The sequence below is a fragment of the Photinus pyralis genome, unplaced genomic scaffold (assembly GCF_008802855.1).
Source record: "Photinus pyralis isolate 1611_PpyrPB1 unplaced genomic scaffold, Ppyr1.3 Ppyr1.4_LG3a, whole genome shotgun sequence".
Taxonomy (NCBI): domain Eukaryota; kingdom Metazoa; phylum Arthropoda; class Insecta; order Coleoptera; family Lampyridae; genus Photinus; species Photinus pyralis.
This window is the reverse complement of record NW_022170509.1, coordinates 14,061,002-14,284,249: the sequence shown is the minus strand read 5'-3', so window position 1 is coordinate 14,284,249 and position 223,248 is coordinate 14,061,002. Positions and strand designations below refer to the sequence as shown.

General features: G+C 36.9%; 2 protein-coding genes across 2 annotated transcripts; one reads left to right on the top strand and one right to left on the bottom strand.

Moving 5' to 3' along the window:
* Positions 1-28: 28 nt before the first annotated feature.
* On the top strand, positions 29-4,109 carry LOC116165783 (piggyBac transposable element-derived protein 4-like). The gene is made up of 2 exons (XM_031480461.1): positions 29-1,610; positions 4,038-4,109. Exons 1-2 carry the CDS (start codon positions 153-155, stop codon positions 4,107-4,109), a joined length of 1,530 nt encoding a protein of 509 aa, XP_031336321.1. The 5' UTR covers positions 29-152.
* Positions 4,110-11,241: 7,132 nt separating this feature from the next.
* LOC116165782 lies at positions 11,242-210,967 on the bottom strand. The gene is made up of 7 exons (XM_031480460.1): positions 210,873-210,967; positions 164,940-165,277; positions 33,620-33,833; positions 23,201-23,369; positions 11,405-11,550; positions 11,290-11,330; positions 11,242-11,247 (listed from the first exon to the last, which is right to left on the bottom strand). The coding sequence occupies exons 1-7, from the start codon at positions 210,943-210,945 to the stop codon at positions 11,242-11,244; spliced, it is 987 nt and encodes a 328-aa protein (XP_031336320.1). The 5' UTR covers positions 210,946-210,967.
* Positions 210,968-223,248: the final 12,281 nt, after the last annotated feature.

Sequence of the window (223,248 nt, the reverse complement as noted above, 5' to 3'; positions counted from 1 at the left end):
GAATGTTATCAATTTTAGAGGAATATGATAACTGCGTGGACGACGACTTAGACGCGGAGCCTATTGATGATAGTTCAGAAGTGGAGGATAACATAGAAACCATCATAGAAGAAAGGGATGAGATCACCGGCGATTCCACTGATGATGAAGAAATGATGGATATTGACCTACAAGGAGAAGAGATATGGTTCGGTAAAGATGAAACGTTTTGGCTAAAGACACCTCTTGCAAGAAAACGAATTCGGTCAAAAAATGTAATCAGAAGTGCCGCCGGTGTTCACCGTAGCGTACCTCCATCCACAAGTATGATAGAGCTGTTCAAATTGTTTATTTCTGCAGATATTATGCGAGACCTGGTGACTTTTACAAATCAGCGAGGCCGTTTTGAGGTCGAAAACCGCATTAGGGCTGGGAAGACGATGGTTTACAAAGACGTTGACGAAATTGAAATTTACGCATATATTGGATTGCTGATATGCGCTGGTGCGTTGAAGAGTAATCGAGAACCTGTGGGAATGCTATGGCAAGATGACCATTGTTTCAAGAGACCGATATATTCTGCAACAATGCCACGGACCAGATTTTCACAAATAACCAGCTGGATGCGGTTTGATGATAAAGATACGCGGGAACAACGTAGGCAATACGACAAACTGGCACCTATTCGAAACGTGCTTGAAATGTTTGTAAATAACTGTCAAAAATACTATAACCCGGGTTCTCATCTTACAATTGATGAACAATTAGTGCCGTTTCGTGGCCGATGCCCCTTTAGAGTATACATGAAAAGTAAACCAGCAAAATATGGAATTAAAATCTGGTGTCTTGCAGATGTTGATACTGCTTATTGCAAGAACTTACAAGTGTATTTGGGGAAACAAGGAAATACTCCGGAACGCGACCAAGGAAGAAGAGTAGTTTTAGATTTGGTATCCGTTCTAAGTCCTGGTCACGGTATTACGACGGATAACTTTTTTACTTCATTGGAATTAGTCGAAGATCTCCTCGACAAAAAAATGACACTATGCGGAACGCTACGAAAGAATAAAACGTGCATTCCTCCTGAGTTTATGCCTACCCGAAAACGTGAAATTTATTCCTCAATTTTTGGATTCCAGCCGGAGATCACAATGGTGTCTTACGTCCCAAAAGTAAACCAAAGTGTTATACTATTATCTTCTGAACATCGAGATTCTGCAATTTCCGAAGGTAGTAAAAGAAAACCAGAGATAATAACACATTACAATGCTACAAAGGGTGCCGTAGATACACTGGATAAGATGATTGCCGAATACACCTGCAATAGACAATCCAAAAGGTGGCCAGCTACGTTATTTATGAACATCATTGACATTGCAGCAGTAAATGCCTTCGTGATGTGGGTTCATCTCAACCCTGAATGGGAACGCCAATATTTGGATAAAAGAAGGATGTTTTTGTTAGAATTGGGCAAACACCTTGTACAGCCTCACTTACAAAGAAGAATAAGCGATCCAACAATCAAATCTCGTCTAACCATCAACACACGGCAAAATATCAAGAATATATTGGAAGAACTGGGAGATCACCACAATGTACAAGAACCCGAAGAAGACGCAAATCCACCAAAAGTAAAAAGCAAAGGAAGGTGCCATATTTGCCCAAGGAAGAAAGATTGCAAATATCAATCACTATGTCACAAATGTAATAATATTGTGTGTCCATCGCACAGCAATACTATAAAAATATGTAATAAATGTAAATGATTTTTTTAAATTAGAAAAATTTCAATAAAATTATATTTTTTAAATGTTTACATTATTTCTAGTAATAGTTATTACTAAAAACGTTTTCAAAATTATTATATCTCACATTATTCCCTCTTTTATATCATTTTAACATTAATTTTGTATTAAATCTGCAAAAACAACACTGGGGCGACAATTCGCCCCACCTGGTACTAGGTGTTTTAAAATTGACCTGGTATTAGGAAGGTAAACCGAAATAGCTTTTGTTTTGACATCACCAATGGATATATTTCTCACAGACGTCTCAATCGCCCTTTGTGAGTACTCTGTTCCGACAATCCGTTCTTGAGGTATAAGGGAATATACCCAATCACGATAAGAGGTCGAGAAGGAGGGCTATGGTTGGTATAAATTAATTCCTTTCGTTGAGAGTTTTCATTAGACTACCACGAAGGATAAAACTAGTTCCACTCCCCCCACCCTTCCCTCCACCCCGTACTTTGAAAAGGACAGTAGTTGGTAGAAAACGGTTCCTTTCGTTGAGACCTTTAATTAGAATACAATGAGAGATCAAATTAATTTTTTCCAAACTCTCCTTCTCCTTTATAGCATTTTTGCAAATTTATTTGTAAAAAGGTAGCTCTCACTTCGGCCGGCTGGTTGGCTGGCTGACAGCAAATAGCGGCCCGTAGAAGAGCACGTGTGGAAATAGGAGAAGTGTACAATTGTACATGTACCTACCGAGGCCATGTAATGAACAACTTTAGGGACGGGGCTTCAAGATCTGGGGTCAGCGACATCTGGGCGCCAGCCCCGAATGTTATACGGACGTGGTGATTTTTCAGTGTTTTTCTATAGTTTGGGTCGATTGTTTTCAAATTGGTGTCGTCGGAGAGATCTTGTAAACGCGCCGAACTCCTGCGTGACGAAATATTGTTTTTTTTCGGAGAGGCGAAATAAACCACAATTTGAAAGGCGAGTGTTTTGGAGGGGTAATCGGCTTCGGCTGCCAAAAAGTTGCCTTTCGGATAAAAAACTGAACTTGCAAAATTTTTCTAAAAAAAAACTAAAAAAAACTGTCCACTTTAGGAAATTTTTGCAAGTGCATTTTTTTGTCCGTTTTTCCATTGATGCATAGATATGGTTTCCATTCGAAAATTTGACCAAAAGCCGATTGTCAAATTTGAACGATTATTCGTATTATTTTCAAATCACATTTCAAAATCAGACCAATAACATTTAATTGCGTGCATTTTTAGCTGTCCATTGGTAAAAAAACATTTTGATAAGTTATCAGAAAACAGTGATATGGCTAATTTACTGAACCTCTGAAACTGTGAAAACATGTCAAAAATGCCAAACTTCGAAACATCGAAACCATGTCAGACATAACATCCTATTGAGAGGAATTTAAAAATGGCATCAGAAAAGATAGTGCCATTTGCAATAAGAAAGTTCCGGTATCGTTCTGATACAACCGGAACAACGGTCATCTTGAAAATATCTTTATAAGATTACTTTTGATCGATTATTCAAAAAAAGGTAATGGGTCCCGAATTAAAATTCCAAACCGTTCCTGAGATACTTCTAATGGCCCACTTAAAAACACCAACCTGTTGTAGAAACATGATAGAGAAAAGTACCTTTTAGAAACGTTAAGTTGCTCCTTACCGGCTTACCCCTTTTTGAAAATGTGTCATGGCTTAACTTAACCGTGATGGCGCTAGCTTTAATTCAAGTGGTGCAATTGAGCGCATATCCAGATGTAGATTTAGGATGAACGGAACAGTGTTGCCAATAGAAAAAATCATCAAAGTCCTTGTATGCGATAGCGCATTTTTGTGTGAAATTCAATAAAAAGCCTTGTTTTATAACCCAGTTATTTGTGTGAATATCAAAAAAGTGTAAAGGCTAAACATTATGTAAAAATAGTCGCTAGTCAAGGGGTATTTTTATCTTTTCCATAGCCTGCTTAGTGATTAAGATTCAGCACCAAAGTTTTTTCAGATAAAATGTATAATATTTTATTGGTTTATTGGGGCAAAAAAATATTATACACTCCATTTGTAAAAAAAACTTTGGTGCTGTATCTGGAAAATTAAAAAAATGCCCCTTACTAAGAGACTTTTTTGCCATAACTTATTTGATATTCCTACAAATATCTGAGTTATAAAGCAAACACTCTTTATTGCAGTTTTGGACGTTTGCGGTGTTCAGTTTTCAAAGTATCCCCAAACACATCAAAAACAAGCAATTTGTAACCCTTGTACACATGACGACGTCTACTACATCAACACAATTGATTTCTAGGGAGATTCTTTTTCTATGGATAACATTGTGAGACTGTTTAATCTGCTTTTGCTCGTCGTAGAGCGTAAATAAGCTTTTATAAACTTAAGTTTCGAAAAGCGCCCCCAGAACCGACGAGCCCCGGGGCCGACCGCCCTCCCCCCTTTACGCTGCCACTGGGTACACATACACTCATTGTCTTTGTACAAGAGATCTTCTACGAGCCTTCAATCGCTGCCAGTCAGCCAGCCGGCCAGCTAGCCGGCCAAAATGAAATGAAAACACAAAAACTATTCTCGCAAAATTATAAAAATTATGAACGAATAACGAATAAAGATTTAAAAAAATTACATTCCGAACTCCGCACATGGTGCAAATTGAAAGTAGATTTAATTAACTGAGAATTTAATTTGAAATTCTCCACTCCTTCGTAAAATCGTGAATATCCAAAGGTTACTTTCAAAAATATACAGTGTGTTATTAATTAGAGCTCAATGGTATCTGATAAGGCGCCAAAATCTGTTAGGGCGCCATCTTTTGAAAAGGTTACGTGTAGTTGGTCAGTCGTCATCTGCTCCATGATGGAGATAAATATAACAACAATGCTCACCAAATAAAAGCAATCAGGGTACTAATGGGAACGTCATCAGATGACAAACATGAAAAACCCACGACTGCCAACCTTCACAGGACAAAATGAATATGGCAATATATTTTTTATCTTTATTCAGCAAACTTACTAACTGCTTTATACTATGAAAATCAATAAGTAAATCAGAAGGAGAGCCAATCAGTCTTCACGCTCTTAAAGGTACCAATATATGGCGGCGGAGGGTGATTACGGTATTTACATTGATTTTCTTCAGTCCACGGATTATGTACGCCTTATTTCTTCTATTAAACTGTTTTCGTGAGGATTTGTGTTTCCTCTGTAAGTCCGTTTGGTTTCGATGTAGTTAGTCGAGTGTTATAGGTTTCATTATTTTGCCGCTAGAGGTTACTCTAAGTACTTTATTTTTTTCATGCGTACAAGCCTCTTTGTATTGGGTATTATCATAGTTCTTTGGAGTTTTTCTCTCTATTTCTGATGTGTTGTGGCTGCTCCATTGAATACCCTTAGCGGATCACTGTTCTCCCCCAAGACTCTGAGTTTTCTCTTCTAGTTTACTTTTTGTTATCTACCTGGATACTACTACGTCGACGTCCGCCAAATTTAAGTGCCACACCTTGGAAAATTTCCACCGCCATATTATGTAAAATTACGGCTCTACTTCGATCAATTTACACCTGGAGATTTGAATTATGTTGCAATGTGTGCAAGTACTGAGCTTATTTCACAGAACTTGCTTTTGCGCTCGGTCCTGTCCTGACATTGACTGAGAAACCACGCGTCTTTTAGTATTATTTCATTCCTTTTGCCCTCCGTTGATTAAATGAAAAGTGTTATTCCTACAACGCACCTTCGTTCTGGGGTTAGATACAGAGAAATAAATAACAACATAACCCACTAAAGATGAGATACTTTAAAGTTGTTTGATTAAAAGCGGATGTCGACAAAAGCAATTTATAATAACACTTTAAACACGTCGTTTGTGCCCGACAAAGCTCAAGGGATTAATTTATTGGTGATCAAAAATCCGTCATAACAAAATTTATGCTTTTGGGCTTAAAAACGTGAATTTTATTATTTATTCGTGTTTGGTTCTGCATATTCCTCTCTAATATTACAAAATGGAGGAAACAAATCAAAAACTGTTCTGCATTACCAACAAAATAAAACGTAAGACCCTTAATTCACAAATTCGTCTTGCGACTACTACTTTATTTGACGTGCCTTGTTTTGAACAAAAAGGTGCAAATGAAAACAATTATCAACCACAGTTCTCCTGTTTGTTTTGTTTCCGTATGTATTCAAGATGCTTTCTTATAACTTTCATTATTATATCAACTGAGTGCTTTTAATCCGATGTGGGAAATTAACACCTGTTCAGATGTAAACTTTATCACGATTACATAATGTTTTTTGTTACTTTATCGAAACTTCGCTTCAAGTTGTAAAAGTAGGCTTGACCTCTAAGACCGGTGTAATAGCCGCACTTCGCCTATTTACCAGTGGTCCTCTCGTAAGTTATATCTCCTGATGTGAACAGTTTAGAAACGTATTAATCTTACCTACTTTTCGTTAAAATTGTGTTGTACAACCCCACTGAGTTGCACTACTAATTCACGTAGGTCGTAAACAGGGGGTGTATAGCAGCGACCATAAGATCGTTATATTAACACGGAAGGAGGGCGATGACAGTTTAAGAACTGTAAAAACAGCTCCACTTTGTCACGTGTAATGTAAATGTTGGTTGCCTACTCAGTCTTCTGTTCTATGTCGTGATACTAGTATCATGATTCCATGAATTTCTGAACGTTTTCCATTTTTGATTAGAAACTAAAGTATTGGGTAACCCGGTAACCTACCCCTACGGTTAGGCAACACCAATCGTGCTAAGCTTTCGATTCCCGCCGTGTCATTCTGTGCAGATGCCGAATGTTTATCTTGTTTTGTTGGAATAGTGTATTTACATTTATTTGTTATTGTTTATTTATTTTACATATTTACATTTTATTCTTGAGTTTCATATCACAAATTGTTATAATTTACATTTTGTATAAAATGCTGTACTGAGTATTAATTTATGAGTTAGAGTTAATTTTTATTTATTTCGTCAGAGAATGGACGCCACAGGAAAGTTTTCAACTACGCCCGTGGACCCTTTTTGATAATCCTGTGGATTGCGGCTGATAAAACATTGTTTAATTTTGGTTACACGCTGCCTGGTTTTTGGTAAGGGGTTGGTAGGTTTTTGGAGGGTTATTTTTTTGTTCATGCAACGTTATTTTTGGTCGTTCGACCGGCAACTAAATCAGTTTTTGGGTTTTGGCCCTAAGCTCTGGTGCATTGCTGATATTTGAAGCGTGTCCTACTTCATGCTTTTGTCTCGTGTGGACTGCATCTCTTGTGTCTTACCAATATGCGAGAAGGGGGTCCTCTAATTAACATTTCCTCTATTTAAAATATGTTTTGCCTGGATGCTTGGAGTAGAGCTATGCTTTTGACATGATCTTACATTTGACTTAATTACTTTATTTCTATTTATGCTGTCTCTTGTGTTTGTTTTTATGAAGTTTTTTAACTGCATTTGATTCGATTACCTGATTCTTATCGTACAATTTGAGATGTTTTATTTGTGCACTTTCTCTTGCATTTTGTTGCCGTAGTTGATTGATTTCATGTATTGGTGCGGACTATTCCGGGGTTTTTGTCCCGAAGGTTTCTCTAGTATCGCCTTGTTGTGTGCGAAATATATTTTACCCTTATCTTTTTTTTCGCATTTTATTCAACTTCCTTCCCGATTATCTCAGGTTCCAACACATAAAAGAGCCGACCTAGTAGGTATTACACAACGTAGGAGTAAAATTCGTTCCATCCAGTCCGAGCCGACTACTACCGAGAGTCGAGTCGAGTTAAGCGGTGTTTTCAAGTTAACGAAGAAGTTTAGTTGTAGTGCTGTGGTTAACGGACGCTGAAGAGGAGCCTTTCTTTAGGGTTTTCAAGTTACCAGTTAAAGGAGTTTTTCCACCATCAACGAGCCAATACAATAATCGTAACTACAACGGAGTTAGTGTCGTCTAAATCGAGATTCGATTGTTATAATTGAAATAGAGAATGATTTATTGTAAATCGCAATTACGACCACAAGATTTTGGATTATTGACACTTTAAGGTCATTAAGATTTTTTAACTTATTTGTTCTATCGATCGTTGCTGCGTGGTATGTGACATTCTGGCCCTGGGTGCCAGTTCTTTTTTCAGCTAATTTGACTGGTTTATGTCGAATAAATTTGTACGTGTTTGGTTTTGTGATTAATCGAGCCCAAATTATAGACAAAAAAGAACTAAAAAAATACACAGGGACTACTAATCAGCTGATGATTTCGATCCGTACCACCTGTACCTGTAAATTATTTATATGTATATTGATAGACTTCCAACAGTTAATTTGGTGACGTTATTTGGACCCGATTATGAAATTAATAAAGACTGTTAGAGGGTACTTTATTTAAGCGTTTTTAACAAAAAAAATCGCGGAAGAAGCCTGACATTTCCAAAATCAAAAGTTACGTTTTACTTTACTAAACGTAACGGTATGTTTAGTATTATAGTTCAATGCATATTTGATGGTGCGTAATGTTTCTTAAGAGGTTATGTTAACATTTTTCGACGAGGTATTATAATAAACGTTACCAAAAATTACAAAATATTGATGTAAAACCATGCATGTGTTTTTCCATAATAGCAGTAAGTAGTTTTTTGCATGTTTTACACAATTCATGGGTAAATTATTGACATAAGAGCAGCATTTATCCATAATAAAAATATTTTACAATGAGAAACCTGACATAGGTACATTTTAAATCGTTTTATTAAGAACTATTCTACATTCGGGTGTACAAGACGGTTGATGCTAATCGGAAAAAGCGATCCATGGAAGATACGGGAGGTGTCCCTTCCCCTCGTGAGTGTACAAGGCACTTAATTGCGGAATCTCTAACAATGTTTATTGATTTCATGATCGTAACCCTGAGTCCGAATAACGTCATGTAGTAGTATAGAGAACAATTTAAGACCTTCTGCGGGGGCACCTCTAAAAAGCATTATGCGGGCCACTCTGGAATTTGGCACAAGCCTGTTGAGGGCCCAGAACAAGAGAAGGACAAACAATAAGTAAATAAAAAGGAGGAAGGAGCATGTTGTAGACAAGCCGCTGACGATAGATAACACAGATCTGACCTTTGTCGATTTATGTTGGGCGAGCTCGAAGTGGTATCACGTTTATATCCGCCTTAGCGATTAAAAGTACCGTTCTGGTACTACGTAAAAAATAGTTTAAATATGGGCGGCTATTTTACTATATGGGTCGCACTTTGGATTCGAATAAACACACAATTAATTGCTTGATAATGACAATAATTTATTCCGAAGCACTTGAGAGAAAAATCCCTATAAGAAGGAAAAGCTTACAACACAAGTTTGGAGATTATTACACCACACGCACGGGGGCAACAATTCAAATTAAAAGAATTTTAAATCACTTTCATTTTTTTCTTAATAATCCAAATAGGTAATCGGGTCGTAAAAAGTTTACGTTTCGTTCACACACAAAGCTGACAGCGTCACTGGCCTGATGAACAAGATAACAAATTAGAGGTGGCTGTTCGGACGGTAGAAACTTTTAACTTTTAATAATAAAACAAGCTTAAAGAAAGGCCTCGGGTTAGTACAACTGCTTGTTCGGCTCATTTTTTCTACATTTAAAAAGCTTCCGATGAACTTTTACTAGTTCACTTGACGATGTAATAACTGAAATCTTTTATTAAGATTCCTTAACCTCTGTTGTACCCTTTATTACAATACTGGCGAATTACTTTTCAAAACACAGGCTGGCTGCACGTAAATTTATCGTAAATAAAAGTCCACGTTTTCAAACCGGCGCGAAAGAAAAAGCAAAGAAAAAACCTCGTCTTGCAGTCGTCTCCAGTAAACACTTGCATTTTTTTAATCAGCGAAAAAACACGTGTGCTAATTAATTTTCGCCTTCTTATCGCAAACCACCAGATGTAGCCTACTATTAACAACTTATCTAAATTGAACAAATTACAGAAGCGATTAAATTAAAACGGACACGACAAACATTTCTAAAAGAAAAATCTAACACTAAGCTACAAATTCAAATGAAATAAACCAAAATAACGACTACGTGCAGACGTAGTGTATATCCACTTCATAATACTGCCCCGCTAATAATTTGTGAATATTTCTTTCATCGAACTTAAACAATATTAAAATATTAAAATCTCATACTTGTTTACCACACATTCTTCTAAACAGTTTTGTCTTTTTTACCAACCTAAACCTCAAAACTCCCTTCCTTTGCACTAGGCAACTGTATACCTCGACGGGCAATCTCATGTTAAAGACATTCTGTAATTATACCCAACCTTTTAATTTTTATATTTCTCATTATACGAAATAGCATTTGACTTTCGTCAGTTATCCGATCGATATCTGTCAAATTGTCTCAACTTCCTAAAGTTGTAACCGATTTCTCGCTCGTAAGGAAGATAGCGAAAGTGACGAAGTATGATTACAGTCTCATAACCTCATTCAGCGTATTTTACAGTTCTTTATGCCAGTTTTCACGTTATTTACTTAGACACTCTTCCAAATTTTGTTTTTACCTTCAACGCGTCCTTTCGGTGACGGAACACCTTCCTTGCATTAATTGAAATTCCGTTCCCGACATAATCGGAACGCAGGGAATCGTTTAATTAATATGAAACTGCAATCATAATTTCAATTACCCCAAATGTTACATATTCTTGTGATTTACTATCCATTAGTAAGTATTGATTTTCCGAAAAAAGGCACCTCAATTTATCAAGTAAATGAGAGTGGAACCTTTTTAGAAATAGAGGAAACTAATAGAGCATAAACACTAATGGTAGAAGGGCGATTTAAATTAATAAGCTTAAGTTTCCGCTTAATAAAGTTTGCTATTCCATTTTTGATTGTGGGAATGTCCATTCGTTCTACTAGGCTTCGATTTCAAATCGGGATCTCACTCTCCCATAAAGTTGCACATTTCTACTGTTTATTGAATTTAAATGTAGTACGTAAGGATCAACCTCAAAACAATTACATTATCCGAAGAGTATACTCCCTTATGCGTTTCACGTTGAAGTTTACATCTCAAGATATAAATTGAAGCAATTTAAGGACGCCAGAGCTACGATGACCGGTGAAACAGTAAAGTAAACGCAGGATTTGACCCAAATCCCAGGGTAAAAGGTTCTATTAGTTTCCTATGTATTCAAGAGCTTCACGAAATTCATCTTAATGGGATGAGTACATAAACCCTTAGTTCTTCGTTGATTAACAAAAATAGCTAAATCAATACGATAGAGTTTTGCTTTTTGGGGAATGGGGGATATTTAATTTGTGAAATTGGTTTTAAAATCCCATCGTATAATATATTGGGTATAGTTACGAGACTGAGTCGACTCTGAGTAGTAATTTCGCCTCAATTGGTAGGTGTCTCGCAAAAAATCGTAACGACGGAGGAATTCAAGGTAACTTCATTGTGGGGTAAATAGAAAGTCAATTGATTTTCATTTATCTCTGTTAAAATCGCTTATTCGTGATGAATCGTCTTTAACTTACTTGATTTGATTCACGGTCTCTGACAGCGCTATTACCACGGCCTAGCGAATACACTTTATTCTCCGAAAGTTAAGATTAATGACAAGATTTGGAAGATTTTACTACAATAACTTACCGTTAAGAACGTGTACTGCGACAGTTGCAAAAGCTAACGTTCCAACGGCGCACGTGTAGTTTCCGGAATGACGCTTTTGTAGAGGGGCCACTGTGAGGGTGGATACAACCATGTCCGTCCCTGTCGAGATGTTGGAATTGTTGGAGCTGAAACAGAGTATGGTAATTACCAAGAATGTAAGAGAATGTTAGAGGTGATTAATAACTCAGCACAATACGTGAACCTATTCTTTCGAAATATTTCTACTATTATGCACCGCGTTTAGAAATGTCACAAACAAACATCGGCCACTATCATATGTGGTAAATTACGAAGTATGCGGTCATATTTAATTGAAATACCACGTTTATCATAATTTGTTTAAATACTGTAACGCCATTTTGCAACAGTAGCATTGAAAAAACAAATTGGTTACAAATTTTTCTTCTCATACATTCATTGTTCCTTAATGGTTTAAGGAAGCAGGTAGAGCCGCCGAGTCTCACTTAGGTCTCAGGTTTCATGGTTTTAATTAGACCTATTCGGTTACATTTGCCACTAAATCAACCTGCGACATAAAGAGCATTGAGTCAACAATTTTTGAAGTTGCGTCGAAAGATGAGTAAGAGCCCAAGTCCATCCGTGATTGGTAGTAAAAAGAGCATGCGCCATTCAAAATTAAAACTGCCTCCATTATTATTCGCAATAGTGATTTTTCAAAGCGACCTTATATGGTCCTAGTCTTATTATTAATTTGTGGCTGAGCTGCAGTTGAGAGTGGGTCCATTTTACTAGTAAAAAAGTGAATCATTAATTTGGAATTTAGACTGAAGTGCCAAACAGAAGAATTTTCAAAATTGGGATTATATCGTGTGGGAACTGTTAGACTTCTTGCATCTATGGCGAAGATTGACGTGAGCGGAAATACATTTTTATGCAAGGAAAGATGTCTTCTCAAGAAAGTCTAGGTATTTTTAAAAGCTACCAGATCCCACCAGAAAACTCTGATGGGAGTGGACCTCGCCAAACACAGAGAGAACCTCAAGCAAGCCCAGAAGAGATGAGGCGAGCCGATGAAGATAAAATGTGAAATAAGCCAGTCGTACACAAGTGGAGATCCAGAGATCCCTACACAAAAGTTGAATCAAATAGAGGTTGAAGTAGAGGAAGCCAACAGAGAGCAGCGAGAAACCAAGAGAATCGAAGAAGGGCAACATAAACTGGAAGGTGTTTTACAATAAGACCAAGAGAAAATGGAAAGAAAAATAGAGAAACCCAGGTGGAGGAGGATTTAAAAAAAACAAAAAGTAAAAATAAAGCTTTACGCCGAAATGGGACAAAATTGTGCAGGGGTTCTGATTGTCCCCAGCACCGGTCGGGAGCGAGGCGGAGCGAGCAGGTCTCACCCGACCGTTACCGAACGTGGTAGGGAACCAGATCAGGGCGCCATTAAAAGCTTCTGGCCTTTGTGACGACCTTTGCATGAAATCGGATATGAAACTACACCAGGATAAAACGCATGATGCGATAAGCGATAAGCAAACAAGAATTTTTAATCCCTTTTCCAGAAGAAACTCTATCACCAGGTCTCCACCTGCACTTCAAAAAAGTTCAAGTGAGCTAGAAAGGAGGGAAAATGAGGTTTTCTTCGTAAGAGAAGGAAAGGATCCGTTGAAATTGTCTATGTCGGTCACAAAATCCAGCTCAGCTAAAAGATAATGTGAAGGTAACGTAGAGGGCGAGATATAAGAAGTACTTGGACCAGCTGACAAGGCGATTAAGGGTATAGTTAAAACGACAGGCAATTGACGCAAACAAAGAATGGGAATGTCGATTAGGAAACGCAATGTAAAAAGACCAGATCCATGTGGAGAGCGAAGATACAGACAGCGAACAGGAAAGAATCTCCCCCAGAGAGAAGTCCAACAGAAATATGAGGAAGAAATAACTGCCATATTTATAACAGGAATGGGCCCAACCACAAGTGCACAGAAAGTTACGCAAGCAATAATATAAGATTCCGATGTAGGAATAAAAACAATAAGACTAGGAAAATATAAGGTACAAACTGCAGTAGTAAAGGTTCCAAGGACGCGGACTGTCACCATGATTAAATCAGTGAGATTAAAGATTCAATGGATTGGGTGTAGTCAGTGAGAGAGAGTTCACATCATAAGGTGTTGTAAATGTCTTAAATATGGACACAAAACCAGAGAATGTCAAAACAACGAAATGTGTACTAAGTGTGGACCAAATTAAATGAGAAGAAAATTCGTGGAGAAAGAAGGGACAGAATCAGTCGGAGTAGTGGAGCCCAAATAACCAAAAATTAGTGTTAAGGTACTACAGGAGAACTTAGGGAGAGAAAAGGAAGCCCACGACTTAGCATATGCTACTGCAAATCAGAAACAGGTTGATATTGTAATAATAAGTGAACCGAAGAAAGCCTTAAAGAAAGCGCTTAAGAAAACAAGAGAGGGAGGCTATTATAGCAGGATTAATGCTAAGTCACCCATGTGGGAATCGCCAAAGACCGACGACAGTGGAGAGCAATGGAATGAATTCTTAAATCTGGTCGTTTGCGACCATGTCTGGTATTGGGTAAATAAGACCAACTATGAAGAAGTCTTTACTGATACCTGTCCTATCTCAACACTTCCCCAGAGATGTGGAAAAGATGTTAATAGGATCTGGAGTAATAAATACGATATCTGCACTGTTGACGACTATTCTAGAAAGGGCTCAAGTAGCAAAATACGAGGAAATACCAAGAATTAAGACAAAAAGGTACCAGTCACAGAAATCAGGAGAATTGGAGGGGGTCAAAAATCTCCTTCGAAAGATATGAAACATTCAAGAAATTAAAGAAGTTAACAACAAAAAAGAATAGCATTTAAATAATTTAATTGAACAATTAAGAAATTTTTTCTATTTCGGTGTCACAATGATGATTTTGTACAACTGTTTTCGGCCGAAAACAGTTGTACAAAGACAGTGATTATAGTCGTTTTTTTTGGAAACTCATCTCTTAAGTTGGCAGTTACTAGTTAGTACACGTAGGTACTTCGTTGGGTACTTCCATGTTTGAACTTCAAAATGTCAGTCTTACTACGCTGCCAACCTAAAACTTAACGGCATAAAAAGTGTTCCCAACATAAAACATGTTAGTTCTAATGTTCCCTATAGTTTCTGATAATGATTTTTTTAATTAAATTAAAGCACCGAAATAGAAAAAATAGTATGATAAACGCGTGTTACAATGCTTTATTGTAATACTCCTATCTTGCGGACACTCGTATTACAATAGGTCGCATTGTAACACTTGTCTTTCAATATACTATTAGGGGGTAGAGCCAGCTGAAGAAAGTGGTATTCATAACAGAGATGAAATTTTAGAAGAAAGGTTAATCAGACGTTAAGAAGATCTGTGTGCACAAGAATTAAATTTGAAAATGAAGAAGAATCAAGAAGAAAGGTAGTCCTGTTGGAGCAAGCATATTTAAAGAACGAAAGGAAGCAATGTTACTACAAGACATGAATAAGAATTTGGAACAAGATCAACAAAATTGAAGGACAGTCAAGAAGAAGTAGAACTAGCACAATATTTCAAGTTATTGAGTGAAGAAGAATTTTACGAAGACGAAGAAGTTAAAGAAGTAAACAAATTACGGAGCATGAACAAATTATTAAGCAAAATAGAAATATTAGAGAGGTAGAGAATTATATTATAGGATTTTTAGCGCAAAGATGATCAGAGGGAAGAATGACCAAGCTATAACGATAAGTTAATAGTAGTAATAGTAGGTAGCGTAATGTTTGACCGTATTGGAGAAAATGAGTGCGATTGCCACAATCTCTTCGAGTGAAAAAATCCATTCCATTTTAAACCGGCTGAGAATACCGAAATGTGGGCTTTCCATTGGCTGTTAGGGCACGCCAGTTGAGGTCATTGCGTTAAAAAAAGGAGGTCCGTTTCGGTTTTCCTAACGGGAAAGATTCAAACAGCGAAAAGCATTTTCATGAGCGGGCACGAACCAATTTGGGTACGATAATTCTTCATCATAACTTCATACTATTGACATCATAAACGACTCATTATCGTCCATGAAATCCGTAACAAAACGCGGTTCGTAGAACACCAGAAAGTCCCAGACCCCCAAGCCACCATCTCCGAAAGGCACAGCAACAACTGGACCACTACACTATTATGGGTTTCATCACATTGTGGAATTGCTGGGAACGAGACGACTGATCAACAAACAAAATTTGCAACACCCCATCCTCACAACACCGTACGTAAAATCACCATCCAGGACATACTGATTGCACAAAGAACAAACTCATAAACCAATGGCAGAGTAAATGGACAATATGCTTTCTGGAAGGAATACAAATACCAACCAAATATAAGTACCTAGCCCATAAACCATAAATGGGTGCCGATAACCCTGGCAGTTGAGATACCATCCATTAAATTTAAATTTAAGAAATATTAAATTGTTTGAAGTAATTTTAATATTCCTGAAGGAATCGACCCATAAAAATTATTTGCATGAAGCAAATTTTGGAGTGTATTCATTGATAAGAATCGAATGCAAAGAAAAGATTTTGGGTTATTTTATTCCATTGAGTAAAAAGTGCATTTAATTTCAGTGCATTTAGAAAGGGTTGAATTAAAATTCCGTAGAGGTTCGATTTTATTTTATACAAGATGAGGTCTGCGACCCTTCTAAATGTAACTGCGCCGTTACATCCTTTTAGCTTAAATTACCGGATTTATTAATTTAATATCATTGTTTATCACTTATTTGTCTAGTTATCAAAGCTCTGCTTCCAATTTATGGCAGAACTTACTTTTTTACAATACGGATTGAAGTATTAGACCTTTCCTTGAATCGTGCAGGAAGTCAAAAGTTATAATAGTCATTCATATGCGCTGTTCATTTTCTTATTCGCCACGCTATTATTTAACTAAAGTAGTACATTGAGTTCTCTTTTGTATTCCAGTGCATATATGCATCTATATATTCATACGAGAACGTAATTTCGCAAGTTTAACTGTGCATAATTAAATTAATTAAGTGACTTAGTTTAAAGTTGTGTGACTGAATAGTGAATGCATTTTACGCTGCAGCTCATCCGGGGACAATATTTGAGCCTGGCACACTTCTATATTGGGTGAATTGGTTGAGGTAAAAATAAGTGCACATTTACCTTTAACCAGTAACGACTTTTTCCACTGTAGCATTATTATGCGCAATGTGTCTTGTCCTTGTTGGATGGCGAAATGCCAGAAACAAACATCAACGCGCTGTTCTATAAATCTGCACTGCCATCCAATAACTCACAGGGACGAAAAACGTTTTTGTACTAAAATTGCAGTGTCAAATTCATAATACATTTTTAACTGTGAGAGTACGCTCTAATAGAGAGTGAGATAATTGACAGTTTCCATCAAGCATAAAAAGTCGTTCTCCTGTGGTGGTGCACATTTTAATGGATTGTTGATTTTTAATTTCTATGGAGATGTAAAAATGTCTATAAGCATGTAGGTTGACAAGGGAATTCTTGAAAAAGTATAAATGAAAAGCTCTGAAATGGCGCACCAAGGGAAATTATCGCAAGATAACTTTTACTAATGCTAATGCAATTGTGTTGTACGTTATTCGTGCAGACAGCTTTCTTGTGAGTGCGAATATCTTTTCTCTAATCCGTTAGATCCATTACTGGGAATTTAAATTTTTTTCGCATATAATGATATCTTTTCATGCTATGCATTTGGTGCGAGTAACGGCATACTTAGCTTTAAATGCGTTTACACTTAAACTTTTTAATAAGACGCCGCCGGTTTAACACAATTTCATATATCGATTTTTCTTTCTGACAACGTTCAATACAATTACGCACATACTTTTCCAGTATATATGTAAATTCGGATCTCTAAATGCCGGATATTGCGATTATTTATTGTTATGTTTATTCGGATGCCGCAGTTTGCTTAGCAATGCGGCAATTATCATCAAACCAGTCATAGGGTCTACAGCTGCAAAAGGACAAATTTGTTGTCGAAAGTTTATGTTTGCATCGCCCATATTGCCTAATACGCACGAATTTGAAATGCTTTGTTGCGTAAACACTCCAATATTTGTTATGCAAAAACATGCTGCAGTTGGATCTAAACACCGACGTGTTGGACATCCAAAAAAATGAAAAGTGGCACTTCGTGAGTGCCGACAGAAGTCACTACTTCTTTCTCTCTCACATTCCATCGCTACATTCTTATTGGTGGTATGTAATATAGAAAAAAAAAACGCGTCCGCTTGGGTTTGATCCCGCGTCATCTACCGTTGTAAATCGAGGAACGGCTAGCTTGTTACTGATCGCCTTCATAATATTCGCCTATACGGATATAAATTCGACAAACTAATACGTATAATTAATAAGAAGTAGTCGCTTCAAATTGATTTGATAGTGCTGTATAACCTGCATCAGCACGACCGACCGTTTCTAAGAAAAATGCCCCCTCCCCCCCCCCCCCCACTCCCCTGTGTAGTGCTGACTTTCTACGCACTAACGGTCGGGCCAGTGCTAATCGTTAGTGCTTTACTATCAAAATTATAGGATCCATGCCGATTGCTAAGCGTTTGTTATATAGGGCGCAAGGAATGAAGATCAGTAACTTGCTTAAGTTTAATACAGGGTGTTAGTGAATAAGTGCGACAAACTTTAAGGGGTAATTCTCCATGAAGAAAAATACAGTTTGCGATATAACTCTTGTCTACGAATGCTTCGTTTTCCGAGATACGGGGTTGTTTTTCTTCTTTTTCCTATGGAGTGTCGTTTTTATGCAAAATTATACACATACATTTCTTAATTGCTTGTCAACAAATGCGCAATATAACTACCTCTACCAACCAAATTTCATTTGTATAGGTATCTCAACAGGTTCCAGAACAATAAATAAATAGTCAGATGTCAGAAAAACACCCCATATCTCAGAAAATGAAGGGGATAAAAGACAAGTAGCAAACTGTCATTACTTTTTCGGGCAGTAATCACCCTCTGAAGTTTGTCGCACTTAGTCATTAACAACCTGTAGGTATATTTGGAATCGTCGAAATCACTAACGATAAGCACTAGACCGGTCGTTAGTGCTTTCAACGAGGGTAGGAAGTTGGCACTTCACAAGAGGGGGTCGATTTCTCGGAAACGGCTGGTCGTGCTGATGCAAGTTATGAAGCACAAAGAGGCACTAAGGAAGCACTAAGGATTAGTACTTTTCCGGTCGTTAGTGCTTTTAACGAGGGTAGGAAGTCAGCACTTCACAAGGGGGGTCGATTTCTCGGAAACGGCCGGTCGCGGTGATGAAAGTTATGAAGCACTAAGAGTTACTAACGAAGCACTAACGACTAGTACTTGTCCGGAAATAAATAAAAAATAAATAAATAAATAAATAAATAAATAAATAAATAAATAAATAAATAAATAAATAAATAAATAAATAAATAAATAAATAAATAAATAAATAAATACGCTTTATACACTGATATTATAATATATTTTTTTTTGACCGACATTAACATCAGTCTCTAGTGCGGAGTGGGGGGTGGAGGACTGCCAAACGCTCACTGATCATAAATATATCACGCGGTCGCAATAACAAACGGGAGGCACCACACAGTGAACGATGGGTGGTGAAACAGCTAGTCCACTCCAAAGCCAAAGTCGCCATAAGAGAAGCCAAGGTTCTCGACACCTTGGAGGAGCTAGACGCAGGTATGGCAACCATAGCAAACACACTTACTGGTGGGACGAGCAAGTGGCAGAACGTAGGAAATCCTGTCTGAAAGGCTCGAAGCCTACAAGATCGTAGCGGGGCATATATGCTAAAGTCACTGCAACCGACGAGGAGGATACATATAAAATTAAAAATTTTTTCCGTTACAAGCGCCGATGCTAAGAGAGGGGCGGGAAAAGCAGAGGGGAGCGGTAGAAATGGTGACCTTAAGTGAAGTAGCGCAGGCGGCAAATAAAATGCCAAAAAGGATAGCCCAAGGTCCTGACAGCCTTTCTTCAGAAGTGGTGGCGCTGTGACCAAGAAGCACCCAAACATCTTCACCAAAGCTTTTGATGAAGTTATGGGAGCTGGCAGATATCCGAGTGGAAAAAAGCGTCTGTAGTACTTGTCCCCAATAAGGAACCCGGAGCAGTGAGGCCCATAGTGGTTATAATCCACCTCGGCAAATTGATGGAGGGAGTAGAGATAGTCGGCAGAAGAATTGCTCCGCAGACAATTATCCTAGGTGGAGAAAAAGATACCGTTAGATCAAAGAATAGAAATCCTTGGGGTTACGGTCGATAAAAGTCTGGCATTAGCTGAATATCCAAGAAAAGTCGTGGAGAAGACTGGGAAAACCGTAGAGCAAATGGGTAGACTTATGTGGAACAGTGGCGGGCCACTGGAGGAAAAGAGAAGGGTGTTAGCCACGATTGCCGATAGCGTATTTCAGTGAGGTATGGGGTGGTGTAGTATGCAAACAAACCGCCAGAGACTTAATTGATAAATTACAAAGGAACACATCGCTAAAGGTGGCAGCTGCAATTTTCTACAAAGGACCTGATGGTAGTTTCTAACACCCCTCCGTTATGGATAAAAATTAGAGCAAGAGCACAATGAAACACGGAAAGCTATCCAAAAATGGGAAGAAGAATGGAATAACAAACAGTCCTGGATCAAGGCAAATATAGGCGCCCTAAAACCATGGGTACTGAGAAAACACGGTACACGGTCCCCACACTGTATACCTAAATAAATTCAAAAAGAGGTTAGATGATAGGAGAGGTAATATAGAAGTCCAATATTGTAGAAAGTGAAAGGAAATGATTGTATCAAAACTGAATAAAAATAGTAAGGCACTAGAAAGAAAGAAGTCAAGAGATAAAAGATGAGATGCCGAGGTAGATAGAGAGCGCACCGGAAGAATGCGAAAGTGACTCCCGTTGCAAGATTCTAGGCCAAAGAAGTGTGAAGGGGTGTTAGTGAGTGGGAGTACCACACCCCTCTCTGTATTATGATACCGACGATCTCCAACAGTTGACGACGAAAATCAACGGCAAATCCCAGACCTTTTCGTACGATTGCCTCCGATTGAGCAATCCACCAGTACGAAGAATATCATTTAAAATTACGTTATCTACGAGGCGCCTCCAGAAAATAAGTTCCTCTATTTTTTTTATAAAAAGAAAACGTAGTTCGGAGGCCTGTGAATGGAACCAGCGTATGACATTCGGTTTTAGCTCTTCGTCATTGCCAAAACGCTGACCGGAGGAAAGGAAATCGCCGGGTGAAAAATCAGGACTGTATGGTCAGAAAACCACTTCCAGCTGAATTTTTGTAGAAGAGTTGATGTGCGCCGAGCCCTATGTGGACGAGCATTGTCATGGGACAGCACAACACCTGCAGTAAGCATTCCACGCCTCTTGCTTTGAAAATTGAATGGCACGTCACAATTTCCACCGTTCACTGTTTCACTGGGCAGGAGTTCAATAAGCAGAATCCTCTTTGTGATGCTTGAACTTCATTTTGACTGCATATCCACTGTGACGCCACTTCATTGACTGCTGTTTGGATTCAGGGGTGAAGTGGGAAACCGACGTCTTGCAATTCTGTCGAAGAATTCGTCGCCGTCTTATGATACCCTTGCAGAGATGTCCATGGTCCTTTTAAGTGTTTCATTTTGTGCTCGGCTGTGAGATTTTTCGACACCCACCTGGCACACAATTTCTTCAACAGCAGGTTCGTACTGACACTTTCATTGATGAGTGACGGTCACTCATCACGCTCTTCATCATTGCCATTTTTAATAGCTTCGCAGAATTGCCTACACCAACGATGCACCATCTGGTTGCCCATGACTCCGTAGACCTACAGAATTGAGGATGAATTCCGACTGGTGCTATTTTTTGGGCATCTAGGAACTTTATCACTGATCAAACCACGCAATCGGCGGGAGAAAGAATAAGAGCTGCTTGTGCAATGCTATTGGCAACAGTTGGAACCTTTCCAGCCGGTATATGATTGCTAGGTCATAGATCTGTTACGCATGCGTAATTTACCAGGATAAATACTTTTACTTTAAAAGAAAAAAAATAGGGAGGCGCTACGTGTGTACAAAACAGCAGCAATCGCGCGACCTATACAGTGTATTTTTAACTTTCTTCAGGGTCAAAAGAACTTAACGTCGCGTAATTAAAACTTCCACCCTTGGGTTAACGCGCGCCATTTTCTTGGCTCCAAAGGAATTTTCATAATACAGCTTTTCGACTTGAGCTTTGACACGGCGCGACCAACTACCCCCGGTGAACATCCGGCCCTGTTTTACCAATAGTATTCACTGTTCATTCTTTTACCGGTCATATCTCCAGAAACTAATTTTACAGATGGAAGTGCTCGTGGACCCCCAAATCAGCAAAATTGGCAATTCTCAATCTGCCCCATTTCTCATTAATTCCGCCATATCCTCAGACTTCTTGTCGCCACTAGATCAAATTTAATCGGCATCGACTACTGCGCCATGAAAATTACTTCTAAGGAAATTACACGTACAAGAAAGAACGTCATTAGCGTTTTTTAAGGGTGGGTTTACTATTAATTAGACTATTTCAGTTATTGTGCTTCTTACTTCGTTATCTAGGCCTTCACTGAAGGTAAGTGTTGTCTTCAAAATAGTTTTCCTAATGTTCTTTCATACAAGGCGTTTATCTAAAGCGTTTAGTTTTGGGTGTACCTACGTCTTTAATCGGTGTTGTGTAACTTAAATGTATCCTTCAACGTATAAATGGCTACCCGAAGTCAAAGAGTTCCAGTTGACTACTGCCTGGCTTACCCGTGAAAATTATTGCGTATACAAAAGAACGTTTGAAAGGGAATTTCTTAAAAATTTGAATATTTAAATAATTTAATCACCCCTACAATTATCTCGAACGTACCCACTACGTCTACATAACGAAGACGGGTAACTTCAAAATTATTCTAAATGAAATTTCGCGTGCATGAAAGAAATTTGTTAGCGTTGCTTCGGGGATGGTGAGTGTAGATTCATTATAAATTACCTAGGGTATTTAAACAATTCCTGTCTTATAAAATTGTCTCGTTCATATTTCACCTTAAATTTCATTATAAACAACAAGTCTCAAATAATGGTTTCGAGATCATTTCGCAAGTTTATTCTTCTGAAAGAAATTCTCGCAATAAGTTTGGCATAAAACAGGAAGCGTCCCTAATGAGTTAAAATAACCCTTTTGAGTGCTTAATGCAACTTACGTTTGGTGCGATTTCTGTTTTGATTCTAATTCGCTCGTTAATACCCAGAAAGCAATTGGAGCGTTATGTTTCTCCAATAGGAACACTTTGGAGAAAAAACGACTTTTCTCATTCCGTTCTCCTTTCGCAAATCCGAATAAGAAATTGTACGGTAAAGTTTAATTTAGATTTTAGGCCGATTTCAATAGTCCAAATCGATATCATTAACAGATCAAAGTAATGAAAATGTAAGGAAGCGTAAAGTATCTGGTATGCGATAACAGGAAAAACTTCCCTAATGACATAATTGGCGCATGCGCATTAACACTAATTGCCTAATTGCTTCTGAACTTCATTAAGCATAAGCAGGGGCAATAAAGGCGTTTTCTTTGAATTAATTACATTACAATTTTTGAGAAAATTATCGAATTCTAACAAAGGAGGGTCTCTCAAGATTTCGATTAAAACGCTTTTTCGCTTATGCCAATTAACATATTAATTTCACCGGTACTTACCTTATTCCCATAGTTAAAGTGCGATCACCTTGTCTCCACGTTATAGGACGATTTTCCCCGGCTCCTCCAACTTGAGTAGCGATACAGGTTAATTCCAGTGCGCTTCCCGCTTTATAATACCTCTCCGTTACTTCACGACCAGATTCGTCGACGATCGTCAACTCTGGAGCTGAAATCGTCAATTAATTAGTGAAAGGATGGTAAAATCAAACTAAGGGTGAGAATAAAAGATTGAATTACTTCTTTTATTTTCTCTTTCTCCAAACCTCGGGCAGCAAATCAAGTGATTTAGAAGTCACCTTTACGTTAAAAACAAACAGTTTTTTAACGACTATGTAAATACAAACTTGCTAATAAAGTAATAGCGTTTGAGTACCCTTGTCTACGCATAATTAGTTTTAATTATCATCTTTTGTTTAAACATAGATATTAAATAATGAGGTTTAAGTATACACACTTGAGGTAATGAGGTAATGAAGACGTTTTTGACATACATTAGTCAATGGATCGAATACTATTAAGTCTAGATTAATGGAGCCACATGGTAAATCTTCCATTAGCAGTGCCATAGAATATACAAAAATGTTGGTCGGACAAATGGAGGGAAGAGGTGCAAAATAAACGAGAAAAGGCGAGTTGCAGAAGGAATCGAACATATACCACATCTAAAAGTAGGTATTACTTCCAATTTGTATCCTAATTAGGGAATGCAATACCGTGATCGCGGGATCCCGAAATACCGGGATCACGCAGCATGTTTGTAATCCCGCAACATAAATGGAGCGGGATCCCGCGGGATTTGCGGGACTGAGGAATTTGTCGACCAAGTGGACGACTCTGTTTACTTTGTTAATGAAACGCATAACGGAGAAGTTATTTTTTATATAATTGTTAAACTTTTTTCGTTAAAAATTTACTATGATTTTTGAGGCACTTTAGAAGTTCATCTTTTTGTGCTTTACAGGTGAGGTTTTTTTGAGTTCTAAGTTAGGCCGAAGGTACTTTTTTGTTAAATATTGTGATAATTAGCGACTTATTTTAATGCAGAAGTTAACCGCACAGAATTGCTTAGTTGTCAATTTATTTAAGGTTTTGCGGGATCCCGCAAATACCGGGATCCCGCGGGATTAACATCTAGCAATCCCGCAAATACCGGGATTGAGATTTTGCTGCGGGATTGCATTCCCTAGTCACATTCTGTAAGAAAAATTTTTTCCCGGTCGATCTGAGACAATTTTTTTTTCGGGCCTCAAAAGAAGGCAGTGTATAACCTTCCTTTTTTACCAAAAATCGACTGCACCAAAATTTCTCGGGAAAACTTTTTCTTTTTAATTTTGGTGCGTAGAATCCAAAACAATTCGTACTTTTTTGATTAGACTTCTCAATCAAAAGTTATAGGCTAGAAACCAATTTCGAAAAAAATTCAAAGGGCTGTAACTTTTGAATTAGTAGCCCAATCTTGGAACTGTTTGAAATTATGGATTCTACAGGCCACATTCTATAAGAAAATTTTTTTTCCGGGTCGATCTGAGACAATTTTTTTTTCGGGGCTCAAAAAAAAGCAGTGTATAACCTTCCTTTTTTACCAAAAATCGACTGCACCAAAATTTCTCGGGAAAACACTTTTTCTTATTAATTTTGGTGCGTAGATTCCAAAACAATTCGTACTTTTTCGATCAGACTTCTCAATCAAAAGTTATAGACTAGAAACCAATTTCGAAAGAAAATTCAAAGGGCTGTAACTTTTGAACTAGTAGCCCAATCTTGGAATTGTTTGAAATTATGGATTCTACAGGCCACATTCTATAAGAAAATTTTTTTCCGGGTCGATCTGAGACAATTTTTTTTTTCGGGGCTCAAAAAAAGGCAGTGTATAACCTTCTTTTTTTACCAAAAATCGACTGCACCAAAATTTCTCGGGAAAACACTTTTTCTTATTAATTTTGGTGCGTAGAATCAAAAACAATTCGTACTTTTTCGATCAGACTTCTCAATCAAAAGTTATAGACTAGAAACCAATTTCGAAAGAAAATTCAAAGGGCTGTAACTTTTGAAATAGTAGCCCAATCTTGGAACTGTTTGAAATTATGGATTCTACAGGCCACATTCTATAAGACAAATTTTTTTCCCGGTTGATCTGAGACAATTTTCTTTCGGCCCTCAAAAGAAGGCAGTGTATAACCTTCCTTTTTTACCAAAAATCGACTGCACCAAAATTTCTCGGGAAAACACTTTCTTATTAATTTTAGTGCGTAGAATCCAAAACAATTCGTACTTTTTCGATTAGACCTCTCAATCAAAAGTTATAGGCTAGAAACCAATTTCGAAAAAAATTCAAAGGGCTGTAACTTTTGAACTAGTAGCCCAATCTTGGAACTGTTTGAAATTATGGATTCTACAGGCCACATTCTATAAGAACATTTTTTTCCGGATTGATCTAAGGCAATTTTTTTTTCGGGGCGTAGAATCCAAAACAATTCGTACTTTTTCGATTAGACTTCGGGGATATCAACTAAAGATGTACAATTCCGTGACTTTGTAAGAGGGTATGATGTGCTGGGATTGGTAGAATTATGGATAGAAGAAAAGAACTGGGAGAAAATGAAGAGTAGGTTACCGAACAAATACAGATGGAAGTATCAATTTGAAACGGAAAAATAAAGGGAAGAGCAAGAGGATGCATTTCAACAGGGGTAAAAAGATAATGGGGGAATGAAACGAAATAGGATAGAAGGCATACAGGAAATACGAGTAGAAGAGGAAGAGGATCATAGTGATAACGATATATAACAGAGAAAGAATGAAAGAGTTAAACAATAAATTAGAAAATATGATAGAGGAAAGGGAGGAAGATAGGTTAAATTTAAATGTCAGAACAAGGAGTAGAGGAAATTGGTTGGAGATGGGAAGGGGAACACTACTTGAAAATCAAGAGATAAACAATGAAACCAAGAGGGGGAGTTGTTACTGGATTTAACAGAAAATAGAGGTATACTGTTTTGTACAGCCATCCTTCATCTGTCATGTGTTTGGCCAGACAGTCTATTTCGATGGAATAAAATTACGTTCCTGGGACCCGAAGAGAAGATAAGTTTAAGGAAAACTAGTGTACTGCGATACGTTTTGTAAGTGCAATTAGTGTTTTTTTGCCGGGATTTTTGACATTTTAACAGTAAACTGTGAGTGGTTTAGGGTTTCATTAATCTGTTTAATTGTTATCGAACGCTTGTCCACTTTTATTGTTACAATTTTTATGGTTAATTTGATTTGTGTTTAGAATAAATTTGTTTGTGTAAATTCGTGTAAATCGTGGGTTTATTCGAACCCCTTAACGATTCAGATAAATGTTTCATGCTTAATTGTGATTAATTTTTTTGATTCGTATTTAAAGCTAATTCCAGGTGTTCTAGTAATCCTTCTGGAATTTAAGGGACTTGATCGTGGCCATAAAATTTGGAATTTGAAGTCGAAATTGGAATTTTTCGTTTTTCCGGGATTCAGATGTGTTCTGGGAAATTTTTATTAAGAGAGCTAGCTAGGTTTAAGGTGTTTTGTGTATGGTTAATTTTGGTCGGACCATTGCACACAGCATTATTATTGCTAGCCCAACGTAAGGCATTGCGTTTATGTACATTCCAGTAAAAGCATATTTCTTTGCATACGCACTAAAATACGCAATGGGGGTAGTGCATGATGCTAAACAAAATTGCAAATTTCGTCAACCTAATACAGTAGTAAACTTATATAGCTAAGGATGAAACGTTTCAATAAAAATGCTTCATTTGAAAGATCATACAACGTGATTCGATATATCTAGAAAAATTTTACTCTCAGGCCGAACGTTTTATTGCAGTCATATAAAAATTGTGGAGGTATTCGTGCGACTCGAAATCGGGGCAAATGGGTTATGTTCGCTAAACGCAATTAATAAGATTATTCGGCGAGAGTAAGACCTGGTAAATGATTCATATACATAGTGTAACGTAAATTTGATTACTTCCTAACTAATACAATAAATTTATGACAGTCTTGAAATTAATTAATTTATAACAGTAAAATATTATTTGTCACTCACGAATGCACCATTTATGACAGCGTGAACCATTTATTACTTCGTTCTAATTGTAACTGAGACTGTAACGCAATTCGATTTGCTTATATAGCAAAGTCGAACGGTCGCGAACATTCGAGAATAAAATAGGCCATATTTCTCGGAAAGATTACGTCACATTCCCGATGACTAACCTTTCATGACGCCTCAATGTCTATGGAAATTTCCGGAAAGTTCGCTACAATTGTACATCAAGTACCTACATTGCATTATCGAAAAAACTTAGTAGCAGAACAGAGGAATGAAACTAGCAATGATTTCAATTTGTTTCAATAACGCATTCACTACAAAAAAATCACTGTACTGTAGAAGGAGGAGCATCAATTAACTAGATTAAGTAAAAACAGAAACCGTTGCACTTTATATGTTACCGTTTATACGAAAACATGTTACTAACTCTAGATTTATTAGGTTCGCCACGTTTATAGTGAACTATCACAACTGAGTAGTAGAGAAACTTTTCTCTGTTAACTTTACACATAAATTTTAATGCGGAGCTATTTACCTAATGGTATTGCGAAAGAATGCAAGCGTTAGGTCACTTACAAGTTTACACGTTTAAATCGGTTAGGTAAGAATCTGAAGTAACAGTGTTGCTTTAATAATAATGCGAGGAAACACAAAAAACGACTGGACTAATGGATTCTCAGGTTGAAACAGAATATCCCGAAAAAGTCTTCCAAATGGCAACCCAACAAAATAATTCTCATTATGTCGAAATTGCACGACGCACAACGATACAAGTGGAATTGTATAGGAGTAAACAACCCTAGCCTGACACTCCGAAAATTGCAGGGTGAAAGTTCTTTCTTGATTAAAACAATTATTACTTTTTATTCTGGATATAATCTACAATCCTGCGTTTTGCACATTCGTCGCTATTACTACTCTCTCATATATTTGCATTATGCCACTATCTACTCATATTCTTCTCAATGGGTTCTAATATACACTTGCGTACAATGGAAATTGATGTAACACATCGCTGAGTTTTTCATTTTTATGAAACTTTATTACAAAATATTCAAATATTAAGCATTTTGGACGTTTATCGTCTAACGTTTTCTATTTCACGGGTTTGCTGAAAGAATCTACGGGAAAATGGGAAAAAGCTTGCAAAATAAAAAATTATGAAGGCAAACTGAACGATATTATGAATGAAGTATGATACGGAGAAATATCAAACCAATAAGCATTTTAAATCAATTGTAGAAGAGCATGTCATAGAATGGAACCGAGAGAACACGACAATTAAACAAAAAATTGGTTGCCAAAGTACAATGACACCTTGACATCTCAAAGGAAAGTACGAAACAATCTGTATACACCAATCGTGCTACGTTTTCGGATTCGAACGTACTGCGCAGATGCCGAAGACCAGGGGATTTTCACAATGAAGCTTGGGGAGAAAGTTATAGTCAATATTATTGAAATTCCCCAGGAAAATAGTTTTGTTTGAAAAGTAGTTTTGACGATCAACTTAGTTGAAGAAAGTTTTATCAGAGGATTCCGCGAAAATTGTAGGGGTTCAATGGTTTTGAAGATACGCTAGAAGTTTTAAGGGTTCGACGTACAGAACTTCTAAATGAAGGTTCTAAAAAGATTATCAAGAGGACACTAGGAAAATTTCAACATTTTAATGCGATCCTTTCATCGTAAGTCTGAGTAGTTTCTAGGGAAATTCCAAGAGAATTTTATGCTTCATTTATTTATTTATTTATTGTGCCCTACAGGCTTATCGCCCAATTACGGGACAAAGTCAATTTGAATTAAGAACAGTGCAGTAAACATTTCAGCAATTTACATTACATTACATTTTCATTTCATCTCGTCTTTCTAATATCTTCTTCATCCACTACTCCCCTCCCCCCCTTCCTCCCGCATCTAATATTTCTCCCCTATTTTTCTCTGTCCTTTCTACTTCTCTGCGTTCTACTATCAGGTGTTCACTATCTTCCTTTTTCCACACCTGAACCTTGCACTTAATTTAATTTTTTTCTCTCCGTTAAATACTTCGGCACCCCCTCCGTTATCAGCTCCATGTACCTTTCGATTTCTCTCCAATTTCTGATCCTCGCCCTCCGGAACGGAACTTTTGCTTTTTATTTCCTTTTTGCAAGTCGCCATTATCGTGGTTTCCCTATAATTTTCCACACAGTCCTTTTTACTTGTTTTGTAAATCGGCACTGTCACCCCTTCCTTCCATTCTTCCACTAGGCCTCCTTTCTATATCCTGCTTACTAGTTTCCTCCGCTGCTCCTTAATACTACCGAAAAATCCATCCATGTCTTGTTTCTTCAAATCTTCTCTTGATATATCGTATCCTTCCAACTCCTCTCTGCCTCTGTCGCACGCCCTTTCTCCTGCTTTCCTTCATCAGGTGCTGCTAACAGTCATCTATTTGTATTTCTCATTTACCTCTGCTTATTATCTTCCAAAAAACTTTCTCTATTTTTATTTCTCTGGTTTATTCTTCATATTCTTTCGTTTCTTCATCTTTTTAGCGCATTTTTGGTAGCTTACAATCCCACTTTGTCCGGCTGGTACGTATACCTACCGGAGCCGTGTAACAACTTTAGGGACGGGGCTGCAACATCTGCACCCCATCTCCTAGTGATTTTTCAGTTATTTCCTGTCTTCCTCTACAATCTTGACCCGACTGTTTTCAAATTGGTGCCGTCAGAAAGATTTTGTAAACGCGCACAACTCCTACCTGACGAAATTTTGCTTTTTTTCCCTACGGGCGAATTTAACCATATTTTGCAAGGCGCTCATCTCCAAGGGGTAGTCAACTTGGGGCGATCAAAAGTTTCTTTAAGGCTCGGATCTCGATCTCTCCTTCTCATGTCGCTAGTAGAAGTTCGAGTCATGAGAAGTGCCCCAAATATTGAGTATTACTTGGCGGAGGGTTTTTAGCAAAATCCAGCAAAATGCGAATTGCTGATGAACGGAAAGGAAGGGTGCTGGCAAAGGGAAGGCGGTAGCCCTTGACAAGATCTTATTGCCGATCGTCAAAACGGGCCAATATAATACTGATCTGCTATCCCAAATTGCTATGAAGTCCCTTCGATCTCACACGAGGACGTTTCTTCTTACATATGCTTTTGTACTATTTTTCTCCTCTCTTTCCCTCTCCATCATTGTTCTGCATGTGTTTCTGCCCCATCATTCATTTCATTTATCTCCCTTTCAATGTTATTGCCTCTTTAATACTTTCCTTCATCTTTTTCCATTCCTGCTCTGTGCTCTCTCCTAGTTAATGTTCTGGCTCCTCTAGCCTCTTTCTTAAATCCCCCACCGTGTCTCTTGTTCATAACTATATCTCTCTTCGTCTTTCAATCTTTCAACATCTTGCTCTTTTCATCTTGGTGGCCCCATTCTGTCCCTGTCCCTACCAAAAAAATCTTTCAAAACTTTTCCGTTTACTAGTATGTAACCAATTACCGACATTCCTTTCTCTCCCATGTAAGTATCTTGCCGAATCCTCTCTCTCCCTCCCTTTAAATATTCTCCAACCTCTTCTTTCTGTGAATTCCAGTAAAAACTCCTCCTCTTTAATGCACTTCCTATATCTTGACTTTACATCTTGTGTTCCTCTTTCCACCATATTTCCTAATTTATTTTTTAGCTCTTGTTATCCTCTTCCCCTCCGCTTCTACTCGTCTTTCCTGTATCTCCTCTTTGTCTCTCGTTTCATTCCCTTATTCCCATATATTTTTTCTTACCCCTGTTAAATGCGTTTGCTCTTCCCTTCACAGTATCCTTTTCTTCAAACTCCCAGAATTATATCTCTTTACTTGCTATCTCCGTTACATTCCAGAACAACACCTTCATGTTACCCATTTCCCTTTTCATTCTGTTTTGTTCCTTTCTTATGCGGTTCGAGTGTTCGTATCCTTCTTCTTCTCTTCCTTCCCTCTCCTTTTCGCCGTCTTCTTTTTCTCAAACCCTGCATTTTCCTCGTTCGTTCGCTTTCGTTACTCCAACTGTATTCTACACCTTCCACCACCACCTCCATCTTACTTTCTTACCCTTACCCATGTCTCCCTCCGCCCCTCCGCTATCTGTCTAATTCCTTCTGTACCCTTCTTTCTCGATCAGTCGGTTCGTCATCTAGGTAGGTATATTCTGCTTCTCTTTAACTTCCCTCTTCTGTTCTCATGTTCTCTGCGACTATTACTTTATTTCACTCTACTTGTAGTATTTCTTCCAGCTATTCCTTAGTGTTTTCTTTCTATTTTCCCTTTTACAACATTACTCCTCTTATAGTTATGTTGTTCCTAATCTTATCTCTTATCTCTTTCGTTCATTATCTTCTTCTAGTTTAGTTATCCTTCTCATCAATTCTGCTTCCTCTTTCTCTCTTTGTTCTTCTCTTATATTCACCTCCTTCCTTAATCCTCTCATTTTCTCCGTTATAATCTCTTTCATTTTTAGCGCATTTTTAAGAATTAAAAAAAATGTGCTATTATTTGTGTTTTGTCCCTCCGTCTGTCCGTCCGTCCGGACGCACTTCTGCCGTTTTGAACTACTTCTAGGGTCCTAGAGTCCTGGAATACCTTGAAGGTGTGCCAGACGGCCATCAAATTTCGCTGTCTAAAAGGGGGCCCTCCCCACGAATTATTTCTTGAGATGGTGTTTTTGAAAGTAAAACGTGCATAACTTTTACATACAACCAGTTGGTCTTAGATTTTGCATACGCATGCCTTCAGTGGTGCCAAGTTAAACTTTAGAAAATGAGGAGGGGCGGGGGGGTAAACACATGTTCTACCCTTCATGGTATTCTAATGAAACGTCTCATCGAAATAAATTGGTTTGTACAAACTATAACTTTCCCGTGCGGCTCTTTTTCGAGATCAGTGAGCGACAAAGCCTGAGGGGGGGGTGGGTTAAAAATTTATGTTATCTCTCATTGTATTCTGATTAAAGGTCTCAACGAAAGGAACCGTTTTCTACCAACTACGGCCCTTCTTTCTGTCCTCTTATCAAAGTACGGGGTGGAGGGGGAGGGGGGGGAGTGAAACTAGTTTCATGGTACTCTAATGAAAGGTCTCAACGAAAGGAATTAATTTCTACCAACCATAGCCCTCTTTGAACTATGAAGAACAATGGTAATGCCAAAGTCAATATCGCCCTATCCCCCAACAGAATGCCGAGAACCTTGTTTAGGGGAAGGATTACCCCCCCCCCCCCCCCCCCCCAATTTTTATATGATCAAGACAAATTTGTTTCGCCAAATAATTTTACCGCTTGATTAAATTGATTACTCGCGGACCAGATTGACGGAACGAACCTTTGGAGTTTATTAATTTTTCCGTTTCCTCTGGGGAAATTCTGATTTGGGGAAATCCATTAACTGTATTTTGTTTGTCTTTGTGGTGGTGGCTGTATTCTGTATACGGATTTGCAATATTTCTTGTAATTCTTGCTTTGATCTTGCGTATATTTGAAAAGGGGACCATTTTCACCCTCCTTATCCAAGTAGCGACGCGTTAGTCCCTATTGGAATCTAGTTGGTTGCTCACTTACCCCCGTGCGTAAGATATGAAGTAAGGATACTGAAATTTGATGAAAAGCTAAACGTTATACAGTTACCTCAGACATATAAAGATTTGCACTTAAGATAGCGGTGATGGATATTTGTATTCGGGACGAACTCTAATAAATAATTGTATAGAAAGTTTCGAGATTAAACGCGGACGGGGAAGAATGATGGAAAATCATTATACAATGTTGTAATAATGTTTTCAGCGGAAGGTGGCGATTTACGCTGGCGGATTTCGAATTTTGGAGGAATAATATGAAGCGTTATTCTGTAATGGGTGTCGGGATGGGAATATGAATGAAGAGAAATGTGCATATCGACAAGCAATGTTTGATAGACGGATTGCTTCAGTGGCGTAGGTTTTTTGTCCCAAGGGATGCGAATTCAATTCCGTACATTATTTTATTTACTCCGTGCCCCTACAAAAACAACGTACTTCAATTCGGCATGGAAAGCAATATATTTCGGAACAGCAGACAAATCCTGCGAAATCTTGTTACCAGTTCGACTGATTTGAATATAAACGTATAATAGATATCCGAATTTGATAAGAAATTTAGGTAATGTTTAGTTTGGACTTCGATTGAGAAATTTAGTATATCACGCTGCCACTGTTTGGGGTGAATATGAAAACAAAGTTTCAAGTGTTTGAATTGTTGAACAGTTATGCACTCATGTAAAAATGGTATGCGCTAAATACCAATTCAATAATCTCGGAACATGCAAATGTTTGAATACGTAAACATAAAAATGGAAAACTAACCTGTGACTTTGAGGAACAGTCTCTTTACTTTTGGGGGATGCGTTGCGACTTGACATTCGTATAGCCCTTCATCCCTGCGTGTGACGTACACAATTTCTAGTCTAAAGTTGTTAGGGTAGCGAAAACTAAGTGTTATACGTTCGTCGCTGCTATACGCGCTCCGTCCTACCGTTAACAAGTGAATGGAGTCTTCTTTGTGATGCAACCATGTCACCTGTAAAGAAAATAAAGCCATAAATTTGCAATTTGTACAAAAGCGATTCATTTGCACGTTTGGTTCTGTATAGGAAAAGAAAGTAGATGACTACATCCTTTATATCATATATTAGCACGTAGATACCTATTATTTCTCAATCAAAAGTTTTCCTAGACAGGATCACACGTTGCAAATTAAATTCGCCACTAAAGTGATGCAATTTTTTGCGTTTAGACAGTTGTATAGACGTCAACTGTTACGTCCGTGCAGAGGTAAATGCTGGAGTGTTAAAATTACTTAGCGACATTCATCTCGAAATACAACTTCAGTATAAGGTTACCGTATCCAGAACCTTCAGATACCGTCTGGACTGCAGAGTGCAGAAGGTCCCGCTAATTAACAAAGTATTCCATGCACTTTATGTAAGAGACTTAGGAATGTTATTTTTCACCAATGCGAAATGGGGTGAGTTGCTTTTTAATAATCTATTTGAAATGGCTACTTTTGAGCATATCAAATTTTGTATTAAATTAAAGTCAGACTTAAATTATTAAAATTCAAGTTACTTCCTCGGATTGTTAATTTTTGTATATTGTGGATATTGCTCCAGATTTTTTACCCCCTGTGATGAATGATTCGAAATTTTCTTCAACTCGGTTCTTTTGTCCGACGAGTTCTAAGGGAACATGGATTTAAATCCATTCTGCCTAAATTTGTAGGAACTCTTTCGGCCTTTTTGATTCATTTTACACTTTTTATCAATTATTCATAAACTTTCTTTTGTTTTTCCAATTCACTGTGTTATTTGCGTTCCGATAGTAAGCTTGGGTACGAGTGAGCGCGACCTACATAATTAATAAAAGCATAACATTGAAGAACAAGGAGATTTTTCTCTAAATGAATTAAATTTTTGCCGGGCCCCTTTTAAGTCGGGGCCCGTCTTCATTGCGTACATTTGAGACCTTGTAGTTACGCCACTGGCTGACCATAGGTTCATAGAGGCACAAGGATAGTTCCAGAAACAAAGCTAACACTAAGAACTGTCGCTGTTAAAGACTCTCAATGAAAGCAAGGTTTTGCGAGATGTAGTTGTAAAAACAATTGCGCAAACAGAAGATGCAATTGTTTTATTTAAGAAAGAAGTGAGATGCAACTGAAAATGCCACTCATCACCAAATTGCAGAAATAAATAATTAATTAACAATACAACTATTCGTTTTCTTTAGTTCTATATATTCATTATATGTTTTGACATAAAAGTTTATGCTGTTTTGTTTGTTACTTATTTCATTTATTGTTATTTTAAGTAGCCATGCTATGTATCATGTTTATACATACGGAAAAATTAATTGTCCGTTGCACGGTGACCTCTCCATACAAATTATTTATTGCCAAATTGATGCCAAACAATTTTTCCGGAACTATACTTTTTAATTATTTTTTTCAATGAAATAAAAAAAAATTGTGCACTACTTTTTGCTCATAAAAAGGAGGGTTGGTTTTTAAAGTCTTAATGCAATTTTAGGAGGGGATTGGCAAAAGTGTTACATAGAAGGGAAGGGGGATCAAAATTTCGAAATAATTGCATTACGTCATTTATGGGTTGCCCCTCCACAGATTTTAAATTTCTATTGAGTTACTAAAAATGTATGGCAAGTTTTGGTTATTTCCTAATTACTCAATTTTAGGTTTGGTTGCTTCGGGGCGGCCAAAGCCCGAAATTGAAATAGAATTCGAGCTTTGGTCATTCTAAATAGCCCAATCCTAAGAAGAGGAAAAGAGCTCTAAAAACTGGAGATAAACGGCGTGAAATATGAATGGTATGAAGAGCATGGCAAAACTAACGAGAAGTAGACCAAGCGGATATTCGATGACGAAAACGGAAACGAAAACGGGAATGAAGATAGAAAACAATATTTTTCTGGCATCCTGGAACGTAAGAGGCACTTTTCAGGAAGGGTTAATTAACGAGCTAATAAACCAGCTAAAAAGGTACAAAATAGGTATATTAGCGTTGCAAGAAACTAAGCAGGAAGGTAACGAGGTTTATGATATTAATGATTATACTTTCTTCCAGAGTGTTGGGAAAAAGAGAAAATTAGGGACGGGTTTCATGGTCACCAATAAACTAACGACAACCTCATCAATATCCATGCACCGACAGAAGAGTAAGAAATAGACGACAATAAAGCTGAAGCAAATAATACCAACTAATACATCAATAAATAATGCAAGGCAAATAAAATTTGAAAAAGCAATGGAAGAAATGTTAAAAAAGAAGAACACTAGAGTACCTATATATGAAAGGATGAAATGGATAGAAGACAATATAAAGCCTACAGCACAAAAACTGCTTTACAAAGCCACACAGCTCAAATAAATAATGGTACCACAGTAAATGCGAACAAGAGGTACAGCAAAAAGAAAAAACCAGAATGAAGATGTCGCAAGCAAATACAGAAGAAAGCAAACGTACCGGAAAAAGCGTAAAGCAATATGCAGAGCGAAGAAAAGAAAACACCAAGCTAAAATATTAAAAGATATAGAAGAAGAATATAAAAAAAAAGAAGATTAGAAACTTTTACCGGGGCACAAAAAAAGGTCCAAAATGGGGTTCCAGCCGACAACAAAAATGTGTAAGGAAATTTAATAGGAGATCAAAAACATATTCTAGAAAGCTGGGCTGAATATTTCGAGGATCTACAAAACAAACGCCGAGAAATGGACGAAATAATAAACATAATACACAAGTTAAAGAACAATGGAAGCCCAGGAGCGATCGGAATACAAACATAAAAAAGGAAGAAAGCTACATGTACGAATATTTCAACTGATAGAGGAAATATGGAAAAATGAAGAGATGCCAAAGTCTTGGAGAGAAGCATTAATCTGTCCACCACAAAAAAGGTGGCAAACAAAGCTTTGAGAACGATAGAAGCTTTGCGGTTTGCATGCGGTTTTTGACGAGGAAGATCAGTGGTAGACCAAACTAAAGGAAATGCAGGCGAAAAGTTACCAGTACCAACTCCAAACGCACTAAGAGTGCTTTCGCGTTAAAATCAATAATAACGAGAAACGTGTTTTCTAGAGCAGTGAAACTCCGACTTACGCATCTGAGGTGTGGACAATAAGGAAACAGGGCCAGTTTTTCATGGGACAGGAAAATTCTGAGAAAAATTTATGGGGATAAAAGACACAGGGGAACGGAGGACAAAAAAAATAAAAGACCTGTATTACGTTGCGGGTCATAGGTGCAGTAAAGGTACAATGAATAAGATGGATGGGGCATTTCATAAGGAAGGACCAAGAAAGAGTTCCCATCAGTAAAATTTGGAGGTAGAAGACGAGTGGGAAGACTCAGAACGCAGTTGAAAAAGGAGGTCGAAGATTATCTATCGCGACTACAGGTTCGGGAATGGAGGACAGCTGCTGAAAATAAGACAAAATGGGCATCAATTGTCCACCAAGCTAAGGGCCTACAAGGCCTATAGTGACCATATGCATACGTCGGGCGAGCATGTCGCGAACTTCCGAAATCAAGTATGCGGGAGTACAGCCCGTTGAAGAATATCTTGCCGCATTAATAATGGGGGCAGCTAATCCCTCCACCCGGTATGGTCATCAGATTAGAATTGGCAACACTACATTTAGCCGTTGTATCCATGGATAATTATAGGCAGGGAAAGCAGCGAGTCTAGGGGCGAGGAACTTGTTCGTTGTCATTGAAAGCATTAAACGTAAACGCAGTATTAACATTACCCTTTTCAGGATTACATTTGGGGCAATTGTTATTAATATAACCGGGAGTACCACAACTATAACCGTTAAAGTAATAGACAATGACGTATCCTCAGTAGGTTTCCTTTTGGAAGTCTTTTCCGAATAAGAAGTTGTTGGTGCCTTATCCAAGCTTTTAGTCTTAACAATTTTGCGACATTATTCAATAACATGACTTGTATATTTACAGTACCAACAGCGCGATTTCTTAACTGTATTAGATTTCTCATTATAGTAATTGTAGTTTCGACTGAAACCTCAAGTTTCCTCAACTAATTGAGTTCCCTAAAAGTCGTAACTTTATCTCGCGGTACTTTCTACAATTAAGGAGACCGTATACCATGTCCAGATGAGTAGCTTCAGTTAGAGTACCCGGTAGCAACTGGCATAAAATAGAACGAGCTTTACACATAAAAATGCCTGTTTTGGTTTTAGAGTCGATAATGCGGCTTAATTGGACCGAATGTTGATTTTAAGAGATCGATCTCTTCTTTCCAAGTTGATAAAGTAGACACCTTGGTACCCAGTCAAAACGAACCCATCGAGTAATCCTTTAAAAACCTCGATAGCATCTACGAACGTATTCACATCAGAGATCTACAACGGCAATTCGCAAAATTTCCAGAGTGAACATTTGTAGGTGGAAAGAAATCACACGTAAAACACGTACGAGTATACTATTCCATTTTTTGTGAGTATTCACACATAAAGCTCAATAGTCAATGCAAAAACACATTTTTGAATGGGTGGCGATCACGTCAAATCCCAAAAACCGCACAAAAGGAACCACAGTTTGCAACGCGACTACACAAAATCAAGAGACCTTTTCGGGGCCCCACGTTGGGCGCCAGTTATAAGGTATACTAGGGGTACGGACACGAACTTAATAACAACGCGAATAACTAATTAATATTAATATTGGCACCAGCGCGGATTAATTGATAATGCTTGAATGGAATTTTCCTTTAGGTAGTAGTGCGTTAGAAAAATATGTTTAATGCACTTTTCCTGTGACAATTTCGCATCTAAGAAACGACAAAAAGCGGCACCTAAAATGTTGCATTTTATCACTAATTGAAAGCTGCAGCGTAAGTGGTTTCCATTAACTATTTTGCGATCTTTCTGGTTATTTCACAACCGTTGTGTCTTTCGGGGAGAAAATGTGATTACAATTTCGTTGTGATATTTCTAATAACACGTGTCAAGATGATTTAATTTTTTACGTAAAAACACCTACAATACAGTTACATCACTTGGAATGTCTTTCATATTTACCTGCACGGCTTTAATTCAACATTCAATTTATATTAAATTTAACAGGACCATAGAGATTTGGCCTTAGTAAATATCACGTTTAACAAAACCCAACTCAAAGCTAATTCGACTAGAAATAATTTAATCTAACAAGGTAGCGTAATTGAACAGCGTTTGTACCGCACGTTGTAGAGACCTATGGAACAAATACCGTTCGTTATAAAATAAGCAGCCACGTTATCTATGTATAAAGAACTAAATTAAATCTTTCCCCACATTGCCAAATAATATTTATGTTACATCTCAGAGATAAAACTATGATACAATATGTAACATCTCATAAATGCATATTATGATGTTTAATGTCCGCTTTGAAATATTGCAGAAACATCACACAATAAACATACCTCAGATGCTGCACCGTACAAAAACATTCAGTAGACGTTTCTGTTGAAACTATTTTTAAAAATTATCCAATTTTGCATTAACAATGATATTTCTATTACGCGATTAGGTAGTTAAGTTAAGTTAATTTGTTAATTATGATTATAATTGATTTTTGTGTATTTAGTTGATAAACATATCGGGCATGCTGTAGGTTTAGGACGTTATTACTGGCTCGGCTATTATAAGAACGAAGCACCCTGGAGGTGATATGCACTACCAAAGTTGGCAACTAAATAGAAATTTTTGCAGTGGTGACATCTGAATGAAGTGACAAGAAGTCTTCAAGTTTAGTAGATGGGATCTGCAAGCTAGTGACTTTTTTACATCTGTGTGTAAAGCTTATTGTTACATATATGAGACATTTTGTTTTATGGTGGAAGTGGGGTTTGCTTAAACACTGCAGATAACGAGAAGGCGAGGCTGTTGGTTTCGCGACGGTTGAGGAGCGGTTACGGTAAATTTTCGGGCGTACAGCCCTATTGGTATAGTTGAAGACGCAGTTAGTCATTTTACGATAAATTTGTGCAGAAGTCAGTTGGGTGAGAATATTAACGGGTGTTTGCCCAATCGTGTTGAAAAAGCAAAGAGTTGAAGTGCGGCGAGGTCTTCTTATTAAAAGTTAAATCTTTCTACCGTCCGAACACCCACCAAAAATTTGTCATTTTATCCATTAAACCAGTTTTATTTGTCATCTAATTATGTGTTATAAGTGCAGTTCAGGACAGCATTTGTGTGTGTATTTATTCGAACCCAATGTGCGATCCAGATAGGGTTTTCATTCGAGATTTTTCCATTGGTGCGGTAGATTTGTTTAAGGTGTTGATCAAAATTTATGTTTGGAATTAAGTTGATCGAGATTTACAAGCCCCGAAAAAACGCGACTACAGACTGACCAGTGTGCAAGCCAGTGAAATACTGTCCTAACTCCTACTGTCGCCTGATATTCTTCTAGTTTTGTTCTATGTACCTTTTACGAGAAATTCACTGGTACTGAGCATTATCTCCACTAATTCCGTTTAGAATACAGTAGAGAATGTACCTAGTGATTAGTAATTAATTTTGACGTTTAGTGCTTGTTTTCAATTACCGTTGCGGGTTACGCAAGCGTAAGAAGTTCCTTCATTGATATATTTATGACTAAATTTGAAACAGTCTGTTACTTGATAAAGAAGGTAGCGGAACTTCAGGAAAACTTATTGCATTTTGAACGGTAAGGATATTGTAAATTCCACGAGTTCCTGGGAGGCACAAGACGTTATTTTTATCTACAAGCACAATTAGAATTTTCGAATGCAACAATTGCTTACTTTTGATATACGAAATAAATCACCGCTCGCTTGAACTGCTATCTTCGAATAATAACAATGATTTGCATTTGCGGAGAATGTAACAGCTTGAGGTATTGTAAACATAAACATGTCGAGATAGGCAGAAAAGGTTTCTATAAAATACTGCGTGCGTGTTGCAGGATGGCAATATATTTTTTGGTCACAATTTCCAAACAGAAACTGGCTGACACATCTTGGTCAGCCTCAGCTTTACGATTTCTCGTATACTTATTACAAGACACCCAACTGTCGTCTCTTCATATTTATTAGTGCTATTACTTTATCCTACATTGTATAATTTTTCCAGAACACGTGTAGCCATAATTAGGATATTACATGCTAAGCGTCACGACGCCATTTATTACAATTCAAGTCTGTTACAACTAACTCGTCTCATCTGCTTCACTGTTGGCACTCAAATTACGAAAAGGTATCATTCATTATAAACTATTGTGTATGTACACTATTCCATAGGCAAGAGGAACTAGCATCGAATTGTTAACCGAGACGCTTATTCTTTCTCCCCCTCGTCCAATCACTCGCTCGCTCGATGGCTTCATGTCCATCGACTTAAAAGATAACAGATAGACCGATTAAATTGGTAGATCGAAGTTCGGGAATTGGCAATGTAGGCAAACTTACTTCTCTGTTAGTTATGAACCAAATTGCATGAAATTCAAACTGGGCATAGCCAGTACCATATCAAATGTAACGTCAGCGCTTTTGAGTTATAACGTAGGCAACTTGTGTTGCGTCGTGCGTAGTCCGTTAGCCAGTTGTTTAGGCACCGTCTATGGGTGACATTGATAACTGCCAAAGGCTAGAAACGGTTGCACATTCGTTTTTGGTTGGTAAGTGATTCTGGAAAGAAGTGTCATGCTTTTATAGGGACATGAAGCAAGTGGGGACTACGAAGGGGTTTAACTTGAAAGGACAACAGACAAAATCTAACAGAGGAATTTTACAACACAATACAGGGTGTAGAAGTGGCGTTTCCTTAAAAACTAGAGACGACGAGTAAACGCTGCTGCTGCTGCTAGTTTTCGCAACTGCTGAAAAAGGCGTGTTCATTTGTGTACACGGGCAGTTAGCCTGTAAATTTTTTTTAAACATTCAGTTTTAAATTCATAATTCTTTTACTCATCGTTACTCCACCTGTGTACTTTTGTGCAAGTTCTCGTTGTGGTCAATTCTGTTGGTGAAGTTTTCACTTCTTAGGTTTTCTTTTTTTTCCGCTAGAGGTCATCTGAATGTACCTTCCTGTATTTTTCCCTCTCTATTGATTTTCTCGTGCACGTTGTTTGTTGCTGTTCCTTTAGAGAGGCACTATCCCTACCCTTTCTTACTTTTTGATGTGTTTTATCTGATTGCATATTATTGGCAGAAAGCGCCCTTCTGAGCTCGGAGAGGTTGCGACCCGTTAGTTCAACGGTAATATTTTAATTTCGTCCTTACTCTGTTCTGTGTTCCTCCTACTTTGCTGTTTTCGTCCGTGCCTTTTCTTGGCCTATTCTGCTCTCTTCTTCCTTCTTTTGTTATCGCACATGACCTTTTCTGGCCTTTCTACTTTATGCATTCTGCTGCTGCATACCCACTCCCGCACATGCATGACAAATTGGAAATGGGACCTGTCAGCGTCCGGCGTGTTCTAAGTGTGCCCAAAACCAAGACATTGATTACATTTACCGGTTAAAGTGTGATTTATCTTTGGAATCTTGTAACTACAGCCACAGCTGCTTCCAAATAACTTATTTCCGTTTTGGTTGAGCCCCTATTTAATACTAAACTTGGCACCCTGCAGAACGAACAATTTTCTAAATCTGGAATTCAGTTAAGTTAAAAGATCTTTAATTTCAATCGCTAGCTGGTTTTGTCGCCAGAAGTAAGTAATTACTCATTACGCAAGCTTTAAATGTAAACGCAAAATGTAAATAAGGAAATTATGTGAGGCCTACATTTCAGGCGAAAATCGTAGACCGCGTACAACACAAGACATCACCGTTTGTTCCTTTAATGGGTAATATTAAACCTCTACAGCGGTTTCTCCTTTTAGCACCGTATTTACAAAGCGTAACTGTCGCAATTGACTTTCAAAACCCAACGGAATTCCCTAATGAATCTAACTGGTGGTTAAAGAACACGTACGATTTTCTTCCCAATTAGACTAATCAAAGTGGAGGCAAGACTTGATCAAATAATCAGCCAGTCTAAAATCCTTTACATTATCCTTAAAGATCAACTAACTTCTAGAAATAATAGTAACTTCAGAAATTATACTTTGTGTTACTTATTCCCATTGCAGGCAGTGGAGAAAATAAAGTAGGGGTGGGTATCCGCGCCATAGTAAATAATCTAGACGCACTTGACTGCAGCACGACCTTCATACATAAAATAGCATATGAAATGAGGAGCATAGTATATCAGAGAGGGAGTGTAATTAACAGACACTCGTGCTGAGCCAATGTGATCTACAAGCAAACATACACTAAAGCTCAGTTTTTCGACCGTCCGTGAAAACAACCAAATAAAATCAGATAAATATAAATTTGAACTTTACTTGATTGTGGAGATGAATTATTAATAGGTAGGTATAGATTTATTTTGTACGAATATATATGCACGATTTACCTTTGTTATTCATTTATGCAATCAATGTAACGTGTTGGTATCCACCTATCACAAATTGAAGAGTTTTTTTATCAGCGTTATCATTTATTTAATGCAATAGTATACTTTTCTAACATATATCAGTAGTTTTCAACACTACTGAAGCAATTTTTACCGTGAAATAGTTACGAGGGTCGTTTGATAAGTCTCCTATACCGCAGTGTTCAAGTAATTATAACGCTATTTAGTGCCGACAGATTCAAACTGAGCTCAGTCAACTATAACAAGTTAGAAATTATGTGTGTAATACATTTCCACTGGGTGGATCCCAAAGATAAAAGTTAAGCCACCTTCGCGCTGCGGCCGAAGACTTTCGCAGCATTTCCGACAAGAAAACAAGAAAGTTGAACATTTCTACGGCGGAATGCAAACTAGGATTCTGTAGACGGTCCGTGCAGAGTGAAGTTCAATTTCATTTTGCATCGAAGAAACGGTCTCAGACGAAGAGATACTCTACCTTGATCTGTATTATTTATTTCAAAACACAAAACTTATCATACGACCCTCGTAATCTGGTGCACCAATAGGAGCTTTTCACAATCTACCTTCAACTTTACAACTGTGATCCAAGACCATTCCCCTTTCTAAGCTGCCAGTTGGATGCTCCTTAAAAATCGTGTGTTTGCACTCAAAGTGGACGAGGTAATTCGAAGGCACGTTTAATGCAGGTATCCAGTCTCGGGTTAATTCCTTTTGCAAGATATAAATAAACAATTAAAACAGGGACACAAACAGCAAATAAGCTGTCCGCACCGATGAACAAAGAAAATTGTGATTTTAGGCGAGCTAAACAAACGACATGGAAAATAATTTTAAAATTAACAATGCGTGGTGGCAACTTTAGAAGCGTGTATTGACAAAACCAGGATATTACCCAAGAAAATATAGAGCAGTTTCTAACGGCGCATATTCATACCAATAAAGGCGTATTTTACAGTTAAGAACTCCATACGGTATTCCGCTGTAATTTACTTGGTAACAGCAGTAAATGTACACTAAAAATTTAAGAGATGGGAATAAAGTGCATCCATATTGTTAAAAACAATGTTTTATCGAGCACACTATTTATAAAGCAGTTGAATTCCCTATAGAGGAAACTTCTCTATAGTTCCTAACGCTTTTGGCGAATTGCAACCTTTCAGTGTCCTTCGCGGACAATAATTAACGACGGTCACAAGGGTCGCACAAAACCTTGTCGTATGACAATAGCGAATATCCTTGGCAGGTTCAATCAGCAAAACTACACAAATAGGACTTTGTTAGAATCTTGTGCAGAAATTATTTTAAACCTTTTTCTTTGCATAAGGTATTAAATTTCAGGCGTGTATAAGCTTAAAAGGAGATAAACGACGTTTACTTGAAAATGGGATGAGCTAAAATTGAGTGGAGCGTGTTGGGGAATGCAAATTGTAGTCTTAAAAAATGGGATAAGAACGATAGCGCATACTTCGGTAAGTTGCCCATTCTCCTAATGGTATCATACTTACAATAAGAAAACTAGCGGACGTTTTCCCCTTACAATAAATTCAACGAATTCTTTATTCGAAGTGCGCCCTCTAATTTCAACAGAAAATTGCGAAGTGCTATACATGTGTAGACAGGATATCAGAAGTAAATGTAATTCGCTGTCGACATTTTATGCTTTCAGATTTACGATTACGGCGCAATTTTTGCTTTAAGTTTTTAAACTCTCGTAATTAAAGTTTTTCAAGTAGAAACTGCGAACTGAACTTGTCTGCTCTGTGCACTAAATGTCATATTTTTATTCAAGAATTGACATTACCTGAAAATTCCATTAAAATTTCAGAGCACTAGTCATTGCAGTTTTAAAATTTTATTCTGCTTTAAAAACACAAATTAATGCTTTGTACCTTTTCCATGTATCAACTTTCTTTTGGTTATTGACAATTTGTTTGCTTTTTACCGTATTACTCCCTCCAGAATATCTTCTATCTCTTTATTCCATGTTTTTTAGTCCTTCCTTGAGATTTCTTCAGGTCCTCCTGATTTTACGACTACAAAAAAACAACGTTCAATCTCTTCTTCAGATTCCCAGGAGTTTTATCAATTGTTTTTGTGATCACTAAATATATTAATGCGTTTCTTACGCCACGTTAACTGTCTCTTGCATCTTTTTAACTTTCGTACAGTGCAGTACAGTTTCCTAGCCCGATCAGAACGCAAATGGCTTAAAAAATATCCCACTCAATTTTACTTAAATGATACCTACAAATTGGTGAATTATCAACACAGACGGCCATGTCTAATCATTCATTCATTATCGCGTTTCAGCACTACAATAATGACAGATGATTTAAGTTCGAATTTAAAAAATGCATGCAAGTTCACAGTGGAAACCCAGTACACCTAATTACTTATGTTTAGTTCTATTTTTGGACGTATGCCCCTGCTGCTTCGTTATTCGTTAATCTATATGATTTTATTCTTTTTTTTTGGCTTTGCAGGTAAATTTTTAGACGTTATGTATTACTAATTTCAAAGTCTGCCTCCAATACTGAATCCACCATGTGGCCCAAGCACATTTGGAATCCCCGTGCCCCTTCTTCCCAATATTGTCTCCTTCTCACGTATTTTCCTTGCATAAATTGATTCCCATTAACTTGGTTTTCTTAAATATTTCTTCATTACACGCTTCGTATGCTCCAACTTCCAGTTCGCCACATCTCTATTATTTAGAGAACTCAATGAAAACGTTTATCGGTCGGTTTTTTGGGTGACGTCCCATGCTTTTTGAAGTACCCTGTAGGGATTCTTGGTTGAGTGATGCACAGTTCCCTCGGTCTCATATTCTTCATCCAAATGTTCAATTCTGTAATCATCTTCTTTTATAACTAACTCCTCAGATAGTAGGAACTCTTTGTGGCATTCTTTCACCTGAGTTCTGAATACAACAAATCTTTCCGAAGCGCTTATCTTCCATTGTTCTCCCTTGTGTCTGTCTACCAAGACCTAGTTAATAAATTGGACAAAATTAACATCAACATAGAGGAACATTGGCGTATTTATTCCTGTGCATTTTCCAAGGAGAGATAAGATCAGACCCTGGATCAGACGGCAGAGAATATTACCTAGCCACATCAATAACTGCAAGTTATTTTCAATTTTTTGATTTGCATAAAGTAGTGGTCGGTTATTTTTAGGAATTTGCATAAGAAATTTTGTTCGAGGTAATTGTAATATTCCTAAAGGAATCGGCCCGGGTGACATACTTGAACGAAAGAGACTTTGTATTGTATTTATTGATAAGAATCGAATCCAAACAAATGATTTGGGTTATTTTTTGTTTCTCTTATTAGGAAATTTGTATTTACTTTCAGTTATACCATTCCTTTGGTTGGATTAAACCTAAAACTTGGTAGGTATTTTAAACAGGAGAATAGTCCAGGAATTTATTATGTGGCAAAAATTTAGTATGGGCACTAGCATGGACACGTGATCACGAAATTTATCGCACCAGTAGAATTAGCGTAGTATAGTGATACACGCGCATAACATCGGAAAAAATCAATGAAGAGGCATCTGCCATGGACACGGTTACTATAAGGAGCTGAAGACGGCGAACAAGAAGCAACCAAAAGGGGTAAACTTCCACACGAGGCGCAAGAGCATAATAAAGGCGGTAGAGGTAAGGGTTGCAAAATAAAATGGATAGTTGCTATGGTTTCAAAATGGCGTGGGAAGTGGTAAGACAGGAATGGCCGAAAGGTACAATCAGGGGTGAGATACCAAAAGAAGAAAGGCGGTTTGACAACGAAATTCTCCTATACGGCACCGATAAGGATGATAAAGGAGGGAGGAAATGAGCAAACGCCTACCAGAATTCCAACCGAAAATCGAAAAGGTTCAGACTTATAAAGGCGGGTTGACAACGTTAAAAAAATCAGAGACCATTATGGAAGAGGGGGAGAACGATAGTCCCTATTTCTCGCAGCGGTAGAGAGTAGAGACCACGTAGAGAAAGTACGTATACGAAACTAAGGGTTGCTAAAAAGAATAGGGTATATATATGCCACCTTACATATAAGAGAAACCAGGAAGGAAGGAAGAAGAAACTGGGCGGGGTGACCAGTGCAGTGTCGGAGTGGAGGAAGAGAGCACCCGTACTACATACGAGATATGGACCTGATAACGAACAGAGAAGATCAAGGAGGAGGGGGTTGAGGCCCTGGGGAATGGGGAATTTTATTGGATAATATTGAGTTGTCAAGAATTAGGGTAGGGTGTTCAAGGTACAGAAGGAGCGGGGAAAAACCACTTGGACACCCTAACAAGACTATGGGTTGGGATCACAAAGTTCAACAAACAAATGTCAAAAATGCCATAGTTGAGTCAGAGCATAGAGGGAAACTGTACCAGTGAACGCACAGTTAAAAACAAATGTTTAAACTGTGGCGAAGAGGGCCACTATGAAGATAAATGCAAAAAGTGTGGTGTGCGATAGAGAAGAGCACGGTCCAGGGACAATGGCGTACCTCCAGTTCAAGGCCGAAATGAAGGCAACAGAAGCCAACGAGACTACCTCTCGCCAAATGTGCCCGATGATTGTAACGCTGCGTCACAGACATGGGGATCGTCCAAGAGAGGGGAAATACTACTGAAATGGGTAGCGACGCACGATCTGGGAATTACTGATCATGAGAAGACCCCCACATTCGTTAGGGGGAAGCAAACTTCATCTGACCATAGTTTTTGCAGGTCTCATTGACTGCCTGGCCGGGTCGATAGTTAAGGAAGAGGAAACTCTGACCGAATGGTAGCAAGGGGAGTGCTGGCGTAGGCTGTGGAACGAGCTGAACAGGAATGTTTGGGGAATATTGAAATGAACAAGTTTATAAAGAAAGAACAACCAATAGGATCGAACGAAGCAACTTCTTCCGAGACCTGAATATGAAAGAAAATGTATTTGTATAAAATTATTTATTGTAATGTAAATTTAACGTGGCTTATTTATTTAAAATTAATTATTAATGAATTAAAAGATTGATTTATAACGTTTCTTCTAACTACTATATTTATCACTTACATGCATAACACATTTACAGCACGAGCGCGAATTTTACTATTTATCACTTCGATATCGACGTCAAGACTGAGACTGCACATAATTTAAAAATAAACGTTCGTTAAAAATCTAGAAGGCATATCATGTTCCACAGAAAGAATCCGCTTTCATTCTTTATCGCCGATCCTTTATCGACTTGGCGGCGCTTTGAGAATTGTCTAGAAAGGTCGCCACATTCGCGTTCATTCCTTATCGATAGCGCCTCGAGAATGTTCTAGAAGGATCGCTACACTATAATACGTTCTTGACTTTTGATTTTATTGATGGCAAATATAAGAAATAAAACCTTGTTCCGCATCTGAGAAGCTTTCAAATCTATCGGGTGGGGATTCTACCATAGAAAATGACGGTATAAATACGCTTACGATTCGGAGGCTTTGTATAATTAACAAGTGGGAGTTTTTACATGCCTTAATAACACTATTGTGTCTCATTAAAAGGACACTATTGACAAGAAAATCTCTTGTAAAACAAAGCCTAGTTTTATAATGAACTTGACAACTTGTAGGAGGAATAATTGATTTCATCTCTAAATGGACTTGCTTTTTTTATAAAACAGACGATTCTACCTTATCTTACTTGTTTTTCATTGTTTCAACGAAATCGTTAAAAAGTTTTGTAAAAAATCATCTGAAAAACAAAGGAAATCGTTTTTCAATTCTTCTGTCGAAAGAATTATGAAAACTTTATTGGTGTAATGATATACAGTGAACATAATTTAAAAAAAAGAACCATAAAAAGTCTAGACTTCTTCGTGCATTAAATACAGTCGACAGAAGTTTGTCTTAGGGCGGACATTCTTTGCTATCGCGGTAAGTGTACAGATAAATTATACTTTAAAATTTGTCATAAAAAATGGAAACCTGGAAGAATCTTTGTGTGGCCAGAGGTAAATAAAACGTTTTAAGATTTTTGGGTTAGGGTGATACTGGAACTCTATCTGAATCTTTAAAATTCTATTGCGCCGGGTAGAAAAAGTGGTTACTTTATCCGCCCTATGTTTAAATCATTACGTTTAGAGGCAGCAATGATATTAAATATTTATGTGGTCTTTTGCAAAGTATCAGCGCCCCAAACCATCGGTGCGTTGTAACCATTTAATTCCTACCCTTTAATATCACACAAAACTCTAATTATCGCCATTCAATCCCGATGGTTTCAGAAGTACTTACTCCAAAGTTGATCTGTAGGTATATGCAAAGTATTTCGCAAAATGAACAAGCGGCCTTTAATAAAAGTTTTTGTTTTTATTTTTTTTTGTGTACTCCTATGAAGTCCAACATTAAATTTTAATATTGTACTTTCCAACTTGGCCTCCAATAACTCGGCGAGTTTATGTCTAATTTTGATTAACTTTTTCTAGCAATGAAATATTCATAAATAAGCCAGGGGAAAAATTGCTGAAGGTTTATTTACGTGCAAATTTAACTACGGATCCACACTACATCATTCTTAACATTGTTAACAACGGCTGCGAAGACTTGGTCGCTGTCGCTAGATTGTCATGCTGTGGACTGGGTTGGTTTAATTAATCCCGTTGGAGAAATTCACATTGCAACGCCAGACAATTAGTCTATGAAAGTTCAGTTGCAACTAGAATTTTTAAATATACGAATGAAAATATGTTCGCGACAATCGCATTAGTGGTTGTGCGGCGTGGAGGAAACAGAAATATCGAGATTATATTTTTGAGGGATAATGGTATACCGAGACCCACACACAGTGTCACTCCGGAAGTCTAGCAACTTTAAATATCGTTTCATGATTTCGAAATAAGATTCTTTTGTATAGCACACCATCTCCAACAACTATGGATTAAAGTTTGGATGCGATAAAATTTTAAGCTTAGGTATTTTTGTTAATTACCGTCTGGTCCTTTTAGAAGGATCGGAAAATTATACCCAAAATCTTTTGTTTCGTTGCAATCCGTTTCTTATCGATTGAGTAAACTCAAAAGTTGCAGTTTGGACTAATTTTTTTTTAATGTAACCATGTTTTAGATTGCTGAGTACGTATATATAAACATCACAAACATTATTTTGGTTTCATCACCTTGGGCTACCCTCTATGTGAAATGTTCGAATCTTAAAGTAAATCTGGTGGGCTTTTTTTACAGAATAAACACAACGTGTGATAGTTTCGTTTGAATTTGTATTGCGGTTTTTGTTTTTTCTTTTAGAAATTTGTGTAGATACGTAATTTCATCGTTCTAATTGGATCGGTTTTTTAAATTATTCAATTTAGATAAGGACGCGATAAGAAGTTTTATTGTTAGGCGAAATTTAATTAATGCAGATGATCTGATATGAAACTGCAGGGATTTTACGAAGATGTACGCGGTTTAGGTGAAAATTCGTAAAGAGGGAGATTATGTTTTGGTGGAAGTGGTGGATTCTTTAAATACGGTAGACCATGATTACAATGGAGTTTTTTAATTGGTGAGAATGGGAGTGAGTGATTTTTGTTACGCGGTTATTGTGTGTTTGTTTATTTGGGGCCGGTTCTACAATAAATTACACCTTTACGCAGAACAAGATATTCTTGGAATAACTGCCATAGCAACAAGTATCTCATTGGTTGACGCAATGTCGTACATTGGTTTTAAAAACCGATAAGATTAAAGAGCAATGAAATGTAGGTTGTATACATATAGACACTCTGACTTAATGAATTCAAAAAAAGACGCATAGGGAGCCCAAAATTTTCCTGCTGACACAGTTTTTGGAAGGAATGTGGTTAACAAAATTGAAACTCATTGTCTGACGAGTTACGTGACTGTTTGGAATAGGATGGACCACTATCTACTGGTTTTTTGAACCAAAATTTAATTTTTTGCGACATACCTCTACGGTTAGGCAACACGTCTCACATTTGAACGAACCGCAGTATGAGAAACTACTACGAAACCCTCTGTGTATACAGCAATCGTTCTACGAAGGTGTCGAAGAAAAGGGAATTTACACAACGAAGCTTTGACTTCACTGGAAAAAAAGTAAGAGTCGGTCAATCGGATTGGAGTCGAATAATTACGGGTCTACTGGTTATTTTGTTTTTTTTTTATTGAAATCATTTTATTTTTTCTGTACCAACTATTAACAATTGAATTTCATGTTAAATTGTGTACTGAATTGGAGCGTAAAGTACTTTTGTTTGTGTACCGTTATCGGAATCATGTTTGTTACCTTTATATTGTGTTATTAAGTATTTATTTACATATTCACGATTCAAGTTTATTATCCGTTGTGTTGTTGCTCTATACGATTCGATTTAACTGTTAGTCCGATTCTTCACTGCCGTGCAGACCGCAGTTTTTGCGTCTTAGTAATACGAGAAGGGGGTTCTCTAACTAAAATTTCTTTTGTTTAGTTGTGAGATGATACATTACTGGCATTCTCGCATGTACCTTTCGTGTGAAACTGATTGATGGCGATGCTGGAATACACCTATGTTTTTGATGAGCATGCTATTCAGTGCGGGTCGGCACTCAAAAGTGCCGTGAAACGTTAGGCGGCCCTGTCACCTGTAAGTAGAGTGTAAATCACGACAGCAGGCTTGGGGGCCCCTAAGACCACTATGCAGCCCACAATAATGGTTGGTGTTTAAAATCCGAAGGAACTCGACTGCTTTACTAAGTGTTTATATATCGGTCTCTAAAGCAAAGTGTTTATATATCGGTCTCTAAAGTGCCCTTCTGAAGGTAATTGGTTGGTTTATCTCTCGATTTTCACCCACTCTAACCAGAGCTGGGCAGTATTTGATTTTGTAAATAACTTCTAGTATTCAAATCCTTTAAAGTATTCAAATACTTTGTAATTAAATACTTTTATGATAGCGCCAAGTATTCGAATACTTCCCAAGATATTTGAATACTTTAAGAAGTATTCGAATACTTCGCATAGTATTTGGATACTTAACCTTCCTTTTTACCAAAAATCGACTGCACCAAAATTTCTCGGGAAACACTGTTTCTTATTGATTTTGGTGCGTAGGATCCAAAACAATTCGTACTTTTTCGGTCAGACCTCTCAATCAAAAGTTATAGACTAGAAACCAATTTCGAAAGAAAATTCAAAGGGCTGTAACTTTTGAACTAGTAGCCCAATCTTGGAACTGTTTGAAATTACCCACATGACAAAATTGTGCAACATTAGCGTTTAATAAACGTTTAATGGTGACTTGTAACGTTAGCGTATAAGTACCATTAACTTACTATTAACGTCACCGCGACTGCTAATGTCCGCCTTCAAGAACGTTTCTCTGTAACGTCTAAATACCAACGTTTAGCAAACGTTACATCATATAACACTTTATAACATCAGCATTTAACGTTAATTGAACGTTTGAAACAAACGCCAATGCGATGTAACTCTCTTATGTTGTATAAACGTGGGACAAAAATGTTTATTAAACAATACTAAATTACGTTTATATCATCCTTATACATTGACGGTCGGTATTATAAAGTCATATTTACTATGTTGTAAACTACAGTGTTGTTAAAGAATGTCTTAACAACACCGTTAGCTGACAACAAAGTTAAGTCTGGCTTTATAATACCGGCCGTCAATGTACAAGGATGACATAAACGCAATTTAGTATTGTCACAGAATCTGTGGTATTGGTTAACAAACATTTTTGCACTTTGATACTACAGTGCACAATGTAAAAAAATTCAAATTCAAAATAATTCAAATAATTTTTTACCAGAAATTTAATGTATAAAAAATTATTTCATTCATATTAATCACTTCACAAAATTGTTAAAAATGTCCCACCATTATAAAGAATTCACAGTTACACACATATTTTCATATCATCGAAAACTCATTCTAACATTACTGGTGTAATGTTCATTAGTTCCTCTTCGATTGCATTTTGAAGTTTCTCAGTGATGTGCAGACGATTTCGAAAAATATTGTATTTCAAAAACATCTAACGGGCTTAGATCTGGATAACGTGGTGACCACAATCCTCTGCTAATTAATCGATCATCGTAAAACTGTTGTTCGGCATCATGGAGTATTTGTAAATGGAAAATACCTTGTAGGAAAACGTTGCATATCAGGAAATTCTTGATAGAATTGCTGGCGACAGGACTGAATGGAATACGTCCATGTTCCATCCTGTAGACTTGCACTTCGATATGTTCCTTTAAGACGAACGCGTCATGTTTTGGTGAAAAAGACATTGTGGAAGATTCTAAAAACGTAAGGTTATACATCCATAAAATAATTTACGTCTTTTACTTACTTTTAACATACTGCTAAGGCCTAGGAGGAGCCCTGGTAGAACAGTTTAATTTAAAATAAAAAGATGAGCGTACAAGGTGGAAAATCAACACGTAAAAGCCGCCGTAAATGGATAGCTTATTCAGCTTATTTGTTGAAGTCGTTGTCGTTCATCCTTGATGAAAACAACCACAATCGCCAATGTCTAACCCAAAAAACTCCACAATTTTTAAGCACTTAATTCAATCTATCCTCCACTTATTTTGAATCACATCAATCAATTCACAGAAAACCAACATTCAACAAGCATGTTAAACTGCAAATGAAGATAAACCGAGTGATGAGTCACCGACCAGCTATTTTTTCGTTGCGCAATGCCCCAAGGCACATTTTTAATATTACAAGAACGTTACTGTAACTATGCAACTTAACAGTACCAAAATGTTGTTGTTGTAATGTTAAGCTTTTAAAAGTTGAACTAACGTAGTTATGTATGGTTCCGTCAACATACGCTAATAACATCACATTCCTTAACATTATAATGACATCGCAACAAGGTTTTGCATAAAAACGTTGTTAAAGTAATATTGGTATAACGTTAGCCTTCTGAATGTTATTTTAACGTAATAATGTCCCTTTCCAGAGACGCAAGTCCAAAAGGTTACAATTTTTAACATTACAAAAACGTTGTATCCACGGTTTAGAAAGAAAAGCCATTCAAGTATCGTTGGTATAACGTTGATGTTTTGTTTAATTGTGTTGTTTCAAAATGCAACATTCGTTTAACGTACCAAACGTTTTTTTAACAATGCTTGTCAAGTGGGTATGGATTCCACAGGCCACATTCTATAAGAAAATTTTTTTTCCGGGTCGATCTGAGACAATTTTTTTTTCGGGCCTCAAAAAAAGCAGTGTATATAACCTTCCTTTTTTTACCAAAAATCGACTACACCAAAATTTCTCGGGAAAACACTTTTTCTTATTAATTTGGGTGCGTAGAATCCAAAACAATTCGTACTTTTTTGATCGGACCTCTCAATCAAAAGTTATACTCGTAGACTAGAAACCAATTTCGAAAGAAAATTCAAAGGGCTGTAACTTTTGAAGTAGTAGCCCAATCTTGGAACTGTTTGAAATTATGGATTCTACAGGTCACATTCTATAAGAAAAATTTTTTTCGGGTCGATCTGAGACAATTTATTTTCGGGGCTCAAAAAAGGCAGTGTATAACCTTCCTTTTTTACCAAAAATCGACTACACCAAAATTTCTCGGGAAAACACTTTTTCTTATTAATTTTGGTGCGTAGAATCCAAACAATTCGTACTTTTTCGATCAGACTTCTCAATCAAAAGTTATAGACTAGAAACCAATTTCGAAAGAAAATTCAAAGGGCTGTAACTTTTGAACTAGTAGCCCAATTTTGGAACTGTTTGAAATTATGGATTCTACAGGCCACATTCTATAAGAAAATTTTTTTCCGGGTCGATCTGAGACAATTTTTTTTTCGGGCCTCAAAAAAAAGGCAGTGTATAACCTTCCTTTTTTACCAAAAATCGACTGCACCAAAATTTCTCGGGAAAACACTTTTTTTTATTAATTTTGGTGCGTAGAATCCAAAACAATTCGTACTTTTTCGATCAGACTTCTCAATCAAAAGTTATCGACTAGAAACCAATTTCGAAAGAAAATTCAAAGGGCTGTAACTTTTGAACTAGTAGCCCAATCTTGGAACTGTTGAAATTATGGATTCTACAGGCCACATTCTATAAGAAAATTTTTTTTCCGGGTCGATCTGAGACAATTTTTTTTTCGGGCCTCAAAAAAAGGCAGTACTTTTAAGTTATTCAAATATTTGAGAACAATTTAGAAATGTTTAGGGAAAGTTTCCATTGTCACAAAATGAAATATAAAAATCCGATACAACTGAATACCGAACGATCCTGGAGTGAAACTTTTTGACTCGATAGTCTACGTAACTTAAAAACAATAGGGACCTTTCTTATATCCTTAAGACCATGTGTACCAATTTTCAAAGCGATCGCACGTTTCTAAACTATCATGCACACGGACAAACGGATGGTCACAAATGGATCTGTTCCAAAAGCGCTAGGATTAATTTCAGAAAGGCGTACGTGTCATGTGCACGACGCTTTGAAAACTGGTACACGTATTCTTAAGGATATAACTGGTATAAGAAAGGTCCTGGTAGGTACCTCCTATATAATAATATAATAATAATACACTTTTACTCCCCTTAAATTTGTATATAACAATAGAACTTGATTTTTTAAGTAGTATTAAGCCTTTTATCTAGTATACTATTTTACATTTTTTACGTATTTGAGTGACAAATATTTGAATACTTTTTACTGTATTCGAATACTTTTCAATGTAAGTTAATGAAATACTTTTCAAAGTATTCGAATACATTCTAAAGTATACTTATTTTTTAAAGCATTTGAATACTTTTCTATGTATCTGTATCTAGTATTCGCTTGTGCTGGACGTAAAAGTATTTAGTATTCAAATACCTTTGATTTGTGTAAAGTATTTACTATTTAGTATTCAAATACTTTTTGAAAGTATTCTGTCCAGCTCTGACTCTAACACAGAAAAAGGTGTACCAAACTAAAGTATCTTGCAAGCGATCCTCTATAATTCTTTCCATCAGCTAAGAGAACAAAATTACAATGTTTGGAGGTGAATTAAATACTTTAAGTCTTCAGGATGATCACGAATAATAAATTAATAACCACATTATAATACAGTGTTAAACGATAGTTGCTACCGATTTCGCCCAGTCTTCCCTTAATAATGCCGTTTTTTTATGGGCGGGTGTAGAAAGCTAAATGGCTCAATATAAACAGCTGGCAAGTCTTTGTTAGAGCAAAGCAGGAAATGCGGCGCTGCTGATATCAAAGTTAACTTCGTAAGAACCCGTACGCCGTAATTGTTCCCTATATTCCTTTTAGGTTTATAAAGGTTGCTAACAATAACAATTTTCCGCGTAAATTATCATTTTAGTACGAAAATGCATCGAGCTAGGCGATACCGAGAGTGTGACGCGGCATATGTTAGAAAGCATTTCCTTATTTTCTTCTTGGCTCGCGGAGTTCCGTTTTTCTTGCACAAGTTTGCAATCTTTCAGAACTGGCAACTTTTTCGTTGTAACTTGGATGAAGTTCGTCGTTGTTTTCAATAATCCAAAGCGAATGTATTAAAACTAAAAGTTTTTGAAATAGTTGCTGAAGGAGATCGCCAAGTTTTTTGTAAGTGCTAAAGTTTTCAAAATTTATGACGTTAAAGAGTATTAAAGCATGCACGTGAAAAACTAACAATCTCACACGTGGAAAATTAGTTTTTGCGTTTGCATTTTATTTCTCACTCATGAGGGAAACAAAACTCATTTAGCAGTCATTTCCAAAATGATCATTATTGGGTCTTTAAGACCCCCCAACTATTATTGTACGCCACAATAAGATTTCACTACTTTTCTATTCTATATTTAGGCCTATACAGTTTACTCATTTAGAAGTAGACATAGGGATTTCCTATGTCTACTTTTAAATGAAAAAAATCGCCTAATTTTATGCAACTGGAATAACATGCGCACGCATTCTAAATTTTAATAAAAACGACAGTAAATAGTATCATTGGATAAGTAATACACTTTTCCTATACACTTATTCAATGATAGTATGCTTTTAGGTTATGATGAAGAGATATTCAATCAATTCGAAATATCGCGAAAAAGGTGGGAGATTTTTTTGGTAATGTATGGGTGACACTCCCTAGGTACGTTTTCAGGTCGTGGTATGACTACCGAGACGACCAGCTACCGAAGCATGGTAGTCAGAAGATGTTCTGCACCACTAAAAACTGGCAAGTTATGGGATTCGAACTCACAACCTGTGGGGTTAGAGTCCGAGTTTTCAACCGTTACGCCAAACTGACTACAGTTGAATTGATACTACATACTTGATCTCAAGACAATGGAAAATCAAAGTTTTGTGGAACGTGTTACGGTATTTAAACGATTAGTAGCGATAATACGAAGAAATAAGGCAAAGGGAATTATTGTAACAGCGAAGAATAAGAAAATAGCAAAAGTATAGCGATAAACCTAGAATCCGGCCATTAAAATTGGAAATGGGGAATTTTATAGCGAAATATTTGGAAATAATAATTTCCGTGACGTTGGTTTTATAATGTTAACTTTACGACGCGAAAGGAAATTCCTTTGTGCTTTACTGTTATACAATGCGGGGGTGACAATTTGATCTAATTTTCGTGTTAAACTAAATATTGTACCACTTATAACTGACAGATACAAACTTTATACTTTCCAAACGCCTTGTCGTGTGAATTAGTTTGCAGGTCTCTTTCTCTGGGACCGACTTCTAAAGTAAACCATGAGATTAGAAGTCCCTAACTGAGGCAGAAGGTTAAATCCTGCTGAATACCCAGAGGATATCGAGAAGTTCTTCGACATGTCACGCAACTATTCGCCCTCATAGATTCTTATTTTATAAGAAAAACCTTTTGTTTTTGTTGACTTTCAAAGAAATTATACTTGTGAAATTGGATATGTACAGTAATTTTTATACACGTACCTGAAATATTAAGATAATAGTCGCTTACGTTAATGTCTGAAATAAAAGCTCTTAGAGTTACAATGGGACAGAGAAACCTAACAATAGAGATAAAAGCTAGAATGTACTATACACTGCACTTGACATTTTACTTTGTTCTAGGCTCCACTCTTAATTAGTAAACACCTTGAATACGCACAGCGCAATCTAATTTGAGTAATCAAAAAATGCAATTTACCCCTTTCAAACAACCGAATTATAATTAAAAAGTGATCACGGAATTAAAGCGTAGTATGAACCTACGTAAACCTGGAACCACCTTCCTTTAATATGCTTTGTATGCACACCGTTTGTTTGGCTATTTTCATTGTTTCTTTATTTAAATGTGACATTAGTCGTTCATATGGTATCTTTAAAAGAAGGTGGATACTTGAATCTCACTGGGTTCTTTCATCAAATTATCAAACCATTCTCTTCTGGGCGGTAACCCCCTGATCCAAATACAACCTTAATGTACTTTAAGTTTTGTTTTTTACCTCGGCTAACTCTACTAGGCGCAGAAAGCTGAAATCTGAGATTGTCGGGGAGCACCCAAATGCGTACTTCCCGAAAATCCCACATGCACGGGGGAAAACTGAATTTGTTATTTTACAGGCTTGAAGTTTAGACTGTTGTCTCCTTTGAAGGTCTAGTAGAAAAGCATTTCCCTGATTGTTTATGTTGTTTTGAAAGAATAAATGTTTAACTTGTAAAGAAAGCGTTCGGGGCGTAGTCAATGTATAGTAAGTTAAATTCTTTTCAATTAATATTAATGAATGGAATTGGAAATATAATATCTACATGTCACTATAATCTTATATAAATCTGTGCGTGGTCTGATATGGATAAATTCAACAGATGGGGGACGGACTTAATAAATTAAGCTTTAAGATTTGTCTGTGCGAAATTATGTGTTCGTCTACAATAGTTTTTAATTGGAAAAGGAATTAATTTTTCTAATTAACGCAATCTGGTATTCAATTATATTAACTTAGATGAAAGGATTAATTAATTCCACCTCTTATAATTGACTCATATTTCATTTTTTTTATTGCTATGTAAACTACGTCAGGCGGATGTTTTATTTCACTTGACTGCACCCTGCATGTGCATTTCAATTATTGTTATCGTTAAATATGGTCCCAATTTGATATAGGACACAAAACTCGATCATATTAGCTAAATTTGAGGTCAAAGTTTTGTATCCGAGTTATTTCATATTTGATTTTGTTTAAATAATTGTTTCATTTTATTGTTTTGGTAATGGTAAATTTAAATTACAGTTAGTAATTATTTGCGTAAGATCGGTAAAGTTTATCTCAGGTTTATCTCCGGTCATAGATAAAAAGCTGTGTTATCGCGGAGTATGTTAATTAGTTTCAAGATAAGGGAACAGGTGAAGTTTATCATTCAACGTCGCATTCGAATAGTATCGAAGTTTTTTTGTAAGATAGTCAGTTATAAACTTTCGTAGAAGAAAGTCCGGTCGAGTCAAGCTCAAGAGTGTGTTATGTTACACGGAGAAAAGTACATTGTATGACCCGTTCTACAAACCTAAGGGGTCAAGAGCTGACATCAGCTTCTCCTTTGGTCAGCATAGCACCGCGATGCTAACCATCATGACCTGTGCACAGGCGAACCTCCGTAGAAGTGGCTCGCGAATGCAGTGGTGGGGTCTTCCCTCCTTACGTGGCACTGAATGTTCAACATCGGACTTGCAGGAGAGCCCACGTGCAGGTTCTGTAGCGGGGCCGATGAAACTTCAGAGCATGCGATCTGTCACTGTGATGCTTTGATCAGAAACAGGGAGAGGGAACTGGGCAGAGTACAGCAACTTAAGCTAAACAGGGTCCTGTCCTTTATGATAGAATAATTGCAATTACAACAAAGCCGGTGTCGTCTAGTCGAGCTTTAAATCAAAGAAGTGAAGTTCCGAAGTATTTTTGTTTGTCAATTATAAAGAGATGATAAGGATTAATTAATATAAGCTAAATAAAACTTTATCGATCGCTTGTTGCGTAGTATTTGTTCTTCTGGCCCTGAGAGCCTAGTTATCTTTCAGATTTGGGATTGATTTTTTCAAATAAAATTGTTTAGTCTGTAAATGGTTAGCTTTGTGTTCATCGAACCCAATTTACGACCTAGAGAAGAATGTTCATGTTATATTTTTCCATTTTGTACCCAGAACTACATCAGATGTAATTATAAATTTGGAATTAAGTCAAAATTTAAGTTCAACTTAGGGAAAGTTTGTCTTAATGTTTCCAGACATTTACACAGGAAAAGCATATTTGTACTGTTGAATTTAGTAAATTTAGTATTTTCATAGGTTCTGAAATTGTAAAAGTCCATAGGAAAGAAGGTGTGTTTTGTCCTTTAATTTGAATTAGTGCTAATTTACTAGGGTTGTTTTAAAGAAAAACTTTTTATAAAAAGAAGATATCTACAATAAGGATCAAGTCTGAGGAAGAATGGCGGTAGGATTCTGAAGGCAATAGGAGGAATGAGTGAAAGCAGGAAGAGAATGAATGAGGAATTGAAAGCGGATTTGAGTGATAAGAAGGGAATTGACGACAGAATCGAATGAAAAACGTCGATAATTAATTCTTTGGAATTTTGGGGGCGGTTAACGCTGCTGAATTTCTCAAATTAATAAAATTTACTTCAATATCGGGATTTTCGTCGTGGCGGAGGCTGGATGTACCCTAGAAATGTTATAATTATTTCTTTGACAAGCTTTGTTAGTACCTGTGTTTAATATTGAACTAGCTGACAGGTGTTTGTGGATTGTTTTAGTGACATTGCACATAGTATTTTTATTTGGCGCCCAAACGTGGGGCGCATAGCATTTTCATTTGGTTCATAACGTGGGGCACATAGTAATGTTGGTAAGTTGCATTGAACAATGAACAGGAAACGGATATGAAGATAGAAAAGCCTCTCGTACCTAATTAGGAAATAAGTAGAAATTAATACGTTACGTATATAAATATAGGTATAACGGGATTAAACGGAGATGTATAGAGACGTACTATTGACGTCTAATCGAAATGCTGGTTATAAATCAAATTACATACACTATTGACTCGGAAAATTGAAAAGTATCTAAACCTAAATGAAGACATTTTACAACGAACGTGTTCTCTATGCCGACATATTTTGTTGCTCAAATTGAAATGAAAAATGAAAGCTTCAATAATCGTTTCGATAGATACGTACGTTGCAACGTTTTACAGACGAACTTCCAACCATTACAGAATGCAGTTAGCAATAATTGATAAAGGGAATGGTTTTGTAAATTAGCCAATCGCATTTTACAATTGAGTTATGGCAATGTGATCGATGCGTTTCAGTTCGACGTTTAGTTCGAAAATTTGATTTTGAAATTGTTTTACCACAAATTATTGGACATAGAAGAGCCATTATTTTGGAATTTACAAGTGCATGTCTGTATATTGTGCATTATAAGTGAAACCTTTGTTTTTTTTGTTAATTTTAAGAGATCTATCGTGTTTAGTGATTTCTAATTGTACGATCTGTTATTACCGATACCAGAAGTGCACGTAAAAATTGTAGCCAACGGTTGCATCACTAATCATAGGAGCCGACCCGCTTTGATTATAGCGGAAACTTATGAAAGCAGTCCTCGCGTAGTCGCCAAGTTTCTACAAAAAACGTATTAAAATGAGTCATTTAAATGACGTTAAGCATTACATCTAATATCCCTTCCACCTTTAATTATTACACTAATCTCTGCACTATTTCAAGCCCGCATTCTACTCCAGTTTCACCTATTAGGTCAAAATTGACGTACTTTATTTTCGTTTCCATTCACACGCTCTCTAACACGATTTTATGTTTCCTATTCACCCGGCGTAAAATGCATCTTTCTTGAATGTTCCTCGAACCGTAAAAACACGAACCTTGCAAGTGTTACTTTCTAAGAAAGGCATGTCATTCAGGAAATTTCTATTATGTTAAGTTACGCTCACGCAAAATAGCTAACCTCGAACATGATTGCTTGTGTTACCACATCTATAGCAAAGATTATTCAGTGGCTAACCCGAATATGGATTGTCAATGAACCGTTCTTTTTCATTATTCGCAATTAGTTTTGTTCTCTTCCGGTTTAGAATAGCGGGTGAAGCCGTTCCATTTCAATTTGATTAGAGAAATCACATCCATATGTATGCATTATTATGGTAAAGGTTATTACGTGGCACGTAATAAAATTTAAAAGACCCGCTGCTTTAAATTCTGATACACAAAAGTCGCCAAATTTGCCACTATAAAATGTTTATATACTGAAGGGTCTACTTATGAGAAGCGTTGCTGAGGGATTCATGGAGACGTGTGGCATAGAATCCCTTTTCTAAATATTCCATTGAGTGGACCGCGGGCTACACAAACAAATCATGTGGGAAATAACTCATTTTGATTCTGAATGAACTTTCATTTTTAATTTCGCGGTTTGGGATTTGGGATTGGGGCCTAGATGGCTTGGTACACCAAACACGAAACTTGAATAAATATCCAGTAAGCTAATTACCTGCCCTAAAAATTAGTACTTCATTGACAAAATAATGACAGCGCCTCTTCATTTCGGATCAATTCGTGCTATTTTCAAAATATAAAGGCCCGGGAGAAAGAGAGGAGTTTGCTTTTCAGTCTGAGAAACATTTCACGACCATAAAAACAAATCTCTAAAGAGGTTCCGAATTACTTCCTCATTGGCCTTAAAGTAACAAATAAAATTAAACGAGGTAGAAAATTGTTGAATACGGATCGAGAAATGAGCGTATACCATTTGATTAATAATTCAGGCATACGTTTGGAATTCTTTCAGTTTCTGTCAGGACATTTCTTAGCTGTCGTATTTAATTTACATTACACGAACGATAAGGCAGTTTAAAGAACCATTACGAAATTGTGTTTTCGGGGCTGTCACGTTTCTCTTTCAAATAGCACTGGCTGCTCGTTTCTATGAAGAGATTTATTTTCTGTTTACCGTAAAATGAATCCCACCGAATTTGTTACCGTAAGCGTATGTGATTTGGAATATACGACATGACTTCATCGGCGCTCCGCTATACATCTGATTATGCGAGACTTTACGAAGTACGTTATTATGACGTCTTTCACCTGGAGGTATACCTATTATTACTCCTTGGGAAAACATTACCGCATTTATACTTTTATTATACGCTGCATTACCGTACGTATGTCAAAATAAAATCCTGGTAGCACATTTTCAGTATACAGCAGACACCAGTTCATCTTTTCGCAGGCAGAGACAATGTTGATGAAATGTGACATCTGATCGATGTCATAATCTACTTAACGTCAATCATTCTTTGATATATGCGGGGCGCAGCGATAAATCAAACAATAACTAAAACGCCTCGTGGCTATTTTCGGCCTAGACCACTGTAATTTCAAGAAAGTCAGACAAGAAGCGCCTCTGCTTTGCATTTAGTTACATACCTACGCTAATTCTGTTAATGAGCATCATTTACTAACTTTAGTATAGTATAGCTGCGAATTTATAATAATATAATACTATTTATTAATTATTATTATACTATTAGGAACTTTGTTTTGGACCACTTAATGATGACCTATGGGCAAATAGCTGTGGCGCGGCTCAGACTCATTCGAGGTGCATTATGACCAGGCTAGAAACCAATTTCGAAAAAAAATTCAAAGGACTGTAACTTTTGAACTAGTACCCCAACTTTGGAACTGTTTGAAATTATGGATTCTACAGGTCACATTCTATTAGAAAATTTTTTTTCCGGGTCGATCTGAGACAATTTTTTTTTCGGGGCTCAAAAAAAGGTAGTGTATAACTTTCCTTTTTTACCAAAAATCAACTACACCAAAATTTCTCGGGAAAACACTTTTTCTTATTAATTTGGGTGCGTACAATCCAAATCAATTCGTACTTTTTCGATCAGACTTCTCAATCAAAAGTTATAGACTAGGAACCAATTTCGAAAAAAAATTCAAAGGGCTGTAACTCTTGAACTAGTAGCCCAATCTTGCAACTGTTTGAAATTATGGATTCTACAGGCCACATTCTATTAGAACATTTTTTTTCCGGGTCGATCTGAGACAATTTTTTTTTCGGGGCTCAAAAAAAAGCAGTGTATATATAACCTTCCTTTTTTACCAAATACCGACTACACCAAAGTTTTTAGGGAAAACACTTTTTCTTATTAGTTTTGGTGCGTAGAATCCAAATCAATTCGTACCTTTTCCATCAGACCTCTCGATCAAAAGTTATAGACTAGAAACCAATTTCGAAAAAAAAATCAAAGGGCTGTAACTTTTGAACTAGTAGCCCAATCTTGGAACTGTTTGAAATTGTGAATTCTACAGGCCAGATTCTATAAGAAAATTTTTTTTCCGGGTCGATCTGAGACAATTTCTTTTTCGGGGCTCAAAAAAAGGCAGTGTATAACCTTCCTTTTTTACCAAAAATCGACTACACCAAAATTTCTCGGGAAAACATTTTTCTTATTAATTTGGGTGCGTAGAATCCAAAACAATTCGTACTTTTTCGATCAGACTTCTTAATCAAAAGTTATAGACTAGAAACCAATTTCGAAAAAAAATTCAAAGGGCGGTAACTTTTGAACTAGTAGCCCAATCTTGGAACTGTTTAAAATTATGGATTCTACAGGCCATATTCTATAAGAAATTTTTTTTTCCCGGTCGATCTGGGACAATTTTTTCTTCGGGCCTCAAAAAAGGCAGTGTGGCTTCCTTTTTTACCAAAAATCGACTACACCAAACTTTCTCAGGAAAACACTGTTTCTTATTAATTTGGTTGCGTAGAATCCAAATCAATTCGTACTTTTTCGATCAGATTTCTCAATCAAAGGTTATAGACTGAAACCCTGATTATGACTGATACATTGAATGCAGTCGTCCAAGAGATCGAAGGACAGGGTTCCACTGGAATCCACAGATCCACTGGACCTTGGACAGGTTGGAAAGAACGTCCCCTCTTATTAGGGTCTGGAATTACGCGTGCAGAGGGCGTCCATAGTGCAAGAAAGGTGATGGCTGCATTATACGGCCTTCCAGATGACAAGGTCACCATCTTGAAGCGCCTCCAAAGGACGTTCTTTTGCAGAGAGGAGCATCCAAGTGTGCGGCAGGACCTCCAAGCGCATGTGGGGGTCGCGCACGACTCATTTGTTACGAAAGAGACTGCTCCAGCTCCACTGGAGAAGCAGAACCCAGTTCCATTGTAGCGGAGTGGGGTTACTCTCTCGCTATCGACCTACAGGGAGCGTCGGAATTACTACCGGTTCCCTAATATAAGTCGAGAAAGATATCGACCAACTTTTGACCCGCAATGCTTTCCGACAGACCAGAAGTGACTCATCCAACTGCAGGGCAGATAGAAGAGGCGGTCGCATTAGTGAGCGACTCCAAAACGGGGTCATATGGGGACCTTTATGGAACAAAGAAAAACAATTCGTTAGGGGGTCTGCAGACTCTTTAATAGGACCATATTCGAAGCTCTAAACGAGGATGATGGAGGACCGGAAGTCCAAAAACTTCGTAAGATCTTTTGAAAGATTCGGGATAAAAAGTGGGGACACTGATGCCTCCATGCGGCAGATATACGTCTACCACGAGGCTTTCACATCTCTCCTGGAAGCACACATTCCAGACTGACGGACCCAACAAAAGGAGCTATCCGCTGTAAGGACGCTCGATTGCAAAGTAGCTGTCCGGGTAGTTACCTAGGGGTCCCTGAGATGTTCAGCTCATTTAAGAGTGTAGGTTCGGGCGGGATATTCTCAGCACTTCTGCAAAAAGTCCTGGAACCGGTGCTCTTACATCTGTTGCACCACTTTAATGCCTCCCTGGCTTTTGGGTGGGTATGTCCCCAAAAACTAGAGAAACGTAAGAGTTTGGTACCTACCTAAGTCAGGTAGTACCATGTGGCGAAGGATTACAGACCAATCAGCCTATCATCATTTCTTCGGTGGAGCAGCCGGTGGATGCATAAAGGATGGGGTACTGGTCCTACTACATCCATTCCAGCATGCTTGCAAGGCTGGTATGTCCACGGAAACGGCTCTTCCCGGCCTTACAGGGTAATTATATTCCTGGGGTTTGGGAGGGAGGTAGGCCTGGGGGCAACAATGCGTGTAACAACAATACTACGTTCGAGTCCATTACTGAAGTAATCTTACCATGGATCCGTGCCATGGTCAGGATCAGAGTCACTATATCTTCAATCGGGACAACGGAGATTAACTCCTTGTGTTGTGAGGATGTCTGCAAGGTATGGTTTTGTCTCCACAACGGTGGTGGCTGCTGCTGGACGCACTCTGAACGAGGCCGGAGCGTATGCGTAAGGATATGCGGATATAACTGGACAATTTCCAATGAAAGGGCTCATGTAGTGGGTTCTTGAACAGATTGTTCCGTACGTATATGGCTTCTCCGTTAACCAGGAAAAGACCAAACTTGTTCAATTTATGAATAGAAGTAAAGCAGGCCTAGATAGGCTCACCCTTCGAAGACGTTAACTGGGTGTGACCAGATCATCTGAGAAAGGCACATTGACCGAATAAGAAAAAATGCGACTGCATGTCTATGGGCATGTAGAAGGGTTTTTGGCTTGAATTGGCTTTACAGTGTAGTGATAAGGCCAATAATACTGTACGGTACAACCTACATGAACAAGCTAGGTAAGGTACAGAGACGTGCCAGTTTTATCCATGCAGACTAAATACGGATTGCCAGAAATTTAAAAGGCTGTAATAGACAGTTAACGTAGAGTAAAACGCCTTCCTTAGGGAGATTAGATTAAAACATCCGTACGCGGTCAAGGATATTGTAATTAAGCGCGCCAGTATATTTTCGTGACGCTGAAAAAAGTTACCGGCGTTGATTTACGTGTTGGCTGACGCAACAATAGGAGTGCACTGTGTCGCAATAATCTGTACATTTTTCACAGAAATTTGCATTTGTATAAACATTAATGAAAGTAAAGAAGACTCAACTTGTGATAATAAACAAAATTGTGCTTTCTTGTAACTATTAAACGCAAGGATTAGCCGTTAAAAAGATTTGATCCGAGAGGCAGCGAATCGCTGGTCAATTAGTGGAAGAAAAATTTTTCCGACGGGGCACTCATAATACACACTTCCTTTAGTTAATCTTCTACATGATTTTGTCGCTGTAAGGAGTGTTGTCTCCAGCCTAATTTTGGTATCAATACAACAGCGGTCTTATATGAGGGCCTGTTCTTCCATTTGTGTAAATTTAAAACTCTGAATCGTTAAGAAAACCACCGTAAATTTGATAAAAAAAAACTTGTACGTTCTTAACGAGTTCAAACTAGTGGCATTGGAAGCTGTTTCGGTATTGCACGTATTAGATCATAAAAAATAAACCATTTTTATGATTATGTTAAGATTAGTTAAGAACATCGTGGCCACGAAAATTAATCTAGCTAATTGGAATTCATAGACGAAATCTGTAAACTGAATCTTAATTCATTCACCTTCATTTAGTGCATTCGGTAATTTTTGCTTCCACGAGGGGATGGTGTGCCCATTTAATTGCAAGAAACTGGACACTGGTCATTGGTACAATTTACTTTTTTGCCAGCCTTTCGCGTTTACCATTTAGGGTGGCGTTGACCCTTCCAACGTCAAACCCAGACGCTTTACACCTGGACACTGGCCCTGTGCCTGAAACTGAAAGTACTCCCTACGAGATGAAGAAACCTTGAAAAATTGTCAAAATTGTTAATGTCAATTAACTGCCCACACAAGACTATTCAAGGTGTACCAACGAAAATATGTATGATAAAACGTTTTTTTTTGACAAAAAGGCAAAAATCGGTCGATTTTTATACCGAAGGAAAGGGGGGGGGGTAATTATAATGTAAAAATCATTCCTGCAACTTTAACTCGCACATTTTTAAATGAGACGAGGGGCGTGGCGCTGAAAATGTATAAAAGTTCAAAAATGTTTAAACTGCTGCAAATGACCTGACGCCTAGAGCTACCTCCATTTTTTAACAATCGACTCCCAAAACATTGCCAACAATAATTTTACGGAGCACTTTGTGGTGACTGGGAGAATCGCATTCCGTACGTACTTAGCTTTACAAACTCTCAAAGTACGTAACGTAATACAAAATGCTTTTATTTATTTATATAGCGCTTTACATTGTCGCAATACCTTCTGTAAATTAGCGGGCGCAGAAGAGAAAATGTTCATTCCATTAACACCGTAAACATCCTAAGGAATTTCTATTAGATCCAAATTACAAGAGGACTGGGGCCGTGGACGTTATTTGTACATTACTAGCAGTGCGGCCATTGTTTCTCAATTTTCACTTTACAATTGACCAGAGGTGTTTAGTTTTCCGGCCGTATTGAGTTCAACAAATTTATACGGGATCAATAACAATGTCAAGTCTTCAACGTGCTTATTCACGTACATATAATGTCCAGATATCAAGCTGCGTGCTGTATTTTGAGATCATTAATCAAATAGGCATATATTTTTGCTTGAAATCAATTATATGTAATGGTAATGACGTGCTGGTTGTAGAACCTTGCCGAAGTACACACTTTGTCGCTTCGATGTGGAAATTACGAATTTCGATCAATACATATCAGCGCATTCATTTGTTACCTTCGCTTGAAATCTGCTGTAATTAAGCAACTCCACTTTAATATTGACAAGTGGATAACAAATTACCAACCCCACTAATAGAAGGGAACCTAGTCCACAAAAAATTGTTATATTCGATTCTAAATCGCCCCCGCAATTTTAAGAATAAACTGAAATTTAGTTGAAATTACCCTTTTAACCGCACATTTATTGCTGCGTCCCTTACTTCTATACAAGTTCGGTAATTATTGCTATTAGCACCGCAAATGGTAACAATAAAATGTTTTCCATTTAAATGAATTATTATGAGACGAGAGAGGTCAATTTCCACGACTCTCTGCATAAATATGCTTATAATTACAGCGAAGAATATAAAACGTGGAAAATAATGCCCTGTTAATTACTGTAATCATGTGTTACAATTTTTTAGCTGAACGCCTATTATCAGCGGATCAAACTGAAGAGTAACACATCTTGAAACCTGTCATTAAATGGATGTTCAAATATCTGGACGACGTGCACTGAATTGCTGATTCAGTGTATTGCCACTTAATTTATTTTATATATTGCAAACAGTGATATTTATGTGCAATAAATCGTAGTCTGTTGCACATAAATCCTGATTCTGTTTTACTCGTTTTACCTACACAAAATTGATAGATTGTCAACAATTTCAAATTTCATGAAAGATAGGCACTTGCTTGCTAAATGTTCTACTGACAAGCGAATAATGTAACGCCCGATGGAGATTTACACTAATAATATTTAAAATTTTAACTGGCTAAGGGCCGTTAGCTGGCAAAGGTAGTGTTCCATTGAAAAATAATTCACTAGGTAAATTTCTCATTAACTAGCGCCCACGAAATGGCTTCTTATCAATGCAACACGACCATATTTCCTTGTTGATTAGTTTTCTTAATTTCTACACCACCAGCTAGGGTAATAAGCCCCACGTTGCATTTTCCATGGTACGGAAATGATGTCAGGATTATTGGGTGGTTTGGAGTAGATTTTTTTTATAATCGGTGCATGATAAGTGTAGACTTTGCACTCACTAAAACCTTTCACCCTGCTCTTCTCAATCAATAACAGCATCGGAGATCGCTGACGGCATGTTTTCGTTGCTGCTTCCCCTGTCTACCTATATCGCACCCGCCCCTTCGCCATTCAAATTCTTACTATATTGTGATGTCATCCTAGATTTGTTTTTCTGTTAGCATAAGGTCCCCGATTATGTGTTCTAGGCATCATCTCCTATAGTTCCATCTTTTATATTCGAGGACTGCGTGGATTCCCCAATCCCTCTCCCCGCAGTCCTGGCACTTTTCGCTTTCCAGGTTATAAACTGTACCGGATGATATCCCAGTTCCCAATGGCTCTTCACCCAACTCTGTATCTTCGTCACCAGTGTCTTACTCTAGGGCTGTCTCTCTTCCCACTCCCCGTGGTGACCACTGTTCGATAGGGTGACGCGATCCGCAGCGCCATTTTTCGCTCCACCCTATCTAATCTCTCTCTGACTTTTCGGATGCCTACCGCCATCCCCATACTTCGCATCCATGGAGTAGTACGAGTAGGTCAATTGTACATTCCAATGGAAAGTGTCCGTGTATGCGACGCGACTAACACCCCGCGGCATTTCCATTCCCATCTGTCCATCAGGAGAGGCTACCCTTGTTCTCCTTGTTCCGTTAAGCGCTTTGCACGCCGTTCTGTAATTTTTCCACACAGGTGTCTCTTGTTCCCCCCCCCCCCTTTTGAAGTCGAACTTGTTTTTCGATAATAGTATATGCTCTTCTAACCTGTTCACTATTACTTTCACACCCTCCCGTAACAATCCAATATGCCCTTCTCTATACTTCACCCTCAAATCTTTCCTAAAACCTGTCGGTCCACCTGAATAACTCCTCGTGTTGTTTATCGGGGGTTAGGGAGCCTCTCAGTGCCCGCTAATCAGGTCTCTCAATTTCTCCTCATTCAGCTTAGGGACCACATCTTTTTTTTGCTTTGTATTGTAGTGGTGGTCAATAAGCGTTCTGTTTTTGTCTCGACCTTCCAACCCCGCACTGTTTGGTCTATTATGGAGCTTCTGTTTCCTTCCCTTATTGTTGACCTTTTTCGCTCCCCACAGTGGTGATACCGAGTTCACATCGCCTGCCATCACAATTCCCCTGTTACCTACCCGCCTTATATTGTTGGTTAGTTCGTCAATATCACTATTCACGGTCTCCATACTATCGTTTGAGGGTAGCTAACAGCTATACATCAAGAGGCCCATACGTAGTTATGCCGACTACCAATTTTCCATGATTGGTGCCATTGCCGTAGTGTTCGAGTGTTTGTTTTTCCCACTTCAGATACTCCTGATACAAGTTTTCTCAGCTAACCCAACTAGCACTCTAACCTAACCTTCTATTCTATTCGCAGGGGAGCCCGACCGCGCAGCACTTAGGCACACCAGTGGCACATTGTGTGTACAGGCATCCAGAACCCATTACGAACACCATGCTCTACAGATATTAAAAGGCGCAGAAAAGATAATCTTCAATTCCTCCACATGCTTACAGATTGAAATTCCACTAGTCACAATTTATTGGCAAATCGGCCCTCTTCATACCAACATCCCGTCAATTTTCTATGACATGTGATACCTAACCCGCTCTAACCCTTGAAATCTCAAACTGCTCGAAAATTCTCGGTGAGAAATGTTTGAGTTTTCAAATCAAAGATCTTTAATTCAATTACTTAAAGACAAATATATCAAATATCTCAATTAAAACCATAATGATTTTAAATAAGGGGCCAAAAAGCATGATTTTCCTTACATGATTAAAAACAAGTTCGACTTCAAAAGGGGGGGGGGGGAACAAGAGACACCTGTGGAAAAATTACAGAACGGCGTGCAAAGCACTTAACGGAACAAGGAGAACAAGGGTAGCCTCTCCTGATGGACAGATGGGAATGGAAATGCCGCGGGGTGTTAGTCGCGTCGCATACACGGACACTTTCCATTGGAATGTATAATTGACCTACTCGTACTACTCCATGGATGCGAAGTATGGGGATGGCGGTAGGCATCCGAAAAGTCAGAGAGAGATTAGATAGGGTGGAGCGAAAAATGGCGCTGCGGATCGCGTCTCCCTATCGAACAGTGGCCACCACGGGGAGTGGGAAGAGAGACAGCCCTAGAGTAAGACACTGGTGACGAAGATACAGAGTTGGGTGAAGAGCCATTGGGAACTGGGATATCATCCGGTACAGTTTCTAACCGGGAAAGCGGTGAACCATACGTACCTGCACAAAAGAAGACGAAGCGAAAAGTGCCAGGACTGCGGGGAGAGGGATTGGGGAATCCACGCAGTCCTCGAATATAAAAGATGGAACTATAGGAGATGATGCCTAGAACACATAATCGGGGACCTTATGCTAACAGAAAAACAAATCTAGGATGACATCACAATATAGTAAGAATTTGAATGGCGAAGGGGCGGGTGCGATATAGGTAGACAGGGGAAGCAGCAACGAAAACAGCGATCTCCGATGCTGTTATTGATTGAGAAGAGCAGGGTGAAAGGTTTTAGTGAGTGCAAAGTCTACACTTATCATGCACCGATTATAAAAAAAATCTACTCCAAACCACCCAATAATCCTGACATCATTTCCGTACCATGGAAAATGCAACGTGGGGCTTATTACCCTAGCTGGTGGTGTAGAAATTAAGAAAACTAATCAACAAGGAAATATGGTCGTGTTGCATTGATAAGAAGCCATTTCGTGGGCGCTAGTTAATGAGAAAGGATAGTAGGGATTCTTATGGGGAGATTTTTGAGATTCATTTGGTGCTGAGCTGCGGAGGTACACCGTACAATTCCGAGTAAAAATTTAATTTTGAGATTAAGAGTCAGACCGCGATATAGCACGTTAGACAGAAACTGAAAATTAATTCCGTTTTGGGCAACGGAACTATTTTCGGTACCCCTTTGGGTGATTCATTTCCTAGTACGCAAGATATAAGAACAACGGTTGTCGCGAAAAAAATCGCCTGTGTTAAGGGTGCGGAGAACTCCCTTGGAAAAGTTTGGATCTTTCACAGTAGTGTAATTCGAATTTTGTCACCCCGGAAAAGCAAAGCGTTTAATTTCAAGAGAGAAATCCGGGTTTCAGGAGAGCAGGAATCAGTTACAGGACTCATTCGGAAAGTTTAAACGAGAAGAGCTATAAACATTCTTTCTTTGTATGTGCGCCCTCTAAGAAGAATTAAGTAGCTTCGACTAAAGAATAAACCCGTTCTACATTTCGTGTAAAAATTACTATGTCTTAATTTTAGTAACTCGTTAGTGCAGGTGCAAAAATCTATGAAAAAATGAAGCATTTCCCTTTGGATTATTCGGGAATACATTTACAGTTTTAAAGCGATTTTTGTACTAGTAAACAAGTGTAGGTATATAAAGTGAAGAAATTTTCTTGGCTATATAAAAGACAATAAAAAACCAGCGATTCAATATCCAAAAAAATTCCATTGCGTTTTCCATCTTCGCGAAGGCTCTCAAAATTAAATCCACATTCCGTTTGAGCTATGGTAATCTAAGGAGTATCCACTTCACAGAAGAAACCGATTCAATTTTGTATGTGATTGAAACCACCGGTTTTAAGAAGAGTATTGTTCAATTTTCAAATTGTTATTGCAGAAATTAAATTGTTTTGTTTCGAAAAGAAAAAAATCCATTGGTGTAAAATATTAATCATAATTTTGGGTGATTAGTGATTTCTGTAGATTGTCTTATGAAAACATTCAGTAGTCACGTGCAATGTATTTATTTAAGTACCTACCAACAGGGATGTAAATTATTTTGTTTGTTCTAATGAAGCTAGCCGTCATTTAGTAAATCTAAAGAATTTTCGAGTTCACTTAGAAAGTCAAAAACCCTGCTGCACTCATATTGTGCTATTTTGAAAATTTTATAACGACTACTCCAAATTTTTTAATTTTTCAATGACACTCCAACTTCAGATTGTGGTTCGGATAGTCTCGTTATGCAGGATTTTGCATTAGCAATTTTTTGGGGTCTTGCATCCTCCCTGTAGATTTTTTTAGATGGCCAAATATCTGAATTGTTGGTTTTCTATTTTTTTTTGGATCCACTCCCAGCTCCATTCTTTTGCGAGTAATTCCTGTTACCCTCTCGCGATATTTAATTTCCACAGTCTTGCCCTTCAGTACTGTATTCGATTTCCACGCATTGGTCTGTTAATTGTCCTGTGGACCGCCTTCTTTGTTCCTTTGCTGATATCCTTATTCCACAGGAAGTTTTTAGTTAGCGAATGGTGCAGCACTGCTTATTCTACCACTTCATCCTCAGAATTACCACTTCTTTGTATCGGCACTACCAAGTATTTATATAGGTTTACTTGCTCAATGTCTTATTTGTCCTCGGGAGTCGGGATACTACATTCTTTTCCTATAATGATTACGTCTACTCTCTATGCGTACTTTCACGATTCTCTTTGTTAAATTTCCATGTTATTAAGTATATTTTTTGCACATATCACATCATCTGCATAAAGACACACCGATACCATCTTTTAACCCTACCACGCAGTGTTTTCAAAATGTCGGCCATAATTATTATTAGCAATATTGGCCTTAGAATAATACTTCCGAAAAATTAAACAGTCTGTGGTCCCCTTTCATGGATGGAAGTGGTATTCTACTATTCCATGATGAGGGAAACATGATCTATGGGTTAAATGCCAAACCACAAAAACTAGATTTACAAAGAAAATTTAATTGCATTTATTTTTAAAAACAATTTAAAATAACACACGTGACTGGCTCAAATTGCATAAGACTCTAAGTTCACAGGGTTCGTAAACCACGCTTGACAAAATTAAAAAGCAATTAAATCTAAAATTGAACCCTATCTTATATACAAGGGAAGCACACCTGCAACTTTATCATTTTACAATGTCTCATCAAATTAAATAACAGCCATAATTTCGGCTTACCTTGAAATTAAATAAAACGAACCGTGTATAGCGTAATCATCCTTTCAGGTAACATAAATTAATTACGTATCACGGCAATATGTCGCCATTCTTCGTTCGTTCCTGATGCATTTTAGACTGGGTCCTATTATTATCCCTCTTTACGTAAACTTCGTGACACTACCTTCCTGTGCTGTGAGTAAAAAAATTAATAACAAAGCAGCCTGTGCGTAATACTTCTAGACGATTGTTCCGCAGATATCCGTGAACGTCGAAGGGATGCAAATTTACTTAATTTCCTACCAAGTTCTGAGTACACGAATAGCATCTGGACCACAGTGCGTAAAATACCTTGTAAAATCAATTAATTTTTCTAACGTTCTTAATCTACTATTAACATTGGAAACAGAATCCGTTGTAACCTAAGAGTTAATATTAAATGTTGATCCCAATGGTCTACTCAAAGGATAGGCTAGTAGACAACATTATTAAATGCAGCGTTATTCACTTAGATAAATTGTGTACAACAAAATCTACCCGTTATAATGTTAGGTCCCTAAGTCGCCCTTCCAGTATGAAAAACGTCTTTGAATATGCAAACACCCCGCTTAAAGGAGCTTTAAGGGATGAATAAATATTTAACAAGGTTGAGCACGTGATGTTTCTATTTTCTACAAGGCGAAATTCCGCAATTGGCGAAATACTAACAAATTAACCCCTCAAACTGATGTAATCTAATTTGCCTAATTCACTGACTTTGTCTTGTAATCAATTAGTGTTTCGTTTGCAGAATCCGCACACATATTTTTATAAATAAGGTGCAATGCTTGTTAATCTCCTGATGGAGGATTTCTAGATTGAATTTTTTATTGTTATACGTGAGCTCGCTCCATCCATGTCGGCTGATATATCATTTCTAATACCTATTTTATACGAGTTTGCTAGCATCAGCCACGTAATTCAAGTTGCGCATTAACAGAAATCCTGCGAAAAATTGGATACCTTCCAATATTTGATTGTATTTCTAAATTACGATGTAAGAGTACATCCTCGAACCTTACATAAATGTAACCGCTGGATTAGACGGTATAATGAAAGGAGATGGTAAAACAAATCTATTTCATTTACTGTGCCAGTAAAAACTATTTTATTACGTCGAACTTTATTTTCGTTCTAAATAACACTAAAATTTAAGGGAATTCGTTTTGTATCCTGTTCATTGCCTCGTTTCCTGCCAAACAACATGTGAGCTTAGTCATATTCTTACAACAATGAGGTCGAAGAACACATTTACGTTTGAAACATTGTAGTTTATGATGTAGGAGCAGTACAAAATTACTAAACCGTAATTGCATATTATGTAGAATTTTATAACTATATCTGTGTCCAAATAAGCTTGGCATTCCTTATTCCAGTAAAGAAATCATAACTTGATTAAATTAATAAGAATAAATCTAAAAAAAGAAGGTGAGGCCTTTGCTTAAAAAATTTAAAACCTCAATTAGGGTGCAATAATTTGTAATTGGAAATCAACAACAAATATTTCCTTGTCACTGATACATTAAATTGGATTGGGAAATTCCACGGTCGCAAATTATAACGTTTATTAAAGGGTACAAATTGTAAACAGACTCGGAAGAAATAAATCAGCCTTATATATAGTCGAACGTTACAAATTTTAATGAAGGGATAATCATTTAACTTGCGTTTGAGTGGAATAAAGATACTTACGAATGAAAGAAATTACGCTTGATGATCAAGTACGCGTTTGAGCTGAAGTTATTAAAAGCAAAAGCGAATTCGGAGGTATCTTTGACCGAAACATTAACATTCGCGTCAGTTTATTAAACATTTTATTAAATTAGCATTCAGAAAAGGTGCGGAGGAACAGTAAAATAAAAACCGATTAAACCGACGATACGAAAGCAAAGTGTCGGGAATCACAATAGAGTTTTATCGATTCTAATTCTTTATGATGTTCGTTTTATTAATCCGAATCCTTTGAAGAGTGTTTTTTTTTGTATATGTATAGAAATAGAAAATCTATAAGGCTGCGCTATGACTGTGTGTATAAATGCGTGATTAGTACATGATTTTAGAGATAAAAGAAATATCGAAGCGGGAAATAAAACTGACGTAATGGTGTACCATGTGTGGAATTCAAATGAAAGTTATTATTCAAAGAAGTTAAAAATAGTAAGTATATAATTCTGATGTCCATTATCAAAGCCATACATTTTGCTTATTAAATTACACACTGTCACCCAGATGTCAATCAGTTCAGTAGTTTGTCCTGAATCGATTTAACGGCCGACGTATTTCCAACAGGCGAGTTTCCCGCAGCCAAGAGCTGGTCGGTTCCAGCGGGTATCATTTTCTGGCGTCGACCCTGTAACTTTTCTCCGAAATTACCGCCGTCTTCTTACATACAATTCCTATGCGTGTAGTTACCCCTAAACCGTCGTCATAGTGGTATTATTTTTCAATCCGATGAAGAGTAAAGTAAATGTATCTTTGCTTTGATAAAATTGCAGCTTTCGATCGCGTAAGATTGATGTAATATTTACTTTCAAAAGTAATCGGAGGTTGAAGTGAAACTACAAACCTGCGAATCGTTTCAAACATTTCCGTAAACTAGTTATCACCCGCAAGGGAGTTTGTATAAATCACTCACCGCTATTTTATTACAATGTAGTCTCTGTAGATACAACGTACTGGTATTGCACTAACACATTTAATTATAAATCTATTTTTTGTAAAAGCGTATCCACAGCCAAACTTCAAAAGTAATTATTCTAGTCCGGTCAATAAGTTTTCGGACGCGTAAACCTTTTCGTGAGCGTGAAATTTACTGCGCTACTTTAAATTTCAATCTATTTCTCGTTGGCTTGACCACGGCTAGGAATTCATTAGCGATAAATAATAGTGAGATAGCTGCGAGATCGAAGGGCAAAATGGTAATTTTATTTTTCATGATACCACGAAATTGGGGTGATGCAGTGATAATAATGATGGTCCGCATTGTTTTCCAAATCCAAATGGCCACCTAGAGGCATTCCGAGTTTGCGACAATCTTTATGTGTACACTTTTGAGAACGCCAAGTGGGAATTTACCAGAATTGCTACGCCGCGCATGTTTTGAATTTGAATATTTAAGGAAGCGAATGTACAAAGATTTAAATGATTTATAAGGTGCTAGATAAGATTAAAACCAAATTGCTTTAAAAAATATAGATGGCCGTTAAAGACAAAATAAATTTGAACGTCACGTTGTAAAACACTGCATGTATACGATAATTCGGGCGCAAAATAAGAATTGGTCTAAGGGAAGTGAATATGACATAAATTAATGTGCCTAGAAAAAATGACAAATAGAATACTGACGAAACGATAAATTGTGATCTTAGTTTTTCAGATCCTCGAAATGTTTAAAGTACGCTTTACGTAGAACAGCTTAAAGCTCACATAAAAATGTTATGTCGTCGCATACTGGCAGTGTAGATAAAGGGGCCGGAAGTCGGAGATATAAAGTAGGCTTTTGCGACAGATTTGGTCTAAGTTTTGAATTAGTTCTTACTGAAAAGCAATTCCGGATTTACGAGTGACTCTGTATTCCCTTTATAGCCAGTTTTATTATAGAAAGATCAGATATGAACCGCTTAATTATTAAATACTTTTTATCTCGGCAAGAATTTTCCTTTCACAACGTTAATCAAATTACTACTAATTTTCTCAAGCATTTTTAAACCGCTTCCTTGACAATAGCGCGCTCTACACTTTCGAGTTTACGTCTCACGGAAAGGACAACCCAATTATTAGTCTTGCTAAACTCCACACAGGGACTTACCCTTAGAGAGAAAGTTCTTGTCTTATAGATTTTGTAGTGACCCAATACGAAATCGACCTTAACCTTGCCACATAAGTATTTTAATTAAAATGGCTCTCTTTATTTCACCAATCTTTAATTGTTTTTATGCGGCCATTTCATTATTCAACAAATTGCCCATTCATATACAGGCTATAAATAGATTCGATAAGTTTAAGACAGAAATAAAAAAATTGCTGATAGAGATAGAACCATATTCATTAGCAGAATTTTATCCTTATATTATTGTGTAGTACTTACCTTCACAGAATTTCGCAATTTTCCCAATTTGTATGACTCATTATTTCCCCTAAGAATCGTGCGTGAATATTTACGTCTGCTTGTTTCTTATTGTGAAAAAATATATTATATTATTATTATTATTAATCTATAATATGGACTATCTCAATGCTGTTTTGCACCTACACGTATGTGAGATTGGCGTTACAAATTTCCAAAATTGCTTTGGTTATTCATTAGTAAGTGCGACAGATGTCGAAAACACAAGCAGTCCTTGTTCGAGCAACATAAACTTAGTAGTGACAACCACAAGGGAGACGAATTTGAAACTCTGACTTGCCAAGTAGTTCATGTACCTATGCATGTATACTGGCGTGAGCCAGCTTAACAAATAAACAATAAAAAGTCACTAAGTTTAGCAAGAACAAGAACTTTTAATAAATGCTAGATATTAGTAACATGTATCCCTGTTCCATTATGCTCTCGGTCTCGTAGGTGGATAGGATCTCTAGAAAATTGTCTTGGTGCAGGGCTTAATAATTTATCTGTCTCTGTTAGATATTCTTAAATCCCAACACTTGTAAGACAAGCAAACAGGTCAATGATTGAAACCCGATCAGTTCAAATTTCCTAGTAAGGTAAGATAATTTCTTGTCACTTATGATTGAGTAATTGAATTAAATACATAATAATGTTATAATTCCCAAAACTTGCATGTGGTTTAATTGCCATCTAAAGGTATGACTTAATTAAAATTAAGGTCACTGTAATCGTGTATTGCGCTTATGTTTATTAATTTGGGTGCGTAGATCCAAATCAATTCGTACTTTTTCGATCAGACTTCTCAATCAAAAGTTATAGACTAGAAACCAATTTCGAAAGAAAATTCAAAGGGGCTGTAACTTTTGAACTAGTAGCCCAATCTTGGAACTGTTTGAAATTATGGATTCTACAGGCCACATTCTATAAGAAAATTTTTTTTCCGGGTCGATCTGAGACAATTTTTTCCGGGGCTCAAAAAAAGGCAGTGTATAACCTTCCTTTTTTACCAAAAATCGACTACACCAAAATTTCTCGGGAAAACACTTTTTCTTATTAATTTGGGTGCGTAGAATCATTGAAAATTATAGTTTTCTGATTTCATAAATAATAGTGACCGTTCTTCGTAATTAAGGTTAATAGACCAGGTTAATTTATCAGTACTTTACGTTAGTTTTTAACTGTAGTGCGGTGCGGAGAACTGTCACGATATTTAAACAGAAACAGACTCAGATGTCAAATGCAGCTATAAGACGGATGAGGGTGATCCCACACTATGGGTGACCAATAACACCCGAAGGACCCGGGTGAACAATATGACCTGGGGCACCTACGCTATGGAGGACAGTAGGTGTTGGAGTCACACGCTGTGCATAAACGGTAGGACTAGGGAGAGTCCTTTTCGCTATGAGGAACAGAAATAGACTGAATTTTTAAGCCGATATACGCCCTTTTATACCCCGTAGGGTATGCCATTGTCAGTTGATCAAAATTTCACATCACAGTTAGCGGCAGTATTGCCTCGATCATTGCGCGTCTGCCATTTTATCATAAAAATGTGTCGTTGCCGTATTAACGCTACAGTACCCCCTTGGTAGTGTGGGAGTTGTAAAATCCTACGACTTTCTGTACTTTCGTTCCGCTTCTTGTGGTCCTCAATGACGGGGATGTGGTCTCTGGTGCTCAAATGGTTGGTTGGCAGGATGGACCTGTGCCGGTTAGCGATTGCGTCCACTAGCTAAGGTGTGTCGTCCAAGTTGATTGAATGGCCTGGATGGTTTTTAGTAACCGACGGGACCAAATGAATGAATTCGATGGAATAATTTTGCAGTTTTGGAATTCTGAAAGCCGAACTTAAAATCTAATTATGCCAAAAGTGTCAATTTTTTTTAAACAATGTCTTTAATTATAGTCGCAAGATAATTAACGAAATTCGAATTTTTCCTGGACGATATGCCATTGATTTTCATTGTTAAAAAATTGATTAATGTTTATTGTTATGTTCATTGAAATCCAGCCTTTGGCACTACCTTTCGATAATATCCTTTTTAGGGAGGGATTTCACTGGCCACATCCAGGCTCCAGCAGTACATAATTTTTTATACTTTGGTCACTATAATATGGCTCCTTATGAAATTCTAAACTGAAAAAGCTTCTTGCTCAAATTAATTCGATCCAGTACACATTACATAATATTTATATACAGTGCTATTCATTTAGAAGTAGACATAGGGATTTCATATGTCTACTGTTAAATGACAAAAATGCTCACGCCTTTTGCATTGTCATTCTAGATTTTAATAAAAACGACAGTAAATAGTATGCTGTTAGGCTATGATGCAGAGATATTACATTCGGTCGCTATTTCCCTTAAGTTTCTTATGGGATTCTTTTACACAAAAATAAAAACTTTCAATTTCATATCCTCCGTTAAAATTGAGGGTTGTTTACGGTGTATTATGCGCGTTGCATTTCAATGACCTCTAATTTTAAAGTGATCAACACAGAAAATAAGTCCCTTAGGCTCCTTAAACTATTATCGGCACTAGACCAATTGACAATATCAACTTTTTCTTCAGCTGAATATCGCAGACGAAAGAAAATGAAAATACGGAAGCCAAAGCTATAATACCTATTCCTATTACATAGGAAATCCCTATGTCTACTTCTAAATGAATACTACTGTATAGTTTCATTCTGTAAGTGATAACGAGTTCAGAAATCTGTCGTAACAGCTTAGCTCCTGTAGAATTAGCTGTTAGTATAATATAAAATATCTTCACTAGTTAAAAATTTCAATTTTTGAATTGGAGTGAATAAACATTTCTCATCATTTGTGTTTATCGTTGGGAATAGCGTAAATGGTTGCTTGAACGCTGTGAAGCGCGGTTTGATTAAATCAACAAAGCCTAATAAATTAAACAATGCTACAATTAGTAAGTCTCTCGCTCCCTAGGCATTTTTCAATCGCTAGCAAAGTTTGTAGTTTCACAGTCTTGGTTATGAAAGCGATTACAAATGAAACTCCTTTTCGACATCAGCTTGTAGGTGAATGTTGTCTGGTTTCCAAAGCCATTCGCTCTGTAACCACAATAAAGTTTACTAAACTGATTAGTATTTCGCTCTGTTTATTCATTCCCGAAAAGATTTGACAAAGTTAAATTGACTTTTATAGAATGTTATAAGAGCCTCGCACAAAAGTATGTTCGTTTGTGATGTTCCAAACATAAATTCACAACGACTACTATTAACTTAGCGACCAACTGTCAACCATAAAATTCCCTCCAATCCCAAGATGGACATTATTGTTACTTCTCTAAGCTTAGCAAAAAATCCTTTCCTGTAGTTTTGTTTTTTAAATCGTATCTCTAACGTGAACTATATTTCAAATCAATGACGCCTTCGAAAAATTATTTTTTATTGTCAAGACGCTAGATGGCAGATTGCACTTATCAATGGTATGGTAATGGGGGTACTATAATAAATTGCTTAGAGAACATTCCGCACAATTTTCCATTAATTTGATTTCGATCTAGGGATTATTAGGCGCTATGTTTACACTGGCGTGGCGTTTTCGAATACAAAAGGTGGGAGGAAGTTGTGCAGTTGCTTTTGCATAGGGTTTGTTTGTATTCCAATGAAAGCGCGAGCGGTAGGTGAGAATGCCAAACACGCTAAGCTGCGTATAAAACGAAAAAAAAGCAAATACAATATGCGTACCGCGTAAAAAAATGTAACTTGAATAAGATATAAAGTGTTCCCTTTCAGGACGAGATCGTGAAACTAAATATTATATGAAGTAGGGCGGGGCTTACTATTGGAATCGTTATTAAGTAAAATCGATTTTTCGCACGCTTTCGCTTTATTGTTTCGCAGAGAGTGATTCTCATCAGAATCTCGTATTCGCGATAATGGCTCAGAAAAGCGAAAGCAATCCGTCTTACCCACCACACCAGGCAAATTGTTGATACAATCCTTTGCGGCACTGAGTATAGTAATGAGACTATAACGTAGTACCGACTCTTGAATTCTCACATACAGGACGTTCTCCCAATGTATAAACGGAAAAGCCCATTACTCTCCTTTGCGACGAAAATAAGAGGTGGAAAGCAAGAAGAGCTCCATAGAAAAATCCCTGCAAATTCTACAATGATCAGTTGAGCAGAAAAAGATCATAACTATCCCTCCGATTTGAATAAGAAATTATTTGTTATCTGAAAGACATATTTTGTAAACAACGTCATGGTGACATGACCTTCTGGATATGACAATATTGCAGTTAAGGGGGCGTTCTGTTGATGCTTGATACTTTGGAATATGCTTGCTGTAGCTGCCCAGAATTAGTCAACTGTAAGAGGTTAAAGGGGGGGGGGGGGGGGACTAAGTAGGTGTAGTCCGACCCGAAAGGGTACGGTCAGATCTGGTGCAACTGCATTAGAGGGAACTCTGCTTCCTGTTGATAGCCTCTCCCCCTTTGTTCCATTAGTTCCGGATGCTTCCATCACTTGATCATCAATTCCTTCCTCCATAATGTTGTCCTCTTACTGCTTCCCTTTCTGTCTCCTCCTTCTCCTCCTCCTCCTCTTGCTGGCTTGTACTTCCGTTTGGTTTCTTACTGCATTATTTTGTTTTGTCTCTGCTCCACTCTTTCTACCTCTCTATGGAAACCCCCTATGGCGCCACCGTTTGGTCTATAGTGGTGTTCCATGTGAAGCAGGGCTATGGCCACCTGTAGGATGTGGTCTTTGTTCCTCCTGTATATATGCCCCCAATATCTCACCTGCCTCATCTTCAGTCTCCTGGTGATTGTCTTTTCTCCTAGTAGTTCCCTTATCTTCTTTCTTGTGAGGTTGCTGTTTTCAATCAGTATCCTTAGTGCCTTCCGTTTGCGCATTCATCTCCATTGGGTTAAGCTTCGCGATGTTCTCTGAAAACTCGGCGAATTCCTTGATCTCATGTTATTAAAGGCTCTGTTTTTCTCCTCCTCGGCCTCCCTTAGCTCCTTCTTTGTTTCGGGTTTGTGGGTTTTGCTCAAACCTCTTCAGTGCTCTTCTGTGGTTGTACATGGCTTGCTGCCTTTTCGGTGACATAGGCGGTTTATGCCCCCCAGTGTTTTCCCTGCCACTTCCTTGAGCGTCTCGGCGATCCTGTTCGAAGATGGTCGCCCTTCCCCCTTTTTGTTCCTGATCTCGTCCTGCTCCTTCCTATACTCCTCCCCTTTCAGAAGTCTCACATCCCACCAGTCAGTCTCCCGTTTTGCTCCTTGTCCTTTCCTTCCTCCTCTCTTCCACCCCCTCATTACTTTCCCCCATACAATTTTGTGGTCTTTTCCTACTGCACTGACCCATACTCCTATTGTGTTCGTGATGATTATTGTCTTTGACTTGGTCCTTACCATGTGGTCCGATCTGTGATTCAGAGTTCCCTCTCCTCCATCTTGTCAGCACCGTTTTGGATTTGCTGAATGTGTTTTCCACCCTCAGTCCATGTAGATGTACCGCTCTCCTAAGCTCGTTGCCAGTCACGTTGTCTTGCTCGTGCTTGAGCATTTTGCCTATCCTGAATTGCACTTGTCCTCTTTTTTCGGAGGGGATCTGGCATCCTAAGCTCGTCTTGATTTGGGCCATACATATACTCTCACTTCTATCTTAAAATTTCTCAACCTCAATGCCTCGGTGTTTCCTGATTACGATTGCTGTGCCTCTGATGGTTCTCTCCTCCTATCTACGACTGGTTAGTTTGGTTTTCTGTAAGCTGGCTACCTCTATATCCAGTTTTCTGAATTTGTCGTCGATTAGGTCCCTTTTTTTTCGTTTGTCCCTTGTACATTCCACGTGGCTACCCCCATTCTGTTGCCTCCTTCTGTATCCTGCTTATTTCCACTCCTTCTCGGTGTGGCATTCCTCCCGGATACCATACTCAGACTATCTTCGTTTGAAATGTCGGCTCCCCTCGCTTCCCCGTACTACCCCAGCACCCTTATTCTGCCCTATCATGTTTACTGCCCTCATCACAGTGTCGTAGTGGTTTCGGACATTGTTACTCCCTAGTCTGTATGCTATGTAGCGGTGACCTGTGGTCCCCGGTTATATGTTTTTCCCTCTTATTCTCGTAGACCATCATCTGGCTGTTGTATTTGTTGGTCGCTACCACCAGAGACCCGTACCCTCCCCAGAATCCCTGCTTTGTGTGATCCCTTCCACCTCCTCATTATTGGTATATTGATCATACGGGGGTCCTAACTCGAATGCGTTCCCTATCAATTGTGGTAGAATTATTCCAGGTTCTCCCTGATGTATGTGTTGGTTTCCTCCCTAATCCTTTTGGTTAATCCCCTGTGTGGTTCCGATGATACCGGGAATCCCCATCCTTATTTATCCTGACGCACTCTAGAATGTACTCGTTTGTGCGCCAATCATCCACTTTGGCCGCTGTTGGTAGTTGTAAACTCGCTAAGCACATCTGCATTCTTTGCCGGTTCGAAATCGAATATTAAAATTTAAAAGTTTGTATCGCCTCAACAGCCACCGGCATGAATTCCTCATTTCATCATCAAGTTAATGTTGTTTATCATCGAGTTTTCTGTTTTAAATAAGAGGGAGGTTCGAAAAGAGTTCGGAAAAAAATTACTATTGTCAATCAATTAATTGAGTGTTTATTCGAATCCTTTGTGCGACCCAGATACAGTTTTCATGTCAGATTTTTCTTCACGTGTCCAAGAATGGAGCCAGGTGTACCTAGTTGTGTAGTTAATCCTTTGGAATTTTCGGCAGAGTCCCAAATCTTTAATTTAGGTCAATATTAGAATTTTTGTAGCAGATGTCAAAAGTGTACGAGGAGAGACCATAAAAATTCAAGTTTCAATTTTGATTTGTTTGAGTTAGCAGGACAGATGCTTTATGGGGGTGTAGTTGACCACATACCATTGCACAGACAGCAATGTCTAGAATGTTGGAATTAAATATGTGTTTGTTCCTGAAAATACTCTAATTGTTTACGATGGATATACGTTCATGGACCACAAGTGACAAGTGACCATTCGGATATACATTTCAAAGGCAGAAGGCAAAAGTTTTTTAAACATATTTCTGGCACTTTGTCATAATTAATTGCTCAAAAAAGGGAGAAAGATATCACCATTAGCAGCAAGTTAATTTCCTATGTAAGTTTAAAATTAAACAAAGTACCTAAGTAGAGGACGTAATTACTATGTTAAAACTTTCTAATCGGTTAACTGGTGTTTACAAACGCAATTTATTTTAATTAACTTTCTCTATTTGAAATTCGACGTCTAATTATATATCGTAACCTATACTCCAAGTTTCAATAACTACACAGAAATACACCCTCCGTCGCCCACAACTTTAACGCGTGTTTGATTATTATAATTTTGTTTCAAATTAGAAAACTTGTAATGGGTGATTATAAGTTCAGTCGAACAAATGTGAAAGCATTTGTTAAGACTTGTATCATTATGTTCATAGTCGATCTTGATAGTTAATTCAATGCGCCATTGTGTTCAGATGATTTTCTCTCTACAATCGTGATGTGCAAAGCGAAAATGAACATTTCAAATTCATTGCGCTTACAGATTCCATAAATATTTTATGTAACCTTAATCCAACCTCAAAATTCGAACTTTCCGCCAAAAATTATCGTGAACCAATTAGAAACACTCGTCAATTTACGACACTAACACAGTGAAGTTGCTGATTCAATTTTGAGGTCTTAATCGCAATTTTGCACAAATTCGCCCGGGAATAACTCGCTCCTAGTAAAATTCGTCTCGGAATAACAGAAGAGTGCCACTGTGCATATTATTCTCGAGAACGAGTTCTCTTAAAGTAAAAATATCACTGATCGAGTTTCGGGTGAATATTCCGGGAGACAACTCTACCGAGGAGCTTCTTGGGGGTGGATTTTCCAAGTGATGAATATTATAGAGAAAAATTTGTATGGGTGTGAGACACTAGTGGGTATAAGCACCTTTGTCTTGGCAAAGAATCTACATATACACAAAAGATTAATTAATTAATTCAATCTTGCATACCCCATTCATAAATGGGTTTCGGATTGCGATATAGGTAAAAGAAAGATATGTAAATTAAAACATATGGCATAACCGAAAAGGAAACGTGTTAACAGAGAAAGAATCCTACGAAAATAAATTTACCTCAAGAGGATACAAAACCCGATTAACCCTATCACTATGATTCACTTGAGGGTTGTCGCGACCAGGGACCCGGTCCCAAATGATATATCGGTTCCGATTCTGTTTATATTTAAGCGAAAATATTTATATCCGGTCTGGTTTCGGTTCTAAAAAGATAACGGCTCGGTTCTGTGCATTTTTTTCGGTCCAGATATTTACAATTTCGACATCTTATAAAAAAAAGAGTAATATTTGATCAATTTTCAGGAGATGTTTCCCGGTACGGCCTTCAACTTCCAATAACCGTAAAAAACCGCAAAGAACCGAAAAAAATTAAAAGAGTTCCGGTTCTCAATAAGTTTCCATTTCTGAAGGAATAACGGTTTCGGTTCGGTTTTCAGTCCTGAAAAAATACCGGTTTCGGTCAGGTTTTCGGTTTTTTTTCGGTCCGGTCCGGGTCCCTGTTATAACTTTCGATCAAGCCAGGCAGAGAAATAATGTAATTCGAAATGCGGTTTGTTGGTCATTCCTATCGATATCAATTAAATGTATTTCCTAGTTTGTGCAAACGCAACATTTCGCTTTGACTTCGTTTTTTGACTTTGACTTCGTAAGATAAAACACCGAGTACGCAAATTATATCTCCCTAACGGATAAATTCTACCCCATTAACTGAACGATCCGAAACTTCTAAAACGGTTGTTTCCTTCCCGTGTCGTCCATGCGATAATTTCTGTTACTTCCATATTTCGCGTTTATCTAATAGAGCTAATTCCATTAAACCTGCAGTATCAACTTTGAAATGGAAACTTAATTTGGAAAAAAGCTGGGTACTGTAAAAACACAAAAATTGCGTAATCTAATAATGTGACAAATGCTCCCCCGGAGTATATTTTATTGAAAATCCGTTTATGTAGATTTATATGATCCGATAATATAATTTGTTTTTTTTCGGTCTTTTTTGCCAGCTTAACGCTATTATTCATCTCCATAGCTTAATTTCATTTGTGCATCCTTGTATCTTCGTATTTTCGTCTGGACGACGAAAAGAGAACAAAAAAACGCGCACAAAAGATAATGCTTCTTATTCATGTGTAAGGAGTCTGTTCGACTTTAATTATAATTACTTTGTCTAGTCTGTTCGTATCGTATTATAATAGAAAATATCAAACTTAAGCCTTAAAGTAAATGGCATTTACTGTGCAACCCTGTTATGATTTTTGTACAGAATCGTACTGGTTGGTCCCAGAGAGAAGGTGGTCCCCACGGAAATTTAGCTGGTATCTCTCCTGCCCGATCTTCGGTAATGGAATTTAAGAATTTCGGTATAATATTCCATTGGGCACACTTGCGAAGGAAAGTATCCAATGCCTTTTATAAGAATTTTGAGTTTTAAGGTTCTGTATTTAGTGTCGGGTGACTTTAGGCACTGAAGCTTTGTATAATGACGTTTTGCAATTAACCCTTAAACGTGAAAGATCTGAAAACTTGGAAACACTACGGCCTCTACCTGCTATACTGAATATTGCAGGCACGAATCATTATGGTTGATAAATCGAAATCAGGTGATAACAGGGAAATTACCGAGGACCGAGGTCAAATCCTGGTCACGGCACCAAAATTCTGTGATAACCCAGGATGCCGAGAAGCGACTGCACAGCTCAAAACCAAAACCCAAAACTCCCCCCCCCCCCCAAACTAAATGCAACTGATGGCACAGGATCGTCAAGTAACAAACCTGTCTAGTGTTGGGATCTACGTTGTGTTGTGAAACGAGGATATTTGTGTCACCCTAAGGATCGACCAACATAAACAAAACGCAAGAAATGGGAAGAGCGAAAGTTAATTAAAACGCTAATAACAATAACATAATCCGAATTCAATTTAGGGTTTCTCTCTCCTAATCACACGAGGGTAGCTCTAGGGACTTAACTGAGTACAATGCCTCATACAAGAACGTTATTGTGTTTACATAGGACGCGTAAGAGGCCTGAGCCAGGTGGAGGATTGTTTTTATTATAAGAGGAACAGCCATTTGAACCTTAGGATTTGCATTTTTGTCTATAGACGACTCGATTCTTATGGAATGGCTGGTTTGAGGCATATCGTAGCTCAAAGACCTTTAGCTGTAAGATGGCATAGGACGGAGCAGGCACTTGGTGGTTTTCGTACGATTCAGAAAAGGGTCCACCTATTGCTGGCTAAGCTGATAGAGTCCTGACGAAATAGTGGGCTCCCCCTTGTGGTTGGCTGGTATGCAAACGCACACCATGTTACGTGGGGCATCAACTGGAGTGGCGACTACCTTTTTGAGTACTTGCAACCAACTGATTTGAATGCTTCAAATCTGGGAGCAGTCCCTACTGTCGTCACAGCTCGGAGGCGGGAGGCGATCGATCAGACGTCAGGCTCCTTTTAGATGGCTCACATGATCTCGAGTTGGAGAGTGCCCGATGAGCCGTCACTTTCGGACCACAGACACATTCCGCATTAATAAGCAACGACATAACAGCGTCATACGAGGACTGCGGACTTTTCGAGGAACAAAGAGAACACCTTGGTGGAACTCAGACCTTGAATACGTTGTTAAGGGGGTTCGCAGGCCCTTTAATCAGGTCATCCAAACTAAGATACTTGCGGACTGGAAAGATCTTAAGAGCGCCTCGGCGAAGGTATAAGGTTTATAATCGAAGGTCTAAAGGAGCATCATGGAAGACTTCCTGTTGTAACGCGGAGGGTCTTCCTAAAGTTCAAAAACTTCGTAAGAGCTTCTTGAAAGACCCGGGGCAGGCAGATATACGTCTACCGCGGGCGAGACTCTCGCGTGTCTCCTGGTTCTGGGGACTACGTAACTTCGGACCCACCACAAGGAGCTGCCCGGGCCGCTGTAAGGCCAATCTACTCGAAAGTATGTAGCTCCCCTGGTGGTTACCGAGAGATCTCTGAGATGGGCGGTCAACAAATTCAGCCCATTTGAGTGTGCAGAACCGGGCGGGATATTCTCGGCTCTTCTGCAGAAGGGCTTGGAGCCGCTGTTTTTACATTTCTTATACCTAGAACTTTTCTGGGCCTAAGAGTATGTCCCCGAAAGCTAGGGAAAGGTAAGATCTCGCGATCACCATAACTGGAAAGTTTCAAAACACCGTGGAAGAGCTCATGCAGGGGCTAGCAGCCATGGCCCCTTCCCGAAAAAGACCGAGATTTTTCGATTTTAGAATAGAAGGAGAGCGGACCTTGACGGGCTCACACTTCGAGGATGCCAACTGGGTCTGATCAGGTCAGAGAAATATTTGGGGGTCATCATAGACTACCGCCTGACGTGGAAAGAGCACATTGAGCAAATAAGCAAAAAGGCCACTGCATGTCTATGGGCATGTAGGGTTGTACATCCCTAAACTGGTATATTACCGGGATTCTACGCACCAAAATTAATAAGAAAAAGTGTTTTCCCGAGAAATTTTGGTGCAGACGATTTTTGGTAAAAAAGGAAGATTATACACTGCCTTTTTTTGAAGGCCGAAAAAAAAATTGTCTCAGATCGACCCGGAAAAAAAATTTTCTGATAGACTGTGGCCTGTAGAATCCATAATTTAAAACAGTTCCAAGATTGGGCCACTAGTTCAAAAGTTACAGCCCTTTGAATTTTCTTTCGAAATTGGTTTCTAGTCTATAACTTTTGATTGAGAAGTCTGATCGAAAAAGTACGAATTGTTTTGGATTCTACGCACCAAAATTAATTAAAAAAAGTGTTTTCCCGAGAAATTTTGGTGCAGTCGATTTTTGCTACAAAAGGAAGGACACTGCCTTTTTTTGAGGCTCGAAAACAAAATTGTCTCAAATCGACCCCGAAAAAAAATTTTCTGATAGAATGTGGCCTGTAGAATCCATAATTTCAAACAGTTCCAAGATTGGGCTACTAGTTCAAAAGTTACAGCCCTTTGAATTTATTTTCGAAATTGGTTTCTAGTCTATAAACTTTGATTGAGAAGTCTGATCGAAAAAGTACGAATTGATTTGGATTCTACGCACCCAAATTAATAAGAAAAAGTGTTTTCCCGAGAAATTTTGGTGAAGTCGATTTTTGGTAAAAAAGGAAGGTTGTTACACTGCCTTTTTTTGAGCCCCGAAAAAAAAATTGTCTCAGATCGACCCGGAAAAAAAATTTTCTTATAGAATGTGGCCTGTAGAATCCATAATTTCAAACAGTTCCAAGATTGGGCTACTAGTTCAAAAGTTACAGCCCTTTGAATTTTTTTTCGAAATTGGTTTCTAGTCTATAACTTTTGATTGAGAAGTCTGATCGAAAAAGTACGAATTGTTTTGAATTCTACGCACCAAAATTAATAAGAAAAAGTGTTTTCTCGAGAAATTTTGGTGCAGTCGATTTTTGGTAAAAAAGGAAGGTTATACACTGCCTTTTTTTGAAGGCCGAAGAAAAAATTGTCTCAGATCGACCGGGAAAAATTTTTTTATAGAATGTGGCCTGTAGAATCCATCATTTCAAACAGTTCCAAGATTGCGATACTAGATCAAAAGTGTTTTCCCGAGAAATTTTGGAGTAGTCGATTTTGGTCAAAAAAGGAAGGTTAAGTATTCAAATACTATGCGAAGTATTCGAATACTTCTCAAAGTATTCAAATATCTTGCGTAGTATTCGAATACTAAGAATTTGTGAAAGTATTTGGGTTACAAATACAAATACTGCTTCCATAAAGGTATTTAATTACAAAGTATTTGAATACTTTAAAGGATTTGAATACTAAAAATTATTTACAAAATCGAATACTGCCCAGCTCTGCTAGGTACAATGGGTTGCAACGGCAACTTGGCAAACACAAATACATTTATTATCTTGACCTCCCCCGGAAGGTCTCAAATCGTGCAAATTCCGAAAGCTTGACGAAGACAAAGTGACCAAAAATCATACTAGACAAAATCCCTACACTGTAAAATCAAAAGTAACCAGTACAGGGCCTTTGGTCTGCCTAAGTGCTGCCACTTATGAATAGAATCGCGTAGATTACAAGGAAAGAATGTAGTCACTTAATTTCTCACTTCTTGTCCAATTTGCATTTTAGAATTTCACATCATTTATTGTTTATTTATTATCCCTCTCTTGTTCTGGGCCCTCAACGGGCTTGCGCCCAATTACAGAGTGACCCGCATAAAGATTTTTAGAGGTGCCTCTGCAGAAGGTCTTAAGTTGTTCTATACTACTCCGGTATTTACCTTAAGAATTAGGAAAACTGCAGGAAATCCTAATTCTGAGTAGCCGGCAGAATGCTCGAAACTGGCTTAAGGCAATTTCCATCTCTGCAACAAATGAAAAATTGACCTCAACCCAGGTTCGAACACCCGACCTCCGGATTTATAGCTCAACGCTCTACCATTGAACCACAGAGTCGGTTATTGAAGGGCGAGGGGGCGATTAGGTTATTATTTAATTCTTATCCTTCAATTATTTAAAATTGTAATTTATCTATAAACGAAATAAATGAATTCCACATCAGCACAATGGATGGAAAGTCTAAGAAAAACCGTGCTCTGTTTAGTAATCGATTTATTTTGCGTATGGATACTACGTGCAGTATTGACACATACATGTATAATTCAATGAGATTTTGTGAAATCAGCAGTAAGAGGCAGAGATAGAGGAATAAAAAGAAAAACACAGTCACAGAACAAAGTATGCCAGAAAGGTAATCCGAGAAAAGACCAAAATGTGCTTAGCATTACGACAAGCTTTTTGAGATGACGAGCTTTGTGTGTTTTGTAATGAACGTTGCTCGATGGGTTTGGATTGATCAATACCGTTGTCGATTATGTTATTTAAAATAAATAAAATGAAGCTATTTTGTAATAGAGTTTTATTTATTTGTTACCGTGCCGTAAAGCGGAAGAACATCGCCTTTGATCAAAGCGTCTTACTTCTGGTTGACTGACAGACCGAGACTGGATATCAAAGGGATTGTCAGAGGAGTATGCTTGCTTTTCGTAATCGAAGAGTAATTTGTTTCATGTCCTTCTGCTTAAAATCCTCTTGCTTTTAGACTTAACTATTCAACAACATTAAAATAATTAGCTACGTCGTAAAGTTAAGTATGTGAAATGAAAATGTCGGTTTCCCGGACTGTTATTTGCACGTCAGGAAACAAACGCGATTTTTTCTGAAGGAGCTTTTTCTTGTGTTAAATGGTGCCACGAGTTTCTACAAAACAACACTTCTACATGTCGGGAATAATTAAACTAGGTACATTGAGATTTTCAGAATTCAATCTAATCCTTAAAGTTTTTAATCTCAAGCAAGCCTACCTATTATTTCGTCGCAGGAATTTATTAGTAAAGGTAGATGGATGATTTGACGTTTCGAAACTGAACAGGTTTGTACAAAAAATGTTTATCCAAATTCTTAAAGATCGAAAACTGAAACGTTACATACAAAATAGCCAATTTCTGGGAAAAATCGAAGGCTAGTCTTCGGAGACCTGTAAAGGCACTTTTCGGGGGTAGGTGTATTTTAAATTTTTTTATTTTGATTTTAAGTTTAAAGTCGCTTCGGTTTCTAAGACCATTGGCGACCAATTTTAGGTTAAATTTTTTCGAACAATTCAATAATTTGTTATATCTAGTAGTTTGTTGTTTTACCAGCATAGTTAAAGCACAATAGTCGATCCCTATTTAAAATAAGTATTCGAAACTATCAGTTAAAAGTAATGCGTAAATTAAATTGACTCAAAATTTCAAAAATTAATTTTCATTCGTTACTTTTTCCCCAATTTCGTCGTGAGCTAAATCTGTTTGCATTTTTTATGGATGGGACATCATCCTGTAAGAGGAATTTTGAAATTGTTACAAAATCGCAAAAATACGGATAGACCCGTTAAACCCATATTTTGGCCATATGAAGGGTGTAGCTCCTAAACCATCTGTTGCGTTAGGAATTACTTGCAAATAATGCGTTATGGTCCTCCCCATGGCCTAATAAGAGTAGGCCATGGTCCCCTCTAGCTCCCATTTTTTACCATATTTACCCATTCGCCCTTTATATTGATAATTTTTGAAACAGGAATGGGGATGAGGAAATTAAAAAAAAATAAGAAAGGGTCTTTTGGAGAGCAAAAAGAAAAATATTTTACGGGAGTAAGCTTAGGAAATACTACTAAAGACGCAGGAATTTGCCCGGCCCAGCTCGACTGCGGTACTAAGAGACCTTGGTTCGAATCCAGTTTCGGGCATAGGTGTTTGTAAATGTATAGTGGGTTGGGGTGGTAGAGCAGCCTTGGCTGAAACCCCACCCACTCAAATATAAAGTCCAATATAACATAAAATAAACTATGTTAAAGTAAGAGAAAACTTGTGAGGAGTGTGAGGAGATTCTGGAAATAACGATTAGCAATTTTGAGAAAATATAAAGTTCTAATGAAATACGGTTACTCACTTTTGTGGACATTTCGGGAAATTTAAATTAATACAACAAAGGGGGAATAAGAGAGAACTTTGCAAAATGAAAGAATTCTCCTGCTCCTTACTGAATCTTCTAGAAATAAAGAGAGGAAATTGGGAAATGGGAAATCAAAAGACAAATTTTAAGGGAATGTATAACATTTGAAATACTTAAGTGTAGAAAACAATCTTTGGGAAAAGTCGAAATGAATTATTGGGAATTTAAGAGTGCTTTGCCAGAACAAGCAGAAATTTTGGGGAACCAAGAGTAGATTTAGAGAAAATACGAAGGTATGTTAGAGAATCATGGGAGAAGATTTGAAATATAACAATAAATTTTTAAATAAATGCTGCTACTTCTTTCGGAAACAAAATGGACATGTACAAATAATTGTACAGGCCACATTCTATAAGAAAAATTTTTTTCCGGGTCGATCCGAGACAATTTTTTTTGAAGGCCTAAAAAAAAGGCAGTGTACAACCTTCCTTTTTTACCAAAAATCGACTGCACCAAATTTCTCGGGAAAACACTTTTTCCTATTAATTTTGGTGCGTAGAATCCAAAACAATTCGTACTTTTTCGATCAGACTTCTCAATAAAAGGTTATAGACTAGAAACCAATGTCGAAAAAAAATTCAAAGGGCTGTAACTTTTGAACTAGTAGTCCAATCTTGGAACTGTTTGAAATTANGTACCGACATACATAATCTCAACCTGCGTCACAGAGGCTTATTAGATATACCACTCCACGCTACAGAAAATTTCAAAAAATCGTTTTCATATAACATCGCTAACGTCGTAAACTCATTATCGCCCAATTTAACGAGCTTGAATTTAAATATGTTTAAGAAAAAATTAAAAAGTGAATTGCTGCAGTTTCGCATCTCAATCATGATGTAAGGAATTTGCAAAAACTCCTATTCTGTGTCTATTACTTTTTTAAAATTGTTATATTGGTACTATGTATGTATTAGGAACTTAAGTGCATGTGAGGGGTCGTGCATTTGCATTTGCATATTTTCGTGTCATGTACATAATATATATATATATATATATATGTGTTAGGTGTTTACGCTTGCTACGTGTTTAGGCCACATGGAAGAGCAGTGCTTACTCACTGAATGTGGTCCTTTTTCCACCTTTTGCTTATTTCTATTTTTGTATGTATTTTTTTTTCCCTTTTCTGTTTTTTTTTTTTTGGTGGAAATAAACATTATTATTATTATTATTATTATTATTATTATTATTAAATACAACTCGTGGGCAAGATAAACTTAAGAAGGAATAGGTATTAGAAGTACCATCAAAAACACATGCCCGACCTCCGTCGGCGAAACAAAGAACTATTTTAATAAGAAAGCTATACTAAGTGAATTACAAACGAAACACCTAGATGGCGTAATAATATCAAATTTACATTAGGGTAAGATTTTAAATAACAGCACTAATCAAATAGTTACTTAAATGGAATGTAAATGAGGAATATCAATCGGTAAGAAAATTAAGTCATAACGAATAGGTGCAACAGATATTGATAGGGGGTCGGGGGATGGGACGGGACTTGATAATAAACAATTCCAGGTCGTTTTTTAAAATAATATGAAGTGGAAAATTATTTCTACCCGCAGTAGTTTAGTAGTCAGCCGTGACCGTTGCTTTTATTTAAAAAGATTTAATTATTTAAATACGGTATTGGTGACTATAAAAATAAGAAGCTGACGCTGACCTCTACCCGTAATCGCTTCACCTAACATGTCTACGCGCAATAGATACAGTGGTTCCAATGGCATATGGGGTGGATGGTAATGATAATGACGAATCTGAACTAATAAGGATAAGGGTAAATAGATGTGGTTTTTATGAAACCGAGTTCTGAATCCTTAATACCCTGATCGTAGTTGTTTCTGACATGTTCGATTTTGAATTTTGGTTTCTCATGAGGTGACGCACAACCGAAAAATGGTAATTTTTGCATACATGATTAAATTAAAATCCCACCCGAAATGCAGTGGAATTCTATACGTTCTTTCTTCACCAAAATCTCGACATGTGTGTATATTACAGATTACGCCTTATTCATCAACAGATGTGCCAAATCGTGATATTTTCACTACTAAATAAATAAATTTGTCTGCCTTGGAAACACATTCTGTTCAATATCGGTATGAGATGGCTGGAAGTAGGGTAGAATGTAAGGTGGTAAACCGTCGCCTTTACCAAAATTGTAAACTGAACCCTTACACCCTAAATGGATAAAAGCATTCGCATGCGAATGGTTTCTAGAATATTTTCCGAGTGCTCCCGAACGCTTCAGAGTGTTCTAGAACAAACGCGTCATATTTTTCGGAAAAAATGCGCCACATCTTTTAGTTACGAATAATTAATCTTTTTATTTTCGAATGTCACAAAGCTACGCACAGTGAGCTGGGTTAAAAACCTTAGCAGGTATTAATTCATTACAGTATCCTTGTATTCAGAGCGAACGCCGATATTTGTTTTTTCGATTTATATTCAAGACACCACACCAGTTATTTTACTTTATGCGATAACAGTTAAGTATCCTTCTCCTTCATCTCGTCCTTTTTCTGAAAATAGCATCTTAACTGTAGTATTTATAACTCACAATTGATAACTAACACGAGCGCATCGACTAACTCGAACAATTCGATTTGCTTGCAAACACCAATCTTTCTAGAATGTTCTCTGAGTGCTCCCGAACGCTTCCGAATGTTCTAGAACAAACGCGTCATATTTCCCGGAAAAAATGCGTCACATCCTTAGTTTCGATGGCGCCTACCAGGACTTCTAGAATATTTGCTACTTGCAATTACTTCGTTTTCTTCTGTGACCGCACCAACAATCCATTGATTCATATTTTGAGCACACCGTATAAAACAACAAATCTAGATTCCTCTCTTTCACATTTCTGAACAATAAATCTAGTTCTTGATGGGGTTGTTCTTGTCTTGCGTCTCCGTGAAACACTAGTTGGCGTAAGATCGCTTCTATCGGTTGAGGATTAGTTTCAGTCAGTTGTCAATTTCTGCGGGCATCTGGCTTATAAAGGCTCTCGTTATTAATTTGGTTAGTAAGTGGGGATTTATGGAGTGACATCGGCAGGGAGGGCGCAAAGAAAGGGATGTGAGTTTTGTTCTTGGTGTAACTATAAATTTTCAGGCTGTAAATGAACGTATTTCAGTAATCCATAGAAAAATGTGAGAAGGGTTCGCCCTAATAATTTATTAACATACGTAATAAGGCAAAAACTTTTTGTCAGACTTTTGCATAGTTTCAATTCACTTAGCTAAAATGTTAATTTTACCTAATCCTACCTCTCTAATTAGATTTATGCTGTCAACGCTCTGCAGACTTTCACTAACTCCACGAAAACAACGACGGACGAGAGTTCGCCGTAGCCGCTCCACACAAATTGCTTACATTCTACTTGTAAAACCCTTCGTTTTCAAATATTTATGAACTCAATATTTAATCCTCGCCAAATGGTTATAACAGTTTACCTTTTGCTGCGACGTTGTATACGTGACCTGTAGAGAGCGTGAGAGCATATTGTATTAAATGAGCATGTGATTAAAATCTAATTTCAAAGTGTAATAGAAAATTGAACCCGAGAAAAGCGATATTTTAAGCCTAAGTGACTTTTAAAAATGTCTCGAATTTTAATGGTCAACGTAAGTTAAAAGCATTATCGACTCCAAATTGAAAGATGTAAAGCATGAATAATTAATGATGTAAAAACGATGCTAGAGCAGCGCTAATTATGCCTCTCAATTTCCATTAATCATTAATCAATTCTTTAAAGCGAAAGATACGTAGAAAATCAGGTACAATATTGCACCTGAATAATTGATTTGGGATCTATTAGAGGGATGCGACATAATTTATCAAATCGGTCTTAAGATAGAATTGCTTATAATTGCAAGGGCTAAGGCCATTTATTTCGGAACGGATATTGAAATTTCGTAAATTAACAATATCGCAAGCGCGCCTCTCAAAATGTCTTTGGAATTGGAATCTCGTATGCTGGTTGCCTTATTTGTACAATATTTTTTCGCAAGTATGAAAAGCAAGGCATACAAATTGAAAGAAAACATGGCACACACAAAATTGAGGATTCGCCTCAGCTCAATATTTCGATAGTAATGCCTACCTAAATATTTATTTAGGCTTTGATTTTAATGTGTCCAGGGTTGATAATAATTTTTAGCGGCGGCATAACCGAGTTTTAGAGTAGTTTTATACGTACCTAAATTTTATTATCGAATTAAAGTAATTTGGTTTATAAAGTACATCATATCACTCAGAAAAGCACGCAAACCAAATTCTTCTATTTGCCAGATGAATTTAAACAAAACGTAATTAGATATAATTTAATCGCGTTAATGAGTATAAAGTATCATAATTGAAAATTATAAATGAGAATTGCAAATCCACGCAGTCGTTGGCCGAAGTATTGACTTACAAGAAATCCATCCTTATAGCGGTAGCGGTAGATAAAAAAATGTGCATTTTATCATTTATAGGGGATGGGTATAGGAGGCACAACCCCAATTGAAATTTGCATTAAAAGTCGAAGCTTTTGAGTAATTTCCTGGATTCAAATATGAATGGTTAAATCGTAATTACTCAAAAGTTTTCCGAAGAGAAAGTTTCATGCAAATCATCTGTACTGACTTTCACATTAACAAAAATGACATTGCAGCGTGGTCAAAATGTTAGCATAAATCTCACTGAAACCACACATGGAAAACCCACCTGGGCAATTAAGTAAATTTTGGAAACTTATCTCGTCATGCACAGCTCGAGTACATGGCAAAACACAGTACAGGGTGTTACACGTAAATACGAAAGGGACTAATTCTTTGGCTTATATTCTAACTAAAAGTTCATATAAACATAGGTCTACAGGGTGTTAAAATTTAAAGATTTTCAAGTTTTTTCTTTATACCTCCTACAGGGGTATTTCGTATTTGAAATATAGGTTACGCTGAAGGGCTTACATCGTTGGTCATGTCAATGGTAGTGAGAATCTACAGGGTGTTGTTTTCAGGAGTTATGTTTCATGAACTTTTTTCGGTGCATCAACAGTTGTGAGTTTTTAGCTGGGAAGACATGGAATTAACATTGTATTTTGTTCTATAGATTAATGTCTTTCAGAAATTGCAGCAAATTGTTGAGATTTTTTGTGAGAGTTGATTCGATGTTTTGGCTTAGGTTATTTTTATTTCTTTCTTCGCCATATAATGGACATTCAGTGATGATATGTTTAACTGTCAGTTAGGTTGTGCAGTTTGGGTTTACTGGTGGTGGTTATTTTTACTGTCGGTCTGTCTGTACTGTCATTTTTTATAATATTTAATTGTATGCTTGCAAACACAATATAAATAAACAACAAACGTCTAAAAAATTAACTCAAATGTACCGAATTACATCACGGAATAAGGTTCTAGATCGTAGAGCAAAACTTTTAAATGCATTTTTAGATATAACGACTTTTATTTCTGCGGGGAGTTTGTTGCTATATATGTAACGTGTTTTTCCAGTGGAGAGTTTTGAGCGACCATTTTTCCAGTTCGTCTAAGAAACCTTGCAGTATTTTGGAATTGGAAGCTAGAAGGGCGTTTTTGCTTTTGATGTATATGACAAGGTCGTCGGCGTAAAGATTAGCTTTAACTGGTGGTCTCATTTCACGTGTGATGCCGTTGATAGCGATTAAGAATATATGATAGGATAGGATTGATCCTTGGAGGGTTCCATTTTGAAGCAGTCTTGAGGCGGAGGTGAATCCATTAGCTCTTACCTGAATCGTTCGGTTTACTAAGAAATTTTTTTATATACAGGAATGTAGTTTCGAGAAATCGAACTCGACCATGACATGCCACGGTCATCCCGGCGATGACCATCCCGGCATCGATTTCCCGGTGACAAGCCATCCCGACGCTCATTTACTTCCCGGGTTCGGTTATCCCGGCCACTGGCCATCTAAACCCGGCGATGGGCAATTTGAACTCTACGATCGGGGGGATGGAAAACATTTAAGACGAGGTAAACATATGAAGTAAATTCATGTTCATTATATTGAAACAATTCACCGGAATTAAGTTTTCTTATTTGTTATTGTATAGAGTGCGATTTTTCCTTTCTAGATAGAATACAATCTGAATAGGGACTATAGTATCAAATTGAAATTATGCCTTTTATAGTGCTCTGGTAACTACCTGCGTAGGTAAACGGTAGAACGCAATTTTCAAAAAATGCGTCCTTTGCACCGTTGGCAATTGTGTAAACATGACGGCTTATTTGAGCTTCCTTGCATATTTCAACCATAACAACCACTTTCGGTACCTAATTTGACAACCGCTTCTACAGTATATCATTGTTTTATGTCCAAAAAAAAAAACAAAAGGAAAATGGGGGTGGACAGCTGACGTTGTTAGGTGTGCACTGCCGAGAAAGTAATAGTCGCCGGGATAGGTCGTCGCCGGGTATAAATCGCCGGCCGGGATGACTAATGCCGGGATAGTAAGTGTCGCCGGGATGGTTTGTCGCCTCGAAAACGGCGCCGGGGTGTACGTCGCCGGGATGTACATCGCCGGGATGGGATGCACCGTGTTAAAGGCAATTAAAGGAAACTTTATCGATACAAGTTCACTTCAGGGAAGTGGGAAGCCCCAAGGGTTGACTACCTCTGCCCACTTAGTTGGGTTGAACTGCTGGTATTTTTCGTGGTTCTTGAACCAGCACTTGACAGGCTTGATCTAGTAACAAATCTTCGTGTATCTCATCTTCGAGTGTCACGAGATTGTCCGTGCCTCTTCGGAAGCCACTTTGAAAAGGGATCGGTAGTTTTCCGTTTTCTAGATGCCAAATTAACCAGTAAGTAGTTTATGTGTCTCCTACTAAGATTTTAGGTGACGGGATTTGGCTTGTTAGTCTGTTTAGCTCTTCTATGTCTACTTCAGTTGAGTGTGGTAGGTATACAGTGTGTTCCCGGATTGAGGGATGAACAATCTGTTTTTTTAATACCTATGTTGCCATTTAAAAAAATTCAAGATGGCGGTCGCAATCAAAAATCATGTGTCATTACTCTAGCCCTTATTTGATTCGTAAAGCGGGAATTAAGAAAGGAAATAACGGTTAAAGATGTCCGTCTGAATTAATAAGTGACTATTTTGTAGGCGTTAATGAGTTAAAGGAAGATAAGAGAGGGATATTAGGAAGAAGTTTTTTGAGGCAGGGTCCATGAAAACATTATTTCAAGTATTAGTTTGAAATATTGTTTACACGAGATTCCCGCAAAGTTTCAAAATGGAAAATTTTTACTAAACTATAATGGGCTCGATTTCGATGTTTTTACTGGTAAATGGAACTTCAAAGGACGTGCTTTGCGTACAGACAGTTTAATTTGTTACTGTTTAATGTAATTGGAGAAATCCTCAGTAAGCAGTGCCTTCTGTATTCGAAGGAGGTCTTTCTGGTATATAAATTTGCAAGTTTACCCTTAAGAATTTTAAAATTACGCATCAATCGACGGAAAATTTTACACGAAACCACCCTTATGATTTGAAATTACAGTTCGGCAACAAGATAACTAATTCCAATTTTTCACCGATAATGTAAATTCCCATTTACTTAAAATCCAGCGATTTCTTCTCGATTGCTAATTTTTCGCCCCCACAATAATGGCGAATTGTCTTCAAAATAGCGATATCTATTTTTTTATTGGTTGGTATCTTTTGTACTACCAAAAAAAGTTGGTGGCTTTATCTCTTGCTTACTCAGAAATGAAATTCAATATAACCCATTACGGATGTTAAACCTGAGACAATTGGTGGAAGGCCGCATAGGTTAAAGAACACAAGCCCATACAAATAAATGGGTAGAAATGACACAAATTACGTTAACCGCAATTAACCAGACAAATTCTTTACATCAAGACATTTTTTACAACCGCAAAACTTTACATATTTCTACGGATAATCGCCATATACTCAGAGTTGTACTTATGTCAAAGTTCCAATTCCAATTGCAGTTAACTCTAAAGCCACGCAATTGTCTTGTGTGGAGTAATTTCCGTGATCACCGAATGTTTATTTGGCACATTTTTTACACTAGTATAAAGCTTTTCAGTAATTATGTTAGTCAAACGGGTTCACTTATGTTTCAGGGTGAAAATGCCTTATCAAAGCAAGATCACCCACAGAGTGTTCCCACCTCAGAAATTCTACGGAAAGCAATTTGTCTAAGCTGATACACCTGAGAAACCTAAGGGCGTTTTCGTGACACCGGTTACCGTAGCCAAGTACTAAAAACGTCAGCAGCGGAAACGCGCCGAGAATATTTTTAGGTATTAAAATACAGAATGAGTTTAAAACTTTTATTCTATACAGCATTCGGGATTATGAAAAGGGCAAAAAGTGAGCTCATGGTGAGGTAATCGTATTCCATTTATTTTAGAACAAATTCAATCGGGAAATGTAATGAATGACGGAACGCATGTTTCGGTCATAGAGATGAAGGGACAACAATCATGTTAACATATTTGATAAAGTGGGCTCAAATTAAACTGTAAACTCTCCTCGTGAACATTAAACGATCACAACACACAACAAAGGAAGTTGGCTATGTTAATCGAAACAACAGCATAAAGCAAAACAAAGATAGGAGGAGGCGTTTCCTTTCATTAGATCTACCCTGTAATTTCTTCCATGTTTATCGAAGTACTGTAATTTTTGGCGAGACTCAATTAATATTAATAATTTTACAGGCCGAGTATCCGTCGGCAATCATCATCGAGATTTCTAAAAATGGCGACCATGCGTACACCAGAGCAACAGTGACTTTTCTTAGGTATTAAATGTCGGAAAAGATACGATCACAACATAAAATTCTCCGTAGCAAGTTACGTTCTGTTGTGGCAAACCAAACGTTAACTGCGTTTCACAAGTTCAACGATATATTGAAGTTATTTACTTTAATAACTCTGGTGTTCCGCCAAAGTTCATAGCGCACTAGCATAGAGTTTGATGATGCGTGTATGGATAATGAAGTTATATAGCTTTGCATATGAGTTGAAATCTTTTGTAAATAAAAATTAAATTGTTGCGGGGGTGAGATAAATTCGCCAGATTCGAGCAACATGTTTATATAATAGCTTAAAGCGCACCTCAAATTAGCATACATTGATTCTATAAACAACTGAATTTATACCGCGTTGGTTTGTTTAATTTGACTCGAACAAATTGGATGGAGCGATCAATCCTAAATTTATTGTTTAATTCAGCGGCGTATCCATGCATTCAAAACTTATTTCTCAAGTGAATCGCTTATTTCGTTGACACTGACGATGCACCGACAGAAACTATACAGGGAATCAGCAAGTGAACTAATTAATTGCACATATTCGAAGTTCACATAAGGCGAATAAGGATATAAAGGATAAATTAATAATCACTGACTAACATGCAGACGTGCTAATTTATTTCCGCCGGTTATCTTGCTGGTTAGGTGGGCTAGTGCCCCTGTATTTACCATTTGTATTCCGTATACAACATTTTATGTTTTGTTTTATAATTTTCAATTTTTGTCTTTGATCATTTTTTGTGTAAATGTTTACTCAATTTATGATTAATGTTTGGATAACATGGTCTAAGCCCGAAGTTAAAACCGTTTAAATGTGCGGTAGTTATCGAATTGTTTGTATGTAAATTAACACTTTTCGCCGCGAAGAGACAATCACAGGTGTGCGAAATGCTATAACCAAACTAGTTACGACATCTAAGGTTGTGGTTGATCTCGAATCTCAACTTTAAGCTTGGATCTCCGGCACGAGGGACAAGTTACCAGTCCCAGGGTTGAGACCCTGCTAACAAGAACTCTTCGGTTTAGAATATTATGTGCGATATGGGTTGCGATTCACTATTGTTTGCCTTCCGCGGTCATGTAATTTTCCAAGTTACTTTTAACAAAAGGGTTTTCTGCACCAAAGGTGAGCTACCTGTTGTACAGCTACTTTGTTTTGTTATCTGTCTCTTGCAACTTGCTTTTAACCTGAATTTGAATATTTATAATACCTATTTTATCAATCATATAGTTCAAAAGATTAATCTTTGACATTTGCTCATTCGAGATTATAGACTATTAAAATAACTGATCAAAATGCAAGTCCGTGTTAGTATTTAAAATTTTGTTCCCTTTCAGTTCAACCTTCCACCTTTACTGCGTGGTCTTTCAATAACCTGCACCTGTATTTACTTTACGCGCAAAACATCTACTTATCTTGAAACTAATTAGCTAAACAGAGGGAACAAAAAAACTTCTTATCTACGACCGGAGAAAAACATGAGATAAACTTTTATAAATACTACGCAAATAATTTTTAGATGTTTCTTATTTTACTACACCAATAAATAAATTCTTCATTTAGAACAGATTTAAAGCGACCGCCAATAGTAAAGAAGTATAATCAGGCAGACTAATATGGAAATATGTATACTATTTTACTACTAAGAAGTAAAATGCATAGGTAGTAAAAACTATACTAGGCACATTCCTGACAAGGTTGAAGCACAAGCGTTTTCTAGATATTAACGTAATTGAAGTAGGTTAAGAAAGTAAAAATCTGTTATATAAATAGCCTGTAAGCGATTACAAGAAGTATAATCACCTAACGAACTGGCTGTAACGTGCCGAGTTTGAGATATTCGATAATCCCCGACTGAATTTTATCTCGTGTAAGATTTGCTAGGGTGGGCATTAGGGTTCCGGTCCCAATGAAGTCAGATGGAAAAGCTGACCACGGAGCGGTCCGAGCTCGAAACGTTTAGACAATGCCACTCACCGATCATGGACATGATTACTACATGAACTTATACAAGCGCTCACACTGTCAACGGCAGCTTCGGTGAGTCCGAACGAGACCACATCCTAAGCGGAGACAAGTATAGGGTCCAGACGTACAGCGATAGGACGCCCATTCGCCACAATACTTAGAGGGCGAGGTTTCCATGAAATACCTTCCCTACCCAGTCACAAGCACTCCATCTGATTTAAAATTTGCATGGTGGCTTCAGGCTTTAAATATTTTTTGGTTTTCATTTTACAAAGAGAACAAAACTAATATGCGAGAAAATAAAGCGAGTTAAGATAAGAAATGAGTCTCAAACTAGATCACAGTGGTTCCAGTTTTAAAATCGTCGTGAAGGAGCATGAAGCACGGCGTTTCTGCTATACCTTCATATGTATAAAAAAGAGTGAACGCTTGGTTTTCGTTGGGATCGTTTTGTCATTGGAGCTCGGCGAGTGCATAAGTAAAAACTGGGTGGGAGAAAGGCATTTTTACTCAGACTTTTCGTTTAAAATATTATACAGACATTGTCCAGAACGTCAGTAACATGTTTCGCATGTGAAAACTATGCCATGAAACAGTACAAATTAAAATTATTAGATGGTAGACCTCAAAACGGAAATCCGAGAGCATTGATGAAGAAATAGGTGTTTGTATGGGTGAGAAGTGATTGCTCCATTAATATTTGTAACATTTTAAATCTTCTTTACCTTCGTTTTATATTCTGATAAGAGAATGAGTTTCTTTGCTCGTTTTTCGGACAATCAATAATGAATTAATTTTATTTAATTATCTTCCCATTTCGTTCTTACCTTACCCGTTCGGCCACTAATTATGGTAATACCTACCGTAATTTGCCCATGGGGGTGGTGTTAAGTGTAGACATTGCTGGGTGGGTAAAGTATTACTAATACCACGTATTTAACTGTGCTGAACCTAATAAAATGTTAATTAGCAACCCGTTTAGCACTAAATGTAAGTAAAATTCCAGATCAAACAAATTAACTGCAAAGTCTGGTCGCACCTAGTGTGTAGGATCTCAAAAAAAATTAAAAATTGAACGTGAATTCCGATTCCACGAAATTTACCACTGGAAATCCATCAAAATACTTTATCGTCTTCTATTTATGCCAGTATTTCCATTAAAAAGTTATATAAAATTTCATTTTGAACGTGTAAGAGCATTTCAATCATAGAGCTATACATCCTCTAAAAGATGACTTCAATTTGAAATCCTTTAAAGAATCGCGACACGGTATGACAGGCGTTTTGTTTTAAGGAAACTACTGAAGATTATTTTCGAAATCGCACAATGAAACACTTTTAAAGCAATATCGACAGTTTAAGTTATGCACAAAAGATCAACCAGGTATTCCTTCATTTCAATACTTAGGTAAACTACAACAAAATAAATTACATGCAAGACAATTGATCAACAGAATGCGGCAATATTTTAAATTCAGGCGCCTAAAATACAAAACAACAAAAATAGTGATCAACACTTATCTAAAGAGAATAAAACAAAATGCCACCCTTAATACTTTCCTTTTGTTCTATCGTCATTCTCTTTTCTAAGCTTACTTTTAAATTACGACTTCTGATTTTCTTTGTCACCCCAGAACAGCGTTCTGGATTGTTGTTTTGTTTTATAAACGGAAACGTCCCTTTTGTTATCTACGCCAACGAAAACAAATTTTTATATCATTGTCGAATTCGCGCAGGTTAAATAAATTTTAAGATTCTCTCGAGGATGTATATTACACCTGTCAGAATAATAAACTCTAATAAATCAGTTTTGTCGGAACCCATTACCATATCTAGACTGAGGGTAATTTATGAAATTTGTAATTTAAATTAAAAGGACCTACCCCTATATGAGTGGTCTAATTTCGTAACTTGAATTTAACTCATTTGCTTGTGTACTTTTCTTTAGTGGTTTCGAATTACGATTAGGAACTACCTATATTAGGTCCACTCAACTTATCATTCATTATATTTGGCACTAAAAAGTTACTGCGCTAACTTTGAGTCGCAAATGAAAGCTGAGGGTAACATGTGCCAGTGTATGAACACATCAATGTACTGTGTAAATAAAAACAAACAGTTTTTAATAAATATACACGTATAAAAGGCTCACGAGCTTTTGGCATTTCTCCTTCAAAACATCCGTTTAGAACCACGTGCGTGCCGAAAGCCATTAAAGCCACACCCCGACCTTGTCGAAAATTGTCTGTGTATCAACTGTGCTGAATTAAATCCACTAACACTTACTTTTTAGAGCGTAAGAACATAGTTCTTCGTAAAGATGCCGAACGTTAAAAGTAAGTGCGTGCATGTGTGTCGAATTCCATGAATGTAAGTGGAAACTGCCCTCTTTCGGGTTTCTACCTTTTCAGATTTTTGCGAACATTTCCGATTAGCACGAATCTGTTGGAGCACCCATTATAAAAATATCTTTTTGAACCAGCCCTCCACCCCTATTACTTCGCAGGTAAGTTGGACAAAATTTATGTTTTAAGAATCATCTAATGTCTTTTTAAGTCCAAAACATAATTGTGAACAGCAGAAACAACATTTTGACAAATTCCCTCCATGTCCTGGAGCTTTTTAAAAACCAAAACTGAAAATATCATTTTCGTTTAGGAGTAGAGATCGAACACTTACATTGGCTTTGGAAAGGTGTGATGGGTAACAAACGGATATAAGAGCGATGGACTCGACAAAAGGAATTGTTTTCCATCTCCTCTCATAACCCCTTGACGAGAGAGTGCCTTAATAAAGAGGAATGGAAAAAACGCAAAATTGAACTTCTCAGCAAGATATTGGGTGATAGCGTGAAAACTTTAAGTGGGAACCCCTTAAACTCTTCCTGAAGCTTTTTAGGGCATTCTCACAAACATTAAAAAAATGCTGTATTGTCTCCACTTCGTCCGTCCGTCCATCCCTGCAGCTCTGTCAGTATAAGAACATTATTTTAAGAGCCACTGCCATTTGGTTCGTTATGGCGCTGAGGTGTGCACCCCGGAAGGAATCTTGTTCTGTGCCACTTACGAAAAATTTATTTCTTTTCACTCCTCATAATTTTAAACTTTTGTTAGTTATTGTACTTATAAGTCATATACAGTTGTTGGATTTTGATCCTTGATTATCCAAAACACAAACATGAAGCTTACTCATCAGGTTTAGCAACCATTTTGCAACGGACAAACCCAAAATCTTGATCTAAAACCCCAATCTGATTAAATAAATGATACACAGAAAAAAAGAAAATTGCTTCTACCGATTTTTCTGAAATTTAAAGGGCGATGAGACAATTTTTTTTCGGGCCAAAAAAAAGGCAGTGTATAACCTTCCTTTTTTACCAAAAATCGACAGCACCAAAATTTCTCGGGAAAAAACTTTTTCTTATTAATTTGGGTGCGTAGAATCCAAAACGATTCGTACTTTTTCGATTAGACGTCTCAATGAAAAGTTATGGGCAAAAAACCAATTTCGACAAAAAATTCAAAGGGCTGTAACTTTTGATCTAGTAGTCCGATCGTGGAACTGTTTGAAATTATGGATTCTACAGGCCACATTCTATAAGAGAATATTTTTTTCCGGTCGATCTGAGACAATTTTTTTTTTCGGGGCAAAAAAAAGGCAGTGTATAACCTTCCTCTTTTACCAAAAATCGACTGCACCAAAATTTCTCGGGAAAAAACTTTTTCTTATTATTTTGGGTGCGTAGAATCCAAAACGATTCGTACTTTTTCGATTATACGCCTCAATCAAAAGTTATGGGCAAAAAACCAATTTCGACAAAAAATTCAAAGGGCTGTAACTTTTGATCTAGTAGTCCGATCTTAGAACTGTTTGAAATTATGGATTCTACAGGCCACATTCTAGAGAAAATATTTTTTCCGGTCGATCTGAGACAATTTTTTTTTCGGGGCAAAAAAAAGGCTGTGTATAACCTTCCTTTTTTACCAAAAATCGACTGCACCAAAATTTCTCGGGAAAAAACTTTTTCTTATTAATTTGGTGCGTAGAATCCAAAACGATTCGTACTTTTTCGATTATAAGTCTCAATCAAAAGTTATGGCAAAAAACCAATTTCGACAAAAAATTCAAAGAGCTGTAACTTTTGATCTAGTATCCGATCTTGGAACTGTTTGAAATTATGGATTCTACAGGCCACATTCTATAAGAAAATATTTTTTCCGTTCCATCTGAGACAATTTTTTTTTTCGGGGCAAAAAAAAGGCAGTGTATAACCTTCCTCTTTTACCAAAAATCGACTGCACCAAAATTTCTCGGGAAAAAACTTTTTCTTATTAATTTGGGTGCGTAGAATCCAAAACGATTCGTAATTTTTCGATTAGACGTCTCAATAAAAACAAACGTCAACTTTCCCGAGTCATTTGTTTATACATATCCACAGATGACAACGATCGGTGAAATAACCTCAAAGAAAAGCTTGTTTGGACAAGTTATCCCGCACGCAAGCTTTCGACAAAATTAGAATAAGAAAATCGTAGAAGTTATTTACAGTTTTTTTTCATTTTTAATAATCCAAGGAATCTTGCTGTGCGAGCGGTATAAACTTGTCACCTTCAAACAACAAGAGAACCTTAATAGAAAGCCTCACGTTACACTTAAACTTCTTCCATTTGGGCTGACCGCGTAAGAAACGTACGCTTTCCAACCCTCGTGAAAATCCAGCAGGCTACAACCTCTTGCTTGCAGTAATTAATGAAACACCACTTCCAGAATAAAATAAATCTTCTTCTTCCGGTTTTTTTACAAATATAGCGCCAATCATAACTAGTCGTGGTAACAAATCACAGCAAAAATGATTCGCACATCTAGTATAACCCATTATTTCTTCTAACACCGATAAAAAACACGTGCGATAATTACATTTCGTCCGATAACAAAAATTCTTATCGCAAACGACCAGGTGTGCCTACATTTTAACACACAATTTCAAGGGGTGTTGAAATTTGAAATATAACTTCTGCGGGAAAACTTTCAAAGACATTATCTTGGTGCCCAAAGGTTCCATTTCGTGTATTTCTCGACACCACGCGCAATGTGAAAATCGTTATTTATGCATTCATTTCATGGGACAAACGTTCAGAATCGCTCAAGGTCATATAAAGATCCAAAAATGACATTTGACGCTTAGAAATGAAAACCTGGAAATGATTTGGCTTCGGTACAGAAGCCTTTGAATGTTCTAAAATGGACTGAGACGCGTTTAAAAGATCTTTGAAAGATTTCTACGTCCTTCCCGTATCAGATGGTCAATATTTTTTCTTTCTCTCGAGATAGTTTGTATTCCATTCCCTCTTATTCTCTCCACCTCTCCTTTTCTATCTACTCGTTTCGGTATCTGAATCTTGCCATTAGTTTGGTGTTTTTCCTTCCCTGGCTTAATTATTTCGGCACTTTTTGTACCTTCTAGCACCTGCATATCTTGGTTACTTTTTGTAAGTCCGTCTTCCATCCTTTCCCCTATTTCTCTCCTCATTTCGACCTCTGCCCATCCGTGTCCGTTTGTTTTACAATAATTGTTTTATTTTCCCACCATTTGAAGAAATCATTTTCAGAAGGGAACTCCTCAAATTACTCCCAACGTTGAATTACCTAAACCCAATAAAACTGTCAAACGTGAAGTTGACTTAGGGTAAGTAAACCATCCGTATCGATGATGGCGCGCCGATATTAATTATTATTTCGACTACCGGGAAGGTGCCCCTGCTCCGACCCATTTAAGGGTGCGTGCTTGCTCTCTGATCGGTGATCCGTACCTCAGGATGCATCGAGCCGTCAGATTGGTGTAAATAGGTACTCCGTGCCTGTGTCGTGCAAGCCCACCACGTCGTAAGTTGCCCTTGTTCATTGTGAGGGTGAGTTACCGCATCGATGCGTATAAAATGGTGTCGCTTATCTGTAAGCACTGTCTCTGCTCTTAAAGTTTGCGTAAAATGCATTATAATTACAGGTTTCCGCCTGGAAATGTAAAAAAAATAACCTACATCCGTCACGATTAATCGCATCTAAACCTAAATAATGCATCGCAATTACCCCTTACTGAAAATCTACGACAGAACAAGAAGAATTGAAAACCAATAAATGTTGCGTTAGTCAATGTCTCCCAGTGTCTAGCTTTTTACAGTTCCGCGTGTTTGTAGAGTCAAGTTAAACAGTCCGATTCAAATAAAACCTCAGCCATGCCGGCACAGATCAAAGAGGTTCACTTTGCGGACAGTTAGACGGAAATTAAGTACTTCTGATTTATTAAGCTCCATTCAAATAGGGCGCCCGAGTTGTGTGCACTTTCAACTGAGTAACTCGACACCAAGATTTGTCTCCTACGCGGAATGTATCTTTACTGGAAATGCATTTCGTGCTTAACCATTGTGGCAGTTCGACTTTTTGGCTGTGATCCCATCTTTTTGTCCAGAAGTCGTATTCATCAAGGGTTGACGTGTGAATCTCGTGTTGAAAATTGTTACATTAAAGAGCAACCCTCATTCTTGTGCACGCATTATTATCGGCACGAATGAAATAGAACTTGAGCGTCGCAGAAGTAAAATTGTTGTGTACCGCTGGATTAGGGTTGAAACACATTTGGGATTGTAATTTTCTCTACAAGGAATTTGTGTTGAGGTAAAAGTAATATAGTGGGGTGTGTTACATGAAAAGAAAATAAATTAGTTTTCTGCTGAAACGAAACCTACGGATAATGCTAATGGCTTTGCTACGATATTGTACGTAGAAGCATTTTTCTCAGTTTGAACAGAAAGATAATTGAAGAAACTATGGATTTCTGGCAATGCACGTTACCGATCCCGGTAAAACTTAATTCCTTGCCTTGAGATTGCAGGGCTATCCTATACTTTGGACGTCGGTAGAAGATATTTCATATCGGCGACCTTTTGTGTGGATATCGCAGTAGGCCATTTTGAAGCTTAGTATCTGGGCACACTTCAAGTGGCTCGGAAGTCAATTTACCACGTCTAAAGCTGAACCAACCGACGGCCGCAACCGTTAAGATATGATAGATAATCGAAATGGCTTATGCGGGAGGTTACATATTTCATTATCTAAACAATTTGCTTCCGATTCAATTTAAGTGTTCTCAATACTGCGGATTCGGTATCCCTTACACTACTCATATGCATAATCAATTTAAAGCAAGATTTATATACATGGAGTTTGAAAACAAAATCAATTAACTTATGTTACAATATTTCTGACATAGGATAATTTTATCTGGAGGAAAGTTGTGTCGACCAACCATACTCTCAGCATAAATAATGGAACATTCGTTTGGCATCTCTCCCAGAAACGTGTTTTTATTACAATGGATTCATACAAGGACATAAAATATTTACGATTGAGCCTACTTTTGCAATGCTTAAATTTAGTGGAAAAATTTAGTATGCAAATTCGGTGTTGTAAAAATAATTGAAAAATGATCAATTTCAATTTTAGAGACAACTTTATGAACTAAAGATTGTAACATTATTATTATTACCCCGTAAAATCTCACAGCGAAGCTGTAATTCTAACAATTGCCACGCATTCAATTTTTCAGGACACGGCCGCGGAGACAAGTAAATCCAAGGGATTTATGTGGTAACTTAAATTAGCTGGATTAAACGTGTCATCGCATTTTACATGGCAGTGTCTAGGCAATGATACTTTAATGCTTCATCATGTTGTGTCCGCACAATTTTTAGTCATAATTCATCCATACGTTATAATGCATTGAAATTTTCGAATAATCCCCCAACATTTCCGTTTCATTGGTTTTATATAATCAGGACCCCTGAAATATTAAATCCGACGATTCTAATCAGTTACACTCGAAACCTGAATCGAAATGCTATTTGGTATTCAAAAACAGGATTTCCTTTTGAATCTACTACAACTAAGTCAAAAATTGAGCCCTTTTCACTTATATCATCTTTGGAGGAGATCTTTAGACGTCGAAGGATAAACTTCTGTGTGACCATACATCTCACGTCTCATGACTTTTTACACAATCTGGACTATTATTAGATTATTACGCACCTATCAAGGAGCATATGAAATTTTCCTCAGTTGTTTAATTTGAAACGTCTGTATAATTTGGACGTTCTCCACAGTAAGAGCCCGTAATGCCAGATCGCTCCTAATACCTGTTTGTAGATCAGGAGCTTATTTTCTAGGCCGCGGGCGGAATGCTGGCTCAGCAAACAGTAAAGAATGTCCCGTTCTAAAGAACTCGCCTTTCTTTTCACAAACATGTCGCCCTTTCATCCAGGCACATACCTTAATGCAAATCCTGGTCTTTGCCAATAAACCCGACAAAGACGGAGATTGTCCTTTGCGAACCGACTATCGGAATACTTGACTACAAGGTAAATTCTTTTCAATGAATTAATTAATTGAATTAGAGATATAATATTTGCAAGTAGCCTTCCTAATCATAATAATGCTGTACCTCAGAGGTAAACTGTACTAAGTCCATTTTTCCCCAAAAATTGCTTTTTTGTACTAAGTCACATAAGTTTTGTTGTTCGAAATATATGGATTTAGTATTGTTTGCTGATAAATAACAGAGTTAACGAATTTTAAACAGTACTAAGTCGCAGTAACATTGCGAGGTAAACTGTAATAAGTGAACTTAGTATCAATAGTTGTATTGTTTTGATGGACTTAGTACATTATAAGGAATATGTTTCAGGTTTTTTAGCGCATTTTTTAAGAATTAAAAAAAATATGCTATTGTTTGCGTTTTGTCCGTCTGTCCGTCCGTCCGTCCGGACCCACTTCTGCCGTTTCGAACTACTTCTAGAGTCCAGGAATTTTAGCAGTAGGTAGTCATATACCTTGAAGGTGTTCCAAATGGCCATCAAATTTCGCTGTCTTAAAGGCCCCCCCCCCCTTTCAATTATTTCCTGAGATGGGAGTGGAACTGGTTTTATCCTTCATGGTGCCCTAATGAAAGGTCTCAACGAAAGGAATTAATTTCTATCAACCATAGTCCTCCTCCTCGACTTCTTATCGTGTTCGTATATATTCTCTTATATCTCCAGGACGGATCATCGGAAGAGGACTCACAAAGGGCGATTGGAACATCTGCAAGAGATATATCCATTGGTGATGTCAAAACTTTAAGAGCGAATATCTCGAAAACGGTTTGTCGGAGGAACGTACTCTCAAAGGCAAAATCTGCAGAATGGAGTCTCGGAGAATTTTGAATGTATGCCAGGCGGTCTTTAAATGTTTGTGTGTAAAGAGCCTCCTCCCCTTATAACCCAACCATTTACTAAGCTATATCGGTTAAACAAAAATGCGCTTTATCTGCACAAGGGTTGTGCACAATTTATACTTGTTTATTTATTATTTTTATAATATCCCATTTATGGCTGTCATTTTTCAATTTAAGTGTCTTATTAAAAATCTGCTTTAATCCTCAAAAAACTTATACTTGTTTCTTATTGTTTGTGGAGGAAATTTTTTACAAAATGATGACTATTTCTTTCTTACAATAACAAGAAGATGAATAGTTGAACAGTATATTTTTTAATTTCAATAAAAATATTGAATTATAAGTTGTTTATCAAGTAAATAGATTTCTTTTCTAATTTGAGTTGTGATTTCACACAGGAAAAAAATTCTCCACGCCCTGTACATGATGAAACATGCTTGCTTCCCCTTTTCGAGCAGAAATGTATTAAAATTGGTTTACACATAACAATATTAAATCCATCATTCGAAACAATAATTCAGTCCCGTAAAACAAAAATTTTTGATAAAATTGCAAAAATTCGATCGTACATATGTAAACTTACTAGTTATAAGTAATATGGTTCTTCATGATGAAAGTAATCAAATGTATAGGTTAATAAGATCAAATTATTCCTTTGTGCTTCTTATAATGTGGTTTTCTGTAAACTTTTGAATTTGTGACTTAGTATACTTTACCTCTAAGGTACAGAATGACGCTTTTGTGATCTGATGAGTGTAGATAAAGGACGATAGGACGTGGTTGAGGGACCGACATAATTAATATACACAGTGTGGAATTACGTGTCCGGATAATGTCAATTATTTGTCACTGAATTTAAGTTGCCAAAACATACAAACGGCTAACCTAATTTACATTTAATTCAACTGGAGGGATTAGCTATCTCTAATTGCTAGCTTCTTTTGTAGTTAACCCTATTTTAATTTTAGTATTTCATGATACATAGAGTCCTTTTAAATAATTTTGAACTGCATTAGGGCAGTTGTAAAGATTAACTACAGTTGATAATAAGGCCAGAAAATAACCTCGCCTTTGGTTCTATAAAATTCAGAACATTACACCCTCTAATACCAGTTCGCGTTCACGTGGACTTTCGGTCTCGAGTACTGTCATCTATCGCTTGTTCATAAGTAGACCGAAAATTAAGCGCTGAGTCAACGAAAAAAGGTGAGCGAACCCTCACCCCCAACTCCAAACCACCCGGGAAACATACAATGGCATACAAAGCCAATAAAATCTTGCTAAAATGTGTAGAGTTGCATGTCGTTGCAGTTCGTAACGATACAAACGACTGTTTAGTATTTATTCAGGAACACCTGGACCTCGATTATGTGCTAGAAATCAATAATTCTGCTCTATGCAGCCCTTATCGAGTTTAGTAGCATTTGACCACAGTTTATTTTATTCAGATGATGAGTTACGAGAAATTGGTTCTTACTAATGCATTCCCTTGAGTAATATCTAAAGTTTCGCCAATTTGTTGCACAGTACAGTACCTTGTTATGGAGCAATTGTCTGGTGGCCTAGTACCAGATTTGCAACCACTTTGGATTTGGATCTTATGCAAAGATTAAATTAAATTAAATTAAATTAAATTAAATTAAATTTCCTTTTATTGCCCAACAGAAAAACAGACATTCCAATTACAGGACAATATGACGTTACAAATAATAAAGTGTGCAAAAGTGAAATAATAGGTTAAATCTTAATATAATAATACCTTATTGTTCTACATAAAAAAACAACCAAAAACAAAACAAAAGAAAATTAATAAAATGAAAAACTATGAATGCATTGTATGGTATTGTACAATCAACAATTGCTTTAACTCCCTAAGGGTGTGAAAATTTATATCACCTAACCGAGAAATTTTGTTGAATGTACTGCACATGTGAAACATCGGCGATTTTAACATTAAATTAGTACGGGCGCTCTTACAATAAAAGGTAACAACATTCCGAGTGGCATGAAGTGGAACCGAAAATTTGATCAAAGACATCAACTCAATGCAATCCACCTTATTCGACACTATATTGTATAGAAAGGTCAGTCCGAGAACTAACCTCCGAACTTCCAAAGAAAGAAGTTCAAACCGTGCGTTGAGTAGCGAGTTCTCATACCCTTGAGGAGGGTAAACTCCATCGCACTTAAATGCGAGATATTTCAATAGTCTTGTTTGCACAGATTCAATTTCATGTTTCATATTTTTATAGTGCGGACACCAAACTAGCACAATACTCTAGCTTAGATCTAACAAAACTGATATAAAGTAATTTTATTAACGAGATGTCCTTAAAGCTTTTTGTATTGCGAATTATAAAACCTATCATCTTCATCGCCGAGCTGGTGATATTTCGAATATGATTGTTAAAGGATAACTGATTATCAAATGTAACACCCAAATCCACAGCAGAAATATCACGATTAAGAACAGTATCTCCACATCTGTACAAGTAAGTAATGGGTTGCAATTTTCTTGTATATGTGACCACCTTGCATTTCGATGTATTTAAATGAAGAGAGTTAGCATCACACCAATCTTGAACGATCCGCAATTGGCTTTGTAAATATTCACAGTCACCAATCCCATTAATACCATAAAAAATTTTCAAATCATCGACATAAAAGTGATTTGTACACGGTATTTGAGTTGATAGGTCATTTATAAAGAGGACGAACAGTAGTGGCCCAAGGTTAGACCCCTGGGGCACACCTGAGGATGCAGAAAACAGTTCAGAATTATAGTTGTTGAATGCCACATATTGCACTCTGTTAAGCAGGTAAGAATGTAAGAAAGATATCATCGATTCATGAAAACCAAAGTCTCTTAGTTTATTAATTATTATGGAATGATGAATACGGTCAAAGGCCTTGGCAAAATCAGTATAGATAGTATCTACTTGGCCTTGATTATCGACAACTTCAGACACATATTGTGTAAAACATGTCAGATTGGTCACAGTAGACCGATTACCCATAAAGCCATGCTGGTATCGCGAAATGTATTTATTAACCTGAGGATAAACGCAAGCATAAATTACAATTTCAAACACCTTCGCAAAATTAGACAGTATTAGACAGTATGCTAATTAGCATATTAGCATTAGCGTGCCTTTTGTCCATGGATGCCATGCGGACCACGCCATGGTTCCTTAAGTTGTTATAGAGGACCATGGCATTCTATTGGATGCAGAAGATGTATTACGATGCCGCTCGTGTGGCGCAGTTCAGTTAAAGCTGGACTGTGGTGCTAAGGGTCCCTGGTTCGAATCCGTGTTCGCGCATGGATATTTGTAAATGTATAGTGGGTTGGGTTGGTAGAGCAGCCTTGGCTGAAACCGCGTCCACTCAAAAATAAAGGCAAGTAAAATAAATATATCCTTCTTCACACAATGACCTAGTTCTAGTAGTGAAAATATTGAGCGCAAAATGATAAGAAAACCCAGTTGTATTGACCATCATCGTAATCTCTGCTGTCGTTCCCGCTGTCACCTGTTTATCGTCGTATCGGAAACCAGTAAGTCATCCTTTGTTTTCTTTCCCTTAATTTTATCGGCCTGTTCCCAGGCATCGTCACTGACCAAATTGTTTATTCAAATTAATTTAAATCGTTGTCAAGTTTACAGTACATTATTTCGAATAGCGCACATTATTTGATACGCTACAATGGCAGAAAATCCTCGTGGTCGCGGTCGGGGTGCTGCGATCTTGGAAGCCCAAACTGCACAGCCAGCAGAAACTGAGCATCAAGTCGATGAGCCCTCACCACCAACGCCAACTGCCCCAAGGGGCCGGGCAAACTTACTTCGTCAAAAGCTAAACGAATTAAGGCAAACTGCAACTGTTGGAGAACAGCAGGATGTGTCCTCTTCTAAGCCGACTCCAGATGTATCCTCTATAACAAAATCAATGGAGGCAGTACAAGTAACCGAACCTTGCATATTGCGAGGTGAAAGTGGAACTACTGTTCCTACATCTTGTAATTACATTAGAATAACTACAGAGGAAGAACGAGGCGTTTTCGAATACCACGTTCAATTTAAACCAGATGGGGATGCCAAATATGTACGTAACCATTGTGTGAAAACACATTTCGGACTCGTAAGATTGTTCGATTCAGGATCAATATTGTATTTACCAATTAAATTACCCGATACACGTACCGAATATCGGTGCACCAATCCTCAAGATAGCTCTACAGAAATTACAATGCAGGTCACATTTGTTAAATACAAGCTACTGAGCGAATCTCTGCATCTCTTCAACATTTTAATGAAAAAAATTATGTACGAACTACGTCTGACACCAATCGGTCGTAACTTCTTTGACCCACATCATTCGCACTTAATTCCGCAACACAGATTGGAGGTTTTACCTGGTTACGCGGTGGCCGTTGACGAATACGAAGGGGGTGCTATGATCTGTCTGGACACCCAGCATCGCGTAATGAGGACCGAAAATGTTTTGGATTACCTAAAATCGCTTAGGCTGCCGGGCAAAGGGCCGGTTACGACGCTAGCCCATCAAGCACTACTAGGAACTACCGTGATGACAAAGTACAACAACAAAACATATAGAATTGATGAAATTCAATTCGATATGACCCCCATGTCCACATTTGAAACACGAGATAACCGCCATATAACCTACGTTCAGTATTACCAAACTCAGTATAACATCCAAATTACAGACCTCAAGCAACCCCTGTTACTTAATCGGAAAACCAAAAAGACTGCGCAATCGGAAGAAGTAGACCAGTTCATTTGTTTAGTACCGGAATTATGACGTAACCTAACTGGTCTGACTGATGAAATGCGGGCCGATTTTAAGGTCATGAAAGACGTCGCAATGTACACAAGTGTCACTCCAACACAAAGGCTACGGGCTGTAAGAGCATTCTTAGATAACATCGAAAACACTCCCTCCGCCAAACAGATTTTATCTAATTGGGGGATGCACATTGAAAATGCAACCATAGATCTGTTGGCCAGAGTTTTATCACCATAAGTGATTCTTTTTGGTGGTGGCATAAAAAGTACTACCAACAATGCGGACTGGAATAGCCTTGTTTGTAAAAACCAGGTCTTGGGACCCATGGATTTAGAGGCGTGGTATTTATTTTATACGATCAGAGATCAACAAGCCGCATCCAATTTTGCAAACACCATCGTTCGTCTTGGTGACGCTATGGGTATGCGCACAGCCAAACCGCGATTGTAGCAGCTTGCCGACAATCGTACCGACACATACGCCACAACTATACAAAAAGTGGCTAACAGGGAGGCGCAAATGCTCGTTTTTATTTTCCCGAGCACCAGAGAGGACCGCTACTCTGTAATTAAGCGATTGTGTTGTGCAGACATGCCAATACCCACTCAGGTCGTTCTTTCACGAACATTGTCGAACAGCGCCAAAGTTCGTGGGATCATCCGTTGCAGATGAACTGCAAGCTCGGCGGTACTTTGTGGGCTTTGAGATTCCCTGTGAAAAATTGGATGATTTGTGGCATAGATATTTACCACAGTCCGGGAGTTAAGCAATCAGGATGTGCCTTCGTATCAAATTTGAATGACGACATCAGCATAAAACAGCCTTTATAAAAGCCCTTGAAAGGTACAGGCAAATGAAAGGCTCGAAGGACCAAATACGAGTTCCAGTTCGAGATTAGTATACGTCGGACGTGTGTAAATATCCCAGGGAAAACCATACTTAAAATTCATTGTTACGTGTGATAAGATAGATAATAGTGAACATTTAAGGATTCGGAAAGTGTATATAGTGTAAATAGTTTCATTAAGGGTCCCCATGGGGGGGCCCTTTACCAATAGGACATCTACGGATGCAACAAAAAGTGGCGACAGCGATGAAATGGATGTAACTCAAATCGGATCCCTTAAAATTAATGTGGATGTAACAATTACCCAACCTGACCCCAATCTACCTAGGCTATACAACATATACTCAGATAAGTACAACTTCAATAACATACACGTTTATATAGAAAGCACGAAGAACAGCACCGCAAACTTGGGTCGCCTTCATCCCTTAACCATTAGGCACATACTTCACAAGAAACTTAAAGTCCCGAATGTAGTAGAAGTTAAGAGTCTAGGTAAAAATCGTGTAAAGGTTCAATTAAAGTCAATAGCTGATGCAAATAGTCTGATTAAAAATTCTAAATCAAGAGATGAAAATCTCAAGGCATATCAAACCACCTACTAGAAAAAAAGGGAATAATACGTAATGTTGATACACAATTTGACAATGATTACTTATTAGAAAATATTAAAATAAATAAATATACAAGCTTTGGAAAATACCATTCAAGACCTATGTAACAATGTATAGTGGAGGTTACAACAACGTCCGATCATATTAACTACGTTCGACGTTTAGGGAGAAATGAGAACAGAAATCGGCCGGTGGTTGTGTCATTCGTTTCCAATATCCATAAGAGAAAAGTTTTAAGGAACGCAAAGAAGTTGAAAGGTAGTACGATATACGTCACGGACGATCTAGACGAAGAACAGCGTGAACGCAGAAAGAAAATGATCCAAATTAGAAATTATCATAGAGAATCGGGCCAGGCTTGTCAATTAAGAAAGAATGGATTATTGATTAACGGAAGATTCATCCATTGCCAAGAGCTACAGGGAGATCAAACGGCGCCATGCATCGAACCAATTCTTGAAAAGGATTACAGAGAAACATCCATAAGGAAAGAAGCCAAAAGTACGAAGAAACGGAAGATCAACAAAGAACCACCGTTGCTTACTCAACCACAGATGCGCGAGATTTTTCGATCCCGAAGCCACTCCGAATCTACACCTTTAACCTCCAGCAGAAAAATTCAAGAGTGATCCAATAGAAATAGGTATTTCAACGGAATAAACATTTTAGTGTATAATGTTGCGGGACTAAAGAGTAAGTTGCATAATTTTGTTTTTGAGTTTATAGATTTTTTAAGACAATTCGAAATATTTCTGTTATTTGTGTGGAGGAGTGCAATTTTATGACATTGAAATATATTAAAGGAGTTATAATTTTTTAAATAATAGATATTTGTTGCATAAAATATTTGAATGGTCAAGAATACTTATTAGTGAATTTTTGTCAGCTGGGAAATAGAGATTTTCATAGATCTATTAATTAGTAATTTAGTAAATATGTTTTTTTTTTCAACAAGTCTTTCAGGCGGTCAGTATGACCATGAATACGTCCACTAAGTTTATATTTATTTAATGCATCACATTGTAGTTTATTTGAATAAAGACTGTTATTATTATTATTAATAGCTATTTACGCAGCTTTAACTTTTATTAAAGATGACAAATATGGTACTGTCGTAATTGCCACCGATTCTCTGTCTGTGCTAATTACTCTTAACAGTTTTATCCACATAAAAGTTACAACCAACCCTTGTATCCACGAAATAAAACGACTAGTACAATCTTTAGAGCTTGGCGGAACTGTAATTAGATTTATATGGGTAAAAGCGCACATTGGACTAAAGTACAATGAATTGAAAAAGCAGATCAACTTGCCCGACTAACGGCAGTAACAGAAACACCAGAAGCCGACTACAATATATCACTAAATGATTTTAATTACAACAGAAAGGCTCTCATCAATTGCAGATGGAGTTCCTCTTGGAGGAACTATTGTAACAAACACTTTTCACGATACACTCTGTTGCAACCTAATTTACCGAAAAGATACTGGCATGAGAACCTGGGGATATCTAGATTATTTCAAACCACAATCACAAGAATGAAATTTGGCCACGCATGTTACCCAGTTCACCTTTTCCGTATTAATGTAGTAGGAAACGACGCTTGTGAAAAGTGCGGCTCACTTGGCAGCTTAGAACATATATTTTTTGAGTGTAAGAGGTATGAAAATGAAAGAAAGAAACTGTATACCCAATTGTTAATAATAGCACCAACCCCATACAACATTACATCTCTTCTGGCCAGAAATGAGACAACAGTATACTCATGCCTAATAAAGTTCTTAGCAGAAGCAAATATACGGCTATAAAAAAATCATAAATAAATAACCACCGAATGACAGATAGTCCAAGCCAAAAAAAAAGGACCAAATATTGTGCGCTATTCGAAATAATGGACTGTAAACATAATACATAAATACATATCACGACTCCACATCAGTCAGTTGCTTGATGAGGTGCACTTATTTTCGGCACAATTAAACGCCAATGCTTGCTCTTCTGTCCAATCCTTTTTCCCACCAAAAATGCGCACTGAGCAAGGCGCACACCGGAACGAAGTCAAAAACGGAAGGAAAGAATGTGATTTGGCGCAAAATTTAAAATAAGGAATTTATATTCTAGGAAACTCAAATTTAAAATAAGGAATATATGTTCGGACGCAACACCAGTGATAGCCGAGCTGCCATGAAGTTGGGTGGGTCAGAGTGCATGCTGGAGCAAAAAGCAGTAAAAAATCAAAACCACATTTTTTTGGGCCTGAACCGGCTCTCCCACTCGCAGTATCCAATGTAATTGACCTAATGACCCAAGATACCCAGGTAAAACACAAGATGGCAGATAGGACTTGATGTCGGCCAGGCGAGAGAGGCCGTCACATGACCATCACGTCGCGTCGTTTGGCGCGATTTTGTACAGAGATATCAAGGGAAAACCTGAGTTTGCACGTGTTACGTGCACTTTGAGCACACGCAACAAAATTACCTTTAGACACCGTAAGCTTAGGCAAAGTAGATGGGTCGGGGGTGGTTTAATGGGTTCTCTTCTACGGCTAGTCAAAACAAATTAAAAGTAAACAGGATAGGCGCCACTTAGTCTTACAGTAAATTTAATGAGAGAAAATACTTCTGAGGAAGAACAAGATAGACTAAGAGATAACACATAAACAAAAATTATGACCACTTGATTGATCAAAATCGATGTCAATTTAATACAAAAATAATAAATGGTTACAAAATATATTAATGTTACTCGGAAACAAAGTTAAATTCAACCTAATTTGTCAAAAAAGCAAATAAAGTCAAAATAACTCAAAAGGGTGCTCTCTGCCAATAATCTGCAATCAGATAAAATACAAAAACTAAAAGAGAATGAGAGTGTAACCTTCTTTTTTAAATTTATATCCCATTTGCTACCCGTTGCGCCATCTGTGCGTTTCTCATGCAAGTGGTTGTAGTTGGTTTTGTTTCGTATTTCTTTATTCTTCCGCTAGAGGTCACCCGAATGTACCTTTCTGTATTTTGGCTCTCTCTCTCTCGATTTTCCTTAATCTTTCACGTACTTGTTCCTTTGGAGAAGAAACTGCTCTCGTGGTCTTAATTTGTAACATTTTAATACGCCTTTACTTTACGTAGCTTACGGAATTTGTATCGGCTATTATAATATTTTCTTTGGAGTTTTTTCTCTCTTTATGGTGTAGTGGTTGGCCCACTGTGTAGAATACGCTTTAGCGGATGTACGCATTGAGGTGTTGCTAGATATGATTAGAATGAATTATTTTCTGACTACGAGTTGATGCCGCTCTGTAAATTACTTTTGAATTTAAATTTTGGTTTGGAATAAACTTCTATTTGTAACATTTGGAAACCACTTGTTACATTTTACATTTTTGAACTAAAGATGGCGGTTTACTCTTTCCAAAGGGTGTGGTGTAGGTAAATATTTCAAAACGACAATCCTTGGGGGGGCAATATACAAGATCATGAAGTCGTTCGTACAGGATTAAAACGAAACCTACCCAATTACGAAAAAAATCAGTGAAACACAAATTCAAATAAAACAAACCAACTCTGTGTTGACTTCGTAAGTAATCGCCCAGATTTACTTAATAAATTGAAACTAGTACAGTTATCACATGTAATCAATTTTGAGAACCACGAAAAAGAAGTCCAGGTAATTGTGTTGGTCCTGAATTTCTGTGACGTTGCTTTTAGTTTTCCAAAAAGGTGGTCGTACGAAATTAAGACGAATTAATGGTTCTCTTATATTTGGATTACTCGGAAAATGGGCTAAATTAACTAAATAGGTACGTTAAAATATGAACTCCTATATGGGTCTGGGATGTCTCAAATCTACTACTGACATTTATAGACCACCTACCGAAAACTGTGAATAAGGAAAATCATGTAAATAAATCCCGTTAGTTTATTATCTGCTCCTTTCATAACGCAGAAGTAAAAGCAAACTGATACAAATCCCCTTCTTAGGTCCTTTCATTAGAGCTAATAATCCAACGTCTTCACAGTGAAGGATGTGCAGAGGTTATATATAAAATATACCACATACTTTCGCTCCGTACCACGATGAAGACACTTAATATTCCCAAACTCTGTCATCATCTTGATCTAACTACTAAACTCCACCCAGGTCAGATCCGGAAGTCATTCTCGTATTTCAATCTTTTTTTATGTTCAATAACTTTTATAGAAAGATCCACTTAAAAGTTTTATTAAAAATTGACCCTAACAAATCTGTTAGGAAATTAAATATGGCTTGGAACCTTAATGCGGAATACCGAAGAAACGAGTGTTTACATTTCTCATTTTATCTGTCTCGTTTATTATAAGTCAATGTTGTTAGCCCCTCCTGAGGACGACATTGCCTGCCTCGCGATTTGTCAATTTATAGACGGATACTGCGAAATTAACGGGGTAGTAGTATTTTTTTTTCATATAATGAAGGGAGTGGTTTGATTTAATCAGACAATCGTAAAGACGGCCTCGACTGTGCCGACTGAAATGCCTTGACGCCGTAGATATGGAATTATGGATCCAGGACGTGCTTTGCTTGGAATATTAGGTACGCGTAACTGTAAGCAGTCTTACGGCTTTTCGCCCAGACAAGACAGGGTTCAGTTCAAGCAAACGATCCCTTTACGACACGCAAATGTATAATAAACTTTGCCGAGATTAGTACTATAAAACCTTTACGGAAAATCTCATCTTGTCATGTGTATACCACAAGCGAAACCAATATAACAAATTTTTAGGAGTTCCGTTGTTGAAAGAAGTCGGCTAATGCCATGCCTTGCAATTAAAGCACTACGTAATCATATCCTTTCTCCGGAAAAGCGCCAGTAATGAAAGATGCGAAACTCGAAAGCTCCCCTGTAATTTACTTAAAACGTGTTTCAGAATAGAACGTGTGAAATAAAAAAGAGCCAACAATAAAATATGCTTTTTACTCGCTTACATTATCATAATTTTAACCCGCAAACATGAACAAAGTTTGTATTTACTTTTTAGGAAATTTTCCGGTTCTGCATAAAAAGATCAGAAATTCTTACGAAAGAAATTCGTGGACTATAATTAATAATAAATAGCACAAAGCTAATTTAGCGTGTCAATCGTTTCTTTTGTACATTCATTATTTACCTTGCATTGTGCCTACCAATGAATGTAACAACTGTAACAAGCTCCAAGTAGGGAAGTGGTTTGAATACAAATGTTCACAAAGCGAGCAATTGTTTTGATTAGTATTACAATTTATACAAAGTTCGAATCTTCAGTTTAGTTACATCTTACATGAAATATACATGAAGTTCAAATCGGTTAAAACAGATTACCTAGCCGTGAATGTAATAAACCATTGTCTACTTACATATAGCACTACACCCCATAAAGTTACTCAACATGGGATGAAACTGAAACAGATTTTGCTGCGACAGTAAGAAATGCCATACCGTGTACTTGTACAATATTTCATGGAATACATGAAGATGCACAATTGTATAAATCTGCCATTGAAAAGAAAGTGTCCTCAACATAATAATTTATTGTAATATCTTATTTTGTCGACTTGCGGTTTTTAAAGGTAATGTGATTCCCAGCCAAACACTTAATGTTCATATAGGTTAACAAACCTCTAACTTGCATTTATTACTTACACTTACACAATCAAGCGGAAATGTATTTTTCTGTAATTGTTAACAAGTTAGTATTGATGAGTATGAATTAGATTGTTGGAAGGTAACGACCAAGACTAAGCTGCGTAAGCGGCTATTATTTAACTTTAATTAAATAAATATAGTTTAGGAGATGTGACTTTTATTGTTGGGTATCTCCCAACATCACATGGCGACCCTGCCGCTGCCACCAAACGAAACCAATAAAATTAATTATAGTGTTTATGTCTAATAATAATAATCAATTCAGTCAGAAAAAACTCGTGGTTGTGGTTGATCCATGCTCTAAATGGGGGTGATGAACCATAAAGGAAATAAACGACTCAATTCCTCATAACCTTCCCCATGGGTATTTAATTGTTGACAGACAGATATATTGTGAAATGTTACGACATGTTTCGATTGTTAATCATCTTCAGGTAACAAACTAAAATATTTAAAGTTAAACCGTTGGCTATTAAAAACACTTACTTATAAGTACGGTGTGTGAGAAAAATTACATTATTGAAAAGTTGAAAAGTTGTTGAAGCCTTGACGATACATATTGAAGTTTTGACGATACATTGAAATTTGAAATTTGAGTTAACCTAGAAAAGTCTCAGGTAACACATTATATTTTTAAGATTTTATATTTACGGGCCATGGTGAAGAGGATAAATTTAAACAAACAATAACATAGTTGATATAAAAACACGCGGCCAACGAAGGGCCAAGCGGAAACCGCCTATACAAATATTAAGAACATTGTTTGTAATCTGAAACTATTATTGAATTAGATAATGACTCTGAACAAAGCATACTTTCAACTCATTGATGAGCAAAGATTAACATTATTTAATTTTAAATTTTAACCCCATTGGGCACTTAACAGATCTCGGCTGAAGGCAAGTGACAAACAGATACCAATACAATTTAAATTTGGGGAGCAGTGTTACCAACAGTTTTAATACACAGTGAAGCAAAATTGGAAAGTGGAAAGTGAGTCAGAAAATTAATGGAAGAATAAGAAGTTATTGTTAAAGCCTTGAATTTCATTCAGGGATATAAGTGAGCATTTTTTTTTAATTGAGTCACAATCTCCAACATTTCTAGAAAGTTCATTTTCATACCCTTATATATATATACTTCACATTTGCGATAACGTTTTTAAGTCACAGTTCGCTTAAAGCATCGTGACCGGATTTTCCTTGGCTATCGCGTGTGCATTCTTCGAGTGATAATACTACTTGTGTACAAATATCCTTGCCGTTTTAAAGGTGATAATGTGTATAGAGTACGAAATTAAGTGGACAAACCCGCCTGGATAATACATAAGTAATTAATTTTATACCTGGCCTTTACTACAAAGGCAGCTTTTGTTAAAGTTACAACGATTCAAAAACCTTAATTATGCAAAACCAAACACAAGACCACCCAAATAATAAAGTTTTATATTCATCAGCCGCTAAAGTGATCCCCAAAACAGTCTTTCCCAAGAAAGACCAAGCAATTATTATTCACGCAGAGGATGAACTCAAGTTATTTGACTACGTTCAAGCCATTGGTGGTATCATAGGTCCCAAGAACATTTCCTTTGCATCAAGGATATCTAACAGCAGAATCTGCATCTACCTAACCAAAACTGAGCTGGTGGACCAACTTATTAATCAACATCCTATTGTCACTGTAGCTGGAAAAACCCTTAATATTCGTAGACTAATATCACCAACCAAACGAGTCGTCGGCGTCGTATCCAACATCAGTCCATCCATACCACACGACATTGTTGAAGACGCAATTAAAAATCTTGGCCTTAGAATCGCCTCCACTGTTACCTTTCTGAAGGCTGGGATACCCGGCGATGAGTACGGCCACATCTTGAGCTTTCGGAGACAGGTCTACATATTTCCACTAGACGAAGATTTTGAACTACAAACATCTACAGTTATTTCGTATGAAGGCAACGAACATAGGATTTTTCTTTCTACAGACAGGATGGAGTGTTTCATCTGTAAGCAAGTAGGACATGCAGCTAATAAATGCACAAACACTACAGCTCCTGAAAGGAACGTACTATCTTCTATCAACCAAACAATCAATGTCCCAACTACATCGGGTACACTACCTTCAACCCAACAAAGCAGCTCGCCTCCTTCATTGAAAACCAGCAATCAAGCAAATATCGCTGCACACACTATTACAAAAAGACCACTTAGTGATCAATCCAGCAGCAGAAGTGAGGAATCCAAGCAAAAATCACAAAATGACCCCGATATGCCACCGCCAATACCACCAACCAAGCAACCTAGCAAAAAACGCAAAGTAAGTACCTCACCAAAACCTCTTATCTCAGAAAATACGAAAAACATAATTGTGCAGGCTTACACAGATAAATGTGATACATTTGTACTCCCGGTAGAGAATTTATTTGCTTTCTTGGAGAATTCTATTAGTAACAATAACCCTTACTCAGAAGCATTAAAATTTACGACGGACACCTGGACGGACATAAAACAACTTCTCTCCAACATTAAGTCTATCTATCACAAGATCGATAAGAGATCTATAAAAAATTGATTTACACGTCTCAGAAAGAAATTAACATTACAACTCAAATCAGAAGGGGAAGCCTATAATACACCTACCTCACCCTCTGCAACAGACTTTAGTGATGAAGGAAATCTGTCAGATTCTTCCCAAACATCCCTCACTCTGCGAAATTTGCCAGATTCTTCCCAAACACCTCCCACTCCCCTTTCTCAATAACATGGTGACTATTCTTCAGTGGAATTGCGATGGATTTTACCCGCGCCTAGAAAGACTGCAGCAGCTGATCTCCGACGTCACCCCCGAAATTATCTGTCTCCAAGAAACTAATTTTAACAACAGTCACAGAAAGTACCTCAAAAATTATGTAGGATACCATCAAATCAGAACGGACTGTGCTCGTGCCAGCGGTGGTACAACTATTTTCGTCTCTACCGATCTATTTTCTCAAGAGTCACACCTTAACACCAATCTTGAGGCCGTCATGGTCGACGTCTGGTGCCCTCAAAAATTAACAATCTGTAACCTATACATTCCACCAGATCAGAATCTAACTGCTACCTCAATAAACAACATGTTGCAGCAGCTTCCGGCTCGATTTCTTCTGGTTGGCGACTTTAATGCGCACAACAACATTTGGGGTTCAATTCATACTTCCAAAAGAGGAAAATTAGTTGAAAGTATCATACATAGTAACAATTTATGTCTATTTAATACTGGTGAAAGCACACACTTCAATATTGCATCCGGCACACTATCCTCAATCGATCTCAGTTTTAGTGATCCAGTAACCACAACAACGCTCAGCTGGCATGTCCAAGACAGCCTTTATGACAGCGACCACTACCCAATTGTTATTTCTTCCGCTACACAAAATTCCCCAGACATTACCTGCAGGTGGAAGATACGAAATGCCGATTGGCCTAACTTCAGCACCCATGTTGAAACACAAGTTAAAGAAATTACCTTTTCTGATGATATCAACCGTGCTACAGAGCAAATGACAAACTGCATAACTGCGGCCGCATCCAAATACATTGGCAAATACACAATAAACCCAGGTAGAAAAGTTGTTCCATGGTGGAATGAAAACTGCAGCATGGCAGTAAAAAACTGTAAAAACGCTCTAAATAGGTACAGAAGAAGCAAGAGTCAACAAGATTTCATTACCTTCAAAAAATGCAAAGCTCTCTCTAAACGGGTACTTAAGGACAGCAAAAAACAATCATGGATCAGGTACACTAACACACTAACATTAGATACACCCCCATCACAGGTCTGGACTAAGATTAAGCAAATGCAGGGATATAACACTAAATACAAAATACCCGCAGTTAAAGTAAACGATAACATTATAACGGATAAGCAGAATATTGCAAATACTTTTGCCAACTATTTTCGAGATAAATCAATAAGCAACCACATACCCCTGAACACAAGTGCCATAAACCCTATAGACCTACCTTTTTCTGGATCCCTCAACTTGCCTTTCAGTTTCCAAGAATTGCAATATGCACTGAATTCATGCAAAGATACTGCGGCCGGTCCTGACGATATACCATTTACTCTACTTAAACATCTATCGGTTATCTCACAGAAGAAAGTACTTGAACTCTATAACAAAATATGGACGGCTCACGAACTCCCCACCATATGGAAAAAGAGCATTATTATGCCTTTCAAGAAAGGTAACCAAAATGGCACTGAGCTCAACACGTTCCGACCCATATCTCTGACATGCACAATGTGCAAACTACTAGAAAAAATTATCAACAAACGTCTCCTTTGGTACCTTAGTAACTATCAGATCTTGAATCAGGCACAGTCGGGTTTCTCACCACACCGAAGTACCACTGACAACTTAGTAATCCTGCAAAATGAAATCGCTTGTAGCCTCAATCGAAAACAAAATGTGATTGCTGTAGTCTTTGACATTGAAAAGGAGTTCGATACTGTTTGGAGACCTGCCATTCTTCACAAGCTTAGAGAAATAGGTCTTTCAGGCAACATACTAGCTTTTCTAGAAAACTTCCTATCACACAGAACGGCCCAAGTGAATGTCCAAGGAACATTTTCACACTCATTTACTTTAGAAAATGGTGTGCCTCAAGGATCCGTTCTCAGTCCTACACTATTTAACCTAGCCATAAACGATATTGGCACACACATACAGGCACCAATAAAACACTTAACTGTACGCAGATGATCTTGTGTTTCTTTGTGCTGGGAGATCAATTGACACCACGTGCAATCTACTCCAAACTGCCATCAATGGTCTGGCCATCTGGGCTAAATCAACAGGATTCACGTTATCTCCACTTAAGACGAAAGTCCTGAATTTCAGCCGGAAAATCAATAACTACGTTCCTAGACTTTTCCTCAACTTTAATTTGTTACAAGTAGTTGAAAAATACAAAATTTTAGGCTTAACATTCGACTCCCGACTCACCTGGACACACTATATACAAGAATTGAAGTCAAATTGCCTTAAACGTCTCAATATCCTGAAATCTTTGGCACACCAGAAATGGGGAGCACATGAAGAAATATTGCTCAGAGTGTATAGAGCCCTCATTCGATCAAAGTTGGATTACGGTAGCATTGTGTACTCCTCTGCCAGCAAAACTACCCTCAAGATACTCAATTCGATACACAACACTGCGATCCGCATATGTCTGGGAGCTTTTAGAACTAGCCCCACATATGCATTATACTGTGAGTCTCATGAAATACCGCTTGATTTAAGACGAGAACAACTTCTTATCTCTTATGCTACGACTGTCTACGCCAACCCCAATAACCCAGTCTATCATATTTTCAATAATCCTGTAACAATACGTGCCATGGATAGTGGAAGAATCAAACCTCTATCAACGATACTGAGTACTTATCTGGGTGACACAAACCTCAGCACAATTAGTAGATACCCAATTTCCACTTTTCCTCCCTGGAGTAAACCAATGCCCAATATCAATACGAGCCTACACAGATATAATAAACGGACAACACATACAACCATATATAAACAACTTTTCCAAGAACTGGTGGAAACTAATAACTTTGACTACATTCTATATACTGATGCCTCAAAAGAAAATAACAATGTCAGCTGCTCGGTAATCTCGCCCAACAAAACACCTATTCAACAGTTGCTGCCCAGTAGTACTAGTATACACACTGGAGAATTATATGCCATCTATACAGCCTTGCACTCAATCGATCTAGGATACAGACATACGGCTATCTTTACCGACTCACTCTCTGCTACCCACTCCATCAGCAACATATTTACAGATAATCCAATCGTACAAAGGATTCATGACATATACCGCACAATCGTCAGCAACGATGCTCAAGTGACCCTAATTTGGATACCTTCACATATAGGAATAGAGGGTAATGAATTGGCTGACAAAGCAGCCAGAGATGCACACACACTACATCTAACTCCAGTTGGTCTTCAGCTACAGGGTGATGTAAAAAACTATTTCAAACATACAATCCACAACAAGTGGCAGAACATCTGGTCCCTCTCACACTGCAAGCTTCAAGCCCTCCAACCATCCATCACCTGCACAGAGCGCATCACTCTTAATCGCCAGGATCTAGTAAAAATTCGTAGACTGCGCATTGGCCATACAAACATGACGCACAGTTACCTACTAGAAGCAGGCGAGCATCCTCAATGTGAAGTTTGCAATGTTCCACTAACAGTGCTACATTTGTGGGACTGTCCACAATTTGCGAAACAAAGGATTCGATCCAATCTGAAAGGTGATCTCAAAGTGGACCTTAAGACGCACCACAATTGTGTCAATGCTATAAAATACTTAAAAGACATTAGCGTCTACAATTCTATTTAACATCACTGATACTATAGTACTTATTGTTGTCGTTTACCCTTGTTTTTCTACATAATGTAAGTTTTGTGTATTTGTACCCGTGCCAATGGCCATTAGTAGCAGAGGCACGTTAATTTAAATAAAAAAAAAAAATTTTGAAAACTGCGTCAGAAAGTAAAACTGTACTATTACATAGGGAATATTTAGATAGCATTAACGTAATAATTTATGAGTGTGAAAAAATTTTGGCAGAACGTGAAAAACTTATTAGGGTAGGTTTAGATGTACAGGAAAATTTGAGTACAATTTTTGAACATAAAGACATACGAGAAGTACCAAAAATGTCAGAACAATTTAGTTTTAAAATAGCGTCCAGCTTACTTCCAAAATTAACCGACGATGTCGAGGTGTGTGCATCAATTAATTTTCGATCGAATTATATGAGGCATAGAGCTAGACGAAGCAGGAAAAACCTCTCTCATTAAATACGTTTTGAAAGCTTGCATAGGTCGCAATCACAACGATAAAATTAAATTAAAATCGACGTACGCAAATTGTTTGTTGTTAATTCAAGATATTTTTTACCCAAACGATCCTCCACTGCGTTATCCAATCAACTTCAAAATCTTAGGCAAAATAATTTAAGTATAGATGAGTTCGGTAAATCTATAGAATCCCTTATGTCAGAATTAACTTTAGCACAAGCGAAAAATGATGATACTGTAATTGAGACTTTTAGAACGGAAAACGAAAAAATTCGAGAAAAAATTGCAATTGATGTGTTTGCGCGAGGTATTAGAAATCACGAAATTAGAACGATAATAAAGGCAAGAAATTATGAAAGTCTAAGAGAAACCATTAATGCTGCAAAAGACGAAAACGTTACAGGACGAGACCAGGTTATGATGCGAATGCATAGCTCAAAAAATTTCAATCGTGGTCATACTACGAACTCGACTACGAATAATAATTATCGTAGGGGACAATTTGATAACAGATCCTTTCGAGGTAGAAACTTCTATGGTAATCGTTTTAATCATAATCAAGGTAATTATAGTGGTAGACAGCAAAATTCAGAAAATATTACAGGAAGTTATATAGGCCGTACGGAAATAATCGAAATTTTCGAGGAAATTCATTTAATAACTTTAGAGGTAGAGGTAGACGTAATAGCTACAATCCAACCAGACGTAACGATCAAAATCGTAGCAACACGTATTTTGCAAAGAGAGACGAGAGATTATACTCTGAAACTCAACCAAGGGAAAATATTGACCAAAATAGGCGTTTTTTTCGTGAATAACGGAAATTTTATATGCAGTTTAAATAGTTTAAATTATGTCAGTTTAAAATATAGAGGGAAATTTTTTTTGTTTTTATTAGATACAGGATCATCAGTTAGCATAATTTTTAAAAATAATGCCCGAATTCAGGTAGAAAAAATTGATTCTTCAAATAAATCAAAGATTTCGGGAATTGCAGGAGCGATTCAATCCTATGGCTCAATAGATGTTCAATTATCAGCGCAAAATTTAATTTTCTTCTACAAATTTCAAATAATTGATTCATTCGACAAAAATTTTGACGGAATTTTAGGAGCCGATTTTGTCGAAAAGTATGCAGTAAAAATTGATTATGAATTTTTTAGAGTGTCTTTCACACAAAACAGCAAAACAATTTGGTTACCAATGCAAACTAACTGCGACAAAATTATTACAATACCTCCACGTTGTGAAATAATTCATTATGCTCAGGTTAACGAAATTGACGACTGTATCATTTTATCAGATGAACTAGGGCAAGTAATTTTTGTAGCAAGTGTTCTTGAACGACCCTTACAGTAACTAATGTTTATAAATATAATATTCACCTTGAAAAGAATGCCACACCATCATACGTGAAACCCTATCGACTTCCTCAGTCTCAGAAATCTGAGATTGAACGTGAAGTGAGTAATCTCTTAAAATCAGGTATTATTGAACCCACCAACTCAGCTTGGTCGGCACCATTGCTAATAGTACCCAAAAAAGTTGATAACAAATTTCCCCTCTCTAATATCAACGAAATTTTAGATTCGCTCGGGGGAGCTGTATATTTTTCGCATTTGCACTTATAACAAGGTTTATTACCAGTTAGAATTAGATACGCGAAGTAGACATTTAACAGCTTTTACTACAGGTACTGGTCAATACCAGATGACTAGATTACCCATGGGACTAAAAAAGTCAGTCCTAGTGCTTTTTCGAGGACAATGACAATTGGCATGTCAGGTTTAAATTATCAAAATTGTTTGATTTACTTAGACGATCGTTCTCATAGTATTCGGTCATAATTTACAAGACCATAACAAGAACAAGATGTTGGACAGATTAACCTTAAACTAGTCTAGTATTGTTTTTATTACCTATGCACTTTACTTTCTAGTGGTAAAATACGCAATAACGTAATAATCATTAGGTTCTTGATATAACACGTCTCGTGGTTATAAATATACAAAACAATGTATGTAATGGAGTAAACACCATAAATTACTTAAAAGATACAATCGATGGTATCTATATAATCGATACCTTCCTAACTGAAAGGGAAATTCGTTTGAAGTTATTTTCATTCGATAGGAATTTTAGTGTAAAGAAGAGGACTAAGCAAATCAGATATGAATGTTCCTAAATTCCTCTAAGATTAGTGGAATTTCGACTATTGTTAAGGTATTACATATCTTAGGAGAGTACACCCTCTTTAATATTTTAATCCCGACGTATATAATAACGACTGGCTACGGATAGTGAGGTTGGGAAAGACTCGACTTCCTCCCGAATCGTCAAAAGCATGCCAGCAGTTTACTTGTAAACTATATTTACCGATAACCATCTATAATTTCCGGATCGTGTTCAAAGTTTAGTTAAGTTTCAAAATCAAATGGGTTTCTGGGTCGCAATGCCGCGTATTACTGCTCCAACATTTTTTATTATATGTATAAAACAGATTTAAAAGTTTACATATCTTTTCATTGTAACATCGTGGTTTTCTAACACAAAAAGGGAATTTCACGGATGATAACATTAAGCTTTTCTTCCGAAACGTTGATGTTCATTCTTTATAATTCTTTCAGGCAACGACTAAGAGTAACTATTATTCTGTCATCTTTTGTGTTACAGCTTGAACGTACAGTAAATTTCCAATTTAATTTTCCAAATGACCTAGTAATTGTAATAATATAATAAACAAACAAAAATTTTCGGAGATATTTTCACTAATTCAGTAGCGTTGCTTCGTGCTGCCCCAAATATGGTTCATTAAACCACATCCTCTTAGTTGTTTAGCGTCTGGGGTAGTGTAATCGCCTGAACGTGACTAACAAGCAAAACAATAATGAGAGAATTAACAATTATGCCTTGCTCCCTTTTATGTTAAAACTATTATCACGATATAGAAAATGAAGCATAAGTGAATATCATACCCAATGTCACGATGTTGCATTTTCTTATAAATAAGTAGGTACGCATAATTTTCGCACTTCGCATTTCCATCACGCCTACGAATTCTTGATGCAAATACTTCTGGGTATTAACTCAAATTGATGAACAATCCTTCCTATAAAAAGGCCAAAAGATAAATCACTCAAACACCTTCTTTTACGGCATTTTAGCACAGAAATCATTTCTACTTCTCCCAAAAACCTGGTTACCGATTTCTCGTTCTCATTACGTGATAGTGGAGTGATATCTTTCAAAAGCTATTCAGCCAACCAGCTTTAAGAAACGAGGTTAACTGAGTAAAGGTATAATTACTTTTACTATGCGCCCAGGAAAAGGGATGCGGTTCGCCTTACTCCGTTTAGGAGGTAAAATGAGGTAGGGGCTCACGGAATGGCTCGGTGATTGGAACAATTCAATAGTCTTTCCTATTTCATTCGGTTGAAACCCTTGGTTCGTTTTTTATGTACCTTAACTTCCCCGTATTTTATCAATGAATTAATATAAACAATTCCCCGTTACCATTAATTAAAGTTACGTTAATTCCGATTCAATTCCCCAATGAGAAACTTTTATTGGTTAATGTCTTTTTTACTACCAATCCCAGATGGTCCCACGTCATTCAATAAACGCTGTTTCGAGGTTTTTATGTCGCAGAATGAGTTCGCAAATGTAACCCAAGAGTAAAAGTAACTAAAAAACAAAGCTGTATAGAGCATAAAAATATTCCGAACCAATCGCTCGGCCTTCGCCGTCCAAACGTTACCAAAACCAATATTTACACCTACACAAAATCCAAGCGTTGGATAGTTTTCAATATGCTTGCGGTGAACCATAATCACATCTTTTTTCTCTGTCCCCTGAATAAAACTCGTATACAAAAATTATATGGACTGCAGAACAAGGGAGTTGTGTTCCCATTAAATTATAGTCACCGTTTTAAGAAGTAACGAACAGAGGGTGTTTGACTTGTTAGTGAACCGACTTTGTCCGGACAATTGACCTGAGCATTAGACTTGAAGTAATATTGAACAATGAAATTAACCTCCGTGCTACCCTGTTCCTCACTAACCTGTATTTTTTTGAAAGCCTCTAAAAAGCATAATGCGGGCCACTCTGTAATTGGGCGACAGCCTGTTGAGGGCCCAGAACAAGAGAAGAACAATAATGAAATAAATAAATAGTCCTCTGGGCGAGAAGCGTGTGTCCTTGTTATTTCCCACAGTTTATTACCGGGGCTAAATGGGCTTGGATCCCAAAAAAAGTCTGCAAAGGAATAATGCGCGTCTTTGAAAGATCTTTATACGCACCGATTCTTATCTACAACCAGAGAAAAACACGAGATAAAACTTTTACAAATACTAAACAAACAATTTTCCAGATGTTTCTTATTTTACATTTAAACAAAGCAATTATTTAAACAAAATTAACTAATAATTCTGGTACAGAACAAGATTGACTTTGCAATTAACCCACATGATCGGCATTGCGTTCCATCCGAACACATGACCACATCTAACGTTAAGACAAAAATTGAAATTAACTTACAGGGTGACCCATCATTACTGCAGTGTCCGAAGTTAAATAAAACGTCCGCCTGGCGTAGTTTTAACAAAAATAATCTTATTAACAACCCGTTTATTGTACGGTTTTTGTGGTACTTCAAATATGTGTGTTTCCTTGTTTGGTTTTGTTTACAATGTCCGCACTCCACTCTTTAAATGCACATAAACGTACATCACCTTCCCGTTTCCAAAATTTTAAGTTTTTTTTTTATAAAAACTCACGTCGCTGTAATTTTTGTAGTGCATCGAATATTTGGGTTTCCTCATATGATTTTGTTTGCAAGATTCACAAGCCACCCTTTTCAGTGTTCATATAGGTATAGAGAACCTCCCCGTATCAAAAATTACACGTTTTTCTGATTAAAATTTACCTTAGATAAGGATGCATCTTTTATGAGGGGCTTTCACATACTTTTGTTCTTCTGTGTGAATTTGGCCCTCAAATTTTAGGAAACAAAAAATGAGTTTTTGAAATGGATTGCGCATTGTATGCAGTTGTTTTCAAAATGACGGTAGAATCAAATTTGAGGGAGCCAAATTCATAACTACCGGACTACCCTCCAATTTTATAAATAATTATTTTTACACAGATTGCGCTTGGGTTGCCTAAAGTGGGGAGGGGGGCAGTATGGAACTTTGTATTTGGAATAATTGAAAGACGGCGGAGGTATTTAGAGCGCAAACATCCGTACATAAAGCGCAAACAAACCCCAAAAAAAAAGTTAAATTGGAACAATGGGAGACAGTACGGAATTTTGCATTTGGAATAACTGAAAAACGGCGGGGGCACAATCCACGCGCAATCGGTAGCCCTGAAAAAATTATTGTAATTAGGAGACCCCTTCGCATTTGATTCTATAGTAATTTTGGCACGAGCCACGAGCAAAAGAAATGCAATTGTGTGCCAACGGGGGCCTACAATGCGCAATCCATTTCAAAAACGAAATTTTTGGCTCTTAAAATTTGGGGGGTCAAATTCACACAGGCCTTTTGTTACCTTGTTTGATTTTCTTTACGGGGTTCAATTGTAACTATTGCTACTGGGCTGGATGTATACCATATTGTTTTATGCAGTTTACAGTCACTAATGTACTAGCACAAGAAGAGTGTAATAAAAAACTAATGATAAAGATTAGTCAGACGGCTACAACCCCTAGCCCTACTGAGTCTCAATTCTCATGTAATGACCGATTTTAGGTGATTAGAGCTTACTTCAAATTAACCTGAATTTCTTTAAAATTCAATTTTCCAACACCAACTTTGTACATTTATAATGAATGATTGTACTTTAATACAATTGAATTTATATAAGCCGAGATGGGCACTCCATCAACGGCGGGACGCGGTTTTCGACAAATCTAGCGTTTATTTATAATTACAATTGAGGCCATCGTTTTAGGTGGGTATAACTTGGTACATCGATAATTATGTAAGCATATTGTAGAGTCGGTACCTATTAGGTGTAGGTATTATGCAATTTATTACAGGCCACTTTAATTCGTTTTATTGGTGCTGCAAGACACTGCAAAAAATAAAACCTCATTGAAGCTAATTCGTCTTTTAAGTATCTTAAGTTGCGAACTGCGATTTCGCTCCCTATTAAAATCGGTCGGTTACAGCAGTGTTTGCCTTCTAAGTATAAGAGTCTATTTTTCTCAAAGCTGAAGTTTCGAGTGTTTGCTGCCGTTTAACTTTTATTTGGTATAAAACTGGGAGTTTATTTCATCGTTTAGGTCAATGATAAAAAAGTTATTACAATTGTGCAAGTGAGAGGCCCAGGCGAGAAACATCTTTTCGAGGAAATAAACCTATAAGCACTTTAGATGACATTCAATGCTGTTGCGTTACTTTTAAATTGTTTTTCATTGACGTAACATATACAGGGTGACAATTTGAAAACTTACCACCCCCTATATCTTAGTAAATAAACGAGATATTTAAAAAAATCAAAATCCATTTCGGTAATTCGGAGGGGGAATCACAATGACATAGTTGGCGACGCACCCCCTCACACCCCCTGCGCCCCAGCCACCCCAACTTTTAAATCTTAAATAGTGACCCCCCATGTGTGATACGTCGTTGGAAAGCTCTGAAAAAATACTTTCCAACCATACCAAATAGCATTACATTTAGGTTAGTAATTATCGTGCAAATCAAAAAATAAACATGGAAAATCGTATTTAACTTGAACTTCCAAAGCCGACTCGACAGCAACTCATTTTTGATCGCCAGTTATAATCGATTCTCAAACTCTTGTCGAACCTTTTCAAATGTTGGTTTTGCAATATTTCGACATTCTGGAATTATTCTCTGTCTTAGTTCGTCTAATGTTCGCCGGTTGCGTTTTAAATACGACAGATTTCAAATGTATCATATTAGTTTATTTTTTTATTTGCACGATAATTACTAACCTAAATGTAATGCTATTTGGTATGGTTGGAAAGCATTTTTTCAGAGCTTTCCAACGACGTATCACACATGGGGGTCACTATTTAAGATTTAAAAGTTGGGGTGGCTGGGGCGCAGGGGGTTGGAGGGGGTGCGTCGCCAACTATGTCATTGTGATTCCCCCTCCGAATTACCGAAACGGATTTTGATTTTTTAAAATATCTCGTTTATTTACTAAGATATGGGGGGTGGTAAGTTTTCAAATTGTCACCCTGTATATTGAGCAGAAACTGATTGTTGGTGAAATTGTAGCCTATTAAACGGGGTTCGTGAAGTGGGAGTATCGATTTGAAAGGAATTAACTTCCAAGTATCTCATAATTTTCTGCTAATTTTGTGCTGCTAATTAAAAATGTTGTGCTCATCAGCTTAATGAGTAATTCAACTTTTTCTGATGGCACTCTAACTTCACGCTGGAGTGTCAACATCGATATTTTCAAAATTTTCTTTTACTATAATTTTGTGCTCATTTTGTGCTAATTTGTGCTGCTAATTTGAAGTTTTGTGCTCGCCAGGTTAATGAGTAATTCAATTATTTCTGATGACACTCCAACTTCAAGCTCTAGTATTCTGGGAGTTGTTTTATATTACTTTAAATCGTTTAATTATTAACGAAATGACTATTTTTAAGTAGCCGTAAAGAAGAAAAAACCACCTTTCCGATGATACCAAACAGGATCCATTTATTCAATTATTTTGGTATCAAAGTAATGTCTGATTGCGTTATGTATACGGACATTCCCATTTCAATTTCATATTAATAGGTAAAATATTTTACTGTACAATTCATATTAACGAATGTATAAAATAATATATTCCATACTTTTGACTAACCATGTATATAATATTTTGAGTTTTATAAGTTTAATGGTTATTTAAATCTTAGAGACACCATTTGAAAATCGATTAGTAATAATTATTTAAAAAATAATAATTTCTTTTGCGTGTTTTAGTGTTCCTGAAGTCGCTCTATTTAGTAAAACTGCTGACAAAAGGAAATAGAAAACCATTTCTTAAAAATTCTGTCTGAAAAACATTGTTTTGTCCTTTGGCCATAATTCATTCGAGATATGTGATACAATTCTAGAAAAAAACAAAAAATTTTTCGCGTAATGAATTTTACTCTGCGCGGATAATTAATGCGCGATTTTGAAGGGCCTGTTACAACTGCACTAAGACCAGATTAGTTATGTTAGTTTTGTTATATTAGATATTATATACTCATAATTGGAAGCCCATATCATTCTAGTTTAAGACACCGGAATAATTGTATGATATCGTTCTTAGAAAAAGGAATATGATGGTGTAAACATAGAAGAAGACGGAGAAGCGTTCGTGCTGTTGAGCGACCTTTAAGCTTCAGAATCACACTCCTCCCACTGTGGAATGTGGGGTGCGGGAAGCTTCGGTGAGTAAGATGGTGAATATGTATCGCAATTTTACATTATAGTTACGCCACTTTACTATATCTCACTTAACCATCAACGAGTAAAATTCGAAGTTATTTAATTTTGAAAAAATTTTAAATATCAATTGGTAAGAAAAGAACGACAATACTCCTTTCCTTGTTTTTACTCCTGTTTGCCTTATTACTCATTTGCAATTGACTTGTGCGCTTGAAATAGACTGATTTAGGATAAATAGATGTTATTGCTGTAGCCAAGGACGTATATCGTTTTATAATATGCGGCATCTGTGGCGAGCTCTGTGGTTAAAATTTCAAAGAAATATTTCCATAAATAAACAAGTTGGCATTGCGTAATTTGCGCCTGAGCACATCTGATTTTTACAATATGCAATATTATTGTCTCTACTAGAAGCATTTCTGGTTAAAATTTCAAAAAAATATCTCTATAAATATGAAAGTTGACATTGCGCAGACTGCGCATGCGCACATTTACCGTCAAGATTCTTCTTGGATGTAGGAGTAGTGGCGTCGTTGCGTGGACGGACAGAGAAAGTGGCCATGATTGCGTCTTCCAACATCAGTTGGAAAATGTGCTAAATACTAGATGGCACCAAAAAAATTGAAAACATTTAAGAATAGTAAATTCATTAAATTAAAACAGGTTGCAAGCTGTGCAAACACATTACGTTCTTCAGCCTGATAATTGTCATTGCGACTAATTATACAGGGAAATTGGGTAACTATTTACGCGAGTGAGTTAAGTGCGCCTTATGTGGCTAATCTCTGCCGGATTATTTGGATTGTTAAGAAAAACTGTAAATAATTTTAACGTTTCTTATTTTATTCGTCGCCCACCTGCGTCCGTGTAATATGTCCAAACAAGCTTTTCTTGTTGTTTCGTTGTGTTTTGGAATCAATCAATTAATTGTGTTTATTCGAATCCATTGTGCCACCCGGATAGAGTTTTTCATGTCAATTTCTTTTCGCGCCAAAGAATTACGTCAGGTGTTAATGAAAATTTGTGTGGTTGACTCTTCGGAAATTGATCGAGGCCACCAAGTCTCTCAACTTGAGAAATTTTAAGTCATTATTAGGATTTTTCTTTTAGCAGATGCCGGATGTGTATGAGGAGAAATCATAAAATTCTAAGTTTTAATTTTGATTCGCCTTGACCTAGCTGGGGGTGTTTTGTGAGTGGTGTAGTGACCGCATACCATTGCACACAGCAATGCATAACAAAATAACAAAATTTGAACATAATCCGTCGAGCCGTTACCTAGGAAAACGGCCAACACACAATGTATGTACATAGGTACACGTACACACATACGGAAAATTTTATTCTTTAAGATTTGCTTAAAATGATCTAAAATTTGACGTCCACAAAACGGCGATCGCAATTATGTCCACCTAGCTCAAGCGAGTCATGCGAAAAATTTGAATTGCCCATTGACGGAATGAGTACCACAGTTTAAATTAGCGACAAATTAGCACAAAAAATGAAATAAATGAAATGTTTAAAATATGTTGACACTACAGTGAGAAGTTGTGAAGTGAGTGTCATCAGAAAAAAAATGAATTACTCATTAACGTGATGAGCACAAAATTTTAAATTAGCATAAATTAGCACAAAACATGAATAAAATGAAATCTTTAAAACATATAATATGTTGACACTACAGTGAGAAGTTGTGAAGTGAGTGTCATCAGAAAAATGAATTACTCATTAACGTGATGAGCACAAAATTTTAAATTAGCATAAATTAGCACAAAATGAGCACAAAAATATGAGACACTTGGAACTTAATTCCTTTCAAGTCGACGCGCCAACGTCACGGACCCCATTAAACGAGACATTCGTCTTTTATGTTCCCATAAATAATAGAAGCAGGAGAAAAGAACACATTGCAACTGAAATAGATGGGAATGAAACATTATATACCTCTTCATTGATATAAATTATTGATAAGGTGTATTGCGAAATAGTAGACAGTCGAATTCAGTTGTTCTACAGTTAACTTTATACACTTTTTTTGGACTGAATTATTAAAATATATCGACTGTTTTGATAGTACGCAAAATGTTTTCTTTTCAAATTGATGCCTGACTTTTATGTACGTTTCAGGGGTTTGAGTATAGCTCCACTTCGTCCCGGTTCAATTACTTTGTAAATCTGTTCTATCTAGACCAGGTACCAAAGTCCTGGATTGTGGAAGAAGTCTATAGGGACGTTTCCTAAAACAAAACAAGGGTGCAAATAGTCAAAGCGCAATAAATACCGTACTCGACTGAAATTTCAAAGTGAAGTTGGTGTCTGACTTCTGAAGTCGAGCACTCGTGCGTGTTAATCGAAATCATAAGGAGTGTCATATTGTATACTAGAGGGATGCGTAATGCGTAAAATTGTTTCAAGGTTGAAATGCGGAGACGGAAAGCAGTGGAACCCTCAGATTATAAGTTAAAATTTAGTTTTACTGCTTTGGGATTAATGTCACAAACATAACGGAGTTACCCTTAGAAAAATGGCCCGAAATTAAAAACTAACAAGATAAAGAAGCTTTGAGGTTATAAGTTTCTAAAGTTTTATCTAGTTACGGTTTGCGGCGGCAATGTGTGCCCTCCCTTGTGTAGACTGACAAGGTTTTACTGCCGCTGCCGGATGGTGGGTTGGGAAGGTGGCAAATTAAGAAACTCTCAAGTGCGTGTTATGAGGGCGTTAAGCAAATTGTGTATTAGTTTCTCGTTGTTACTGACAAGGATACGTAATTTTATTGCGGGTTGCATATTTCGTTTATTAAGCGAGAACATGTCTGATTTAGAGTAAATAATCACTGGAAATTTACACATCAAAGCGTATGTAACGAATAAAACTCTTCCATGTTTATAGATCTTGTCATGAAACTAATAAATATGTATACTTACCGATATAGACGGTTGTACATGGACGTAGAACTCTATTTTACATATATTTCAATTGCTAAGCAGCAGAATTCAACTGTGCATGCAAGAGCAGCATGCTTAGATTCTGAAACGGGCACGTGTCGAACTAAGCATACGTTACACCTGTACGTAATAACTTCATTTCACTTCACCGTATCATATACGATTTACTGGATTGGCCAGTTGGCGAAATTTCATTAATGTACAAGTATATATATATATGTTAAACCTTAAAATTTCAATTTCTTAAATGAACATACGATCCGAGAATTTTAAATTTTAACTCGATTCAACACGCAACCATCACACGTATTCGCTTTTTTTAATTCTCGCGCTTTTAATTTCATTTACTACATACCTTTTAAGTTAAATTGAAAAGGTGCAAAATTGTATTATAGAGGCTAACCGTTACATTTACTAATTAACCCTTCAAGTGGCGCAAAATTTATGATTACACATACGAGTGAACGACTATTTTAGGTCAATCATTTTAATCAAATTATTTTATTCGACTGTTGCACTCCACAAAAAAATGTGTATATTAAGGCCGTGTGACATATAGTGAGAGCTTTTTAATGGACTCTCGAATTTTTTTAAATTTTTATCTTAGTAATTAGGACACATGTGTGTAGGCCCGTTTTAATGAGATTTTCGTGATTGGATTGTGTTTAATTTCCTACAAATTAATATTGATTTAGAATTGAGTTTCATTGGGGTCCCTTGAGTTGACGAATGAGAGAGATACAAGATTTTAAAGTGATTGGATTCTTCAGAAATTTGTCGATCTATATAGTCAGTGGTTACCAGATACATCGTGACCGATTAATCGCAGGAAAAATTACTGGCGACAGTCTGACGGGCGATAACACAATCCTAATGGCTCATTCAGATGTATTCGTCATGATGATATGAAGCAGCGTGGGAAGCCCGAAATCGACTCTGAAATATGGTTGGTTGGTTTTACCTCTTAGCACCATTTTGTAGGCGTTTTTTTTGTTAATTTGAAAAGGGTAGATACGAAGGAGAGAGAGTCTGTAGGGCGAGAGAGGGTGTTAACAAGAAAACTACGGTTTTTTTCACGAGTAGCCTTGTGTGAGCTTAAGTCCAAGAAACCGTAAATTCAAAACGTAAACAGTTCATTACCGATCAGTTGCAGTATAAGGGATAACCGTACTAGTAGTTTCTCGAAGATCCAGGTACGTTGTATTACACAGTTTTAATGAACCATCCATAACGAAGTGTAACGGTTATACTTGACGATTTAAGTTTTTTTTTACCTTCGACTGTTTGGGTTGTGGAAGATCAGGAGTTACCCACTACGTAAATTTTCGGAAGGTCATGGAAAACAGCGGGTCAAGTATTTAGTTGATCTCAGGTTAAGAGGACGATTTTAAGGCACATTCTTGGACAATCCCATCTTTGGTGTAAGGTGCACTAAAATTTACTTAGTCAATTGCTTTGGGCACTTTGTGCCCCATACATATTTTACAGGCCCTAATATACTTTGCCATCTCCTGGCGCATTTTCAGTTTTGAGATTTTCCCATACATTTTAAAAACCCCCAAGTGTCCTCCTAGGGGCGAATCGTGATACTTTCTAGTAATTGGTTCCCTCTCTTCTACGGGGACCACCAATAATTTCTCACCTTCCACTTCCCATTCGCGATAACTTTTCTGGTTTCCTTTAACTTTGTTTATCAATTCTCCTCAATTTACCCTCCGTTTTTTCACTGACACACTGACTGACCGTGATAAAATATCAGGAATTCAGGTTTAGGGTCAACCCTGCTTCGGTTACCTTGCTTAAAATTTCTATATGCTTTTCAAAAGGATTAGTTACCACTACTATGTCGTCGAGATAAGCAAACAGTTCTAAACCTAAAATGGTGTCAACGAATCTCTGCCAAGTACTAGGTGCGTTATGCAGCCCAAAAGGGAACTGATTAAAATGATACAGCCCTCGAGCTGTGTATTTTTTTACTTTTCAGTCGTGGTTATCTTCCAGTACGCTGAACGAATATCAATGGCCGATAGAAATTGTACATCACGGAGTCGGTCAAGAATATTAGTGACGTGAGGCAACGGATAGGCGTTGCGCTCAGTAACCGACTTAAGTTTTTGATAATCCACGCAGAATTGGTAGGTCTTTAAACAAGTTCGATCGGCGATGCCCAATGCCCCAATGGTCAAAAAAGCAATTATCGTGAGTGGATCTGCTCACTTTTAAAAAATGTGGCCATTTGTGAAAACCTCAACGTCCATCTTGTATATTAGTGGAAATACAGCACAGTTGTATCGCTAGCGGGGAATACTATACAAACAGATTTTAACAAATTTCGTACATTTAACCGGAAAATAAACGATGTGCCACAATGTAATATTTACGCAATCATCAAGTTTTTATATTACAATATTGGGAAATGCAAGCGATGCCAATATAATTTTGGTCGACCGTTGAACGTATAAATCGCAAATTTTTTGTGAAAAGGTTTTGTATACAAACGTGTCGTTAATATTTATTGAAATAAAATCAGATATAGATTAAATGCGAAATCGAGCTAAAATTTAATCAAATTAAAGATTAAACCAATTTGATTGAATGGGAGATTCGTGTATAGAGAATTAAACCGCAAATTGAAGCACAAATACCGAAAATCCTCTCTCTATAATAACCTCTACTTCTTGACGAGAACCTCTCATTTGAGATGTGAATTATGTAGTAACCTCGCACTAAAAGTTGAGTAATTTACAATATATAATTTAGGGATGCTATTCTACGATTAATAATTCAACGCGGACAATTCCAAATGCGATCCTCTTGTTAGGATTTCGAATAACTATCTATTCTATCGCCACTATAATTTTTACACCCTGTATATCATATCACGAATAGATTTGCATAATGCTAGAACTATGTGGAAATCTATCAAAAGAACCCGGACCCCCTCCCATTCCTTTTCCTGAACCTTACTAGTCCTTACATCACGTTGTCTGACAAAGGAGGGATGGAGAGCCTACACCGATTGACTACAACACCCTAGTAGTAACGGGCGATCAAAAATGAGTTGCTGTCGAGTCACCTTTGGAAGTTCAAGTTAAATACGATTTTCCATGTAAACAAAAATTTCAAAGGCGACTCGACAGCAACTCATTTTTGATCGCATAGTAATACCCAACCTTTAATTTTGCAAGATATAAACAAACAGTAAAATGCACTTATAATCGAATAGAAGGTAATTCGGAACTTACGAAGAAGTTAAAGTGCCCTATTTAGTATATGTACCAACCCATAGTATTGGAAAAGTCCTTTCATAACAAGCCGTTCCGTATACCGCCCTCAATGCTAATAACCCCATCAGTCGAGTAGTTAAGTGCAACTAAAAGTTAATACTAATGAATAACAAGAAAAGTTATTCGGCCCTATTTTCTAGGAAATTTTGTGTTCAAAACCACTCGACAAGTTTCGCGCTTGAGTTTCGCAAATAACCTGCAAACTAATCTAACAACCCATTTAATTGATCGATTACTTTAGAAAGTAGAACAAAAAAAGTTGCTCATCTTTGTCTGAACTCGAAAGCATAATGAAAAAGCTCGCCGCCGAATAGTCTTATTTTTAACTGAAAACACCACAAATTACGTTATGTAAAAATGGGTTACACGAACGCAACTTAACTGCATAGAAAACAGTTTTGTAATAACAATAAATAAATATTAAGTTTTAAATTTACATAGAATCTTTACCATGCACCAGCAACGCCATTAAATTGTGTTCACTGTTAATTTGCGTGACAATTAAAGGTGGTGATGCATTAATCATTAGTTGTAAAATAAACACAAAATAATTTACTGTCCCTATGGTTTGTCGGGCATTATCGTTCGCATTTGCATAGAGTGTATTATTTAGATTCATTCTGGGACAAATCTTCGATTAATCCCTTTATTGGGGTTCGAAATTGTACACACAAATATTGTATAAAAGTGCAAATTTGTATTTTTTTATTTATTATATTATTTATTTTGCCCTTATTTTTGAGTGGGCCATATTGAAGTTTTTGCTTTCTGGTCCATTTTTAAGTAATTAATTACAAACGTCAACTGACAAATACACAGTCATTTCTTCAAAGAAACAGTTTCTAAGGTGGTACACCCTAACAGAAAAAGGTGGTCCTCCAAGTATGGCGCTTGGAACGATAAGCCAGCAAATCTCGATCAGATTAGTTGAATTAGAGGTCAATTTTACTTTTATCAGAATGGTTTGCGTAGTATTGATCTCATTTAAATCGGTCGCTTGGCTTAGTTAATTAGTTTCAAGATAAGCACGTGTTATTTCCGAGTTGAGATGTTCGTTTCGACGACGCATGAATTATTTGTTAAGGAAGTGGAGGCGTAAGTGGAAAAAAAAGGGAAAATGTTTTAAATAAGCGAACCGGACATCAGGGCTTTTTTGGTGGTGGATGTTTGAAACGTTGTCGCTTATTTTGCCGTTATTTGAGCGTCTCTAGGTATATTTACTATTTTCAAAAGTATTTCAGAGTTTTTAAAACCCGCCGCCAGTGTCGAACATCCAAAAATAGGACAAAAGTCACGCGTCTATAAGAGTATTCTAAACGTACACGTAAACCGTTCAATCAAGAGCTTGAGGTTTTCCTTGAAATGAGGGTGCGCGGACACGGACTGATATTATACGTTAGTTCGTGACTCGTATACAGGGCGATTCACGTAGCAGGTTCGTTAAACTTGCAATAAATTGAAATATAAAATTGAAATTTGGTTCACAGCCATAATTGAATATTAAGAATTAATATTTTCAAGATGGCGCCGCGGCCGTAAATACTGGAAGTTGGTCTCACCTTGATTTTGTTTTCAACAGAATCATATCATTCCCCATTTTTTTCTAAATGCGCCTTTGTGTTCTTAATTCGACGCATTTAAGATTTGCGTCACTATCTGTCATAGTTTCTGGCATGTCAATTTTTCTACAGAGAGTAACTACGGTGACTTTGGGCATGCGTTTTTTAGGTTATTTGTAGGTTTAAGATTGTTTTTGAACTTTTTTTCAAATGCAAACTTACACAAAAATTCTTAATAAAGCTAAACGACTCATGGAAGGTATGACACGTCCCCTTCCCCTTAGATAATTTTGAAATGTAAACTCAGTTCGGTCACGATATAATGTATCCCATAATGTTATCTAGTGGCAAGGATACCCGGCTCTCATCCAGGAGATGTGCCTCAGGTCCTATTGTTCACCCATAGCGTAGGATCACCCTCATCTGTGTTACAGCTGCATTGGACATCTGGGGTTGTTACGGTTTAAATAGGGTGACAGTTCGGTCAATAAAAGTCGCTGACACGAACCTTCATGCGAGTACCGGGGCAACGTTCTGTAACGCCCGTCCCTGAAACGTCGAAGCGTCACATCAGAGTTAATACAAGCGCCAAAGTGGTGACCTCCTCAAATAACAATCGCGCTTTGCGAGTTTCCAAACAGTGCCTGTGACTACCCAAAAACTCTAAAACGTCAAAACTGCAAGTGAAACGTCAATAACGCTAGTGAAACGTCAAAAGGGAAAGCAAGATGTCAGATCCTAACGAACCAACGGTAGGGGCGGCGAATTAAAAGGGAGCAGGCATGAGCACCAGCAACAGCACAAGCACCAGCAACAGGATACCATGCCAGAAAGTTATGCGACGTAGCTCAGGAAACCTTTCAAGAAACGCAGATCCGTGGCACAGCACTGCACAAACGCATACCATAAGCGATTCAGTGGTAGAACGTTGGGTTGCATATCCGGAGGTCGGGTGTTCGAACCTGGGCTGAGGTAAGAATTTTTCATCTGTGGCAGAGATGGGATGGGAATTTCCTTAGATCAGTTTCTAGCATTCTGCCGGCTACTCCGAATTTTTTCCTGCAGTTTGCCATCTTTCGGAATTTGTAGAACTTAGATGGAGCAACTACTCCAAACGAGCTAATACGATCGATTGACCAAATGGACCACAATCGAGTGCCAACAAACGTCCATGTCATCCTTGTCACACAAAAGGGAGCCAATCTGGACGACACAGTGAAACTGGTGGACGCCATCCCCAACACAACTCAAACAGTAAGCGTCACTCACCAACCGCGCACCACAAATCGCAACCCCATCAATCAAGACCACATGAAGTGGAAGGCAAAGTCGTACGATTTTGCGACTCTCGAAAGGGGGTACGCATCGGCATAAAAATTTATTGGACTTCTGTTCCTCGTAGGGAGGAAGACTCCCAGGTTCTACTGTTCACCCATAGCGTAGGAATTAACCTACGATACTACCACACAGTTGAGTTGAAGCTCGGCTGCGGTACTAAGGCTCCCTGGTTCGAACCCGGGGTCGTGGGAGGGTTCGGTTGGTAGAGCAGCCTTGACTAAAACCTCAACCACTCAAAAAAAAATAAAGTCAGGCCTTTTCCGACAGGTCTGCGGTGTTGTCTACTATGGTTTTTCGAATAGGGTTTCGTGGACTGTACAGTGTGGTCCAATTTCGATAGGATTAAACGGGTAAATGGGGAAACGGTTTAGGTTCTCGTGACCTCTTTTTTCATGCTTAATACATTACCTTTGCCAGAAATAAGCTGCGGTCTTTTGTTTTTTTTCCTAAAGAGAATAACTGAAAAATGACCCATTCCTTCAATTTGCTGTAACTCCTTATTTCTGAAACTAGAATAAAATGGCTTTAGCGTCATTCAGTAATTTTGTAACGTAAAAATCAATGCCGTCAGTCGTTTGTTTGTAGACCTTTCAGTAACTGCGTTGCAACTCGAAGTTGATTTTTTTTATGGAAATTATCGTGTGGGAATTTGAATTCCAATTTTAGTTCTTGAAAATGACATTTTCATCGCCCACTGCTCAGTATTCGTTCTTAGTGAGCAAAGAAATGGTTTAAGAGCACGTTTTGAGATAACGTCGAGCTTAAAATGCATTTTTCTTCCATTTAAGGTGCTGCTCCCAAAACTTCTTCGGATTTATCCATTGCTAAAAGGTGGGCAAAAGTGGAATCTACTCCCTTAATAGTGCGCAATTGTTTTTGTTAACGCCGTATTATTATATTTTATAATATATAATATATAAACTAGATGGAGTAAGTGTGGCTTTATTAATGTTAATGCAATTTGAATGCGATGAGTGGGGGCAAAAGAGAAAAATTTCCCACATTCGAAAAGCTGCATCGAATCGTGTTTGTTTTGAAGCAATATACTTTTCCAAGTTTGAAAATCAATCCATTTTTTTCTTGTTTTTTTTTGTAAACTCGGTAGTGCTGGACGAATTCAACCCTTCCTTATTGTCACCCCTTGATCTCCTTATTCCCCCCCGTGCATCGTAGTGGTCGCCCAGCACCGACTGAATTGTAAGTATATTTATATTTTTTCCATATATTTTGTGTTTTGAATTTATCAAAAAATTATACATTGGTCCAAATCAAGCCGGATTTGCACGTTTGTTATAGTACATAAATAGTAGAGTTATAGATAACACGTTTCGGTGCAGGTTGATAAGCGCTTTTATAGTATAGAATTCAAGTTGTAGATATCAAAACTTTGATAAAACCGCCACACATATTCCATTATTGTCAATTTAGCGCGATATTTAGCGGTTCTGAACGATGGACAAAAAAGCGGAACATCGTCTTAAGATTTTAAAGGCAAAAAAAGAACAATATTTTGCTAACATTCAACGGGTATATGATTTTAGTAGGGATGTTTCAACCCCAGAGAAATTGAGTTATTTTAAGATGAGGTACACTAATTACGAGGCAACCAAAGTTAAATTGTTAGAAACAATAGAAGATATAAACTTATTAGAGTGCGAATTAGACGAACACTTTGTTCCAAGTTTTAAAATCATTGAGACGATTGAGGAAATAGTATGTTACATTGAACATGTTGCTCAAAAGATTAAAATTCATAGTAGTTCTACTAGTAGTGCCCCCTCTACAAGAAGTGAAGAGCGGACTAACAGAATTCGCAAACTACCCGATATTCCACTCCCAAAATTCAGTGGAGATTTAAAAGAGTGGCCTTTATTTATTGAATGCTTCAATAGCCTAATTCACAACAACCCTGAATTAAACGACGTTAATCGGGCGCATTATTTACTCGGCTGTTTAAGTGATACTGCACTATCGGTATGTTCTGGAATAGCTCCTACAGGAGACAATTACAGAATCATTCTTGCTGCGCTTGTTGACAAATATGAGGACAAACGTGCCATAGCTAATTCCTTATTAGAACAATTGTTTATGTTTAAACAAAGTCCTACTGAAAATGTTCATACGTTAAACGCGTTCGTAGATAAATTCGATCCTGCCGTTACAGCTTTGCGAAAATTAGATATACCAGATTTAGCCGACTACATTTTAGCATACTTAGCTTTTCAAAAACTAAATCCCGAGACTCAACGTCTATTCGAAAACACTAGGAGAAAAACGGATATGCCTTCCTATAAGGACATCATTACTTTCATAAAAGAACAAGCCAAAATTTGTGCACGCACTAGCACCGTAGTAAATAAATTGGCAAGTAGTAGTAGTAGTTCAAAAGGTTATCCCGTTCAAAGTAGTAACAGTAATAGCAAATCAAAATCTACCCATGTGTTTCTTGCGCAGAAGCCTACACCGGCTAAATGTGCATGTTGTAAAGGTACTCATTACATTTCCGCTTGCCCGCAGTTTTTGGAGATTACGCCTGAAGAACGGTACCAAATCGTGCGCGCAAACAGTTTATGTTTAAACTGCTTAGGGTCTCATAAAATAATGAATTGTCAAAGTAATTATACTTGTAGAAGTTGTCATCTTAAGCATCACACCTTGTTACATTTCAAAACTAACTCTCGTAGTAAATCAGACCGTTCCACTTCAGGCACCCCTATTGATAACAGCTCTTCAACTTCAAATAGGAATAGTAGTAGCAGTCCAGATAACGCTCATGGTGAGTCGAATTCTTCCTCAATCAATTGTTGCACAATTACGTCAAATACTAATGGCTCTAATAATACAGTCCTACTCTCCACAGCAAAGGTCGATGTTTTGGACGTGTTCGGCAATACTCATGAAGCTCGTTTTTTATTAGACAGTGGAAGTCACGCTAACTTTCTCTCTTTAGACTTTAGTCGTCGCTTGAAATTACCCCTTGCCAAATGTGACACTACAGTTCTTGGAATTGGTTCGACTAGTAGCAGAGTACACGGAAGTGCGAGCGCAGTTATAATTTCCAAAATTAATACGCATAAAAGATATTGTTTAGATGTATTAGTAGTAGATCAAATTACCAATCAAATGCCTCCAATTTCCGTCGATATAAGTCGTTTTAATTACTTAGTTTCAATTCCCTTAGCTGATACTGAATTTCATATTCCTCGAAAGGTAGATGGAATAATTGGAGCCAGTTTATTTGCACAATTGTTGGGCCGAGAGCGGATTTCAGGCCCTCCAAATACACCCTTAGCTATAGAAACTCAGCTTGGATTTGTTTTAATGGGAGTTGCACCCACCATATCTCCTTGCACACATAGTTTCTTTATCGCTTTGGAACCTCCGTTGGAGACACTGGTACAACGATTTTGGGAAGTAGAGGATGTGCCCTCTTTAAATTTAGTAAGTCCGGAGGACGTCAAGTGTGAACACCATTTTCGATCTACTTACAAAAGAGGAAGTGATGGAAGATATACCGTGGCCTTGCCTTTTCAACTCAATAGTTCTTTGTTAGGGGATTCCTATGCGGTAGCACTTCGTAGATTTTTGGCCTTAGAACAAAAACTAGATAGAGATGGAGATCTTAAAATACATTATGCAAATATTATTCGAGACTACCTAGCCCAAGGTCATATGTCAAAGGTTACGAACCACATTTGCTCGGAACCGCATTATTTTATTCCTCATCACGCAATCTTTAAACCTAATTCTAGTACTACTCCGGTTCGAATTGTTTTCGATGCTTCGTGCAAAACTACCTCTCTTTATTCTTTAAACGACCTTTTATTTGTCGGTCCTAAGCTACAAGCGGATGTTTGTACGATGTTGTTGAATTTTAGACTATTTGCAATAGCTCTTTCCGCGGACATTCGCCAAATGTATAGGCAAATTAACCTTTGCGAGAACGATCGCAAATATCAAAAAATACTTTGGAGATTTTCGAGCCAAGAATCAATAGAAACCTATCAACTAAACACAGTATCGTTTGGTGTCAGAGCGTCCCCTTTTTTAGCCCTTAGGATTGTTCGTCAACTAGCAGAGGATGAAGAGTCAACTTTCCCCATAGCTGCTGAAATAGTGAAAAGAGATATGTATGTTGATGACCTCGTCACCAGCATTCCAACCACGAGTTTAGCCAAGACCGCCTATTCGCAATTAAAGGAATTATTTGGTAGAGGTGGTTTTCAGTTAGTGAAATGGGCAACAAATTCTCCAACACTAATAGAAAACATCCCTGAAGATGATTGCATTACTAATCCTATTGATTTTGACAGCTCCAACTTTAAAGTTTTAGGTTTGCAGTGGAATCCCAAGACTGATTTCTTGTCATTCTCTTTCGACATTACCAATAGACCTTGCACCAAACGCACTATACTCTCCACCGTTGCACGGTGCTATGACCCTTTAGGATTTCTGGCTCCTGTGATTTTGAACTTGAAACTCTTAATCAAAGAATGTTGGGTGCTCCAACTAGATTGGGACGAACCATGCCCTAACAGTATAGCACAAAGATGGCAGCTAATTAACACCCAACTTTCTCATCTTTTAGAATTTGAAGTACCTCGGCATATTGGAGTTACGAACAATCAGAGCGTAGCATTGGTAGGATTCGCAGATGCATGTCTAACATCCTATGGTGCGGTGGTGTACTTGCAAAGTATTGCTAATAGAAATCAAATTCACCTTCTTTGTGCGAAAACAAAGGTCTCGCCCATAAAACTAGTCACTATTCCACGGCTGGAACTTTGTGCGGCTCATTTACTCGCCAGACTCCTGCATTTTGTAATCAATTGTTATCAATCTCGTTTGAACATTGCCAAAGTGTATGCTTTCTCAGATTCTACAGTTACTCTCAACTGGATCGCTACATGCCCAACCAAATTACCCATGTTTGTTGCAAATCGGGTGACTCAAATTAACTCCTTAATCGATCCTTTATCTTGGTATCACATTGATGGTAAAATAACAATATAAGCGATTGCTTATCTAGAGGTCTAACTCCCTTGCAATTTATCAGCCACGTTTCTTGGAAAAATGGTCCTGATTGGATGAGATTAGACTTTTTGGAATGGCCAATTTGAATTGTGCGCACTGAAGATAAGGAATCGGAGGAAACTATCGCCTTACTGATTCCTGCAAAAGAAGAAAATCCATTTTTTTCCTTAATAGAGCGTTGTTCCAAATGGATCAAATTAGTGCGCACTGTTGTTTATGTGCTTAGATTTCTTAGACGGTTACCCTACAATGTCATCATTTCCGCCTCCGACTTAATGACTGCGGAGATGAGACTTATTCGTTTGATTCAATGTAAACATTTTTCAGTTGAACTTTCTTTACTAAAAAAAGGAATTCAACCCAAATCTTTTAGATACCTTACCCCTTTTTTAGATGGAAATATTATTAGAGTAGGTGGTAGGCTTCGTAACGCCGACTGTTCTTTTGATGTAAAACATCCTATTTTATTACCGAAGAAAGACCGATTCGTAGATTTACTTATCGATCACTATCACAGATCCAACCTACATACAGGACCACATTTAGTTTTAACCTTGATTAGGCAACGGTATTGGATACTCGCAGCACGTAGCGTTATAAGATTTAGAGTGCAGAAATGTAACATTTGCTTTCGGATGAAACCCAAACCACAATTTCCGGTTATGGGAAACCTACCAATAAGCCGAATGCAATCCCCTAAAGCCTTTTTCCAGACTGGTTGTGATTACGCGGGCCCTGTATCGATTATTCCATATCGGAAACGAGGAGTGCGTTCAATCAAAGCCTATATTTGCTTGTTTGTATGTCTGACGACTAAAGCGGTCCATTTAGAATTAGTTAGTAGCTTATCCACGGAAAACTTTTTGCAAGCCTTCAAGCGATTTATTAGTAGGCGAGGAGTAGTTTCAGAAATTAACTCCGACAACGGTACCAATTTCATTGGTGCAAGGACATCCTTAGATGAATTGTATAAAGTCATATATTCTCCTGAATATAACAAATCCATAGGAAATGAATTAGCTAACCGTGGAATACAATGGAAACTAATAGCTCCTGGAGCTCCTCACATGGGAGGGTTGTGGGAAGCGGGCGTGCGATCTGTCAAAAGTCATCTATACAAAATCTTACGCGACCAATTATTAACTTACGAAGAGTTTAATACTTTATTAATACAAATTGAGTGCGTACTAAATTCACGGCCTCTCTGTGTGCTAAGTTCAGATCCTGCTGATCCACTCTGTTTGACGCCTGCTCATTTCTTAACCATGGGCCCGATAAACCACTTCCCCACCGTCGATTATACTAATCATAATATTAATCGCTTAAACAGATTTCAATTACTTGATCGTATGATACAAGACTTTTGGAAGAGGTGGCGGTTAGAATGCCTTACTGAAATGCAAACTCGATATCGCTGGAATACTGAAACGAATCCTATTGAAATAGGGACTGTTGTCCTATTAAATCAGCCAAATGTTCCTCCATTATCTTGGCCTTTAGGCATTATAGAAAAAACTTACCCAGGAACTGACCAAGTGGTCAGAGTTCTCGATGTTCGAACCAAAACTGGTATTTACCGCCGGCCAGTAATTAAGGTATGTCCTTTACCCACGCAATAAATCTTTGTCAGTTTTTTTTTTAATAAAATTACTTTTAGTTGATCTTTCTCTTAGAATTTGATTTGTTAATTAAACGTTGTTAAATAAATAGCAACAATTATTTTTTGTTCAGGTTTGTTAGTTAAATATTGGTAGATAGAAAAATAACAATTATTTTTTGTGTTCTCTTTGTCATCCTGAAGTTCGAAACCGTACTTCATCCCGGGGGGAATGTTAACGCCGTATTATTATATTTTATAATATATAAGATATAAACGAGATGGAGTAAGTGTGGCTTTATTAATGTTAATGCAATTTGAATGCGATGAGTGGGGGCAAAAGAGAAAAATTTCCCACATTCGAAAAGCTGCATCGAATCGTGTTTGTTTTGAAGCAATATACTTTTCCAAGTTTGAAAATCAATCCATTTTTTTCTTGTTTTTTTTTGTAAACTCGGTAGTGCTGGACGAATTCAACCCTTCCTTATTGTCACCCCTTGATCTCCTTATTCCCCCCCGTGCATTGTAGTGGTCGCCCAGCACCGACTGAATTGTAAGTATATTTATATTTTTTCCATATATTTTGTGTTTTGAATTTATCAAAAAATTATACAGTTTTGTTAATTCCAATCTCAAATTCTCCCTTTAATAGGATTACATTCAGGGAGGTCGGGTGTTCGAACCTAGGCTGAGGTAAGAATTTTTCTTATATCAGTTTCGAGTATTGATGGAGAAAATATCTTCATCAACCCTGCTAGTAAGAAACAGAACCACCTGCTATTTATCGACACTTTTGTAAAAGTGCTTGAAAACGCAACAGTGTTGCTAAAATGCAACCCTACACCCTGTAACTTTTAACTTAGTTATTGTTCACGTTTAAATTCTAGGTGCGCTTAAAATGGCATGTACGAACCCGCTTTATTACTGGAAGTTGCGATGTTTTGAGTGATAAATAACGACGAGACAGTTCTTACTAACCACCTGGAGACACCATTTCACACCCTCTAAACACAGTAGGTACCCCATTTGATTGTTAATGTTCGCTAAAGGGAACTTCTTAATCTTAGTTTAAAACTAGAAATCCAAATAAGTATTCTAGATGTTAATACGGAAACCGATTTAGACATACACTAAGGGCGTTGCGTTCGTTTTTCATTTTCCTTTTCCTCAGATAAAGAATGTACATCATTAACTTCGCTTGAAACAAAATAAATGGACTTCCACGAACGCGACCCACCAGTCCCGAGCCACGAGGTTATATGATTAAACAAATACATAAACCTTAATTTCCATTTAAAATGCGTCTTGTTTTCCTATTTCACAATTTGTAAAAGTAAACAGTAGCATAACAATGTAAACAGTACGAGATACTAACTAAACTAAAAAAAAATACGGGGCTGGTGTGTGTGTTTTTTTTTTAACGGTATAATTTCCATTCTCTTTTTATTATAAAAAGGACTACAAGCCAAATTATTTATAAACAAACATTAATTATATTTAGTAAATTCGGTATACACAATTAACAATAGTTAAGGTTTTTGTACAACGAACTCGGGATGATGATTCCTGGAAAGTGATTTTTTTTTAATTTGGTCTTAATTTCAGTTTTAGCCCAGTAACCATGGATGGAGTAGCAGGAGTGGTAAGCATTTTTTATGTGGGACGTAGAGACAAGAAAAACCACGTGATTATTATTCAAAATAATTGTAAACGTCTAAAATTATTCATTTGCAAATAATTTTTTATATATAATGTTTTATTGTTCTATTATACGGTACATTGCAAGGGCTGTAATTCTTGTAATACATCACATATTCTTGTTTCCTTGTTTGAATACGTTTAGAGGGTTCACGGGCCACCCTTTAAGTGAACATGAAATCAGAGACCCTTCTCGTGTCAAAAATTAGCAATTTTTTAAGAAAACCCGCCTTTACATAAGAGTAAGTACTGTAATCTTTGTAGGACATCGAGTATTTGCTTGTATGATTTTGTGTACAGAATCCACCGGCCATAAAAGTACCGTCCCGTTTCAAAAATTATAATTATTTTTTATTTTTTTTATTATTTAAGTGACTTTTTTCACTTCATCCTACCCCTATTATTGTTTACAATCCCACAAGGCAGATAAAACTATGACCACTCCTCTTAGAAAATCCAGAAGTATTGTGATAGAACCGAATTTGCTCGCTAAAATTCGATTGGAAAATTCGCGGTTCGTATTTTCTAAAAGGAAATAAAGTAGCGATCCGAATGTATTTTTTTTAGGAGATCCCCTGGCCGCCAAGAATTCAACGGGATTAAGTTTTGTTTGGTGGTAGTGGAACACGTGTTTTTCCTTCAATGCCCTACATTCAAATGGACGATAATTTACAGTAAACGTTCCAAATCTAACGCTATACGAGGGAAGTCAATGATCAATATCGACCCGACGACTCGGGGCGCACCGATATTAAACGTGTCGACTTCGATTTGCTCAAGGGGAATTTTAAGGGTTGTAATTTTGTGTTACGAATAGTTACTGTGACTGTTTCGACAATTACTTAGGTGATGTGTATTTCTTTTTTCCTTTCCTTTATTGCACCCATACAGTAATTGTATGATTGTGTTAACTGATTTGCCAAATTAACAGCATTCTACACATGCATTAGGTAGATGCGAGTGCAGCATGGGTATTGTCATTTACAGCTAATTAGTAATAACATACAGGTTTCTCTTTTGCATTTATGCCGTCATACCCTTAATTAAATGCACAGAGATACGGTAAAATTGCATTGTGTTTTTTCTACGTCAATATGAAGGTTTCCTAATTTATTGTATATATCTGGGTATAATATGTTATCTTAGGGATGATCTTCAAATCGCGGGTGCAGAATTAAAGATGTAATAAATTTTATAGCAATTCGTGTATGGCCCCATATTTTGAAACATCGACATACACATTGTTAATTTATAATTGAACTTCTTGCAACACATTTTTTTCTTGTACATAAATATGTTACTGTTTATTTACAGAGTGCTTCATCTGGGGGCGAGTGACGTACGCTAGGTCAAGATTGTTTCATATTGCACTTGGCATTGAGAATTAATTACTTTATACTAATACCACTACATGTTCCTTTGTTTTGTTGTAATGTGGTAATTAACATAACAATAAATCAAAATATGCATTCATGTTATTACAGACAACTAATTTTGCTATAAAGTTTAATTTTAATTTGTTGCCTGGTTTTTTTCTTGGTCGGTTCTTTTTTTCCCAGCCTATTTTATTATTTACCTTGATTCTACAACAAACGAAAATTTACATATTTTGAAAAAAATGTATAACAATTTTATGGGTATATGCCAATTGTCTTTGATGACAACAGTAATATTATAGGGGAAAATGGGATTGATAGAAGATAATGTTCTAGATGATAATGAACATACAGTAAATAGATCTCCAAACAAAGAAAATAGTAATATCAAAATTAATAAGTTTTTACCATCCGCCCAAACTCTTGAATGCAAAGGAAAGAAAGATATTAAGTTTAAACCCTTCGTAATATCTTCTAGTGGCTTCAAAAAGGTGATAGAAGAAAAGGAAAAATGAAGAAATAAGAAGAACTTGACAAAATAAAAAGAAAACAAGAAAGGATAGAAAAACAAACGAATAAAAAACGAAAAAACACGGTTTCAGATAAAAACAGAAAGCAAGAAGAAAACAAGGAAAACAGAATTGCCAAGAAGGAAATTGCAAACTAATGAAAAACAGCAACAGAAAGAAACCTATAGTTAAGGAATAGACCAAAAAAATGATGTAGAAACAGAAAAACTTACAGAGCAAGAAGAACTGGAGGCATTTGGAGAACAATCAGAAATACACGACCAATATTTCAAATTTGGAAATACATTTTTTAAATCTCCTTTCAACAATGTTATCACGAGTCCGGGGTAGTCAAATCTAATAATGCCCATGTTAGGAAATGGTTTCAAATACCGCTAAAAGGAAGCAACAAATTAGTTTCGCATTTTAGGGGAAATAACAGTATTGAAAAAGGGAATATGCTTCATCTGTATTAAATATATAAATAGTGTTAAAATCGGCATTAAGTGTAAAACATGTACTAGAAGTTACCATGTATTTTGTCTTAAAACAAAAATTAGCGTATTTTCCTAAAAGTGAAAATCGCTTTTGACTGCACTTTGACGTCCGTGCGTCTGTCCGTCACACGTACTCCTTCTAAACCACTGAACCGATTTTGGCGATAGAGAACTCATTTTAAAGGGCCTGGTCCGAGGATTCCGTGTATACCAATATTTTTTGGTTTTGCGCATGCGCAGTGTCAAAAAATTTGGTTTAACGCATGTGCGATGCTAACTTTTTTATTTATGAAGATATTTAAATGAAACTTTATATGTAAACACTACGAATATAAGTAAAATTAATGACATTTTCAAAATGTTTTGCGCATGCGCATTGCCAACTTTCTTATTATGAAGGCATTTAAATGAAATTTTATACATAGGCATTTGGCATAAAGACAAATCTAACACCAGTTGCAAAATTTGGTTTTGCGCATGCGCAATGCCAACTCCTTTATTTACTGAAGCATTTAAATGATATTTAATACATAGGAACGTGGAATACACGCAAATCTAACACCAGTTTTAAAATTTGGTTTTACGCATGCGCAATGGCGACTTTCTTATTTATGAAAGCAGTTAAACGAAATATCATATGTAGGCACCTTGAATGAAACTAAAACTAATACCGGTTTCAAAATTACTGTTAACGCATGCTGTATGTTTTATTTATGAAGGTATTCAATGAAATTTCTAATGTAGACAATGCGCAATGCTATTTACGAAAGCATTAAATAAAGTTTCATATGTAAACACTCCGAATAAAAGTAAAACTAATGCCCATTTCAAAATTTGCATGTATTTGTATACGCTCCACTATTTTTCATTAAACTGTATAGACTTCGACGATAGGTGGCTCATTTGAAAGAGAATGGGGTAAGGATCTCGTGCCTAGCGGTAATTTTTCCTGGTCCTAGGATTAATATTATTAGGAGGAAAATACGCTCGTCATTTATGTTTGCATAATGACTTTTTAAACTTGTTGTTATTTTTGTGTACCTACCTTACACCTAAGGCCCACATAGCATTCGATATCTTATGTATATACCTTTTAAATCCAAAATGTACAGGGAATATCGTGTCCATCTTATGTATATACTATTGTACATTCATTATGGACATATGTATGTTATGTCCAGTATGGATATTCCATGAATACCTATATATTTTGGATGTGATATGGATGTTTATACACACACACATTGTATGTATCGTTTATGTATATTAAAAGTACACTTGATCTATATCTTATACCTCCTCACGAGGATCTTCTATGTATTCGTTTTGGATTAGATACATGCGTTTCCTGTATTACCGACGGTACAAACGTTAGCGTCTGATTTTCTGTGAATTATGGCGGTTAAGATAGTAGTGCTATTTCAAATGCAGTTCATTTTTCTAAAATCAGGAGTGAAATGAATTTGTTTTTCTAATTTGGACAGTGAAAGTAAGGAATTTTAGTGTTTGAATTTTGTTTGTGTAAGACCTAAAGTTACAAATATGTGTTAGGGAGGTAAAGACTGGATGGGAATTACTAAGGGCATGAATGGCAGGTATGTTAGTAACCTAATGTATAATCTGTTATTAACTGACGCTATTATAATGTTGAACAAGAACGCGATCAATGTGACTCAAAGAGTACAGTGTTGAATAAAACAAAAAAAATTTGTTAAGCAAATTTTCCATTGTATACTAGGAGACTTAATACAAAGAACTTGATTCAGTGAAAATAATTTATTTATGTAGGTATAGATGCTAGGAAGCTTCTCGAATGTTAGAAGAATCTCTATAAAACATCCATTCTGAATGTATACTGCATACATGGAATATCCGATTGAACATCTGTGCATATTATAGGAATGTTCATGGAATATCCACTTGTCAGTATACCAACATACAAAGCATGTCTGATGATGCATATACATGAATATACGCAAGACATCCAAAACGTATATACTATGTATTATGTGAAGTCTGCAAAACTTATATCCCTAGCACATACATCGGATATTTGCGTCAGTCATACTTCTCCACATATGGATATACAAAATCCCACGTAGAATGTCCATGTTGTATGCAATGTATATAGGTCTGCTATGTGGGGGGTTACTTAAATAGTTCTACTTTTCAAAATTACAGTACCTAAAAAAACATCTACCTACCTACTATCTACCTAATAACCTAAGAAAACCTATTTTTCCTCGGTGCGCCCATTACTGGAAAAAGGTAAGTGCCAACAACTGGCCAAGGGTGCCTATAGCTGGAACTTTGCTGATTTTTTACTTGTTAATAAATATCTATTAAAAGATGGAGTATATCGGGATAGTGGTTATAGTTGTTAAAAGTCAAGCCTTTAAGGACTACAAAAACATACTTCTAATTAAAATATATACAACATAAAGGCTTCATAACCTTTCTAAAATGTAGGAAACCTCAGTTGCCAATAATTGGAAAATTTACCTTAATCGTAATCAATTTAGTTACAATTTTTGCCAAGTTTGACGTTGCCTTTACAGAGTCTAGGTGCATGCTTGGAATTACAAAAGCTTCCTTTGTAAAGCTTCTCCTTTAATTTAGTTTTGCCCCATTCTGACATATTTATGGGGTCCTACAAGTGCAACTTTTGGAAACTATTTCAGCTTCAGTGTTTTTTTGTACAATACGTACCAGTCTACATCTCTAATTTAGCACTATACTAATGTGGCAAAGATTATCAGAAAGAGTTCCCATCGTTTAATGTACAAAATCTTTAACAATAAGACGTAGTGTTTGAACTTCCGCCACCTACGTTGAAATTCTCCAACTTCGAAAATCAATCAAATAAACAGCTCGCTGATTTGTAAATGAAGGACAAATTTAGCGTTTGACGTTAAGGAAGTCACAAGGGATAGACTCATTAAATTACGAATAATGACGTTATGCGTAGACGCGCACCGAAATGTCGTTTTACTATATTGATTACGCAAACGGAACATTTGATTCGCTCAAGAATTTAATGAAGGATTTTGTGCGAACGTCGTTTGACTAACTACTAGATTTTTTTAGCTCCAAAAGAAAGTAAGCAGTTCCGCTTTGTACATAACAAAAATCGCTTTAATAGTTTGTAGTCACTGACCGTTTTATCCTGTAGAAGTCCAATGCGACAGTCCAGCCTTACTGTGGATCCAACCCTAGCAGTTATATTATACGGCTCTTGTCCTTCCTCAAAGAATGGGCCCCAACGTGAATCGGGCAGGTGATAATGAGGCACGGGTAAACCACGACCGAAACTGTGACGTACGGGTTCGGTTCCTAACGTTGAACGCTGCATTCCTCTTGTTGTATCCACAGCCACGCTAGAAATTGTAGCGCCCGGGGCGGCTAGGGCTGCGGACGAGGATCGGGTCAAGTTTTCTGACGCGATTCTGGGCTGTGGAGAAACTTCCCCCAGTAAAAACGTTGTCGTCTCGTTGTCTGCAACAACAAAAACGAAACAATTTTAATCTGTTTTTAATTCCTACAGACGCCTTATGCACTTTACACTCGGGGCAGTATAAATAATTTTACATAATAACCTTAATGTATTTTCTGACAGCTTATTCCGCAAACTCGGTCAACTCGATGGTTTAAGCAAATTGCTACAGCAAAAAGTGAAATTATTTCCTACTTTTCTTTCGCGGCGCAGACTTAGTTTATTTTTAACGTCGTCCTGCAAAACAAAGCTGCTCGATTACTTCCGAAATGTATTGAATATTGTATGTGGGAAAGAAAATACTCCAGTCTAGTCTTAATTTTTGCGTTATAAACAGATGTTGCCGTTGATCTCGTCAGAAACAAAAGGACCGGCAAAACTTTACATGTCTTTTCTTACTGTTTTACAAAAACCGTAAAACAATTGAATTTAATTCAGTCTGCTCAAATGTATACTTCCAGAAAGCACAATGTTCACTTAGTTTTGTTTGTTTTTTGGAAATTAATTTGGTAAATGGAGGTCTTTACTCATTTTGAATACTAGATCTTCAAAGAATACTTCCAAACTTTGTAATGATACCAAAATTACGAAAAAGTTTTTTGGAAGTCAATGAAACTTGTCTTTTCTTATCCAATTTTTATCGCGTGTATTAAAGGAGTGGTACGCAATTTCTTAATTTTAGTAATGAAGAAATAAAATCTGGTGGAAAGTCTTCTCCTGACCTTAAAGGGAAGAAGAACGCAGGCAATGGAAATCCTTGTGGCCGTTGAAGTTACAAAAAGTAACTGTTGATGACAGCTGTTGAAACATGTTCGTTATTTTTATATTGAGGTTCATTGGGGTTTTTGCGTTATTTTTTGTCAATAAGAAGAAAATCGACCTGAATACATTGCTATGCTTTCAGTTTTAAATTTTTCCTCAAATTGTACATGTTACCGCGCGGAAAACTGAAAGATTTAGTTATTTTATTTATCGCCCGCCTGCGTGCGGGGTTTTATTTCCAAACAAGCATTGTAATCTCTTCTTTCTTTCAGGGAATTTGTTCTAATTGTTTGATGTGTTTCGGAATGAATTTGTGTCAGTCACTTAATTATGTGTAATTAAGTTTTAATTTTAATTTGATTTGAGCTAGTCGGACAGGTGTCTTGTGGGCGGTGTAGTGACTGAACGCCACTGCACACAACAATATAGATGGTCAAAAAAAAAGGATCAGAAGAAGACGTCCTAGAATGGATGGCGTTAGAAGCGGAATGTCTGACAGGAAACTATTAGATTTGGATTGGAAGAGAATAGATTTTCGCCTGTGAAACCCAAAAATCAAGATCTGAGCACCTGAAACAGCCATCAATGCTAGCTAGGAGTATATAACATAGGACATCTTGCCTTTAGAATTCAGCAAGAAAGGAAATGGTCACAGAACGACCGGAAACAGGCGATTTCTAATAGAAGTTGTCGCAAATCGACCGGAAAAAGACTTTGGTCTATGGAATCCAACAAAATGTATAACCATTAAGATTTGACTACCAGAAACAAAAACAGAGACACGAATTCCAGTAGTATATAACGCTAATACCGCATTACTTTTTCTTTAGGATTGAGCACCAAAGAATGTTGTCTTCGATACACCGAAAAAGGGCGATCTCTAGTCAATTCCAGTACCTAGTACATAACGTAAAAACCATTACATGCCGTCAAAGTTGAGCAAGAAAGGAAGTTGTCGTAGGCCGACCGGTTAAACGACGATTTCTAATAGATTGGTGGCTGGTAGAATCCAAAACATTTATACAATTAAGATCTGAGCACTAGTAAGAAATCAATATGAAGAGTATACCGCTGAGCCTTTGAAATTGAGCAAAAGCAAAAGATAGAACCATCAAGATTTGCGCACCACACATAGAGATAGAGCCTTCAATTCCAAGAGTACATATCACTGTGTAACGTTGTTTTCTTAACAATTGATATTCCAGATTTTTACTCTAATGTAGGTCTGATATTCTTACGTAACCCCGTTTAGTTAAGATATATGTTATTCCTGTAGTAGGTTTGGTATTACCTTAGCTTTTTGGTTTGCCGCTAGAGGCCATCCATTCTATCCCTTCTTTAATTTGCTCTTGTATTACTTTCGTGCAGAGACGATTTTTCCTTCACAGTGATTGCGTGCAAATTTTTGTCGATGCGCCATTTACTTTCTATTTGACTTATGTCTATCTTATTACCATATTTCTTTAGAGTACTTTCTCTCTATTTATGATGTGCTGTTGCTGTGCTTCAATGAATACGTTTTGCGGATTTATATTTGCAAATAATTAGTGTGAAGTATGTACCGTTATTAATTACATTATCCTTCGTACGTATTTTTTAGGGCTTTAGCTTCTCTCAAAGTTCTCCTAAGTTCTCATCGTTTTCTCTTTCAGATTACTTTTCTGTTATTATCTACCTGTAAATTACGTACGCAGAACCTGTATGACATCGCATTTTTTACCTAGCGCGATTGACATTGGCGACGTCACGTGAGACATTACTGTTACCTAATTCGAAAATGTAACTTGGAGATTTCAATATTGTTCCTATTTAACTGCAATGGTAACGACACTTTTTGGAGATTATACCTCTTGAAAATGCCGCCGATATCTTTGATTTTACGTACATCACCTTTTGTCGTTACCGACGACTCATCACCCGATTTCCTCGACGATTACTATTGTTCCTCCCAAAAATCATCCTGTTAGTTCGAATTTGAAATTACCAAGACATAGTCCGAGACAGACATCTACGATCTTTAGTTACGGTAGTTGTGTCAGAATTTGTTCATACTATCTTATTGACACTTTTAATTAATTAGATCATTGTTGTAGTTATTTGTGCATTGTATAAAACAGATTTCTTGAGATAACGTCACGTTTATGCATTTATACACCGATTTGTACGGACAATGCGTGGTCGAGTCAAAATCTCGCTTTTGTTTAGTTAACGTGAATTGAATTATTGAGTATTGATTACGGTTTTTGTATATGAGTACCCGATCAGTGTCAAACGTCAGACATTGCTATCGTAATACTATTGTGCCGCGCTATTCACTATCCCTCTTGTTTATTTGTGTTATTATCTGTTACAGATAAGGCAGAGAAGCGCATTTCTGCGGTCAAAAGGCCGTTATAACCAGAGTATCTTTTTGTTTTGTTTTCGACAACTCCTTGAGTTAGTAAATTTGTTTAATAGTCATTCAAAAATTATAGGTCCATTGTTTTGTATGGAAGCCTGTTTGTATATCGACCCTGACTGCGAGTTGACCCCCCTTTTGGCTAAAAATTGATTTGAATTTGACATTTTCAGATCTAGATATTACAGTGCCCTATTTGTATTATTATGAGATCAGTTATGAGATCACCATCGATTGTGACAGTATTTCTTGTTCTACACTACCAATTATATAATTTCCTTAGCGTATCAAGGCCAGAACAAGGATCTCTTAGTCTGTCTTGTTTCCCCCTTTCGGTAGGTAGGCCATCAACTCGAGGAGTAATACCGTCTAGATTAATTACTATGCGGCACAATCAGCTATGTTGTAGCATATTTTAAGCACTAAAGTAGGCGACACTAGTGCCGCCTAGTAAAGATTTTTTGTCGCCCAGTCATAGGTAAGGATACAGGTGGCAAAAACTTTTCAGCTATCTTTCAAGAGTGTCCTAGTGCGGCGACTGGGGCTCCCAAAAATCTTACACTGGGGTGGAGCCCCCAGTATGGCACACCGATGTTGGGTTCAGTGCCGCCTAGTGGAAGTTATTTAAAATACGCTTTCTTGTTTTACGTGTACCTTATACATATTTCCTTGTAACTTTACTAAACGTAACGTGTTGATCCGTGTATGATTATCCATCTAAAGGTAATAGACAAATGCTTCTTAGGGAAATGCTTCCTGAGGTAATGGTCCCATGTTCCTAAAATCCTTGCTCAAGAAAGGTTATTACAAATACTTACAAAGTGAAGTATTATTATTCGGAGAAACATTGTAATCTCGCACGTCTACTTTTATGTTCAATTTTCAATTTTGTCAAATCCAATTATGGTTTAGTGATGGTGTAACCTTTACAATACCCATTCCGTAAAATGTATTTATGTACAAAAGACCTCCAACAAGAAGTGCAAAAGGGAAAAGAACAAAAGAAATTTCGCATGAACCAAGAAACGTAGATTTAGTGTAGGGATTTAATGAGTTTTCCGAAACGGTAATCGCGAAAATATCTTTACCTTTTCGATACTCCTTTATTTATAGTGACATCGGATAGGGGTTTAATCTACTTTGATATTTAACTTTGACGCTTCCTTAAATGAGGGTATTTTAGTTTTCGGTCAATACAAGCTACCCGTCACGGTCCCGCTCTTTTGGGGTTGTCTGAAGGGGGCATTGAGGAATTTAGATTTAACAGAGGCTCCTTCTTGCATTGAGTTTTAAATAGAGAACCACTACACCTTCAAATTAAGCATGCTGCAAAACCCGCTGATTCATAGATTTAATCCGGTCTTCCGATTTTAATTACCTCGCGAATAAATTCCCGATTTATTAGACGGCAATTAAGCAAAAGAGTAAATGAGTATATTCCAATTATTCCGGAATTCAATTACGTTAAATGTGTTTAGCGCTCCCCGCTATTTTCTACGGTCATACCCACTTTTATAATAAACTACCGTGGAGGTAATGGCATTAAGCGTTGCACCTGTAAGCTCACTAAGCTTTAATACTAGAACTTCGCACCTGAGACCTAATTCAACTTCATCGACCCGGTTTATCTTCTAAACCTAAACATCTGAAAAACAATTGTTCCTGTGTTGTAGTTTTCACTCGAAACCTGTGCCACGGTGCAGAGTGTCGTGAAAATGCACATTACCAAAAAATATTTTGACAATGTATGAGACGAAACGAAATTTAATGAAAATGAAGCTCAAAGGTTCTAAAGCTTGAGTTTTATTAACTTTCCCATTTAATTCACTTCTATATAAAGTTGTATAAGATATATTATTTTTGTGAGATCAATATTTTAAGGCAAAAGTAAAATATCTCCCACGTGTGGGTGGTTGAGTGAGTTGTTGCCGGCCGTGCAATTATTTAAAACTCCTCGCAGATATCCGGATATATTACGAGAATGTATTATACCGCTCAGTGCCTTATTCTGCCAGTAGGTCATAGTGCCCACCCTAAACGAAAAATCTAAGGCCTCGTTGCTAACAATAAGAGTTAGGGGTTGAACTAGGGAGACATACGCAGAGGGCCGAATCAGAATGTGTTTCCTAAATAATCCGTCTTAACCATTCAGGATGTCGTCTCCCACGAAGCATTTGGTCTTTGGTTACGTTAATCGATGCCGTTTTTTAGAAACAGTAATTTTGGCTAGAATTTTGGTAAGCATTTACACATATACCGCTTTACAGCGAACAGAAACAAACGTCTGGAAATAACCACGTCTTTATTTTCAATAAAAAGTGTATGGGTTTTTATCTTTTGAGATAAGGTTAGACCGTGTGCGCGAGGATTATAAGCGAGGTTATCCTTTAGAAAAGTACGCACGTGACATTTTTCGGTGTGAGAATGTTTAGCATTTCGCATTATTGCACGAACGGTTACCTATTATCTTAGGTGCACTAATTTGTTGTTAAGCAAGTCGCAGAAAAGTGTTTTTAATTTGAGTGGAAACTCCCAACCAAGAACGTGGCTGCTCTTTATTCTTGTCAATCGCGTAATTAAGAACGCGTAGTTACCCAACGTTGTAAATAAATTGGTTATGAAGTAAGGATTCGCTACAGCCCAAATTTTAAGATGTCCATACCACAAAGCTTAATTATTTGACCGACATTTAATATCAACACATCGGAACATTGGTGTTTTATTCCAGATGCATAACGCGTATTATTTTCGCGCTGGTTTGTTTGGGTTTACAATACGTATGAACATTTTTGCTTTGCGTTCACCACGAAGTTAACGTTACCAGGGTAGTACAAAAGGTATACTGTACCATTTTCCCGGGGTGAGGGGGGATCAATTGTAACGTGAAGGGAATCTCATCCATGACAGTTACTGTAGTTTGTTGCATGGTATAAATTAGTGGTCGATTATTTTTAGTAATTTTCATATTCCTGGAGAAATCGACCTTGAGAACCATTTGTCTAAAAAAATTTTGTATTGTATTTCATGCATTGATAAGATAATAAAATAGTTTGTTTTACAACATTGTTTAAGATGAGAACCATTTGACTAAAAAATTTTTGTATTGTATTTCATTCATTGATAAGGTAATAAAATAGTTCATTTTACAACATTGGAATTTTGCTTAAAGTAATTTTGATATTCCTGGAGTAATCGACCTTGAGAACCATTTGACTAAAAAAATTTTGTAATGTATTTCATTCATTGATAAGGTAATAAAATAGTTCGTTTTACAACATTCGATACTCGATACGACTAGGAGGACAATTCGAATAAGGTAAAGCAGAATGGAATCGTGTATTATACAGTTGGATTAAACATTACGGAGCGCATGGCTGTGGAGTGTACGAAGCCTTCAGAATCTCTGTAAGACTAGGACAAAAAGAAATAGCGCTCCAAGCCGAGTTATATGCAATCCTGAGTTAATGGCGAGAAAACCGTACCAAAAGGAAAATCTTTATAGTTACAGATAGCAAACCAGCGATTGCAGCATTATGCATTCGTATGCTATAACAATTTTCATGCCAATTGATATTACCGATTCTACTTTCTTGACTAGGGCCTACTGGTACAAGGGCTTAGTGTTCTGGCTTTACCATAGTGATGTTTGGATTGATTTCTTTCTTTCTCTTTGATGTCTTGGTGACTCCATTGAACTGTTTTGCATTTAAACAATTTGAGCTTATTAAATTATTACGCAGTACTTTTCTTATTTTTTGAGGGCAAGTTTTGGGTTTTCTTTCGTTATTTCCTTTTATTATGTTGGATATTACGCATTACCCACGCAGTACGCGGATGATTTATCATCCTTATTTAGATCCGCCATTTTAACAAGCTTGACAGCGGTGAACAATGGAGTTTCTACATTACCGACTTGTGAAATTCTAACGAAATTACGCATGTGAATCTACTTCATTCTGACAGCATTAGCACTTAGATTTGTACTTGGAGACTTCGATATTTGTTCCACAGTTATAACCGCAAGCCGGCCCGTTGACTTTAACGATATCGTTACTTTATGATTACTACGGATATGCATTTCTGTCAGTTTGATTACATGTATCCTTCAGATTAGCTCTGTTATACCGATATTAGTACCGTTGCTTTGTAAGCAATTTTTTGAAGTTCCGATACTTCGTCCGTCGCCGATACCTACGATTCGTAGCTACGTTATTTGCTTACTCCGAAGACTCGGCTCATATTATCTTGGTTATGTTTTGAATTGATTAGATTGCATTGCTATTGAATAGAAATCTACTTTTTGTGAATCGTAAGGTATTGTTCTTGAATTTAACGTCCCTTTTATGCTGTCATACGCGGACTGTAAAAACTGTCGTAGACGACCAAATATTGCTTTTGTTACTGTGAATTATTGATTCTTTTTGAGTATTAATTACAGTTTTAGTATACGACTAGCCTCCGTGTCAGACGTTAGACATTGCTATTTCTCAATCATTTATGTGCAGCGCACTGACCCTTGTATTTGTTTGTTGTGTTATTATCTGTTACAGATTTGCAGCACGCGCTTTTCTGAGCTCAAACGGTTGCGAACGGATGTATTGGTCTCCTTTTACTAAAAATTAATTTAAATTCAGATATTGACATAGCAGGCCTATATATTACAGTGACCTATTTGTAATATTTTTGAGATCATTTGATTAAATCCATCGATTGTGACGTCAATTATTGGTTATGTTCCATCACTATCAAGTATTTTATTACATGGATTTCTTAGTCTGCCTTGTTTCCCCTTTTAGTAAGTATTCTCTTGTCTCTTTTGACATTTACTGAAGACTGAGTGACGCCTATCCGGTTTACTTTTCTTATTTTTCCCTTTTGCTTATTTTTGATAGGGTATAAGAACCCCGTAAATCACCCCGACCCACCTCTACTTTCTCTGAGCAGGAGCTTACCGTGTGCTTATATCGAGGTAATTTTGTTACATTTACCCAAAGTAAACGCAACATACGTTAGTCAGAAAGAAATTTTGCCATAAATTCTTATTTTTTAGCGCCTTTTTTAAGAATTTAAAAAAATGTGCTATTGTTTGCGTTTATCCGTCCGTCTGTTCGTGTGTTTGTCGTCCGGACCCAATTCTGCGGTTAAAAACTATTTTTAGGGAACTCGTCTTAGAATTTGGGAATTTTTTGCAATAGGTAGCCTATACCATGAAGGGGTGCCAGGCGACCATCACATTGGGTTATGTCATGCCCCCCTCTCCCCAATGAATTATTTCCTAAGATGCTATTTTTGGAAGTAAAACGAGCATAACTTTTGCATGCGACAACCAATTGATCACAGATTTGGCATACACGTGCCTTTAGTGGTGCCAAGTAAAACTTTGGAAAATGGGGGGGGGGGGGGGCACACATTCTACCCTCCAGGGTATTCCAATGAAAAGGCTAATCGGAACGAATTGGTTTCTAGAAAGTATAATTTTCTTGCCCGACTCCTTTTGGACATTAGGTATAGGATATAGGGGGGGGGGGGATTTGATCTTTCATGATACTCTAATGAAAGGTCTGAAAGAAAGCCATCAATTTCTACCAATCATAGTCCTTCTTTTCGACCCCTTATCGTGATTGGTTATAATTCCTTATATTTCAAGAGCGGATTATCGGAGGAGGGCGATTGGGAACTCTGGAAAAATAAATAAGTAGAACGTCTGGACGAGACACGTCTACTGGTGATGTCAAAACTTTCAATGCCAATATCTGCAGAACGGAGTGTCGGAGAAATTACCCTCAAACGGTGGAGGGAGAGAATATCTCGAGAAAATGTTGCAAGAAGATACCTATAGGCTGCCGAAAACTGGCTTCCGAGGCAAGTCCAATCAAGATTGTGTTGGTCTATCGCCGACAGATGCGATGGATATTGAAAGGTCGCTTTATAAACGGGAAATATCCGCCTTTGTATTCAAATTTCGATCGTGTGACAAAAGGAATACTAGTTGCCATTCCCGCGTAATTAGCATTGCGAAGCAACATGTATGCGCGATGCAGTTATACGAATTATGCCATTATAAGCGTCTGGATTGCGACGTGGGGATCTGCTGCAAAAATGTCAATTCAGGAAATGGTGCGTGTTGTAACAATTTGCCATCGCCCCTTTTGTACGGATATATCCCACGTAATTTTAAGACGTGTTGGCTTTTCTGGGATAGTATAGCCGATAAATGTTCAAAAGCGTGTAAGCTAATTTCAAATAATTGCTCTTGGTCCCTAGAATTCGAATTCAGCAATTTCGATAACGAAATCATAGGAGTTCACTCTCGAACGCCGACTTGTCCGACTTGTCGGTTACAGCTTAACGCTCAAAAACGTATAATAGGCGTGCTGTTGCTTTCGCGAAGTATACCCACTCCACCAAATTTAGCCATTCCAAACATGCCGGCTGTATTTAAAATTTTATTAATGAGTGCATTAAAATTCTGTGTCGATCCTCTGCAGCAAACAGTCTCCTTTCATCATTTAACGCACAACTTATTGGGTATTGTAAGCGTTGAGTCGAATACAATTACCCGGCGTTTCTCAATTTTCAGCTGAAAATATTTATCGCTTAATACGCGATTTCTTTGAAACAACAACCTTTCTAAGTTGGGTTCTGTATTGAAATAGCGACCCTGCGTTCATTTTCTAGTTAAGGCTTATTTCGACTTAGGGACAACAGATCGGTTTGTTTCACAAAAATGGAGCATAAGAAAAACCGAATCCAAATTGCTTCGACTTTTATTAAATTAATAAGAATCCATTTTAAAGTTCAATCCAAAGGTTTTATTTACTATTTATATCCAATTTTAGTGAGTTGTCTGTTCTTTTAGTTAACAGGTATTTAGGGTTACTGTCCCCAATGAATTACGAAAAAAAGTATATCATAGCTGGAACTGTCCTAGGACACGTTGGCGTAGCAGCTGGTTCTCCACTTTCCTTCTATCCTGACCCTTCTGATTCATTTGGTGGTGATGGTTTTCTTTTCCATTATATTGGTCAATAGTCCAGTTTCTAGTCTTCCTTCTATTCGTCTCAAAATATGCCCTTTCCACACTCCTTTCCGTCTTCGCATTGATCTTAAAAAATCTTCATTCTTCCGTCATTTTTCACTCTTTCTGTCCATTTTGCTTGTTCCATTTTCCGCCATAGCTACATTTCAAAGGTTTCCAAGTACATTATTCTTCTTTGTCATTCGTACTCCACGTTTCTGATCCATATGTGACCACACTCCAGACTTATCTTGCTGATGTTTACCTTCACTCCAAATTCCCTTCCAACCAAAATTATTTTCAAGAATTCAAGGGTTGTCCCTCAATGTTGGTGTAACTATCCAGCCCAGTTTCTGGTCTTCCTCTTCCCCTCCTTCCATTGATTTTTCCTCCTATTCACCTCAAAATATGACCTATACACACTCCTTTCCGTCTTTGCATTGATCTTAAAAAATCTTCATTCTTCCTTCATTCTTCACTCCTTCTGTCCATTTTACTTGTTCCATTTTCCGCCATAGCTACATTTCAAAGCTTTCGAAGTACATTATTCTACTTTGTTATTGATACTCCACGTTTCTGATCCATATGTGACCACACTCCAGTCTTGTCTTGCTGATGTTTACTTTCACTCCAAACTCCCTTCCAACCAATATTATTTTCAAGTATTCAAGGATCGTCACTCAATTTTGGTGTAACTGGAAGGTTTGTGTAAGAGTCTGGCAATCCTAATATGACCTTGTTTCCTTTCTCATGTGGATTCAGATTGAGTTTGAAATCATGGATAAAATAAATGAATTGGGAGAAAATAAAGAACAGGATTCCGAATGAATTATGAAAGAAAAGGAATATTATAAAGGGACGAACAAAAGAGATATATTAACACGGGTAAAAGATGATGAAGGAATGAGGGGGAGAAAGCGAAAGAGGAGAAGGAATACAAGTCAGAGGAGTAAAAGTGGAGGGAGAGAAAATTACAGTGATAAGGATATACAACAGAGAAGGAAGGAAGTAGTATAAAATAGAAAATATGGTAGATGAAAGAGAGGAGGTAGTGCTAATAAGGGGGGGGGGATTTTAATGCCAGTGCCAGAACATGAATTATAGGCAAATTGGTAGGGATGGGAAGAGGACGACAAGATAGAAAATTAAGAGTGCAAGAAAGAGGGAGTTACTGGAAGTATCAGAAAAGAGAGGTTGGAGAAAATATGGAGGTGGATAAGGACGGGCAATTCACGTACATGGGAGGAAGACGAGGGTCGGTATTTGATTCCACAATAGTATATGAAAGAATATTGGAAAAAATAGGTGAATTTAAGATAGGAACAAGGGTAGAATCGGATCACCAACCGACAGAATTGACTCTAAACGGGAAGATAAGATGAACAAGAAAAGAAAAGACAGAAAGGCCAAGGATAATGGACAAGAAGGATATACAGAGAAGTGGAATAATATAAATAAGGGTATTAAAAAAACATTAACGTAGAACTAACTTACTGAATCAGAGGAGAAAGAAGGGAGTGGTGGGACAAAGAGTGTACAAAAGAGAAAAATTATGGAGAAAGAAAGAAGGGGAGAAACAGTAGAGAAAAATGTGAGAAAACAGAAAGGATTTGCAAAAGAAAATGTAAAGAATAAAGAGCAAATCAGAGAAATAGAAAAAGAAAAGGATTTTTTGAAGGTGATAAACAAATGAAAAATAGAGGAGAAAGAAGGGAGTGGTGGGACAAAGAGCGTATAGAAGAGAGAAATTATGGAGAAAGAAAGAAGAGGAGTAACAGAAGAGAAAGATGTGAGAGAACAAAAAAGGTTTACAAAAGAAAATGTAAAGAATAAAGAGCAAATCAGAGAAATAGAAAAAGAAAACGACTTTTTGAAGGTGACAAACAGAGGAAAAATAGAACTAGTCAGAGGGAAATACCATTGGAGGAATGGGAACAACATTTTGTCAAGTTACCTACTAAAATGGAAGAGGTAGGAGCAGAGGAAGTCAAAGGAGATGAGATAACAAGAGAGGAGATCGAGCAGCAGTTAAAAAGACTGAAGGAAAAGAAAGCCGCATGGGGAGATGAAATAGCAAGTCGCAACAGATAATGTCAAGGGAAGGATGAGAATATAGTAAACAAGACATGGAACGGAGGGGGTTTACCCGAAAAATGGAAAGAAGAGTTGATTATGCCGATCCTCAAAAAAAGAAACGAATGTGTGGGAAATTATAGTGGAAGTACTATAATGACCACGGCGTATAGAATCTAGGCAATGATACTGAACGAAAGACTAGAAATAAAATGGAATTGGATGTTGGAGAAAACACAAATGGGCTTCAGAAAAGGGAGGGGAATGATCTACTGCATATACGTATTACACAGATTGGTGGAAAAGGAATTGGAGAAAGTTACATGGACTAAAATAAGAAGGAAGAAAGATGAAGAACGGTGGCAGACTTGACAAGACGTTAAAGGACAGAACCAAAGAATGATATGGAAGGATAAAATTAGGGGTAACATTAGAAGAGAAATACAAAAAGTTTAATCTTTTCGCTAGCGTTCCCTCTCTGAGTGGTGGTGGTCCTATAGTATTAGTTGCACGTTTTAAACACCGTTTTGGGCAGTCAGCGCTGTTACGACGTCACAAAGTGAATTAATAAAGTTCATCCGTATTCGGAAAAATTAATAGTTCGAGTGCGTGTATCGACCAAGCGGTTTATTGTCTAGCGAGGCTTTTCGGTGCTCCACCGTCCGAAAAGCCGCAAGATTGAGTCATTGATGTCAACAAGATCCAGTGCAATACAAAAGAGGTGACATTTTGAGTTTGTCAGCGTGTTTCTGTTTAGTTCTTTGTGCGCCAGAGTATCTCAGTTAACGACCAGATTATTGGATTATTAAAAACTGTAGGTAATTAAGTCTATCGAACGCATGCGTGCGTGGTATATGTAAAAATCAAACACAAAATTTTACGAGTCAGATATATTCGTGCCCCACTTTGTTTCTTGTCCTGACAACCCGAAAACTTTCCCTATTTCGAATTGACCATCGAACGCGTCACAGTTGTCTAGTATTAACCCTTAGCCTCACCAAATACATACGCTAATAAGGAATAGGAGGAAGATCGATGAACCCCAACTACATTGCGAGTAAGCGAGCCATCACTTTGATAAAAAACCTTAGAAAACCTTAATGCCTACGATAGGAACACTAATCAATAATTAAGAGAAAGTGATACATCGAATGATATGCAAATTTAAGGTAATATTATACAACAAGCAAAAATGGGTTATAGCTGTTGTTAGCTTTTCTTAGTTTTCTGTGTCATTATATGAAAGCCTTTTATTTGTCAGTGTTTTTAGGACCTCAAAGCGCTCGTATTCGGAAATAATGTGCCCGCACGTTATCGACTTTCATAAGTTGCTCAGAAATTTGAGCTACGCCTACGTTTCGTATAATTTCAATGTATATTCACTGAATAAAGCGAACAAAAGTGGATGGCAATGATGGTTATGCTCAATTTCCAGTGTAGTTGTCCCGATTTTATAAATAAAAGTGTTTACTGCGAAAACAAAGAAAATGCCGCAGACTTTGTATTGTCACATTCCATAGAGCTTGAAGATATTGTACGCCGAGGAGGAGCGCGCGAATAAAACTCTAAAATTTTATAATACAGAAAAGAATTTTATCATTAGACAGATTAAACGGTGAAAAGAAAAAGAAATTTTCATTAATTTGCAAACCCACCCATAATTACCGGCCTTTATTTCCTGAAATTGTTTATGAAGGATACGAATTGTACGTCAGTGTTTACTGTATTAACATGGGACTTTCTGGTGGGTTGAGGAGGAGGGGTAGCAAATTAAAGTTGTAATATGTTACTTTGAAATTGAAAAAAAAACAACAAAATATATTACTGTCTGCGCATATACATTTTTCGTTCGCCAGATTTTAATGTGATCGATACTAAATGCTATGCTACGTTGATTATGTATAATAAAAAAGTTCACAAGACATTTGATCGCCTTCTTTTGAGCAGGAACCATAAAAAAGAGCCCGATTTTTTTGGTTTTCCGCACTACACTGTAAGAGGTAGTTTAGAGCGTCATTTTATTAGTTACCAAATCCACCATCTTGGATCGGTCGCCATTTTATTAGTTTTTATTTCCGCCATTTGTTGGGCGCCATCTTGGATCGGTCCCCATTTTATTAGTCACTACATCCGCCATCTTGGAACGGTCGCCATTTTATTAGTCACTAAATCCTCCATCTTGGACCGGTCGCCATTTTATTAGTCTCTAATCCCCCCATTTTGTTGGGCATAGTCCAATTTTATTACAGGCCTTATGGGTAGGTAATTGTTATGTAATTACTTTGTACGTTTGTCGTTACACCTGAAGCTCCCGCTCATACTATTCATGTAGAAATAGACATAGGGATTTCCTATAGTAATTTCCTATGTCTACTTCTACATGAATATCGCTGTATATATAAATATAACTTTTATTTTTTCAGGCCGCTTTGAAGTCGATTTTCTGTTTTCAAGTAACGTTGGGGCAGTATGCACTTGAAGGTTTCGGTTTCGAACACAATTCGATCTCCAACCTTGGTACCAATCACGCTGATATCAACAATTCGGTATTTCTCACCAATTTTCATATCCTTTACATGATATACAATAGGTCGACGAGTGCAGTGAAGCTAAATCAAAGTCTTAAATTAATATTGTAAGCAGTCTATAACAAATAAAAAAGTGTAAAAATCAATAATGCAATCGATACTTAAAAGTGAATTACAGAAATTTAAGATAAAATTAAACTTACTGATTACATTGAAAATAGTCGAGACTAATTCATTCCGAAACACTGATCTTGCTATATGTCAAGTGCACTCGATTGTTATTACAAATTTATGCTGACAAAGCCAGAAACGAATTTCCTGTTTCTTTTCGGAAAGCAAGCAAATTTATTTTATGTCAACTGAGCTCAATTTTTATTACAAATTTATGCTTTACACAATGATCACAATGATGTGATGCAAACCTTCCGAGAAAAATGACGTGTTTATTGTAGACCATTCCAAATCATTCTAGAACGATTGTCGTTTACAAATATTAGCGTATTTGAAGCAATTCCAACTTCTATGCGCTGGACTTATGTTATAAATAATTGTAAGTGATAAGTAATAATTACCTACTGTTATTAATTCATTTAAGACTGTTATAAATTTATTGTTAATTAGTTGTAATAAACAACAAAAAAGCTTTCGTATTTTGAAATCACCATCGAATTTAAAAGAAAAATATGTGCATCAAGCCAAGTGTCGTTACAAAAGGATCCTCCTGATATTGGAGGCGGTTGAAGCACCATTACAAAATAACGAAGAAGATCAATAGTGTGAAGAGCTATCACCAGAAGAGGTCCAGATATTTCCATTCGAAGAAGACCCCAAGAAGATGACAAGGTAACTTCCTTTAGCAGCAGCAGAGATGAACACAGTGCTTGCAGTGTATATTTTGGAACGTTTTGTTTCCTCTTTCCACTAGTTTCTTGTTAATTGCAACGTGACCTTTGGCCTTCGTGAGGACACCTCTAAGGTGTTGTTAACTAATCTACGAGTAATACTCTACAATTTCCGAATAACATAATTGAAAGGAAAATTTTATGTTAAGTAGCTCTCTTGGTTTATTTTGAGAAACTTGTAGTACTGTTTAAAGTTTCTAAGTTAGCTGTTAATTTAAATTTTGTTATACCTACTTGATATTCTCCCCCTAATTTAATTTTGCTTTACTGTTGAGAATGAATAAATTTTGAGTAAGTTTGTTAGAGAAGGGCTTTGCGTTAAAAAAAAGTTTTACAAAGTCAGCCAGAGTTGTTATATAAGTATAGAGAAATAGCGAAAGATGATAACGTTGACACAGTAAAATAATGGTCGATTAAAATTTTTGCAAGAAGGCCCAGTGGTTGAAAATTACTAGTAGGTACGTATAATTCTTTTATAGGCAGGATAGACACTTCAACAATTTCCACTGACGTTAAAGAACCAGCAAGGTTTTTTCATCATAAAGGACGATATGAAGTATGAAGTCATAAATATCTTTTGTGACGCTTTGTCTTTTATGTAACGCTGTGAGAATTGACCCATTACTTTCAGGAATAAAATGAGAAACGCGTTCGTAAATAATAAAATACGGCTCTATTATTTAAGGAATAATAATTATAGATGCCAGTAGTTTCATTCGAGCTTTAATCGATAGACAATTTAATGCTCTTGTTTTCTCCGTTCCATTTAGTAAAATTTTTACCCTGCGCGCTCGAGCCGCGCCCTCTGAATTACCTGAAAGTTTCAGTCTACGATTCTTCGGAAGCACTTCACAAATTGTTTGTTTCCTTTATTTTCGAGAAGTTCAAAAGTAACGATCTTGTAAATCGTAGATATAACCAATGTTTTTGTGAATACGAGAAGTTATTGAATCACTCTTGGAGCGCATCAAAAAGATATAAATTTAATTTTATAGATATACGAACCACCTCAAAATTCTCTTGTAAAACTATTCAAGTTAAATCGATACCAATTGCTCTGACTTGCAGTGTATGTTTATGCTTTTCTATTATAAAGTCGATTAGCACATACTCTCGCTGGCGTTCTTGCCTATCCGAAAATGGCATGGCATTTTGTGTTCTTTTCCGGATCCTTTGATTCAAGAGTCAAATGATGGTTTGATTCTTATGACTATTTCAATTGTCATCCAAGAATACGAATTCGAATTACAAGCTCTATAGAAAATGCCTACTGTAAATTTAAGTGCTCTAGTGTAATACGAAAATACATTGGAAAATGTGTTTTAAGGAAATATGCAAATGATTAGAGTATAAAAAAATGTAACCGCATTGTCAGTTCGTTCGACACTATCAGCTGTTCATCTTAAAAGATGTCGACTTACTTCCTGCGATATTTTGTTCAGAATTGTTTCTAGGTCACTTGACCAAAAACTGAAAGAGAAATGAAACAACATTTTCATTGATCAAATCTTGAAAGCTTACTTTTTGCTATGCTTTGGAGAATTAGAAACTTAGAGTTTTAAGAGTCAGGTCAAAGATGCCTCTATCTCAAGCACTATGGGGAGAAGTACATTTAGTCAATTTATTTAATAAATTTGTGTATTTGACTTCTTGGAATTTACTAAAGTTGGTTGACAATAGTCTCCTAAATTATTAATTTTGAGGATTTTGTTTGGTAGCGAATGCCGGAGATGTACGACAAGAGATCATAGTGTTTATTTGAGCAAGCTGGACAGTTATTTTGTGGGTGATGTAATTTATCACACGTTATTGCACAACACAATATTTATCGATTGCGCCAGCGAAACAGCATTCACATCCATCGTGCTTCAATGGTTATCAGGCCTTGAAGAATTGGGATTGTCAACAATCTGGCGGCCCTAAACGATTTCCTGTCCATGTTCTGTTTTTTCATCAACATCTACTTCCGGTTATCTTGTTGCTCAACAGGTGGCGATTGTTTTACAAATTTATACTCGAAATCTAAAAGGTCATACTGTAACTTTTGAACTAGTAACACAATCTTCAAACTGTTTGAAATTATTTTTTATTTTTTCCCGGTCGATCTGAGACAATTTTTTTTCGGGTCTCAAAAAAAGGCATTGTATAACCTTCCATTTTTACCAAAAATCGACTACACCAAAATTCTCGGGAAAACACTTGTTCTTATTAATTTTGGGGTGTAAAATCCAAAACAATTCGTACTTTTTCGATTAGACTTTGTTAAGTATACACTAAAATCTATTGTAAAATACGAAATGTGGCAACAATGTATTTTGAACTAAGTGAAGTGAGTAACAGAAAGATAAAAAAATGAAAAATGGCGAAGATAAAAATGGTTCGTTGTATTTTATTAAAAACGTAGTTAAATAAAAAGTTGTTCGTTGTATTTCTATAAAAACGTAGTTAAATAAAGTTCGTTCGTTGTATTTTTATTAAAAAGGATGCAACGGACTTCAAGGCTTTAATTGAATTGTGTGATAAACATTTCGCACCACAAAAAGCGTTGTTTCCAGAACGTTTTAAGTTTTATCACGCAAATCGAAACGTGGACGAAACCATCATGGACTGGGCGGCTAGGGTAAAAAACTTAGCGTCCAAATGTAAATTTGGATCTGAATTAAGTGTTGCGATGCGTGATAAGTTTATAGTTGGCATGGAGGATAAAGCAATTTTGAATCGTCTATTTGAGGAAGACGTGAGTACATTAACGTTAGATAAAGCAATTGATATCGCGTTAAGTAAGGAAGCNTCGATCTGAGACAATTTTTTTTTCGGGGCTCAAAAAAAGGCAGTGTATAACCTTCCTTTTTTACCAAAAATCGACTACACCAAAATTTCTCGGGAAAACACTTTTTCTTATTAATTTTGGTGCGTAGAATCCAAAACAATTCGTACTTTTTCGATTAGACTTCTCAATCAAAAGTTATAGACTAGAAACAAATTTCGAAAAAAAATTCAAAGGGCTGTAACTTTTGAACTAGTAGCCCAATCTTGGAACTGTTTGAAATTATGGATTCTACAGGCCACATTCTATAAGAAAAATTTTTTCCCGGTCGATCTGAGACAATTTTCTTTTCCTGCCTCAAAAGAAAGCAGTGTATAACCTTCCTTTTTATCAAAAATCGACTACACCAAAATTTCTCGGGAAAACACTTTTTCTTATTAATTTTGATGCGTAGAATCCAAAACAATTCGTACTTTTTCGATCAGGGCTGTAACTGTAATTTTAATGCTGGTTGAGCCGTCGTAGCGCTCCGTTAAAGTAACTTCGTTAGAGCTCTCATAAGCTCAGGTCAAAGACGCAAGTAAAATTAGGGAAAAAATCGTCCGATAGTCCAAATTGGAAAAGCTATAAATAATGGAATTCGAGTTTTTTACAATAGTCCAGTTACCATTATTTAATAGAAAAAATTAAACTGTGAAAGCGGAACTTTCTAGAGATAAATTAAATCGGTTTCGCTTTCGCTTTGCCGCGAGCTATTAATAGATTAGATTACGAGAGCGGAAGGTCAGTCGGTGCGTGTTTAAAAAAATATTGCGCAATTCGAACTATTGCAAAAGATGAACCAATGAATTCCAATTTTTATAACAAAAAACCTTTGCCACTGGGCGACAGAATTGTTAAGTATCTGCTATAAACCACTTTGTATGAATTTAGTACGCTTTAAGTTAACCCAGCCATTTGGGTTGCACAACGTCCAACATTCCTTTGAATTTTGTGAAACATCAAGCCTCTCAGCTACGAACTTTTTCAATCATAAAGGGTGGGGGGGGGTGGTTTCCAGTTTTCCTAGGTTAAACGACTCAAGCAGTAGCTTCAGGGGCCATACGATTAAGCTAAATTGTATTGTTTGCTACTTGTATTCAGTATGGACCGTTTTATTTAAGGATTTTGAGCAGTTGGAATTCTTACGTTGACACAGTAATTAGAAATATCCTTAAAGATGCGGTCTAATATTTTTTATATCTGTCTTATCTGTTGTAAATGATTCATTGTAACCTCTACTCGTACATGAACTCGGTTAGTGGAAATCCAAAAGTTTTCCATTGTTAGTTCAATAACCAGTGAATTGCTGTCGCCCCACGTTGGGCGCCAAATAAATAATGCTGTGTGCAATGGTTTGCGGTCACTATACCAACCAACAAACACCTACGTTAGCCCCAATTACACAATTGTTTCCTTTTTAAAATTTTCTCAGGGCACGACTGGGTTCCGACACAACAAACACTTAAGAGTGACCTAAAACAGCAAATGGTCCCAAACAAATTCCGAAAATTACAATAAAATCACTACTCAAACTTTGAACTGAAATAGCATTCGGATAACACAGGCCAGAAAATTCTGACAGAAAAATAAAATTCGGATTGGGATTCAGTTTGACACATAATAATTGATAAAAATAAATTAAAAGATAACCGAGACAGTCTCCTTTATTCTTAGTTCTTCCTATTTAAAAGAAAGCCACTTCCATTAATAAATCCAACATCGAAACTCGAAATTCCGCACCGTCGCTCGAACTGATAACCACCTGCATTCCTTATCTCGCGCATGGAATTGTTTATCGCAAAACCAATTAATGTTGATCCGAAACATTAAAATGACCATTCAACCCAATTTTCTCTTCTGTGCCCATTTGAAATAAAAAAATAACTTGAATTATGCTACATACAGGATGTCCCGATATTCAGACCGAAATTACGCGTATTTTACACTACAGAGTGGTTCGCTCTCATCTTCGGTATTATTTAAACCTAGAAAAGCGACATTCTCAACCAGTTTACGGTTTCGAATTTGCCAATTCTGTTTTCATTATTATGTTTATCATCACCAGCTCAAGAACTGGTTAAATGTCAGTGCACCAAGAGCTCGTTACAAGTTTATTTATTTTAATTTGGTCAAAATTCAATATTTTAGACGACTAGTATATGCGCAGTTCGATTTAGTGCGTGGATTCTGAAAACATATGCTACACCGGACCGCTCTTTACTTCATAATAAAATCCACAGGCGATGAAAAATGGACGCCATCTTCATGATGATTTGTGCGCTAAGAAGGTCCACGTTAATAACACTGTGTATGTTAGGCGCATTTAATTTAATTTTAGAAAACGTAAACTCTAATTTTTTCCCTACATTTATGGGCATCAGTGAAAGAGAAGAGGGTTTAAAATTTTTATATATACATAAAATCTAGAAGACTCCGGCATAAAGTATGAAGGGCATAAGTTTAGTTGTTCACGACATATAAATTGATGTCGACCCCGCATAAAATTTCTTATAACGTATAAACCGTTTACTTGGACATAATATGACCGAAGCACATAAAATTTGTGCGTAAAATTGACCAACATTTATTACTGGTTACCTTCCATGGACGACTAATTTGCATAGATAAGTCTAGGTACCTATCGAATATTTTACCATTCAATCAGAATGTTCGGTTATTGCTGAATATTTCAACCCTTCTGAATTTTTGACGCCTGTATTGGATTAGCGTTAATCATCATCAACGATAATAGATTTTTACCTTGCGAGAATGTTGCCGATTCATATATATTATTAATTATTCCCACCAAACGCGAGTTAACGCTTCGGCAAACAATTTTAATTAATATCAATCGTTGAGATATTACCGAATCCCCAATTTCAGGACGGCAGCCAAATATTGTCCTTGGTTTTATAGGGAAGCACAACTACTGCGGTTTAAATTAAAATGAAAATTGATCTGGACGGGAGGGAAAATGATTTTCGTTCAGTTCGTTTACAATTTAGGTAAGTGGTCCGAAACCTTCTTATGAAAATTTATATGAAAAATTTTAAGTAAGAACAACCAGCCATAATGTATTCAAACGAAGTAGAAAAGCGTGTCCAATTAAGCTAAACGTTGTGGGGATAATTAATTTATTATTTTTCATTATAAAGAAATATTGTCTTGACTTCAATTACCGCAATTGTCCTCTTGATGGACTAATGCTTTATCTGAATCTGAATTAGATCAAAGGTTACGGGTCTTATATGCGCAATTACCAGACGCGATTTCTAGCTGTGAAAATGATTTGCTGTAGCATTTGTTGAATTGCATTGCAAAGGTTCAAACGGAGCTTTGTATTTCGGCTGTTTTAACCATTTACTGTTTTTATATAGCTGACTAATTTCCTCATTTATGCCTATTTAAACCTCAAAGCTAACTTTTCACATGAATTTCCACGTCGGCTCTGTATGATTCTATATAATATACCGACACTTTTCTACTAAGCGGGAAAACGGAATAAAATTAATAACCCGTCTCCTCTCACAAAGGTAGTAGTACAACATGGATTGTTGTCGTAAGTGCATTAACTTGGTGGAAATTCCTGCTGAGGTACGAGGGGAATTTTTACTGCCAGCTGTCCATAAGGCTACCGAAGCGGAAAATCTCCTCCTGTAGGAAAAAGAGAAAAGGAGGGATGGTTCGAAACCTCTAGGAAAAGTGAGAAGGTCATGTGATCCTCAGAACAAAAAAGAAAGAGAGAGATAAATATAGAGATAGAAAAGATGAAGGAGAAAATGGCGCAGGAAATGATAGGAATAGGAAACCGCAAAACTAGGGGAAAGAAACGAAAGAGAGAAATCGAGAAGGTAAAGGATAATATGATGGTAATGGGGGGTGGGAATGGAACTACACTACACTACACGGTTGTGAACTTGACCAAGAAAAAGTGTCAGAAGCAAATTGAAGTACACGTGAAAAACACATTATAAAACGGTCTCTTGTTTCTGTTTGGATTCATTTGGATATAGTACACATTCACATTAAAATGCTTAAATGCATAAAGTAAACTTCTAAAAGACTTTTCTCTTTTCACAATGTCACTTGATTAAAACGGCCATTTCAGAAAAAGCTTTGTATTGCGGGAATCGATTTTTCGGGACAAATAGAATCCTAAGAGATCCGATAAGAAAGGGTTATTGTCTACTTGATGTCTAATCTAAAATCATTTAATAAAAATTTTATAATGCTGAAGGAAACGCGTTACTGTAAGGTGGTTTTTTTTACAATCCATAACCGAGTACCTATGATTTGCGTATGAGGTATATTTCCCCCCAAGGAAACTCGTCGCAAAGTTGTATCGTGACCATTACATTTGGGTTTCCACAGAAATCAGTAAATTAAAATTTTTAAAGCTGTAAAATAAACCAACTGTAAAGAATTTATCTGGATGATTGAGGTCAACGAACTACGTGTCATTTTTACTTATTCATTTTCAATGAGCCTTGTTGCTCCTTAATTACTTTAGTAGAGCGATAGGGTTACATTTCTTAGTAAGCGTAGAAAAAAATTGGCGGTATTAGCAGATTTGAGGAAAGTGGAGGAAAAATGTACGATCCTAACTCGTTCTGGATTTGAGCGGAGTGTTACCCAATTAAATGTTGAACTCATCCATATTGACAAGTAATTCGCCGTTTGTTTTTTTGATAAGTAATTAAGAATGATAGGAAAGAGCATTCATTTTCTGATGGTTGGGTAGTCTAGAAAATGTTACTTAAAAATTAACGTCGTAATTACGGACAAGAAAGTAATAGTTTCGGTATTTATCTAGACAATTTTGAAGGAACGTTTTTCGATCGCGAAGTAAAAAAATTCAAGATGCCTGTATTTCGGATGATAAGAATTTCTATTATTGTGAAAATAAGTAATCCGGGATAATTTGTTTTCGAAAGAAGATCCGAAAAAATTCTGGGGTGTGAAAAGGGGAAATGGAAATCTTAGAAAATGAATCAAGAGCAATACTACGTGTCCAGGATGAGCTAAACCGGAATCGATGGAACATCTAGGAAGATTTTAAAGAAGAATTCATCAAGCAATATTGGTCTGAAGAGGTTTAAGGAGAGATTCGTTTGCGAATAACTACACCAAGCTAAATTTGGACGTTAAATGCAAGAAACCACGAAGCAAATCTTTATTAGAAAAGGACACGAGAATAATCGGAAGGTACGAGTCGAATAGAAATCAGAAGGATTGGAGGGGGTTGAATACAAACATTAACAGAAATCAGAAACTAAGTAGGAGAAGTCTAGGTTTCACTAGTCCCTTAGAAGAATCAAAGATTTGCAATGAAGCCACTTTCTCTGTACCTGTACGTCCGTCTGTCCGTTCGTCCGTCTGTCCGTTCGTCCGTCCGAGGCCTTAACAATTCCTACAGTTTTCAATATATTTATTTTGTTCTTTTTTTTGATTTGGCAGCTTATATCTCTGGCATCTGCAACAAGAAAATCTTGACGATGAATGTGCACATGCGCAGACTGTGCCATTTCAACTTTCTTATTTATAGATATTTTTTTGAAATGTCTCTAGTAAAGGCCAACATATCTCATTGTAAAAATTATATGTGCGCATGCCAACTTTATAGACATCTCATTGAAATTTGAACTATAGATGCTTCTGGTAAAGAAAAACATAGCGCATTTAATAAAAATGAAATGTACCTTGGGCACACTGCGGAATGTCAACTTCCTTACATATAGGGATATACTTTTTTGAAATTATAAGCATTGGTGCTTCAAGAAATAGTACCTTGACTACAAATATACTATAGTTCGTTTCACCAATAATTTAACATTTCTCATTAGGTCGTTAAGTAGCAGGAATTCCCACTGGGACATTTAAAACAATAGGACATTAGCCCCCATTTAACTAAAAGTCAGCGGTTCTCAATAAAATTTTAATGTTTCAAACGCCAAATTGTAGTGTTCGTATAAATCGGTTCATTTCCTCAGTAATCGATTTATTTAAAATGTAGTTCCTTAAGGAATGAGTCGATAGGACATTAACGACAATAATCGTGTTGATACCACATTAATGTATTAATTAAATAGGTAGACACATTCCAAGTAGTTTCCCCAATTAGAATTTGGCGTTTGAAACATTAAAATTTTATTGAGAACCGCTGACTTTTAGTTAAATGGGGGCTATTATCATTATAATGAGAAATGTTAAATTATTGGTGAAACGAACTATATTACTATTTCTGCACTGGGTGCTTTTATTACTTCACCCCATTTCTGGGATTGACTATGTATCAGTAAAGGTCGGTTTTCGTAAGGACAAGTCTCGGCGAGTTGTTGGCCCGCATGTCTGCTGATGGACATGAACAAAAAATTTACTGGTGTTTTTGTAGCCACGAGTCATGCGATAGAATTATTAAAAACCGAAAAAAGTCAAAGAGAAAACGCAGAATCTGGTATTACAAATAGGCACATAAATTGATGAGTTTTATTTCATTTTAGTTGTTTGCACTTTTTCTGTAAAAATTGTTTAATAGTTTAGTAGGTTGCAATTTTTTTTTAAAATTCAAGACGTAGAAGATAAGAAACATGTGAGTTGCGCGCCTATTCGAGAATTATTTAGCAGATTTTTGATAGGGGACTTTTATCAAAGTACAATTTAATTGATTTAGATCAACGATGGCGCATGTGCAAAGTTTGGATATGAGGAAGTGGGATGTATACAAGTGCTCGCAAGTCGTCAGCCCTTGCCGAAGGTGAAAAATGGGATAGAGATGGTCTGAACTTAAAAAGGTTTGCGCGCCGCTGTGCAAGGCGGTCTCGGTTCATTTAACTTAGCGTACGTAACAGTCTCTGTTGCATTCAAATACGCATTTTTTCCGGTAGTCAACTGGTGTTTCCAAGTAGAGTTTGTCAGTTAAATGACCAAGAAATGATACAGAAATAGATTTCGATTGCTGTCCAAAGTTAGTGTTCACGGAATTAATTCCAAGTTATAGAGGAGGAGGTGATTCGTCAATTTTAAATTAAAATTAAAGTTTGTAACCGAGTTGCCATTTTCAACAATGTCAATAGTCATGGAACCAGTGCGGGTGATTGAAACAAGAATAAAGAAGAAATTTTGTGTACATGATTTTGCCTCTATCTTAAAATAATTCGGTAAGAAGTGTCTGTTTTCGTCGTTTATTACATCTGTACTGCCCGGTTCAGACAAAAATCTTAAAATAATTCGGTAAGAAGTGTCTGTTTTCGTCGTTTATTACATCTGTACTGCCCGGTTCAGACAAAAATTTGGACTATTACAACAAAGTAGTGAGAACTATAAATTGGGACTTATTTTTTCTGTATTCGGCTGCTTGTAACGGTGTAAAATGTTTCAATCAGGCGCTGTTAGCCTTCAGGTTATTTGTTTGTTTTGTCGAACTGTTTATTTTATTTTTGTATGTCATTCTGTTACCGGCGTGGGTGATAATGAAGATTCATTTTATATGCGATCTCAGTAAGCTGTGTATTAATTTGAATTCCAGTAATAATAGAGACAATCCAGATAATGTTTATTTTTGTTGTTCAATAAAAATTTCCCTTGTTTCGGGTATTAAGCGATGGTCATTTCCAGTATGTCAAAATTTAATAGTGTTCTTTCATTTAGGGATTTCTGGAATTTCAAGGTTTTGATAAGTCAGATTTTCCAGCGTTTCGGAACCCAGCTGGATCCTGAGATTCAATTTCTCTTTAGTTATTAAAAATAAAGTTTATTGGAAGATGGTGGTTTGTTGCATGTTTTAATTCGTGTAATGTGAATTAGGGGATGTAATTATTAACTAATGACATTGCACACAGCGCTATATTAGACGCAAAGAGACATTTAAAAAAGTTCTGACATTTCGTTTACGTTAGCACAGATATGTCGGCTCACAAGTCGGCCGAGATGTTGTGTCGAAAACGGACCTTAACTTCAACCAATAATAATTAATGAATCTGACGCTCTATTGTCTGAGGATTGCCACATCATGACCACCATAAAAGTAATAGATGTCATGTCTTTGACCTCAATCAATCGGGTTTCGTCTTTCTCCCAACAAAATTGGTGCACAATTAACGACGTTATGGATGATAAAATCAAATTTTTGCAAACTATCATATATCGAGAGCTTATTACATGGGGGAGGGACGTCAAAGGGAAAGTTTTACTTATTTGCACCTACCTCATTTTCCGGCAACAAAAAGCGGAAGTGAAACTGAAATGGAAATTGACTACAGAGGAGGTATAATGAAACGATGTGAAAGATTGATTATCACTTTTTGTATAAAAGAAAACAAGGGGCGTTGAAAGTTACGACATAGATGCGAAAACAGCCCGATTAGTAAATAACGGGATTTAATTAAAAAGCATCTTATCCTTAACGAACAACCGCGCCCTGAGTAGTTGTTAAACACCCCAAGAACGGCATAAACCCACCCCAGTTTACTGAAAGGTGTACGTTTCGCTATTTATATTAAGTCCTAGATTAAGACACTTTATTTAGCAAAACGGAGTATGTGTCTTCCGTATGGAGTCGGGATTTGCGTTGATTCTACATGGTTATGTATATCAATTATCACGAATTAGAGAAATATATTAGACCGCAGTTATCCTAAAACTAAATAACTAAATTACAGTAATTACAATACGGCTGCTGTAATTTATTTAGACTGCTCAATCGGGATTCAAATAATGTGTTAATTAATTTTAAAAGGAAATTCGACAGGGTGTTTATAACTGCCTCGTAAACACAATTCCAAAATTGGTGTTATGTGTTCATGGCACTAAAAATGTTTCCGTTTTATTTCTAGGCACATGTTGAAACGTAATAGATATTTTTAAAACACCTTCCTTCTTTAAAAAAGTCCACAGTTTACAGAAATATGACAATGCTACCATAAAATTTACATAACGTTATTTTACGGGGTTAATATAAAGCTTTTACAGCAAATGGAAATCATATATGAACTTTTTTGTATACGAGATAACCGTATAAAGCAACACACTTTTTTAAAACAATAGTATTTTAACTTTATTATGTAATTCTTGGATTACGATTTTTACGCATGACCCATTATAGAGTATTAAAAAAATGGGCTACGGCCATGACGTTTATAATATGCGACTCCCTTAAAAATAACCCTCATTACGACAAAACGCGCAATAGTTTAAATAAAATAAAATTATGTTCTACCACAAGCGTACGGTAACTGCATTTTTCCTAAAGTGTAAAAATCATTATCATTAAATCTTATGGCATACTCGGAAGTGAGGTTCTGAACAATTTTAATCGATTAAACCGCCTGAAATAGCAAACAGGTGAGGTTGACAACTTTCTGATAGTATTAATTTCCTGTGTTTGAATGGAGTTATTTCTACAATCTCATTAAGAAACTTTAATAAAGTTTCCCGAAGCTGTTTCAAAATATTTTACCTAGTTATACCAACTTCTTAAATTATAATGGCAGACTGTTATATAATCAAGTATAATGGTGACAGTTAATCGGGAAAGGTGATATTAAGTCAGGGCGTACTACTCAAAATAATTGTAGCCGATATTGCAAGAAAACTAAGGAAAATAACAGTATTAAATTTTGCATCAATTTGATAATTGTTATTGTAAGTACGAGGGGTCATGAAAACAAAATTTTATTTTTCAATGTAGTCTCCTGCTTTTTGAATATACGTACTTAGGTATAACACCGTTTAAATACACCCCTAATCTAGTAGAAACATAATTCATTTGGTTTTTCGACAAAATGGCCCTCAACACCACGAGTTTGTCTTTATCCCTAAATTTGGTCCCTCTTAGGGTTCTTTTTCTGAGAATTTGGAACAAAACTAGTCGCTATTTTTTTATAGCAGGGGTAGTGTGGGGCTTCCACCCACTAAAACCCTTCCCCTGTCATCCATAGTTCCATATACCCATATGGTTGTCATCTGTTTTCTTCTTCTATTTTCCTTCCACATTGTTTTGTCATACAATCTCTTTCCGATTTCATTGTTATTTTCCGTGCAGTTTCCACTTTAGGCCATTTTTTGATTTTATTGATTCTCCATCCCATTCGGTACATCCGAACAGACCGTGCTATTTGCAATATTGCAATACAAGCACCAGGGTTTTCGATCCTTTCCTACCCTCTATAGGAATTGCGAAAACCGAAGACAGTGCCTGCGAGAGTTCCCTTTCTTTCGATCCATTCCTTCGTCGCCTCTCCTCAGCTCCCAAGGGATGTTTCCGACCACAACGTGGAGTGCCTCACCGCTCTGTGTTGCACTGTCAGGAGCTTTTGTCTGTACGAAGCTGTCCATGGCTTCTGACCATCCTCTATTCTATTCTATTCGCAGGGGAGCCCGACCGGGCAGCACTTAGGCCCATTATGCTTACCCCCTTTCTTCGCAAGTTCAGAGCCCGTTCCTCTCAATGAAGGATAGGACCCTGTTTAGCCTAAGTTGCTTCACCCTCCTCGGTTCCATACCATACCGGGGTAGTGCTCATGATTGGTCTTCGCGTACCACTTTTTGGTCCTTTCAGATTGGGTATCACCCGTGCAGGCACTATTTCAGCTTTTGTCGAAGCTTAGTTGAAAAAAAATTCACCTTTTTCTCCAGTAGTATTCCTAGATATTTAACACTATCGGCTTGTTTGATCTCGTGATCTCCCATTCGCGTGATTATGTCGCCCGGGTTCATTTTTCTCGTTAAGAAATGACTCTGCTCCGATTGGCATTTCCAGTTCCAGGACCGTATTATACAAAATGTTCTGCAGGATGGGGCCAAGCACCGATCCCTGCGGAACTCCTCATGTAATCTCCAGTTAAAGGAAATAACGGAGGTGCCAGCAGATCTAGTTAGCGCGACGTCTTAATTGGCGACGGAAGAGATTGAAAAATTCATTGAAAAGGCATCGGCCATAGTCACGGCTACGGAGGAGGGGAAGACAGCGGACAAAGATCATCAATAAACGGAAAACTTATGCACGGGGTGCAAAAGAATCATTAAGGCGAAAGATATTAAATGAGAGGAGGCGTGAGAAGGGGGAAGACGGGAATAGCCAAAGGTACAGCCAGGGGAGAGATTGTCTTGTACGGTACCGACAAGGATGACCAGGTGAGGAGGAAATAAGCAAGCACCATCCGGAATTCCTACAAAAAATCGAAAAGGTACAGACTTATAAAGACTGGATTACAAAAGAGTCAGAGGTCATTATGGAAGAGGGTGGGGTGTAGGAGAAAGAGGGGAAGAATAGCTAATTTCTAACCGTCGCGAAACAAGTTTTTCTTAACAGTCTTCTTGCTTGCAGTATTTAACGGAACGCCACTTCCATAATAGAATAAATTTTCTTCTTTCGGTTTTTGACACGTAATCAGTCTTGGTAACGCCAGAACGCTTCCCCATTTACACCAAACTAATGCGCACATTAATTTGACGTTTTGCAATTAAACAAACAAATCTAAATAAACCCTGCGCAATTACAAACAATACAAAAAATAACACTACAGAAATACATACTCAAATCTAATTCTGTATTGATTCGTAAATAACCCCCCCCCCCCATGTACTCTTGATAAATTCACCGTCATTATTTTAGGGTGTTAAAACACGTTGTTTACACAACATTTCCCTCCTGAAATTGAACACGAAATCAAAATTACAACCCACTTTTGAATACAACCATTGGAATTATCAATTTTCCTACTAATCTCCCTTCAATAGGGCGGAATTTCCCTTCAACATCCCGACACGATCATATAAAAACAATTTCCTAGTCAAATCAAGACATATCATTACGGTATGTACTATCAACCAGACGTAGCAGAGGAAAAAGCTTATCACCCCTAACATGAAAACCTTAAACGAGTACTGAAATGCTCAATTTAATCTTTATCTTTACCTTTCAAAATTATCATCATTCCTGCACACCATCTTCAAATAAAATCTACCCCTAATTCTATCTGAATCCTTAACTGGTAGCTATCTCCAAATCTCCTTTTCCACATTTCCAGTAAAGCTTATTGAATCTACTAACGGGCGATCAAAAATGAGTTGCTGTCGAGTCGCCTTTGGAAGTTCAAGTTAAGTATGATTTCCCATGTAAATAAAATTTTTATTTTTAAAAGATGTCTCGACAGCAACTCATTTTTGATCGCATAGTATTTTACTCTGAGAGAACCTTGTTGTCTCTTTTGTGTTGTAAAATCTCTCTTAATTACTTTTCTCTCTACGTCTTTATCTCCAAAAGTTACTATGATTCTCTTTTTTTTTTGTTCATCTATTTGCATAAGCCATTACCAATCAATCGTTAGTACCCTGAATTTAACTTTATTTTGCAGCTGATTTTCTCACCAATCCGATCGCCTCAATTTTAACAAATATACTCAACAACAAACCTCCTCTATTGAGAAACAAACCTTTAAAGACCTAAACCTACATTTTTCGAATTACAAGCTTCTTTTACCTCATAATTCGCACCATACAATAAGTTAACACCGTACTTTTAAATAATTTTACTTATTTTTCTTCTCATTAACTTATACGATACATTTTTACCTAGAGTTGGTCAGGCGGGTTCTCATTCCAATGTTTTATTCGCCAATAAATCCTACGCCTTTTTATTGTAATAGAATTTGTTAATGCACAAGGTAACAAACTGACTAAAGGGATTTACCTTACCAAAAAATAATAAGTATTTTCGTAATACATTCTTAATGAAACTTTTCCCCATTGACGTCATCAATTTTGTACCTCAAAACACTTATAAAACGGAAGTTAAATTCGTCATTTAATATGAGGTTCCCTTCATGTTCAAAAGGTAATTACCAGATTCCTGCTACATTACTGAAGCGACGAGCAAAGCATTCTCTAAAATAACGCAACTTTATAATTATAATGTGCACACTTAAAACGTGACTCTCCAAGTATCCACGTTTCTAGCTCGCCAGGCGAGGTGGATTAAAAGTATGTCAGTAGGGAGAAACCGTTAGGTTGCGTCGTAAAATACGATATTAGTTTGAATACTGATCAATTAATGCACTCAGCACTATCATGTAATACTAGACCTCGGTGAGGATGTTGCTGAATTTGAAACGACAACACAACGGCTTTAATATTCGGGGGTGACAGCAATAGGTCAATAGAGTCTTCCATAAAACGTTGCCTAAGTACGTCCCAGACATTACCAGGCTTCTAATAAAAATCTTCTCATTATACTAATTCAATAATCACTGAAATTGTCGGATTACAATGTGCGCCTACCAAATTTATTGCTCAACAAGCTTCTACAGTTCGGTAATTGCTTTCTATTAATACGATGTAACTCAATTCCATTCGGAAAACCGTGCGAAAAATGTATATAAATAATTGTCAATGCCTTAATAGGTTACTGCAATACGACACCTGTTATCTAATAAACGGTCGGTAATTACCTAATTGCCTAACAGCGTCGTTTACTACACAAGCAATATTCCAATAGCTAAAGGATGATGAATGATCTTAGGCCAAATGCAACGGCTGCGGAAGACGTTTAATTATATTGCTGGCCACGTTTGAGCACCAATTTTCCACAATCCGGGGACAATATTCTATAGAACTCCGAATTCATAATGTATTTACGTTTACTCGATAAATTAGGAAACTTAATTTTCCATTTCTCCTGGATGTAAAATATTGGTTTGATTCATTAAATGAAATTTAAAAAAAATGCAATGCCTATTTTGTGAACACGTGTTCATGCATTCATCTTTACGTTTACCACATAATGAATTCTCTTGCTTAGAACATACATACACTCCTGAATACTAAACCTGTTTCTAATCCAGTCACAGGACTAGTATTACTGAAATTAAATAAATTCCATTCAATGAACCAACGTAACCAAAATCCATTGGATTGGATTCTTATCAATAAGTACAATAAAAAATCTGTTCATGCAAGTGGTTTTCATGGGTCGCTTCCTTTAGGAATATTAATGTTACTTCAAACAAAATTATTTATGCGCCACTGTAATACAGCACGCCCCTGGTGATCAAAAATATTGTAGAAACATGGCGACGGTAATATTGTGGGCAATTTTGCTTTAAGCTTTTAGGAATTATGATCCGAGAGGTATTATAGATGCTACACCCTGTATCGATATCGCACGAAAGAATTGTGCGTGGTGAATCTTGAATTTTTCCACCGTAAATACTCGCAAATTCATTTCTCGTACACAAAATGGCAAGTGTCTGCTTTTATAACTTCGCTTAAATTTTAGCACACTTAAAATGGTACACGATAATTCGCAAGAATCAACTTAGGATGAAACTTCAACGCTAGAAAAAAATCTCACGCACGAACAGTGTACGTGATCACTCGCTAATTAGTCTTGGAATATAATTTTTCACGCAGTTAAATAGTACGTTCACTCTTTTTTCACTCGGTAGAAATATCCTGAACGAAACGATCTCGACTAGCGTACCCTTTTAAACGAATGGTAAGCCCGCATTTGAAGCACGCTCACGGCTTTAAACAGAATGGAACGAAACTCTCGAGAGATCGCTTGCTTTCCTCAATACGTTCTTGTTATCGCTGGTTATCGCCAGACATACTTTCGTTTACGTTCGCTATGAAGCGGTACATGTGTCAATTTTCCTACGCTGCACAAAATACAAATTCGGAAAAATACTTTTTTCATTCTCAAGCGACCGCCCGTTACAGGCTTCCTTTTAAGAAAATTGAGATTAAAAACTTCTTTCTTAAAGCGCCATTTTTATACAGAGGATATAATGTAAATTCGTTACTTGAAAATGGTCATTTGTGCCCATTGCCAATGGCAAAAAAGCAACTACAGTTACAATTTGACACCTAATAGTAGGGCTCGAATAAAAGCAACTACCGTTGCAATGAAGCTAGAAGTCATAAAAGGACCTAATTAAAGATACGATGCCAAAATTAATATTTTTGGTATGATGCTGGTGTTTCTATTACCTTGCGTAAGTATGCGCTCTATTCAATTTAATAAAATTGAAGAAACAGCGTAAGACAACGTGTCCTGAAAACAATATTTCGTAATAAAGCGAAAATATGTAAATAAAGTAAAAAATCCCGTTCTCTAAGTCGAAGGGGAAACTGAAAAACGCATTGAAACCGCCATTCTAAAATGTGACATGTTAATTTGGAGTAGGTCCAGTTTCATTCCCATTTGTCGATAAAGTTGGTGGAAATGTATTCCCGGCGAAAATGCATTTAACGGAATTAAGTATTTATCAGACTATGTATTAGTTAAACAAGTTTCTGCACCCGTTAGCAACATCGTAAATACATCCCAGAAGCAAAATACTTTGTTCTTAAAAAAAACGACTACAAAGTGCGGCGCTAATGCATCTCTTCTGTCGCTATATTTTTACGGAATTTATAGAAAACGCACTCACTATCCGGAAATTGTAGAAATACATTTAGGGTTTGATAAATGTACCTTTTTAACTGAAATATAGCAGGTATTTGTCATTTATACAAGTAAAGTTACAAGCGTAAACGAATTAAGTACATAACTCAAGTTGACCGCAACTTAAAGTACGTAGGTAGGTATGCGTTCCGACGTCAATACAAAACTAATGATAAACTTTAGTCATCTCTCCACTCAGTCTCGTCCACCCTTTACTTAATCCGTTAAATTATGAAATGTGTTTCAAGTTATAAAAAAGCGAAATTTATTTCTTGCTGTTTGAAATTTCATTTCGGAATTGGAAGAGCAGCCAAAATTTTAAATTTCTACTATCAAAGTTTCGGATTGAAAATATGTCTTTTCGTGATCTCTGCTTCAAATTATTTCTTGTTCATCTTTGGGGCTCCAAATTCTAAAATCCAACGTTCAAAGTGGAAATTTCATTTCCGAATCACGTCATTCTCATTCAATTCCAAAATTTTAAAAGTTTTGAACTTGATGTTAGAGCTACCACGGTTTTAAAGCTGCGAGGGTGTCAAAAATTCAACGTCAAAGTAAAAATGTGCCACTAACGTTTTCTAGGAGTTTAGAAATCAATACAAAAAATTCCTTTGGGCATACTCTTTGTAATTAGATTACAGTTTTAAAAACGGCTGTTTCTGGGGCTGCATATTTGTGTTGTGTGGAAAGTCACTTATCCCATATTTCAAAGTTTTCAGAAAAAGTTCCACAAAAATACTGACATATTTTTTGCAAAACTGTACGAACATGTGCATTTATGTGCATGTTTATTCATTTTAGTGCACAATTCAGCATTGCATATTGCATTAGATATGCGGTTTCTATTATAAATTATCGATGTGCTTAAATTATGCTGAATTGTCCCTTTCCAGAGTTTATACATCCAGAATATTTAGACCCTTAATGTATAAAACCACAAGTACATATTTTATAGGGATCAAAGTGATTCTGTGTCACACGGTGTATAAAAGGCTCTCCACGGCACTGTAGGTAACCATAAATTTAAATCAAACGGTGTCTGAGTTTTTTCGAAATTTTTGGAAAGTATACCCTGAAGTATACTGTTGTGTAAACGACGTCATGTGTACGCTATTTTGGTCTAAGCACCGACAATGACAAGACATCCTCGGCTGCCCCATTCCAAAACACAGTAACCAACATTTTTTTCGAAAATGAGTTATCACCTTCATGTAGATACTGTGTTAATTCTGCATCTTTCCAGCCATCCAGGATAGCTCTATCTATTGTCGTTACAGGGATAAATTTTACCAAAACCCAGTATCTGCACCAACTAATTGAATATACCATTTTAAAACACAGCAAGTGAAATTTGCTGACACTAAACCACAGGCAAAACACAGTATGTGGTACTTACTGTGTATTGGCATAAAAATAAAATTAAAAATTTTTACGAAAATTCAATCACAACACAGTATGTGGTAGATACTGTGTTTTGGAATAAACTACCGCATGTCATGCGCAAAATGAAACCAACCGCCCACCACTCTCAAGGTGAGTCTACTTCATAGATTCACACTCTTGAGATGTGAATTTGTCGTCACCTATTTTTATTACTTGCATTTTTATATTAAATTGAACTTTATGGTGTAGTTACTGTGTTTCATTAAACCATCTATTCATTTCAAAACACAGTATGTACCTTTTTTCGAAAAAAAATCAAAAAATAAAAAAAGTAAAAATTTGTCTAAATTCTAAACCCTCTATAGGTCCCTTATTCGTTTTAACTGAATGTGAGAGTCTTCACATATTAGACGTGCATGTGGTCAAAGTTTTTCTTAATTTACTCAAAAGTTAAAAAACAACACATACTGTGTTTTGGAATGTGGCAGCCGTCCTGTTTATGAGAGTAATTCAATTTTATTAAGTGTAAATCTGGGGGACGAATAAGCGCAGAGTTTGTTTATTGTACTTGAATTTGTTATCTCAGTGTCTATTTTTCCTTTTAGAATTGTTTTTTTTCTAATAAAAATAATATCTTATTTTAATAATTGTATTTTAGTGTGCTCATTTGATGCTTCACTTACACTTGTCATAAGACCAGCAAATAAAAAATACAAAATGGACAGATACAAAAATATCAGAGAGCACGTTTTTTTACATAAGACTTAAAAGCAAAGAATGGTAGTTGAAGCAGAGAATGATAGTTGCAAATCAAGGTTTAGAATCAATTTATTTGATTCGTATTTTTATTCAATAAACACGTTAATCATTCGTGTCGATATTCTTTCAACATCCCTCTTTTATAAAAGCATAGTAAGAAATAATACATTTCATGTACACTCCATTATACATATCGAAGCTTTGTACGCAACGCTACGGCACTTTAGGTAACCATAAACGGTTTTTGAGTTAGTTCAGTTTTTTTTTTCGAAATTTTTGGAAAATATACTTCCTTAAACAGTACATTATTTGCACTGATCGTTAGAATTTCTATTTCGCAATATAAAATGTGATTCACCACCCCTTTATTTTTTTGTTATGTTATTGTCTGTTACAGATTTGCATAACGCGCCCTTTTGAGATTACAAGATTGCGACCCGAAGTTCAAACGTAAATTTTGCTACTTTCGTCTATTAACGTTTGATTAAATACTGGTTTTCGATACAATATAGATACTTAATAGCTCCGTTGTTTATGCGAAAGCCTGTTTTAATACAAATCCCTTCTCCGACTAGGTGTTGATCCCCTTGTTTTACTAATAAGTAATTTAAATTTAAATATTAACATAACAGATTTATATATTTCACCGGCGTGTTATATTGGTTTCCAGAGTAAATGCTGTGTTATTCAAAATTTATTTAAATAATTTTTTGGAGTTGTTGAAAGTGATCAGGGCTGCTGAGATTCATAAATTAATAAAATTAGGTCATTATCGGGGATTTTTTTCATTATACCGGAGGCGTGACGTATTTTGAGAAATTTATCATCAAGTATATATAGTTATGCTAGCTGGACAGGTAATAAAAAAAGAAGGTAATAGGTCCCTAAGTGACCATTTTCACAGCTAATTTGATTTCAATATTATGAGGATCTTGGCATAGCCATATTAAAAAATACTCCTAACGTGCTAACACAAATTTAGTTCATTAACCAAAACTTTAATATGACGATAATAAATAATCCAATTAATTCAAAACTCAAGAACCTTCTTGAGATAAGTTCGTTTCCTTAAAATACACAAAAATATGAAACCTAATTTGCCACTGGAAACTCTTCACAGATTCACCGTAACCGTAACATTTTCCTTCGCAGTGGAATATTCCCCTAGAGTAAGGTCACGTTTGTTGGTATGTGCACCTTCTTTCTTTAAGGGGACAAAGTGTGGCAACTAGAGATGTAATTCGTCCGAGATGAAATAGTTCTAGCCCGCGCATCCAACAATCTAGCACTAGGTCAAAGATACCAGGGGACAAGTTCGTACTTCTGATGTCGAGGAAGTTTCATACATATGCACCCTATTTCGGAGAATTTATCGCGATTTACTGACACTATTATCAAATGCTTTATCTATATTAATTCTTCTACAGAGATAATAAATTAACCTCAAACTCGAGATCTATGGAAGTGATTCCGAAAGTGAGTGTATTTTTTATTCTTTCCTTCAACCCATATTTCGTTGATTGTTAGAAGCACAAGCAACCTTCCATACTACATTCCGTGAATGCTATAGGGAGCAGTAGATTCGTTATAATTAAAAATGTATCAGAGATCTCGATCTCGGATCTTTTTATATCTGTTAGAGTTGAAAGCTATCGTGACCATCTAACACTTATTTAGCAGTAAGGTCTTTGTCTTATAAAGGTCGTTTTATGCTCAAATCCTGTCCACTCTATAAAAATGTAATGGGCATAAAATAGTTGAAAGATTCTCTCAATGCAAGCAAATGTAGCTATCTCAAATTCTGATCTCTTTCAGCTTTTGGTCGATAAAGTTAATACGTGATGGTTCACTTTTAGCAGGTTTTATGTGCGATGGGGTTGGAATAATTTTTAAAATTAAATATTAGCGGAAAAGTTTTGTTTCATAACAAGGGTCTGCTTAAACATACATGGTTTTCAGCAGAATTATAGAAAGAACCTGACATTTTCTTTCGTGTATATTAAATTAATTAAAGGGACGTAGAGTGATTAAAAGCTAATTAGAATGAATTATAAGCAGTAATGTGTGATGCTCGGAAAATGTCTCTTTTTTCAGATCAAACCTCCCCTCAAAAGGCCGAGCCCCACCTTAGACGTCAAGTCTACACTTGTGTTTTAACTAAAGTTTAGGTGATTGATGAACTGTCAAATGGGATGCTCCTTGAGTGAGTTATACAACAATTTTCACAACCGCAAAGCATTATAAAGTTTCCGTTTTTGTACGCCTGTGGTTGCTGTGTCGCGGTCAGTTGCTTTTAATATAACTGAACTTTGAGTACAGAACTGTTCAAAGCTGTAGAATAATGCGAACTACTGTTTTCTACAGTTGTATAAATTTTATCATAAAGGGGGTTTGTTTGTAAAGTAATCTACTAACCCTCTGTTGTGTACTTTAGAATTACTTGTGAATTGGAGGAAGTCCCGAAACGTACAAAAACTGTTCTATATTATAGTACCTATACCCGTATGTAATGCGGGAAATCAAATTCTACGAACTAGCAAATTCTTTTGTGAAGTAAAATGTAGTAATGCATTATTTACTTAGGTTAGCTGCCTTAGCCACTAGTTCTCTTAAATTCAAATTGTCTAATACAAAAGCTATTCTAGCACAATAGGCATTTATGACTAATTTTGTTTATAGGGCACTAAACCCTTTAGATTTCATTTACGTTTTTGCTAAGTACCTATCAAAACTTGAACAATTTTGGATAGATAAAGCGTCGTTACCGCCCTGAACTGCGTGTCAACTACAGCGCACGGTTTTCGGCCTTTGAATACTTTAAACTGGAATCAGTATAATAGCAAAGGAACCGGATCGACACGATATCAATATCCGAAGAGCCTAACAGGCGCCAAACTCACAAGTTACAACACACTTTTCTTGGAGCCATATTTTTTTAGATTGATTTTTTATAAGCTTGGATTCTTTCCATGCACAAATTACCGGGTCCGTGACCCTAATAAGCCCTCCCAGGTATGATCATGAAATTGATAGAAATGGATAGAGAGCACCTTAATAACAAGTTTTCAATTAAAAAATTTGCGGAAGAAGCCCTAAATCTTAATTGAAGTCTCATTTCATTTTCTGGAACTCTGGTGTTATTTTACGTATGTCACATCATTTAAGTTGGCGAAACTGAAAAATTTTATGTGACAGTTTTTTCTTTATCAAATTTATACAAAGGTGATAGCTAATTTTTGTAGGAGCTTATGTTAACTTCGTCTACTAAATTGACATATGCTGGGTTTAATGTGTATATTAACAATTAATGTAATAAAAGTAGCATACCATGTATAATATAAAGTAAAAAAGCAGGACACATGTTAATAGTTGTATATCGTTGTTTAACGTTTAATAAATCGTGGAAAAATAACATAACCTCTTAAGAAATTAAAGTTGGCATTCACTACCACTACCAACTGAAAAACAATCATGAAATTTGGAGCATTATAACCTCACTTTCGAAGAAATGAATTGAACTTTTAATTAAGGTTGTGGAAAATTTAGGGCTTCTTCCGCAAATTTTTTAATTGAAAACGTTTTATTAAGGTGCACTCTATCCATTACTATCAATTTCATGATTTATATATCAAGTGTTCCTTCAATGCCCCTCTACCACTGGAGTATATTTTCTATAAGGGCAACTTTGGAATGTCGCTAACATTGCGAAGTGGGAGAATATAATGGGTGTCAATATTTTCATTTCCACATAATGTTTTTTTGCCTGGGAATAAAATTTTCTAATTCACTGTATATAATGTAGATCAGGTTTTGTAAACGTAGGTATAATTTGTTGTAGATTTAAATTCAGAATAGAGGGAATATACTTTGGCCGTAGACAGACGGTACATTTTTATGAGTGCAGAGTGCGTTTGAAGTCGTTGTGAAGCTCGTATGCTAATCGCAAGTTTTTAATGCACACTCCCACAACCTTGCGAAATATTTTCAATCAATGCAAGTAAATCGATACCAGTGGCGTACCCAGGAAAATTTTTATGAAGTAAGAAACAAAACCAACATTTTTTACAGTCATCGTATGGAAGTAAGATCCGGTTTCAAAAAATCAACAATTCAGAAGAATAAAATGGAGGGAACACAAGTTAGTGAAGACATCGTATTTAGTCAAGAAAGTCAAGACGTCATAGAAGCCCCGCAAGTACAAACAAAAAATGGACCTAACAATTTTGGTAAAATTAATGCAAGAAATGAAAGGACAAGACCAAATGGAACAAAAAATAGAAGCGGGACAAGAAGAAATGGAACAAAAATAAAATCAGGACAAGAACAAGATGGAGCAATTAAGAAATGATATAAGAAGTCAGATAGAAGAATGCGAAAAAAGGTTCATCGTGCAAGAAAAAAAGATTGAAGTCTTACATCAGCAGCATGTTGGATTCACGCAACAAGTAGGCTACGAGTTTAGAAAAATGGAACATAAGATTACCAGAAACGGAAAAATAACTGATCAAAAGAGAAGTGTGATAGAAGTTATAGAAGCACCCTATATGAATTTTTTGAAATCGCTAGAGAATTACTGGATGAATATGCACCTACAAGAAGAACAAAAGAGGAATATAATGGAAGAATGGCTTGGTCAGACCTACACCAAAAACAGTGGAAAAATGTTGGGGAATTCAAGAAAGGATTTTTGGAAGAATTTTGGTCAACTGAAAAACAAAACAAATTCACACCGAAACTTTATGAAGAAACGGAAGATACACGGACCATGTGTGGTATTGGGTATCGAAAACTCCACATTTGGAACCAAGAATAAATGAAGATATATTAATTGAATCACTTCCCCAGTGATGTCCAGGTGGACAGCGCAAGCAAAAACCATAAAAAAGTTGAAATTTTGGAAAAAATTCAAGAAAATAGTCGAGATTACGGAAGAGATTCGACAGGGCAGAACCAAGAGATCAAGATCAACGTAACTGTCATAACCGAAACCGAGAAAACCAAGACAGAAGAGAAAATAGAAATAATAATGAAAGAAAAGATAAAGATCAGAGAAATTACCAGAACAGAAACAGTCACGTTCAAGAAAATTAATAAACCGTGAAGTCTGGGGGTATTCCATAACCCATTTAAATGGACGAGTCCAATTTTGGCACGTGCAAAGCTTGAAATTCAATTTTCATGGGACGCTTTTTATAAATTTGGAAGAATTTGTTCTTTGTAAAAGCCTGGAATATACGTGTAACTAGCTTGGTGTTGTATACATGGTACCATTTCGGAGTAATATAATGGTCCTAATTTTGGCTGGCACCCAACTTAAAACACTTGGTGAATCCCTTAGAAGGACTAATTTTTTACGTAAAAGTGCTCTTCGTTTATAAGGTTAATGGTTTCCTCCAGCCTTAGAATACGTCTCCTAAAGCTTGGAGCTGTAAGTTGTGTAGTGGCATCGATGAGTAATAAGTCTGGGGGGTTTGGGGGGTGTGGAATATCCCTCAGGGCGTATTAGTCTTGTGTTTATGAGCGTCATTCCCGGGAGACGACTTTTATAAGTTTGGAAAAACATATTTCCTTATACTTACAGGATTTCCTTGTTTATACAAGTGGTCTCTGTAACGTTTTTCTCTTTTCTGTTTCAACATCTAAATTTATCTTCCATTTAGAACCCGTTACGCCATCGGGAGACATTTCCTCTGCAAATCTGTTTAGTTTAAATCATAGAAAACCTAACCTATTACTTCTTTCTTTTGTCATATTAGAGATCGCGCTATGTACTTTTTTGCTTTTTAAAGCCTACTTTTTCCTCTTCAGAGAAGATTCTACTTTCATGGTGGTTACTTGTAAAAGATATGTAATACGGTCTCGCGCCTACCCTAGGAATTGCTGTCTCCGTTATCAGGGTCAGGATTAAAGCCTGGGTGACCACTCAATTCCAGGGTCAGTGGCAACAAGCAACCGGACTTAAACAGCTAGGGTCTTTTTAATAGGGCCCCTTAGAGAATCTGGGTCTTATAAGCTTCTAAAAGCTGTAAAACATTGGGTTTGTAGGAGAGCCCACGTGCAGGTTCTGTGGCGACTGGCGAGGCAGATGGAACTACCGAGCATGTGACGCTGTTGATCAGAGATAGCATCAGCTTATTGGAGACAGTTATTTGCAACCGGGGAGGGTGAAGCAGCTGAGGCTGAACAGGGTTCTATCCTATCCTATTGAGAAGAACGGTCTCTGAACCTAGTTTCGAAAGAAAGGGAGTAAGCACAATGGGCCTTTAGTGTGCCCTGGTCGGGCTCTCTTTATGAAGGTTTTGTAGCTCAGTGGTAGAGCGTTGGGCTACAAAAGAGGAGGTCGGGCGTTCGAATCTGGGCTGAGGTATGAATTTTTCATATGTGGCAGAGATGGGAATTCCCTTAGATCAGTTTCGAGCATTCTGTCGGCTACTCCGAATTAGGTTTTCCTGCAGTTTTCCTAATTCGTAAGGTAAATACCAGAGTAGCATAGATCAACGTAATACCTTCTGCGGGGGCACCTCTAAAAAGCAGTATGCAGGTCACTCTGTAATTGGGCGTAAGCCTGTTGAGGGCCTAGAACAAGAGGGGCAATAAATAAACAAATAAATAAATAAATAAACAAACAAACAAACAAACAAACAAAAACAAATAAATAAATAAATAAATAAAATAGGAAGTTCGCCGTGATAAGCGATTAATATAAACAAAAATGAAAGTTTGTCTGTCTGCTAGTTGTCCATGAATTAATTGTGTGTTTATTCGAACTCATTGTGCGACCCAGATAGAGTACTCACGTCAGATCTTTCTATTCGTACCCAAGATTTATATTGGAATTTACGGACGTCGATTAATACCACGAGTTTTCAAATTAAGTAATTCCAGAGTAGTCCTCTAGATAGCGGGAGCCGGTTGTGTTTGGGAAATTCATTTGTAATTCAGCTGGCTAGGCAGAGGTGTTTCGTGGGTGGGGTAGTGACCACATGCCATTGCACACACCAATATGTAGTTGTTAATACGGCGATAACCTCTTACAATTATTATTTAATGACTATGACTGTAGTGCACATATTGGACAATGAGCGACACAATTCTGAATTTTCAGAATGCACGTTCAATTTGGAATTTGTCCCTAAAAAGGGAAAATAGTCGGAGGATTACATTTTCTACTCAATATAAATGCTACGGACCTGAAAAACAATTGAAGATAGTTTCAATAAAATTGATAGTGAGTTTGTGGTGTATTAGTAAAATGAAAATCCTTTAATTGGTATAAAATTAGGATCTGATCAATGGTGTATTACATCACTTAATCGAATTTGGAAGGTAAGGCAAAGCTTTTTCTGTTTAACCCAAGTATTCTAATGCTATCGATCGATTCTCTTTGTTTTGACTTTTATGCATTTCGGCCTAATTGTGAGATTTACATACGAAAAAGCTTTCAATATTAAACCTTTAAACTACTAAAAAGGCGAAATTTTAATGCTCGGCCCATTTGAAAAAATATTTTATGAACCATTTACAACGCTCATAAAATATCGACGTTGAACTCCACCTTTCAAGATGAGAAAAAGCTACAAAAAATATATCAGTACCCTCAAACAAAATATCGTAAAGGCTCCCTGAGTAAGGGTTACTGCGGAAGGCTGGGAAAATGGCAGGGGTTGCGTGTTGAGTGTAAAAACTAACTATTTTCTGGAGTTATTCGAGAACGCCAAACTGTTGGAAAATCCTTTGACGCTTGACGAATTGTTCTGTTTAAGTTAAAAAATCTTAACGCCTCGCTTCCCTTTGACTTTCGAGGTGCTTAAATAATTAGTTGAAATTGAATTTGGGTATTAAAGAATTATACTTACACAAAAAATTCTTGCACCTTTCACTCGGCACCCTCGCCTAATTAGATACGTTTAACGCAGGCGACGTTTCAATTATAAAACCTTTTATTAAAATTGAGACACTAAATTTTCAAAAGTAAAGAACTTATTACCTCAATAAAAGAGATGACTTTTTTTGCATTACCCTAACTGCAGACGTCGGTATTCGATGGAGGTTACCGACACATAACGAGTTAGCAAAAAATACACATTTACAGGCAACCCTTAGTAAATGAGTTCACTTTTTTAGAAATGTAACATCTAGGTATTGTGCTTATTTTCAAGCGAAATGGTTGGAAAATTCGCATTCGAAACAGTTATTTTCCTTAAACAAATTAAAATCTAGACGCTACTCATACAAACTACCGAATTAAATTATGCGAATAATTAAAATTGCGCGTTTTGTAAACACACATCTTTCCTTATTAAGCGGCAGAGCACAGCGATGCTAGCTTTATAGGGGAGTCGATGGTGTCCCTCTGTCCGTCCGTCCGTGAACACGATAACACTGTCAAACGCTTGGACCAATTTGGTACTTTGCTTTCGAAAATGGTGACCAATATCGATATCGTAAATACATGTCTGAAAGAAATAATGATCTATCTACCTGAAGACACGAAATTTATTTCCTGCGGTACGTTTAGCCATTTTCCTAGCGAAATTGACACCTTAATAAACATTTCGCTCAAATTTCGACTTAATTTAAGTTAACCTATACTAATTACGATTTCTGACATCTAATTGTGACCAATTGAATATACCGGGTGGTCTATTTGCCCGAAGGAGCACAGGATTTATAATGGATAATTTTTAAATACGAAGTATAGAGAAAAAAAACTACTTCTTTTAATTTTGGAAATAGGAAACCATAAAACAAGGAGTTCTGAACAAGTTCTAATGGAGGCACGTATTGATCCTTTCTGACACTTTAACTCAAAAATTTTATCCACGCGATTATATCAGCAAGTACAGGTGTTCAAAACAAACATAGACAGCATTGTTAGGCACATAAAGGGCTGTTTAGTCGAATCTACCCTTCACACCTTATGTTCACTATATTGACTGCTTTTTTACTACCCTCGTCATTACCGTGTTGAGTATATTGTGTAACAAACTTAATACAACATACTGATAAATATTTAACAGTTCGATCATTTAGTGAATAAAGAACCCGCAATTACCATGAATGGGAAACCCCCAAGTTTAGACCATTAAGGAGGTGTTTACCTATTGTAAATTTGTATAGGGATGATAAACAAGCTGTCGTTACGCTGCATTCTGATACATTTGATTTGAAGTCTAAGATAAAATATCATCAAATCGCTTTTTTAACCTAAGAAACATGAATTAGTCATGCCTAAAGGGATTTTTAAATCAGATGGTAAGTGATTCTGGAAAATGCCATATTCATTACGCGAACGTTCCGTTTCACTAAAATCGTAACAAAAATCTATAGCCATACGTGTACAAAATTTATTACTTATTATACTAAAAGTGGTACAAAAGAAATGGGAGCAAAGACAATCCGAGTAGGTGTAAATAATTTATGTGAACGAAAATTACAGCCTTTTCGGCGGAATATATTACACTTTTATAAATAACGTAATCACAGGGCACCCTATTTATAAATGAAATTAATATGTAAATACCTGCTGCTCTCGAGACCGTCGCCAGTCCAAGAATGGCAATAATTATGGCGGGCTTATTTCGGTGGCCCACCATCTTGGCAGCTATCCGTCCTTTACTTAAGTACCATCCCAGGGCATTTGATCGCTCTGAAACAAAAAGGAAACGTAATTACTTTCATAAAATTCAATTACTTGTAGACGCCTTGCAAATTAAAGATGATGAAGTCACTATTTTAATTGTTTTGCAACTAACTTCAAATGTGCCAACGTTTAGCAGCATCCGTCTACTTGCGAAAATAACTTATTGAACAATTTACGTCATAGATGACTGCCTTTAATTTTCTATGTTGAATCATGTTTCATCCATTCCATAAGCAAACTATTATTAATCGTTTATGCAACACGACAACATATACTCGCATATAATTAAGGAACTAACTCTTAGAATAAAGTGATACGGGTTAACTCTTCAAAATTCTAACATCGCCTGCCGAAAACCCCCTTACAGTACTTCGCTTATCTCACACCGCACACTTTTATCAAAAACGGACGTGTGTTTATCGTCAGATATACTTTCGTTCATGTTCGCTGTGAAGCGGTGCATGTGTAAATTTTCCCACGTTGACCAATATAAAAATTCAAAAAAATACTTTTTAATTCTAGAGCGACTGCCTGTTACAAAACACTACCTTTTGATATCTTTAGAATGTCAGCTATGCCTTGCGATTGTCTATCACGTAGTTTTTTTTTTCTAGTGTAAAATCGTCATTTGGAGGACCGGAGCATTCAGCACCTTTAGCGTCTGTACGATCACATTTCAATTCCACAAGCTCACATTTCCGCTCGACGGAGCAGTGTTCGGGAAACATTTATTAAGCATCCACGTGAGGCGTCGACCAACCACCAAGATTTTACTCAAAAAGCACGTTAGACAAATGGGTCTTTAGTTAGTAACATCAACTGCATCTTTTTTCGGTTTAAAGATGGGAATAACTATGGCTTCCTTCTATTTCCAGTGGCAGCGCCTTTGTTATCCCCCATGGTTTCATAAATCTGGTTGATAAATGAACTTTGGCTAGATTATCAGTCAGTTACTAGGATTAACAGAAAAGAGAGATCGGAGAATATTAAACGGAAATATGGACAGAGATAGGAATGACCAATACACATACAGGGGCGGGAGACAGAGGTCGGTAATTGATTACATACTAGTAAACGGAATAATTTTGGAAGCAATAGTATATAAGGGACACGGTGGAGGAAGAAGACTAGGGGAGCAAGTATATGAAATAGGAGAAAGTACAGAGGAGGAGTGGGCAAATATGAAGGAGAGTATTAAAAATGCAATAATTGGAAGTGGATGGAAGAGACAAAAGAAAGGGAGATATCGAGGAGAAGGTGGTAGACGTAGAAAAAATCCTCAAAAGGATTTGTAAAGTAAAAAAATGGGGAAACGGAAAGAATATGAAAATGAAATCATAGAAATAGAAACAGAGGAAAATTTAGTGAGAGGGACATACCAATAGAGGACTGGAAGCAGAACCTTATGAAGTAAAGCAGGTTGCGTGGGATAGAGGAAGAGGGAACAGAGGAGGTAGGAGACGAGATGTCAAGAAAAGAGATGAAGCAACAATTAAAGAGACTAAACGAAGAGAAGGCGGCAGGATGGGACGAAATAATATAAACTAATAAACAAGTTATGGAAAGGAAAAAAACTACCGGAAAAACGGTAGGAAGGGGTAAGATTTACAAAAGCGGTGTGCAAGGACTGTATGGAAAATTGTAGGGGAATTACGATAATGATGACGGCGTATAGGATCTACTCAATGGTACTGAATGCAAGATTATTATAAGAAAATCTTTTTTCCGGGTCGATCTGAGACAATTTTTTTTCGGGCCTCAAAAAAAAGGCAGTGTATAACCTTCATTTTTTACCAAAAATCGACTGCACCAAAATTTCTCGGGAAACACTTTTTCTTACTAATTTTGGTGCGTAGAATCCAAAACAATTCGTACTTTTTCAATCAGGCTTCTTAATCAAAAGTTATAGGCTAGAAACCAATTTCGAAAGAAAATTCAAAGGGCTGTAACTTTTGAACTAGTAGCCCAATCTTGGAACTGTTTGAAATTATGGATTCTACAGGCCACATTCTATAAGAAAATTTTTTTTCCCGGTCGATCTGAGACAATTTTTTTTCGGGCCTCAAAAAAAGGCAGTGTATAACCTTCCTTTTTTACTAAAAATCGACTACACCAAAATTTCTCGGGAAAACACTTTTTCTTATTAATTTTGGTGCGTAGAATCCAAAACAATTCGTACTTTTTCGATCAGACTTCTCATCCAAAAGTTATAGACTAGAAACCAATTTCGAAAGAAAATTCAAAGGGCTGTAACTTTTGAACTAGTAGCCAAATCTTGGAACTGTTTGAAATTATGGATTCTACAGGCCACATTCTATAAGAAAAATTTTTTTCCGGGTCGATCTGAGACAATTTTTTCTTCGGGCCTCAAAAAAAAGCAGTGTATAACCTTCATTTTTTACCAAAAATCGACTACACCAAAATTTCTCGGGAAAACACTTTTTCTTATTAATTTTGGTGCGTAGAATCCAAATCAATTCGTACTTTTTCAATCAGACTTCTCAATCAAAAGTTACCGACTAGAAACCAATTTGAAAAAATTCAAAGGGCTGTAACTTTTGAACTAGTAGCCCAATCTTGGAACTGTTTGAAATTATGGATTCTACAGGCCACATTCTATAAGAAAATTGTGTTTCCCGGTCGATCTGAGACAATTTTTTCTTCGGGCCTCAAAAAAAGACAGTGTATAACCTTCCTTTTTTACTACAAATCGACTACACCAAAATTTCTCGGGAAAACACTTTTTCTTATTAATTTTGGTGCGTAGAATCCAAAACAATTCGTACTTTTTCAATCAGACTTCTCAATCAAAAGTGATAGACTAGAAACCAATTTCGAAAGAAAATTCAAAGGGCTGTAACTTTTGAACTAGTAGCCCAATCTGGGAACTGTTTGAAATTATGGATTCTACAGGCCACATTCTATAAGAAAATTTTTTTCCGGGTCGATCTGAGACAATTTTTTTTTCGGGCTTCAAAAAAAGGCAGTGTATATATAACCTTCCTTTTTTATCAAAAATCGACTGCATCAAAATTTCTCGGGAAAACACTTTTTCTTACTAATTTTGGTGCGTAGAATCCAAAACAATTCGTACTTTTTCAATCAGGCTTCTCAACCAAAAGTTATAGACTAGAAACCAATTTCTAAAGAAAATTCAAAGGGCTGTAACTTTTGAACTAGTAGCCCAATCTTGGAACTGTTTGAAATTATGGATTCTACAGGCCACATTCTATAAGAAAATGTTTTTCCGGGTCGATCAGAGACAATTTTTTTTTCGGGACTCAAAAAAAGGCAATGTATAACCTTCCTTTTTTACCAAAAATCGACTACACCAAAATTTCTCGGGAAAACACTTTTTCTTATTAATTTTGGTGCGTAGAATCCAAAACAATTCGTACTTTTTCGATCAGACTTCTCAATCAAAAGTTATAGACTAGAAACCAATTTCGAAAGAAAATTCAAAGGGCTGTAACTTTTGAACTAGTAGCCCAATCTTGGAACTGTTTGAAATTATGGATTCTACAGGCCACATTCTATAAGAAAATTTTTTTCCGGGTCGATCTGAGACAATTTTTTCTTCGGGCCTCAAAAAAAAGCAGTGTATAACCTTCCTTTTTTACCAAAAATCGACTGCACCAAAATTTCTCGGGAAAACACTTTTTCTTATTAATTTTGGTGCGTAGAATCCAAAACAATTCGTACTTTTTCGATCAGACTTCTCAATCAAAAGTTATAGACTAGAAACCAATTTCGAAAGAAAATTCAAAGGGCTGTAACTTTTGAACTAGTAGCCCAATCTTGGAACTGTTTGAAATTATGGATTCTACAGGCCACATTCTATAAGAAAATTTTTTTCCGGGTCGATCTGAGACAATTTTTTTAGGGCTTCAAAAAAAGGCAGTGTATAACCTTCCTTTTTTACCAAAAATCGACTGCATCAAAATTTCTCGGGAAAACACTTTTTCTTATTAATTTTGGTGCGTAGAATCCAAAACAATTCGTACTTTTTCGATCAGACTTCTCAATCAAAAGTTATAGACTAGAAAACAATTTCGAAAGAAAATTCAAAGGGCTGTAACTTTTGAACTAGTAGCCCAATCTTGGAACTGTTTGAAATTATGGATTCTACGGGCCAAATTCTATAAGAAAATGTTTTCCCGGTCGATCTCAGACAATTTTTTTTCCGGCCTCAAAAAAAGGCAGTACTTTTAAGTTATTCAAATATTTGAGAACAATTTAGAAATGTTTAGGGAAAGTTTCCATTGTCACAAAATCCAATATAAAAATCCGATACAACTGAATACCGAACGATCCTTGAGTGAAACTTTTTGACTCGATAGTCTAGTAACTTAAAAACAATAGGGACATTTTACCATGTAACCTTTCACTATACATCAACTTCGTATTCGTGTGACTGACTGACAAACGAACAAATTTTCGTACGAATTCTAATCCACTGTGACCGCGGCCTTAGAGTTTGTTGTCTGTGCGCTGCTCAACTCAAATAACAATTAAGACACGACTGTCATAAGTTACGTCTTCCGCGTCTCAAAGTACCTTGGTCATTTTCCTTAAAGACCATCCATCAACATGAAACGATCATCACCCAAAATCTTGAACTTAAACTCAAAGAAGAAATAAGGCGAAGCGCACAATAAAGTTCAATTCAAAACACTTTTTAAGAGAAATCAGTCACGTATGCTGCAAATGTGCACCCAGTAAACGGAAAACAAATGGATCGCTAAAACTGATTAACAAATTTCATATAAGCTCATAAATATTTGTTATAAATTTGTACGTAGTATTTCCCATTACGTAAATTTAAACTCTTTATAGACTACAGTGCGGCATTGGTTGAATCCGAGACGCATTTTTCATTCCCCACAGTCTCGCAGGGTTTCAGTATTTATAAATTCATTAAATTTTGTAATTAAGTAACCATTTTGTAAGTACAGCGCCATTGTGTTTGTAAATCAACGGAGACTTTAATCGACCTTTTTTTATTCGTTATTTCAATTTTGTTGTTAATTCGGTCGGTAAAGCAACGTTGGGGGTTTACAAAGTATATATAAAAACATTTATTTATTAATGAATGTATAAAGCGACATCGCTTGTGTAACACTCATTAAGCGTTAAATGTTTACAGATAAAACCGTTATAATGATAAATAAATCAGGGCTACACAAACAAATGGAAGTGGTACATTACATACATATAGGTACTTGAATAGGGCGTTTGTCCTGTTTCACCGCCACTATCAAAATGGCGTAGGTACTTTCCACACAAGTCTGTTCGAAATGGATCATCGATGTGCTTTTGTGTGTTTCAGGTAAACGTCGGTAAGCATACCTAATAATATGTAATGGTAGTAAACGGCAAACTTTGCAACTATCTTGCTAAACAAATCACGTAGGAACTATGTACGCATTGTGCAAATTCACTTCGCTATAAAACATCCTAATAGCTTATAAACTTTACCTAAACTTATTCACCGAGACACTTAATTATGCGACATCCGGTTCCGAAGCAGATATTTTATTTTTATACGCCTCATTTGCGAAGGCATAAGTTTCGATTTAGGGGTGGCGGCCGAGGTGGCGGCCACCCAAACACTACAATCAAAGTTAGTGGCTACAATTGTTTTTAAAAAGTACACATATTGCGATATAAGTAGTCACCCATTCTTTAATTTATGGTACAATTAATTAGCTTGAAAAATTGTAACTCGGACGAAGGGATCGTTTTTTTAGCGAAACTGCGATTTTGAAATTTTTATAGCCGCATTCGTATTTTAGTGTCTCGTATGTAATTTAGCAATTCTAATTTAATTAAAAACCCTAAATTAAAAAGGGCATTCCAAAACTTTTAAGATAAATTGCAAATATAATGACATTATTACACTGTAAGCGATTTTGAGTAACTATCCCAAATTCGGCGCACATTCACTTTCCACAACAATCTCATATATTTCAGTAAAAAGAAATTGTGACACGACAATTCGAAAGCTCGATTAACGCGATTATAAATTATTTGTTGTAATTGCAGCGCGTTATTAATATTATGACGTGGGCAGTTCCACATTTCTGTTATCTTTCCAAATTGCACAACTAGTTTGCCGAGCTTCTTCCAAACTTGGATGAACTTCAGACAATTTCAGATATCACGTTTGACTCAAATTAATTTTGGATTTAGTACGCGAGTTAAATTACTGGCACGTTATTTCATGTAAATGGGATGAATACTATGAATTATATTTACATGAAGTTATTAACTCCCGAGATAATATTATACTCTCAGATGTAGACTTCAGAAAGGAAAACCGCTAAACGTTGCTTTCTAGGCTAAATAAAACTTGAAACGCACCCTCGGTATATACGGTAGGATAGATCGAACAGTATTTTTCTCAAAGGAAAGCTGTCCATGAACTGCTCCCGCAAGATACTATCGTTTGGATCGCTTCTTCCATAAAGTGCAGTGCAACCATCGTCGATTATGGTAGCAATTAACTGTAAGCTCGCATACGGACTAGAGTACACCTTTTTTTAGCACTTAATCCTATAAAAGCAATGGTAAATTTCAGCTTACTGGCCACTGCATCCGGAAGGGCTCAACAAGTGAAACAAGTTTAAAAAGTCATTTTTAAAAATGACGAGGGCGTATTTCCTCCTAATAATATTAATGCTAGGACCAGGAAAAAATACCGGAAGCCCGAGATCCTTACCCCATTCTCTTTCAAATGAGCCTCCTATCGTCGAAGTCTATACAGTTTAATGAAAAATAGTGGAGCGTATACAAATACAAAAATTTTTGAAATGGGCAGTAGTTTTACTTTTATTCGAAGTGTCTACATATGAAACTTTTTCTAAATGCTTTCGTAAATAGCATTGCGCATTGTCTACATTAGAAATTTCATTGAATATTTTCATAAATAAAACATACAGCATGCGTAAGCAGCAATTTTGAAACCGGTATTAGTTTTAGTTTCATTCAAGGTGAGAAAATTGCCATTGCGCATGCGCAAAACCAAATTTTTAAACTGGTGTTAGATTTGTTTGTTTCCTATGTATTAAATTTCATTTAAATGCTCCAGTAAATAAGAAAGTTGGCATTGCGCATGCGCAAAACAACATTTTGAAAACGTCGTTAATTTTACTTATATTCGTAGTGTTTACAAATAAAGTTTCATTTAAATGTCTTCATATATAAAAGAAGTTAGCATTTCACACGCATTGATCCAAATTTTTGACACTGGGCATGCGCAAAACCCAAAAATATCGGTATGCACGGAATCCTTGGACCAAGCCCTTTCAAATGAGCCCTATACCGCTCAAATCGGTTCAGTGGTGTAAGGAGTACGTGTGACGGACGGGTGGACGGACGACAAAGTGCAGCCAATGGCGGTTTTTCACTTTGCTTTCCATCAGATCCCCATCATCCCAGAGGATATTCCAAAGACTGCAGTTACAACGCCGTTTGGGCTCTCCGAATTCGTCCGATCGTCTAAGGGCCAACGCAACACACCTCAGTCCCTGTTGCGCGACCTAGAGCCTATTCTGAAGACGTTATTGATACGAGCAACACCAGCAACATCTCCGAAAGCTCTTCTAGGTCCTTTGCCAATCCATCTTCGGATCAACCCGGAGTAGTGTGCCTTGGGAAAAGACGAAGGGTACTCTGTGTTGGCTGACGGTTTTCAAGTCCCACCAAACAAAGTCCAGGCCTGCCCGATGAACCTTTGATCACATCTACGTATCAATCCCCCCCCCCCACCATCACTGTGTCAAAACTTTCAATACTGACAGTGATAGACCCCTTGTCAGACCAACAGGTTATCATAGTCACTAAAGCACTGCTGGACAGGTGTATCAGTCCATACGGTACTGCACTCGGCATCACGTCGGATCAGGGACCTCAATTTGGGTCTGCCCTGTTCATGGAAATTAACAAGTTGCTCGGTATCACCAGAATAGGCCCTACGCCCTACCATCCCCAATCAAATGGTATGGTGGAGCACGCGCGCCAAACGTTGACAGCTGCTCTCATGTGCGACCCAGGAACACCGTGGACCGATCGCCTGCCCTTAGCCCTCCTAGATCTGCGTAGGGCTTTCAAAGAAGATTTGCAAGCTTCTTCAGCGCAGATTGTTGTATGGGACGATTTCTTCACCATCTTGAGCTACACAGAAACTTGCCCTACGACTATTGCGGAAGGGTTCCGTCGAATAGCAAATACCATCAAATCGGGGACGAAGACAACCGACTGGAGGAACTCTAAGGTAGGAATTCGCGACAGGTAGAGGGCAAATTGGAAGGGCAATCTCATATAGGAGTCGAGCCCAGGCAAGGTCTAAAATAATGGTTTTTACTCTTTGGGGGAAAATACTCTTTGGGGGAAAACGTTCATATAATTATTCTAAGCGCCGTCCGTGAAGTTGGAGTGTCGACTTGAAAGGAATTAAGTTCCAAGTATCTCATAATTTTGTGCTAATTTGTGCTGCTGATTTAAAATCTTGTGCGCTCATCAGGTTAATGAGTAATTCAATTTTTTCTGATGACAGTTCAACTTAACGCTGGAGTATCAACAGATATTTTCAAAATTTTCTTTTACTATAATTATGTGCTCATTTTGTGATAATATGTGCTGCTAATTTAAAATTTTGTACTCATCACGTTAATGAGTAATTCATTTTTTTTCTGATCACGCTCACTAATTTGGTCTCATTTTGTGCTAATTTTTTCTGCCAATTTACAATTTTGTGCGAGTTACGGTAGAATTTCAATTTTTTTGGGATGTGCCGCCAGCTTCTCACTGTAGTGTCAACATATATATTTTAAACATTTCATTTTATTCACGTTTTGTGCTAATTTGTCCTGTTAATTTAAAGGCTTGTACCCATCCCGGCAATGGGCAATTCAAATTTTTCGCATGACTCGCTTGAGCTAGGTGGATATAATTGCGATCGCCGTTTTGTGGAAAAAATTTCATCAAATGTTGATATTTTAGTTTTTCGAGAGCATCACGTTCATGCCTTTATACACCGATTTGTACGGATGATCCGTGGTTGAGTCAAAATTTTGCTTTTGCTAGTGTAAAGTCATTATTATTGATTCTGATTGAGTATTAATTACGGTTATAGTATAGGATTTACCTGATTAGCATCGGCCATTCACTATCCCTCTTTTCTGTTTGTTTGTGTTGTTATCTGTTACAGATAAGGCAGAAACGCGCCGTGACTTTAGGAGCCAGTTTGAAGACATTATTATTATATTACGGCTTATGGATAATCCGGGCGGCTCCACTATTTATTTTTTTTACTCCGGATCCGTTTAATATAGAGCCACAAAATTTCATTGAGAGCTTGTCAATAGTGCATGTAATTAAATTATGGTATTTGTAATTTTTTAATAACACTGGAAATAATTACTTTAAGGTTTAAAGTCTTTGAAGATAAAACCACGATAGTAAATCCGTCTTCTTCTTTCTTTACACCATCATATTCCTTTTTCTAAGAACGATATCGTTACAATTATTCCGGTGTCTTAAACTAGAATGATATGGGCTTCCAACTAATATAAGATAACTAACAGAACTAATCTGGTATTAGTGCAGTTGTAACACTCCCCTTCAAAATCGCGCATTAATTATCCGCGCAGAGTAAAATTCATTACGCGAGAAACTTTTTTGTTTTTTCTAGAATTTCGAATGAATTGTGGCCAAAGGACACAAAAATGTTTTTCAGACGGAATTCTTAAGAAATGGTTTTCTATTTCCTTTTGTCAGCAGTTTTAGTTAATAGAGCGACTTCACGAACACTAAAACGCGCAAAGGGAATTATTATTTTTCAAATAATTATTATTAATCGATTTTCAAATGGTGTCTCTAAGATTTAAATAACCATTAAGCTTACAAAACTTAATATATTATATACAGGGTTAGTCAAAAGTATGGAATATATCTTATACCTTCATTAATACGAATTGTACAGTAAAATATTTTACCTATTAGTATGAAAGTGAAATGAGAAATTTGTCCGTATACATAACTCAATCAGACATTATTTTGAAAGCAAAATAATTGAATAAATGGATCCTGCTTGTTATCGTCGGAAATGTGGTTTTTTTCTCTTTCCGGCTATATAAAAATAGTCATTTCATTAATAATTAAATGATTTAAGTTCTACCTAAATACAACGCAATCACTTACTTTTTTAAACCTTCACAATTCCGAAAGAAATGCCCCATAGCTCGGAGTTTAATTTAGAAACGTCGACAACAGAAAAATATGCCGTTACATTTATAAATTAACGACAACCCAACTTAATTAAACTCAAGAAATTCGACTACGATTTATGCAAAATATCACAAGCTTAGGCTTCCCCCCGCATACATATAAACAATGCTTTAAGCTTTATTTCAAACTGTAATACTGAATACACCATGAATAATGCGAGTGTATTGTGCACTTAATATGTAAAGTTTCAAGATTGTTTCCAACATTTTGCTTTGTAGTTTAAAGTGGGGTGTACAAATAGAATTAAACGAGGCCTACCAGTTTCAATTTGTTTAATCGAATTCAAAATTCGCGCATTTACTCTAGCAAGGCGATTATGAATGCTTCGCGCTCTTAATGTTGTAGGTCTTTTAAAACCAATCTCACAAGCATTAATGTTTCACTGTCGTAATCAGAAAATGGAAAGATGAGGACCCTCTCGCCACGCACAGACACAATCAGTTTATGAAGCGCTGGATTTTGATGCGGGTAAAAAGTTGGGATTTATTTAAAAAAAGGAGAACCTAAATCCTTCTGTGTACTTTAAATTGTTGCATCACATGAAATTGTATAGCGGTCGCGATTGTGGGTTGTATCGCTCGTAACCCTTATAAGATATATATGTAAAGGAATTTAGAATTAGCTAGAGTCGCGGTTGCGGTTCTAATAACGCCCGCTGTTGCAAACTTGTATACAGACGCAAGCTTCTTCTAAGCCTTTTGTGTATATTTTGAGACATTGTATTAATTCTAGCACATTATAATCATCTTTGTCCTCTAAAATTTTGCAATTAAGGAGGCGTATAACTTTAGACTTCCTCTTTTTTTTTTAAAGGTAGCAGGAATGTTTGGAGGAATTCGCTATATTACTAAATAAGAAACTTGAAAGGCACGAAGTTTTCCGGAAAAGCGTAAAGTTACGTAACGATTGGAAAAATTCTGTGTAATCCCGTTTTTGGCTTTAAAAAGCATCCATTGAGTGATAATTTTGATTTATTTCGGACAAACTTTGTGTAACATAAATTATATAAAGCCCTTAGTCATTAGTCTTTTGAATGTTTGGTAGTAAATATTATGAATAGATTCTGGAGCTATTTACGGACTGAAAACGTGCCATTTCCTCACCCCTGAAGATATGAAGTTCACCTCTTTCAAGAAAAAGCTGGTCATTTGTGCTTTAACTAATCTCATTTAATTCGGAATACTATAATCGTACGACTATCTGTAACGTTATTTGCTTACCGACTTGGATTCCCCTTACTCTGTGCTCTTATTTCAATTTGACGTTTTTCTTGATATTCTTTACACCATCTAGGTATTTTCTTCGTAATCCACTAGTTTAGGTGCAGTAGAGTTCTTTATTTTCTCGTTATTGGTTTATTTCACATAGTTATTTGCTTCGCCGACCGAGGTCGCGCAGTGTTTTCGATGGCATTTCTATTTCCTTTAAGCTCATCTTGCCCGCGCAATTGTACTTCTTCCATATTTCCATATTTATCTTTGGAATGGTGTCTATCTTTCTCTTTGATGTCTTGGTGGACCCATTGCGTCATTTTACGGATTAGTATTTGCATTTGAACAATTTCAGGTATCTTTGTTGCATTATTACGCAGCATTTTTCTTAAAACGCATGTTGATTTTTAGGGCTTTACCTTCGCTCAAGTTGAACCTTCACTCAAAGTTTTTGACTTTCCTTTTAAGTTTCTCATCGTTATTTCTTTTGGATTACTTTTTACGTTGACCCACTTGAATATTACGCATTACCCACGCATAGTCGCATTCTTGTTTGGACCTACCATTTTAGCAAGAGTGATGAACGACGCGTAAATGTTTCTAGATTACCAAATTCCTGACAACATCAACCATTCTACCAACATTAGCAACTAGTTCAAAATTTTTACTTATTTTGTTCCTGCATATTGTTTATTTAGATTTGTGTATAGTGTATTTAATTGTAGAAAGTAAAATTGCGTGTTAAAATATGGCAA

Bases quoted from the DNA above. Each gene is read 5' to 3' on its own strand.
- LOC116165783 (XM_031480461.1), top strand. From the start codon at position 153: ATGATGGATATTGACCTACAAGGAGAAGAGATATGGTTCGGTAAAGAT. The intron at 1,611-4,037 runs GTAAAAAGCAAA...ATTGATTTCTAG, and splicing joins AAGACGCAAATCCACCAAAA to GGAGATTCTTTTTCTATGGA.
- LOC116165782 (XM_031480460.1), bottom strand. From the start codon at position 210,945: ATGGTGGGCCACCGAAATAAGCCCGCCATAATTATTGCCATTCTTGGA. The intron at 23,370-33,619 runs GTTAGTTTTCCA...TGACGATTTCAG, and splicing joins ACTGTTCCTCAAAGTCACAG to CTCCAGAGTTGACGATCGTC. The intron at 11,331-11,404 runs GTAAGTTATTGT...TGTATTCGCTAG, and splicing joins CGCAGTACACGTTCTTAACG to GCCGTGGTAATAGCGCTGTC.